The sequence below is a fragment of the Lemur catta genome, chromosome 21, assembly GCF_020740605.2.
Source record: "Lemur catta isolate mLemCat1 chromosome 21, mLemCat1.pri, whole genome shotgun sequence".
Lineage (NCBI taxonomy): Eukaryota > Metazoa > Chordata > Mammalia > Primates > Lemuridae > Lemur > Lemur catta.
In genome coordinates this window covers 28,744,456-29,025,932 of record NC_059148.1, presented here as the reverse complement: position 1 = coordinate 29,025,932, position 281,477 = coordinate 28,744,456, and the positions used below count along the sequence as shown (strand labels likewise).

The 281,477-nt window shown below is 53.4% G+C and overlaps 5 protein-coding genes, 2 long non-coding RNA genes and 6 other non-coding genes across 20 annotated transcripts; 8 read left to right on the top strand and 5 right to left on the bottom strand.

The window, feature by feature from the left end:
• Positions 1–44,013: 44,013 nt before the first annotated feature.
• On the bottom strand, positions 44,014–87,701 carry AACS (acetoacetyl-CoA synthetase). Its single transcript, XM_045535029.1, has 18 exons — positions 87,563–87,701; positions 84,245–84,348; positions 83,143–83,263; positions 81,236–81,349; positions 77,952–78,049; positions 71,909–72,023; positions 71,586–71,667; positions 68,423–68,570; positions 62,667–62,747; positions 60,233–60,357; positions 56,905–56,969; positions 56,657–56,779; positions 53,410–53,523; positions 52,282–52,407; positions 50,341–50,410; positions 49,612–49,670; positions 48,529–48,731; positions 44,014–45,123 (listed from the first exon to the last, which is right to left on the bottom strand). The coding sequence occupies exons 1-18, from the start codon at positions 87,693–87,695 to the stop codon at positions 44,986–44,988; spliced, it is 2,019 nt and encodes a 672-aa protein (XP_045390985.1). The 5' UTR covers positions 87,696–87,701; the 3' UTR covers positions 44,014–44,985.
• A 20,985-nt stretch (positions 87,702–108,686) lies between these two features.
• Positions 108,687–126,874, bottom strand: LOC123626144 (BRI3 binding protein). Its single transcript, XM_045535028.1, has 3 exons — positions 126,536–126,874; positions 115,005–115,107; positions 108,687–110,128 (listed from the first exon to the last, which is right to left on the bottom strand). The coding sequence occupies exons 1-3, from the start codon at positions 126,749–126,751 to the stop codon at positions 109,707–109,709; spliced, it is 741 nt and encodes a 246-aa protein (XP_045390984.1). The 5' UTR covers positions 126,752–126,874; the 3' UTR covers positions 108,687–109,706.
• On the bottom strand, positions 116,205–116,311 carry LOC123626306. Its single transcript, XR_006730795.1, has one exon. It is a non-coding gene; the product is annotated as a U6 spliceosomal RNA (small nuclear RNA).
• Positions 126,875–129,689: 2,815 nt separating the features above from the next.
• DHX37 (DEAH-box helicase 37) lies at positions 129,690–155,557 on the top strand. Of its 5 annotated transcripts, none has more exons than XM_045535026.1 (27): positions 129,690–129,889; positions 130,999–131,168; positions 133,652–133,764; positions 135,250–135,589; positions 137,934–138,082; positions 138,850–138,942; positions 139,247–139,343; positions 140,570–140,683; positions 141,331–141,432; positions 141,654–141,768; positions 142,619–142,714; positions 142,922–143,004; positions 144,013–144,157; positions 144,822–144,898; positions 145,238–145,470; positions 147,257–147,368; positions 149,338–149,444; positions 149,575–149,763; positions 150,499–150,623; positions 150,714–150,830; positions 152,150–152,322; positions 152,760–152,874; positions 152,954–153,091; positions 153,267–153,361; positions 153,450–153,523; positions 154,395–154,492; positions 154,610–155,557. In XM_045535026.1, exons 1-27 carry the CDS (start codon positions 129,784–129,786, stop codon positions 154,693–154,695), a joined length of 3,462 nt encoding a protein of 1,153 aa, XP_045390982.1. In that variant the 5' UTR covers positions 129,690–129,783; the 3' UTR covers positions 154,696–155,557. The 5 variants fall into 5 exon arrangements, with proteins under 5 accessions (XP_045390982.1, XP_045390979.1, XP_045390981.1 ...); XM_045535023.1 differs by having other exon boundaries at positions 142,904–143,004; XM_045535025.1 differs by having other exon boundaries at positions 135,247–135,589.
• A 2,367-nt stretch (positions 155,558–157,924) lies between these two features.
• Positions 157,925–157,996, bottom strand: TRNAA-UGC. The gene has a single exon. It is a non-coding gene; the product is annotated as a tRNA-Ala (tRNA).
• Positions 157,997–158,197: 201 nt separating this feature from the next.
• TRNAD-GUC lies at positions 158,198–158,269 on the top strand. The gene has a single exon. It is a non-coding gene; the product is annotated as a tRNA-Asp (tRNA).
• A 6,317-nt stretch (positions 158,270–164,586) lies between these two features.
• TRNAF-GAA lies at positions 164,587–164,659 on the top strand. Its single transcript has one exon. It is a non-coding gene; the product is annotated as a tRNA-Phe (tRNA).
• A 470-nt stretch (positions 164,660–165,129) lies between these two features.
• On the top strand, positions 165,130–165,201 carry TRNAD-GUC. Its single transcript has one exon. It is a non-coding gene; the product is annotated as a tRNA-Asp (tRNA).
• Positions 165,202–167,841: 2,640 nt separating this feature from the next.
• Positions 167,842–167,913, top strand: TRNAA-UGC. The gene has a single exon. It is a non-coding gene; the product is annotated as a tRNA-Ala (tRNA).
• A 5,811-nt stretch (positions 167,914–173,724) lies between these two features.
• Positions 173,725–175,936, top strand: UBC (ubiquitin C). Its single transcript, XM_045535021.1, has 2 exons — positions 173,725–173,896; positions 174,728–175,936. The coding sequence occupies exon 2, from the start codon at positions 174,731–174,733 to the stop codon at positions 175,874–175,876; it is 1,146 nt and encodes a 381-aa protein (XP_045390977.1). The 5' UTR covers positions 173,725–173,896; positions 174,728–174,730; the 3' UTR covers positions 175,877–175,936.
• An 11,976-nt stretch (positions 175,937–187,912) lies between these two features.
• Positions 187,913–203,797, top strand: LOC123626141. The gene is made up of 3 exons (XR_006730760.1): positions 187,913–187,952; positions 191,892–192,010; positions 203,780–203,797. It is a non-coding gene; the product is annotated as an uncharacterized LOC123626141 (long non-coding RNA).
• A 1,562-nt stretch (positions 203,798–205,359) lies between these two features.
• On the top strand, positions 205,360–269,763 carry SCARB1 (scavenger receptor class B member 1). 4 transcript variants are annotated; one of them, XM_045535020.1, is made up of 12 exons: positions 205,360–205,453; positions 239,088–239,245; positions 239,424–239,565; positions 240,417–240,620; positions 243,294–243,389; positions 244,824–244,939; positions 246,519–246,685; positions 251,768–251,886; positions 255,584–255,657; positions 261,632–261,683; positions 262,481–262,627; positions 265,457–265,585. In XM_045535020.1, the coding sequence occupies exons 2-12, from the start codon at positions 239,124–239,126 to the stop codon at positions 265,583–265,585; spliced, it is 1,368 nt and encodes a 455-aa protein (XP_045390976.1). In that variant the 5' UTR covers positions 205,360–205,453; positions 239,088–239,123. The 4 variants fall into 4 exon arrangements, 3 of the variants coding, with proteins under 3 accessions (XP_045390976.1, XP_045390974.1, XP_045390973.1); XM_045535018.1 differs by lacking the exons at positions 205,360–205,453; positions 265,457–265,585 and adding exons at positions 206,046–206,381; positions 268,836–269,763; XM_045535017.1 differs by lacking the exon at positions 205,360–205,453 and adding an exon at positions 206,046–206,381.
• LOC123626140 lies at positions 260,652–262,214 on the bottom strand. The gene is made up of 2 exons (XR_006730759.1): positions 261,608–262,214; positions 260,652–260,864 (listed from the first exon to the last, which is right to left on the bottom strand). It is a non-coding gene; the product is annotated as an uncharacterized LOC123626140 (long non-coding RNA).
• Positions 269,764–281,477: the final 11,714 nt, after the last annotated feature.

The following is a 281,477-nucleotide window of genomic DNA, read 5'->3' as shown; positions in this document are numbered from 1 at the left end:
AGCTCAGCCCATACATTTAAGAGAAAAATACTTAACTGGGCTGGGCGTGGGGGGTAGTGGGTGGAGGGAGAAAAAAATATCATAAAGAAATAAAATTTCCATCATAAATACATGGTGCTTTTTAGAGGCTTTTCCATTAGAAACAAATGTGGTCGTGTTAAGTGCTATGGAGACATAGACCAGAGAACCGGGAGGATGCCCCTCGTCTAAGATCAAAGCTCCCAGAAACTGGAGCAAGGCCATGAGTAGACGGGCTGGCGTTCCAAGTCCTCTGGGAATCGCCCACAGCCAGAAACACTGGGCATAGAACCCAGGGTAGCTCTGGCCGGGTCCTGCCTGCAGGAGCAACTCCTCTTCGGCAAGAGCTCTGGATTCTAAGAACAAGTCCACTACCCCCCACCATCTCTTAACTGCCCCAGGGCTGTTAACTCCACTTTCTCAGACGTCAGTTCTTTCTTCTGCCATCGCCCGGTCACGCGCTGGCTCTCCCTCACTGTCTAGAGACCCTCAGGAGGTGCTGATCTCTGCCAGTGTTCCTGGGGGGTGGGATGGACATTTGCAAATATTTCTGAACCCCTTTTCTATGTCTGAGGAATCCCTCATTTCATGAGACAGAAGAAAATCACTAAATACACTGTGCTATATCCATGCCATGGAGTATTATGCAGCAATTCAAAAAATACGGCACTTCTATACATACCTGGAAGATGGGGGAATACAGAGAGAGGCAAGGTATATACGTACAAAAACAAACTTAAAACATTAGTATGACATATATTTCCTATGGGAAAAATACACAGAAAACTGACCTTTTCAGAGAATATGAAATTGGTCAAAAGAGACTTCAGATTTATCTGTAATGTGTCTAAAACCATTTTTATATCTCTGACAAAGACAGTGTTACACATTCACCAACTGCTTTTATTTTCCTCCAGGCACCCAGAAAAACAACATATTCCTGGCCCCCACCTTAGGAGGCAGAATAAAATCACACACACACACAAAAAAACACTCTATTAAGACAAGAGTGATTATGTAAGAGCCTGGTGGTTCAAGTCTTTTCTCCAAATGCAATGCTCCCTCCCACTGAAGTATTTGCCACAAATTGCAAGCTATAAAGGGTACCACCACCAGCTGTCCCCAGTATCTACTTTCTCCTTCTTCCACAGAAACAGAACTCCTAATCTTCTGATTTCTAGCAATCTAAAGTAAAGACTGAATTTCCCCGGTTCCCTTGCAGCTAGATGTGGCTATGTGACTGAGCCCTAGCCAATGGGATACAAGAGGAAGCATCACAGGGCTGCTTCTAGGACTCCTCCATAAAAGACAGTTGGTGCATATATCCTTGACCCTTTCTTTATCTGTATCCCCATGTTGGTGCCTGGAATGGAGATGAGATGGCTGCACCCACAGCTGCCATCTTGAACCATGAGGACAAAGACCACAGCCTTGAGATGGCAGAAAGGAGAGAGGGACCATGAGCCCTTCATGGAACACAGCAGAGAGAAGTGTCCTAGGCTACATAGACCCAGAATCCTATTGGAGACAGAAACAAACTTCTACTTTTTAAGCCACCATTACTTTAAGTCTCTCCATTCATTGATGGGCCCAATCACAACACATCCAAGCTTCCCTGTCCCTCGGGGAGCCACCAAGCAGCATCCCTGGGGTCAGTTGGGCTTCATGCATCAGAGCCCCCAGGACCGACAAACTGCAGCAGCCAATTCAGAGGATTCTCACCAGTTCTGACAGGGTCCCAGAAACCCTAAGGGAAAGAGCTGGGCTCGCAACTTAAATATCAGCATTACTGTGGCTGAAATATCCAAAGCATTGTTGGTTTCCTCCCCCTCCCCCCGTCTGCTTTCCCACTGGCTCTGCACACATCTCCCCTTCATCCCTTCACTGATGTCAGTAATGTTAACACCCGGCATGAGTCCACCCGCACCTTCCTCCGCACTAATTACATAAAAGCGTATATGGTATCGTAGGTGAGCAGGTGCACGCAGGTGCCTGTTTCAGAGGCAGCACACAATGGGGGTAAGAACCAAATGACGTCACCACCATGTACGCTGCCTCAGAAACACGCACGCTCACCTGTTTCATAGCAATCCTTAGTTCTGCAAAATATAGGTTTCCTGGAAGTGAGGTTGTTGGGTCAAAGACCAGATACTATTTTAACAGGTATTAGCAGATTACGTTCCAAATATTCCATGTTCTCAACTAAAGTAACCAAAATAATGTGTGAAGTCACTGGACTGAGGTTTCAGAGGTCACACGCACAATAAAGAAGCCCTAGAGAATTCGGCAGCAGCCCCAAGGGCAGCCTCAACGGGCAGGAGTGGGCTGTTGGCTCGTCTCTTGGCAGAGGGGCCCCAGAGGCATCGGCCCACACGTGAGCGCTCTCCTGGCCTGGGCAGCTCTCTGCACCCTTCTTGGTGGGCTGTAGTAGTAACTGTTTCTTCCTTCCAGTGAAAGCACCGGGATTTTCCTTCCAGAAATACTCTCTGCTCCTCTCTGACCACATGGTTCTTATTCCAATACCAGAGATGAGTTTCTGACTTAATGTGGCCAGTCAGATGTAGGATTCCATCTCCACAGTCACAGCCCTTGGTGGAGGGGTCAGTGCACACTCCAAGTTAGTCCAGTCAAAGTTAGTCGTGGGGCTCCTGCTGGTATGATTTGCAAAGAGACGTTCAATTTCTGCTGGTCAGAGGACAGGCTGGAGCAAACTGTGACCAGCTTTGCCATCAGGTGGAGACAGCCCATCTGAGAACTAAGTCAACACAGAGGAAAAAAAAACTAAGAGATCAAGTGAGAGAACAGAAGGCCTCCTTAGGAGAGAATTAAGCCCCTGGATCCAGCCACGCCTGCAGCCATTTCTCCCTTGAACTTCCCAGCTCCAAGGATGAGTAAATTCTCATTTTTCTCCTTCATAACTAAGAGAATTCAGAAGAAAACAGTGACATATCCTTGCATTTGGCACAGCATCTCCATTGGATCATCAGCATTGGAAACTTAAAATATCATAGACCTGGGTGTCACAGATAAACCCAGGGAAGGCTACATTCATCTTTAAAACAACCCAATAAGAAAAAACACAAGGTCATAAAAGAAATCCATTGATTGGAATCACTCTGAGTATAAAATAGCTAAGCAGTGGGTTCCTTTAATACTAGTTCCCTCTGGCAGCATCCTTGCAAGGGGGTCTTCTGAGCTGTGAGCCATCTAGCTTTGCCTGCAGAGTAAAAAACATCTTGCACACACATGTGCTGCTATTTTTAAAATGTTACATAAATGCTACTGTAATTACCAAAACCCACTCATTCAAAAGCATCACTAAATGGATGGCAACTTTTGATCAATATGTTTTTCTTTTTCAACCAAGAGATACCAAACCCACAATTCTTATTCAGAGGAGCTGGACAATTTTTTTTTACATTAAAAATATTGTTTGTTCCTGAAAACTGTCACAGTCTTGTAAACATACATTCAGAGCATTCCCTGCCTGACCACTTAAGGCAAACTTTGTCTCTAAAAGGGTTAGAGAGTAGGCAGGTTATTTAGGTTTTGCAGGCCATAGGGTCTGTGTCACAATTACTAAACTCTGACATCGTTGTGCAAAAGCAGCCACAGACAATATGTAAACAAATAGGAGTACTACTCAGCCACAGAAAACTATGGTGATCTAGCACCTCTTATATTATCCTGGATAGAGCTGGAGCCCATTCTCCTAAGCGAAGTATCACAAGAATGGAAAAACAAGTACCACATGTACTCACCATCAGATTGGTATTAACTGATCAACACTTACGTGCACATATAGTAACATCAGGTGTCGGGCAGGTGAGAGGGAGCAGAAGGTGGGCATATTCACACCTAATGGGTGGGGTGTGCACCACCTGGGGGATGGACACACTTGAAGCTCTGACTCAGGCGGGGCAAAGGCAATATATGTAACCTAAACATTTGTACCCCTGTCATATGCCGAAATAAAAAAATAAATAAAACAAATAGGCATGGCTGTGTTCTAATAAAACTTTATTTACAAAAGCCAGTGGAGGGCCAAATTTGGTCCACAGGCCATAGCTTGCTGATGCTTGGATTAAAGGGTGCAGAAAATAACACACAATGTGTCAGGAGCCAAGGCCAGCCCAGGTTCAGATGGAATTTACGCATCTCTAAAATGTCATGGAAGTTGATGAACGTAATAGAATTTGGTCGACACACAATTTTTCAGACACATCTACTAAATAAACCAAGAATACCTGTGTGGCAAATTAATGATAAACTGTGCCAAAATAATCACATCATGAACACAGGGAGAATTTTTTCTTTTAATATTAGTGATTTCAGCAGGCAAAATGAACACCAAACTGAGTCTAATAGATCACAATTCAAATCCTAACTCTGCCTCTTACCAGCTGAGTGTTTCCTGGGCAAATAGCATAACTGAGCCCTGGGCCTCCCAGCTATCATAACGTTATTAAATAACTGCCACTCTTTATTGAGCACTCAGTATGTGCCAGGCACTGTGCTAATAAGCATTCTGCACCTATCCTCTCGTGAAGCCTCTTAACTTGATTCTCCTTAATGATGTGTTAATAGCTTCATCTCACAGATGCAAAACGCAGGCTCATCCACCCAACCTTCGCTGCAGGGCTCTTGGGAAGACCGCACAAAAGGCAAAAGTCCCACTCACAGACGAAGTTCTGTTTGTTAATTTCATCACTAACAAATACTGATTTGGTCCCAAATACAGTGCTAGGCACATAGCAGGTACTCAGTAAATATCTATTGAATGACTCTAATCCATCAGCAAATCCTGTGGCTCAATGTTCAAAAGTACATCCCAAATCTCACCACTTCTCACCTCCTCCACAGCGACTACTCAAGTCCAAGCCACCACTGTCACTCACCTGGACTATTGCAGTAGCACCTTGGCCACTTCTACTCCAGTGAGTTAGAGCATGTCCTTCTTCTGCCCAAACTTGCCAACAGCTCCCACCTCACTGAGAGTGAAAGGCAAAGTCCTGGCCAGAGCCAGATCCCTGTCACCTCTCTGGCCTCATCTCCTCCTTCTCTTCCCTCCCTGACTCAGCCCACCTTCACTGGCCTCCCTTCCATCCCTTGAACCTGCCAAGCACATTCCTACCTCAGGGCCTTTGCACTTGCTGTTCCCTCTGCTTGAAATGTTCTTCCCAAGACAGCCACCTGGCTTCCTCTCTCACCGCTTCAGGTCTTTGTTTAAATGTCACCTTCCTGACTCTGCTGTTTGAAACTACAAACCTTCCCTCCCCAGCACTCCATCTCTGCTCCCCACTGCCTGTTTCTCCACAGCACTGACCGCCACGTAATAAGCAGTGTGTGTTAGTTATTTATTTTGTTTAGGATTTGCCTCTCTCCACCTTAATGCTAATCCCATGAGGACAGGGATCCTTGCCTGTCTTGTCCCTGCTATACCCACAGAACAGTGCCTGTCGCAGCACAGGTGCACAATCCAAACGGGCTGGAATAAACAAAGACAGGCGTGAGGAAGGAAGCAGGTGGGAGGGGGGGTTTCCAGGAACATCAGCAGGAGCAAGAGGGAGTTCAGGGCCGATCTTACAGGAGGGGAAACTGAGTCCCAGAGCGGTCAAAGGGCTGCCCAGACCTCCCAATTTCTTGAGAGAAGCCAGAAACCTAGATAGCGATATCAACAGCTCCCAATCTTTAAATGCCAGCTACTAACCAGAGAAGTCTGCAGGCCAAATATGGCCCAGAGGCAGGCAGCGGCCCTCCACTGGCCTGGAAAAGTTCCGATCCACTGTCATTCAGAAAGAACTTTTCTGGCAAAACAACATTCTCCATCTACGCCAGGCCTCCCCCCGTCCCTTCCCGCTGTCCCTCCTGCCCAGCCTCCTGCGTCCCTCCGCCCAGGAGCCCGAGTCCCCACTGACCTGGCCCTCTTAGCTCGCCAGGACAGCCAGCAGCCTGCGGCAGCAGATGGCACAACTACAGAAGGGAAAAATACCAAGCCAAGGATATAAATACGTCGGCAGCACACAACAGGGAGAGGACCCGGCACACAAAGACAGCCACCGGTGCTGGGAGCCAGGAGGCGAGGCACAGCCGGCTGCCGCACCAAAGCTCCCAGGGCACAGCCAGGATCCCTTGGAAGGTCCATGGAGCCGGCGCGGCAGCGCTGGCTGCAGCCACAGCAGTATTTTTATGTGTCCATTGGCTGCGATGTGTTAAGAGCCCTGGTGGGAGGCATTCACGACACAAAGCAGATATTCAAGACGCCTTATTTACTGAGTCGCCCACCCTAGGCACTCAATCCTGGGCTCGAAAGTGCAGCCTCGTTGAGTTAGGACCCCAACGGGTTAATTTGGGCCCCGGCTCAGAGCACCGAGCAATTCCAGACACTCCATCACCCTCAGTAATAAAATACAGCAAATCAAATTGGACTCCATTGATTTTTTATGTAACTATTTTGGGGCCAAAGCATAAGAAGAGGGTATTGATCAGTTAAGGAGTCAGGGTGTCAGGGAAGGGAGTTGGGGGCACCCTGGATGCAAGACCAGGTGGTCTGGCCAAGAGGGGGCACTGGAATTCACCCCCAAACAGCTTGAGCTTCTTTCTCCCCTGCCCCTGGCAGAAAACGGGCATCGAGGGTCCATTCTGCACCAAATGGAAGATGCAAAACCAAGCACCTGGGCGGAGGACAACAGTGACAAGGAGTTACTCTGTTTTATTTCCATCCCCGTGGCACTTGGTATTACGGTCCAGATTTGTTTGCCCATTGCTTTATTGTTGTCTTGATCCACCAAGATGACAGCGTGTGGGATTTGTCTCTGTTGTTCCCCTCGGTGTCCCAAGTGCTCAGCACTGATTATGCCTCTGTTGAATGAATGAAAGAAAGAGCTGGCTTCTCCTGAGCACCTGCTGTGTGTCAGGCACTGTGCAGAGAACCTTGCAAGGACTTGCATGCCTTCTGCCCAGAACCCCTTCTCCAAGTTGGCTCTTTCTGGTCATTTAGGTCTCAAATAAGAAAACTGCCACCTCTTCTGAGAAGTCTTCCTGGAACACACAGTCACTCCCCATCACATCACCTTGCATTGCCTATAAGGGGCACACATTCATGTCTGGGATTTTCCTGTCACTGTACTTGTGGGCTTCTTGTCCATCTCCCTGTCACCATGCAACCTGCCCTAGAATGTAAGCTCCTGAGATCATAGGCACCCAAACCTGAGGGCAGGGAAACTGAGGCAAAATTCCAGGACAAGGAGGCACCATCAGGGCAGCAGTCATGAGCTCTGGGAAGGACAACTCATCCTGCCATTCACGGGCTGAGTTAGCTTGAGCCGGTGCCTGGGTTCCTCTGAGCCTCGGTGTCCCCATCTGGGATACATCCTACCCCACAACATCAATAATTGCTCAAGAATCCAGTGAAATCCTCAAGTGAGAAGCCACCTGGTAGACGGCTGATGGTTCATGATCCTTCTCTTTGCAGCTTTCGTTGCTGCAGGGAAGTGCACCCTCTCTCCTGCCCTGAGACCCTCACCCTCTGCTGACCGCCTCACCCATTCGCACACCATTGTTGTTCACAAACTTCTTTCTTGCTGAAGTCCCCCAGTGAGACCAGCAGGGAAGGATTTCAGAGCCCATTTCACAGATGGGGAAACTGAGTCTCAGAGCAGTCAAGAGGCTAGACCAGTATTCTGAGATCACCCAATTTCTTGAGCATAGCCAGAAACCTGGATTGCGACGCTGACACCATGCGATTGTTAAATGCTGGCAACTAACAGGCGAAGTCTGCAGGCCAGACATGGCCCAGAGGCTGCCGTAAGCCCTCGGGCCTTGCACGTCTGCTCAATTTACCCGAACACCAAAGCAGGCCAGGGCTCGTGACTGAGCAGGTAGACTTTAGAAGGGACAGAATTTCCCAAAATGGGTTTCTCATAAAAGACCCAACTCTCCCCTTGACTCAAGGCACATCCCCTAATCCCCTGGGTCCAAATTAGTCTCAAAATCAAGTAAGCTGCACCCAAAATTCAGTGCCCATGAACACAGACAATGTGGTAGCTAAGAGCACTGACTCTGAGACAGACACACCCCAGGTTCACATGGCAACATGGCACCCCATCACTGACTGGCCGTGTGACCATGCACAGTCACATCACCTCTCCAGGCCTCAGTTTCCTCATCTGAAAAATGGCACAAATGGAAGTCCCCAGCCCATTAGAGCTGTTGAAGGTTGAATGAGGTAGAATCCATGAGGGGCTTGGAACACACGGTGCACTCTAGAGTCACTGTGCTATTACTAACGCAGGGACACGCTGACGGCGAGAACCAGTGCATGAGACCAGAACTCTGCCCGCCAAAGTCCTGCCCTTGCTTGTGACCATCTAATCCCCCAGGGCACAGAATCCTAAAGGACCCCTTGCTGCCCACAGAGTAGACTCCAATGTGTCTGATTTCTGTGGCTCTCAGCGCATGAACACGTTTATTTGTTGCAGGGAGAGAGCAGAAAGGAAGTGAAAGACCCAGCGCAGGCTGCACATCAAAGGAGCCTGATAACTGCCCACCACCTTGGAGTGGAAGTCCAAAGGCGGGGCCACACCATTTTTTTTTTTTCTTTTTGGTAGAAATAGGGTCTTGATATGTTGCTCAGGCTGGTCTCCAACTCCTGACCTCAAGTGATCCTCCAGTCTCAGCCTCCCAAAATGCTAGGATTATAGGTGTGAGCCACCGCGCCCGGCCTCGGGTCCACACCATTCTGCACAAGGCTAGAGAGTGAACTCTGGCTGTGGGTAAGGCACAGACCAGTGTCCTGTGTGACCCCAAGCAAGTTACCTGGCATCTCTGGACCTCACCATCCTCACCTGTAAACCATGAATAACGCGAGAGTCCACCTGCCAGAGTGGTGAGTGTTCCATCACGCTCACACGGGGACAGGCTCGGGACGGTGTGTGCAGCACGGTCAGCAACCTCAGTAGCACCTGCTTCCACCACTACCACCATCATCATCATCACTAGGATTTCCTCCTGTCCTTCTGAGTTGACATTTGCTATTTTGGCCATGCCAAGTGGCTGTCATTCTCATGACCTTGGGCTCCTTAAATGAAGTCACAAGTCCCCTAAAGGACTGTACAGCAGAACTTTTTTTTTTTTTTTAACCAGAAAAGCTCCCCAGTGTAGCGTTAGAAAATCCTGGGTGAGGAGTTAAAAAGAGAGAGTGTGTGAGCCCTGATCTGCCTCCAGTTCACCGTGTGGCCCTGAGCAAGGCAACCCCCTTTCCTGAGTCTCCTTTTTCCCATCTACAAAGCGGGCCGGGCCGTTGAAGGAGATGCTCTGAGATGCCTGCTTGCTCCAGAACTCAACTCACTCACTCTGCTGAAGAGGGGGCAGCAGCACCAGCACCACCGTCACCTATGATGCTGCCCAGGCCAGGATGCCTCCATCTCCCCGCCCCCCTCCACCCACCCCCACCCCCGTGGTGGGAGGCGATGCATTTGCTGAATCCCAGAGCTTAAAGGGAAATAGGGAAATGGACTCTCTCCATCCCCATTCAAACAGAGACCCAGGAGAGAAGAAAGGAGCCACCCAGCCGCATAGAACTGGGGGACTCATCGGGAACAAGGCCACTGGAAGGGCTTTGCTAGCTGGCCCGGAGACCACCCTCCCAGACTTCAAGCCAATAAATGAGGGGTTTCTTTAGCTCCCTTGGATCACGGCAACCACCATGCTCATTGTTGGCTCCAAGCACCGTAGCTCATGCAGAAGCCCCACGCCTCCCCGGTTCCCTGCATCCGGTGGGAGGAGGAGGATGAAATGATTTACTCTGGGAACTCCGCTGTGCAGCCATTAAATCACCGGGGGAGGCACCGGCATTTGCATACCACTCCCCACCACTTCCCAAGGCCACCTCCCTGAAGGGCAGTGCCACACACAGGCAAGCCCCCCACCCCCTCAAAAAAATCACTATTGTAATGAGAAAGAAATATACCACATGCCACCCCAAGGTGCCAGGCAGCCCTAAGAGCACCTCTGCATTGAAAACCAAAGCTCCCCCTCCCCACACTTGCAAGCTCTGCCACTCACAGGGCCCCTCTGTTAGAGGGGGTGGGGGCATTCCACCCATCCTAATTTCACAGACACCCCCCCCCCAGAATAATGAGTCAACGAAGCAAGGCACGTTCATTTTCCCCAGCAGGGACTGTAACTGCGCCGCTAATTTGCAAAGCCCCAGTGTGCACAAAAGTGGCTCAAATAATAGGGGCCCCCTAGTCGCTAAGCTGGGGGATTTGTGCTGACTCTTACCAAGTACAGTTCCATATGTTTAAGCGCTTGCAAGGCTGAAAGAAGTACACCCACCATACTCTTTACCATGGCAGCTACCCACGCAGGAGGGGGGGGCACAGAGAAGACAGTCCCTGTGTGTGATGGGAGAGCGCGCGCAAGCATCCTTGCCTCTGAACTCTCCCAGCCCCTCCGCCAGTGCCTCCGCCAAACACGGTCGGTAAATCATGGCAGAAATTATCCAGAAAATCCAACCAGCTTTGAAGGAAGCTCTGGTTAATTCCTCTGAACCTTTCAACCAAGAGTAGGCAGCCAAGTATCTTTCAGGAATTTCAGCCTTGTTTTTATTTTTTTTCCTTTTCCATTTTTTTTTTTTTTTTTTTTTTGCCAGCCCTCCTAACTGGTGCTAAATATAGAGTTATCAAACTGTCGTCTCTTGGGGACTGGTGAAAGACTTGCATGTGCTTCCAGGGCTCCTGCGATGGCACTGGGAGCTCTGCCCTAGTGGCATCTGCCTGCGTGAGCTGCCCCACTGAGGCTCTCAGGGGAAAGCAGCAGGTTTCAGGGGTGGCTCACCTCCCCCCACCCCAAGACCAGGACCTCCTAGAGCCAGGCACAGGTCTGTTGCTGGGGCTGGGGAGGACTGACGGACCATCATGTTCTCTTACAAAGCATCAGGCAGGCAGCCTATCTAAGAGATTCCCGATATTCACTTAGGAGCGCATCCAGGCAAACGCTGACCCCCGTGGAGAAACAAAATAGAGACAAAACTGCAATTCTCAAGTCCAAAGGACTGTGCACTTTTGGAAACAGGTCCCAGGGCTTTAGCTAAGAGAAAACAGCCCCGACCCCAGCGGCAGCCTCTCGTGTACCGCAGAGGAATGCCAAAAGCAAAACAGCTTCATCATAGCTGCTCATTAGCCCAGCAGATTGAAGATTCATCCACCTTAAGCCCAAGGCCACTCTCTGAGCCCAAGCCAACGCCGAAGACAGATATCTCTAATAGAAGGTTCTCTCCAAGTCAAAGGTTTTATTAAACATTTGGGGTCACTTAAGGGCATCTCAAAGGAATACTTACTTTTTTCCATGCAAAGACATCACACATCAAGTTGACACGCAAGGTTTGCTCCTAACTGCAACCTTACCAAGATAGTTAAAGCTGAAAAGTTAAAGTTTTATTTTTCTGCTGCATTCTGCCTGTGTGGTATGTTTGTTAAGGAAATGGGGAGAGATCTTCTAAAGCAAAAGCTACCTGCTCCCCAAATCATGGGTCCTGATTTTGAAAGGTTTGGAGAACTGAGATCTCAAATACACATGAATGCTGCTCGTGACTGTGGCCGGTTCATCCGAGCCTTTAGGATTTTCTCCACTGCTTGGGTGGGGGGGAGAGGAGGAACTGTCATTTTAAGATGAGCTTCCTCTAGAACCAACATGTAGCCACATCAAGGTGGTAGAAAGCTCTCCAAACTCAATCGGAGACAGACAATACCAGACTATTTTGATTTCCCCACTCGCTGGGTTTTGGCAACAGCTGCGCTGGCGGTCCTCAGCAGGGAGTCCAGCTCCCTGGTACCCAGGCAGTGGCTCTGGGCATCACCATGTTCCCCGCGGCCCGACGCGCCCGGGGCTGCCTGGCCACCGCTAACCTCTCGCGCCTGCCTCGGGGTCAGGGCGCTGGGGCAGCCCGCGTTTCCAATAGGCGAACAGAAGGGCTCCACTTTGGCCAAGGAGAGGCCACTTGGGGAGGGGAAAACCTTGGTGGAGAGGCCACGGGAAAGCAGGGGAGGGCCGCGGGGCATAGCGAAGGGCTGCGGACAAGCTAGACAGCGCCGGCTGAGACGACCTCAAGGCTGGGGCCCCGCAGGTGTCCCGGGAACGCACAGCTATGCGACCGCGGGCAGCTGGGAGCGGGAAAGGGCTCCACCAACACCCTATCACAGCAAAACCCCCGCAGGAACCAGGACCTGAGGGGATGCTGCCCCAAGGCGGGGCGGGGAGAGGGCTAGATTCCTGGAGGCGCGCCCCCACCCTCCTGGAGAGGCTGAGCGCATCCCGTCAGTCGCCCCCGTGCGCCCCGAAAGGGTCCGCAGGGAAGCTGGGGGCTTGGGGGGAGAAGGCAGGCGGGCTCCGCGCTGGGCAAAACGCAACGGGCCGGGGTGTCCTGGGTTCCCAGGGTCTCCCCAGATCTGTTCAAGTCCAGGAGAATGCAAGCTGCCACGGACTTGCAGAGGAGACAGCCGCCCGTCTGGAGCCAACTTTGTGCGCGGCGGCCGGGGTCGGGGATGGGGTCCGGGGACGCGTTACCTGGGCACCGGAGCGCAGTCAGCGCCAGCAGGAGCCCGAGCGGCGGCGCCCGGCCCGGGGGCGGCATGGTCCTCGGCGCGCGGTGGGCGCGGCGCGGGGCTGCTCCTCTGGCGCGCCCGGCCCGGCCCGCGGCTCCCGGGAGCAGCCCCGGCGGCTACGCCCGGGCGCCCGGCATGGCTCGCTCCCGGCGCGCCGCTCCTCCCCAGACGCAGGCGCCGGCGCTGGCGGCGCTTCCTCGGCTGCGCCTCTGCGCGCTCTCCTGGGCTCGGCCGTGCGCGGCCGGAGAGCCGGGGGCCGCCGGGGCTCAGCGCCCCGCACCCTCGCCCGCTGCCCCGCACTTGGCCGGAGTTGCGCGGCCCCCGCCGTCGCCGCCGCCGCGGCTCCTGTGCCCCAGCGCCCGTCCCATCCCGGTCGCGCCGCCGCCGCCGCCTCAGCCAGCGCCAGCTGCCGGCCGCCTCTCGAGCCAGCGAGAGAGAGAGCGAGCGCCGGGGAGGGGCGGGCGAGGGAGGGGCCGCGCAGGCCGGGGGAGGGGCCGCCGCCCGGGAGCCGGGGCACCAGGCGGCCGCCCAGCCGATAGGCGGCGGGACGCGCCTCTCCTCGGCGTCCCCGGGGGAGGGCGCGTGGCCGCGGAGGCCTGGCGAGCCCCGGCGGGGTGGTCGGGGGCGCTTGCGCGGACTGGGGCCGCGGGAAGGGTGCAGAGTGCAGGGAGGGGGTCCCCATGCAGATCAGGCGTGCTGGGGGCGTAATGGTGGGAGTTCCCAAGGTCGAGGGGTGAGGGAGCTTTGGGAAGGTCCTCGGTACGGGGCATTGACGCCTGGGGAGGAGGTGTCTGCAGGGAGAGAGACTGCGGGGCTGAGCGCAGACCAGAGGTCCGGCGTTCAGTGAGGCACAGTTTGGGGGTGTCTGCGGGGAGGGAAGGCCTCCGGGAGTCTGGGAATACGCGCGGAGCGTCTGCAGAGCGCTGGGGTGGCGGTGGGGTGCGCAGGCCGGGTGCAGTCAGGGATCGTGGGCAGATCGAAGGCGTCTCGGGGATGTCTACCCGAGTGAGAGACAGGGACCCTTATATCCCCAGCCAGAGGACGCGCCTTCCCATTTCTCGCAGGCCACGCGGAGGCGGAGGCCAGTTCTCTGTCTCCTGGAAAGGGCAGATTCCCCCGCGGTCCGGGGACGCGTTTCCCATACAGGAGTCGGCAATGACGACGCGGGGGTGCAGCGCAGGGCCCGGGGTTCCTTCACCCAGGGAGACAGGGACTCAGCCAGAGTGGGCAGGGAGGTCAAGAGGACCTCAGTGCCTGTTGTCCCAGAACCACTGATACTCCTGGGCGCCTCACCCCCAACCCAGGCCAGGCAAGGTGGGGGGTGGGCGAAGCCGAATGAATGAAGCATGCTGGGTGCACGTGGGGCACAGCGCTCAGATGCCTTGAAAGCCGTGAGAACAGGGGGCGTGGGGGCGGGGCGGCCCACCTGGGTTGGAATCCCTGCTCCACTGCAACCCCCATCATACCAGCCACTCGCTCCAATGTCTGTTTCCATGAAAAAGTGGGTCAAACTCTTTGGAAACGGTCAGTGAGGGAGTGTGGGGTGATGAAAAGATAGATTTGGGGAAGACTCCAGAGTCATGGAGTCTTGGCTGAGAATCCTGGCTCTGCCATTGCTTAGTTGTGCAACCTGGGGTGAGTCACTTATTCCTCCATGAGCCTCAGTTTCCCCATCTGAGAAATGGAAGCCATGGCAGCACCCACGAGGTGTCTCCAGTAATGCATTGAAAGCCCCTGACCTATGAAGTAAGAGCTCATTTAAAGTATGCGCTGTGGACATTATCATCCTCATCATTACGGCCATTATTATGATGTAGCTGATTTTCCTCCGTGGGCCCAGAGCTCACATCAGAACATTCCTCCGCCCCTCCCAGCTGGCGAGGGGGTGGGGGGCCGGGGCACCTGCTTCATTAGTACAGACAGGCTCATTAGCAGAGGAAGCACCCAGCGCTTCCTAGATAAAAGAAGGAAGAGAGAGCCAGGGGCAGGTGGCGAGTCTCCAGCCCAGGTTAATTATGAGACAGAAAGGGATTTTCCCATTGCTGCTAACAGGCTTCCTTTTCAAGGCACCCACGCCCCTGCCAAGCCCCCTCTGGGCTCCCTGGCAAAGCCTGCGATGCATGGAGAGCCACACGACCGGCTGGACAGTGGGACTGGGGGTCTCCTCTGGTCGGGGGTGGCCTTGTAAGGGGCCCATCTGTCCCTTCTCTGTGACTCTCCCCAGCTGGAAGTATGGTCCCTGAGATGCTGTCAGGCCTTTCTTAGTGTCCTCTGTGCCTGCTGCCCCAGACACCCCTTCTCCTTCCCATTCACTCGTCCATAAGTATTCGCTGCGCAGAACACCTACTGTGTGCCAGCTTGTGCCGGGGATGGTGAAACAGGAAATGAACAGAATGCCAGTGCCTGCCCTCCAGTGAATTCTCTGTCTCAAAAGGGGGCGGGGTGGGGGAAATGGGACACAGCTAATCACGAGGCCATGTGGCAGCAGGGGAGAGACCCCAGGGTGTTCATGCCAAGGTGAACCCCGCGTTTGACCAGGAAGCAGGTGGGTGAGGGTGACCAAAGATTAAAAAGTCATTTTCTGGCAGGGGTAAGGGGTCAGTCTGTGGCTTAGTGGCAGTGCACTGGGAGGGTCATGAATGGGTCCAGCAAGTGCCCAAGCCAGGGGTCATACAGGCCCAGGTGTGATGGCAGGCAGCAATTGCTTCCCCCCGCCCCCCACTAACCCCCCAGTCAGAACCCCCTGCCTCTCCAGGGCCTGGCTGGAGCTAGAGACGTGCCCTCCCAGACTGAAAGATGCTTTTGATGGGCAAGGAGAGAGATCTGTTTTTGAAGATGCCTTTTCCATGACCCAGCTGTGTGACTGTGGACGAGCCCCTAACCCTCTCTGAGCTCATAAGTGGAGTAGGGACCAGAATTCCAGCCCCGTCACAGCCTGTCTTGGGTTTGGATGAGGATGTCTGCATATTACGCAGGCCCCTGAGCCTGTATCTCTAATGGGGGCATTTCTGGAGTCAAAAGTCCTGGATTCGGAAGGTCTCGGGGAAGGCCCCAGGGGCTGGTGGCAGAAACTACGAGAACCCAGGGCTGGGCAGAATTCTCCTCTCAGCCCTACCCCAGCCTGAAAACCCACACTCTCATCCCCAGCCTGCAGGCCTCATATCTCGGGGCAGGATCATACATATTACACAGCCCACACTCTTCCTCCATGTACAGATGGGGAAACTGAGGCCAGGAATGATCCTTCCCTTGATTCTGTAACGGGTGTGGGGGCAGATCCGACTAAGAGCCAGCCTCGGGCCCCAGCCCAGCCATGCAAGGCTCCCCCAGGCCCCGCCACCCGCTATCCACCGGGAGGCTGCCCCTAGCGCGGGTCCCTCCCGGGTCCTTCCCCCGCCCCTGGCTCTGCTGCCGCTCAGCCCACGGGCCGCCGGGCTGCGGGCGAAGAGCAACATTGCCATCTCGTGGCTGTAGCTGGCACTGCAGCCCGGCCCACGCTGCAGGAGGAAGCCCGCGGTCAAAGAGGGGGGCGCGGGTAGGGGTGACGGGTTACCAGGCACAGAGATCCCCCCCTCCGCCAGCTCGCAGCACCTATAACAGACCCCTGTACCCTTGAACGCCAACATTCCCAACACGCAGGTGGCTGCCCCGTGGTGACCCACCAGTTGAGATGGTCTCTGCAAAGACGGGGACTGTCCCTTGTCGCACAAAACGTCGCTGGCATCCTCACCAAGGGACACAGGATTGACTCAGAGCGCGTTTGCACCACCTGGTGAGCGGGGCCGGGGTGGGGGGGGTGACTCTCAAAATAGAAACTGAGCCCACTTACATAGGAAATCAGGAATTTCCTTAACAAGCAAGAATTTCAAGAAAACAGTTACTTGCACACCTGGATGTACCAACCCGAACCGAAGGACAAGGGTTCTTTCTGGCAGCCTCGAGTGCTGGTATCACTCTGTCCCCTCCCTCAGCTTTATTCTTCTGAATAACATGGCAGTGGTTACCACCTGGCACCACATGTACAGAGAGAGGCCCAACAGATACAGGTTACACGAAGGAATGAAGGAATGAAAGGAACGCAGGATTGGACAAGAGACTGAGAGCCGAGCCCTGGGGAGTGACAGAGGCCCCTGTGAGCCTGTGAAAATTGAGACCAGAAGGGACTTGTGGTGCAGCCCCAACTGCGGCGAGGGAGACCCCAGGGAGGAAATTCCTGGTGTGTTGAAGCAGAAAGCACCTAACAGCCCCGGCATCTCCAGAGATTCGCGCATGCCCAGACTGGCAGGGGGTGGGCATGGGAGCAGGATGAGGAAGCAGCCAGTGGGGAAGGTGCCATCCGGGTGGGACTTGGGAGTCAGTTTAAAATGTGCTAGAGCAGAACACGTCTAATAATAAATAACAACGCAGCATTGATGACGCACCAGGCGCTGCCCGAAGCGCTTTGCGGGTGTGTTGTTTTCCATGGTGGTAACAGGCACCTAACATGAAATTCACCATTTTAACCATTTTAAAGTGTTCAATTCAGTGGTCTTTAGCACATTCACAATGCAGCCGTCACCACTATCTAGTTCCAGAACATTTTCATCAGCCCAAAATATAATAAAGCCGTACCCATTAGCAGTCACTCCGCATTCCACCCCCTCCTCCTTGGCAACCGCTAATCTCCTTTCTTCACCTATAGATCTGCCCCTTCCAGACACTTCGTAGGAATGAAATCATACAACACGTGGTCTTTGTATCTGGCTTCTTGCACCCGCCATTGTGTGTTCAAGGTTGATCCACGTGGTAGCATGAGTCAACTCTTCTCTCTTTTTTATGGCTGAATCATATTCCATTGTGTGGATGGACCATATGTGTCTATCCACTCATCGGCTGGTGAATATTTGGGTTGTTTCTACCTACAAATGCTGTTATGAATAGCGCTGCTATAAACATCCATGTACAAGTTCCTATTGAAACCCCTATTGTCAGTTCTTTGGGGCTCACATGTTTTCATTCCTTTAATCCCTGCAAACATCCCTTCCTTTTACAGCTGAAGAAATTGAAGCACAGAGAGGTTAAGCAATTTTTCCATGGCCACACTGCCAACCAGCAGGCGACAGAATCGGACTGGACCCCACAAAGTCTGACTCTGGGTCCATTAGCGACCAAGACAGATGAGTACTGGCGTCACACAACCCTCTCCAGCCATTAGCGCCTCCAAACAGCCCGAACCCCTGAGACTAGATGCTGCCCTGTCTCCCTCCCCAACAGGCTCCCAACTGGTTGAGTGGCAACGTGCCAGCCCTGGGGGCACAGGAACGAGGGAATGATAGGTCTTGGCCAACCATATTCCCTCATGCCAGGGTCTTTCTGCAGGAGGCCTGTGGCCCAGCCTGACCAATGAGCTATAAGGGGAGTTGGGAGATAGTCGCTCTCCTTGATCAAATGCAAGAGGCAGAGGCCCTATTTTGCCCTACATCCCCTTCCTCCTTGGCAGCTTGGTGAGTAAAGGTGAGAGGGGAAGGGCTCTGGCAGCCCCCTTGTGACCATGAGGCACCACGGTGCCCACCACCGCCAGCTACAGGTGGCAGAGCAGAAAGACAGGGAGATCCTGGCAACATCCTTCAGCCAATGTGCCACCCAGAAATGCAGCCTCCAGAATGCTGTCCACTGAGATGACAGACTGCATTGTTTAAACACAGACATTTGGATATCTACTACTTGCAGCAAAAAGCAGCCTAGTTGATAAAGGTGGCATTTTAGGGTTCTCCAGAGGGACAGAACCTATAACTGTGATCCCCAACCCCTGGACGGGGGCCCGTTAGGAACCAGGCCGCACAGCAGGAGGTGAACGGCAAGGGAGTGAGCAAAGCTTCACCTGTTTATACAGCTGCTCCCCATGGCTCAAATCACCGCCTGAGCTCCACCTCCTGTCAGATCAGTCACTGTCCCCCATCACCCCAGATGGGACCATCTAGTTGCCAAAAAAAAGCTCAGGGTTCCCACTGATTCTGCATTGTGATGAGTGGAATACTTATTTCATTATATATTACAATGTAATAATAATAGAAATAAAGGGCACGATAAATGTAATATGCTTGAATCATCACAAAACCATCCCCCACCCCACCCCGGCCCGTGGAAAATTTGTCTTCCCTGAAACTAGTCGCTGGTGCCAAAAGGTTGGGGACCACTCACCTACAGGATATACAGAGAGAAAGCGCAATGAGAAGAGACTTACTAGGGGAAGTGGCTCACTCAGTTGTGGAGGCAGAGCAGTCCCATGACAGGTGTCTGCTATCTGGGTACCCCTTAATCTAGCCAAGAATGCCGGGGGTCCACCGTGTAGTCGCCCTCGGAGGCATCTCAGGTGGACCAGAACACAACACAACTTCACGACTGACCCGTGACGTCCCTGCCCTGTGCAAGGTACAGCCGGTGAACGATTTCACTGGATCAGGTATGCTTGATCTATCCCCCTTCAGCCAATTGAGGAAAATGAGTCCCAGAGAGAGGTTAAGTCACTAAATGAAGGTCACACAGCTAACAAGTGGCAGAGCCAAGATTCGAACTCCAATCACTCCCTCTCCACTCCCACGCTTCATTTCTTCTGTCTCTGTGATTTCCAGAACAAACTGCCCTTCCATCCTTGGATGAGGATGCCATGAACGTGACGCTGGCCATGGGCTGACCCTGAAATCAGGACTGCTTGGCTACTGCCACCACCAAGTGCCCCACCAGCCCCCAGGCCCCCTTAGATGATGCCAAGAGCCCTCTCTCCCTGTTGAAGCGAGGCCTAATTTCCAGAGCTCTTCGGGAGAGCTCATGCAGCTAAAAGGAGAGGCTGTAAACACTAAATATAACTGCTTGAGGCGGCGCTGACAGCTCCCTGCAGAACGGAGGTCCGGATTATGTAACAAGGCTGCTTGGGGAAAGACTTGTGCCTGTTCAGGTTTTTCCAAAAACCAGAAAAAGCAGATAAAGAAAGTTAAAACCATCCTCCTTGTACCTCATTCATTCATTCCCTGGACAGATATTTATTAAGCCCCGGCTGTGAGCCAAGCACTGTCGTGGACACTGGAGATGGGACCATGAACCTAACAGGGGACACGCCCCGTGCGGGTGAGGCTGACGTTCAAGTGCAGGGAGGCCAGCCATAAACCAAATAAATATGTAAACTATGGAGCAGGTGGGATGCAAATAAGTGCAGAGAGAAGTAAAACAAGAAAGTATTTTTAGACTGGAAGGGGGTGGTTTTAAGCAGGGGAGGGACTCTGGAAAAGTGACACGTAAGCAGATACTTAGAGTGAGGGGATGCGCCACACAGGTGTCTGCTGGGGGAGGCTCCCAGGCAGTGGGAGCAGAAAGTGCACAGGCCCTGAGGTAGGACCAGGCCACCATGACAAAGGGCCCGATGGAGCCCCATGGCTGGGACGGGGGGCTTTGCAGGCACCATGGCCGGAAGAAGATAGCTCCCAGAAACCAGAAAACAAAAGCTATAGCTGCCAACAGACAGGAGGGCTGGCTAAGGCAGGCAAAGGGCTCTGTGGGGAAGAGGAACGAGAGCTGGTTCTTCCTGCTTTCTTTGGGAGGCAGAATTCCAAGATGGCCCTAAAGATCCCCATGTTGTATAACCATGAATGTGATGGATCTTGCACCTGGGATTACGTTGTGTTTTATGGTGCAGTCAATACTAAGAAAGGAAGATTATCCTGGTGACTCCTTAAAAGAGACTGGGCTCCTTGTGAAGCCAGAGGTTTGAAGCGTGAGGGGGATCCTCTGCTGGCTTTGGAGATGGAGGCTAGTGAGAAGTAATGGGGTGGCGGGGGGCTCTAGGAGCTAAGAGCAGCCCTGGCGGACAGCCAGTGAGGAAACGGGGACCTGGGTCCCACCAGCACAGGCGCTGAACACACACACACGACACAACCACGTGAGCTCAGCAGAGGACCTCGAGCTCCAGGTCAGGACACAGCCCAGCGACAACTTCATTTCAGCCTCGTGAGACCCCAAGCAGGGAACCTAGCCAACACCTGCCTCGAATCCCAACCCACAGAGCTGTGAGCTGATAAGTGGGTGCTGTCTTAAGCTTTAACATGTGGGGTCACCTGTTATGCAGCGATAGAAAATGAATACATATTCGTGAAATAGCTCTGAGTACCCACTCTGTGCCAGGCCCTGTCAGGTGCTGGCGACACAGCCAGGAGCAAGACAGATAAAGCTCCTGTCATCGTGGAGCTTGTATTCAAGTTAGGGAAATGGACAAAAAAGTAACGAGATAATAATGTCAGAGGGAGGTAATGCTGATCCCTGAAAGATGAGGCCCCCAGGGGCAGAACAGTGGGCTAAGTGTGGAAGGCCCACTTCACCCAGCCCCCTGAAGATGGGAGCCAACAAACCAACCCCCCACAGGCAGAATCTTTAGCCAAATCACCTCTGCAAAGCCCTGTGTGGTTTAGCCTGCCCCTCTCTGACCTCATCCCCTACTGGTCTTGATGGCTGGAGTCTCAGCAGTCATTCTGTGGCCATGAGGAGAAGGCCAAGAGAATCACAGAGATTTGGCCCTTATACCTCCTTGTGTTGCAGCCTCCTGGCCAAGCTTCTCTTCCTCAAACATACCAAGCTTGTCCCCACCTCAGGGCCTTTGCATATGCTACTCCCTCTACCTAGAACACCTGTCTCCCAAATCATTGCACAGCTGGCCTCCTCGCATAGTTCAGGTTTCTCCTGAAATGTCACCTCTGAGACTTTTGTGACCACCACCCCCATCTAAAGAAGCCCTCCCCACCCACAAATCTATTTATCCACACTGTTTTATTCTCTTCTTAGTACGTATTGTTCTCATAAATTATTTGGTTTATTAATTTCCTTGCTGATGGCCTATTTCCTCCACTGGAATATAAGCTCTCATTCTGCAGAAATTGTATCTTTTCATCACTACTTCCCAGATCCTTATTAACAGTTCCTGGCCCCCGGATAGACACTCCATAAACATCCATTGACTGAATGATTGGAAAATTCCTTTGATCAGCCAGGGGTTGTTTTTCTTTCTTCCACGGGGAAAAGAAAAAAAAAGCAGTGAAAAAGGAATAATTCATAGAAAAATGAAAATCCTAAGCAATAGCGAGACATCCATTTGCATAATGACAAGCATCTGATTTTTAATATAATTCCACCTCCGAAGTGAGACGTTTGCTATTCAAATGTAGCCAGTCCCCGTGAAAAGGCTCAAATAAATGGGAGCAGCAATCGCAAGGGTGGGAATCAAAATCTTCCACTGGCTGTTTCCCCTCCGTCGCAAACAAGCTCAATTTGTGCCATCTAGAACCTGCCAGTTATTCCAGACACCATCAGCTGTCTAATCCCACGCCCATCCCAAACTTCCTTCTCCCCTGCCTCCTCACTCTAGAAGGGATGGGAAGCTCTACACTGGCTTTTCCAGATGCTCTTGCAGACCCATATGAAATGAAAGAGGTCTGCAGACAATCTGAGAATACCTTCGTGTACCTAAAAAAAGAAAAGAAGTGCCTGGCCAGGCCCTGTCCCTTCTTCCTGCTTAAATGTATGTAGCCTTGATGGCTGGAGTCACAGCAGTCACCTTGTGACCATGAGGAGAAGGCCCAGAGAATCACAGAAATTTTTGGCCCTTACATCATTAAGCAGGTTTATCATTACCCAGAGATAACCACCTCTAGAATTCTTGATATATGAGAAAAATAAGTTCTTATTAAGCCACAACAGTAAGGTTTGCTGGTGTTTGCAAGCAAAAATATTTCTTACTGATATGCCAGGTGTATGGGTACAGACAGCTCCACATACGTGAACAAAATTTTGTCTTTTGCCAAAGCAATTGCACAACCACGATCTCATCTCATCATCACAACACCCCAGAGAGTTTGCCCGGGAAGACTTTTGACCCCCCATTTGTCAGATGAGAAATCTCAGATTCAAAGAGATTAAGTGACTTGCCAAGCATCACACAGTATGCAATGAATGAAACTTGAGACTCAGAACTAAAACCTGGACTTCCAAATCCCCAGTCCAACCCATGGAAAGACAAGAACCCATAATATAAAACAGGATCCCTGGGACAACTAAAAGTAAAAAAAAAAAAAAAAGAAAGAAAGAAAATTTTCATTGTAAATTACTACTTTAGGCAAAGAGAAAACTATTGTAACCCATTCAGAAACCGAGGACCCAAGAGTTCCAGTCTCAAAATGGTATTGTGGTCAGTGTAACTCTATCCATCAACTAAAAGGAATTCCAAAATAACTCACAGTCCTTACTTGCATTCCTTGAACACCATAAAGACGATACATGGTCCACAGAAATATTTCCTAAAATTCTCCTTCGCTCTCTCATCCACATCCTCCACACTCCATACCTCTTCTCATTCCTCCAAATTCCCCCAAAAATTCTCCCCGCTGCCCATGTCTTCTTCCTGTTCTACTTGTCAACTTACTGTTGCTCCGCTCCAAACCCACCCTTCTTTGCATGTTTGGTGACCCTGGAGCTGGACCCTGTAAACGTTTCTCCTTTGCCAGCTTTTAGAATGTTAGACTTTGTCCATAGAAGATGAAGGGTAGACACTGCGCAGCTAGGGGCAGGAAGGTATGTCTATTCCAGGGTACAGTCCTCTGCTTCTGTTGGGAGCAGAAGTCCAGCAGCTCTCAGACCAACCCAGTGGCCCTCTCGTGCCACCCCTGCAGGAGGTCCAGCCACACCCTTGGGCCACACTTGCCCCGCCCAGCAAGCAGCTTCCACAGACTAGCTCTGACTCTGCCCTCGGACCACGCTCTCCCCACCCCAGGGGGCATTTCCTAGAAAGCAGCTCCAGCCGCTCACGAACTCCAGCAGCGGCAGATTGTACATGTGCACCAGCTGCAGCCTTCATTCTCTGAAAAGTTTGTCCACTCCAGCAGACCGCATGTTCTTGCGGGAGCTATATCCTCTTCAGAGACGTCATTTCTCAGCCCTGGGGAGTAGGATAGCTCTTCCCGGTGTGTAGCTGTTCATTACCCACCTCCCCTCAGCCTAGCAGTAGCCACATTTTTATACCTGGTACTTCTGGACCCCTTACAGTCCTCTCTGACCTTGTTGGTAAGTTGAACACCTTTTACTAGTTAATAATTCTTTATAGTGAACTTCCTCTATTCCAATTACTGGGTGGTTTCTGTATCCTGATTGGACCCTGACTGATGGAGAACTGGCTATGAGAGTGGTTCCGGAAACAGGCCCTCCAAGGTGGGATTTGGAGACTGGCTTGGTTATGCCCGTGGACTTGAGTGCAGTCTTGGGATTTCAACTGTCTGAAATAGGGTGCCAGTGACCCATGGCATGTGGGGACATCACAACACATCCATCAGTGCAGTTGTCACCTGTGGTTGATTCTGACAAAGTGCTGACAGAAGCACGTGCCCTGGGAGCTCAGGTGGCTGCTGCATCCCTGACTGTACGGCAGTGACGATGGCTTCAAGGCTTTGGTGGACTTAGATGAAACTGGGATCTCGAGTCCCCAAGTCACGCTGAGTCTCCTGGCCAAAGGAACTTGCTTGCTCTCTTGGGTCCGAGAAGATGAGCTGTCGTCTTCTTGAAACCTGTGCCATAATCTCACCTGAGCAGATGCCGCCACTCAAGGAGATGCCCATGCTCCTCAAACTCACCACGACTGCCCCCTGCTGGCGCCAGACCATAACTAGAATCTTGGGTTTCCCATATGTGCCACGCCCGGGACGGAGGAGCTTTTACACCAAGAAAATTGCAAGATTCTGCCAACACGGATTGGCAGAAACCTGAGGGGCGAGTGAGGTGTCAGACCAAAGTAGACAGGTTATAACCTTAGAGAGGGCTGAGTTCATTGACGTGGGTGCAGTGACTAGAGATTTTGAGTATGATGTGTTAGTTTAGGTCGCTGGTGGTGGCTCTAAACGCTTATTTGGTTGGTTGGCTGGAGCCAGGACTTGACAGTGGCCCACGTTTAATGAGCAGAGATGCCAGAGCTTCCCTGGCGTGACGTGCAAGAGGGATCCAAAAGCCAAGGGGGGCTGAAATGTTGGGAAGGATTTGCCATGGCAACCTGCACACCTACCCAGCAACTACATCCCCCAGGGGAGCCCAGACAACACTTCTTTCACTGGGGTGTTGAGAAATGCATTCGTGGGGGCAACACCTGCATCCTTGAATGTCCATGGCTGTTCCCCTTTGTTGGCCGGTCGGGATGGGGGTGCAAGCTGGGGGTGGGGGGCTGCCACAGAGACAGGCTCCCAACAGCTGAGGCCAAGCGGTGGCGGCGCTCAGCCACCAGAGACGCTGCAGCACACCCACCGTCCAGGACTGCGGGACACACCTGTGGTCAGCATGCTCTGGCCTGCGGGAGCTTTGGCAGAGACTGACTGTCCCAGCGTCCCTAGGAATGAAACAGATGGGAAGCCGCTGGCGTACTGCTTGGGAACTCGTTTCACAACAAAGGCAGCGCTGCAATGAACGGGCTCAGGCCCACGGAAGGAACTTCAAGGAGAAGGGAATCAGAGGCACAGGCAGGGCAGAGGCAAGAAACCAGCAGCCCCCGAGAAAGCAGGTGCCGCTACTGTCTACCGCCCATGAGGTCAAGCCACGTGTCCTGCGTGGGCCCCGAGAGAGACCCCCCTGTATCCTGTGTGGCTGGACAGTACTGTGTCCTCTTTGTGTCCCGCCCCCCCCACCCATCTAGCAGGTGATACACGTTATTGTCTCAGGGTAGGGAAGGGACTTCCATGAAAGTAGACACAAAAGCCTTTAAGTTGTGTCTCTCAAAACCCCCAGCTCTTAGGTTCTGCGATCATAAAGTCAAACATCCTCAGAAACCAAGTAACGTATATGAGTGAAGCAGGGTGTGGGGGGCACAGGGAGGGGGCGCAGATGTGGTAAACTGGAGAATGCATGCTCTGTGTAAAGGCATTTTGATTTAATGTTTAAAAAACAAATGTTGGGCCAAGTGCAGTGGTTCATGCCTGTAATCCCAGCACTTTGGAAGGCTGAGGCAGGAGGATCACTTGAGCCAAAGAGTTCAAGACCAGCCTGGGCAACATAGCAAGATCCCATCTCTATAAAAAACTAGAAAAATTAGCCAGGCTGATGGTGCATGCCTGTAATCCCAGCTACTTGGGAGGCTGAGGTAGGAGGATTGCTTGATTCCAGGAGTTTGAGGCTGCAGTGAGCTGTGATGATGCCACTGCATTCCAGCCTGGGTGACAGAGCAAGACCCTGTCTCAAAAAAATAAGAATAAACATGAAAAATAATAAATAATTGTAGAGAACAGGTAGATACATCCCCAGGTTGACTGAGATTTTAGGAAACCACAGAGGAATTGGGGCTCAAAATAGAAATGAGTTGTAGAAAACGGAAAGGGAATATTGTAGTGGACACCTGCCTTGTGTACTCCACTTTGTATGTTCAGAGAATCCCCCACTGTCTGAGTTTTCATAAGAAACAGCAACTGCCTTCCCAACAAATGCCAAATGAGCCTTCTAAAATAATAATAATTCTAATGGCTAAAACTTAAAATGCTTATTCAGCTATCTCTGCTACATGTTTCATATATATTCCTTCATTTAGTCCGCACAACCCCCACGGAGGTAGGAATGGTTATATTATCCCCATTTTGCAGATGAGCACACTGAGGTACACATGTTGCCCAAGCTCACACAGATAATGTGTGGCAGAGCCCAGACTCAAACCTGGTCTGGCTCTAGAGTCCATGCACTTAACACCTTGCCTCCCTTCGGACGGGGATGTGAGCGCGCGGCAGAGCTTGGCCAGCCAGACTTCACACCGGAAGCTCTTGGGCTGAAGAGGCAGAGACAGGAGGGAGCCATTCCGGTAGCAGCAGCAGTGTCCAGGGGGCAGCAGGGCAGTGGTGATGTTTGGCTCTGATGCCCGCTGGCTCTGATGCCCAGTGCCCGGCGGCAGTAGCAGCGATGACCCTGCCAGGCTAATTCTCTGGTGTGCTTCTCTTCGGACGTACCCCTACAGCCCATTTTTGGAGTACAGTTTTGCAGATTCTCAGCAATGCAGTAAGCTCCTCAGGTATCGTTTCAGTAAATTCCTTTTCCATGTGACTCAGCCCGAGTCTCTCTCTCTCGCTCACGTGCAGGTATCCCGACTGGCACGGTCCTACTGGCTTGGACGCACACCTGCGTGTGGGACCTGAGCTCTGCAGCTGCTGCGCTCACAGTCAGCTCCCTTGTGGCTGGAGCTTCTCCGAGAGGGTCTTTGCAACTCGCCAGTCCCAGATTCGAATAACCTCCATTTTCCAAACTCTGAGACTGCACCAGGAGGGGACCGAGGGCTGCAGGTCACCCCAGCGCTACTAGAATCACACCTGTCCCGGCGACAGCAGCCAGGACTGCAGCAGACAGTGCCATTCTGACCAGGTATTGAACCGGTCCAGATGAGAGGGTGGTTTTTTAAATCACATTTCATCATTATTAAGAATTAGCCCTGTGTCATTAGCACGCCAAGCTATCAACTGCAATCGTCCCACCATCTGGAAGAGGCTCACGCTAACAGCGCGGAGCCCAGATGGATGCTGTTAGGGGAGCTGTGAGCAGAGATCAGCTGAGAGGGAGAGAGAGAGAGAAAGGCAGACAGACAGACGGAGTGAGAAACAGAAACAGAGCGAGAGAGAGAAAAAGACAGACAGATAGACAGGCAGACCTAGTGACAAGGAGAGGTGAGAAGTGTCAGGAAACCCCGGGAGGCAGTTCCCAGACGAAGCCCTGGCTGCACACTCCCCTCCCACGCACCTACCCCAGCCCTGCAAAGGACGGTGGCATCTCCTACTAAGGGGTCATAGGTGAACGGGACGGGAACAACCCAAATGTCCATTAGTGAGGGAGGGGTATTAATTACCAAAGATCCATACAATGGAATGTTATACAGGAACTGAATTTTAAAATATTAAATTTTTTAAAAACTGAAAAAATAATAATTAAGATGTTAAAGAACGCTCCCTTGGGAGATGAGCTCAGGACCCTACAACGGAGTCGTCAGACTAAGTCATGTAGAAGCAACAGAAACGTACCGCTCGTAATTCTGGAGGGTGGGAAGTCTAAGATCAAGGCACCAGTGGGTTCAGCGAAGGCTCAGTCTCTGCATCGTAGGTGGCCCCTTCTGCAGCTGCTCCACGTGGTGGAGAGAGGAACAAGTCCCTTGGGCCTCTTTTAAAAGGGCACTACCCCATTCATGAGGGTGAAGCCCTCATGACCCAATCACCTCTCAAAGGCCTCACCTCTTAATACCACCACATAAGGGAGCAGGTTTCAATGTAAGAATTTGGGGGGACACATTGAGACCGCAGCAGAAGATAACAGTCCCATTTATATACATGTGTTTCAGCAGCTATCCCCACCCGACCCTCAGCTTGGCATTTCTGGCAGGGGACCTTGTACGACACAAGGGTTTCACTGTTTCACATTTGGGGCTGTCACCATGGCTGTCAGAGAAGCATCTGCTAAGCACACCCTCCGCCTCCATCACTCAAAGCTGGCCTTGAGTTCCGACTGGATCAGGGGCCTCCAGAGGAAGGCAGAAGCTTTCGGTGCAAGGAGGTGGACCCCTTCCCCCGACACGGCCATGGCTAGGACAGGTAGGAAGTCCTTCCCTCAATCTGGTCAGCCCAGAGCGGGAAGAGGCTGTGACAGTGTCTCCTCTCTCACTTCACAAAGGCCCCCATGAAGAATCAGGGCAGGGATCCATCTGCCATATGCCCATTTCATAGATGTGGACACTGAGTCCCAAACGAGGTGATGTGACAAGCTGGCCAAGGGCCAGGCCCTCGGAACTCACAAAGTTCCAGAGGAGAGCGGCTGTCTCTGACCAGCAGCCATTCCCTTTCTTTTCTGTGAAACGGACCCAGATTTCCTCTGGGGAACTACAACTCTTGGGTCACGTTGTTTGGACAGGCATGATCCCACCCATAGGTGGTCACATGATGCAAGCTTAGCCAATCAGATTAACAGGGAGGGTTCAGGGACAAACACTTAACCCGATTTCAATCAATGAGAGTCGGGCCTGAGAGTTTGGCTGGAACTCTTGGTGAAGCAGCGTTCCTTGCTGCTGGGAAGGCTGACCTTTTAGACAATGACCCCAGGGTGTTTTTGGGGTCATTCAGGAAGCACACACTGAAAGGAAGTTAGGAGGACAAGAGACCTTGGGGTGATTCCTGTGAAACATAAGAAGTGGAGGAAGCAGAAGTGGGCGAGATCTGACGGTGCTGCAGGCCACACTGCAGATCTGTCCACGCACGCACAGTGGGAGCTCTGGAGGAAACACTGCCCTTACAACGACCAGGACCTTGTGCCACCACCGCTCTCTGTCACTGGCCAGAACTGCCTGGGAACATCAAGGCCTCAGCTCAAAATCCAAGGCAGACCCTGGAGGGGCTGTAGGTGGAGGCTGTCAGCTGACTACACTCCTGGCTGCTGAATGGCAGGCTCTTCCCTGAAGTGAGAGCCAAGCCACACACCTCCATGACAGCCCACAGGGAACCATCAGGGGCCATCTGCCTTGTGAGGAGAGCTGGCCCAGTGGTGGCCCAACACAGAGGACAGCAGCACCTTAGCAAGGAGGGAGCATGCTGATGACACCTGCTAGGGTCTGAATGTCTGTGTCCCCCAATATTCATGTGTAGAAGCCATAATTCCCAGTGCACTGGTATCGAAGATGGGGCTTTTAGGGGCTTAGACAAGGTCATGAGGTTGGAGCCCTCATGAATTAGATTAGTGTCCCTGTAAAAAGAGACAGAAGTTGCTTTTCTCTCTCCACTGTCTGCCATGTGAAGGCACAACAAGAAGGCACCATCTGTGGACCGGACACTGGATCTGTGGCACCTTGATCTTGGACTTCCAGCCTCCAGAACTGTGAGAAATAAATGTCTGTGGTCTAAGTGGCCCAGCCTGTAGTATCCTGTTACAGCAGCCCAAGCCGACTAAAAGAACGCTGTTTGAGGTCCTGGGTGCAGCCATGCTTGAAATCCATGCCTGGGCTTCTTGGCTGCATGAACCAATGAAGTCTTCCCTTTTCCTTGGGCCAGATGAGTTAGGTTTCTGTCATTGTCCTCCAAAGAAGTAGACCGACATTCACAGTCAAACCAGCTTCTTTAAGTTCAACAGATGAATATTTTAGTTAGTGGGATCCAGTCGAACATCCTCACAGACATGCTTTCCAAGCAGAGGACCTCAGCCTGTCCAGTGAGGGTGCTCTGTCCCCACAGCCATCACAGCTGGTTGAGGACAGCCACGTGAGACCGCGTTGTGATCCAGTTTCATGACAAATTTTAGAAAATCACCCCCATGTGCCTACCTCTAATACACATTCAGATGTTAACGACGAAGGGGCCGAACAGCAAAGTCACCCTTGATGGTCTCCTGTTGGATAACGTGGGTCACTGCATTTCTTTAAATACGCCTTTTTCTCTGAGACTAAATAAATCAATAGAAAGTAGCAGTCAGCCAACTGCCCGGGCTTGAGCCCAGCTCTCCCTAGCTGCGCGACCTTGGGCAAATAGCCCAACCTCTGTGCCTTGATTTCTTCATCTGTAAAATGGGGAAATGATTAGCACCCACCTCAGGGACATGGCGGGAAGGTCACATGGGTTACTGCACAACACAGCCATGCCCAGAACAGGGACTGCTGTGCATATACACATATGTAACATTTTACTTTATTTTATATACTAACACTAGAGTATAATTCGATAGAATAATCATCTAAAGCATGTTTAGTACCATCCTTAAGTGCTTTTGTTTTCCCAAAGCTGACGTCTGTGCATCAGAAGAGGCAACTTCTCACCCCACGTGGCCTGGATGGAGCCAGTGAGCAGATGTCGGCCTGGCTGCTGCCTTGGGTTTGTCTAATTCTGAGGGAAAAATATGCCAGCAAAGACGATGTTCTATAACCCAATTTGAGTGTCTCATTACAATTACATAATGCTAATTGCCGGCTTTGTGTTCCATTTGGCAACTTGTTAAAGTAATTGAACAAAATATAACTAATGAACAATTATAATGAAGTTTATAATTAGGTCCTTGAAACACTTGATATGGAAAATATTTCAAATGCTTTTTAAAAAACCGTTCTCAAGTGAGGTGAGGCAGGCTCAGGCATTGGAGAACGCTATGAATGGTTTTCCTGGTTTGAAATGAACAACCCCCCCACAAACCATTATCCAGGTAACGGCACATGCCTCCCAGAGCTGATATGCTAATTTGAATGAGGTAGTATTAACAGACATGAGTGGCTAACCCAGGCTTGGCACATAGTATGTGTACAAGAAATATTAGTTCTTTCTCTCCCGTCGGGCAGGAAGTTCAGTGAGGGTGGACAATGCCATCCAGTACTGTCTGTAGCCTGTGGGGACTTCCCCAAGGGCCTGGCCCACAGAAGTTCCTTAGAAAGTGTAGTTAAAAAAGAGAATATTGAATCTGCCTCTTCCTGAAGACCTCCTTCCCCTCCACTCGAGATGAACGATGACTGGATAACCTGCAGGTCACAAGCTCGGGTGAGCAGGAGTGTAGTGGACTCTGTGGTTGGCAACCCAATAGCCATTCCCACACTCAAGGCAAAAAATCCAATACTTAAATAGTATTAATATAACAACTTCATGGTGGAGAAGTCTGGCAGGCCCCCCTTACCCAAGCGACCAAAGTTAACGTCCCCAGCAATGGGACTAACGGACATCGTGTGGCCCCTGATATGAGGCAGAAAGCTTCAGCTTCACCTGCATGTGGTTGGTCCTGCCCAAAGTTCACAAATGAATCCAAATGAAAAGAGCCATCAGACAACCCAACGCGAGGAGCGTGCTGCAAAATCACTGGCCTGCCCCCTCCAAAACACCAATGTCACGGAAGGTAAAGAAAGTTCCGGGAAGTTCTGATTTGCAGAGCATAAGGAGACATGACAACAGAATGCAATGTGTGACGTGGGGTTTTATTCTGCTATAAAGGACATTATTGGGACAATTGGCAGGATTTGAAAAAGGTCAGTAGATTAGATAATAGCAGTTTCCATATTAATTTCCTGATCATTGTACTGTGGCTACGTCAGAGAATGTCCCTGTTTTTAGGAACTCACAATGCAGTATTTAGGGACAAAGGGACATTGTGTCCACAGATACATGTGTATGCGTGCATCTGTGTGTGTATATATGTACGTGGGGAGAGAGAAAAGGATGAAATGTCACATAGTGCTAACATTTGGGAAATTTGGGTAAAAGATATCTGACATTGTTTGTGCTATTCTTGAAACTTTTCTTTAAGTTTGAAATTATGTCAAAACACAGAAATGAAAGGAAAAGAATCCAGAGACCTGCTTCCCAGTCTCCTCTGGTGCCAGGGGTGGCCACGAGACAGTTCTGCCAATGGACTGGAGGGGAACGCTGCTGAGGGTCTTTCTGGGGAAAAATTTCCCCCTGGCAAAGTAAGAATGGACCGGCCGGGCCTGGTGGCTCATGCCTGTAATCCTAGCACTCGGGGAGGCCAATACGGGAGGATGTCTTGAGGTCAGGAGCTCAAGACCAGCCTGAGCAAGAGCAAGACCCTGTCTCTACTAAAAATAGAAAAATTAGCCGGGCGTGGTGGCATGCACCTATAGTCCCAGCTACTCAGGAGGCCAAGGCAGGAGGATCACTTGAACCCAGTAGTTTGAGTTTGCAGTGTGCTATGATGATGCCATGGCACTCTACCCAGGGTGACAGAGCAAGACTCTGCTTCAAAAAAAAAAAAACAATGAACCACAGAGAGACTTGTCACTGTACTGGCTGCCCCATCCCCACATCCTGTCATTGCTTTAAACATGTGAGGATGTGATGCTGTAGCTGCAGCAGCCATATTGTGACCATGAGGAAGAGGCCAAGAAACTCACAAAGGTGGTACCCAGAGGCCTGATACTATTACCCTGCTTATGAGGTTACACGGGATCATTCAATTCCTGAATTCTTTATCCATTCCAATCCATCGTTCAAGGCCCAGCATGAGAGCCTGTATCACTCAGGACCCAGGGACAGGGCAGCCTCCACGTCAAGTATGACCAAATGAAAAACAGAGCTTTGCAGAGTCTCACATCAGACATTAAGTTCTCTGGCCTAGAAACAACACGTCACTTTTGCTCGCAACTCATCGGCCTTTATAGACCACGCGGCCTAGCTTTGATTCCATAGTTCTGTCTTATTCTTGAAAGTTTCTCATGTCTAAGTTTGCCCCTTTTTCCCCAACCATAAATTCCCCATGGTTGGCTTTTGGAAATATTGATGCCCAGGCTTTTCTGCAGACTGTTAATAGCAGAAACGCTAAGAGTGGGGCCTGTGAATCAGTATTTTATAGTCAAGGCATAATATCCATACAGTCCAGTGCAAAAATCTTCAGAGTACATCTCAATTACTTTTTATTGCTGTAAAACAGACATATAAACTTTGCCACTTCACCCATTTTTAAGTGCACAGTTCAGTGGCATTAAGTACATTCACAATGTTGCACAACCGTCACCACCATCCATTTCCAGAACCTTTTCACCATCCCAAACAGAAACGCTGCCCCATTAAATACTAGCTCCTCGTCCTTCTTCCTCAGCCCCTGAATAAGCTCTGTTCTACTGTCTGTCTCTATGGATTTGCCGATTCTAGGTATTTCACGTAAGTGGACTCGTACAGTATTTGTGCTTTTGTGACTAACATCTGTCACCTAGCGTAATGTTTTGAAAGTTCATCCGTGTTGTGGCATGTGTCAGAACTTCATTCCTTTTTAGGGCTTAATACCATTCCATTGTAGGGACAGACCACATTTTGTTTATCCATCATCTGTCCAGGAACACTGGGTTGCTTCCACATTTTTTACTATTGTGAACAGTGCTGCCATGAACGTTGTTCATGGATAAACACGTGTTTGTGTCCCTATCCCTGCTTTCAGTTCTTTTGGGTATACACCGGGGAGTGTAACTGTCGGGTCATAGGGTAATTCGACGTTTAACGTTTTAAGGAACCGCCACACCGTTCCCCCAGCGGCTGCACCACCTTACGTTCCCACCAGCAACGCACGAGGGTTCCAATCTCTCCGTATCCTCGCCAAAGTCCAATTTTGGGGTACACATACATAAATCCAAGTAACCTCCACATGGATAAAGACATCTACCATTTCCTGCACCCCGAGGGCACCCTCACAGGAAGCGGTATTGTTGAAAAGCTCCCTGGCAGCCAGGGTTAAGAACCACGTCCTAACCTTTTTGTGGTTCTCTCTCGGGCAAGTCTGGCCAACTCCCAACCTAAAAATAAACCACGGGTCTGAAGATGGAGTGTTAGAAATGACAATGTCACCTTGACAGAGTGGCTAATAACACCACAGCAGGCAGGAACCCATCAATCACAGGCCGCTGCCTCCTGTTTGGAGGGCCGAGGGGGATGCCAAGATGGAAGGGAGGAACGCAGCACGGGGCAAGCCAGGGTGGCTGCCGGGCATGGAAACCCCAGCCCCAGCCTCCCCAGGCCTCTCCCCAAACTGGGAACATGAAATCTGGCAGCCGGCCAGAAGGGCTGACCTCCCTGAATTCAATTTGCAAGGTCAGGCTTGCGAGAACCCAGGCCTAATAGAATTGTCGCATCTGCATCATGGCCATTTCCAACGTACTCTTACTGGGTCTGAACACGAAAGCAATTACGCAGCGTATCCTGTGGCAAGAACCTGAGGTTCCTGTCAAGGCAGAGGGAGACACTGCAGAGTCATGTGGTTTTAAAAAAGAAAGAAAGAAAGAAAAGAAAGAAAGCCACAAAGACACATTCATTATGAAAATTTGAAAATCTCCACTTCCCTAGAAATCACATATGAAGACTTAAGAGTCGGAATCCTTTTGAAAGCTCCATTGTCTTAAGAGTATAAATAGCACCCCTTTAAAAAGCCACAATTTCAATCAAGCTGGAATAATGGGAAGTACCATTCATGGAACATCGTCTTTTAAAATTTCATGACACATGAATTGATTCTCACTCCAAATCTAATTAGAGTCTCAAGCATATGAGAAAGTTTGTGACAACGTCAAAGTGACTTGGAAGCTGTACATGCAATTGATCTTTTTCAGTGGGGTATGGTTTTTCTTTTCTTAATCCATCTAGACATTCAGGAACTCCCTAAAGAAAGGAACACAGAAAGGGGCTTAACAGAGGGAGTCTCTCCATTCTTCTTGGAGAATAGGCTCAACAAGAAAGTGAGGGCCAGCATCTGGCACTAGCCCGTGTGACCTTGGGAAGTTCCTCGCACTTGGTACCTTAGTCCCCATATTCAAAATGAGGATAATGATGACACCTGCCTCCTGGGGTTATGGTCTGGATCATGTCCCCGGAACAGTGCCTGGCATATGGTAAATGCTATAGCAACGTTACCTATTAGTGGTACTATTTGGCTAAGCCCTGAAGGGGCAACAGAACCCAGCCCAAGGCCCACACAACTGTGGCTCCAGCCCCCAGAGCCAGTGGTCCCAAGCCCTGTTTGTTGCAGAAGGACAGCCCAACAGACCCTCCAGTGGGAGCCAAAGCCCTCAGCCACCAGGACAGCCCAGACTGACCAAAACAACACACTTGTTGCCCTCAGTAATGGGCAGCTGGTTCTGCTGTCAGTGCACAGAGGGGACCTGGCATTGCTGAAACTGCAGGGACCACAGTCTGCCGGATGCAAGGTGGTGCTCATCAGTTCCCTCCATCCCAGTCTGGGTGAGGCACGAGCCCTGACCTGCCTCCCTCCCCAAATGCCTTTCCTCAGTTGCCAGTCCCCACCAGTGGTTCTTAAGCTCTGCTTCTCTGCAGGCCGGGGACTCCCACCCCAGGCCACTCAGGGTTTCCGTCCCACCTGGGGCCTCTGGTGGACCACAGAGGGGCACTGTCTGGGTGAGCCAACCTCTCTGCAGTCGGCTCCCATCCTGTAAAAACAGGGATCATAAAAGCATCTTTTCTGTGGGACGGCCGTGAGGGCTAAATGAGTGGATGCTTTACGTGCTTGGAGCAGCCTAAATCCTCAACACGGCTTTGCTCAAGGAGCAGCTTCCACTATGCGCTCAGCCCACACTTGAGTTTGCAGAAACATGACTTTACTTTTCAATAACCAAAATTAACTTCTTTTATGAACTCCCACTCTCCTAGGGATGTGGAATGATTCTGTCATGGGTGGGGCTTCCTTCTCTCCCCAGGGCTGTGCCTAAATCTGGACAGGGGTATGTCTTGCCAGGGCAGGAGGTGCAGGGAACATGTTCTCGTCATCACCTCCCCACTGAGGTGGCCTCATTGCTCTCCAGATCTAATCATTGATCCAGAAAGGCCCTTCTGACACAGCCTCGAAGGGCTGCCTTAGGTCGAACGAATCAATGCACGTGAAGCCTTAGAACAATGCCTGGCCCATGCTAGGTAGTCATTCCATGTTAGCCACTGTGACCTGGCGATCGGTGACCCAAGGAATATGGCCAGCCCTGCCTGATCTTCCCTTTTTTCCCAAGAGAAGCTGTGAAATCTCCCAGTTTCTAAATTGGCACTAGAACCAAATAATAAAACAGCACTCGTAGGAGCCAAGCAAGATCCATCTGTGATCTAGATTTGAACCCTTGGCCATTGCTTTGAGACGTCTGTTCCTTGTTGTGAAGTTTGCAGTTCATGGTTAGTCCCATTTTATAGATGTGGGAGGTGAGGCCCTGGCTGGTTGAGAAACTTGCACAGTGTCACCCAGAGCCAGGACTTGAACCTAGACAGTCGGCTCCAGGGCCAGTCCTGTTACACCTGCACCTCCCACCAATGGCCACCACTTTTAGAGCAGCCTCCTGCTGTCCCCAGCTTCCCCATGGCTCTGCCAACCTTCTTGGTTGACATCGCCAGCTTGGTCCTGTTTCAGAGGAGCCCTGTTCCAACTGCTACTGCTGCATGCCTGCCCCAAACTCAGTGCATGGACTGAAGGTAATGTTATTACACTGCACAGATTCCATGGGTCAGGAATTCAGGCAGGGCTCCACTGGGTGATCGTTCTGTTCCATGTGGTGTCAACTGAGGTTCCTCAAGGATGCTCAGCTGGCAGACAGCCAAGCTGGAGGGTCAGAGGCGGCTCACTGACATGCCTGGAGTGCCTTGGCAAGGACGGCAGAACCCTAGGCTCTGCAGGGACCACAGCACCTCCATGTGGCTTTTCCAGCATGGTGACCTCGAGGTAGTCAGACTTCTGAAATGGCGGGGGGGCTCCCCCACAGTGAGTTCCATGGTTTCCCAGCCCAGCCTATAAGTCACCTCTGTCAGACTCTCTAGAACAAACCGGTCACCAGCCCACCCAGTTTAGAGGAGAAGGGGATATAGACATGGCCAAGAGAAGTGTCAAGAATGTTCCCACCATTTTTCTTTAACTGCCACAACCCCTAAGGTGACTCTCTGTGTAGAGGAAATGCTAGCTCCAAGGGTACTACAATTTTATAAGACGGATTTATCCCAGATGAAGTTGTTTCTCCCCAAAGGATGGTTTGCCTCCATTTCAATCCGACTGGCCCTCAAAACCCAACTCTTGTGTTTGTGCAAATAAGTCTCATTTGTCTTCATCACCCGTGAACATTCAGACCCAGAAAAACAAATTTTTTCTTTGAAATTCTAATTGGAAACTTTGCCAGGCAAGATCCAAGCAATTCTTTAATTTCCCATCTCGCCTCAAACAGGCCTTCTCTTACAGACTCTCATCCCTCCGCCTTCCTGCGGGGACCAGTGGCCAGAGGCTGTGAGAGCCCCACTGGGAAGGAGGCAGCGACCTAAGCTCAACATGCAGCCACAGCATGTCTTCCTGACCCGGAATTCTGTCACTTCACAAACACCTGGGCAGCTGTGCCGTGTGGGGTGTGTGCCCATCTGGAACCTGTCCCCAACTCCTCCAGCATCAGCACCCCCAATCTTCCCCAGAGGACCAACCACCCCCCACCCACTTTCAGCCCACCTGGTTCAGGTTGAGCAGCTGCAGGTTGGGCCCATGATCCAGGTGTGACCAATCAGAACCTTCCAGTCTCCTGGTCTCCATGATTGGTTCAGAGATGGGCACATGACATCAGCCAGGCCAACGACACACCTCCCCAGGCCTTTTGTTGGAATTTAGGCAAAAAGTCAAAGACGAAAACCTATACAGGAGAAAGATAAAACAAGAGATTATAAAATAATGGCAGATAATGTTTACTGAGCACCTGCTATGTGCCTGGCACTATTTATAGGCAACGTGGTTACTTCACTCTCGTCGCACCCCTGTGAGATGCATAGTAGTCTTAATCCGCACACTTATAGACCAGAAAAGGAGGCTCAGAGAGGTTAAGTGCCTTGTCCATGGTCACACAGAGGCAGAGCCATCACTCAGGTCCAGGCACTTGGTTCTAGAATAGGGTTGCCAGATTTAATACAACTACAGAACATCGAGTTACGTGTGAATTTTGGATAAACAAAGAGTACTTTTTGGTATAAATACATCCCACATGGTATTTGGGACATTCTTAAACTTAAAAGCTAGTCATTGGCCGGGCGCGGTGGCTCACGCCTGTAATCCCAGCACTCTGGGAGACCGAGGCGGGCGGATTGTTTGAGCTCAGGAGTTCGAGACCAGCCTGAGCAAGAGCGAGCGTCTCTACTAAAAGTAGAAAGAAATTATCTGGACAACTAAAAATATATATATATATAAAAAAAATTAGCCGGGCATGGTGGCGCATGCCTGTAGTCCCAGCTACCCGGGAGGCTGAGGCAGGAGGATACCTCGAGCCCAGGAGTTGGAGGTTGCTGTGAGCTAGGCTGACGCCACAGCACTCTAGCCCCGGCAACACAGCGAGACTCTGTCTCAAAAAATAAATAAATAAATAATAAATAAATAAATAAAAGCTAGTCATTGTTTTTCTAAAACCGAAATTGGACCGGGTGTGCCGTACTCTATCCGGCGACCCGATTCCGGAGCCTGAGGCCCTAACCCACGCACCCTCGCGCGGATACGGGCGCCCTGAGACGCCCAAGCCGGTCGCGGTGGCCGTCGGCCCAGATGCCGCTTCGCCCGGGCCGGTGAGGGGACAGGCCCCCCTCTCACGGGCACTCGGAGCGCTCACAGACAGCGCCACTCGCGACTCCGACAAGCGCGTCACTGAAACTGTCCTCCGCCGCGGGGCCGAGGGCCGCGGAGCAGGCCCAGAAGATCCCCGTCGGCGACGCCACCCCTGGAGGGGCTGAGGCGAGCGCGGCCGCACGCGCTGGGGCCCGGGCCCGGCAGGTGCTAGTTCTCGCTGGCTGCGTCAGGAATGGCCACACGCTTAGCCGCTGAAAGCCACCTGAGACGACACTGAGGGCCCGGGAGCTGCCTCCCGCTTCTTAAAGGAAACCCCTTCCCCTCCGGAGCCCGCCTGTCCTCCCTCAGTCCTGTTCCTCGCGCGGCAAGTTCGGTACTTGAAGGCGTCATATGACCCAGGCCTGACCAATCAGCATATTCCCTCCTCTTGGCCAGTGATTGGCTCGAGTTTGGTCACATGATCCACACAGTCCAATCAACGCCAACGTGGAGACTCATGTAGGAACTATGGCGACGGTGTGAGGGGGCTCTTTCTCTGCCTCTTAGCACTGTGAGGACCTAAGGCTGGAGCTGCGAGTAGCCACCTTGCTATCAGGAGGGAATCCTGAGCACAGAGGAAGGCAGAGCTGAGATGGAGAGAGAGAACACTGATGACGTCACGGAGCCCCTGGATCCAGCCACACCTGGAGCGAGCCTGGCACTGGCGTTTGCAAAACGGTGAGCTAATCATACCCTTTTTTGCTTGAGCCAGTTGGTGTTGGGGTTTTCTGTTACTTATAGCCAACAAAATACAGAGTCAGGACTGAAAGGAGAAAGTGGATGCCAAAAACATCTAGACCATGCCCCGCAGGTGAGCGGTGAGCAGGACTGGTGAGACACATGACTCCAGAGCCTGCAAGATGAAAACTGGGTCCACGCCAGGTGGGACCATGTGACAACCACTCCCCTTCTCCCTCCCCAAAACCCAGCTCGCCTGTGATCTCTGTTTGAGCCAAGGAAAGAGAGGAGGAGAAGGAGGAGGAAACACAGGCAGGGAGCCCCGAGATGAAAAAGTTTGGAAATTGTTCCAGCACATAATGAATTGACTAACAACTGCTTCTCCCTTGGAAGTCATCTAATGAAATTATTAGACCGTCCACTTACCGCTGTGACGGCCAACGTGCTCTCCAGCATGATAAGCCATGACAACAGAGCCAGCGTCTCACTCATATTTTAAACATCTTCTTAACAGGCCTTTCCTTATTTGTTTACGACAGTCTTGAAAGTTTGGTGACAAAATGGCAGGAGGCTTCTAGAAATAGTTTGCATGAACATAAAAGGCAGGCGTGGCTCGGAGAGAAAGAATCTCAGCTCATCAAAGCCAGCTTAGGCTTCCCGGGCATGATCAGGCAGCCTCCCGAGTGTCTTTGCTGAATGTTCAACACTTACTGGCTTGAATGACCAGAATCGTTCTCACGTTTTGTGCATGAAGGTGCTCAGGGTGCAGTGAGCAGAGAAGAGTGAAGAGGGAAAAAGGAAGTTGGGGAGCCAAGGTCAAGTCTCCCACCACCCAGCGCCCAATCCAGACCCGTCCCCGTGGCCCCAACCGAGGCCAGTAGAAGGAACTGCCCTCGGCGTGACCCTGTAAATGCTCATCTGAAGATATCACTGCAGGACTCAAAATCCTCCTTGGCTTCCGAGATCCCTCCAAATACGGTCCACGCCTGGCCCCGCAGCCCCACCTGCCTCTCCACTCTCTGGCCCCTGCATCCTCAAAATAGCCTTTTTGTTCCGCTAGGTCAGTTCCTTCCCTTCTCAGGACCTCTGGCTGCCTGGCTGTCCTGCAGTCTTCAGGTGGTGGTGTCACACCTCTCAGGCTATGGCTTCAGGGTCACCTGGGGCCCCTCCGGACCACCTTGGCTAAAGAGCCTCATGTCCCATCAGACATTATTGTTTCCTGTTGATCGTCTATCTCCCTCCACGAGACATACATACCCCCCATGGCACAGGCAGCAGCCAGATGCCCTCATCCCTGCGGGGGGAACCGTGACTGGCTCCAGATCACCCACCCCTCCTCGTCAGAGCCAGCCCCGCCCACCGCCAGGGCTCCAGGAGGACACCCGCCTCCCACCAGACGGCATTTCTCCCAGCCTCCTACACAGCTGAGTGCAGTCGTGTGACAACGTTGTAGCCAGTGGGACATGGGTTAGGGTTAGGCCACCCCCTCCGTGCCCCTTTCCCTGAGGAAACCAGGTGAGCCGGCACCGCCCTGTGGACCTTCTTCCCAGGGGATGGTGCAGCAACCAGATGGAAGCAGCCGGGTCTTTGGGTGACCTCGAGAAACAAAGCCACCCATACCCCCAGTGCACCCACTTACCTTGGGGCTGTTACAGGAGAGAAAACATTCCTAATTGAGCCAGATTTGGGGGTACCTGTCTCAGCAACCTAGCCTGCACCCCCATAAATCTGTGTGCGACTTTCCCTCTGAAGGCTTCAGGGTGGGATGTGGCTGGGTCCTCAAAGGGAGTTTTGTTCCCCTGGAGACCCCCACTCAGGCATTTGAAGACCCGAGCAGAGGGGACTCTTCCGTTCACCTACAGCCACGGTGACGAGGTCAGGAAGACGCCTTTCCCAAGGCTTGGTGGGCTTCAGGGCATCTGCTTGGGAAACAGGTGAGTGGGCCAACCTGGGCCCTGTCCTCGAGGGCTCAAATGGCAGCACAAGGGACAGGCGGGCAGATGCCTGCAGCTGGAGTTGATCGATTCAGCCCCAGGGTCCCTGAGAAGGGTCCGCCCAGGCAGAAGGGTGGGCCAGTCACCATGAAACCTGAAGGAGCCCTCCACCCTGGGGAAGGTTCCAGGGGGTGGGAAGGAAGGCCCGGTGAGGACGGCTGTGCAGAGGGCTGGCGGCCGTGGAGACAGAGAATCCCGCAGCCCCAGCCACGCCTCGTGGTGGATCCTGACACCTTCAGGAGCTGCTGACGGGACAGGCCTTGGGGGAGCTGGAAGGCAGCGAGAGGCGCAGTGCAGCCTGGGGCCACCTCAGGGAGGAAAAGGCAGCTGGCCGGCAGGTGGTGGGGTTTTGACAGTGACGCTCGGGCCAGGGAACGTCAAAGGCAGGCTGGGCACCGCGTGCACCGAGTGCCTGTTGTTCCTGACCATCTGTCTCTCATTAATGAAGTTGTCCGGCACAGCTTATTAATAAGGACGCGTGGGCTTAGTCAGCCTGGGCCGTCTTGCTAGAACTAAAGGGCACGATGATTAAGCCATAATGACTCCTCGGGCACCAGCAACACGGGAGTCTCCAAGCACCGGCGGCAGGAAAGGGCCTTGCAGGTCCCAGGCCCGACGTGAACCCTGGCGGGGAGGCCCACAGGCCGGCCACACGGGAGGACGAGCCCAGCCCAAGGGTCATCCACAACCAGGTGGCCCCTGCTCGGTTCTTCCGGCTAAGGGCTCACACCTCCCCGACAATCACTGTTCCCTTTCTTGCTCGGCAACGGGACCCTGACGGTGTTTGCAAGGTGAAGTTTGCAGAATCCCGGCCCCCAGAGATGCCACATCCTCATCCCGAAACCCTAGAGTGTCAGGTTACACAGTCCTGTGGTTCGGCTGTGGTTTCTCCCTGCCAACACTCAGGGTGACATTTGGTCCCCAATGTGGTGTTGGGAGGCAGGGCCCAGTGGGAGGTGTCTGGGTCATGGGGGCAGATCCCTCATCAATAGATTAACAGGCCCCCCGTCCCCGCCCCGGGGCTGGGAATGGATTCGTCCTGAGAGCGGCTGTTGAAAACTCTGGCGTCCTCTCGCGCCGTGTGATCGCCGCACACGCCAGCTCTCCCTCCGCTTTCTGCCCTGAGTGGGAGCAGCCTGAGGCCCTCACCGGACGCAGCTGCCCAATTGTGAATGTTTCTGACGGGTGTTGTGAGCCACATAAACCTCTTTTCTTTATAAATTCCCCAGCCTTGGGCATTATTACAGCAAACAAAACCAACTAACTCGGACATGCAGAAAAGGGGAGTTAAGGCCGCTAAGTAGCAGATCTTACGACAGGGAGGTCACGCCGGGTGACTCTAGTGGCAAAGACAGACGCGGATCCTCCCCTGGAGGGTCCAGAGGGAGCACAGCCGCGTGAGACCCACGCCAGGCTTCCGACTGCAGAACCATTATAAATGTGGGCTGTTTTAAGCCACTGTTTGTAATAATTTGTTACAGCACCCATAGGAAATGAATACAAAAAACTAATAGGTCCTTTCCAAAATACTCAGATCCCCGGATGCCCCTGCAGCGAGGGTGGCCGTGTGTCCCACGCCGGCCAGTGAGGCACAGATGTGAGCTGGTGGGTTTCCAGAAAAGTCACCGACTTGCTGATAAAAAGGGACAGATCCCAGAGGTGCAGGCTTCTGCCTTTTACTCAGCCCTCTTCTCACCACCTCCTCCTTCCTGCCTGGAGGTGAGGCAGCCACCTACCGAGGACAGCAGGACGCAGGAGACAGGACCTGGGGACAGCTGCATCGTGGAGTCACTGCCCAGCCCCGAAGAACAGCCTCCACCTTCTAGTGAGGTGAGGACCATAAGCCCTGGTGGGCCAAGCCTGCACTCTGTGACCTGCAGCCAGACACAACCCCAGCGACACACAGCTCTTACCAGGAAAGGAGCTGATGTCCAGAAACCCAGTGGGCTCTGGGCCCTGGGGGAGCCCAGGGTGCTGGTGTCACATGGAGCAGTGCACCCTCACCAGTCAGTCACAAGGGACATGACTAATACCAGGGGCCCGGGAAATGCCCCCACGAATTTGGGCCACACAACTCCAGGACAGAGGCGTGGCTGGCACATCTGTACAGCCAGCCTCACGCACACACAGGCAGTCACCCTCAGAGAACACGCAAGCACACTGCATGTGCATTGATGGGTACAGAGAACACACAAGCACACTGCGTGTACATCAATGGGTACAGAGAACACGCAAGCACACTGCGTGTGTATTGATGGGTGCAGAGAACACGCAAGTGCACTGCATGTGCATTGATGGGTGCAGAGAACACTCAAGCACACTGCGTGTGCATCGATGAGTACAGAGAACACGCAAGCACACTGCGTGTGTATTGATGGGTACAGAGAACACGCAAGCGCAATGCGTGTGCATCGATGGGTACAGAGAACACACAAGCACACTGCGTGTGTATTGATGGGTGCAGAGAACACACAAGCACACTGCGTGTGCATCGATGGGTACAGAGAACACACAAGCACACTGTGTGTGCATCGATGGGTACAGAGAACACGTAAGCACACTGCATGTGTATTGATGGGTACAGAGAACACGCAAGCACACTGCATGTGTATTGATGGGTGCAGAGAACACGCAAGCACACTGCATGTGCACTGATAGGTGCACACATACACACATTTATTTATTGCATAAAATTCCTCATAGCACTTCCCCCTGTATTTTTACAATCCAGAAGAAAAAGGATTCCAAAAGGTATTTCACTGTGCTCAGTTTAAAAAAATACAAAAAGGAACATCAGGATTACTGACGCATGCTCAAGGTACATACACACTGCCACTCCTCCCGTGGTGTGCACGGCCCGGACACGCAGCCTGGGGCACAGGTGGATGCCCGCTGTGTCACGTGCCCACACACACCAGACACTTAACATTAAAAACATTTAAAAGCATTCGACGTCCGTGCGATAAATCGTATTGAAGAGTGGAAGCCACTCGGTTCTGCTTGGCTGGGAGGCGTCTTTGGCTGGAGCGTGACGGCTCGGTCCTCCCGGGAACCACATCCCGTCGGTGACACAGACAACGCGTGAGTGGTGGCCCGAGGGCCTAGCAGCCAGCTGGGAAAAGATGTGTCACGTCGTGCAGGGGTCCCTTGTAACAGCCAAAGCCGGGCAGGGGACGGACGGCCCTGAGGGAGGCAGGCGAGCGGAGATCATCGCAGAGGGAAGAAACGGACTCGCACCTGACCAGGGTGAAATGGGACGACGGGAGCGCCAGGTGGAAGGCAAGGTGGCCGCTCAGGAGTGTCTGCCACCAGAGGACCAGCCGCCCTGTGCCCCTCCCGTGAGTGCAAAGACACACACACTCTCACCGCGGCACCACACGTGTGACCCAGCCACCTCCTCGTGGTCTCTGAAAGCCAGAATCCCGCTCCAGCGTGCGGAGGACCCAGGCACCCCCAGATTCAACCACAAAACAGAGAAACAATTCTTCCCCAAGCCTGCAGAGCGCGTGGTGCGAACGTCCCTGTAGAACAGCTGTAGGTGTCTAAGTAATTTCTGGAACATACAGAAGTTACCGCGCACACGCGTGTGCCACACAGCACGCCGGCCATCAGAAGTCCCGCAGCTCGGGGATGTCCCGGTACAGGTCCAGGGCCTCGGGGTTGGAGAAAGCCCCCCGGTGTTCCACGGCTCTCCCGGCAATGATCTGCTTCACGGCCACTTCCACCTTCTTGCCGTTAAGCGTGTACTGCGAGGGGCGGGCAGAGAAAACAGACAGAGAAGAGCATTTAAACCTGGCGGGGAAACAGCCCTCAGCTCTGGGCACATCCAGCCCCGAAGGCCCGACCCAGCCCGGAGAGCTGAAGGCCGCCCAGTCTCCACCCCAGGATCCCCCCACCGAGCCGGCCTGAAAACATGCACCCAAGTCCCCGGACAGGCAGCTGTCCCCTCCGTGTTTGGGGGGAAAAGTCTGTTCTTCTGAAAGGCAATTTCAAGGCCTAGTACTTAAACCCAACTCTAACACTCTAGAACCTTCCCTCACTGTCCCAGCGTGGCCTAGACAGTGGGGCTACCGCAGAGATGCCGTGACGTCCACATGAGCAAATTAATTGTTCTAATGTTGGACATTTGATCAGGCCCCGAGAGAACCCAGCTGTACACGTCACACCCAGGCTGGCCCTTGAGAGTGCAGACCCCCACTGTCCCCGGCGCTGCGTGTTCTGGACGGGAAAACAAGAGCCTCTTTCTCAGAATTTGGGATTCTCAGGACTCTGGACTCTGAAAACCCATAGCTCATTGCTAGATCCCAACAGGTGCCCCGGGGAAGGGAGTTTTCAGCAAAGACGTGACCTCCGCCACCACGTCTGGGGACTCCGGGGGAATTCCTTAACCTGAGTTTGTCTCCTCGAACGTCAGACGAGGGTGACAGCCCTATCCTGGGGGCTGTGGGGACGAGAGTGAATGAGTTTAACACACACACGGCTTCAGGAACGCCTGCTATTAAATGCTATTATGGTTTTACTGTCATTTATGTTTACAATTTGATTGTATGTATTTATTTTACATCACTCTATTATAAAGACTGTTTCCACTACTCCAGGAGAGAGCTGGCCCCCGAGGCCTACGTCCGCCTCTTCTCACCAGCTGCGCCTGCAGCAGGGTGCGCTGCTCTTCCTCGCCCTCAGACTCTGGCCGACACGTGTGTTTCGTCTTTAATCCTGAGGGGCCTTCAGCGGTGCTGGCGTGTTTATGGGCCAGGAAACTTTTAGAGCAGCAGAGCCCAGTAGGGCTGCAGCACCCGGAGCTCTCAAAGCGCTGGTGCTATTTCCTTTTAACCTGAGATGTAATTAAAATTCATTCACTTGAAAAATTCAGTCGACGTGTGAACTAATTAAGGATCTAAGCGCTGCGCGGCGGCTTCTTGGGAGGGACTGCCTGTCACTTCAGTGTGGTGTCATCGGCCCTCTCTGTGAAATGCAAACGTCTCGCATGGTTTCTGTGCTGCTAAGCTTTACACAGGAGCTCGAGGGCGGCTCGTGGGAGCTAAGACCCACTTCTGTCACGTGACAAAACACAAGGGGCATCTTTCAGTTGTTTTTGGTGTTTTTGTTTTTTGAGACAGGGTCTTGCTCTGTCACCCAGGCTACAGTGTAGTGGCATCATTGTAGCTCACTATAACCTCAAACTCCTGGGCTGAAGTGATCCTCCTGCCTCAGCCTCCTGAGTAGCTGTGAGTACAGGCAGCACCATCATGCCTGGCCAAGTTTTTTATTTTTAGTGGAGATGGGGGCTCGCTCTTGTTCAGGTTGGTCTCTAACTCCTGAGCCCAGGCTGCTCCCAGGGTGGTCGAGGGGGTGGCCCACTCCCCACAAACACCACGTGGCTCATCAGACCTGCAAAGGGCCCTCCTGCCTCAGCGAGGCCCTGGAACTTTGCCGGTGGGACCTCAGTCATGCTGACCCTGAGGTGGGTCCACTTCCCAGCGAGGCAGGCTGGGGCCTCCCAGTGTCACCCTCCCTGCGGAGGCCGGGCCAGACCCAGCCCAGCTCCGCAACACTCGGGTGACTCCTCCCCTAAGCGCTCCCCGGGGGTCTGAAGATACAAGGGTACTTGAGAATCCCAAGTAACCCACAAAATGACCTCACAGAGCAATCAGACTCAGGGGAAGGCAGAACTGGGGAGAGAAGAGCCCAGAACCCGGCTGGGCGCCCCGACAGTGAGCCAATGAGAGCAGGACAAGGACAGAAAGAAACATCATCTGTTTTCTCTCTTTCCAGTAAGCTTCTCCACTACCCTCATGATCAGAACAGGTTGGGAATAACCATGTTGGCAGCAAAGGACCCAGATTCTTTTTCAACAAAACAAAGCCAAGGGGAAAAAGTCAAACTTAAATGTTCCAGATGCAGACACTACTGATCCACGGAAGGAAAACCTCGCACCCTCACCAGGAAAAGACACTAAGGATCACAATTCAAGGAGTGACCTTCTCACCCAAAGAGAGCCAAGGTCTGCACAGAGAGTCACCAGCCAGAGAGAGACAGAGACAGAGAGAGAGACGTGGCTGGGAAGCCCGCAAGCTGGGAGGCTCTTCCCGTGTGTGACCGACATGAAGACAAGCGTATGAACACTAAGGAAAAGGGAGCGATACTGCAAACGTGGACAGGTGGCTGGAGGAGGGGGGAAGCAGGTGGCCCGAGGGGTGGGAAGAGGAAGGAAAGGCCAGAGGCGGCCAAGAGAGGACGGCTGTCCAGGGACAGGCAGGCTTTGCACGCAGTGCCGCGCTGTGACCGCTCTCCCCAGCCCCCATCCCTGGACAGGTTGTTTTGAAGATCCTGAAAGAACTTTTGGAAGCAAAGGGAGTGAGTGATCTAAGCATGCTCTGGCAGTTGCAAAGTCAATGGCATCACATCTTTCCCTATTTTCCAAAAAGCGGCACTCCCTGGTAAATCCGGTCTCTGACTGCGCCCGCGAGCCCAGTTAGCGTTTCTCCCGCCTTCTCCTTAAAGAACAGCCCTGCTGTAGGCTTTGAATACAGACAGCCACGCGGCTGTGTGTCTGGATCGTTGTGTGCGGACACGAGCACACACATGCACACACACGCATGCACACACATGAGCACGGCAGCTTCTCCCCCCGGCTCGCAGGAGCGCCGTTTTGTAAGCGACTCGAGTCAAGGCTGTGATCTGATCTGGGCAAGCCTCCCCCTCCACCTGGAAGCTAAACGGAGGACGACGAGGTCGGCTTCTGAAGCCCGGCCTCTAAATAGATTCCAGTCTCGTCTCCACGGGCAGAACTGAAATTTAAAAGGCGAGAGCAAGAGCACCCAGCAGCTCTTTGAAAAGCTAAAATTAATTTTCTCATTAATGATTTTGAGAAGATGCTAAAACCTCACTGGGGAAAAGCCGAGGACCTGCGGGGCTGGGCCTGCCGACCCCCCGCACATCAGCGTTTAGCAGAAGTTGCTGCAAACACAATCTCGGGAAGGGCAGGAAAAGACGGCAGGGGAAGGATGGCGTTGCTAGGCGACACGGACACGCGCTATATAAAGCGCGAGCAAGCTGCTCGGTGCCCAGGGCTCCCGGACGTGTGGGCTCTCGGGAGATGGCAGCGGTCTCATCACCACCAGCCCAGCATGGCAGGAGACAGGCCGTACCGGGATGTCCTTGGTCTCCAGGATGAGGCTGGGCACGTGCCGCGCAGACAGGCCCACGCGGATGGCGTCACGGATCCTCCTCACCAAGTCCGGCCGGAACGCGTGCCCGGGGGCCATCTTCAGGAAGAGGACCACCCTCTCCTCCCTGTCCTTGTTCTGCTGGGGGACACACAGGCTGTCCACCACCTCCTCGAAGGCTTCCACTGCGGAGACAGGAGAGGGTGACACGCACTCAGACTGCCCCTCAGGGCGGGGTCCAGCCATCGGCCGGGGAGGACAGGAGACAGGGGTGCCTGTGTCCTTCCCAGCCCCCAGGAGGAGCACCTTGGGGGGACGGTGGCCAAGGGAGCCGCTTCCCAAGCAGAAGAAAGCCCCTCACAGCGGAGGCAGAGCTCTGGCTTTACCCAGACGGGTGAGGTTTTACAAGGGGGCCGTGTGCGGGCCCTGCCTACTAATGAGAAATTAATTCAAAATGCAAAGCAAGCGAGTGCCCGTGGCAGGGCCTCGCTGGAGGAGGAGCAGAGGCTGGAATCAGGCGGATCAGGATTTCTCCACCCTGGCTGCACTGATAACCCCGACACAGCTTTAGGGCTCAGACTCAAGCACTAACGTATGAGGCCACCTGACCTCGTGGCTGGAGCTGGGCCTGGGTCGCTGGCCCTGTAGTTTTGAAGGCCCACGGGGGACCCTACTGTGCAGTCATGAGATCTGTGGGCTATGATACCCATACTTGGTGTCCTGCACAGTGCTGTGTGACCTTCAGCAATCCTACACCCTCTCTGTGCTTCTGTTTCTTCACCCATAAAGAGTAGACACGATTTACCAACCTGACCGAGCTCACCGTGAGGATGAAATGCAATGGGGAAGGGAATGGGCCAAGTGACCTTAAAAATCCCACTCTGAGGTTCTACAAACTGCAGCCAAGCAGCAGGCGTGCTCTGGAGAGGAAGGTCCATCCTCACACCGCAGGCAGAGTCATGCCAGAGGTGGGGTCTCTGGAACCCAGGCCGCTGGGCTGTGCGAGGACAAACCCTCCTTCCCAGGTAACCGGGAGCGACTCGGGGAGAGACGAGAAACGCTCACCGATGTTGTAGATTTCTGAGCTGCCGAACCGCACTCCGTTGGGGTTGAGCGTGCCGTCGCTGGAAAGAGAGATGAGGTCAGGAACACAGCAGCTCTGGGGTGAGGCAGGTGACAGGGGGTCCCCAGCGGAGAGCAGTCACCCCCTTTTGCACATGGCAGCCCCCAGGCCCAATCACTGAAGGCCACCCCGCTTCTCCTCCAAGTTTCAAGCTACAAACGGAGGGAGGCCACTCTGTGCAGAGACCTCTCCCCTCACTGCCCTCCCCACCCACACACGCGTCCCCCTCCTGGGTACAGACACTGCTGCGCCTTTGCCGTGGCCCCTACCGGAGACCACCACTGCAGGCTCTGCGACGGGGATCAGGCCTGGCCCCAGCCCTCGGGAGGCCAGCACAGGGATACCCACTGCAAGAATGACACAGGAAGGGCCCGAGAAGGGGACAGCCCATGCCACAGACTGAGCAGATGACACTCCCTCAGAGGGGGTCTTCAGTCGGGGGGCCAGTGTGTGCAAAGGCCACAGGTGGGAGAGCACAGAGCCCCCGGGGGAGCGTGGAGGGGAAGGGAGGGCCCAGACGCCAGCAGAGGCTACATGGGGGGGACACCCGACGCCAGGGTGGGGCAGGGCGCCCAGGAACGGGCACCAGTTCTCAGGCAGCGTCCCCTCTCCCCTCCCCAGATGCCCCGACGGGGCTCCAGGAAGAGAAGCCCACTCCGCAGACCCCTCACCTGCGGCCAAGCATGGTGATGCCCCCGGTCTTGGGGTTGACCCTGCAGTAGTCGCCGTGTGCCCAGACACCTGCGAGGAAGGCAGAGGTGCAGGTCACCCCAGAAGAAGGGGTCGTGACGGGCGGCCTGGAGAGACGCCCAGGGCAGGTGTGACAGCAACAGGTTGGTCCACAGCCAGCACCCAGGCCCAGAAACGGATATGTGTGGGGCTGGGGCCGGGGGCCGGGGGCTGGGGGCGGAAGGGAACCAGGCAGTTCTGCCCCAAGGAGCACACGCTCCAGCGGGGACTGTGCCCACCCAGCTCCGACACCCGCCGGCGTGGAGAAATGTCCTCCTGTGGGTACGAGCAAGGGCCATGGGAACTCAAGGCTGCTTGGTTTCATCATGAATCCATTTCCTGTGCAGTCCAAGAATCCCTCGGTGCTGGCGCTTGAAGAAACAGTCTAAGGTCAACCTACATTTACCTTGTCCCTGACCCATAGCTTCAGATCCATTACCCTCTCTGCCTTTGCCATTCCATATTTGTTCATATCTCCTACCTAACTCCCAGAAAACACTTGAGGAAGCCACCTGTAAAACCAACTTCATGACAGGATTATTTAAAGAGAATCCAAACTCTGCCTAGGGGGATAAGAGGACTACTACAACAAAGCAATGATTTTAGCTCTGAGCTTCCTGGCAGCCAAGACAAAAATGGAAATGCAAATGGTTACAAAGAATTTGTTTTCTCCAAGAAGGAATGTCAGAGTTTCAAGAAGAGAAAAATTGATTCTCAAATTAATCCTGGGAGAAATTTATCACATGAAGCCTTATGCATGTGACAAAAACGTTTTCAAAGAGCAATGTTACAGAAGATGAAGGACTATCATTTCTTAGATGGATCCTGAAGTTGAGGTTCTAATCCTTTTGGTCTCCCTTCCAAAGACAGGAGCCCCTGCCTTCTTCAGAGTCATCTGCAGAGTATTTATCGCTCTACGGACACTCTCACTTTTCTGCGTGAGTCTGTCTGGACAGCTGTGCGCTGGCAGGCGCCAAGGCGGGGCTTAAGTGCAGCAGGAATCCCAGGGAGGCTGAGCCGCACTGGGGGGAGGCCCGCACTCCTGCCGGGGAGGCGCTACGCCAGGCACAAAGGCCTTGACACTCGCCAGGCAAACAGGCAAGGCCGAGCAGAGAAACGGGAAGGATGGGTGGCAAATTCTACAGCCGACGGTCACTTGCCACTCTCTGATTCTCCGTGCATGGTTTATGCAAAATTAAATTACCTTTCCAGAGACTGCAGAAAGCAAGTACTTAGTATAAATAACTCTGCAACAGAAGGCTTGCTAAATTATGAATTATATAGCAGCAACAACTCGGGGTTGCTTATGAAATAAGATAAGAGGGAGGCAGGAATCAGAGCTTTAAATAAAAGACTTCCCTGCTTTGGGGAGAGGTGCCCCTCAAAAGATGACAGGCGAGGGTGTCAGTCTGTGTGAGAATGACGTGTCTGGTTGTAAACTGTTCCACTGCAAGAATGCTCTTCCTCCAACACCTCCGTAAGCACCGGGGAGACCCGAGCCAGACACCCCTTCCACACCCTTTCTCTGTGCACAGGCAGGGAGGGCCCTGAGTCAGCGAGTGGGGCCCCGGCCCACAGCACACGGTGGCTCCCGCCAGCTCCCGGCAGCAGGGGTCGGGCTGCGGGGCTCTGGGCACAGAGTGGGGCTGAGATTCAACTAAACCCCGATGATGGTCTCATAGCACACAGCTTTCAAGCTGAAGATACTGATCAAAAATCGGTTATCACCCCACTGGCGCAATGAGCTATGAGCAGCTTCCCCAGGCTTTGCCAGGGTGAGATGGGGGTGCGGGGGGCTGGGGAGGGGGGGACAGACAGAATTAGACACGAAGGCCCAGCCAAGGCAGAGGCCGGGCAGCTCTGCCTGCATCCCGCCGGCCCACCTGGGAATTTGGAGAAATACGCCTTCCTGTACTTGCTCCCGTTCTCGTCGTTCCAGAAGTGTGTGGGCTGGCAGGGAATCGGCTTCGTACACACCAGCTCGCCGCTCTCCCCCCAGACTGCCTTTCCTGGTGGGAGAATAAAGTAAGCCCAGGACGGCCCTCGGCCACTCTCCCTGGCACAGCGCACTCTCCCCGAAGCGATCGCTCCTTATGCGATGTTCCAGACACATACAAAGGGACACCCCCACACACAGCCTAAGAAATAAGGCATGCCCCCCCAAATGGATTCTCCTCCCTATGTGCTCCCCAAAACCTCTCTCTCGGATGCAGCAATCCGTTATTCCCACGTGTGCATTAACGCTCTCACTGCATCTGCATGCACCCCTGGCGGTACACATCCTCACTCTGTGTGTCACTAAACTCCACAAACAGTGCCACGTGACACGATTCAGCATCTTGCTTGGTTCATCTGGCGTAACACCCGGGTGACGCGTTCAGGCCACCATGCGTCACTGTGGCCATTCATTTTCACTGCTTGGTCTCCTTCCACAGGTGAGCACAGAGCTCACTCCCCCTGAGGACAGGCACTTGTATTGTCCCGATTCTGCTTTCATTTATAGATCAAGGGGCTATGACATTCGTGCCTATGACACCTTGTTCATAATATTCGCGAGCATTTCTTCCAGGAGTGGAACGCACGTGTCTTGGACTTGGCTCACTCTTCCCAAACTGCAGCCCGATGTCTGGCCACTAGGCACAGGTGACAGAGGGCGGGAGGGCATCCCTTCCAACCACCGGGCTCTTGGAAGCGGTGAGCCACCGTGCACATCTGTCCAGCACCAAAGTTCAGATTGAGGACAACCGCCACCTGCCCACCTGCTGTTCCTGAACACACAGCTCTGCACCGAGCTCCTGCCCAACCCCGTCTTCTCGGTGGCTGAGGACAGGCAGCCCCGGGGGGTGAAAGCAGGCTGAGGGGAACAGGACCTCAGGCTGCAAGTGACAGGAGCCGCCCCCTCAGGCAGGGCTGTTTTAAAGAACTATCCCCAAGCAAAGTCATGCATCCAAGCACTTCCAAGCCACGACTCACACCCAGTCACAGAGAGGAAGAGTCAGCGAAGCCATCACCTTCCTCGCTCCACGCTTCCACCGCCATGCCCAGGTTCCGGGCCTGGATCTCGCCTTTGTACACGGGGACGGAAGAGTTCTGGCCCATGAAGCAGGACACGATGTCGGTGCCACCTGCAAGGGCAGAAGGAGAGTTAAAATTCAGAAGACCAGGACAAACGTTTTTTTGATTTTTTTATTAGTGAGCAACAAAGGAGAAGGAGCCCAAAGGACAAATACCTGCTACTCCCCCCAGACAAGCGCGGACAAAATCCCAGACAGCGGGAGCTGTTTCCAGGCAGAAACGGCGGAGGTGATTTAGAAACCGGAGCGAACCCCCCACGTGTGGTGATTTATGCTTTGACCGCGTCCTCCTGCTAGAGGATGCTCTGAATAAATGACCTCCCGTGGTCACACTGAAATTCAAGACTCGGGGCCGCAGAACATGGAAGCGTCACCCTGTCATATCCACCCTGCGGGCGCTGCCTGGGCGGAGGGTCATGTGGACGGCTGGTTCGCTGTGGCTCAGGTTCACTTAACAGCTGGAGAAACAGAAGCCCTCCGGCTGCGAGGGCCGTGGAGAGCGATGTGTCACGCCAGGGGCCACGCTAGATGGAAAACACCGCGGCTTCTGGAAGGGGCTCGAAATGGGGTCAGGCTCCAAGGCCATCGATCGGGAGCAGCATGAGGCTCTGACCCTGGACCCACCACTGCAGACGGCCGGCGGGGACCCACCTGCGTGCGGAGGGGCAGCGGCGCTGCACGGCCGGGCGCACCTGCAGGGAGGGCAGACTCGCCACACAGACAGGTGCGTGGCAGGGCGGGGGGCACAGGGCGCTGGGACGCTCCACCACGGGGCCAGTGGGCCCAGTGCAGGGAAGCAAGGAGGGTGCCCAGGAGGCAGCGGGGACAGCCTCCCCTAACCTCAGTGCCCGGTGTCTGTGCCGGTCTTTACACCTGCTGTATATCAGGAAAACACACATTCATAACTACCAGTTTCTTCCCTAATCAGCTCTGTGTATATGAACTGGGGGGAGGGGTGTTCAAGATGCCCCTAAAATGACTCAGCAGCACCAAAGACCAGGAAGTTTTTTCTGGCCTCCACTCTACAATGATGTTATTTCTTCCCTCAGGCAGAGAATCAAAATGTGACGTCTTTCCTGTCTTCGGCACCTCATGTCACTGACTGATGTGTACCATGAAAATGAGTGTCAAGTTCGTTTCTGCCACCATCAAGGTCTGACGGGCCTCCCTGGGCCCCGGAGGAGGCACAAGCGCTCCGCTCCCGCCAAGACTTCAGAGATGCCAAGCAGACAGGGCACTGCTTGTGCTGCTCCAGGGGCAGGACTGGGACAAACAGGACAGTGGCAGGAAGACAGGCCCAGATACTAACAGATGACTCCTCCCCACCAGCCACAGCAACCTGGGAAGGTTCCAGAGGCCAAGCTGTCCCCACCACAGCCCAGCCCAGACAAGCAGGTGCTCTGTGGCACCAGAAGGATGCAAGGAGGGGCCTCAGGAAACCTGGGTCCCGTCTGGAAGTCTCGTGCACATCCAGGGGGACGTGCTAAGCCTCCAGCCAGCCCCGGGAGGGCACCAACCTTCAGACAGGAATGAGAGAGCAAAGGAGGGTCACCCTGCAGAAGCTTGCTGGGGCGAGGGGGTGGGCGGGTTCTGAAAGCTCTCTAAAGACAGGAGCCCAGACACTGCCGTCCACACGAGGGCGGGACAAAGGCAGTGTTAGCCTGGAAAGGCCCCTAGAAACCACCGGGCACATCCATGCCTCATACTGGGGGGGAAACTGAGGTCTGGAAGGGAAAAGGTCGTGCCCGAGGCCACCCTTGGATGCTGGCGTGACCCCAACCAGAAGCCTGGGTCCCTGACGTCCTTCCTGGTGGCCGAGGAATTAGCGGCGGGGAGAAGGCTGGCAGGCCAGCCTCGGGCTTCAAGCAAATAGCACCTGAGAGGTGTTTTAAGAGTTTTCTTAATCACAGGGAGAAACATCAGAACTACAGATGTGAAAAAAGAAAGTAAAAGTGACCCAGAACTTCTGTGGGCTGCAATGGAATCAACGCTAAGTCGCACTGTTAGGGGAGTGAGGTATGTACCCTACGCCACATCTGCGTGGAAACGGGGTGCTCTCGCCCCTCACATGCACACACGCCAGAGGGGTGGGCGGGGACTCAGCACCCCACTTCCTTTGTAGACTCTCAATGCTTTTACCGTATGTGCAAATTATCTGCCAAAGCACAACTTTACATCAAGGAAAAAAAGATGAAAAAAAAAGTCACTTGTAATCCCTATACACCTGCATATACACATCTATATATTCTTTTTTTCAATCTACAAAAATGACATCTTATGATTCTGTAATGTGATTTTTTTCACTCATCATGATCATCTGTCAACATCAATAAATATATTTCCATCTAAACAAATACTTTTATCCTATCTCGTCTGATGGCTGAAAAAATTAAAGATACACCATGAATTATTCAATTAATTCCCTGCTACTGGGCACGTAGGTAATTTCTATTTTTCACTCACATAAACAATGTTGCCATAATTGTCCTTATATATGGTCAATTCTCATTATATGTAGATTCTGCTTTTGCAAACTCACCCACTTGCTAAAATGTGTGTGTAACCTCAGAATCTATAGGGGGACTTTCAAGGTCATTGTCCTACGTGTGTAGAAGGTGAAAAACCTGAGTCAGTCCCACGCTGAGGTCACACAGGCGACCCTCACCTCCCTTTTGCCCTCTCAGACACAGACGAGTAGGCAGCGCAGCCGCTCCGCGCCGGGGCTTCGAATCACAGCGCCTGTCACAGCGCCCGTGAGCGGAGCACCCCCAGGCAAGCCGCTCAACACTTGCAAACTTTACTTTTCCTCTTGTGTGAGATAAAGAAAATACAATCTACCAGGATGAGTTGTTTGGGGGATTTGAGGTCATAATCGACTGAGGTAGGCGTAGCCGGCGGTGGGTGGGTGGGTGGGTGTGTGTGTGTGTGTGTGTGTGTGCGCGCGCGCGCGCTTCCCCTTGGGAACAATGGTTCAGTTTTGCTAACTCCGTGTTCACTGCGACTGTACAGAACATCACTACCTCGCTTAACGAGAATCGGCTGTGCACACGGGCACACCCCGCTGACTGTGTCCATGGGACAAAGGCAAGCACGCTGACTCGCCAGGTCAGGGGTGTGCACTCTCACGGGGCCAGCGTGACTTTGGGAGGCGGATGGCTGGGAGGACGCGGGGCAGGAGCCGTACCTGAGATGGAGCCCAGAAGGACGCTGCCCTTTATGCAGCTGTAGACGTACTCGTAGCTCTGGGCTTTCAGCGGGGAGCCCGTGGACAGGATCGTGCGGAGTGTCTGCAGACTGTGGGTTTCCACTGGGGGGGAGAATTGCCAAAAGAGTAAAACTAAACCCAAAACCTTAAGTGTCACTTACATGCAAGGAACAGTCATACGATGGATTTAATTTACAGGGAACAGGTGCTTTAAGAGGTGCACTCACCTGGCTTTATGTGTCTCTCTTCAAGCACGGACAGCCACTTGGCCCCCGTCCCGAGGATGGTGATGCTGAGGGTGGGGGTGGGAAAGAAAACACCAGAAAACTTCAATGCTCCCGCGTATTCCACACACCAAAGCTTTCTGAAATTAGTGATGCATTTCTGACGAGTTTGCAAAAACCAAGACACGGCATTTTTCTGGGTTGAACAAATACTTAATATTTGCCCAAGAGTGAGTCCCAGCGCCTGTGTTTGCCGACCCCAACCTGCAGAGCTCCCCGGCCCCTTTAACACCGGGCTTTATTAATGAAACCGTCGTCTGCCCGTGAACCCGTTCTCTTCCCAGCTGCAGAGTATTTTACCTCGGGGGCTTCAAAGGAGGCCACAAACTCAAGACCCCCTCAAATTCTAACCTCACACATCCATCTTCCAATGAGGAGGAAAGGCCTACAGAATTCTTTATCTGTTAAAAACTTGTGCCACACTTCAAATTCACTACCGATCCCCTTTTCTTAAATGAGTTCATGTTTTCATGAAACTTAGAAAACCGCAGCTCTTCTCGAACACTGGAACCCGCAGTCCTCCGTGCCTGCGTCGGCACTCAGAGAGCGACACGTCGTGCGGAGGATACTCATCGTGTTTTCAGGGAAGCTGATCGAAAGCGCTCTCTCCTCCCCGGGGCTGCTTCCAGCCAGGCAGCCTTCGCTCGGAAACTCCATTGTCCAGACGGAAAAACAGTTTCTCTCGGGGCCCACGGGAGGCTCTAAAATCAAGATTCTCCTGTGTCACTCTGGGCAGTAAAACTCATTCCCCGCCCACTCGGGTGGAGAGACTCATCGCGGGAGGTAGGGCTGCCGTCTGATGCCACCAGGCAAAGGCACACATGACATTCAGGGCGGTGGTTTCCCTCGGAGCGCCGGGGTGGGCGACTATGGTCCTCCTACCTCCTGTGCCTTCGTTCTCACTTCACCAGAAGCACCTGCGGCCACTGAAACCACCACCAATCCGTGGGCACCTCGGGGGCCACTGTCCCCTAGAGGAGGCTGGTTCTACTGCAGGAGGGGCAGGGGGAACAGGCCCCTCCCCCCAGCCCCCCCACGATTATTTCACAGACTCAGAGTCTGATCAGCCACTTCAACATCATCCCCGAGGATTAAAGTATTGCCCCGACCAGAGACCTTGTGGCTCCGATGGTGACCACCCACCCTGGACAGCAGTGACAGCCCCCAGCTACAGGAACAGAGCTCTCCGACCACCAACAACCCCAAACAACACACAGGTTTTACTCGCTCCATCTCCACCCACCCACCCCCAGAACACTCGAAGGCTCTCTGTGGTTCCGAAGAGCGATCGAGCACAGGTGAGACTGCGAGCCCGGAGCTCGGCGGTGGTGTTCCCCAGGCCGGTGAGTCACAGCCCCGCCTGTCTGAAGAGACAGCAAAGTCCCCCATCCATCTCCGGCGCTTGCATAAGATGGTTTAAAAATGCAACATCACTCAGCTCACATAGCCATGGGAGCCCACGTGCAGGCGTTCCGTGCCATGTCTTATTTTTAGCAAGTACTGTCGGGAGTCATGGCCCTAAACTGTTGGGACCCGGTGTCCCGGCCAGTGCCTGGAGCTCCGAGAGGAGCCAGAGGTGGACTGGCCCCACCCACGGTGCCACCAGGGGCCCCCACGCGCCTGCCTGAGGCTTCCCCTGCTTCTGCCCTCGCCCCACGATTCACTCTCCACACCGCGCGACACTGACCTTTCAAGCCGGAACCTGAGCACATCTCTCCCCAGATTCAAACTGTCGTATGGCGATCTGTGTCAACTCGGGGGAAAGTCCGCCCTCCAAGGTCCTGCCCCAGCCCCACATCCACCCTTCACACTGGGAGCACAGGGGCCCCTCCGGCTTTCCCAACACACCGATCCCAGTGCCACCTCCAGGCCTTGGCACCCACCACTCTCTGGCTGGAACACATGTCCCCAATCCTGACAACGCAGCCCCTGAACATTCAAGCCTCAGCTCAAATGCCAGGACCTCCTTGAGGACTCCCTGCACCCAGGTCTATAAAGCACTCTCCACGTCCCGAGGCCGTCCTCTCTGTCCCTCATCCTCCCCGTCCCAGTGCAGCTCCACGAGGGCAGGGCCTGCTCCATCCTGTCACTGCAGTGGGGACCCGCAGGGTGCTGGGTACAGAGCAGACCATCCAACATGCACAGGGGGTCAAGACGATACTGGCAAAGTGGTGCCCAACCAATTTGCTTTCTCAGAATGTCACCCTGGCTAGAGTGCAGTGGCATCATCACAGCTCACTGCAGCCTCAAACTCCTGGGCTCAAACCATCCTCCTGCCTCAGCCTCCCAAGTAGCTGGGACTATAGGCACACACCACCACGCCCAGCTAATTTTTCTATTTTTAGTAGAGACGGGGTCTCACTCTTGCTTAGACTGGTCTCAAACTCCTGAGCTCAAGCAATCTGTATGTTCAGCCTTTAGTACACCTTAATCTTCAGTTTGATGAACCTGGGTGAAACAATCCCCATGCCGACCCTCGGCTCTCCTCTGTTTGTTTTTTTTTGTTTTGTTTTCTTGAGACAGGGTCTCACTCTGTCACCCAGGCTTGAGTGCAGTGGTGCGATCACAGCTCACTGCAGCCTCCAACTCCTGGCCTGAAGCCATCCTCCCACCTCGGCCTCCCAAAGTGCCGGGGTTACAGGCGTGAGCCACCGAGCCTGGCTTCTCCTCTGTTTTGAGCTTCTCTGGCAGTTCTTAGATTCCACAACCATAGAGATGAGGTCAGTGCCTGGCACAATGACTAGAGCTACAACACTGCATTATGTGTGTTAGGAGAGTGGATTCCAGGTGCTCTCGTCACAAAAAATAACAATAATAAAGGTGTGAGGACAAGGATATGTTAATTTTCTTGACTACGGAGGTCACTTTGCTGTGTATATGTATAGCAAAACATCATGTCGAACACCTTAAATATATACAATTATTACTAACAAATAATTTTTTAAATTAAATTTTTTTGATAAAAATAAATTTTTTAAAGTAAAAAAATGAGATCTTATCTCTTCTTCTGACGCCCCTATGATCTTTCAGAGCTCACTCCTGGGCCCCAGGGCGGCCCCATCACCCCACAAGGAAGAATCCTGGTCCCTCCGCAACAACTTCACCTCCGGCTTCTGGCACCTCCCTGCCCCCCTCGCAGGGACGTCCCGAAGGGCGAAGCCTTCCCAAGGTGGCACCCGACATGGGGATAGTGTCAAAGGCAGCTCTGCATCTGATCCTGACGCCAGCTCAGCCCTGTCCCTTGTCCTGAGCGTGGCACCGCAGTACCTACCCTATCCTGTCAACCAGGTCCCAGAGCACGTTGGGCGTTGGGACCAGCGGGGAGCCGTCGTACAAGACCAGGGACGCGCCCGTGGCGAGAGCAGACACCATCCAGTTCCACATCATCCAGCCGACCTGTGGCAGACGGAAGGAGTGCGTAAGCGGCATGGGGCCAGCTCCCCTGACTCTGCCCCTCGGCCTCTCGTGCCCCGGCAAAACCACCTAGAACCGAGCCAAAGTTTGGCGCCAACTGCCCCGGTCAAGGGCACAACCCTCTGGCCCAGCAACTCCAAGTCTAAGCGTTGCTCGTGCAGACGCATTCACACAGGGGCACGCAGACATGTCAGAGAACGCCCGCTGCAGCCTTGCCGGGGATGACGAGACTGAAACGCCTGCTGACACTGCGGAGCACACACACGACTGAACACTACACACTAATTAGCTGCCCCACATAAAACATCATGTATGTTAACACACGTGGCACCAGCAACACTCAGAAGTCAGCCACTAAAAACAAAGCGGTCTGGATGGGTGGGAACAGTCTCCAAGTCGTACTGTTAGTGCAAGACAAGGACGGCAGAGCGTGTGCGGTGTGGCCCATTAGCATAAAGGAAAGGACACAGACGCACATCCGCCCTAAGACCTAGAAAGGCACTGGTCTGTGCCACAGGCAGACGTATATGACGGTGACCGACGTGGTTGCCTCTGGGCCCTGGAAGACACGGACCTGTCACCACATGTCCTGTCACTGCTGCTTGGAATTTTTACCATATGCAAGTAGATTTAAATTTTTTTTAATTTGACTTGAAAATGTTGGTTTAATATAAATGTTTTTAAAAGCCAAGAAGGTGCAGACATGTTCCAGCAAGATTCTCGATGCTGGAGGACAAAAAGAGCACCCCAACCCCACCAGGCAAGCAAGCAGGACCGGGGGGTGCCCCCGCCTGAGAAGACTGGAGCAGATGTCACTGGGGCATCCTGGACCCCCCCACACCCCCGAGGTCAGGATCTCAGGAGGTGGGACCAGGGGGCCACGTGAGGAAGCACCCCAAGTGGTCCCCATACGGCCCTGAGTAGGAGCCCCCAGACAAGAGCTCACAGGACAGACAGTAAAATCTAATGGGCAGGCAGAACACAGTGCCAAGTGAGCAGGTCACCTGTGGCATGAGTGACAGGGTTTGGCCTGTGTAGGCAACCCATGCCTCCCCCTTTCCAAGCTCAGCCAAGGGCTGTCCCCCACCTGAATGGGCTACAGGGATCCAAACCTGATACCCCTCGGAGACCCACCGGCACCTCCCTCCCCGTGAGCACCACACACAAAGGTGGGGGGCGCAGGGAGTGCAGGCTGAAGTCACAATTTAGTTGGGCTGCTTTTTGAACAGGTGGTAATGTCCCTGTTGAATTTCTTTTATTAAAGAATTACTCCTCAGAGAACAAGCCAGCGGCCGGAAGCCCCGAGCAGCACAGCATTCCTGGCCACCTCACTGTCCACCAAAGCTGTCAGGTCAGTAAAGGACACAGCACAGGCCTGGCCCAGGCTGGGGGACACTTGAAACAACTGCCACCACTTGCTCCCTGGACAGATCTACCCACCCAGTCCTTTGCGGGCAGGATGCTTCCAGTAAAAGTAAAATAAATGCCTTTGAGAAAATTGCTCCAAATTTTTGAGTTCTTCCCATTGTGTATTTCTTCTCACTACAAAACCCTGTCATTTTCAACTGCCGTGTCGCAGGGAGGACGCTGAGTCCTGCACCACTGGAGCTGCAGGGGGCTTGCTGCAGTCAGTCAGGACACTGCACCGATGCTGACTCCCTGGGCTCCCTGCCCTGAGGTTCCTGGGAAAGGACACGGCCTGCAGGGACCCCAGGTGGTGGCCCGGCAGGCGTTGTTGGGAAGGGGGGTGGGGGCGGTGAGAGCAAATCCCTGGAGCTGAAAGAAACTCAAATCATTTGGCTCAAGCCCCTTAATCCACAGCCGGGCACAGAGAGCGTGGAGTTGCCTGCCCACAGCCACACACCAAGAGCCACCGAGGGTCCCCTCCCATGTCTGTGTGCAGTCCCGGGGGGCCCAGCCATCAGCCTCACAGGTCAGGAATGAGCCCCCAGCACTCTGCTTCCTTTAAAAACTCAGTACAAAAGCATCATCTAGGAAATGTAGCTAGATTGTTCCAGAACCTCTTGATATTTGCAGTCTTGGAAAAAGCCAATTTTGAGTTCTCCTTTGGGGTAAAACACACTTCCTTTAACTTGTCCTAAACGTTCATCTCTCGGCATTCGACAAGGACGGGAGTCCCTCCAGCACGTGAACTCAATTCTGGTTTAACGACGCATGACAGGGAGGTGCAGTGGGGCCGGGAGCACGTCCTGTCCTGCCCCGCGGTCCCGGCAGCGCCCGACAGGGGGAGGGGCCCGCCCCGACACCCGCTCCCGCAGGACGCCCCTTACCGTGGTGTAGTACAGGAGCACGTCGCCGCCCGCCATGTCGCCGTGAAGCAGGTGCTCCTTCAGGTGCTGGATGAGGGTGCCCTGGGGGGGAGACAAGGGTGAAGCGGCTGCTCCCGTGAGACGCGCTCGTACGAGGGCACAGGCGCCCCTCGGACACTCTGCCGGAAGAACCCCGAGCACGCCCCCCTCTTCTTTCCCAGAGGCAGCGGACTACGGAGCCCCCGCCTTGGTGAGTGACCCTCCCGAGCCGCTCTGCCGCCTGACACCCGAGTGCGGCTCACGGCATGGAGAGGAAGACCCTGGCGCGCTCCCGCCTGCCTCGAGCTCTCCATGCCCGAGCCAGCAAGGGCACCACAGAGACCCACCAACTTCACGCAGAAGAGGGGGGACCCTTGCTGACAGGAGAGTCAAAATTAAAGAGCAAAAGAACGAGGTTCAGCACAAACAGCAGGGTGAGACTGTCGCCAGGCCTCACGCCCACCTGCGAGGCTCGATCTGAACTCAGGGACACCTCCACTCCGGGGTAGCATGAGTCCCCCTCCCAGCTAAGACGCCTGATCAGACCCCCTCCCTCCATCCCACCCCAACACTTTCTGTTACTTTCCAATTTTAGTGTTTACTGGGCAATACATTTGCATGGTCCAAATCTCCAAAGCTGCAGAGCCCAACCCTGGGCCGTGGCCCAGTACCCGTTCCAAGCCTGTTAGGAACCGGGCCAAGCATCGCTGCCTGAGCTCTGCCCCCAACAGCCCCCGAGTCCATGGAAAAATTGTCTTCCGTGAAGCTGAGGAACCAGCCACACAGCGTTTACAGCCGCTCCCCATCGCTCACATCACCGCCTGAGCTCCACTCCCTGGGTCCATGGAAAAATAAGCTTCCATGAAACTTGCCCCTGGTGCCAAAGCAGTTGGGGACTGCTGCTCTAAAGCATACACTGTGAAAGCCTTCCTCTCTTCCCACCCTGCAGCCAGCTCTCCCCAGAGGCAGCCAGTGTTAGAAGGGTCCTGTGTGTGTTTCCAGGTATAACCCTTGTCTATACCAGCATAAATGTATTTACACCTTTTTTTTTTTTTTTTGACACACAGTCCTGCACATTGCCTTTTCCACCTAACACACCTTGGAGATCTTTATCAGTGCACAGAGAGCTCCCTTGTGGGGTTTTGTTTTGTTTACAGCAATATAGTCTTCCACTGCCCTGAACCCACTCGTTCCAAGCAACTCTGTGTTTGCCTGGCGGCTGGCAGGGAGGACAGACATTTCTCACCACTGAGCACAGTCCAGAGAGCAGAGCCAGTGGCCCCCACACCAGCCACTTCGCACTCTCAGCCTCAGTGTTCTCATCTTTACAATGGATCTCACACAAGACCCTTAGGACAGGCAGGGACGCTGCCCCTCCAGTGCATGGAAGGGGCAAAGCCAGCCTGTGGCCCCATCACTGCCCTCAGCCTGGGCCACAGGTGTGAACCCCTGGCTGTTGAGAAACCACTGGGGCTGGAACAAGGACCATGTATTAAAAATGAGGCTTGGCTGGGTGCAGTGGCTCAGGGCTGTGACCCCAGCACCTTGGGAGGCCCAGGTGGGAGCCCGGGAGTTCGAGGCTGTAGTGAGCTATGATTGGGCCACTGCACTCCAGCCTGGGTGACAGAGTGAGACCCTGTCTCTAAAAACAAAAGCCACCAGCCTTTACAACCCTCCACGCACCCATGGGAAATATGTTCAAAAGCCTTGGAGGGACAGGACATTCCTCTGGGTCCCCGTTGTGAGGGTGACAGCCTCACCCAGCCCGGGCACTCACAGGCTTCCACGGAAAGTTCCGTAACATGCTGTTCTCACGCAGAGCAGGTGGGCAATAGCTTGGGGATGACCAACTTTTCAGGAACTCTTTCTACGAATGAAATCTGTACACAACAAATCCGTTTAAAGGACAAGGAACTCTCGATGTGAACCTGTGGCAAACCCCCTTCCCTTTTTTATTTTCCCCACTTAAAATCAGTATTTAATCTAAATCTGCACCTTCGCCCATATGGTCCGCCGTACGCACGGCAGATCTGTGAGCCCACGTCGTGCATTTGTTCCTTATCCTCATCTTCTCAGATGGCACCAAACAAGCCAGGCTTTGCTTCTCTCTCAAGAATTTCTCTGCAGGAATCTTAACAATTCGCATGGACAGTTTTCCCCTTAATTCTTACATATTCACGGCCAAGTCTGAATGCCTCTCCTGAGGGTTACGAAGCTTAAACAGCATGGTTTCCCGGGTCTCAAGCAAGAGAGTAATTTAATTTAAAAGAAGAGACAGGAAAGCTGTTTCCTGAGACCCTTCATAGACTTACAAAACACAAACCAACAAACCAGTGACACAACTACCCCCCCATCGCCCTAGTAAACCTAGAACCGTAGTAAGTAACCCGACCGCTGTGGCCTGACTCACCTTGCTGTTTTTAAGTTTTATTGTCAAGATAACTCCTGAGAACAAGCAAGATGCTTAGTCACTTCTCTGGAGATGCAAGAGCCCAGTTGAGATAGAATAAATGTAATTTTTCCTGATTTTTCCACACTCTAAATATACCAGGCACGATCATTTTATGAGCAAACTACATTATATCTAATACATTTTTATGTTCCTCTCCTTAAAAAATGACATTCACTATGCAGAAAGCACTAAAAATAAAAGTACAGTTATACATTTCAATTTCTCCTAAAATGTCTTGTTTGGCCACATACACCCCCGTCCCTGTCTGCAAGGCTCCTAAAAATGCTCATCTCTGTGGCCCGTTAACAGACCTGTGGCCAGGTGACCAGGCCACCCTCCACAGGGAAAACCGGATTCCAATACCACCTTGGACGTCGAACACACCCCAGGCTTGATTTAATAAAATGGGATGACACCTGAACAGCGAGGACAACACACTGCCTACTAAAAGGCACCTCAGTCCGGCCAGTGTCACTTCTAGAAAGAAAGCCTTTGCCCCCCACCCCCACCCCGTTCTCCCTCCCTCCCTGAGGTTTCTGGAGAACCACTCAGGGTGCCCAGCAGGCGCCCGGCCCGCAGCTCTCTCTCACGCCTGCAAGCAGACCTTCGGGGACTCCAAACGCAGGTAATGACGGAGCCGCGCTAACGCCTTCCAACGCCTTCCCAAGTTCTGATGGAAGTCCTCTGTGACAAGCAGTCTAAAGCTTTAACATGATTCCAATGTAAATGTCTCCTTTTTTGTAGAAGGGATTCAAATGGCTTCTAGGTACAGAGAACATCTGTAAAAGCTACATGAGCTAGAGGTAAGAGAAACTGTATATTTCCTCTCCAAATACCACCATCTTGTCGGGCAAAAGCTAGCAAGCTGTTTGGGAACACGAGGTTCCTCCACTGGGGTAACTGTCTTCTTCCCAGCTGGGGGAGAAAAAGCAGCGATTACAAGGTTGGACCAAGATACTGCAGATTTTTCTCCTCCCTCTAGGCCAAGCCAACTGAGGGGAAAACTGAACAACTAGGTACAGAGGGGGCTGGAGAGCTGGCCGGGCAGGAAGCCCAGAGCCATTTGAGCAGAGCCACGGCCGGGAGGAAGGATTCTCTCCCACCCTGAAGGGGTCTGACTCCAAGGTAAGGATTTAACCCGAGTCAGAAAGACGCCCTCTCATCAAGTTCAGGAGCAGAGGAGGATTAGAGGAAATAAGATGCGACCTAGTGGAACCACAAAAATGAAATAAACTGACACGGGGTACCCTCCCATACGATGTGCTGAGAAGGACACTGCATCACTTCCATGGTGTTCCTACCCACACTGCATAATCTGGATCTAATTATGAGAAAACACTGGACAAACCCAGCAAAAGCCATTCTGCAAAACCAGGAACCTGGACGCTTCAAAAACGTCAGTATCTTGAAAGACAAAGAAAGGCTGAGGGACTGCTCTGGATGGAAAGAGATTAAAGAAGCCACATGCGGGGGCTCATGCCTGTAATCCTAACACTTCAGGAGGCCGAGACAGAAGGATTGCCTGAGGCTGGGAGTTCCAGACCACCCTGAGCAAGAGCAAGACCTCATCTCTGCAAAAAATAGAAAAATTAGCCAGGCGTAGTGGTGCACGCCTGTAGTCCCAGCTACTCGGGAGGCTGAGGCAGGAGGATGGCTTGAGCCCAGGAGATGGAGGTTGCAGTGAGCTGTGATAGCCCAGGTGACAGAGTGAGACCATGTCTCAAAAAAAAAAGAGAGGGAGGAATTAAAGAGACATAACAACTGATGCAATGGAGCCTGAACTGCTAGGATGTTGTTGGAAAACTGGCAACGTTTGCGTATTAGATGACAGTATTGCAACAACGTCCACTTCCCTGAATTTGATGAGTGTGCTACACTTCTGTAAGAGAATGTTCTTCTCCCTGGGAGATACATGGTGAAATATTAAGGGGTAGAAGATCATTATGGCTGCAATTTACTCTCAGCTGGTTTAGTAAAAAGCACAACAATAATGTGTCTGTATACACAGAGAGAAATAAAGCAAAAGAGCCTTTTAGGAAATGTTAAAAATGGATGTTGAAGATGTTAAAAGAGAATATTGACAACAGATGAATCTAGCCGAAGGGTATGATGGAGTTTATCATAGTATTCTTGCAACTTTTCTATAGGTTCTATAGGTAGTTTATTCCTTCAAAAATAAAAGGTTAAAAGTCACTGCTCTATATTATAAAATCTGCTTAGTAGTAATGTATTATTTCAGGTGCTTTAACAAAGTTAGACCTTGGATGAAATAAGAAAAATAAAAAGCAGGTGTTATGGGCTCAATTGTGTCCCCCCAAAATTCATGTGTTGAAACCCTAATCCCCATTATCTCAGAATGTGACTATATTTGAATGCAGGACCTATAAAAGGGTGAATAAGTCAAAACGAGGCCATGAGGGAGGGCCCCGATCCAGTCTGACTTGTGTCCTTCTAAGAGGAGGAAGCTTGGACATACAGAGACACCAGGGCTGTCCCAGGAAAGACCGTGGGAGGACACAGCAAGCAGGCGGCTGTCCACAAGCCTAGGAGAGAGGCCTCAGGATAAACCAACTCTGCCAATACCTTGACCTTGACCTTCAGCCTGCAGAACTGAAAAAATAAACGACTGCTGTTTAAGCCATACAGCCTGTGGTATCGCTATGGCTGCAGCCCTGACAGGCTAACAGCGCAGGGAGCTCTTCCTCACGCCGTCGGATGTAAGTTTTGCGATGCCCCCAGCACGTGCACACGTCTGCACTCACCACGTAACGACAGCTCCGGGAAACAGCACCCACACCTCTTACGACTGACACGCTGATACCTCTATTCGCAGCTATTCTCACTCATCCTTTTTATTTTTCTTCCTTTACTATGTTTTCGGTTTCATTTAGTTGTTGTCGTTTCTATGATTCATTCTTTTTAAAACGCAGGCGGGCCATCCACTGAGTTCAGAATCCCCTAAGGGTCCAGACCTGCAGGATGGAGGCTGCTGGCTCAGCCACTGCGTCCCTGCCCTGGTGACATGGTGCTACGCAGGTGGCCTCCACACCTGTCATGGTGGTGGCAGGTACCACCACAGTCCCCAGAACAGCAGCTCTCCATCAACCCGGACCCAGTTCTAGATGTCCACACGGCACCCCGTTTGGGGAGAGAGGCTGCACGCTGGCATCGCCAGGCATGGAGTGTCGCTGGATGACTCGGACGCCCCCATCACCAGCCGGGAGCCCCCTCAGAGCAAACACACGACAGCAACGCGAGGCCCAGCGGAGCCTCCAGGGAGACCTACCCCGGCAGAATGCACCAAGCACTTGGGCGCGCCCGTGGTGCCCGAAGAGAACATGATGAACAGGGGGTGGCTGAAGGGCAGTTGCTCGAACTCCAGCTGCGGGGCGTGGTCGCCAGAGCCGCCGGCAAGGAAGTCATCCAGGAACACGCTGCGGGCAGGAACACAAGGGGAACCAGCAGTGAACCTTCCAGAATGCTGGACTAGATGTGGCCCGTGCACTCCCCCCCAAGTCCTACCAACAATGAAAGCCCGGATTTCCGGGAGACCCTGGCATGATCTGGAAGCTTTCTGGGAGGGAGGGGGGAAGTCAAATCTCAGGGATTGAAGCTAACTGAAGGGAAACGCACTGCACGAGTGAAGGTTTCAAATTGCTTTATTTGGGCAAACGCTGGAAGGAGGCTTTGGAAATGGCGTTGAGTCTTCTGAGCCCACCTCTTCGTTCACTGTTCATCACCTGATCAGCAAAGCCTTGTTTCCAACCACGGCCCAAAGGGGAGCACTGAGCAAGGGGGTCTGAATTAGGATGACCCCCTCCTGCATCAACGAGCCCTTCACACATGGGGCCACTGTCCCAAAGCCACAGCTCAACCACAGAGAACTGCTAGGCAAGTATCTGTGTTACCACTAATTCACTATATCCTGAGGTTTACAATAGCAAGACACAAATATTTGCCCAAGAACAAATAAAATCAATCCCAGTTATTGGCTGTCACCTAAGAAATCTGCCCCGCCTCACCCCAAAGCTGACAGAAAGCACCAACAACCTGCCAAGGGGCAACGCAAACAGGAGGTTTGTGTTCTGAGCTAGAACCAGCAGCAGGAGCTGCAAAGCCGTCTCGGGAAGGGTGGTCTTGCTGTTTTGAGCTCAGCAGAAACACCAATCCCCAAACACCGGCCCCACACCGTTTTCTGACAAATGGAACTTTCTCTCTTTCAAGGAAGGAGGTGGGACGAGTTAAACTGAGCCTGCAGCGATCTGCTGAGGGCAATTACCCTGAAACACAAAGGCGCGCACACTGAAAGGAAGAATTTTGCCGTCTTGCATGGGAAGGCCTCCTGAAAGGTGAGGAACTGTCCTGGGGGAGAGACAGGGGTTTAAAAAGGGCGTCCAGAATAATCCAACCCTGGGCGGTAAACAACGAGCGTCATATTCACCGAGGAACTTCACGGCCAGCGAAAGCCCCACCCCCACCCCCACTGCGCATCCCGCTTGCATCAAGTGCCACAGAAAAACCTTTTCTTTCAAATGATCTGTCAGTCACAGTAAATCACGATTACTTTCGTTGCTCTTCAAATAACGAAAAGCCCAAAGGGCGGCTCCCGCCCACTGTCCTCTGTGGACGGGCACGTCCGCATTTTCGGTTTATCTGTGGCCTCCAGCAATGGAAAGATGAACTGTGGCGGGATCTGGTTGCCAGGGCTTAACGAGCGGCACTTCTGTGTGGCACAAAGCTAAATGAAGTGGCTGATGCTATGCCACTAGATGCCCCCGTTTCGTGTCACTTACTGATGAACACAGAGAAACAAAGCTGGCCACCACGGGGCTGGCAGACCCCGACTGGTTTCCCTCCCAGCCTCTGTCAATAAAAGCCTGGGCGCTAAATCCAAGGTTGCACGACACAGACCAGCGCTCTGTCACCTGGTGGCAGCAGGGTTCCCACAGACCACAGGGACGAGCACCTGGGCCTGCCCGCGAAGGCTCTGCGCGTCCCACCTCGGATGCTCCAGGGGACAGAGCCCACCGCAGCCTCACAGCACAGACAGTACTGCTGGGGGCTGCCTGCGTGCCCTCTGCTCAACACCAGCTCCTGCCACCCTCACAGCCAGCTGTGCGGAAGGTACCGCCCCCACTTGGAGAAGCCACGGCACAGAGAGGTTAATCACTTGCACAGGGTCACACAGCTGAGATCTGAGCCCAAGAAGTCTGGCTTCCAAGACTGAGGCCCTGGCCAAACCGACACTTTGCTTGCAGCACCCTTTGTCCCCTGGAATCCTGGCACACGCAGCTGTCCCCAGACCCTGCTCATTCCGCAAGGCCACCTCAGAGGCCACCTCCCCAGGCCCCACAGAGAGGCCACCAGGCCCTGCTCTCAACTGCTGGGCACTTCCCTTCCCTCCCACTCAGTGGTCACGGCTCACCCTCCCTGCAGGCGAGTGTCACCTCTCCAACCACCCTGCAAGCCCCGGAGGCCAGGACATACGCCTGGTGCCTCTCGGTGCCCCCAGAGAGCACCCTGATGCGTGGTGGTTAGAATAAGCCACACATCAGCTACCGTGGGCCTGAATAAAAAGGGCTCTGCAATCCCCTCCCGTCCTCCGCCTTGCTGCCCACGTGGGCACGAGGATGCCCTCCGTGTCCCTACAGCCCCTCTCACCAGCCTCCGTGGGCCACTCACGAGGCTCTTCTCAGCGGCCCAGACCCGACACTCAGGGGAAGGCTTCCCTGCCAGGGTAAACACCCGATCCCCCAACCCTCTCCCCACAACTGTTTCAGGAAAGATTAAAGGAGGATAATGCCAAGAACTTTGGGGACAGATTCAACTTTGACCAAACCATAAGCCATTTCCTTAATTTCTATTCAAAATTGAGATGTTCACAATTCTATTTGGTACTCAAGCCATGTGCCTTATCAGTTTACAGATGTCAGAAAAGCAAAGGAAGGTGTCTTTAGCAAGCGGGAACACACACAGGTTCTAAAAGGGGAAAATACACACGTGTGTACCTGCATGCACATATAAATATTACACATGTACATACGTGTGCATGTGTGCACATACCCATGTGTACTGTGTGTGCGCATGTGTCTGCACTTGCACCCACGTATGCGCATGCATGTACACGTGAGTGTCAATGCTGAACTGTGTGGCCGGTGCAGGGAGGACTGGCCCCATCCAAGCTCTCCACGTCAAAGGGACACGAGACAGGAGTGAGGACTCCTGGGACCTCTTCTGTTCCCCCTGCTCGTTCCCTGTGTGGCCTTGGGACATTCGCTCTGGGGCCTCAGGTGCTCCACCTGCAAAATGATCATTTTAACTAAAACCAACTCCACTCCTAAAATGCTGTGACCGACTCCAAGTGGGAAGACCCGCAGAGGCCCACTTCCCGGCGGGATTCGCGTGGCTTCCCCATGGGCCTGCGCACGCGAGTGTGGCTGGCTCTTTACCTGTTTGGAATCTTGGAAATGTCAATCTTCTCTCTGCAGGCGACATAAGGAATCACCACCACTTTTTTCAAGTCTGGCAGTCCTGGAAGGTAGGTAGGGCAGGAGAAAGCACAAGGTTACAGGGCAAAGATACTTAGTTGCTGATTTTTTTTTTTTTTTGTTAACAAAACGTAACAGGATCTAGGGTGGGGACTGCACAGGGGTTTTGTAGCTTGCAGCACCCAAGGGCGCAGGCGCACAAACACACACACACACACACACACACACACACACACACACACACACACTGGCCGTGCCCACCCGAAGCTGTAAGGGCCACACACCTTTAACCACCTGCTGCAGCTTCTCCACGTGGCTGTGCTCTTTGCCATTATAGACAACGGCCTCCACCGAGAAGATGAGCTTCGGCTGAATTTGAGAAAACCGGTCCAGGACACCCTGAAAGTGGGAGGAAAAAGTCATCATTGATCATCCAAAAGGCAAAAGCCTTCAGCAGCCAGTGGGACCACCACGTACGAGCCACGGTCCTGTGTCCCCAGCACCCGTGGCCAATATAGAAAGCCAATCAAAGCATGAAGCATGACCTGCATCTGATAAACCACCACCGTGCCAAGGAAGGGGTCACTACTGAGAAACACCAAAAGGATTCATAGACATACAGTGAAATGGGAAGATGACAGAGCGCGTATCTGCAGTACCAAAAAGATTGCCCACTTTAGAGAAAGAGCCTTTTAACATGGCTCCTCTAACATGTACAACACAAGATTCACCTTCCAAAAAGGCAACTATAGCACTACAAAGTGGTCCCAATATTTTGTTGTTTTTGTTTTTGTTTCTTTGAGACAGAGTCTCAGAGTGCCGTGGCGTCAGCCTAGCTCACAGCAACCTCAAACTCCTGGGCTCAAGTGATCTTCCTGCCTCAGCCTCCCGAGTAGCTGGGACTACAGGTACTCACCACCATGCCCAGCTAATTTTTCTATTTTTAGTAGAGATGGGATCTCAATCTTGCTCAGGCTGGTCTTGAACTCCTGACCTCAAGTGATCTGCCTCGGCCTCCCAGAGTGCTGGGATTACAGGCGTGAGCCACCGCACCCAATCCCATTATTTTGGTTCTTTGAATCTTCAATTAAAGTGGAACCTGAATCCTCCAACTGGTACATCTTTGCCAGCCAAAGGCATAGCCCTGCACACGTGTACACTAGTTAACAGCCCATTTTCAATGCCAGGCTCACCTGCCTATGTACCTGCCTATATTGCACATGGCATCTGCCGTCCCGCCAAGGGTACCTCTTTCCTAAAAGAAGAGATTCCTCCCATGTAGGTCACACGGCTCATCTCTGGAACTAATGTGAGCCACAAGTGTGGCCTCGTGACACACTTTGAAGCTCCCTGAGTGCTAGTCCCAGCCGTAACAGATGGAAGCCCTCTAAGACAGGGTCTCTGTTCAGTTCCCCTTCCAGCCATCCTCACGTGACAGGATTTTTATCCACAAACGCGCTGTTCCCTTGTACGCCAGCTGGATGGGAGAGGCTCAAGATGAACGCCCAGGGCTGCTCCGAGGGCGCACACGGCGATCCCGGAACCTCCGGGTAAGGACCTGACAGGGCAGGGGTTCTCTACCCTGGCTGGTATTACAGCCACCCGAGGTGGGACTATTAAGTTAATTAAGCTCATTAGGATAACTAATTAGCTGGTGTGGAGTGGGCCAGGTGGTTGTCTCCAGAGCTCCCAGGTGACTGCCGGCTGGGGAGGAGGAGCCCCCGCTCAGCAGGAGTCTAAGCAGCAGCTCCAAGTGCACCAGGCGGCACCATCAGCATCACCTGGGCCCCGCCAGGCCTAATGAACCGGAAACTCTGCGGGGGGCACAGGGGCAGCAATCTGTTTGCAACAGCCCTCCAGATGATCCTGAGGTATGATAAAATTGCAGCATCTCTGGGCAAAAAAGCTCAAGGATTGAGCGTTTACTTTCAACGCTGCCCAATTTTCCAAATGAGAAGCTGCATTAGCAGAAGCGCGGGGGGTAGAGAACATTTTTTATTCCACCTACTAGGTGCCAGGCACTGCTCCAGAGAAACACACAGACAGGGTTCCTACTTCCCGAAACACGCGATCTACCAGAAACACGGCAGGAAAGCAATTAAAGTGTTATTGTTTTCCATTTCCAATTGTTTTCGGTGAACTACACTCGCAGCTTAGGAAGTCCAGGAAAAGAAAAGAAAGGAAGGAATGAAGGCCATAAGGAAAAACTAATGATGGATTTGATCAGCAAAACCGAAATCTTTTTGCCCAATAAAATGAGCTTCTTGACAAATATGATCAAGAAAAAAGATAACACTGGCCGGGCGCAGTGGCTACGCCTGTATCCCAGTACCCTGGGAGGCCGAGGCAGGGAGTTCCAGTCAAGCCCGGGCAACACAGCGAGACCTCGTCTTTATGAAAAAGCCAAAAAGAGAGAAAAAAAAAAAAAAAAAGGCCGAGCATAGTGACATGTGCCTGTAGTTCCAGCTACTGGGGAGCCTGAGGCAGGAGGATCACTGAAACCCAGGAGTTTGAGGTTGCTGTGAGCTATGATGATGCCACTGCACTCCAGCCTGGGCAACAGAGCAAGACCCTGTCTTAAAAAAAAAAAGATTCAAGAAGTGGGGAAGTGGTAGAACCCCTAAAGAGACATCGGCCCACCTCCTAACACAGACACCACGGTGAGCAGCACTGCAGGGCAGGCCACCAAATCTCCTGAACTAGAACATCCCTTCTACATAAACCACTACAGAAGGCAGAAAAGGACAGAAAATCCACAGACTAAAAAGATTACAGAGCGATGTTACTACACTAACACACTAAAGGGAGGGGGGAAAAAATCACATGATCATCTTGAGGCTTTAAACAAAATGCAACACCCTTTCTGCCCAACACTCACAGGCTGTTTTCTACTGCTCCTTGCGGCCCGCATTGCTGCAGAGGTGGCTGCAGACAGCCACGAGGTGGTCCCTCCAGGAGCCTGCACCAGCGGCACCCCCGCCCTGCCAGCACTGACACCGCAGCCCAGGGTGGCCCTCCTCGGGTCTGACTCTGACGCTGACGCACACCTGCCCAAAACCGCCGGAAGGCAAGTGAGGACGCCAGAAACGGACTTTCCTGGCACCAAACCCTTCTGGGTTTCTGCATGTCCCACCTCCCCCTCCTTTCCAGACTTCTACGAGCAGGAGAGACCAGGATGGACGCACCCAGGAAAGGGGCTTCCGCCTTCCAGACCAGCACCCCAACAGCTCACGCCAGCCTGGGAAACCTCGCCCTGTTCCCAGCACCCAGATGTGCCCTCGGGAAGCCAGAGCAGCTCTTCCCTAAAGGACACCACATCCCACTTCCCCAAGCACATGCACAACGGCTTCCCAGAATTACTTATGTCCCAGGAGAGCCAGCCCTAGTTGGGACAAGGTAAACTTGTCACTCCATTTATTTCTGAGACTGTCTCTATGCAAATATTGAGGTAACAGATTTACCCCTTACCCCTCCAGCACCTGGCTCCTTCCAGCCTGAGTCACCCTTTGCAAAGCGGGTCCCAACACTCCAGGACGCCTAAGCTGCCTCACCCACCCATAAAGGGGCCTTTCCAGACCTTTGCCGCAGTGAGCATACAAACCACAAATGGCATGTCTATACGGGCACCTTCTCTGTGCCCAGGATCCTAAGATGGAATGAGAGCCCTTGGTGTCGCTGGGAAGAAATCATTGCCAGTAAAAATACCCACCATTCACCGAGTGCTTACTATGTGCCAGGTGCCACTGTAAGCTCATTAGAGGCACTGGCTCGTCTGACCTTCACGGGCCTAAGAGAGGCGAATGTTATTAGCTCCATATCCCTGATGAGACAGGAACTGGGTAGGTAATTTGCCCAAAGCCTGGAAACCAGCCAGTGGCACAACTGGGACGGCAGCCGGGCCAGCCTGGCTTGGGCGCTGGCTCCACCGAGACTCGCGCGGTGCGTGGGAGCGGACACCAGAAGGACAGCAGAGTAGAATCAGGCGCTGAGACACCCGGACAGACAGAATAAAGCATCTCGGAGCACTGGCCCAGCACACGAGGTGGCAGCAAACTCAGGGTGAAAGGACCCAGCCTGCCAGGGATCTGGGGCTCCAATGGCACAGACGTGACCCCAGTCACACTGACAGTGACCAGACTGCAGAGACAAGTGTTTCAGAATCAGAGGTCTGGGCCCTAATACCGTGAAAAGGCTGAGGTCCCAGGACAAGGCTGAAGTCTTCCTGGTGCAGAGCCAGGGGCAAGACCTCTGAGCATTCGAAACCGGCTGCCAGCCCGGCCCTGCCCCGGAGCTGCCCGAGAACTGCTTTCATGTCGCAGTGAAACAAACACACCTATGATCGTCCCTCTGACCTGAATACGGTGCTTAGCAACCAATCAAGCGTTGAAACCCACAGCCAGTGTTGAATCATGCGGACAGCCACCCACCGGGAGAAGAGCTGCTGTCCTATTTACAAACACACACACACACACACACACACACACACACACACACGGCCACCTGAAAATGCTTTAGAAGGATGAGGGGCTGCAGGCTGGGCCCTCAGGCGTGCGGCTGTCAGAGGGTGGCCTCCGCTAACATCTTTGAAAATGCCAAAGGCTCAAAGGTAAACAGTGAAACAAAGAAAAAAACCAACAAGCTCGAAAAACTTGGAGACCCATGATGAGGCTAGAAGGTTGGGAACCCCAAGGACAGAGCACTTCCCCTGCCTGGCGATGCCCTCGGAGCCCAGATGAGTCAATAAGACAAGCTGAGACTCCCAGGCAGCCAGCAGGGGTGGGGGGCAGGGACAGGGCAGGGGTAAAGCACAGGGTGATGATGGAAGCCAGAAACTCGTCCCCCAGCATCGCCAAGGAGACGGATGCCCCAGCCCTCGCTGCACAGCCCACCACAGACTGTGGCAGCACAACAGAGAGGGTCCCTTGGGCACCCGGCCTGGCCAGGCGAGGACAGGTAACTACGCTGTCTGCGGACAGGTGCATCCACCTGTCAGGAGGCCCCGCCCCTGTATCTGTAAAACACCTGCTTAATAACCCTCCGCGCAGGAGGCACGGGCTCCAGCACTAACTTCAGAGCCCACAGCAACTGGCCCCATGGTAAAGAGATCTGTCCCATGTCCTCGTTCAGCTCACAGGCACCGGGTGTCCTGTCCGTACAAGCGGGCGCTGTGCCACGTGTCAGCCACATGGCCTCCCACGCGGGGTGAGCAGCAGAACTGCGGGTAACGCCTGCCATGAAGCCACCAAGCGCTGATGCACCCCCTTCAAACGTGTAACACTGGATCTCACACACACACACACACACACACACACACACACACACACACACACGTCTCCGGCAGGACGGAGAGAGGACACTACACCTCGGTCACCAACCTAATAAGACCAAATCGTCTTAGCAGGAAGGCATTTGGCCTTGTCGCTTTCTGACCCTGAGACACAGCCCACAGCGCCTGGGAAGATTCTCTTCCCAGAAGCAGCTGAAGCCGGCGGGTGACAGAGCCATGCTGCCATCTAGTGCACAAGTCGGTGGCCAGCACCTCGTGCTCCGGAGCAGCTCCCAAGACCCCTGGCCCAGCCCCAAGCCAGAGGACGAATGGTGCCTGCCGCAGAGCCACACGCCAGCACTGGGTCCTCCCAAGACAGGCAGAACCTGCTAGACTGCAGCCGGCCGGGAGTGGCATTTGCACAGGACGATGGCCCAGCCAGCCTGGGTGCAGCCGTGAGAACAGGCTACAGGCTGGCAGCCGCTGCGGAGGGGAGGTGTCCCCTTCCCCCTCCCCCGGCTTCAGCTGCCACCAAAGGCCAGTGCCACGAGCTCTGCTGTCCCCTGGGAGGCCGTGACCACCCTCCCAGAGCACACGCCCACACAGCAGAGCACGGTCCGAAGGAGGGAAGGAAACAGCAGGAATCGGTGCGAGGAGGTCCCTGGGGAACTTCTGTGAGCAACAGTGTGAGCGCAAATCTGGAGAGCCGTCCTCAGAGGATGAACGTTTAGGAAACCCCATGTGGTCCCTAAGTCACAGGTGAGGAAGACAAGGCCTAACGACACTGACCCCTGCTGCACACACCACCCACCAAGGTCACCCATAACCACAGCGGGGACGTTAGGACCACTTGAAAGGAAGGAAGAACCAGTTTGCCTTTAAATTTAAAATCAACATGCAGCTCCTTCTGCTCTTTCTCTCCGTTACTCCCGTCCCCGGCCAGGGCGATGGGAGGTCATTGTGACGCTGCCGCACAGCCCCCCAGGAACTCCACCCGCGGCTGCCCCTGCCCAGGACACTGCCGGGCACAGTCCCCCACTCCGCTGGGGACCCAGACTCACGTTCACACCGAAGTCCGGGGATGTGGAGCTCCAGATGGCGCCGATGCTCGCCGCGGCCAGCATGGCTTCCACCGCGTGCTCGCTGTTGGGCAGATAACCTGCAGGAAGGATACAGAAAGGCTCAGGCTCGGGGTGTACTGGGGGCAGCAACTTTGAGGGGTTCCTCTGAGAGCCTGGGCCAGAGTCAGAGCAAGGCGGGGAGGCTGGCTTGACCTCCCCAAGGATCATGGCCACCCCATCCGCTCACCCAAATCGCCTGTCACCAGCCTGTCCACTCCCCATCGCCCCCATCCTGGTCCATTCTCTAATCCAGCCCTGTCCTCCCGGCCTCTGCTCCCCTCCCCCTATGGGACCTGGTCACAACAGCCTCCTCTCAGTTCTGCAGTTGCTCTAGCTCCTCCTGCCGCAGGGCCTTTGTACACATTGTCTGCCCTCCCCCAACCCTCTTCCACACACACCAGCCTTCTCCACTCCACACACGCTCAGCTCCTAACTCGAACTGAACTTCCACAGGGAGGCCTTCTCCACAGCCATCTCGCTCCTCCCCCTGCCCCTTCCCCATGAGTTCATGTCCCCCACTAGTCACCTGCAAAACACATCGTATTTCTCCCTTGCCAAACTCACCATAACTGCAAATGAATAATCACCTGCGTAACTGGAGGTTTAATATCTGGTTCTCACATGGGGGGTTGGCACTTTGCCTGTCTTGTTCTTTTACTTCGTTTGTGTCCTATCAGGGCCCTCAGATATTTGCTGGCTGGTGGACAGATGGATGGAGGATAGATGGATGGATGGATGGATGGATGGAAGGAAGGATAGCTGGGAGGATGGAGAGGAGGAGGAGGGAGCGAAGAACACTGCAGCGCAGTCGAGAGCCACAGACCAGCTGGTGAGGGCAGACGAGGTGCCCAGGCCCTCTGTCCGCTGGCTTTCATGACAACAGAGGCAGAGAACACTTATGGCCGAGAGATGATGCTCAATTAAGCAGATCACTGTAAACACTCCAAAGGAAAAGACCTGGGCACAAGGCATTAGAGAGCAGAAGGGCCATGGCCAAAGCCTCACCTGAGCAAGGTGCAGCTCCCAGGTGATTGCCAGGGCTCCCCGGACAGCCCTCTCCCTCTCCCCCACCGCAGCTTGTACTTCTGTTTCTTTGGATTCAAACGCATTTCCCCTGCTAGGCCACAAGCACCCCGGGGCACAGGGGTGGAGAATTCCACCGTCCACTTAGCCTGGGGCTCTGCCTGCATCTGGCAGACGCTGGGCCCAAGGACTGTGCTGAGTCTGCCGTACACCACAGCGTCTCAGCAGTGTCATCCCCAGGGCAGAGCGGGACTCACTGCCCGGCAGGCTGCGAGACCCAGCTGACTCCGTGGTGACTGACCAGCGGTGAGGGCCAGCCCTTCTCCCCAGGCACATTCCCTAGTGTCCTCTCCTGGGAACACAGTCCCCAGCCCTCGTGATGACGGTCAGGGCAGACTGCGACCCGAGCCGGGATCCTCAAAAAGCCCCTCAAAGCAAGCGGAGCCCAAAGCCACCTCCCCAGCATCCCCTGCTCTGTTTCTCCTTCTCTCCAAAACGTTTGCTCTAAAAAGAGATTTTAAAAAATGAAAATTGGAGAGTAGAGCCTTTTACATTTCTTTGCTAGCCCTTAAAAGAGAACAGATTAAATTGGGCCAAGAAGGATCCAAGAAAAGTGAGGTTTCAACCTCAAAAATGCCTTTTCCAATCACCGGCCCAGTCCTCATACTCATTCATTTGATAAATATTTATTAGGTGCCAACTACATGCCAGGCACTCTTCACACACGGAGAAGCAGACGGCAGAAGACAGAGCCCAGCCTCCAGCAGTAGAAGACACACGCGACACAAACGCACACAGGGCCCCGTGGCGCCAGGTGGGCGTGAGGACTGCAAGGAAAAGTAAAGCAGGTGCAGGGAGAGGTGACGGCTTTTCCGAAGCTAACCAGGGCTGGCCTCTGAGGCGGCAGTGTCTAGGCGGAGACCTCGACAAAGCGGGGTGAACCCTAAGGACATGCAGAACATTCCATCAAGGGCTGAGACGGGAGGTCACCTCACATGTCCCTTTGTATTTGACCCCTTCCTAGCCAACCAAAATGTGGATATGTTGAGCACTAACTCCGGGACAGTTCTGTTACCTGAGGAGACGTGGGGGCCGCTGCCCACAGGATTCTAGGTGCAGCCATTCACTGCGTGTCACATGACAAGGCCACCCAGCTCCTCCTCCCTCTCTGCAAACGAGCTGCAATTTGCAGTGAGTTCCCTTGGGAGAGGCACACCCCTGCCAAACACCGAGGTTCCGACGCCCCAGCCCCTGGCCGGCAGCTTCTCCTGTGGCCCTTGCCCCATTCTGGGGGTAGGCGGAGGGTGGCAAGCGCCCTGAGTACCAGGGCTGCTTGGGGAAGTCACCCACCCTGTCTGCACCTGCCCCTCCCTGCGGTGCACCCACCCCCATTGGAATGAACTTGAGTTCCTTGGGGCAAAGAACAGGGGCATTTACAAGACTTCAGATTTTTTTCCAGAAGTCAAGGTGAAAGGAAAACTGTAAGAAAAACACCTAATGTGTTTTCAGGAGGAAATCGTTACTCGCTACCTGAGGGAACAAAAAGGGGGCCAAGGGAGGGAGAGTGACTGGACCTCAGGCCTCACAGTCACCGTCAGCCGACTCCAGCCCTGGCTCCTTCTGAAGCAACAGTCCCCAAACAGGGCTGCAGCCCAAGTGTTTGGCGGGTCCTGCTCCCCACTTCCTACCTTCTTTGGGTTCTATACACTTTCCTTCCCTTGCTTTGGGGTTTGGGGGGGAAGGGTAATCAGAACAGACAAAGTATCAGGAAGCTCTACGCAGAGCAGGTGACAGTGGACAAGGCCCTGGGGCCAGTCTGGGGCGCCAGCCCCACCTCCTGCCCACAGAGCTCCTATCACCCCTGCAGACACCTCCCTCTCACTAGCCCCCGGGCCTTTGCACAGCTGTCTCTGCTGCCTGGACTGCCCCTCCCTCTCCCAACTAGTCTTGACTGCACACCCTTGATGTTCTTGGAATTATTTTAGGCTCTAGGACAAAGCAGGGAACAAAACAAAAAAAATTCCTGCCTTTGCAGAACAGGGTACTCTTCCAACAGTTTTCCTTGGACCAGTCGAAGTCCTCCAAGGTTTTACATAATATAACATGGCTCCGCCTTATTCAAAAGTCATCTCCACCTTCGGAGCCATTCATTCTGCCTTGGTCTCCCCACCCAAACCATCGTAAGCACCAGAAACACTCACCGACGACCCGATCCCCTCTCTTCACACCCATCTTCCTCATTGCTGCAGCAAACAAGGCCACCTGCTGCCTCAACTCTTCAAAAGTCACCTTCACAATCTCCTCTTTGCCTTCCCCTAGGAAGAAAGAAAAATGACAAGTCGTACACAGATCATCCCAAGATGACAGGTTCCAAATCACGGACACCGAATGAAAAATCTCAGCGGTCTCAGCGCAGGTTACCAACCTGTGCCCAGGGAAAATGTCCCACAGAAGCAGGGATGCGAAACAAGACACAGGTCAACTCAACTTTATGGAAAAGAAAGGCTGCGTGAAAATCAGCCTTTGAAAGGCACTAACAACATCTGCCATTTAAACATTTCCTACTGGGGCTGGGTGCAGTGGCTCACACAGGTAACCCCAGCACTTCGGGAGGCAGAGGCAGGAGGACCCTTTGCTCCCAGGAGTTCGAGGCTGCAGTGAGCTGTGATCACACCTCTGGGCAACAGTGGGAGACCCTGTCTCTTAAAAAAAAAAAAAGATTTTCTGTTGGGAATGCTTTTATTAAGCGAAGAATCCTTTGATTTAGGTTGTGGGTATTTTTTTTATTTTGAAGTAATTCTAGATTCACAGGAAGTTGGAAAGACAGCACAGAGGTTCCAGGTTCCCTCCACCCGGCTTCCGCAGCGGTTACAACAGCGAAGCCAGGAAACGCCATGGAAACATGTGTCTCCTACCCAGGTGTGCCCAAGGCCGGCGTCTGAAGGTTCACCCAGACGTGCTGTGGGCACACTTCATTTGACACAACTGGCACGCTCCTGACTGTAAACCGAGTCCTGTTCTGAAACATAGGGAGGGAACTCCCTCTACTTGAAGAATTTACAGAAGTCCTGGAAGGAATGTCCTCATTCATCCGCTTTTATGAAGCTGGGACTTAATACCACGGTTTTGATAAAAGCATGGCACCACTTGAGGACAGCTCCACAAGCCCCAAAATCTTACACACGAGCGTCCCTGCCACAGGTCAGAGGGATGACCCTGGGGGACCCAGAGGCGGAGCCCGGGCAGCCTCCTGCGTCAGACTCTGCTTTCCCACGATGCTATCCCTGGGCTCCCCAGCCCTGTCGGCCCCCCCAACTGTCCTCACACCCCCGCTTGCTCTCCCTCTGCCTGGGCCCCCCTCCCCGCACCTCTGCATGACTCACTTGCTCTTATTCAAGCTCCAGCTGGAATCTCACCTCCTCCAAACAGGCTTCCCCAGCGGCCCCACCTAAAACAGCTCTGTGCCCCACCCCTCAGCTCTTTCCCATTACGGTGCTTTATCTGTTCTTCCAAGTGCTAAGAGCCATCTGGAATATTATTATGGATATTTTCTTACTTACTGTTGCCCCCCACCCCCTGAACGTCAGCCTCTCGAGAGCAGGGAGCTATCTGTCCCATTCGACGCAGTGTCCCCAGCCCCCTGCATGGGGGAGGCGGCTAATGCAGATGGGAGGAACAAGTGAATGGACAGAAGGATGCGTGGCAATGCACATGTCCCCTCAGCAAGAGACAGAGCACTAGCGTAACATGCCAGGCCACTCGTCCGCTCGGCCTTAACTATATCAAAGCTAAGAACCAGGTAAAAGAGTAAAATGATCCTAAACAGCCCAACTACTACATAAAGACGACGCTCCATGGTTCTTAACCAGGGAGGAGCATCAGAAGCATCTGTGGGCTTTAAAAATTCATGCGAGCCTGGGTCCCACGCCTGGGGGACGTGTTCCAGCAAATCGCAGTGAAAACTGGGCAGCTAGGATTTTAAAAGCTGCACACGGGCTCTTGGTCCTTCCCAAGGTGGCAGGGAAGCCCTTGGCTCGGGAGCCTCCCCAAATAGGTGGCCCTGCATGTGTGCACCATCTAGAACTGTCAATGTGTCATCAGGACTCACTTGCAACATAAAGGGCAACTTTGTCATTCTCCTTGTGCCGCAGGAGGTTTTCTGCGTAGTTGAGACGACTGCCTTTGAACCACTCGGGGACGTCTGCGATTCCTTTCGAGGTGTCCACGACCTATAGGGAACAACGGCAAACGAAGATACACACGTACCTGAGAGATCTTCACCACAAATAAATAACAGTGAGTCTGCCGCCCAGGTAGCCAGCTAACTCACTGGCCCAGACCATTATTAATCATTTTACAGACTGAACTTTGAACTAGCTAGCCTAAAGGCTTGAAACTGAAAATGGAAATATTAATACCTGCCAAGGGAAAACAACCGGCTCCTGTAATTTGCTCTTTCAACCAATATTTACTAAGCACCTACTTCGGGAGAGATACTGAAGACAAAGGAGACATTTGCTCAACGTGCTGGGCTCTGACCAGACAGGCGAAACCAGGAGATCGAGTGCCAGACACCACCTGCCCCTCCTCCAGATTTTCTGGAAGTTTGACCCCGCTCACTTCCTCGGGGTGCTGGAACCTTGATTTTTATTCTCAAAGTGCCCACAGATCAATCTTTCAGAATGGTTTTCCCCAAAATGACAGTAAATTATACTTTGAGTAACAGGACTCCCTTTCCCCAGATATTTATTGATTTACAGTGTAAGGAGTTGAAAATGTTCTCTAAAATGCAGGTTAAAAAAAATCACAAAACTACTGATAGTTCAAAAAACAACAATGTAATTGTACTTAATACCACTGAACTGTACACTTCAAAAGGATTAAGATGGTAAATTTTATGTTATGTGTATTTTACCATAATTAAACATTTTTTTTTAAAAATCTACTACTAAGGGTCCTACTACTTAGTGCTGAGGATCACTCGAGCTCCCAGGACGGCGCCTGGGGTCTACCTGCAACAGAGGATCCACAGACTGCAAGGTCTCAATGGGGTCCATGATAATTTAGTGCCCAGTTCTCTAGGCCAATGACTTTTTCCTGTCAATATGAGGTTGCAAAAGGAGATATGATTCAGTATTCCCCAAAATTAACATTTCACTTTGAAACACAGCCACAGAAAAAGATAACACACAAGGAAAACCTCTCCTTACCTCATCATACATTCGTGAGAAGACAATTCCACTGAATTTCCAGAACTCTGCCCAGAAGTCTGAATATGACTCAACTGACCAATGGTACAAGTCATCGTAATTCTCTAAAAATAAAATAAAATGGCACACAGCTCAGACAGACGTCAGAAGGGAAGTCTTAGCAGTTCAATCGTATTATGGACACACCTTAGGAGTGGCAGGGACGTCTGGGCAGTTCAAAAACATGGATGAGGAATGGTCTGGTGGGGAGGAGAGCTTGATTTTTGTTGATGCAAACCCACCACCACTGGGCCACAAAAGCATCAAGGCAGTGATTTCATGTCTTAACCACTAAGAACATGGACTCTGGGGCCGGGCACAGTAGGAGCACTCTGGGAGGCCGAGGCAGGAGGATTGCTTGAGATCAAGAGTTTGAGGTTGCTGCGAGCTAGGCTGATGCCACGGCACTCACTCTAGCCCAGGCAACAAAGCGAGACTCTGTATGTATGTCTGTATGCATGTATGTATGAATAAATAAATAAGCAGACTAACTTGTGGTGCTATCTCTGCATGGGGAACCTTCTCCCCCAACTCCACTGAGCCATCAGAGAACAGGGACTGAGCCTTCTATTTGTTGGCAAACTCTATCCCAGCTACGTGCACACAGAGTAGACTTGCAGTTTGTGGTAGACACTTGGCACAGTCCTCTAATAGAGCATGTTCTTTGAAGCTGGTGCCACCTCTCTGATCCCTAATTATAGAGGGCTGGTACATTCAGTGTGTCCCCTGAAGCCTTGCGAAAGAGACCTGGAATCCCATGCTTATGTGCTGGGCTGGAGCCGCAGGCTGCACCTGAGGAGGGCTGCTCCGGACCGCCCCTGAGCCCTGCGTGGGTGTGCAGGGAAGCCTCAGGTGAGTTTGGCTGGAAGCAGTGACAGGAACAAAGCGACCTATGGCTCTGGTAGTGGAAAAGAGTACATGCAACACCACAGGGCCCTGCACCTCCTGAAATGCAGGCATACAGAACTACCGTCAACCTTTGGGAAGATGGGCTCACAGAGGGGTGGGCAGGGTGGGGAACACCCCTCTCTCCCTCCCTCCCTGCACCCTCCAGGGCTGGAGCAAGGCTGATGGGGCATGTGAGCATGTGTGTCTTGCTCTCTGTGCACATCCAGTCAATACAGTATACCGGCTACAAGCAAGCCACTGTCAGGGACACACAGGGTACAAGTCCACGGGTGCTGTCTTCAAGCAGTAAGAATGCTCACAAATACACAAAAAAGCAAGGCAGCAAAGCCTGAATTACATACACTTGGTGAGCAGAGGAAAAGGGAAAATATTCAAAGAAAATAGTCAAACAGAAGGTAGCATTTGAGAGTTGGATCTTAAAGCAAAGCCCAAAACCCCCAAGGCCAGGCACATGAAAGAGGGAAGCAGGTGGAAGTTCACCATCAGGAGTGGTAAGAGGGGGAAAAAACAACAAATGAGCTCTAAACACCGCCCCAAACTCCCGCCGATTGCTGCCACATGGGAACACAGAGCCAGTTGCAGGCCTTGGGGTTTTCAGAAGTTGGAAAGTTTCCATTTCATGTGCGGCCTCCCGACTTGTAAACGCAGGCAACTCAACAGTGTGCCTGCAGATCAAACCCGGCCCAGGGGCCCCCAGTCTGAGAGCCTTGAAGGAGGGAGAGGAGTTCAGCAGGTGCGGGTGCAGAGCTGAGCACTGGGCCTGACCAGCTCGTGTCACCCTCACACCCACCCAACAACACAGGTCCTCTTGTTATGCATGTTGTACAGAAGAAGAAACTGAGGCACGGGGAGATTGGATGACCTCCTCCCGATCACACAGCTAGCAAGCGGTGGAGCTGGTGCAACATCCAGGCAGTCGGATGACAGATCCCTTCTCTTCTCCACCTCCCATGGAGGAAGGAGGTTTCGCCCACTGCACAGGGCTGCCCTTACGGGAAATTATTTGGGGACATCAGGGCAAGACAAGCACCAGGAGATCAGTATTACATTATTGCTGGCAGAGGAAACAGATGGCATCAAGGCAAGGTGACACAGAAGAAGAATGTAACCCCACAACCCAGCCCCCTGGTTCTTCCTAGAGGTCAAGGCTCTTCTTCCCACATCCAGCACGATTTATCAACTAGCCTGGAAGCCCTGAGAGTAACAAGACACACCCCAAGTGAGAGGGAGCGGGGAGACTCGGCACAAGCTCCACCATGCTGTGGCAGCCTGGAAGCTGCCAGGTGGCAGTTTGCAACTCTGTGGTCAACAAGGAACCATCGAAAACATCTGAGCCAAGGAGTGACAAAGACAGACCTGTGCTCCAACATCACTCTGGCAAGACAAGCAGGGTGTAGTGGAGGTGGCAGGGCAGAAAAGCAGGAAGTTGAAAAACCAACCACTGTTGGGAGAGGAGGGAAGGAGGCCCCAGAACCCTGGCATGGGGCTGCAAAGGGCAGATGCAGGAAAGCCGTGTCACCGAGGCAGGTTCCCGGTGCAGGCCAGATGACTCGGGTCTCCATTTGTGTGGGGATGACCAAGGACAGTGATGCCACCAATAGAAACAAGGGGGTCCCTGCAGCAGGCTGAGAGGTAAGAAGGGGAGAAGGCAGCTGTGATGAGTTGAAATCTCTGAGGAACGCAGCGGAGGCGGGGTGGGGCAGGCGGAGCAGGTAGCCGCACAAGCCGGCTGGGGCTCAGGGAAGAGCACGTGGAATGTTCCTCTCCCAGAGAGGTGGTTTCTGAGGGCCAAGGCGGTGGCTGGAAGGAGGGTCCTTGGCCAGGTTCTGCTCAGGGGCTGGCCGTGTAAACACAATGGGAAGGGCTCCCACCTGACCATCACTCCAGGCGCTGGCCTCTCGCAGGAGCCGCGTGGGGGCAGCGCACGGTACTGTGAGCTGGCAAGGGACCCCCACAAGTCAGCAAGGCCCTATGTCCTGGGGGAAGCCCCCACTGGCTGGAGGCCAAGACAGCAGGGAGCCCCTTACAAGTAGGAAACCCCAGCACGGGACCTCACAGCCACCAGCAGGGCTGCCACCTCCAGAGGGGTGACCCTCCCAGGGAGAGGGCGACCCCCACATGCAACCGAGATGCTGCAGTCCGGAGATGCTGCATAGGGGTGACGCCCCCCACAGACAGGGAGGCAAAACCCCAGTGAGACGGTCCCCATGTCAAGTGTCTGCCCCAACCCAGCAACAGAAACGGGACATCAGGATGCCACCCCAAAACTAGGAGGGTCCTGGCAGCGACGCCCGGGAGGAGGGACCCTCCCGTCCCCAGGAAGGTCACCCCGCCCCGACAGGTGGCCCCGGCCGCGCGCCCCGCGCTCACCCAGCGCCCGGCCGCAGGCGGCGCCCACGGCCGCCCGGAAGCGGTCCATCTGCGTGCGCTTCTTGCTGTCCGGCCGCCACATCACCTGGCTCTCCACGATCTCCTCCTGCACGGCCCGCGTCTCCTCGGACATGGCTGCGGCGAGGTCGGGGCCGCAGGCTGCAGCACCACGGCGCCGAGCGCGCGACTGAGCGGGAGCCCGCGCCGCCGCCCTCCGCGGGACACCCGGCAGGCCCCGCCCCCCTTCGGACCCGCCTCCTGTAACCCTCCGCCGCGCCGGCCTCGCAAAGGAGTGCTTGCCGCGCCGGGACTCGAACCGGCGGTCGGAGGCGGGACGGACTGCGCAGGCGCGGTGGGCTCCGGCTCCCCGACCTCACCTGGGGCGGAAGGGGGTTAAAGCAGCACCGGCTGGCTACTTCATGTATGTGCTCTTTCATTCGCTATTGGTTTGCTCTTCCTGCAGATATTTATTGAGCGCCTACGGTGTGCCGGGCACTTTGTGGGGCTTTGAGGATATAACAGTGAACAAAGCAAAATTCTTGCCCTTCTGTTAACAGATGGGGGGGAAACAGGTGTGTGGGGGGCAGACAACAAACATTAATAAATGCATCGTGTATATACATATATTAATAATAATGCCATACATCAATACATAGTGTACTAGTGAGTATCAAAGTATACATTGTAGAGGAATACATTTAGCATATAATATTGGCCTAATATTTTCCAGGTACCTAAGCCGAAATAAAAAGAAATAAAATATTGGTATAATAAAAGGTATTCAGCCTGGGCAACGTAGCAAGACCCCATTTCTAAAAAACAAAAAAAATTTTTTTTAATTAGCCAGGCGTGGTGGTGTGCGCTGTAGTCCCAGATACTCAGGATGCTGAGATGGGAGGATCTTTTGAGCCTAAGAGTTCAAGGCTGCAGTGAACTGTGATCATGCCACTGCACCCCAGCCTACGCAGGAAAAAAAAAATCTAGAAAGTTGCCAGGCCAAATGCACTTACCCTTGTAACAGATGGCTGACCTCCGACTCATTTCTGTGGATTTGCCCTGCTTCTCCCTCCAAGTGTGAGCCCACCTATATTTCTTTTGATTTTTCCCACCCTGGCACGTGTTCAGTTAGGGTTTCCCTGTTGCAGAGTTCTCAATATGATACAGTAGACCATTAACCAACACAGTAAATTCATGCAAACATACTGAGTTCTCTGGAATACGCTGAAAGTTTCATGTAAAAGCCATGAGTATTTGGAACTAGCAAGGAGTTTTCCCAAAAAGTCCCAAACTGATGGTGTGGAAGAAGAATGGCGCCCACAGCTGAGTTAGGAACCAGACATACCTGAGGATAGTCCACATGCTTTGGACAATAGGAATTTCCTTTTTCTCCTCTCTTCTCAAAGCGGGATATTTCTTTGTACACATAGAAACAAATGGCACAATGCTAAGATGAAGCTGGAAAAAGCCAAACTATTTGTCTTATGGAGACAGCTGGAAAAGAAAACCAGCATGGTGCACACTGATGGCTGCCTATTCGGTAAGATCACCACTGCCTTCCTTGCTAACAGAATCCCAACTTTGGAGTCTCTCCTGCAAGGACTGTGCCCAACCTCAGAATCTGTATCCTGACATATATTTTCATCATAGGCTTAAATGGACATTAAAAACTCGAGTATTTTATAACAAGTAAGAGGAGGATTGGGTGTAATTGGAATAAATATGCCATGATGTGAGTGAATAAATTTCTGTCTACCATATTGAGCAATGCACACCAAAACAGAAGTTACATTTTAAAATGTCCTTGTAGATGTTCTTCAGCGTATCTTGAAAATTTAGAAGTACTGGAAAATACTCCAGTTACACTTAAAAGGATCACGTCAATACATTTCACTGCTCTGGTTGTTCTAAAATCACAGCATTTCAACCCAAGCCATACTTCACCCTGAGGAGAAATGTGTAAGCCAGAGAAAGACAAGACAGTGGCCCGTTGCTCATAAAAAGAAGGTTTCGTGCCAGTTGCTGTCCACACCTGCGGGCCGGTACCAAAGTACAAATCAGGATGAGTTATGAGTAAGCCTCTTTTATAGTTAAGTCAGCGAAGAGCAATTGAGAAGACAGATGCTTTCTCTGGCATTTGTAAAGACCAAGTTCATAAGAGGGTGAGGGTCTGTCAATTAATTGCACTAAAAGAATCTGTGTTTCCACATCCCTTGGTAAGTCTTTGTCTACTCCAAGGGCAACAGTGCCCCAATTTAAAGACCCACAGGTCTAAGCCAATCACAACGCTCCTCTTTCACCTTGGGTGGTGATTGGCCCGGGTGGGCACGTGACCAGGTTCAGCCCAATGAGACGCAAGAAGAGTTTTAGCGGTGCCTCACTAAAACAGTTCCCTCCCGCTGCCTCGCGAGGGAGGCTCTTTTGCGTGGAGCTGCGACAGCTATTTTGTGGCCGTAAGAGACAAAGTCGAGGAAAGAAATAGGATGGTGGCACAGAATGGGGAAAAAACAGATATTTTGTCGCCCTGAGAAACAAGCTCGAAAAAAGAAACAGGATGGTGGAACAGAAGGGGGAAAATCCTCAATCCTCCCACTGAACTGCCAAAGCAAGCCCCTGCTGGCCTAGCCCTGGGCTTCTGGTTGGGTAAACAATAAATGTCCTCCTGGCTTAAGCCACTGGGAGTCGAGTGTCACAGTGTGCTGCCAAAAGCATTCTAACTGAAGCAGTCATCAAAGGTCATTTTTCCTGTGCTTTCCTGTGGGAGAAACTTGGAGACATTCATCACCCACGTGCGATGGCCCAGGCCAGCTGGTCTGAAGATATGAAACCAACGGTGAGAACTAGGGGGGGTCAGAGCCCCGTGCCAGGATCTGTCCATCACAGCTGCCATGTCTCAGGGTTCCCCAGGACAGAGGATAGAACAGGCGCCATGATTTTAAAATTAAACAGCTTCCATTAAAGGTCGCAGACAGCAAGTGGCTCCACAAGGTGGATTCTGCCTCAGGTGTGTTTTGTATGCTCCCATTGTTTTAAAAGTTGTTTTGACTGTCTTATTGACTTAATGCTTAAAAATTAGGAGATGTCACATTAAAATCTAGATTTTTGGCTTTGTTTGGAAACCCAGACGTTCTGGCAACATCAGACCCGTGTGGCAACAATTGACTGGAGCTGGGCAATGGCTTCCACTCCTTAGAGATGAGTCTGTACTCCTTACTGTGCCCCACTAGGCCCACGTGTCCCGTCTACATCTTCGGAATTTCCACTTCAATCTCTTTTCGTCTGAATTATCCAGTTTGGGAGCCTGAACGTGTGTGAGCCAGACAATCACAGCGTGGGATTTACCGAACACCTGACTGAGAAGAGGCGAGCAAGTGTTGGCCAGTCTTGCAGCCCAGGTGGGAGCCTCTCCTTGTTCTTCACTCATTACCCAACATTTTCTTAAAGATGTTAAAACAAAGCAGTGACAATTAACAGTGAGAGAAAGTAAAGAGGAAGTTCTTTGCCATGTTTTCCCAAGAATCCTAACTTCTTGAATTGGCTTCAAACCAAAAAGAATATAAATTCATTCATTTATTTAACATTATTTATTGAGCATCTACTATGTACCAGGCACTCTTCTAGTGCTGGAGATATAAGAGCAATGAACAGGCTGGGCCCGGTGGCTCATGCCTGTAATCCTAGCACTCTGGGAGGCCAAGGCGGGAGGATCCCTTGAGGTTAGGAGTTTGAGACCAGCCTGAAAAAGAGTGAGACCCCCATCTCTACTAAAAAAAAAAAAAAAAAAAATAGAAAAAATTAGCTAGGTGTGGTGGTGCCTGCCTGTAGTCCCAGCTACTCAAGAGGCTGAGGCAAAAGGATGGCTTCAGCGCCAGTGTTTGAGGTTGCTGTAAACTAGGCTGACGCCATGGCACTCTAGCCTAGGCGACAGAGCAAGATTCTGTCTCAAAAAAAAAAAAATATGCAATGAACAAAACAGACAAATTCCTTGCACATGTGAAGCTGACATTAGAGTGGGCGAGGGAGACTATGTGTATATAGTTTTATAAAAGGAGAGTAAGAGGAAAGAGTGTGCCGAGGGGATGGGGGAGGGTGTTTTAGAAACGTGGTCAGGGAGGGGCCTTTCTAATGAAGTAACATGAGCTGACACCTAAATGAAGTGACACATCCAGCCCAGTGCTGATCTTTGGCAAGAGCCTTCAGGGGGCATAGCAAGTGCAAAGGCCACATATCCCCCTACTACCTTCGAGGAATTTCTAAAAGCCTTGGGAGGCCAGGTGGTAAGGACTTTAGGTTTCAATCAAAGTGTGGTGAGACACCATGCAGAAGGTTTTGAGTAAGGAAGTGATGTGACTTACATTTTGAAAAGAATATTCTGGCTGCTGTGTGGTCATTGAGTGCAGTCAGATTTGGGGGTGATGGAGCACAAGTGGGGAGACCTGCTAAGAGATATTTCGAAAGGTCACATGGGATATCACAGCAAGTGGGCGACAATTACCTATAGCTCTATTTACCTACATATAAATATATCAATTTATTTTTATATAAATATAAATCTGTGAATAGCTATTAATACATATACATAGACCTATGTTGGAAGGTAGAAACAGCAGGTTGTGCTGCTGGAATGGATGAGGTGTACATGGAGGCCGCACTAGATGAGAACGAGTTCTAGCCTCAACTTGCTTTTACCTGAGTTTAACCAAAGCAGTGGTGAAGAGGGACCAGGACGGAGGCACAGACGGGCACAAAGACACTGCACCATCATTGACAGCAGCTGCTGACACAGCCAACCCACCGGGCCAGGCCAGAAGAAGGGTAAAAGGGTGATTGCAACTGCAGACTCAGCCAGGTCCCGAGTTTATCCAGCTAAAGGGCTGTTGACTGGTTTCTTTTACTGGTCACCACAGTGTGGTTGCATCAACCCTCCGGGTATGCCCGAGAGGCTGTGGAAATCAGTAGGTGCCAGTTACTCCATGCCAGATGTGCCTGAGGCAACGTCTCAGAGTTCGGCTTCCCCGCCTCCTCTCTAGCTCCCAGGGGAGAGCAGAGAAAATGTGGCCACACACCCCAGCGTCCTCAACAGAAAGAGGGACACAGTCAACCAAGGGAATACTGTGCAGCAGGGAAATGAATGCTCTGCAGGTGCATCAGCATGACGGATCTCGGCGTCTTTAGCAAAAAAAAAAAAAAAAGCAGCAGCAAGCTACAGAAGTGTACAAATTGTGTGTTTTGTTTTACAGAAAGGTCAAAAACAGGCAAACCCAAAAAAAAATTCTTGTTAGGAATCTACACATATTAGAAAAACAGAGAGAAAATCAAAGCAGTGCTTAACAGCATCCAGGGCACTGGTTTCTTCCAGGGGAAAGGAGAGGGAAATTGACAGAGGGATTCGCAGGGTGCTGGTCATGTCCTGTTCAGCTGGGTGGCAAGTCCATGCTGTGCACGTATTATTCTGCCCACTGTGCTCACACACTGCATTCAGTCTTTATGCTTCACACGTCTCACAGTTTAAAAAATAAATAAAAGCAGAGCCCCAGAACTCCGATGATCATAACTATTTCACTTCACCAAGCCCAGGGTAAAAAATTGGAAATATACTGAAGTCCTTCAATGGGGGACTGGCAAATAAAGTATATTATAATGCATACTGTGCAATACTGTACACATCAGCTAAAAATAAGACTGTTCTCAAAGAGGTTGTTCAGGGAGAGAAAGCAAATTGCGGAAGGCTGTGACTAGGCTATGACTAGGCTGATCCAGGGCACTGACTTCTCCATTGAGGGCTCACAGTCAGTTACAGATCAAACTCCTCCTTCTGCACTTCCCTTTCTCACTGCTTAAAAAAAGAAAAAACAAAATTAAAAAAGAGAATATGTACAGTTGCAGAAAGATACATACAAGACACCAATGGTGTTTCAAAATGTCTTTGTTGGCATATATAATATATATTTTCTATACAATAACATACATGTATAGAGAAAGAACTGGAAGGATATCATAGTGGATTGAGTGGTGGCCTTCTCCCAAAAGATACGTCCACCTGCAACCTGTGACTTTGACCTTATTTGGACAAAGAGCATTACAGGTGTAACTCAGGCTTTTGACATGGATTACCTGGGCCAGCCCTACTCTGATGGCAAGTGTCCTTATAAGAGACATAGAGGAGAACACCATGTGACACAGAAGCAGAGACTAGAGTGATGCAGCCACAAGCCAAGGAATTCCAAGAGCCAGCAGAAGCCAGAGGAGCAAGGAAGGATCCCCCAACACCCCCGCCCCCAGAGCCCTGCTGACACCTTGATTTCCAACTTCTCTCCAGAACTGAGAAGATAAAATTTCTGTTGTTTTCACCCACCCAGTTTGTGGTCATTTGTTACAGCAGCCCTAGGAAACTAGTACAGATATCTATTAAACTGCCCACAGTGATGGCCTCTGGGGAGGGAAGGTGGACCCAGGACTGGAGAGATGCCAAGAGACGCTGTCATCTTGTCTGCCATGTTCCCATTTTTTATAAGGAGAATGGACTCGGTTATTCCTTGCAGTGTTGAAATTTACTGTCTCTGTTTACCTGTTCATGATCTGAGTCCCTCCTAAAATGTCAGCTTCCCGAGAGCAGGGATCTTGGTCGGTTTTGTTCAGCTCGTGCCTAGCACAGCCCGGCACAAAGCGGATGCTCGGTAAGGAGCGTATGAGTGACGCGCAGGGTTCTCTGGCTGGGTGTTCCTCAACATACTGAACAGGAATCTATTCATAAACTATATTTTCTTACAGTCAAGAAAAAAATTGGAAGACCATGTTCTTATTCACCAAATCTAAAGCAAGAAAACTAAGCTGTAAAACACCATTTTTAGTAAATTGGACAATTCTGCCAATTCAGTGAATTGATGATTTGGCAAATTGGCTTTCAACAAATTGATTTTTGATGAATTGGCCCACTTCTCTTGGGATCACCTGACACAGACATTTGTCATTAGTTCAGATGTCACCCCCACAAAGGCCTGCCTTGGCAAGCCAACAACTGTTAAACACCCCCTGGCATTGTATTCTCGATCCTGTTTTCCTTCCTTCACAGTGCAAGGCTAAATCATCCTGATGATTAATTGGTTTACTTTTGTAATCTTCTGTCTCCCCCATTACAATGAAATTCCATGAAAATGGGGACCTTTCTCCTTGTGTTGAAACGTGGCAGACACACAGTAACTATTTGTTACATGAATGCCTTGTACTCTACAGCTCACAGATAATCTGCCACCGTAGACTCAAGACAAATACTTAGAGGGCACAAGCTACATTTCTGCCACTCTCTGTGACACCCTGTAGTTCAACATCACCAACAACTAGGTAATATACCATAAAAGGGTTTTAGGTGGTGCTAATCCTTATTAGCTAAGTGCTAATAGGGAAACAGAGGTATTCCCACAAGCACAGGCCTCATTTAATCCTAAAGAGACTTAACACCAGCCAGGAAGCCATCTGAAGCTTGCTGTGTTTTTTTCTCTCCCTTGTTTCTAACAGGGCAGGAAAAAGTGACCAGATGAGTTGACTCTCCACCCTCTGGCTTGACTTGGCTTCTTTCTCATCTTACGTAAGTTTTAAGTTCCCTCTTCAGAAGCCAGACTTGCAGGGAAATGGGTCATGAAAAATATTATACAAAGTCTCTAGCATATTAAGCAAGCACATATGGTGAAGGAAGTTGGATGGATGGTGTCACAAGATGCAAAGAGGTATTTACACACACACACACATACATGTGGACACAAACATTTCCCTTTCCTTTTCTATGCTGTCTCCTATGCAGGAAGCAAAAGGCCACAAGAACTCTGCTCCTGGTTTGGAAAGCTCCCCCACCACATTTTACAGTTTATGGCTACAATTCAAAGTAGCGCCCAGATACTCCATCCTGTCACCCCGTTTTTCCCCATTGCACTTTTCATCATCTGAAATTAAGTCCTTCCTGCGCCTCCGACCAAAGCTCCATGATAGCAGGGTTCTTGTCCCTGTGGTTCCCTGGGGTTCTTCCCCAGTGCCCAGCACCAGCTGGGGCACAGAGCGGCAGCTCCAGAAACATCTACGGGAAGATAAGGTGCTGCAGGTGCAGCATTTGTGGGTTTCATCTATACTGGGCATTTTTTTTTTATTTCAAAGTATTACAGGAGTACAAATGTTTTTTTGTTAGAAAGATCTCTTTTGTAATGCTTGAATTAGGGTTGTAAGTGTGCCCATCACCCAGAGTGTTCATTGTGCCTGTTAGGTAGGTTTTCACCCATGGAATACTACTCAGCCATGAAGAAGGGTGACTTAGTGCCTTTTTCAACAATCTGGATATAAATGGAAACCATTATCCTAAAGAAAATATCTAAAGAATGGAGAAACAAACACCACATGTACTCATTATTAAATTGGAACTAACTGATGAGCACACATGCATAGAGGGAAGTATTATATATTGGGCATTTCTTTTGGACATTTTGGGCAATTTAAGTCTTTGTTTTTATTAGTGGTCCTCTATTTCTTTGTTTTCATGATTTGTTTGGTAAGTGCTCTTTGAAAATTTCTATTTACATTATTTTATTTTATCTTTTTTTTTTTTTTTTTTTGAGACAGAGTCTCGCTTTGTTGCCCAGGCTAGAATGAGTGCCGTGGCGTCAGCCTAGCTCACAGCAACCTCAAACTCCTGGGCTCCAGCGATCCTCCTGCCTCAGTCTCCTGAGTAGCTGGGACTACAGGCATGCGCCACCATGCCCGGCTAATTTTTTCTATATAGATTTTTAGTTGGCCAGATAATTTCTTTCTATTTTTAGTAGAGACGAGGTCTCGCTCTTGCTCAGGCTGGTCTCGAACTCCTGACCTCGAGCAATCCTCCCGCCTCAGCCTCCCAGAGTGCTAGGATTACAGGCGTGAGCCACCGCGCCCGGCCATATTTTATCTATTTTTGAGGCAGGGTCTGGCTCTGTCGCCCAGGCTGGAGTGCAGTGGTGTCATCATAGCTCATTGCAACCTCCAAGTCCTGGGCTCAAGCGATCCTCCTGCCTCAGCCTCCCAAAGTGCTGGGATTGCAGGCGTGCGCCACCGCACCTGGCCTATTTTATTTCTTCTTTAGGATGACCTGGGATAGTCTGAAATTGTGGGAGGGTTCCTTAGTAGTAGGGGAAGCCTCCTCTGGGCAGAGCTACTCGGCTGTGTGCGGTTCTCCTCTATTTGCCACACCCAGCGTCCTCTCCGCCTTCCCGAGGTCAACCCCGCCAGCCCAGTCCCGCCCGTCGGGGTCCCCTCCCCTTCCCCTACTTTCCCTCTCGGGATGCCGGCGGCGGAGGGATCCGGGCTGCACGCACGCGCCACACACAGCTCGCGCGCTGATTGGCCATCTGAGGGCTGGCCCTACATCAGGCAGGGAAAGCTGACTCGAGAGCCAACCAATCGTAAGGCTCACTGGTGCTCGGCCCGCGCCTCTCAGCCAATCCTAAGGGGGATTCAGAAAAAGGTGTGCCCAATCGGAGCTGGGCAATGGGACGGAGTCAGCCTTGGTCTGTAAGGCCGATCGCTGTCTCCTTGACAACCCGACCTTTCCCCGCGCGCCCTTCGGGCCTGTCTCCCCGAACTCCGAAACCGCTGGGACTCCATTGAGTCGCGACCTGGAACCTGAGTCCTCCTACGGGGCCACAGGAGGGGTCTGCGCCTGAAGCGTCTGGGAAGTGTTTATTCTTCTTTCTGTATATTTAAATATGCACACCGAGCGCCTAGCATGAGCCGACTCAATTTGCTAGGGCGACAGAGGGAACCCTACAAAGTCCAGGGGAAGAAAATGAACAAATCCGTAAGATAAGTTAGTGGCAAGTGCCCGGAGATGACCGGGCCGCGGAGTCGCGGCGGGGGCGGCGATGAGGACAGGGCTGCTTTGATAGGACGATCCAAGTGAGCGTTTGGGATCTTTTGAATAATGAATCGTGACAGGGGCCAGGAGGCATTTTCCAGCGTCCCCGCTACCTGGCTACGGGGCGAGCAGAGGCAGGGACCCCGGGCTGGACTCCCACAAACGCAGGGGCCTGGAAGGGAGGTATTTTGGTGGAGCAAGGACTTCCTCCCTCCTCCTATCCCGATGGGTCCAAACGGAGTTCTTACTACCCTTCTGAAACACAGTCGCCTCGCGAGGGCAGAGCAGGCGGATGTCCGTTGTGGTTTGCTCATTGCTTGTGCAGCCCTGGGGTGAAGTCTGACGAGCTGGGGGGCCTTGGGAACACACACGGTGACTGGTCGGAGCACATGGCGCGAGCGCGCAGGCAGCATTGCACCTCCTTGGCGAGTTCAGATGTTCACGGCCCTGCGGCGTGCCCCAACTCCCCCGCGACAAAACCACAGAAAAACAGCTACTTTTCCTTGTAGGAATTCAGCCTTTCAACATTTCCAGAGCATTTCTTCTCTAAATAGTAATACACTACCCACCCAAACTCAGAGGTTGAAAGAGAGGGTCAGGCCACTTAAATTTTTTTGAGTATTAAAAAAAGGTAAAGAAATGCTGAAATTGCGTTATGCTGTACATGCCTGTTTTAAATGTTTGCATTTAACAAAGTAATGCTTTTAATTAAAGCTGGTTATTTAAATATGTGCCATGTTAGAATATATACGCAGTGCAATGTTTTGTACTATTCAGAGAATTTCAGGATTTATTAAAGATTTTAATTCATTGCATGCTTATGACAGAGAGTGTGTTTAAAGTTTAAAGTTGTTTAATGAATATCATGTGCTTTCAAGACTATCAGTGATCTCCAGGAAATTCTTGGTCCAAAAAAAACAAAAAACCATCAGTGAATCTGTGACTATAGGAATAATCACTTTTAGAGATAAATTCTAAAGTCTAACTTAAGACCTTCGTGTGATCCGTAGCCAAATTAAAATAAAAGTGTAAAAATGTACACATATGACTGAAAAAACTAAAGTAGAATGAAGAAGGAAAGGGGTACCACACTCACATAACTCTAGAAATTATCTCAGAAGAGATAATTTAGCCTGAGCTCTGCTTCTAGCTCTGGTAGGGCTGCATACTGATCCACTCCCTTTTCTGTTTTCTCCTGTTCTTTTAAATGTTTTCTAAACATGCAGATATGTATGGAATATTTGTATCACTTATATATGGAGTCTCAGCTTTCTAAAATCAGCTTTTTTAGTGATAGTATTATGTTCTGACCAACCCTTAAACAGAGACCTGCAATCATTGAACTAAAACCCTTCAATAAGAATTTTGATACCAAAAACTAAATGTAAGAAAGGTCAAAATTTATTGTGATAATGTAAGGCAAATTGTAGGCACTCAAAATTTATTTATTCACAGATGCCTTTTTATCCGTAAATCTGACAGGACACAAAATGGAGTGAGGGAGAGAAAGGATCATGTTAGCATTGACTGTGGCCCTTCTGACTTTTATCTAGGCTTAGGCAGGTTTGATCCTTTCCTCCTTCCCACAGGCTCCATTTCTTACTCAAATTGGTTGACATTTAGATGCTAATTTTACACTTATGAAATAATCTCTTTGCAACAGTTTATCTTTTGCTAATTCTGTTAATTTTAAATTTCATGGGCTGTAAGTTTAAGCTTATTTTTTATGACTTAATGTCCAAAGCAGCCCCCCAATATTGAAGTAAGGTATATTGAGAAAAAATTTTAATTCAGCAGCAATTAGAAGTAACTGGTATCATGTTTTTAGTGACTATAAGGATGGATGGCTAAGGGTGAATGTTTACAGGGTCTCGCTATATTGCCCAGGCTGGTCTCGAACTCCTGGCCTTATGCAATCCTCCCACCTCAGCCTACTGAGTAGCCAGAATTATAGGCTCGAGCCACCGTGACCAGGTAGAGTGAGTGTTTTGCATATTAAATATGAGCAGTTGAAACTTTTAAATTATAAGATCTATAATCCGAACATCATCAATTTGTGTTCAGGACTTGCAAACTTGTCTGTTGTGAGAAAGTAATTTTTAAAAAGTGTTTAGAGCCCCTCCCTTGTGGCAGAAACTGTCCAGTGGTTCTGTAGGACAAGAAAACAGAGCCCTGAATTCTTAAAATACACCTTGAGATTTTGGAGTACACACTGAGCTATAGACATTCAATCAGCACCGGCACTTGGGCCCATACACTTTGTCTCAGGAGAACACACAAACTCTTCCTGCCATGCACGTGGTTGGAAAGAGCCCCAAGTCCCTGGGCCTGAAAGAATTTAGGCCCACCTGAAGAGCTACAGGATTAAATACCGTGCTATTATTCACTCTTATTTCACAGTGGCTAATAATGCCTCCCTGTGTCACAGCGGAAATAGGGCAGTGAAGTGTTTTTAAAAAATCAAGCTTATCCATTTGATTAATGATATAAATGCACATCCTCATTCAATCGCCATACAGTTGGTTTCAGATTTTCTGCATTAATAGAAAAATGGATAAGATGAAATCAACAGCCTAGTTCCTAGAAGACTAGCAGCAAAACTGAACATTTAATGCTTCACAGTTTTCACTAAGCCCAACAACTTGCGTAATAGTCACTCTTCCATCGACAAGGGGGTGATTAAATAAATTATGGTACATCCATAAAATGGGATGCTGTGTAGCCATTCAAAGAATGGGCCAGCTGGCTGAGATATATGTAAAAGAAAATAAACCAGGGTCCAGAAAAGTGTGTATAATATGCTATTTGTGTTAAAAAATGATATATCCATATTTGCTCATGTAGTCATTGCATATCCCTGACATGAGGCACAAGAAACTGGTAACAAGGGTTCCCTTAGGGCAGGAGAACGTGGTGTTTGGGGGACCAAGCAGGCGCAAGACACAGTGTTCACCCAACATGTATTTGTAGCTTTGAATTGTGTACTATGTGACGAATTGCCCTTGCCGGTGGATCTCAAACATGTTGTTTTCAGGACATATTTTACACTCTTCAAACTTACTGAGGACCCCAAAGTTTGTGTTCCTGTGGGTTTTATCTATTGATTAGAATTAACAATACAGTTAGAAATAATTACCAAATTAGAAATAAAACTGAGAAACCAAAAAATATACATGTATTAATTTACTTTAAAATAATAAGGATAAACCCATTCCATGTGAGCATAAACAACATATTTTTATGAAAAATAATTATACTTTGCAAACCAAAAAACAATAGTAAGAAGAGTGGCATTGTTCTACATTTTTGCAAATCTCTAACGTCTAGCTCAGTCGAAGACAGCTGGAGCCCAGTCTCAGCTTTGGCCTCATTCCACTGCGACAGCCCACGTCTCGTGGCCTCTGGCAAACTCCATGTATATGCGTGAGAGAATGAGAGTGGAAAATGTGGACAACCTGCTATTAATACCTCTGCAAATGGATGAATGAATGAACATTTTTAATCCTTCAATTCTTCACTTTTTTCCTATAGTTAAAAAAAAGAATCCTGTAGGAATAACATTCAAATGATTCTATACAAGTCACACAGGGTGTGCAGTATGAAGAAAGGATCTGAAAGCTCAGGGGAGCAATTTTGCAGTCTGTTGAAACCTAAGTTGATTTGTAGCCTTGTTTTATCTGATTCCCGAGTGAACAGCAAGCACAATTTTGCCCTACCTGGCACAAGATCCCAAATCGTTGTCAAACATAGCTTCTTGGCCAGCAGTTTGGAGGCTGAGGTGGGAGGATCCCTTGAGCTCAGCCCCAGAAACTCAAGACCAGCCTGGGCAACACAGTGAGACCCCACTATAAAAAATTTTTAAATTAGCCAGGCGTGGTGGCACCTGCCTGTAGTTCTAGCTACTCAGGAGGCTGAGGCAGGAGGAATGAATGCTTGAGCCTAGGAGTTTGAGGCTGCAGTGAGCTCTGATACCGCCACTGCGCTCCAGCCTGGGCAACATAGCAAGACCTTGTCTCTTAAAAATATAATAAATAAATAAATAAAAACATGGCCTCTTTGAATAGGGCAACTAGATCAAGACCCCTGAAGGTCAAAAAATGTCCAGAAAAGATCATTGCAAGCTAAGATTCTCCTGGGCATCTGATATATTGTAAATGTACATTAAGCTCTTGTTTTCCCAGCCCCATCGGAGAGGTTGGTTTAACTGAGAATGACTGAATGCGTGCATTTAAACGCATCAAACTGTTAAAGGGAAAAGGTAGCAGTGTGTAAATTTTGACAACAGCAAGAGAACCACTGGACTTTGCACTCTGTGGAGTCAGAGCTGCTGGATCCCAGTCCCGACCCCCCACATTTCCTGATTAGCTGTGCCGTTCTGTGCAGGTCGTTAACCTCTCTGAGCCCCATACAAAACAGGAATGTGTAGTAGGCTTAAATGAAAAAAAAATTTTGGTAAACTGCAAAACAACAAATACCATTTATCATTACTCTATAGTGGCCACTCTGTGCCATAAAAAGAGTGTGGTTATTTGAGCTTTTTGATTATCACGATCTATACCCATCGTTTCATGAGGACCACCAATTAACACAAATTCAAAAAGCTCTCCAAAGCCACTTCTTCAGAAGGGAGCTACTAAAGGGTGAAGTCTTGTTCTCCACTTAGGGAGGTGACGTGAAAAAGTGGGCTCAAGCCCAGGTTCCCTAGGGACCAGCCATTTGACCTTGGGTAGTGTTCCCCAACCTCTCTGAGCCTGGGTTTTTCTTTTGTATTACAGAGATAATCCCTTCTTAGCAGAGCGATTGTGCAATTTCAGCAAGCCGGGGCAGGTACAGTAGAGTTAGACACACAGAGGTCCTTAGTGTATGAGAATTACTGCTGTCACTTATAGGGGCATGTCACCATCTCTTCCCTGTTACCTTGTAACACATCACTCTACAGAGCCTTCCCCCTTCACCTACCTGCATTTCTCTAATTCCAGTTGGAAAACTGGAAGTTCTCCACCTCACCTGACAATGGTTTGCGAGACAGCAGCCAATGTCAAGCCAGAATTGACTCAGCTGAGGGGTGGGTTTGACTCTCCTGTTATCGGTAGGTTATCCCAGGAGGAGACCATTTCTAGTCACAGATGCAAGTAGTTTGTACTGTGCAAATGAATGAGTGTCCAAAGTTTGGGGACTCGAGCCATTGAGGGTCATTTGTTTTCCAACGCATAAGCACTGAGCACCTGAAACACGCAGCTACTGAGCTGTGCTCCCTCCCTTCCCAAGAACCATGAAGACAGCAGAGTGAGGAGTTGCTATTACCGAACTTCAGTTAATAAACACCTGAGTGATTGAAGTTGGGGCTGTGACATGTGGCCCTGTCCTGTACTGTTCGTGTAGTCCAGTGCAGTCTGATAGAAATACAATGCAAGCCACGTGTATACATTAAAATGTTCCAGTGGCCATATTTTCAACAATAAAAGAGAAACAGATAAAATAAAATTTGATAATAAACTTTATTTAGTCTACTCTATTCAAAATATTATTTCAACCATGTGATCAATATTAAAAATTATTAAGGAGATATTTCACATTCTTTTTTTTGGCACAATGTCTTCGAAATTTGATGTATGTTTTATTTCAGCTCACAGCTCATCCAGGCTAGCACATTTCCTGTGCTCGGTGGCCACATGTGGCCAGTGGCTGCTATAGTGCACAGCACAGGTCTAGACGAGGAAGTCATCTGAAAAATTTGCAAAAGGTCACATAGTAGATATTTTAGGCTTTGTGGCCCTGCTGCCTTGTAACATGGAAGCAGTCACAGGCAGTGCATGAAGGAAGGAGTGCGGCTGTGTTGCATTCAACTTGATTTACAGAAACAGGCTATAGCTTGCTGACTCCTAAATAACGGCTGCTATAAGCCAGTTTCAGATTCTAAACACAAAAAAGGAGAAACACAAGTCCCTGTGTGCACTGGGCATTGGGAGGAATTTCTACTGAGCCCGTTTCTCTCCCATCTCCTGCTGCCAGCTGTCTACCCCTGGTCCAGAGAGGCCACTCAAACACATTGCTAAGTTGTCCAAAATGAAGGATCCAGACTTTTGAAAGCACAAGAGAAGAAAAAGGAACAGCTCTCCTGGTGTCCCTTAATTCATATTTTTTGTGGGTGCTTCAGTCCCTTAAATAATTTTTTTTTTTTTTTTTTTTTTGCCATTGAACTTAGTGCTGTTTTAAGTTCCTTTATACACCATTCTATGGATGTTTGCTTTTGTTTGTCCCGGGGATGAGGTGCAAAAGCAGGGTGATTTGCTAGGCCATTGGATGCTCACATTTAAAATTTTAAGAGTTCCTTCCATTGCCGCCCATCCAAAGTAGAAACATGGACCTACACAACGGAAGGAAGAACAGAACCAGGAAGGGATGGGGCCGCAGGCACTGGCTCCCCCTGGAAGAACAGCAGGGGCAGAGACTGTGCGTGTTGGACGGTGTAAAATTCAAGACCAAGGAGCCACCCTGATTGCACAGAGCAGCACGTTGCTGAGATGTTGGGGGCTGATGAGCTATGACGAGGCTGAGGCAGTGACAGCAGAGCAGCTGGTGTAGCCACAGCCCACATGCCCTTCCTCGCTGTGCGGCAGGCTGGCAGCGGAGCCACTGTGCCCCTTGCCCCCTGCCTGCTCCCGTCCTCCTGCCCACCTGTTAGGTTGACTGTGATAATTCAGCAGGGCTTAGAGAAAGCATAGATTTGGCGTGGGCACTCCTCTGGGAAAGGTTTAACTGCCATGTGTCTGTGTATGTACGTGAGTATGTATATTTCTGTCTCATTTCCCACAAGCAAAATCCAAGTGCGAGTCAGTTTCCCTTCGTGACTTCCAAGTCCCGGTGAGGTCTTCCTCCTGTTTTCTTTTGCTTTCTTCTTGATCTCTGCTACCTATTCCCATCCTCCTCCCAACCTACGTGTTATATTTGAATTTTTTATGTTTATTTTGTATTTATTTAAAAATAATTTTTTTAGAGATCAGGGAGGTCTCACTACGCTGCCCAGGCTGGACTCAAACTCTTGGGCTCAAGTGACCCTCCTGCCTTGGCCTCCCGAGTAGCTGGGATTACAGACAGGCACGTGCCACCACGCCAGGCTGAATCTTTTTCTTTTTACATGCATTCTTACAAAATGATTATTTTAATCACAAGCATTGAATTTACTCAAACGAATGGTTTTCTTACTCATTCTGATGTCTACTTTCTCACTCCACTCTGTTGTCACTACTAATGGCTGCATCGTCCTGCCACCTCGCCCCTCAGCTCACCTGCGGGCTCTCCCAGGGATGGGTTGCCTCCAAATACCATCACAATGGCTGGCCTCAAACCGTCCCCTTGTGGACCTGTGTGAGGCTTTGCTCTCTGCAATATGTGATATATACACACACCCAGGAGCAGTACTCCTGGGTCATAAGTGTATTAAACTGGACTGTACTCCTGTTGCATTTATTCCTAAGTGCTTGCTAAAGAAGGGATTTTTAGCACCCAAGAAAGCACCGGTTCAGGGTTGGGTGGAGGGGTGTGCATCAATTGCATTACTCTGTTAGTGTCACCCCATTTAGCAATTAAAAATACAGGACACATGGTTAAATTTCAGGTTCAGATAACTCATGTGGAATATACTAAAAGAGTGCTGGGGATTTTTTTAAATCTGAAATGCAAATTTAACTGGGCATTCTGTGTTTTATCTGGCAACCCTACAGCCAACCGAACACTTAAATTCAAGGTTTTGTGACTCCTCTCATCATAGAATTACTGTTACATGTCAAAATTGGGGGAACTCTTTACAAAAGAGAAAGAGAAAAAGGTAGGGGAAAAAAATTGGGGAAACTCCATAAATGTTTGGCTAGAAGTGATGAAATATATTTAAAAAGTCTGTACAACAAAATTACAGTAAACATTTATTAAGTTGTAATTTTCACAATATTGTAATTCTGTTCTGAGATCTACAAATATCTCCACATAACACCAAAGCCAGTGATTTAATAAATAAGAGGAATGTATATATTGCTTTGCAAAAAAAAAAGAAAGAAAAAGAAAATAAGCCTGATACATTTATGTCTATATAAGATATGTGTAGAATCAGCTTCCCAAAGCTCATGGAACTAAAGTGCACACACACACCATATACACACATACACCATTATATTCAAATCAAATGAATTTATATTGTGTCAAATTAAATGCTATACAAAATTTATAACCAGATACACAAAGAATGAATTGAATCATGAATACACTGTTGAGAATGGGTACCACACCTCACAAATATGATTTCCAGGGAAGAAGAGGGAAATAATTGCTTTGCTGGATTTTAAGTGTGCGTTAATAATCACCATCACCAACACAAGAAATCAATTGAATTACACAGTATTCAGAGATTTAACACACATGCGGATATTAAGTTGACACTACAATAAAACCTTTAAATTTGCAAAGAGACATTAGGACATATGGTCATAATACCATTAGCTGCCACAGGTTTTCAGCAGATGATGCAAATGAGAATCAACTTTTTTATGCCACCACAAGAGAAAAACTAGTACTGCTGCATCTCCTACATAGCGAGGAAGAGCAAAACACAGAAGAATTCAATATGCTGAATAAAGTTTGTTTATACCAGATACTATACATCACATTGATGGTCATCCAATACGCATTTAAGGGTACTGCATTAGATCCTGCAAAATATATATAATTCTATTATTCACAATTGAGGAGCAAAAGTCCAGCTATTCACATGGCCATAAATAAAATTTTTGCAGGTGATATAGCATTAAGAAAAAAAAAGTTGGGAGTGGGACGGTTGACACCTTAGCAGCCTTAGGAATTCTTTGTAACACCAGTTGGTCTAAAACTACCCACTGGTTTCTTTAGGAAAGGGGAAAAAACACCAGTTGGATGGCAAGAGCTGGCTTTTTGGTTAAGTCAGCCAATTCGAAACCCATCAGGGAGAAGTTATCAGGTGTCAACCAGTAAGGCAGATGTCATTTATCAAAAACATCTTAGAAAGTAGCAGAGATTACAGAAATGAAGCAATTCAGGGTGTCCACTAGTGACAAGTTGTATTAACAGTGTCTAGGTTCTGTGTTGGCCATCTGACACCTGTTATTCTTAACCACTCCGCATGGCTGCCGAATCCCAGGGCCAGATGGGCAACCAGAGGTGTTTATATCTTCCCTGCAAGGCAGCCCTTTAGGCATGCAAAAGTCACATAATCTTCCCAACTACCGACCCCAACCTGCATGTTCTTACAGAGTACCCAACAGGGGATGGCCCCACTTGGGTACTTCCTACCGCCGTGGTCCTAACGACATTGCCCCAGTTCCCTGATGTCTCTGCTTCCTGACCCCTGTGTGAGACAGGCTTTGCTGTGTGAGCAGGCGTGGCCTGCTGTGCTTGCATTAAACGCCTTCCCATTGCGTTCACCTCCCCTTTATGAATTATGACCCAGGCTTGAGGGCCTGCTTTCAAGGAATTCTGCTGCTGTGCTGTTACCAGAAATGATGTGGGGGCTAAAACCTGAAGCAAAAGGAACCAAAAGGCAGGCAGTGCCGACTGGTACTGGAGAGTCTGCTCAGGGAAGGCTCACCCGCCACAAAAGCATCTTTGTCCAGGAAGAGGTCCTGGAACATCAAACCTAACACATCCACACAAACCCAGCACTGGGACATGGTTGGTCCTTTTTCTTTTCTAGATGATTCTCTGTTCTCAGTAAAGCAAGTGTTTATTGTGATACTGAAGCACTGGGAAATTAACACTGATTAAATTTAAGATATTAAAAACAACTGAGTCTTAATTATAACAGAGCCACCGTTTTCATCAGAATGTTTTCATATCACATTCTGTGAAGTGCTGCACTAGTACACTTTACAGCCCTGAAGATATAAAAAAGTTTTCTATTCAAGGTATGAGATATGGTACAAAAATACACTTTTCCACATACAAAAGAGAAAAAACAAAGATGAGGGGAGGGGCTGAATACCCTACAAGCTTTCATGGAATGGAGAAAGAGAAATCCCAACTATTTGGAGTTAAAAATACGCCCAAACCAAAGTGAAATTTATGCATTAAAAAAACAAGACTTTTTCAAACCTGGCATCTAGGATTTCTATCAGAATTTCAAACAATGTTCTGCCCTGAAGTGACACTCAGTAACTTACTGTAGCTTCTTTCATTAAAAATGAAGACATCTTCCACCTGAGTGTTCATCAAACTACAAAACTGGCTTCAGAGCCTATACTTAGCCAAACTGGAAAAAAAAAAAATGGTGCATATTTTTCTGACAGCAATCTTCCATGGATGTGTAAGGTCCAAATCCACCAGCACCCCAATTACATGTACCTCCCTCTGTTTTCAAGTTAAAATGATCATCCTACGTAGATCTCAACAGTACACAGTGCCCTTCATGTTTCAGGGATGAGGGTGCAAGGAGGAATGCAGTGGACACTCGACCCAGCCCAGTGACAGTTTAATACAGCACTCGGGCATCCTACAATGACCACAAACAATGGGGGAGCCAAGGCAAAGGCCGCAGTCACCGACTTTGTGCACAAGACGCCGCTCTCCCCCTGGCCAACAAAAGCAAAGCTGTTTTCGTACCTGAACATGGGACAGCCAAATGCACAAAAGGAAAGAGGACAATGATGACCTCCCCAAGGTATTTATACCCTGCACTGAAATAGATTCACCTGCAAGCATCGAAATGACAAAATTGGAAGGGTTTTGATCCAGAAATCATGTGTTCCAAATTCCCATGGATAAAGATCTGCTCAAGTAAATCCAAGGGAACAGGTATGTGTTTCAGGAAATGAACTGAATCCAGGAGAGTTTGGGTCCCATTATGTGCACCTTAAGAAGTTTCCTAAATATCCTCAGAAACATCTGTATCTATTTTCCAGTCACCTGCAACCAAAAATAAACTTCACAGAAACTCTGCACAAGACTTGGCAAACAGCTAAGTCTTCCCCAGACTGAGACCTGGGCCATCAGGTCTGGTCCCAGCAAATCTGACTGGGGTCTCTAGAGACAGCCTCAGTCCCCAGCAGCCGTCAAAGCTACATCCGCAAGCGGTGGGCTTCCCTTCCTAACGGGCTCCTAGCAAAGGGTGCTTCCACCAGCCCCAGCCCAGGCCCAGCCTTGGTGTACCACCCTCTGCCCCCAGAAACCACCGAAAATGAGGACGCAACAGATTTCAGACAAAAAGCCCCTAAACTTCAGGGAAAACAATTCAGATCTTTGCCAAGGCTTGTGTATTGCTGCTGCTTGTTGCTGAGAACGCTTCATAAGTAGCAACAGACTTGAAAATGTTACTAGCCACTGCTCGTTTTCCTTCAAGGGTCCTGAGTCCACCAGAAACAAAGTGAAACAAAGACAAAAACCAAAGGTACAGCTTTTGTATCTCAGCCTACCTGGCAGACAGCGACATTGGGACATGAAATAGATTCTGGAGTCATCTTCAGTGCTTACTCGGCTAGACAGTTCTTTGCCCTTTCTTGAATTTTCCTTTTCAAAATGTTGAGGTTGAAATACATCAAAGTACAGAGGGAGGGAAAAAATCTCAGGTCTTCTAGAAATAATGATTTCTCCATTTAGAAATGTGGCTGATGGGGGCTTGACAGGGTGACCAGGATACAAAGGAGGCTGGGTTTCATCTCTAGCCCAACTGTCCACATTGAGAAGTGACAACATTCATTAGGTCAACATCAACCAAAAATAACATAAAATAAAGCTCACAGTTTTGGAACATGAAAATAACGCACACGGACGTCATCCACCAATTCCTAAGCTGCAAAAACAAACGCTTGCATTTAAACTTTTCTAAAATGTCAAATTAGCATATTCTCCCCCTCCATGTAAAGTTTTAATAAACTCGACTCAATCTGCCTTTATTAAAAAACCTTACAAAAGATGTATTTCAATGCTTGAAAAAATTAACTTTATGCTCTACGCACAGATAAATTTTCTCTCACTGTACAGCTAAATACGGTTATATCCTTTGTTTAAAAAATATTTTTCCCACTAATGACACTCTGTGTGTCGTTCTACATGAACGATCTTTTTGATGTTTCTTGGAACGTTAGTCCTAAGAGCTGACGGGCGGCTGGAAACACCCTCACAAAGCGCCACCTTCTTGCTCAGTCATGTTTATTAAGATCGTTTGGGGTTTGGTGGTTTGTTTTTGTGTTTCCTCTTCCTTTTCTGTTTTCCGAGCGAGCTTGCTGGTGGAAGTGGCGCCCGCCGGCTGGCCGCCAGTCACTTGTCCTTGGAGCGGTCGAGGCTCTCGAGCACCCTGTTGAGGCGGATGTTGAGCAGTCTGACCTGGTTCTCCAGATGTTCCAGCTTCTCCTCCACGCTGGGGTTGCTGGGGGTGCTGCGCCAGTAGAAGCCCATAGGCCCCGTCATTAAGTAGACGGCCACCACGAAGCACAGGGGCAGCACGGCATTCTCCGGCTCGCCCTCGTACTTGTGCAGGATGTACACGCAGGACATGGAAAACAGGATGACCCGCACAATCCAGAAGAAGCGGCCAAACACCACGTGCAGGACGCTGAAGGTGAAGCCCAGAGTCAGAGACAAGAGCCAGTAGGCCAGGAGGACGACGCCGACCAGCAGGAGGGCGCGGGCCGGGCTGCTGGCCAACGAGGCTGGGCTGAAATACTGGGACAGGTTGGAGACTGCAGGACAGAAAAGAGGAACAGGGCTGGTTACACGGGAGTCAGGGGGCTCTCGACAAGGGGGAGTTGGGGAGCTCAGCTCACTTGCTGGGCTCACAAGGCCTTTGCAATAACCCAAGGAACTAAAGTATGTTACTCCCTTAATATGCACGCTAAGCTCTGAGAAGACACAGGACACCCCTTTAAGACAGCCTGCCATATCGTGAGTTTAAAGCACCTCTCATAGTGGGGCAGAGCCTGCAAACTGACCTTCAATTTCCATAGTAATAAATGCTCAATTTCAGGCTGCTTACACAACTACCTAGGGTAAAGGCATTTCCCTGCCTCCCTTGCAGCTATGTAACTAAGCTCTGGCCCAGGAGAGGTAATTCGCAGTAACTTCAGGGGATTATCTCTAAAAGCAGTAGGAATGTGCCCTTTACCTCCTCTTCTGCCTGCTGGAATGTGGATGCAATGACCGAAGCTGGAGCAGCCCCATTGGGCCATAAGGACAGGGACGTCTCTCATGGGACAGCATTAAATGGAAGGTGCTTCAGCCCAGAACACAACGTCCATCAGAACCATCTTACCCGCCTCCCTCCCTCCCTGTGAGCTTTCACATAAGATGGAAATAATAAGTATTCATCTGGTTTAAGCCACTGTTATTGGATCCCTGTTACAGCCAAACCTAATCCTAACTGCTAGGCACATGATGTTCTATCTAAATAAGAGAGTGAAATGGAGGAGTGGCATCTTCTGTGTGCCCAGCTTAAGGAAATTTCAAACAGAAAAGCTGAAAGAACAGTGAATATTCCTATCAAAACCACCTGGGTTTAACCATTATTAAATTTGCGACATTTTGCTTTGTCTCTTATTTACATATTTTTTTTTTTGGTTTGAACCATTTGAAAGACACACCTTATAGTTCATCATGCATCTTGTTAAGAATAAAGACATTATTCACCTCAAAACCATGTGACTATTGTCATACCTAAGAATATCAACAATTCCATGATACCATTCCAATTTCCCAGCTATCTAGGAATATAGCTGTTTCCTTCCCAGCTCACCCAGGACCCGATGAGGGTCCATGTACTGCATGTGCCCTGGCATTAGTCTCCTCTAATGGAGAAGACTTCCATGACACTGACATTTTGAAGTCTAGTTTTCCCAGACTAGTTTTCTTACAGAAGGTCCCACATTCTGGAATTGTTTGTTTCCCCATAATATTGTTTAACAAGTTCAAGGAGAGTTAAATCGGAAGTGCATTTAATTTATACAAGCAGTTCTCAAATTTGAGTGTGTACTGGAATCTTTTGCAGTTTGGGAAAATGGGTCGCTGCGTGCCACCCCCAGGACGTCTGACCAAGCAGATCCTGGGTGGGCCCAAGAATCTGCATCTCTTACAAGTTGGTGGGTGACGCTGCCACTGCTGACGTGAGGGTCACACTCTGAGACCCGCTGGTGTAGGCACCATTAACGCTATGCATCAGGGCAAAGAGAAGGGAGTGGGGTAAAGTGTAACACAATGACTTGGACCCAGAGCAAGGCTGAGACAGGACTTGAACCTGGGACTCCTTCAGTCTGCAGCTGCATCTACAGCATGAGCATTTCACAGCCCCCATGATGATCAGATGGTTTTGCACAGCTGGCCACCGTGTCTGGGGCCCAACCTTGTAAATAGTGGCCTTCCTCAGGACTGGAAGCACGGGGTCACCAGGACTCCCCAAAAGCCAGGGTGCCGTGCCGGTCTCCTCCTACACGGTGCCCCCCTTCCTAAGGCATCATGAGCATTTTGACTAAACGTGATCTTGACTTTGAAGCTGACTTTTGCACCTAACCCTGGCAGACGGGAGACTAAACCAGCGTTTCCCAAACCTTTTGGTCTCAGGATCCTGTTTACACTCTAGTATTGAAGACCCCCAAGAGCTTTTGTTTAGGTGGGATCTACCTATTGATGTTTGCCATAGAAGAAAGTAATTTTTAATTAGTTAGTAATTTTTAAACATTGCTACTATTAATTCATTTTCAAATAACAATGAACCCATTATAGGTACTATGGTCTGAATGTCTCCCCAAAACTCATACGTTGAAATTCTCACCAGTGAAGTGATGGTGTTAAGAGGTGAAGCCTTTGGGAGGTGATTAGTTCATGAGGGTGGAGCCCTCAGGAATGGGATTAGTGCCTTTATCCAAGAGGCCCTCGGGAGCTGCCTTGTCCCTGTCACTGTGTGAGGACACAGCAAGAAGCTTCATCTATGAGGAAAGGACCCTCACCAGACACTGAACCTGCCAGTGCCTTGATCCCGGCTTTGAGCCGGAAGTCTGGGTCAGCGTGTCCGCAGGGTTGGTTCCTTCTGAGGCCGGGAGGGGGAATCTGTTCCAGGCCTCCCCTGGCTTCTGGTGGTTGCTGGCAATCCTTGGCGTCCCCCGGCTTGTAGAATCATCACTCTGTCTGTCTTCACGTGGCCTTCTGGCCGTGTGTGTGTGTGTCCAAATTTCCCCTTCTTGTAAGCGCACCAGTCATTGGATTTGAGACCCACCTACTCAGGCACGACCTCCTCTTAATTAATCAAATCTCTACTGACGCTGTCTCCAAATAAGCTCACATTCTGAGGTACTGGAGGTTAGGACTTCCACATAGGAATGTTGGGGAGACCCAGTTCAACTCGTGTGTCTTGGTGGCAGCCCCATGTCTCAGCTCAGGCCGGGTTTAGGTCACTGCAGACCTGTAAAGTCCCCATGGGTGCAGCTGGAGAAGCCAGCTCTGGGTACAGCCAGCCAGACGGCCCTCAGCATGGAAAATCAAGATCAAGTGGGTCCCAGAACTGCACAGTGACTGGGAGCAGGGCCCTTTCATAAACCACCACGTGTCTATCGAGCATTGACTGTGGGCCAGGCGCTATCTGAGCCCTCTGCACACTTATCCCCCAGTCCCCAGGACGTGCCAGTGAGGCAGACAGCGATCCCCACACAAGGACTCCCTGCCCAGGGTCCCACTGCTAGGGCAGGGCTGAGATTTGCATGCAGGGGGTCTGGTTTCCAGAGCCACCCAGTCCCTGTACAGACGCGTCACTGCGGGAGGACTACTTCTCACATTTTGTTGGAAGTGGCCTTGGAGACGGCAGAGGACGCAAGCACCTTGATGTGAGACTTCAGTCCAGCCTCCTGACTCCTGGACAGGTGCTCCATTTCCCAGAAAAGGCTTTTGTGCTGGCAGAGACAGAGCAGGGACAAAGGCCGTGCTGCCCATCGCGTGCTGAGCACTTGAAACGTGCCAAGTCCGAATCGAGTGTGCTCTCAGTGTCAATACAGACTAGATTTCAAAGGCCCAAGTGCCCAAAAAATGTAAGACACTTCAATAACAATTTTCATATTGACTACAACTGGAGATGATATTTTCAATATATTTCGTTAACTAAAATATCTTATTGAAATTAATTTCACCAGTTTCTTTTTACATTTTTAATGTGGATACTAGCAAATTTAGTATTACCTATGTGTTCTATTTCCACTGGATCACTCTGTGCCAAGCTTAGAGTCTGCATTTTAACCAGCACCCTAAAAGAGTCTGAACAAGGAAATCAGAGGATTGTGCCCACAGAAACCTTCTGCACCAGAATATCCCACTTTGGCATATGGTTTCCTATAAAGCACTTCGTACACTCAAACTTCAGGCACAAGACTCCAATTCCAAAGGCCTTCGGATGCTTTGACACTTATGCATCAAATAAAACGGGAAAAGCACCACACAGAAGCGAGTGAGTTGTATGATACCTCCGGAATGTGCCAGCTGCTCTCATCATGAACGCGAGTGGTTCTGCAGCGGAATGGCTCTATTCTGGTCTCCCGTGGTTGGAAGGCTGTTCCCATTCTGCCGCGTTTCACTCCAAGCTGCAATTTCCCGCAATCAGGTTTGCTTCTCCATGGTTCGCCGGGCAGGGACAGAAACAAGCCACGCAGGGCTGGGTGTGAACGCCAGGCAGGATTGCACCCGATTGCCATATCTGGGTGATGCTTGACTCAGCCAAGTCCCAGGAGGGGCCGTCAGTGGCCCCGGGGGACTGCAGGCTGCACAGCAGCCTCTGCAGTGGCCACACTGCTGCCTGGGGCTCTTTGTGCCTGAGCACCGAGGTGCCCTGGGTGGGTCTGAGGCCTCCTAAAGGTTGAACTCAATGAATCAAGGCTGGAAACGGTTCCATGTGGCTCAGGGAGGTAACAGCAGGCACGAACCAGCGTGCCCCACCGTGGCCAACGGCTCAGCCTCAAGCCCCCATCTCCCATCTGCAAAATGTGGGTGTCAAGGACCAATGGGAGATTCCGAGAGATTCCTCACGGAAACAGGATTCTATCTGTTTCCTGTCGTTGCCGTAACCACACAGTGGGTGGCTTTCAGCACAAATTCATCCTCTTCTGCAGTTCTGGAGGCCAGAAGTCTCAACTCAAGGCGTGAGCAGGGCTATGCTCCTCCGAAAGTTCTAGGGAGAATCCTTCCCACCTCTTCCAGCTCCTGGGTGCTGCGTCACTCCGAACTCTGTCTCTGTCTTCATGTGGCTGTCTTTGTGCCACATGTTTCTTAGTGTCTCTGTGTCCAAATTTTCCACCTCTTATAAGGACATCAGTCACTAGAGTTAGGGCCCACCCTACTCCAGGATGATCTCATTTAACTTGATCACATCTGCACAGACCCTGTTCCCAAACAAGGGCTCACTCATGGGTCCCACGGTTAGGACCTGAATTCATCTTATTCAGGGGCCCAGTTCAACCCACACAAGTGGCTGAGCAGCGGAACCCCAGCCGCCACTCTCAGTAACAAAGGGCCTCCATGGGTGGTTCCACACTTTGAGAACCAATGGAATAAAACAGCACCTTACATGAATGCCACCCCGACACCTACCGTCAACTCCAAGAACATCCAAGAGCTCTGTCCAAACTTTCCACAGCGTCTCCACGAACATATCCACTCCCAACACGAACCTCTCGGTCAGTCTGGTCAAGAACTGCAGAAATAAGGAAACAGTCATTCACCACCGAATCAGCCAGCCCACCACTGTCCTCCTCAACGAGTTGAGCAGTGAACCGTGAGCTCAGGAGTTTATACCTAAAACAGGGAAAAGATACCAAGCTGACCATGAATGCCACGCGAGTGGTGCACTAGCCCAGGGACCAGCCTGAGCTCGGCACTGATGGACGGCAGTCCGACAGCGCGGCAAAAATGGGTGAAACACACCCTCCCTTACACAGGCCGGGCACCACGTCTGCGGGAGCTGGGACCGACTCTCTGCAAGGCTACTTCACTCCCCCTGCCATTTCTCCCGTTGTCTTTCGGCCCCCTCTTTGCTCAGAGACTCTCCTCTCCTCTGCCTGGTTTCTCACTTTTAAAGAGTGGGGGTTCCTGCCCCCCACCCAGCCCCCTGGAGGTTGGGTCACACCAGAGGGCAGCTGTGAAGTGTGAGAACATGATTCTCAAACTCAAGCAGGCCAGGGTCTCCCAGGAAGCTGGTAATGACAGAGCCCCGTGCTCTATCCAACTTTAGGGTCCTGGGCTCTGAGGTCTTTCTCCAGGTGATTCTGGAGAACCACAGGGCTAGAGAAATATGAGGTGCAGCCTCAGTTTACCTTATTTTTTTAAATAAGTGATATTTTCTGTATATAGTACAGAACTCAAAACTACAAACAGATGTTCAGTGAAGAGTAAGCCTTCCGTCTCACTGCCCGGCAACCTGGAGGCACCACCATTACCGCTCACCTGTGTGTCCTTCCTTAGCTACGCCAAGTCAACAATGGCATCAATTTTTTTCCCCACAAATGGCAACGTATGTGTAGTTATAGTGTTTCTCATGCAACACTCTATCTGGGCAATCACTCAAACTCAAACCATACAGAGATGCAAAATTATGTCTAAAAGACGGTACACCTGCAGCCAATCCCCTACTCACAGACACCTAGGTTGTTTCCAACCTTTGCTATCAGAGATAGTGCTGCAACAAACCAAGTACACGTGCCATCTGGCTTAAATGTGGAGGACAAATGTCTCAAGGCAAATTGGCTACAGCATTTTATTTTATTTTATTTTATTTTTATTTTTTTTATTTTTTTAAATATGGAACGCTTCACAAATTTGTGTGTCATCCTTGCGCAGGGGCCATGCTAATCTTCTCTGTATTGTTCCAATTTTAGTATATGTGCTGCCGAAGCGAGCACGGCTACAGCATTTTAAATTGGATGTCCTAGCTGGATGTTCCTCCAGGACAGATGAGACAGGAAGAGCAGGGTTGAATCAGTGACCAGGAGAGCAGAGGACGCTGATAACCTCTGAGCTAGCACTGTGGCTGAGAAAGCACAAGCCACGTGGCTGATCACCTGGCTCCAAACCCCAGCTCTGCCTCTTACTAGCCGGGTGGCCTCGGGTATCTGATACATATTTGTAAGCCGTCTGGGGCTTCGGGGCTTTAGCTGACAAATGGGGTAACAGTACCTACCTCATGTATGGCTATTAGGAACACAACCTGGGATAGTCAAGTAACAAGCTTTGAGCAAATGGTAAATGTTCAAAACTCCTATCCATGTCCAATATTCTAACAGAAATATTGATCCCAATATGTCCTACCATGATGACGACCTTTTAGCTTTAAGAAATTGCACAGGTGCAAGCACTCAAGAAATCTGTACCTCCAGACACCATGTGGACAACTGATAAATGGATAAACAAAAGTTGCCCTGTTTTTACAAGGGGACATTATTTGGCCATAAAAAGGAAAGAAGCAGTGATTCACACAACACCACGGATGAACCTTGAACACATCACGCTGAATGAAAGAAGCCAGACACCGAAGACCACGTGTTGATGAAATGTCCAGGACAGCAAACCCTCAGAGACAGAACTAGGGGTTGCTGGGGGCTGGGAGGTAGGGGGGGTGAGAGCTAAAGGGCACAGGATCTCTTTCCCGAGGTGATGGAAATGTCTTTAAATTGTGGTGATGCTTACACATACCTGTGGATACACTAAAAACAATGGAACTGCACACTTCAAATGGGTGAATTGTATGGTATGTGAATTATTAATATACCTCAATGAAGCTATCATCTAAAAAAACGAAGGGTTTACATTTTTGTAAAAAAACCAAAAACCAAAAAAAGCCCATGTGGAGAACGCCAGAAGGAAGCACACACGTCAGAGAGAAGAGGGGGGTGACTGCCCCTCTCTCTGGCGGGGGCAGGTGGGCAGGGGGATCCGGGAGAAGGAGACAGGCACGACGCCAGCCTGAATCAGAACCACACCATGAGGAGAGGGGCTTCCAGAAATGCTGCCTTGGAGTATCCCCAGTCAGTGGCTCTCAGACTGTGTTCTCTGGAGCAGCCGGAGTGTCAGAAATGCAGACTCCTGGCCTCACCCCAGACCCGTTGCTGCATCAGACACTCCGGGAAAAGTATACAGTTCGGTGGTTTTAGAATATTCATAGGGTGTGTAATCATCACCACAATCTAATTGTGGAACATTTCCATTGCCCCAAAAGGAACCTGGCACCCATGAGCAGTCACTGACATCCCCCCCTCCCCTCCCTGGGCCCCCACTAATCTGCTTCCCATCTCTGTGGCTTTGCCCACTCTGGATGTTTCATGTCAAAGGAACCCTACGATACGCGACCTTTCGTGTCTGGCAGTTTTCACTCCAAAGAACATTTTCAAGGTTCATCAGTGTCACAGCACAAATCAGCACTTCCTTCCTCTTTATCGCCAAACAGCTCTCCATTTTATGGATATACCACATTTTCTCTGTCCTGTTATGATTCTTTAAAATATGTGTGACTTGTACGTGTTTGTCAATATGTAGCAATTTTTATAACGCATTCAAAGGAAGGAAAAAGAAAGCCTTTGTGAGAAAAGGATGGCAGCCCCTTAAATGGCACCAACTGCCCCGGAAGCGAGTGCGGAAGCAGTTCTTTTGGGAGGAAGAGACATCACTGCCCGTGCTGTTGAACCGCTCCCTTTGCTCAGCTGCAAAATGGGACTAAGAGAGGATTCAGCGTTAGAAGCTGTAAAGACTCAGCACAGCGCCCAGCACACGGCAGGTGCCCGATGCAGCTGAGGTTGTCAGATTCATGAGGGGCAGGGCGGAACCCCCAGCCAAGAGACAGAGGCCAGACCCTCTGGGCAAACCCAGCAATCACCTCCCACGGAACACAAGCCTCCAAGCAGGTGCTCCGAAACCTGCCGTACCTGAGAAACCGGCGCACTCGAGCAGCTCCTGGCATTGCCAGGAAGACAGGCCCAGGCTAGAGGTTCCTTCTCATGGTGCAAAGGACAGCCCCACCCCTCCATCCGGCTGGAGAACTCTCACTGTTCCCCGTGGGGCTGGCCCTGCTTGCTCTGGCCACTATCCTGGCTGCGTGACACCCTGACCCACCTTGTGTGGATGGAGACATGGGCCCTAAGAACCATGTGGCCTGAACTGAGCCCCCCAAAATTCTTAACATTCAAGCCCCAGCCCCCAGCACCTCAGAATATCATTGTATTTGGGGACACGATCTTTACAGAAATGATTAAGTTAAAATGAGGTCACAATTTTTCTGCAAATCTAAAACTGTTCTGGAAAAAAAAAGTTTATTTTTGAAAAAAGAGACTTAAAAGCCATATCAATTCAATGTAATGTGCAGACTTTGTTCAGATCCCAATTCAGACAGAGATTTTGTAAAAAGAGTCAGGAAAATCAGGAAATGGACTCGCGTTAGATTATCAAGGAATTGCTATGAGCTGTGACGATGCTATTGTGGCTTTGAGGTTTACAAAGTTCGTATTTGTTAATGATGCAGAATGAAATATTCAAGGGTGAACCAGTATGTCTTGGATTAGCTTGAAAACACCATAACAGGCTAAAAAAAAAACGTTAATGAGGGAACAGAAGTAACCAGAATGGCAGAAAGTCGATACACAGAAGACCTGGGGGAGCAATACAGGGATTCGCTCTACTCTTATCCCTACCTTTGGGTGTGTTGGGCAATTTTCAGAATAGAAAGTTAGAAGTGGGGTCAGGTGAGCAAACTCTGGAGGGCTGTGGCTTTAGAGGAACAAGATCACCCGGGCCCGGGATTTCATCAGCTCTCCTCTTGCAGAGGCGAGGCCAGGACACCCAACGCCAGGGTTTTGGGTGACAACGGCCTTCCTGCATCCTAATCTCTCCTGACCCTCATCACCTCCAGGCACATGCAGACTGGCCCTAAGGAAAATCAGGCCATAAGGGCAAAGGAGTCTTGGTGAGCAAGCCAGAGAGGGGGCAAGAGATTCTGCAATTCAGAGGTTTTGCAAGCATCCGAAGAACACACAGAAATTCAAGGGTCAGATAAACAGAAAATGCTGGAATATAGGGACAGATCACGTATGAATCACAAATGGGAGGGCCTGCCCAGCCTCGACCCAGTGATGGAACTCACCATCAACCGATGAGGCAAACGGTGGGACAAACGGACACCACATGCTCCAGACTGTGCAGGCAGAGCAAGGATACAGGGCCACCCCCACGCCGTAGAATCCTTGCCATGACGGTTTCCCCAGAGTCTAACCCCGAGGAAGCAATCAGATAATACATACAGCAGGACATTTCGAAAGACCAGTCTGTCAAAACCACAGTGATACCACTCGGCTCCGCCAGGACAGCTGGAACCCACAACAGCGAGTGTTGACGAGGATATGCAGGGACTGCAGCCCCCCTGTGTCACTGGTCGGGATGTAAAATGGTGCACCTGCCTTGGAAAACGGTCTGGTGGTTCCTCGAAATGTCAAACAAAAAGTTCCCATAGGACCGAGCAATTTGCACGCCTAAGTATATGCCCCAAAACACTGAAAACACACATCTGCACCGAATCTGTGCGTGGATGTTCACAACAGCATTATTCACAACAGACAAAAGTGGCAACAGCCCAAACGCCCGTCAACTGATAACTGGATCAATAAAAAGACACAAAAAGGAAGTTGTGATACATGCTCCGACACGGATAAACCATGAAGACATGGTGCTGAGCCAATGAGGCCAGTCACGAAGGACCACATTGTAGGATTCCATTTATATGAACTATCCGGAAGAGGCAAATCCACAGAGGCAGAAAGTAGATTAGTGGCTGCCTAGGGCTGAAGGTGGGGGATGAGGGAAAATGGGGAATGACTGCTAATGGGTACAGGGTTTCTTTCTGGGGTGATGAAAATATTCTAAAATTGATTGTGGTGACAGTTGTACAACACTGAACTTTCAATGAATGAATCGTACAGTATCTCAATTATAGCTCAAGAAAGCTTTTACCAAGGGAAAAAAAAAACATGATGGGTCTGACACTCTTCAAAAATGTCAATGTCATGAATGCCCCCTTTCCCCTCAAAAGTGAGGGAACTCTGATAGACTAAAGAGGCATGAACACCAAATGCAACGCGCAATCCTTGATTAGGGGTTGGGTTTTTTTAAAAAGCTATAGAGGAGGGCCGGGCGCAGTGGCTCACGCCTATAATCCTAGCAGTCTGGGAGGACGAGGCGGGTGGATCGCTCGAGGTCAGGAGTTCGAGACCAGCCTGAGCAAGAGCGAGACCCCATCTCTACTAAAAATAGAAAGAAATTACCTGACCAACTAAAATATATATATAGAAAAAAAAAATTAGCCAGGCATGGTGGCGCATGCCTGTAGTCCCAGCTACTGGGGAGGCTGAGGCAGTAGGATCGCTTAAGCCCAGGAGTTTGAGGTTGCTGTGAGCTAGGCTGACACCTCAGCACTCACTCTAGCCCGGGCAACACAGTGAGACTCTGTCTCAAAAGGAAAAAAAAAAAAAAAGCTATAGAGGAAATTTGAATATGGATTATCTATTACCAAATATTGTTGTACTAAATTTAAGTTTCTTGGGTGGGACAATGGCATTGTGATTCTGTAGGAAAAAGTATTAAGATGTCTGCAATTAATTTTCAAATGGTTTGGCCAAAAAGAAAAGTGTGCACCAAGTTTGAGGGGAAAAGTGAACAACTGGTAAATCTAGGTGAGGAGTTTATAGCTGTCCTTTGTTTTATTCTTTCAACTTTTTGGTACTTTGAAAATCTTCAAAATAAAAAGAAGAAACATTACCTTAATTGTGGTGAGAACCTGTGGTTCTCACAGGTACACGCACATGTTGCAATATATCAACTTGTACACTTCCAATATGCACTGTGTGTTGAGGTGTAGGTTTGTTGAGGTGTAACAGAATACAGTGACATTACACCTCAATAAAGCTGTTAAAATGTTGGTGGGAAAAAAAGGACTGGGAACTGTCAGTTATTTTGCTCAAAATACTTTTCTTGCAAACACCAAAAACTGCAAGTGTCTTTAAATAAAAAACAAAAAACCCAAAAGCTCAACACAATGGGAAACAAAAACAAACAGAAAAAACAAAAGGCAGTTCCCAGAAAAGAAAATACCAATGGATTCTGAATAAATGAAAGGACCATCCATCTCAGATACAATAAAACCAAAAAGTTCACTGGCCCACTGCGTTGGAGAGGGTTTGGGCACCAGCCCTCATGCGTGTTCGGTGGGCATGGAAATTGGTATCACCCTCTGGAGGCGTATTTAGTAAGGTCTCTCAACATTAGCCATGCACATGGAGCCAGAACTACCTGTAAAGGGCACAAGCACAGTGAATTTGTCTTAGACATAAGCAGAGTGGTGACTTTGGGGGGTTAGTGACCTTGGGGCTTAGTGACCATGTGGGCCCACAAAGGGACTTCTGGGGGCTAGAACAGTCCATTTCTAGATCTGCATTCGGGTGTGTGCTCGGTGTGTGACAATTCATTATGCTGTAGACTGAGACATGCAAAAGTGCACCAATGACATTTCAATTAAAAATTTTAAAAATGCACAGACCCTTTGACTCAGCTACCTCATTTCTAACAATGTACAGATGAACCTGTCTATGTACACGACGAAACACACAAAATAATACGTATAGAAAGACCTTCCCCGTGGTCACATTCAGAGAGGCAAAAGACAGGAGCAATTGTCAAGCATCAGGGGTGGGTTCCATTATGGCACATCCTTGCAACAATTTCCCCTTTGCAGCCCTTCGCAAAGAAGGAAGCAAAGCTTTAGGTACTGATAAGGTCTGCTCTCCAAAATGTATCCATTAAAAAAAAAAGGAAAATGCAAAATAAACAAAAATACCAACAACAGGGGGACAGGATCTATATGTCTATATGTTTATATATGTTCAGAATATGTGGCTGCTTCTGGGAAGGGGGCTGGGAGAGGGGGTCAGGGGTGGAAGCAGATTTATTTTTTTAAGCTCCTGAACTATTTGAAATTGTATTCCATGCAACCATGACCAAGGGGCAAGGGAAAAAAACACACCAGTTTCTCAGCTTGGCATTCGGATGTTCCCACCATGTCGGTCCAACTGTATTTTTTCCCTGAGCTCCCAAGATCCAGACCAGACTGCAAATGTAGCCACCTGTGGGCCTTGCCCCAACGTCCCAGCGCTGTAACTCATCTTCCCAGATCCGACTCTCATCCTTTGCACCACACCCCTGCCCCAACTCCTCCAGGCAGGACACTGAGACCCCTGCCTCTTCTTCCTCGGTCTTCTTCCTTTTGGCATTTTTCCATGCCTTTCTGGCTTCACAGTCCAGTGTGTTCAGTCAAACCCCAGGTCCTGCATGTTGGGCTATCTCCGTCTGTCTCCCTCACTTACCCTGCCGCAGCCAGACACCGACCCTCTCTCTAGCCCTGGAGCACACCAAGCCCGTTCCCAACTGCAGGGCCTTAGCACTGGCAGTTCCCTCTACCTGGAATGCCCTTCCCCGGCTGGCTCCTTCTCAGGCAGGGCCAGCCCCCTCCACTGGCCACTCTATTCCAGTTACTTTCAACTCTGCAGAGGTTGAGCGTGGACGCTGCCTGCTCTCCACCACTGATAAGCTGGCCTGTGGGCAAGAGATGCCACCTTTCTATGTCTCTAATTCCTCATCTGCAAAACAGGGTGACAATGACAGAGCCACTCTTACAACAGCACCAGCCACATACTGCGCTGACACAAAAATTGCCCAGCTATTATTACTTCCTTCATGGCACTATCGTTCCAAAATATTCTTGTTTTACCTACTTTCCACTTATTTACGACCTGTCCCCTCACTGCCACCCCACCATGAAAGCTCCCAGAGAGGGATCCTTTGCTGTGCCTTGTACATACAGCAGGTGCTTAATATTTTTTTTTAATTGTGGTCAAATACACATAACATTGACCACTTTAAAGTGTACAACCCAGTGGCAGTAAGGACATTCCCAGGGTTGTGCAACCACCATCACTGTCTCTAGTTCCCAACTTTTTCATCACCCCAAAAGGAAACCCCCACATCAGTCAAGCAGTAAGACCCCGCTGCCCCTCCCCCAGCCCCTGGCAAGACGGGTCTGCTGTCTGTGCCCCAGATCTTCCTGTTCTGGACATTTCATACCCTGCAAATGAGATCCTATAACACGTGGCCTTTCGTGTCTGGCTTTTTTCACTTTTTCCAAGGTTCATCTGTGCTGTGGCATGTTTCAGTACTTCATTCCTTTTCATGGCTGAGTCATATTCCATTATATAGACAGGGCACACTGTGTTTATCCCTTCATCAGCTGATAGGATAGACACCTGGGATATTCCCACTTTTTGGCTATTATAAAAAGGGTTGCTGTGAACACTCATGTATAAGTTGCTTAATAATTTTTAAATGAATGAATGAATCTATTTCCCTCCTAGCAGACAAATCCCTTTCGTATATAAGTCTTCTACCATTTGCTAAATGCTTACTCAGTGCCTGGGATTGTACCAACATGTCCCCTTCAACTCCCCCCTTTATCTCCTCTGCACAGATGAGACACAGAGAGGTAAAGCAACTGGCCCGAGGTCACAGAGCAAGTGGGAAGCTGAGCTGGGATTCAAACCCATGTCTGTTGGACAGCAGGCCCCATGCTCCAAATAGGAAGGTCACGGGTTTATTTCATACAAGTCCCAGATTAGAATATGGGTTTTTTTTTTTTAAATACCATCAAACTTCACAACCCACAAAGCACATCTGGCTCAAATTAGTAAACCTAGCCACGCTGAAAACTACACTTGCTAGCAGACCCAGTTTTCCTTCAATTAAAATTAACAAAACAATATCCTCAAGCCGGGCTGGTCTGAGCTACACTCAACAGAAAGTAAAATAAGTCAGGTCAACCTCATTCCAGATGCTGCACTGACTGGGGCAACAGGGACGGGCTGTGAGGCTGGAAAACCCATGAGAAGTATGAATGTGGGATCCAAACCCACTCTGCCCAGGTTCAAATCCCGGCTCCGCCACTTAGTCCGAACTGAAGCCGGCCATCGCCCCACTCTGTAAATTGAACAGTGCCTACCTCGCAGGGGTATTCTAAGGATCCAATGAGTTCTATCTATAAAAGCACTTAGCACAGGTCAAGCAAATAACAGAAGTTAGTAGTTATCATCATCCCTGTTGAAGGCCCAAACTCTGGGTTTACCCCAGAAAGAGCTCTGACCCCCAGATTCTCAGATTCTTTCTTACTGACACCAACCCAGAGGTAAAAACCCTTAAACATCCATTTTGTATTTCACATTTGTTAACCTTAGATTGTCCCAGGGAACCACCGTCAGCTGAGACTTGGGGTTCCTTGTGCTTACCTGCATGAAAAAGGCAGACTTCTTTTTGCTCTAAAACAAATGATTTCTGCCTTCAAACGGCTCAGGCACGGGCAGCAAGAGGGAAGTGCATGCAGACTCCCTTCCCGCACACCCCTATGCTCAGGCGGACTCAAGGGCAACCTTTCAGCAGCCAGGTGTTCAGCCTGCTCCCTTCTCCCCCCTTGGCCACCTCCACAGACCCACACCTTGGCAAAACGCATCCACACACCCGTAGGAGAGCCTGGTCAGAAGTTAACAGTTTTTCTAACAAATTAACCTGCCTTTCATTTCATGCAATAAGAATATCCAGCGGATCTAATTTGGGTTCTTTTTTCCTTTGAGGCAGAGTCTGGCTCTGTTGCCTGGGCTAGGGTGTAGTAGCGTCATCATAGCTCACTAAGGCTCCAACTGCTGGGCTCAAGCGATCCTCCTGCCTCAGCCTCCCAAGTAGCTGGGACTACAGGCACACGCCACCACGCCCAGCTAGTTTTTCAATTTGTAGGAGAGATGGGTTCTCACTCTTGCTCAGGCTGGTCTCAAACTCCTGAGCTCAAGTGATCCTCCCACCTCGGCCTCCCAGAGTACTGGGATTACAGGTGTGAGCCACAGAGCCTGGCCCTAATTTGGGTTTTAATGTTCTTTTTTTCTCTTTCCACCTCAAGGACCAGAAAACTTTTTTTTTAACCCTGTAGGTCCTCCAGCATGGCTAAGCAAAGTTGATTTGTACCCTGGCCAGAAAATAACAACAGCAGCAGACACTAATTTTCTTAGCTATGATTCTGGGCCAGGAAGGTGCCAACTATTCATAATTACGACCTCGTAATGAAGGCAGTTATTATTACTATCCCCATTTAACAGATAAAGAAACTGAGGGCCCAAAAAAGTGAAGCCACTTGCCTAAAGCCATCCAGCTTGTAAATGGTAGATAAACGGTAGAGCCCCAAGCGGAACCCAAGCTTCGCTGTACCCCAAAACCCCAGGGCTAGCAGCCAGCTTAGAAATTAACAGGAGGAACAGCAAGGGAACCTCATTACCACGTGCAACTGCCCCCATTAATTAACTTCCCCTTTCTCGGGTGCTGGTCGGGGGACTTTGGCCCAGAATGGCGCACCTATCTCACCCAGCTCCGGAGAAGCGGGAATCGGGGAAAACTCCCTGGGCTCCTCCTAAGGCTCAACACCATTGCCTGGGGGCTGCAGGTTCCTAGACTGTCCCCAGACAAAAGGCTCCCAGTGAAGGGCCCGCACACAGTAGGTGTTCGGGTTGCCAAAGCAATGGAGCGGACCGCATGGCCCCCATTCTTCTCTTGTAAAGTAAAACAAGCCTGAATATCTTCCAAGCAGCAGGAGGAGGGCCTAAGCAGCTGGGGGAAGTGGGTCGGGGAGCGAGGCCAGGGCAAATCCGGGGGTGCTGGGGACAGCGCAGCAGCGTGGCACAGGGGCCGCGTCGCCGGGCAGGACGCCCCCGGGCAGAGGGCAGGGTGCCTGGCTCACAGTCGGTGCCCATTCAGACGTGGTGAATGAATGAATGAGAGGCACGGCGGGCGTCAGCGCAGCCTGGAGAGGCTCGGGCCGCGCCGCCCGCGGGGCCGAGGTCCAAGGAGAAGCGCGGCGCGCAGGAGAGGCCCCCTCCCCCGGCCCGGGCCCCAGCTTCGCGCGCCCGGCCAGGGCCGGCAGCCCCGAGGCCGCGCTCAGCCCAGGCCGGTCCCCAGCGCCAGGTGCGCGGCGGCCGGGGCAAGGTGACCGCGGGCCCGGCGCCCACCTTCTGAGCGGCGCGCACGTTGTCCTCGCCGAACAGGCTGCTGACGCTCTGCGAGAAGGTGTTGACCGTGCGGCGGTAGCTGTTCTTCTCGGTGCCGCCGCGGCCCCGCGCCCCCTGCGCGCCCGGGGCCAGCAGCCCGAGCAGCAGCAGCAGCAGCAGCAGCGGCGGCAGGAGCCCGGCCCGGGCCCGGGCCCCCGGCGAGAAGCGTGCGCCCATGCTCGGCCGGCGGGGTGCGGGGTCGCGGTACTGGGAGAGGGCCGCGCGCAGGGCCGCGCGCAGGGCCGCCGCGGGCTCCGGCGAGGACAGCGTTGGCGCGCTCCAGGGCCGTGCGCCGCGCCTCTGCCCGCCGCTGCCGCCGCCGCTGCGCCACCTGCCCCGCCCCGCGCGCAAAGGCGCGACGGCCCTGCCCACGCCGCGCCCCGCCCCCCGCGCCGGGACCCGCCACCCACCCAGGCCGGAGCGCGGGGCGGGCTCGAGTTCGCTGCGTCCCGCCCCCGGCCTCCCGGAAGCCTGCCCTAACCTGGTGGGGCTTTTCATCGTTTTTTAAAAAAACAATTTTTATTTTTAACTTTACTGTGCAAAGCTGCCCATGTCTACAACACTTGGAGCAGCCTCAACAAGGATAGTGATTGCAACTGATTGGAAAACATGAAATATACATGTGTGTGAAATGCATATATATATATATAATCTTCCTAAATTTATTATAAGAGGACCCAAAAATTGGCCACCGTGGGCCTCAGCTTGTTCATTCTGAAAATTTTAAATAATGAAGGAACTGTATTTCAGAGCCACAGAAGGGCAGGGAAAGTTCCTTATGGAAAAGTCTAGCTAAAACGTGAGTAAGGTGAATAGAAAGTCATCTGCACTCCTTAATGAAATGATGGATTCCGGAGACGATCATCAAAGGAGACTAAACCCAAGAAGGGGAACTTGCAGACGCAGGACCACGTTGGGAACACTGGGTCCCGCCAATGGGTCTCGCTGTCAGGATGCGCCAGCGCCACCTACGACGGGGTGTCGGCGAGACGCGCTGAGCTTGAATCTCCTCTGGCCTCTACATCAAACCAACAGTTTACAGGAAATGTGGGGAACGGAGGAAAAGTTAGAAGCAGGCAAAAGCAATGAGCCCACGCCAGAGCGTAGGGCATTCTGCAGGACAAACGACCCGGTTTCTTCAGTAAATAAACGACGGAACAGGTGAAAGGGGGGGATTATTGGTTTTAAAGACTGAAGAGCCATAATAACCAAATGCAAGGCAGAACCTTGTTTCGTTCTGAATCAAACAAAACAAGTCTAACATGACTTAATTTTTGTCAGTCCAAGAGTGAAAAATTGTATCTGATTTTTGAACTTACATCTTCTGGATTCCTGGTTGAGGTTTTCTTATATTTTATTGGCCATTTGATTTACTCCACTGTGGATTGCCTGTTCATATCTTTTGAACATTTTTTTCTTGTGTTGTTTCTCTTTTTTTAAGAGAAAACTTTTTTTATTGATGTGTAACAAAACATAGAGAAATATGCACAACTCATAGGTGCCTTTTTATGAAATTTCACAAACAGAACACAGAAGGTAACCAGCATCCAGAACAAGAAATGGAGCATTACTGGCTCCCCCAAAGGCTCCCTGTGTCCCCTCTCATTCACTATGTCCCTTCCAAATTTACGATTCATTTTGCTTGTGTTTGAATTTTATGTAAATGAAATCACACAGTAGGACTCCTTTGTGGTTGGCTTCTTTTGTTCAGCTTTATATTCATAAGATCCACCCCTCACCATTGTGTACATGCCTTTTTTCTTGATTTATAGGACATTCTTTATATCTTCTACAAGGTAATCCTTTGGTATGTAATATTTTAGAAGAAAATACAGGAGAATATACTACTACCTACTTAATAGTTTTTAAGTGGACATACTTTTTTGTTTTTTTTTTTGAGACGGGCTCTCGCTCTGTCACCCAAGCTGGAGTGCAATGGAGAGATCTTAGCTCACTGTAACCTTAAGCTCCTGGGCTCAAATGACCTCTAGTCTGAGCCTCCCAAAGTGCTGGGATTACAGGGCTGTGCCACCCCAACCAAATGGACACCCTTTCATATACTTAAATAGACAAATTTAAGAAGAAACTTTAGATCACTATCATCCTAAGCAGCAAAATCCATGAAAACACAGGTTTGATATGCTAATTATACTTTTAAAAAATTCACTAAAATGAATATACAACTTTAAAAAATGTTTACTTACATGTTACCTAAATCCTGTCCTGCACCACCTAAGTTTGTGTTTTGTTTTTTGTGTTTATTTTCTTTGCAGAGAAGAGGAACTTATCCAAATGCAGTCACACTCTTCATTTATTCACTCACTCATTCATTCATTCATTCAAAAAATACCTATCACTTACCAAGTGTGCAGCCAGACCTTACTCTAGGTTCTCATGTTTTTCACGGGGCAGTTTTTTAAAAATAACTTTATCCTTTCTAAAATCCTAAAATAACTTATAGTCCACCTTTTTGTGGTATAATTTAACTTTATCTTTTTTGTGATATAATTTAAATGTTTGCCGTTAACGAATTAATGCTTTTAACGGGAAAAAAAACTGTGGTACAATATAACTGTTCTATTTTCAAGATAATTACAGGATACAGAAAATGCATTACTTCCGAGTGCATTACAGACAATGTGATGCGGTAATGAGAGTTTAAAGTTGTCTAATAGATGCCTTCTTTTTGATGGAACTATTTGGTGCTTTTTTACTACGCTTTTTTACTACATGTTTCTTGTAGGAATATTGGGAAATGCAGATGAACAGAACAGGGTGGGAGAGTAAGTTTGTAGTATTAGGGCCGGGGTTGCATTTTAAAAGGTGACAAAAGCCTCCCACTATCACGTAGCCAAAAGAGTATTAGTAGCTAATTCAGATTTAGACTCAGCGCACATCGCGCGGGAACAGCCCTGCGCTTAACTCAGAGCTGCGCTGGGACCTCGGGCCTCGCCCCCTCTCTGCATAGTCCCGCCCCTGCCCCCACACGCCCCGCCCCTGCTCCACACGCCCCGCCTCCGGCCCGGCCCCGTCTTCCGCGCGGCCCCGCCTTCGGCCCCGCCCTTCAGTGGCCTGGTCCATCCCAGCTCTCGCGATAGCTTAACCCGGAAGTGTCGTGGCTGGGGCTGGTGGTCTGGGCACCCACGTGGGCTGGGCTTCAGGTTGACTTGGTGCTGCCGCCGGCGGGAGCCGAGCTGGGCCGAGGCGCCATGGGGAAGCTGCGCCGGCGGTACAACGTCAGGGGGCGCCAGCAGGCGGGCCCCGGCCCCTCCAAGGGCCCCCCCGAGCCGCCCCCTGTGCGGCTGGAGCTAGAGGGTAAGGCGTCCCGGGACTGGGGTTGGACTTGGCGGGAGGGTCGCCCAGAGCCTCGCTGTTAGGGCTGGCAGTGAGGGCAGGGGTCCTTCGGCCTGTGCCCTGCCTTCGCAGCCCTGGGGCGGGGGGCCCAGAGAGGTACCCCCATTCCGGATGATCCAAAGGGGGCGGTTAGTGACAGCCTAGTTTTAACAGTGAATAGGGACAATACTCCGGGTTTCTCTCGCCCTCCTATAGGCCAGGCACTAGTCTAGGCACTGGAGACATAGCAGAAAAGGACATTTTAAAAATCCCTGCCACCCTGAGTTTACATGCTTAAGGGCGGAGACAGGCAAGAGAAACGTGTAAAATGTGTAGAATGTCGTGTGGCTGTGAAGCAGAGGCGGCGCTCGGAGTGGCTGCAGTGCTCCGTGGGTTGCGGGGAGGGCCTCACCGTGTACGTGTGGGAGTCAGGACCTGAGATGAGAGAGAAAACGGGGCCCAGGGCAAGTTGGACCTCACGGGTCAGGGTGAAGACTGGCGCTTTTTCTCTGAGTGAGAAGAGAGCACAGGAGGGTTTACGCAGAGGAGGGGCAGGACGAGGGCTTCTTTTTAACAGCATCACTTTGGCTGCTGTGTTGAGGAAAAGCAGTAGAGGGCAAAGGGAGAATCAGGGTGGTGGAGTGGGAGGTGGAGTGGATGCTTGGACCAGGAGACAGCAGTAGGGGAGGTGAGAAGTGGGTGTGGGTGGATTTGAAGTTTAACTGAGCAGTTAAACAGAGTCAGATCTTGCCCGTGCAGGATCACCAGAGAGGGAACCCCAGGGTCAGATGCGAGCCAGAAACAGGTACCTTCCGAGGTCCTTCCTCCCTAAGAGTCTGCGGTAGGTGGAGTTGAAGTGTAATATGATGACTGAAATTTTCTAAATGGTCTAGGTTGTATACTTTCAAACTATTGTATTTAAAAATAGATACAAATTCAGCACTCTAGTCCACTGGACTCTCTTAAGAGGATGTCATAGTGTTATTATGGAAATAGATTTGATCTCAGACCCCCTGCCCCCGAGCAGCGGGAGACGTTAATGAGCGTCTCTGGCTCCCGGGGCTGTGGGTGAGGCACATGTGTCTTTTCAGACAAGGGCACATTGAAAGGAGTTGACGCAAGCAACGCACTGGTTCTGCCGGGGAAGAAGAAAAAGAAGACCAAAGCCCCTCCCCTGTCGAAGAAGGAGAAGAAGCCTCTGACCAAAAAGGAGAGGAAAGCGCTGCAGAAAATCCTGGAACAGAAGGAGAAGAAGAGCCAGGTACAGCCTGCTCTGAAGAGTCTGCACACAGCTCTCCAGAGTGGGGAGTCTCTCTGTCCTCCCATCACGGTCCCCGAAGCAGGACTCTCCAATAGAACTTTCTGGAATGAGGGAGTGGTCTATGTCTGCTTGGTTCAATGCAGTAGCCGCTTAGCCCCATGTGGCTGTTGAGCCCTTGAAATGTGGCTACTCTGGCTGAGGAACTGAATTTTTGTGCTCACATCTTTTTCTAAGTTACTTATTTTTTTACTTCCAGAGAATTTCAGTTTTTTTTTTTTCCTTAATTTTGCTTAAGGAAAAAGGTCTGTCATAGGAAATTCAAACATCTACAAAAGTAGAGAGAATAGTGTAATGGACTCCCGGCTCCCCATTTCCAGCTCCAACAGTGATCAGCCCCTGGTCAGTCTGGGGCCGTCTCAACTGCTGGTCACATTCCCACCCCCGAGTCCTTTCAAAGCAAATCCCAGGTGGTATAAATCTGTACTAGTGTCCTGGGGCTGCCGTACAAATGACCACAAACTGTGTGGCCTAAAACAACGGAAATTTATTCTCGCAGTTCTGGAGGCCAGAAGTCCGAAATCAAGGTGCAGCAGGCTGTGCCCCCTCGCTAGGCTCTAGGAGGCTCCTTCTGGGCCTCTCCCAGCGGGTGGTGGCTCCAGTGTCCTGCGCTTGTGGCTGCATCACTCCAGTCTCTGCCCCCATCTTCACACGGCCTTTCCTCTCCGTGTCTGTTGTCAGGACACTTGTCACTGGATTTAGGGCCCACTCAGATACTCAGGATGGTCTCGTCTTGAGATCCTGTAACTTCATTACATCTGCAGAAACCTTTTTTCCAAATGAGGTCACATTCACAAATTCCGGGATATGGACGTACCTTTGGGGTTGGGGGGACCATTCAACCTGCTCTGCATAGCATTTCATCCATAAATATTTCAACTCGTATCTCTAACAATAGAACCCTTTTAGATAACCACAGTACCGTCAGCACACTTGATTTTTTTTTAATATCAAGTATCCAGTAAATGGTCAAGTTTCTGCTTGTTTCATAGGTGTGCCCCACTCGTTTGTTTGTTTGTTTGTTTTCCCCTTGTAATTTATTTGTTAAAGAAACTGGGTGCAGTGGCAGGTGCTTAAAAAAAGAAAAACTGAATTGTTTGTCTTGTAGAGTTTCTTACCATCTGGATTTTTTCATTTATTTATTTTGTATTTTATGTAGATCAACTCAGCATGGTAGATTTAAATTTCATTTTAAACATGCTGCTCTGCCTTCCGATTGTCCTGTGCAGTAGTATTTGCATCGAGAGCAGTGATTCTGAACTGGGACAGTTTTGTCCCCCACTCCCCCACCTCCCAGGGGACAATTAGCAACGTCTTGAGACATTTTGGGTTCTGACAACTTAGGGATGGTGCTGGCCGGCAGTTGGGTGGAGGCCGGGGTATGCGAAACAGCCTGCAATACACAGAACAACAAAAAGTCGTTCAGCCCAAATTGTCAGTGGTGCTGAGATTGAGGAACTGTGATCTGGAGGCTTCATCGGATTCAAGTTTGACAAGGCACACATGTGCCGTGTATATCCTTCAGGAAGCCCACGGGACTCTCCTTAGCAGTCACTGATGTGCAGTCCTTGGAGCTATTAATAGAGGGAAGACTCATTCTTCTGTGAGTGTATCCTTTTTAAATCCTGTTTAGTGGTTTTTTTTCCCCCACTATCCTGTATCTTGCTTTTTGTTTAAATTGTGAAATATACACATAGAAGTATATGAGCTGGGTGTGGTGGCTCATGCCTGTAATCCCAGCACCTTGGGAGGCTGAGGTAGGAGGATCACGTGAGGCCAGGAGTTTGGGACCAGCCTGGGCAACATAGCATGGCCCTGTCTCTACAAAAAAAAAATTTTTTTTAATTAGCCAGGCGTGGTAGCATGCGCCTGTAGTCCCAGCTACTCAGAAGGAGAGGCTGAGGCAGGAAGATCGCATGAGCCCAGGAGGTTGACGTTACACTGAGCTGTGATCAGGCTGCTATATTCCAGCCTGGGTGACAGAGGGAGACCTCACATTATAAAAACAAAACAAAAAAAAAGAGTATATGTACAATTTCAAAAACAATAAAGCAGAAATGCATGAAACCCAAACCCAGGTGAAAGAATCAACTGAGGCTATGTTACTCACGGTGGCCTGGGGCCCAGTTCACACCAGCACACATGAAGCATGAAGCTGCCTCCTCCCTGGTAACGGCTGGAGCGTGTTGCTCTGTATGACTGGCCCGTGCTTCATCCGTTCAGTCTCCCGTGGATGGACATCTGGGTGGCCGACAGTCTTCTATCATGACACTCAGTGCTGCAAAGAGAGCCTCGTTTGTACAACCCTAGACTTCATTTAAAAAGACTCCAGCTGTTAGCGATGCTGAGATTTCATTTAGAGCATCACTTCCCCTCTGAGAAGGGTCGTGATGCCAAATGTATAACGCACTCGTTTCCTTTCCCAGCGAGCAGAGATGCTACAGAAGTTGAGTGAAGTGCAGGTTTCAGACACAGAGATGAAACTCTTTTATACCACATCCAAGCTGGGCACTGGGGACCGCATGTACCACACCAGAGAGTGAGTTGCCAGCCCCTCCTTCCTGCCAGGGCCCCCCCGGGGGGGGGCTCACAGGTTTGGAGTCTTCTGGGGGTGCGGTGTTTAGGAAAATAGATTTGTGGTGGCCTGAGTAGCTGATGATCGACTGTCCGTGCTAAATGCATCCGGTTGGTAAAGGCCTGAAGTGTCTTGCCCTGGTGATGTTGGTGTTCCCTGCAGTTTGGAGTCCTGCATCGTAGGTTCTTCCAGCTTTTGTACAGAAGATTAGGCCAGAAATTGCCATTAGGTGATCAAGAGTTCAGTCTGGCCCACTGATGGGCTTTGGTTTGTGTAGTGTCGCTAAGGCAGGAGGATCGTTTGCTAATATGTTACTGAAAGCTCCCCGGAGCTACTGTAATAAATTACCACAAACTTAGTGGTTTAGAAAAACGGAAGCGTATTCTGTCGTGGTCTGGAGGCCAGAAGTCCAGCATCAGGTGTGAGCACAGGTGCTGTGTCTGGAAGCCACATGGGAGAATCCGTCCCGGGCCTAGTCCTGGCTTCCGTGTTGCCCGCAGTCCTTGGCTTGCAGTTGCTTACTCCAGTCTCTGCTCCCCTCGTCACATGGCATCCTTTCAGCATGTGTGTGTGTCCTCACGTGGCATTCTCCTAGACCCGGGTCTAGGCCCTGAGTCTGGGTCTCTCTTTTCTCTCCTTATAAGAACACAAGCCATTGGTGGGATTAGGTGGGATTAGGCCCATCCTGATCCAGGACGACCTCATCTTAATTTAATCACATCTGCAAAGACCCTGATTCCAAATTAGGTCTCGTTTTGAGGTTCTGGGCAGACATGAATTTTGGGAACACGTTATTTAACCCAGTACAGCCAACGTTTAAGAAGTAGATTTCACATTAAAATGCAGGTTCCCACCTGGTCTTGACCAGTGGGACAATCTGACCACACCAAGTTGGCATTCCCCCCGGGCAGCGACCCTTCCATGAGCCTGTGTGCCTCCCCCCGGTCCTGCCACGCTCTGCGGCCTCACTCAGCCTGCTCTGTCCAATTAGGACAGGCCCATCCCTGCCGGCCCTGTTGGTCATTTAGTGACTGTTTACTGAGTGCAAACTCTGTCCCAGGAGTTCCTCTAGGCCCTACAGATGGGACAGTCCATACAAAGAAAGTCCTTCCCCTTAAGGAGCTTGGAGTCTGGTGGAGGGAAGATGGACGTACTGAGCAGAAAACACAGCGGGGAACGTGGGTGGAGAGAAGGGAGAGGTGTCTCAGGCTGTGTGGTCAGGGACAGTCTCCCTGCTAGGTGACACTGGAGCAGAGGCTTGAGTCCGGAGTGAAGTGGAGGAGAGTTATCTGCAGGAAGGGTGTTTCAGGGAGTGGGAACAGAAGTACAAAGGCCCTGAGGCAGAAAGGGACACGGCCTTAGATTCCTGACCTCTGGTGAGTGTCTGGCAGCCCTGGCCTGCCTCAGACGTCTGGGGCCTCATGCCTGAAATCCCCGCTCTCCCAGCAGGAAGCCTGATCAGCTCCCAGCCCAGGGCCCGGAGAGGTTCAGCAGCCTCAGCGGGGCCCACCGGAAGCGTCGTCGCTTGCCTTCAGCAGAGGAGTCCGAGTCCTCAGAGGAGTCTGAGCCAGATGACGCCCCAGCCATGGAGCAGGCTGAGGCTGGTGCGGGGACAACAGCAGCGCACCTGCCACCAGCTCCCCTGCAGGCCGCGGACGAGAGCCCGGCGCCCCGCACTCGGGCCCCGCCAGCCGGGACTCCCGCTCCTCCGGCAGCAGCCTCCGCCCCGACCAGGGCCCCGGTGAAGCCCGCTGTGTTCATCCCCGTGAACCGCTCGCCGGAAATGCAGGTTTGCCGCCCTGGTGTTTGTCATTATGAATGCAGGTTAGCGTGACAAGGGGCTGGGGGCGAAGAGAGGGCATCCAGGTGGGGCAGGTTATGTCCTCTCTGTGCCGCCTCGTGGGGCCGTCGTAGAGACCGAGGAGCTCTGACCCTCGATGCAGGGAGGCTGGGCTGCCAATAGGCCCAGCACGCGGTCAGGTGATCGAGGTCGGCCTCAGCTGGCCGTGTCACCGTCGTCCTCTGACCTCGGGTCCCGGCCCAGGTAGCACTGATCCAGGTGAGAGTTTGGGCTGTGGGATCAGTTGACCCGAAATCGGGTGCTGGTTCTACCACTCTGTAACTCACTTCTTGGGTCCCGTTTTCTTTATCTGTAAAACAGAGGTACTCCATCTGCTTAAGGTGCTCCCTCTGTCTGTGCCTCAGTTTCCTCACCTGGTACAAGGAGGGTTGTCATGACAGTAAAAGGATCCAGAGTATAGAAAGCCCGTGGTACATGTTAGGGACTCTGGAACCTTAGAGGTGTGGCCAGCTGTCTTGTTGCAGTGGGTGTGAGGCTTTGGTGACATTGTGGGCACCAAGAGGTCGCTTGGCCCAGGGTCTGGCCCAACACGGTGGCTATTTCCTCCGTCCGTCGACACATTTCCAGTGCGCGGGTGCTGTGGGCCAGACCCTGGGCGGGCCCGGGAAACAGAATGGTCTGCACCCTCTGCAGCTTTCAGTCCCGTGGGGGAGGCCGACATTGACCACACTCTGTCATAAATAGGGACAAGAGGCCAGGCACAGTGGCTCATGCCTGTAATCCCAGCACTTTGGGAGGCTCAGGTTGGAGGATCGCTTGAGGCCAGGAGTTCAAGACCAACCTGGGCAGCATAGTGAGACCCCTGTCTCTGCAAAAAAATTTTTGAAAGAAAGAAGTAGGGACAGGAGCCATGGAGGAGATCGGGTCCAGTGAGGCGGTAGCCTAACAGGTCCTGGTCTCATCAGGGACGGTGTCTGGGGCAAGAGCTGAAGGAGCAGCACAAGTTGAGGAGAGGGTGGGACTGTCCCACGCCGCCGAGAACTGCACGAGCAAAGGCCCTGGGGCAGGAGGGCCGCTGGGTGTCTAGACCGCCTGTTCCAGCCAAGTCAGAGTGCGTTGCGGAAACAGGTGCCATCTCGCCAGCTCCTCTTTTAAAAACGAAGAAAAAAGAATAGAAAACACCAGTACATTGTTCCTAATAAGTACTATTTAATGAAATTGTAATTGCAGTTACATGTGTGCTTATACAAAAGGTCTTAATCAGGATAAGCTGATTGCTCTAACAGGTGACCCCAGCCTGCCAGGGCTTCACATGGCAAAGGTTTATGTCCAGGTGCTGCCGTGGCCCGACGCCACCTGGTGGCGGGAGGTGGTGTGGGCCGCTGCTCCACAAGGTCATTTGGGGCTCAACCTCCTCCTCCTGCTCCTCCTGTCCCTGCCATCCCTCGGGACTTCAGCTTTTGCTTTTCCTTGTGATTTTTTTTTTTACTCAACATTGTGTCCTGGGGTTCATCCCTGCTGACGCAGGTTGTTGCCCCCACGCCCGGCAGTCGCGTATTCCACTGTGTGACCGCACCACAGCGTGGGCGTTCCGGTGGGGGCACTTGCGTAGTTTTAGGATGTTGCTGTTATCTCCACTGCTGTTTTAAACACTGTTTTTCTCCTTTTATGAACATATGAGCACAAGTTTCTCGTGGTCACTATTTGCAAACTGGAGGTCCCAGCCGTCTTTGGGTCATAAAATGACCAGCATTTTTCTTTTTGAACAAATGGGATGGAATAAAATAGAAAAATTAAAAATATTAGCGTGTTGGCATGCTTGACACATAAGGGTGTTTCATGGAACTTTTCCTTCTGCACGTAGTACGTATGTGCGTGTGTATGTGCACTGTCCTGATATATAAAATCTGTTGCTCTCCGTGGGTCATAGGAACCAACTGCATGAAAGCCACTGCTCTGGAGGACATACGTAGGAGAGGAATTACCGGGTCACACGTGCTCGACTCCGATAAAATTAGCACCAGGTTATTTATCGAGGTTGTCGTGCCGTTGAGTGAGACTCGCCCCAGCAGTAGCCGAGAGCATTCCGAAGGACACGGTCCCCTTCTCCGTGTCCTGTGGGACATGGCTCTTTGTCCCCCTCCCCAGCTGCCAAGGCCCCCAGTCTCCAGCAGGCACATCCGCTCACCCTCCAGGTGCCAGCTGCCACCCTTACGGAGACCACGTCCCGCTACGTAGCCTTGCTGTGTCTGTGCAGAGTCCCCTGTCTCCACTGCTGCCCTGTGGCACACACGCCCCAGTACCCAGGCGCTGATGTCCTCTCTCCTGCCAGGAGGAGCGGCTGAAGCTCCCGATTCTCTCCGAAGAGCAAGTGATCATGGAGGCCGTGGCTGAGCACCCCGTCGTCATCGTGTGTGGCGAGACCGGCAGTGGGAAGACCACGCAGGTGCCGCAGTTCCTCTACGAGGCGGGCTACGGCAGGTAGGGGCCGCACACGGGGCTCTCTGCGGGTCCCTCGGTGACAGCCGGGATGTGGTCCCCAAAAGTCATTAAGAGCCTGGGCTCCCAGGGACCTGGTCCTGTGTGCACCGTGTGACTTCAGACAAGCTGTTTGACCTCCCTCGGCCTCAGTTTCTTCATCTGTGAGATGGGGGTGCTGTAGCACCTACTTCACAGGGTTCTGCAGATTAATGAGCGGGTTTGCACAAAACTTGCAGATCAGTCCTTGGCACGGAGGGTGACGTGTTTGCTGTCGTCACTGTGTAGCCTCCTCTGGGCACTTTTGACCTGAGTGTGTTGGAGTCGTGCTCACAGCTGTGATTTGCTGTAGGGAAAGGACACAGGCACAGTCAACACAGGGAAAAGGCACATGGGTGGCCCGGGGGAGGGGGACCAGGCTTGAGTTTCTGGAATCCTCTCCCAGTGGATTCGCAAAGGACACTCTGGATCCCCTGGTGACCAGTTGTCACAACGCGTGTGGGACATCATCCACCAGGGAAGCTCGTTGGAGCTTGTTAGACACGTTTCCCAGCCGCACATCAAGAGCTGCCTCCTTCCTTCTCACCGCTGCCTGGGACTGTCGACCCGTTTCCTGTGGGCTGTGCCCTTTGCACTTAGCACTGTCCCCTTCCTGAGCCCCCGGCCCCTGGGCGAGGGCTGCGTCAGTGCAGCAGATCTTGCCGTAGGACAGCAGGGACGGGCCTGGTGGGGCCACGCACTGCTGACGTGTCATGTTCTTCTTCCCCCAGTGACAACAGCGTCATCGGCGTCACGGAGCCCCGCCGAGTGGCTGCCATAGCCATGTCCCAGCGAGTGGCCAAGGAGATGAATCTGTCGCAGCGGTGAGGGCTCTGCTTCCTGGGGGAGGGGTCGTGGGGGGGTCCTGTGGCCCTGCCCAGGTGTCAGCTGCCCGGGAGGGCGTGAGCAGCATCCATGACCAGGGGGCCGGGTGCGAGTGTCACCTCTGCGTCTGAGCACAGTGGGACCCGCCCAGCAGGGGCTGTGGGGCAGGGATGAGGCCAGCCAGGCTCACATCACGTGATGTGCACTGAGGGAGGAAGGAGCCCGTGCGGGGGCTGGAGGACAGAGCTCAGAGAGCCAAGGTCCAAGACTCACCCGCCCTGAGCTGAAGTCTGTCCTCAACAGAATCGTCTCCTACCAGATCCGGTATGAAGGAAATGTGACCGAAGACACCAGAATCAAGTTCATGACGGATGGTGTGTTGCTCAAAGAAATCCAGAAGGTCGGTTGCTGGTCTTGTCTCACTAAGCAAGGCCAGTGAGCATGGGGTAGGGCACTAGGGCGTCACCCGTGATGTGAGCAGCCAGTGTGCCGCTGTGTGACTTTGGGCGAGTTGCTTAACCTCTCTGAGCTCAGTTTCTATCCAGGCACATTGGTGCCTTCCTCATAGGATCATTTTGATCCAGAAGTCGTACAGTGTATGTGAGCAGCTTTGCATAGTGCCTGGTACCTAGTAGGTGCTCATTAAATGCGAACTTGTGTTTGTTACTGTGATTGGGGTCACCGAGACTGTGCACTCCCCGATGTATAATGAGCACCTGTGACGTGCCAGCACTGCCCTGTGCGTGAGAGACCCAGACACCGTCCCCCCTCAGGAACGTCCTGGTCCAGTTGTGTGCTGCCAGGGGCAGCGCCAGATCTGAGTGGGGAGCCCGGCCTCATGCCGGGGAACCCGGACGAGGCCACGGGGCCTTGCCCTTGAGCAGTGGTGTGTTTTATAGTCCCCAGCCTTGGACGCTGTGTCCCCAGGGCGTTTGGTTTGTAAATCAGGACACCCAGCTGCTGCCTCCCTGGGCGACTCTCTCAGGCCTTGGGGAGCTTCCCAGGGAGTCGGAACATTCTGGGAACTCGGCCGTTCGGTCAAGTGGGGTGGCGTGCGCGTCCAGGGGGCGTGTGGGGCCCGGACTGAGAACCGCCGTCTGGTGAAGGCAGCTCTGCGCCAGGCTGGCTGTGTGACGTGCCCCGGGCAGGGCCAGTCTCCAGCGAGGGCAGAGGTGACTCCAGCCTCTCAGCTCTGAGGCCACTGGGGGTGGCTGCAGATGTGGTTCTGTCCGGGCAGCCCCTTTCTGTGTGGCACGTGCCACGGCCCCCACCCCCGTTCCGCGTTCCTGCCTGCCCGCCCGCCCGCGGGCACCCGCGCCTGGCGGCTCAGCTCTGATAAAGAGTCTCTGCCCTTTCTCTAGCACTTTCTCTCCCAGGCCCCGTGCTGTGCACTTTGCAGGTATGAAACTGTCATCAAAGCCTTACTATGAGCCCGTGAGGGAGGTCCAGTTGTGGTCCCCACTGTATAGATGAGGAAACTGAGGCACGGGGCCAGGACTCCCCCACAGCCAAGTGCTCAGGGTCCCTGCTGGCTATTGAGGGGCCCCTCGAGTGGGAGTTTGGGGACATGAAGAGACAGTGGGGCTCAGGCCTGGGAGGGGGTTCTCACCCACCGCCCACCCCCAGGACTTCCTGCTGCTGCGGTACAAGGTGGTGATCATCGACGAGGCCCACGAGAGGAGCGTGTACACGGACATCCTCATCGGCCTCCTGTCCCGCATCGTGTCCCTCCGGGCAAAGGTAGCACGGGGGGCAGGAGAGGCAGGGGAGCCCCTGAGGCCCCAGCAGGAGCTTGGGTACCTTTGGCCCAGGTCCATACCTGCCCCGGGCTGCTGCTGTGAGAGGGTCCCTGGGGACAGGGTCCCCTGGGCCAGGGCTGTGCATGTGACCTTCCCTTTCGCACACCAGAGATGCTCCGGCCAACCCTCAGCTTTGGGGTGTGGGGTTCACTAGCAGCAGGAAGCAGCGGGGGCTTGGGGGGCAGAGCCCAGCAAGAGAGCCCTCGGCACCGAGTGAGCCGGGACCGGGAAACCCCACCCGCATCCGCATCCGGGGAATCAGGCAGCTCCTCCCTGGACCCCGGGGACAGACAGTCTCATGGGGTTGGGGGCCTTTGGGTCGGGGGCCCCTTCTCTGCTATCCAGCCTCACGTTCCACCGCCAGAGCCCAACTTTGGGGGTCTCGAAAGGCCCCTTGAACAAGCTGCTTCCCTGGGAGGGCAGATCCTGCTGTTGCTTCACTTTCCAAGGGGTCTTGGCAGCCAGAAAGGGGGCCGAGGGCGAGGTGTGGAGGGAAGCAGAACTCCACCCCCCACCACCGCCTTCCCGGGCTCAGACGCGCCTGTGCCCTGTGCCCTGTGGCCGTGGTCACCGTGCCTGTCTCCACAGAGGCACCTGCCGCTGAAGCTGCTCATCATGTCAGCCACGCTGCGGGTGGAGGACTTCACCCAGAACCAGCGGCTCTTCCCTGAGCCGCCACCGGTCATCAAGGTAACGCCCGGGCCCGCATCCCAGGCCCCTCTGTGAGCACAAGGACGCCCAGGTGTCAGGGGGGCTCCTGGGAGAGCTTGCTTGGTCCCGGGGGGATTGACAGCGTGTCGAGAGGCATTAAAACCTTGACTTGGAAAGATCTGGAAAGGAGAGGGACGACCCTGGGCCAAAGCTCAGCCCACCCACCCCCCTCCCCCAGCGCCTCCCTGCTTGTCTCATAGGTTGAATCCAGACAGTTCCCGGTGACGGTGCATTTTAACAAGAGGACGCCGCTGGAGGACTACAGTGGCGAGTGCTTCCGGAAGGTCTGCAAGATCCACCGCATGTTGCCCGCGGGTGAGGCCCCGGCCGGGGGGAGGGCGGAGGGGTCTCTCCCGCTCCAACCCCACACGGTGAGGGCTGTGTGGGCGGGCGTGGGGTGCCCAGGCTCTCGGCCTGTCTCCCAGTGGCTCAGAATAGCTGCTTGTCTTCACTGTGCCTCAGTTTCCTCACTGGTTCCAGAGCGTTCACAGCACCTGCCCTGCCCCGTCCTGCGCACAGCTCTGTGAGGCTCCCGTGATTGGAAGGAGGAGGGAGTCCCTTTGTGTCCCAGGGCCCAGGCGGGAGCCGCTGGGCACCGGTGTCCCCGGCACAGTGCGGGTGAACACGTGCATCCGCCTGAGGTCCCCATGTCCCCATGGCACTTGCTCGGTTACTTACCTGCTGTTATTTAAATCGACTCGACCTTCTCGGGGCTAGAAAGGTAGAGGGCGTTAGAGATGCCCCCGGCCAGCCTGGCTTGGCCCCGTGAGCAGGCTGAGATTCGCGGCTCCACGATGCTCTGGCCTTGCCCTACTTACGGCACCAGGGTGTCCCAGGCCTCACAGCCACTCTGGGAGACTCTGGGCCGATGGGAGCTTGGGCAGCAAGGCCTCCCGTGGCCTCGCGTCTCGGGGCAGGGCGGTGCTGTCGTGTGTGTGCGGGTGTCTGGGCGCCTGTTCTCAGTGCTTTTGGGGGTGGTCGTGCCAGGTCACGGGGTCACTGTGTGTCGAGCCCCCTCCACAGCACCGTCAGTCTAGGACTAACTGCCTCTCACTCATCCGTGTCTGCACCATCCCGGCCTCAGAGCAGGGCTTGGCAGTGCTCGTTGCTAAGGAAATGATCGCTGAGTGACTGGCGGATAACGGGGGCCCGGGTCTTTCCGCAGGCGGCATCCTGGTCTTCCTGACGGGGCAGGCAGAGGTGCACGCGCTGTGCCGCAGGCTCAGGAAGGCCTTCCCACCCCCCAGGGCCCGGCCGCAAGGTAACCAGCTCATGGACACCCCCGGGCAGCCAGGCTTGGCCCCGCGCCCCTGGCTGGGGTGACGGGTTCCGCTTCTGAGTCTCCCGCTGGCAGAGTTGGCACCTTTGCCTGCCCGCAGCTCCCAGCCCTCAATGGCAGCAGAGCAAGGTACTGGCAGCCGGCACCAGCCACAGGTGTGTTTCTCCCCAATCTCTTCCCCTCTCCCAGGAAAGGAGGATCAGGAAGACTCGGTAGAAGAAATGCGGAAGTTCAAGAAGTCGCGGGCGAGGGCCAAGAAGGCGAGGGCTGAGGTACGTGGAGGGCTCACGGGGCAGGCTCGGGGTGTGCAGGACGGTGCCCGCTGGCCCACGTGGCTCACAGGGCAGGCTCGGGCTGTGCAGGACGGTGCCCGCTGGCCCACGTGGCTGCTTAGGTGTGATTGTAATTGGAATGAAATTATACTAAAAATGTAGGCCAGGCATAGTGGTTCATGCCTGTCACCCTTGCACTCTGGGAGGACGAGGGGGGAGGATCACTTGAGCTCAGGAACTTGAGGTGGCAGTGAGCTATGATGATGCCACTGCACTCCAGCCCAGGTGACAGACCAAGACTCTGTCTCCAAAAAAACAATGAAAATAAAGATCCAGTTCCTCGGTGGCTCCAGACCCAGTGGGGCTGCTGGTGACCGTATTGGACAGCGCGAGTCCGACACCCCCGACAGAAGGGAGTTCTCAGGATGGCGCAGCTCTGGAAGCTGCAGGGTGGGTGATGATTTGAAACATATTCAGAGGAAGCTTCCGGAAGACTGGCCCCTGAGTGCCTGTGCAGGGCCTGTGAGGACCCCCGAGGAGGGCTGACAGTCCCGTGGTGCTTGCTGAAGAAGTGGGAGGGTCTATTCCCGGGGGTGGGCACAGGCTGGGCTGGGAGGGGCCTGCCCAGGCTGTGTGTGCGTGTGTGTGCGCGTGTATGTGTGTGTGTACATGTGCGTGCGTGTGTGTGTGTGTGTGCGTGTGTGCGTGTGCGTGTGTGTTGGAGGCAGAGACGGGGAGCTGCTCTCTGAGCCTCCGTCGCACTGACAGGGGTGCCGGGCACGTCACGGGTTCTTTCCCTGTGTCGGCTGACAATCTTCCCAATAGCCTGTGAGCTGAGTCCTGTGACAGTCCCCAGTGTGTAGGTGAGGAAACTGAGGCTGCCCAAGGGCCCGTGGCCCGTGGTGGTGGCGCGGGGCTTCTGCACAGCTGGGTTTGTTTTCCCGCACGTGACGCATCCTCGCTCCCGGGGCCGCTGCAGCCGTGGTGTTGGGGTCTCGTTGGCCGTAGGCGTTGCCCCAGATCAACCTGGACCATTACTCGGTGCTGCCGGCTGGCGAAGGCGACGAGGACAGGGAGGCGGAAATGGACGATGAAGAGGGCGCCGTGGGCTCCGACCTCGATCTGGACCTGGGGGACGATGGGATGGACGGAGGTGTGGCCCTAACAGAGCGTCCTGCCCTCACACCCACCACGCACCAGGCCCTGGGGAGACAGCGCAGGGGAAACAAACGTCTGCACTCGAGGATGTGCCAGGAGCCCCTGTGCCCCTCGCAAGGGCGCGAGCCCCCGAGAGCTGGGCCTTCTGCAGCTTTGCGCCGCGGTGCTTCCTGCCCTCCCGGGCGGCCTGGCGCAGAGCAGCCGCAGACACTTGCTGGGTCGAGTGTGTTGGGGGTGCCTCCCCCGGGCTCATCTTTGCCAGGGGGATGCCAGCCTCGGGGGCCTGGGGGTTGCCCAGCGCCCTGCTGTGTCCGGCCCAGGGCCGTGTGGGGCAGCCGAGGGTGCCCTGGGCAGGCTCAGCCGCCCCCAGCTGCAGTGTTGCCAGGACACGGGGGGCAGGGCCAGGGCCCAGGGACCCGTGGCCACACTCTTCCAGGGAGACTGTAGCGTGGCAGGCGTTCGGATCTGGGTCAGGGCAGTGGAGACGGGAGAGCCTTCAGAAGCCTCTGGATGGGCCCCCAGGCCTGGCCCACCTGCTGGCTGCCCGAGGGTGGATCCCCTGGTAGTGGGTGGTCTAGGGACGTCTGTGGCAGAGCAGGGTCCTGCCCATGGGCATCTGTCCCAGCTGGGGGTGCTAGCGGCTCCTGCTCTCCTTCCAGGTGAGCAGCCGGATGCCTCCCTCCCCCTCCACGTGCTTCCGCTCTACTCCCTCCTGGCCCCCGAGAAGCAAGCACAGGTAACCCTGCTGGGCCCCGGGCGGTCGCCTGGCGTGGGGCGCCCACGTTGGCTCTCGGGGCACCTCCTAGGGACATGGCAATGGGGTCCGGCCAAGCCCTGGGTCATCCTCTCCATCCAGTTTCTCCAGCACCCCCGGGTTTTTGGCCTCTTCTTAAAGAACAGAAAATCTCCCAGTGTGTCTGCCCAGGAGCACCGTGGCCCGGGCAGGGGACAGCTTGACCTCGCCACCTCCCGGATGTCCCCCACCTGGCCAGCTGTGCCCTCCCCCGCCGTGCCTCCATCCCATGATTTCTGTCCTGATTCTGGGGTGTTCTTGCCACCCCACCCTCAATCCTAGGTCTTTAAGCCTCCCCCGGAGGGGACACGGCTATGTGTCGTGGCCACCAACGTGGCCGAGACGTCCCTGACCATCCCCGGTATCAAGTACGTGGTGGACTGCGGGAAGGTCAAGAAGCGCTACTATGACCGCGTCACTGGCGTGTCCTCCTTCCGCGTCACCTGGGTGTCCCAGGCGTCGGCCGACCAGCGAGCAGGCCGGGCAGGCCGGACAGAGCCCGGCCACTGCTACAGGTGGGTTACCTGGGACCCTCCCCAGTGACAGCAGAAAAGGCCGGCTGTCCCCTCTGCCATCTGTGGTGGGTCCCGAGTCCCGCTGGGGCCTGTGTCCCTGGGATGCTCCTTGCTGGCTGTCAGATGCTCACGCTTTGTTTTATTCTGCTACTGAAGTCAGGCCTTGTCTTTTTGGCTGCTGTCTTCTTATTTTGATAACAGCTTAATCGCAATTTAAATCACAGACCATAACATTGACCATTTCAAGGTGTCTAGTTCTGCGGGGCTCTGTGCCCGTTGGCATCGCTCCCCAACCTCCCTCCCTGCTGCCCCCAGCAGCCCACATTCCACTGCCTGCCGCTAAGGCCGAGCCTGTGCTGAACACGTCATACAAATGGAGTGAGTCACTCCCCCATGGCCTGGCGTGTCTGCTTTGTGTCACTCAGCATGTCATGTTCACCATGTCGTAGTGTGTGCCAGTCCTTCATGCATCCTTATGGCTGAACACTGTTCCACCGTGTTGTGTTTGTCCCTGCGTCGGTCGGTGGCGTGGGGGTTGTTTTGGTTGTTTGCTGTTGGGCACGGTGCTGCCCTGCACGTTTGTGTACGAGGATTTGCTGGAGTCTCCATTTGCATTTTTCATAGGTATGTACCTAGGAGGGGAATCGCTGGGTCGTATAGTAACTCTAGGTTAGGCCGGGCACAGTGGCTCACGCCTATAATCCCAGCACTCCAGGAGGCCAAGGCGGGAGGATCGCTTGAGGCCAAGAGTTTAAGACCAGCCTGGACAACATAGCAAGACTCCGTCTCTACTAAAAAAATAGAAAGAAATTAGCCAGGCAACTAAAAATAGAAAAAAATTTGCCAAGCGTGGTGGCGCATGCCTGTAGTCCCAGCTACTTGGGAGGCTGAGGCAGGAGGATCCCTTGAGCCCAGGAGTTTGACGTTGCTGTGAGCTAGGCTTATGCCACGGCACTCTAGCCCAGGCAACAGAGCCAGACTCTGTCTCAAAATAAACAAACAAACAAACTAAATAAATAAACAAACACACTCCCTCACTCACTCTAGGTTTGACTTGTTGAGGAATTGCCAAACTGTTTTCCACAGCAGCTACACCATCTAACACTCTCGCCAGCAATGAACTCGGGTTTGATTTCTCCGCGTCCCTGGCAGCACTTGCTGTCCTCAGTGTTTTGGGTGTAGCCGTCTAGCAACCGTGCATCGGTATCACCTTGTGCTTTGGTTTACATTTCCCTGTGGCCGGTGATGTTGTCTGATTGGCCATTTCTGTATCTTCTTGGAGAGCTGTCTATTCAGATCTTTTGCCCATTTTTTAATTAGTTCATTTGTCTTTTGTTGCTCTGTAAGAGTTCTCTGCACAACCTGGATGTTTGATCCTTATTGGATGTATCATTGGCAAACGTTTTCTCCAAGTCTGTGTGCTATTGCTTTTAATGGCTTTATTGTTATTATTTCTAGTAGCTTTATTGCTGTTCTTTTGAACAGTATTTTTAATAATAAAAATAGGAAATTTAGAAAATATACAAAGACAACCAGTTGGAAGTAGCTGTAGTTGAAATGTAGCGTTCGCTGTGTGCCAGGCACTGTTTAAGCAACTGTGCACGTGACATCTAACTAATCTTCACCAGTTCCCTACCTGGCAGCTGCAGTGCGAGCCCTATTTCCCCGGGGGAGGAGACTGAGGCAGGAAGAGGCTCAGGATCTTGCCTAATGAGTGTCAGGATCAAGACTCAACCCCGGGAGCTCTGACGGAGTTTGGTTTTTACCGTCCATCCTTTCCACGTAGGCTGTACTCATCTGCGGTGTTCGGCGACTTCGAGCAGTTCCCGCCTCCAGAAATCACCCGGAGGCCCGTCGAAGACTTAATCCTTCAGATGAAAGCTCTCAACATCGAGAAGGTCAGTCGCTGCCCCCAGCCCTGTTGTCACCCACCGAGTCCCCAGGGGCCACCTCCCTTCCTCCGAGGCCCAGGGCGCCCAGGGAGCTGAGACCGCAGGCGCCTGCCCGGCCTGCAGCAGCCACTTGCAAGATGTTGCGTCAGCAGGTGCCTCAGCAGCCTCTGGTCTCCTGTGACCACCACCTCCCCAATTCTTTGTTCCCCTTGGGCACCCAGGACATGGCTGCCTGGTGCCACGCAGTGCTTGTAGGCTGTCAGTCCTTGGGCTTCACAGAATGTTCTGTTGAGTCTGCCTGGCTGAGGCCTTCCGTGACCTTGTCCTCCAGTGCAGGGGAGCAGTCCTGTCCAGGGTGCCCCTCGCCCCGCTCTGGGACGGGGTGGGCCGGGCAGAGAGTGTCCTGCACCGTGGTGCATGCTGTGACCTGCCCCACCCTGTCCTGTGGGTGTCCAAATCCCTACAGATGAGGAAACTGAGGCAGGGAAGCAAAGGTCTTGGTCCAGGGACACACAGCTAATAAGGGACAGAACCCAGGTGGTCTTCTGGTGCTTTTTAAATATATATCTTCATTGATTTTTCTGGTTGTAAATATAATTATGTGCAAGATTATAAGAATTCAGGTAGGTTGGGCATGGTGGCTCACACCTATAATCCCAGCACTTTGGGAAGCTAAGGCAGGACGATCACTTAAGGCTAGGAGTTCAAGACCAGCTAGAGCAACATAGCAAGACCCCACCCCTATAAGAAATTTTTTAAAACCTAGCCAGACGTGGTAGTGCGCGCCTATAGTCCCAGCTACTCGGGAGGCTGAGGCAGGACGATCGCTTGAGCCCAGGAGTTGGAGGCTGTAGTGAGCTGCGATTGCACCACTGCACTCCAGCCTGGGAGACAGAGCAGGACCCCGTCTCTAATAAATAAGATACTTCACATAGTCATAGAGAAAGTGACATCCGTCCTGCTGGCCGTCATCTGTGGCCCCTGTCCCCAGCTATGCTTTCCAAACACATAATATCCTATGTTGTTATCACTGTTTTTTTTTTTTAAATATTGGGATATTTTATATACTGTCTCCGGCTTTGAAGTTCTACACCTAATAAAAATAATGTCATCCCCAATGCATTGGGTGCTGGCATGTGCTGGGCGCTCTGCATGCATGACCTCAGTTTATCTTCACCACGACCCTAGGAAGGAATTACTGCCTTTATCACCCACATTTTACAAATGAGGAAACAGGCACTGACTGAGACGTGCCTTCAGTCCCCGAGGCTTTACCTGGTTTGGCCCCGGCCACCTTCCTCCCGGCCCTCCCTCCCCGCCCGCGCCCACTGCTGCAGCCTCACCCGCCCCCAAAGCAGCTTGACTGAGACAATCACACCGCAGACAGCTCCGCCATCCAGTGTGCAGTCGTGGGTTTTGGTGCATTCAGAGGTGTGTGGTCATTGTCACGGTCAGTGACCGTTTTCCTCACCCCAGAAAGAAATCCCACGATCCGGCCCCCGTGAGCGGTGCTGCTGTGAACACGGGGGCACCAGCCTGTGTCTGAACACCAGTTTTGGTTGGTCACTGTCTCTAAGGTGCCACCATCCCTGAGCCCGATCACTCTCGGTCCTCTCACCATTTCACTGCCTGGGCTCATTTGCTCCTGCCACACTGTTTCCGTGACTCCTTGCTGGCCACTGCGGCCCCTCGGGGGCGGGCGGAGGCTCGGGGAAGGCAGAGCTCTGTGTTTTGGGCTTCTCCATCTCCCATCGCCCAGAACAGCCCCTGCCGCCCCTGTGTGAGTCCGTGAAGGAGGCTCTGGGTTTCGCCTGGTGCCTGGACTTTGAGGGTGCCCTGGGCCCCCGTGTCCCAGCTGGCGTGAGCGGCGCCCAGCCTGGAGAAGCGGTGGGGGGAGGACCCCACTTCCGGAACGGGGCACCACACTTGCTGCTGGGCATCGGCTCAGTCCCTGCCACGTGTGCCTGTGTCCCAGGTCATCAACTTCCCCTTCCCGACGCCTCCCTCCGTGGAAGCCCTCATCGCTGCCGAGGATCTGTTGATCGCGCTGGGTGCCCTGCAGGCGCCCCAGAAAACAGAAAGGTAGGGCAGGGGAGGGGTGGGCAGGGCAGGGGAGGGCCCGTTCCCTCCCTGCTCTCGGCCCGAGCTGCCTCCTGGGTCTGGCTTCAGAGCGTCCTCCTGGAGCCGCCCCAGCGCAGCCCTGCACCTCCAGGGTGAAGCAGCTGCAGAGCTCCCGGCTGAGCCGCCCCATCACCGCGCTGGGCAGGACCATGGCCGCCTTCCCCGTGGCACCGCGCTACGCCAAGATGCTGGCCCTGAGCCGGCAGCACGGCTGCCTGCCCTACGCCATCACCATCGTGGCCGCCATGACAGTCCGCGAGCTGTTCGAGGAGCTGGACAGGTGCGCGGTCGGGGTGGGCACTCGGGGCCCTGCAGGACCCTCATTCTTGCTGAGCCCTTCGGTGTTCGGGTCTCTCTGATGGCCGTGGTGGTCTTCACCCGCCACCCCTAGAGGTCAGATGAGGCCGTGAGAGTTGGAGGCAGGAGGGTCCCTGATAATTGGAGGGTCACTTGCAGTCAGCGCCTTAAAACAGGGACCAAAGTAGGGAACAGCAGTGCCATTGACAAGTGGAACCGGGACTATGAATGTGTGTTTAGCTTATCGCATATTAAGAAAATCTAGAGCGTAGTTGGGACCACGAGTCCTCGTGGATGAGCAGCCGTTTAATGACTCCCGGCATGCTTCCCTGCACACGTGCCTTCTGCAGCGTGAGGATAAAAAGGGTTGTTTCTGCATAAGTTTTTCAAGGCGCTTCAGTTTCCCGAGGGCTTCTGCATTCCTCCAAGTTCACCTCACTCCTCGTTATTCATGAACAGTGTGGCAATGTGCGACAGCATTTGTTGGATTATTTATATCAATCTGTAGACGTGAAACTGCAGGGTCAGTGGGCACGTGGGTTTGTAATCTTGCTGGCCGCTGGTGCTGAAATTTGAGCTGGAGTTTAGTACCTTGATTACATTCACCAGCGACCCCCACCACAGGCCCCTAAACCTGGGCTGATTGGGCTGGTTAGTAGATGTGTTCCAGCCCCGAGGGCGGCCAGGGAAACAGCCCGGGCCCCGTGTGTGTTCGCAGGCCGGCCGCCAGCGAGGCGGAGCTCGCCAAGCTCAAGGGCAGGCGGGCCCGGGTGGCCCAGATGAAGAGGACCTGGGCAGGGCAGGGGGCGTCTCTGAAGCTCGGCGACCTCATGGTGCTGCTGGGTGAGTGCCCCGCCTGGCACAGGGTGCAGGGAGGGTCCCCCAGGCCTGGGATGGGGCTGGCCAGCGAGCGCGCCCCGGCTCGCCCCACAGGTGCCGTGGGAGCCTGCGAGTACGCGGGCTGCACGCCCCGGTTCTGCGAGGCCGGCGGGCTGCGGTACAAGGCCATCATGGAGACGCGGCGCCTGCGGGGCCAGCTGACCACTGCAGGTACGGCCCCCGCCAGCCTGCTCCGGGCACACAGCTTGACAAAGTGACTCGTGGAGTCCGTGTTTGTAAACTTGCCCACTCGCTAAAACTTATTTATAACCCAGAATCAATACTTGGTGCTTTTGCAGTCACGGGTGGACGTGCACATGAGCAGGGCAGCAACAGATTTGAGCTGCCCGACATGCGCGGTTGCCCATCAGGTTGTCCCTCAGTCACATCTTGTCCCCGGCACGTCCTCTGTCCCCACTCTGGCCTGGATCTCTCTTCCCTCCCGGACGTCCCCCCAGACCCTCAGACCCTTCTGTGCAGAAGGATGAGGTGTTGCCCCCACTCCACCTGGGCTCAGCAGCACCCGGGGATGCTGAGCACCTCGGGAGGAGAGAAACGATCTCCACCTTCCGACCCACGCTTAGGATGAGGTGTCCACTGGGTCTCTGCTGGGCAGGCCGCGCTCCTTTCCCTGAGGCCGATGGGGCATTTGTGTTCAGCTCGAGCAGTTCGCAGGGTTTTCTGCCAGAACTGATGGCTTTCTCCCAGTCGATACTTTCCCCAACACCAGGTGCATCCCCGTGGCCCTGTCATCATGCTCTGTGTCCCTCTGGCGGTGGCTTTCCTGAGTGGCCTCATCCCCCAGTGCATCAGCTCTCAATTGCATTCAGCCGCCAGACAGCGCATTAGACGTTTGTTGTCCCCTGAAGTCACCTCATGGGCCAAGAAGGCAGTGGGAGGTCTGGTCACCTCTGCCCTCCAGGCAGAAGGGAAGGACGGGGCCAGACGCCGCCTGCAGCCATCGCTCTGCTGCTATGTGGTCCTGGGAATTCCAGCCGCAGCTTCCCTCTTCACGTCGTGGACCAGAACCGAGCTGTGGCGCCCTTGCGTGTTGGGGGCCAAACACTCTGCCACCCGCACGGGAACTGGGGCTTTGGCCTGGCGCGGTGGCTCACACCTATAATCCTAGCACTCTGGGAGGCCAAGGCGGGAGGATTGCTTGAGCCCAGGAGTTTGAGGTTGCTGTGAGCTAGGCTGATGCCACGGCACTCTAGCCTGGGCAACAGAGTGGGACTCTGTCTCAAAAATAAATAAATAAATACAGGAACTGGGGCTTTGTCCCAGGGAGGAGGGGGTGGTGTGGGTGCAGCTGCAGTCCTGCCTGCCGAGGGCTTGGCCTCCTGGTGGCCCCAGGGGCAGTGGCCGGGACAAGCAGGTGGCTGAGGCTGGAGCACCCAGCTGCATGGTTGGGACCTTCTGGAAGGTCTGGGTAGAGCGGCCCCCAGCCTCGCTGTCACCACTGCCACCCTCACCCTCGGCCCTCCCCCCAGTCAACGCCGTGTGCCCTGAGGCCGGGCTCTTCATGGATCCCAAGATGCAGCCGCCCACCGAGAGCCAGGTGACCTGCCTGCGGCAGATCGTGACGGCCGGCCTGGGCGACCACCTGGCGCGCAGGGTCCAGAGCGAGGAGCTGCTGGACGCCAAGTGGAGGAACGCGTACAAGGTGGGGCGCATGGACACCCGGCTCGGGGCACGCACGGTCGGGGCACCTGGCAGGTGGGCCGGACCCTCCAGTCATGGGGTGGGGTGGGACTGTCCCCTCGGTCATGGGTCCCTGCAGCCCCCCCCCCCCCCCCGTGAGTCTGCTGTCCTCGTGTATTTGCCTCTTCTGCGTGTTTTCTGTGGACGGGTCTCAGCACGGGGCCTGTGGGCCTCCCTGTGGTCTGGGGGCTCAGCCGCACCGTAGCGTGTGTCAGGGCCGCATTCCCTCTATGTCGGGATCGTGGTTCAGCGTGTGGACGGACCACGTCCCTCGGCTGATGGACCCTGTTCCCCCTGCTCTCTGGCTGGCTGGATAAGTGGGTTCTCCTGGGTCAAAAGCATGGCAGGCCCCGAGCCCGCATTCCTCCCTGACCGCGTCACACCCAACGTCTTCCCCAGACCCCTCTCCTCGACGACCCCGTCTTCATCCACCCCAGTTCCGTCCTTTTCAAAGAGCTCCCGGAGTTTGTGGTCTACCAGGAAATCGTGGAGACCACCAAGATGTACATGAAAGGTACATGAAAGGCCGGCGAGGGACCCTGGGGGCGGGCACACAGGACCCCGGGGCAGCAGCACTGTGACCCCGCCCGCAGGTGTCTGTGCCGTGGAGGTGCAGTGGATCCCCAGCCTGCTGCCCTCCTACTGCCAGTTTGACAAGCCCCTGGAGGAGCCGGCCCCCGCCTACTGCGCCGAGACGGGTCGGGTGCTGTGTCACCGGGCCAGCACATTCTGTGAGTCAGGGCGGCGGCCTGGGTGGCCCGGCCCACTTGTGGCCGTGGGCCCCTTGCACACATGCATCGCAGACAAGGCCATCCCAGGCCTCCTGCCCTTCTGCTAGGTGGGCAGGGAGGGGACTCAGGAGGGCGGCTGTAGGGGGGTCTCGGGCTCACCGGCTCCTGCCCCCAGATCGCGTCGGCTGGCCCCTCCCCGCCGTCCAGGTGGATTTTCCGCAGGGAATTGACCGCTACAAGCACTTTGCCCGGTTTCTGCTGGAAGGGCAGGTAGGCAGTGGGGAGGCTCCCGCCCCTTGTCCCGGGCGCCCTGGGGGCCAAGCCCAGCTGTCTCACCCCAGCCGTGCTCTCTTGGCAGGTCTGCCGCGGGCTGGCCGCGTACCAGGGCTGCCTGCTGTCCAGCCCCAGCACCATGCTGAAGACCTGGGCCAGGTACAGCCTCCTGGGGGCAGCGCGGTGGGCAGGCGGGGCCGGGGCCTGTGTGACAAAGGGCCACACGCTGGGGCTGCAGACATTAGACACGTGTTCTCCCTCCGTGCCAGAGGCCAGAGTCGACATCGGGGTGTTGGCAGGGCACTCCAGGGTCCACCCTCCCATCTGCCCCTCTCCTGCTCCCTTCTGCCTGTGGCCCGGGCCCCGAGCACGCGCCCCCCCTTCCTGAGACTGGCCGAGCTGACGGCTGGCACCTGGACAGTGCAGGGGCTTAGGGGCGCAGGCCTGGAGGTGCAGCAGGCACCGGCACACACACCCGAGCGCTCTCCCCGCGGGCGACTGGAGCCGGGTGTGGGGCAGGGCGTCCCCGGCCGGGCTGTCATGAGCCACGTCGTTCTCCCAGCAGACATTGCCAAGCATCTGCTAGGTGCCGGGATACAGACACAATCCCCGTCCCTGTCCCTGTAGTAGTGACACTGCAGTGCAGGGAGGTAGACACCAAGCAGGACACAGCGAGGACAGATGGCAGCGACTCGGCTCCACAGGGACAGCACAGGCGCAGAGCGAGGCCCCGAGTGGGGCGGGTGGGCTGTGGCGGGGCTGGCCAGCGAGAGGCCCACGGCGCAGAGGTGGGGGAGGCGGGGCGGGTGCCCGGTGAAACCTGGAGGAAGACACCAGGCAGGAGGAGCCACATGGGCACTGCAGCCTCGGTGGGCACGGGACCTGGGGACGGCCCGGGCGGCTGGATCAGAGGGGCGAGGATGGCGGTGGGAGGAGATGGGAGTGAGATCCTCCTGCCCCAGCATGAGTGGGGCTAGGGGACTCTTCACCCTCCTGGGCAGGGTGCCAGCAACCCGCGTCCCACCCACAGGCTGCAGCCCCGGACGGAGAGCCTCCTGAGAGCCCTCGCCGCGGAGCGCGCAGACTGCCGCGACGCCCTGCTGGCCGCCTGGACGAGAAACCCCAGATGTGAGCTTGGCCAGGGCCGGTGGGAGTGTGTGGGGTGGGCCCACTGAGGCAGGGCCTGGTGCTGAGTGCACAGCAGCCAGTCCCTGGGCCTGATGCCATCCTCTTCCCGCCCTGCAGACCTGCTGGCCGAGTACTGCGAGTGGCTTCCGCAGGCCATGCACCCCGACATCGAGAGAGCCTGGCCGCCCACCTCCGACCCCTGACCCACACCTGGCTGCAGGCCGAGGACTGGTTCGGGCACCCCCTGATGTGGGCCCTGGCCCCTGCCTGAGCCCGGGAGGCAGGCCGAGCCCCGGGTCCTGGGTCATCCCAGCCTGATTCTGCGCAGAGCTTGCCCTGCGCCATCGAGCCCAGGGGTGGCTTTTCCGTAACTATTTATTACACAGTGGGTGATGATTTCATCTCACGTGCTGGTCCGTGTCTCACACGTGCCCTTTGGACTACGCTAGTCCCAGCAGAGCGGCAGCGCTGGGCACATGCAGGCCCCTCCCCACTCCCCTTCCGGAAGGCAGGAGCGTCCCCCACCCCCCGTGTTTCTTTCTCCCCTCAGCAGGGAAGCCCCCAGGGGTGCCCAGCACCCCGGCCTGGCCTCAGAGCCATCCTAGACATCAGCGAGGCTCTGAGTTCTGCTCCAGCCTTGGGAGGCTGCCCGGCCCACCCCCAGACCCCATGCCTTCCTGGAAGGTTGGCCGTCAGCACCTTTCCTGTGTTGTGGCCACACAGAGTAGACATCATTCCCTGGGTGGTCTCTCAGACACCAGGGAGGGGAGCTGACCTTGTCCGTCGTCCGTGGTCACTGGAACTGGGGCCGTGCGACTGTTCTGTCAGCCTTGAATGAGGACCCCAGACACCTCATTTTGCCTCCCTCTCTCCTCCGTGGCAGAGGTGGAGGGGACAAGGGCAGGGGTAGGTGCCCAGGTGACAAAGGGACAAGGGGGCCCCTGCCCCCCCCCCCAGGGAGGGGCTTGGACGTCTGCCCAGGCCGAGCTTGGATCTGGCTGGATTCTGCATCTGCAGCTTCAGCGGGGACAGAGTTGTGAAATAAAAATGTTCCCGCACCCACAGTCCCCCACACTGTTTTCTGCGCTGGGCTCAGGGAAAGATACCCTGGGTGGACAGTGTCCCGGGAAGCAGGGCCTGGCCTGGCGGCCTGACCTGGCTTCTCCTGAGGGAGGCCTGGCCTGCGCGGGGTCCCTCTACCCACCTGGCCCACAGGGCGGTGCCCACGGCCCTGCCCCCGCCCGGCACACCCTCCCGGCGAGCTCCGCCCCTCCTACAGCTGCAGAGGTGGGCCCCGGGGCTGGGCAGCCTGCAGACGTGTCTTGCTTGGCCCGCCGGTGATTGAGGGAAGTTTGATACCCTGCTGTCCTGTAGAATTGGGATGTTTCCCACTCAAACATCCTGACCTAGAATCCGCCCCCTGCACAAGCGCCGGCCATTCTGAGATGGAAGAGGAAGCCATGCTCTCCACCCCGGCCTCTCGGGTGCCAGGGCAGCCGCCTAAGTGACGTCCCTGCCTCCGTCCATCCCAATCTGAGGCCACAGTGCAGGGTCCAGAAACATAACTAGGCAGTTTTTTAATATAATTAACATACCATAAAATTCACCGTTTTAAGGTGAACAATTCAAGGGCTTTTAGTATATTCACAGTTGGGCAACTGTCATCATCATGTAATTCCAAAGCACTTTCGTGCCCCGTCCCTGTCAGCGTCCCCTTTTGTCCCCACTGGGCCCCACTGATCCACTCCCTGACTCTGGATCTGCCCATCTGGACATTCCTTGCAAAGAATCATGGAATGTTAAAATTAACATGTGGCCTTTTGTGACAGGCTTTCATTTAGCGTAAGATTTTCCAGTTTCGTGCATTCGGTAACATGTATTTAGTGCTTCATTCCTCTTTATGGGTGACTAATGCTCTGTTGTATGGATGAAACCACATTTGTAGTTGTTGCTAAGCTTTGACTATTGTGAACAGAGCTGCTGTGAACGTTCTTGCACAACTTCTGTGTGAATGTGCTTTCCATTCTCGGGTGTATATGTAGGAGTAAAAACCAATTTTTTTAAGGCCTCGTTTCTCTGCATAGCTGTCTATAGATGAAAAACATAGCCACATAGCACTGAAAATCAATGCTGGCCAGGCACCGTGGCTCGAGCTAGTAATCCCAGCACTCTGGGAGGCTGAGGTGGGAAGATCGCTTGAGACCATGAGTTTGAGACCAGCCTGAGCAACATGTTGAGACCCAGCCTCTACAAACAATTTTAAAATTAGCTGGATGTGGTGGTGCATGCCTGTAGTCCCAGCCACTCTGCAGGCTGAGGCAGGAGGGGCTTGAGCCCAGGAGTTTGGGGCTGCAGTGAGGTGAGCTAGGCTGACTCCACGGCACTGTAGTCCCGGCAACAAAGCAAGACTCTGTCAAAAAAAAAATAAAGGTGTACAAGTGTCCATGCCCTTGGACCCTGCAATGCTCCGCATGGGCGTCTATTCCCTAGAGACACGGGCGTCAGGGGGCAGGGATAACACGCACTGGATGTTGACAGCACTTCAGTGGGACAGAACAATTAGCAGAACGACTAGGAGGAGTGTGGAGTGAAGCGTGGTGCCCGTATTAGGGAACATTATGCAAACACCTCCAGGACATGTCCACAGCCGGCTCAGGCTTGCGGCTCCACCGCCGCCTCCTGGCTGCAGCCTTCTGCAGCCCGCCGGGACCACGGCTGCACCTCCCCCGGTCTCCCGGCGTCCACGCGGCCGCCCGGGGTGTGTCCTCCCCGTGGCCGCCAGAGGGAGCCTTTTAGAACCTAAATCTGATCACCTCGCTGCCCTGCATCGTCCTCCCTCGCTGAGCTCTGCACAGCGGGCGCCTTCTCCGGCCTCGGGCCTTGGCACCTGCCGGTTCCCGGGCTCTGTGTGCCGCCCTTCCTGCAGACGCGTCCCCCGACAGCTTATCTACAGCGGCCCCTGCGCATTCGCCCCTAAACCTTCCGTCTCATCACTACTACCGTCTTCATAAAGCGCATCACCGCCTGCTCACTGTTGGTCTCCGGGTCTGAAATACAAGGTCCGGGAAGGCGAGGAAACCGTGCCGCGCCTGTCGTCTGCGGGGGTACCTGGGCACACAGCAGGTGCCCAATGCGTGCGCATCGCCTGTCACTCGGGAGTCACGGGACGGCCGAGTGCAGAACCCTGCTCAGGAATGCAGTGTAGAAACCTGCTTGCGGAGGTGGACAACTAGGAGTGTTAGTTTTTCGGGTTTTTTCCCTTTTACGGAGACAGGGTCTCGCTGGAGTGCGGTGATGCAATCACAGGTGACCGCGGCCTCCCAGCCCTGGGCTCAAGCGACAGGAGCGCGCCACAACCCCCGTCCCGTTCGCGGTTTTTCTGTCCATCATAACCTTGTGAGCGCGATTTACAAGGAAAAAGCAGGAAAAGAGTGGAGATGCCGGGGATTGAACCCGGGGCCTCATACATGCAAAGCATGCGCTCTACCACTGAGCTACATCCCCTCGCCCTAGTGGTGGCCTTCGTGGGCGTAGATATGGGAAGTGGCCCGGCCGGGCTGCGCGGGTTCCCCGCCTTGAGTGCTGGGGACCCCTCTGCGCCCCGGGAAAGCGCTGGTCGGCGGTGCCGGGACCCGTAGCCGGCGCGAACCGCCCGAGAATGCCGTGTGCATAGGGGCTGACCTGCGGCAGGCCCGCCACGGCCCATCCTCGTTAGTATAGTGGTGAGTATCCCCGCCTGTCACGCGGGAGACCGGGGTTCGATTCCCCGACGGGGAGAGCACGAGCATTTTGAACCGCGTGACATGCTGTGTAAATGTACGATGTCGTGCACAGCACAGCACGGGTGGCACCTGTGACCGTGTGAATAAGGGCCCTTCCTGGGGGCGTCGTGCCCCGCAAGGATGTGTTAAACGAAGGCAGTGAGGCACTCAGTCGTGTTTATGCAGTGGGCCCCCTTTTATGTCAAAAAAATGCGTCTGGCGGGGCGCGGTGGCTCAAGCCTGTCGCCCCAGCACTCTGGGAGGCCGAGGCGGGAGGATCGCTCGAGGTCAGGGGTTCGAGACCAGCCTGAGCAAGAGCGAGACTCCCGTCTCTACTAAAAATAGAAAGAAATTAGCTGGCCAACTAAAAACATATCTATAGAAAAAATTAGCCGGGCATGGTGGCGCACGCCTGTAGTCCCAGCTACTCGGGAGGCTGAGGCAGGGGGATCGCTTGAGCCCAGGAGTTTGAGGTTGCTGTGAGCTGGGCTGACGCCACGGCACTCACTCTAGCCCGGGCAACACAGCGAGACTCTGTCTCAAAAAAAAAAAAAAATGCGTCTGTAGACGCACAAAGGTGTGTCGTGTTTCATGTTTATGTTTGTGGTCTGCACCGCCGGGACAGCCGCAGCCTAATTACGCGCCGCAGAAGGCGCGGGAGTGTGCGTCAGCGCCGTAGCGCCTTCCGCTACTCGGTGCGCAGCGCGGCCCCCCGGGTGGGCCCGCTGTGTGCACCCCCGCACGGCCCGCTGTGTGCACCCCCCGCACGGCCCGCTGTGTGCACCCCCGCACGGCCCGCTGTGTGCACCCCCCGCACGGCCCGCTGTGTGCACGCGCCACAGAGCCTGCTGTATGCACGTCCCGCACGGCCCGCTGGGTGCACGCCCCGCACGGCCCGCTGGGTGCACGTCCCACAGAGCCTGCTGTGTGCACGCCCCGCGGGGCCCGCTGTGTGCATGCCCCGCACGGCCTGCTGTGTGCACGCGCCACAGAGCCTGCTGTATGCACGTCCCGCACGGCCCGCTGGGTGCACGCCCCGCACGGCCCGCTGGGTGCACCCCCCGCACGGCCTGCTGTGTGCACGCGCCACAGAGCCTGCTGTATGCACGTCCCGCACGGCCCGCTGGGTGCACGCCCCGCACGGCCCGCTGGGTGCACCCCCCGCACGGCCCGCTGTGTGCACGCGCCACAGAGCCTGCTGTATGCACGTCCCGCACGGCCCGCTGGGTGCACGCCCCGCACGGCCCGCTGGGTGCACGTCCCACAGAGCCTGCTGTGTGCACGCCCCGCACGGCCCGCTGTGTGCATGCCCCGCACGGCCTGCTGTGTGCACGCGCCACAGAGCCTGCTGTATGCACGTCCCGCACGGCCTGCTGTATGCACCCCCCGCATGGCCGGCTGTGTGCACGCCCCGCAGGGCCTGCTGTATGCACGTCCCACAGGCGAGGGGCGCCGCGCAGGGACGGCTGCACAGCGCGTCCCGGGTCACACCCAGCGCAGTCCACTCCCGACACAGGTGACCTCGCGGGAGCAACGCCGGGACGGCAGGTGGGAGTGACCCTGACTCTCCAGTTCCACACCTTTCTGGGCCGTTTGCGGTTTCTCTCCCTCACTCCTTTCTTTCCTACCATATTCGCTTTTTATCAAAATGGTACGCCTGGGTTCTAACAGTCAAATGAAACTACTGTCCTTTAACGAAAACCAGCGGGAGTCCCCTGCCGTAGCCCCTCATTCGTCCTCTGTTACAATTTTTTTTAACCTTATACGTGTTCTGTTCTTTTTATTTCTTTTCTTTTGTTTTCTCTTGTTTTCTTTTGTCTTCTTTTCTTTCTCTTTATTCCAACACAGTTTATATGGGCAGGGACAATATTGGCCTCTTTATTCTCTCTTCTTTATACTACTCCGTGTTTAACTGAAATCCTGAAACTATGGAAACGTCCAATCAACATCTTGGGTCAAGGAACATCTTTTTCCTTTTACCTTAAAAATATCAATTCAGGCTGGGCACGGTGGCTTGGGCCTGTGACCCCAGCACTCGGGGAGGCTGAGGCAGGAGGATCGCTTGAGCTCAGGAATTGGAGGTTGCAGTGAGCTATGATGACACCACTGCACTCTAGCCCAGGCGGCAGAGTGAATAATCAAAATCAAACCCGACTAAACGTGAAAAGTACGGTAGCATATTAAACAGTCCTGTCTTACAAGGATAAAGGGAATTCCAAGGCGTTGCCTGACTTCGCTGCACAGAAACAGAAGAGGTGTTTCCTTCATTACGAGCCTTTAAGTATTGTTTTTGTTAACTATGTCCATGTACTACTTTGGTATAGGTAGAAAATCTTTTTGAAAAAACTCTACCAAAGGATTAATATCTTTATGATAGAAATAATTTATTCAAATCATTAAGGAAAATCCTAAAATACAAATAGATCACAATCAACTGTTAATGGATTTACAGAAGAGGGAAAAAATGATTTGTTAATAAAACGTATGGAAAAAGTTTTCTCTTGCAAGTATTTCAATAAATGGAAATAAAACAGAAGTTACCACTTTGGGCCTGTGTTATTGTCAAAGTTGTCAGAGTGAAAATGGAGTCACTGTTGTTAAGAAAACCCTGAGAATAGAGCCGGGAAGGCAGTGAAGAGAGTGTGCTCGCGTGCCTGGTAACAAAAGACGCCACAAAAACCACAGCCTCGCACAAGGGCCTTTGTAACCTGACACAAGAAATACCTGTGCAAGGACATCTGCCCAGCAACTGCCTGTCCACCCTCAGATTTGAGTCACCCTTGTTATTGATCTTCATAGCCAAGGATAATTATTTCAACACAGTTTATGTAATCCTCCTCATTTTTGCCTTTAAACGCCTGTGTCTTCCTTTACCTCCCAGAATACACAGTTTACTAAGGCATATGCGTATTCCCATCGCAAGACTCCATCTCCAAATAAATTTCTTTTAGAGAATCTCTCTCTGTTTGTGATTTTTTTGTTTGTTTGTTTTTGTGACCAAAATTCTAGAGACAGAAAGCAGATTGGTGTTTGCAAGGGGGTGGAGAAAGGGAATAGTGAGGTATGACTGCTAATGGGGATGGGATTGTTTTTTTGGAGTGATGAAAATGTCTGGAACTAGATCGGGGTGGTGATGGCACAACAATGTGAATGTGCTAAATGCCACTGAGTTGTTCACTTTAGAATAGTTACTAGTATGTTATCTGAGGTTCACCTCAATACAAAGAAAAATATGCATGTACTTCAAGGAGATGACCGGCAGTCTTGCTTGGGGCAGACAGGGATGGAGCGGGGAGGACGCGGCTGCAGGATCCTTGGCATCTATTCCGCACTCTGACGTTGTAATTCCCTGTGTGCGATTTTGCCTTCAGTGAAACAAATCTTAAATACAGAAGGAGACACGTACGCGCACAAACCTAAGTCGTCCCGGATCAGAAGACAGAGCGTTCACTGAATTACTAGATATCAGGTGATGAACAGCACATGCCAATTTAAACTGATATGAATTCCTTAAAAATGCCTCTGAATGCTTAATTTTTTTCATAATCTTTTTCCTCAACGCAGAGGCATTGATTGGAAACTAATTTATTTTGTGGGGTGAAAAAAACATTCATCTGAAGTTCAGTAATCCCTTCAATTTCACTTATGGTTTCTTTTTCTTTTGTTAAAATTAATGTTGCTGCCTTACATAGAATACGATCCCATGTTAATATCAATGGTCTGTCCATCTCTCTGTCGATCATTCTCTGTGCGTATCTGCAGGAGAGAGGCTGGGAATGCTGTTCACTGTCAATGAGGAATGTTTTCCAGCAGAGGGAGATGGGTGTGTATTAGTTCACATAGTCACACTTTTCTATGATTCTTGATATTGAGCATATTTTGATATAAAGAATCAAGTCATAAAAATAAAATAACATGATGGTAATTGAAGCGGGATGTGTAGTGGCCCCATAAGATGCGTCCACCTGGAACCTCAGAATGTGACCTTACGTGGAATAAGGGTCTTCGCAGATGTCATCAAGTTAAGCATCTCAAGATGAGACCGTCGTGGATTAGCGCGGTTCCTAAATCCAATGACCTGCCCTTATAAGAGAGAGAAAAGAGGAAAACACAGAGTTGTGGAGGAGAACCGGTGTGAAGAGGGCAGAGAGTGGAGAGATGCGTCTACAAGCCACAGAACACCGCAATGCCGGCCACCGCCAGGAGCCAGGAGTGAGAGGTGGGACAGCGTCTCCCCCGTAGCCTCCAGAAGGACCCAACCCTGCTGACATCTTTACTTTGGACTTCTGGCCTCCAGAACTGGGAGAGAATCAATCTGTGTTGTTCTGAGCCCCGTAGTTTGTGGTGATCTGTCACAGCAGACCGGGGAGCCCAATACAGTAATTAAGACGTTGTAACTCATTTATTAAAAAAATATTTATTGGCAGCCTTCTATATGCTAAGCATTGAGCCGATACAGTATCAAATGAGAAACATAGGAGATGAGTTGTATGAACTGAATGATTTGGAAAAAACCATGGGAGAACATAACAAAGTGAATAAGTAGTACGTATTAAGAATGGCCATGAGACTGCAGGAATGCTTTTGCTTTTCAATTTTTTTTTTGTTTTGTTTTTTGAGACATGGTCTCACTCTGTTGCCTGCACTAGAGTGCAGTGGCGTCATCATAGGTCACAGCAGCCTCAAACTCCTGGGCTCCAGCGATCCTCCCGCCTCAGCCTCCTGAGCAGTTGGGACTACAGGTGCGCGCCACCACGCCCACCGTTAAAGGTGTAATCACCTCGTTAAAGGTCCTGTCTCCAAATACAGTCGTGTTCCCAGGGATAAGTCTTGATTTCCTTCCTCACCTTGAGCCTCCGGCCCTGGGTCAAAATCATCCACCATCCGCCCAGGAGCCCAGACCAACCCTTGGGTGTCAACCTTCGCCCCTTCCTTTTTCCTGGTCCCCACGTGAAATCCATCAACGAGGCCTCCCCGCCTCCTTCCAAACCCCGTCTCAGATCCACCCCTTCGTCTACGCCTGCCCAGGCTGCCTGGCCTGTTCGCAGGAGCCTCCTCACTGGCCTCCCTGCTGCCACTCTGCTCCATCCACTCTCCAGACAGCAGCTATGAGAGACTCAGGATGTCAATCATGTCACTCCCCAGTGGCTTTCCAACATGCACAGGAAAATCCAAGCCCTTCTCTGATGCCTTCAAGGATGGCAAGACCTGACCTCTGCCCACCTCTCAGGCCCTGTCTTCTACCTTCTTTCCTCCCGCTGTGCGCCTCCAACAGGCCAACCTCATTTCAACATGATTTCAACCTCAGGACCCTTGCACTTGCTGTTCCCGCTGTCTGGGACACTCTTCTTCCAGGTCTTAACATAGCTGACCCTTCATTCTTCAGGTCTTTTCAGATCTCCCCCCTTCTCGTACTGCCTCCCACTGCCCCAGCCATTCCATCCCATCACTCTGATTTACTTTTCTTCTTAGCATTTGCTATTGCACTGCATCATCTTGTATACGGATTCGTTGATGGGCCAGATGGTCATCAGCTGGCCAGTGAACGCTTATGGAATGATTTCACATAACGAAGGCCCTCCCCACTTCCTCAGTGTCCCCAGACAACACCCCACTCGCCCACTGCCCCCCCACTTCCCAAAGGGAAGGGAGGCACCAGAGCCCAGCCTGCATGCCGGCCTGGTGATTTCTGCATGCCTTGAAGCTGAGCAGGTGCACACAGGTATGGAGGCCACCCTCGGAGGCCGGATCTGAGTCACTCCCTGCCCCGAGGAAGGCCACACGTGGGCGCATGCGTCCTCCGACAGGCCTCGGGGTGGTCAGCATCCTTCGCCACACCTCGCTCCGCCTGGGGAGCTTCACTCAGGGAGTGACCTGGTTCCTGTGCACAGAGAAGGGAGCTTGAGAAAGCTGACCTCTGACCCAGGTAGGATTCATTCATTCATTCAGTTGGTCCTCAATATTTATTAAGCACCTACTATGTGCCAGGCAGTGTTCTAGGCACTGAGGGACAGCAGTGACGGAGGCAGACGACTTACATGCCCCTCTTGGGTCTGTCCTTCCATCCGGGAGACAGATCATGGGCACAGAGAGCAATCAATAAGCTGGCAGTGTACTATAAGGGGCTCGGTGCTGTTGGGAGGCGTCATCAGGGAAGGCTTCTCTGGGGTGGTGGCCTTGAAGGACGAGAAGGGGCCGTTGTACACAGGCGCTGGGCAAGCAAAGCAGGGTTCCCGCTGAGTCCGCGTTTCCGCCGTCAGATCCAAGCGGGCAGCAGACCCAGGACCGTGGAAACGAGCAGGAGGATAAAAGCGCAGCTCAGCGACAACGGGTGCCGAAATAGCTCAGTTGGGAGAGCGTTAGACTGAAGATCTAAAGGTCCCTGGTTCGATCCCGGGTTTCGGCAGTTGCCTTTTTTTCTTCCCTGGGAAAGGGAATAAACGAAGCTGATTCTTTCCAGTTAATAGAAGTTTTGTTTCACTTTCTAAATTTAAAAGAGCCCCGAGCAGTATCCGCTGGAAGCCAAAAGGGGACGGAAACTTCCCTGCAAATCCCCGGTTGGCTGAAACAAACAAGGTCAAGGTTTTCCTGACTACACATTTTTCACTTTCTTAAATGCTTGCTAATCTCTGTTGCATGTTTGCTGATGTCTGTTCGTTAATGTTTGCTTCTGCTTATTAATTTCTGTTCTCTGATCCCTCGTGGCTAAATCAGAGACCGAGCAGGAAACAGCCGCTTTAAAATGGCATTAAGTCAAGTGGGACTCCTTGTTTTGTGGGAAAATGAAAATACTTAATTCGTTGGAATACAAAGTATACGTAGGGGGAGCTACACATACTTTAAAGAAGTCACTGGAGGGCGCTTCTTTAGCGCCTGTCCTCGTTAGTATAGTGGTGAGTATCCCCGCCTGTCACGCGGGAGACCGGGGTTCGATTCCCCGACGGGGAGGTTGTTAACCTTTTACCATACTCTTGCGTTTTTTCATTTCTCTTCCCAACAAATTAAATTCTCCCATTTTCGCAGGCGGTCCTTACTCTTTCCTGGAAAAATAAACCCAGCAGCCAAGCAGGATTCCATCCGGTGGCTTTTCTGTGGACCTGCTGCCTGGTCCCTGTCACTCTCTGGGTCCCCAAGGGTTGGTCGCACGGTAAGGAGAGGGGAAGAGAGGCAGTGTTCTCACCCCGAAGTGTTGATGCATCTCCTGCACCCCTGCTGCAAATCGTTTAGTTTGCAGAACGCTTTCTCAGAATCCGAGTGTTGGCTTTGCAGGCCAGGAACGGCTCACTCGCTGATGTTTGGCCCCAGCCCCGAGGTTGGCCCTACAGAAAACAGAAAACGTTAATGGATGTGAGACATTTCCTTGTCCTAATTCGCTTGCGGACTCACCTTCCCGAATACAGCCACCACCCTTTCCAGACTCCCAATCTTTTATCCACCTATTCGTTTATCTTTTCTCGCATTCACTTTACAGATATTTACTGAGCACCTACTCTGTGCCAGGCACTGTGCCAGGCCCCGGGTGCAGCAGGACATGGATAGACAAGGTCCTGCTGTGCTTGGACGACAACTCAGTTACGGACACAGACAATGAACAAACAGTATAAAACAGGTAAATGCCGTGCAAAAAGACAAACCAAACCAGAGGCGTGTGGCAGGGAAAGGGTGGGATTCGCAGGCCCCTTTAGAGAGGTGGTCAGGAAGGCCTCTGTGAGGAGGGGACATTTGAGCCAGGACCTGGACAATGAGAAGAGCCGGGTACAGCATTGCCCGCAGAGGGAACAGCAAGTGCAAAGGCCCTGGGGTGGGCAGGAGGTGGTGTGTCTGGGTGCCCTGAGGGACAGGGAGAGGAGGAGGAGAAAATGAAGTCAGAGCTGTCAACAGAAGCCAGATCTCGCAGCGTCCGGAAGGGGTACGCAGGGTAAGGGGTATGGGTTTGATTTTAAGAGTTCTGTGCGGAGAAGAAACATAGTCAGGTTTGTTCTGAGTAGACCACTCTGGCTGCCATGCAGGTGGGCACTAGACAACGAAGGGGCACTTGCTGACCTGGGGACATCTCTTGGCTTGCTCAGGAACCACACCCAAAATAATGCCACCCGTGGCGGGTGTCCAGCGCTTCCTGTGGCCGGGGTACTGACTCCGACATCGCCCTGGCCTTCGGCGCGGAGAGTTTCAGCACCAGCAGGCTGTAAGAGGGCGGACGGGGAACCAGGAGCAGCACGTTTTTGGAGGCGAGGTCTCACCATCGCAGGCGAGACATCTCAAGGCTGGAGGAAAGAGGTGTCGCCTTCAGTTTCCTGCCCTGTCACCCACCCCCTGCCCACTGAATGGCCCCTTGATGACCTGAAGGAGACTAAACCTTGCGACTTCTCTCCCCAGGTGTGCTTAATGAGCACGGTGGCGGGGCGGGGGGAGAGGCTAGTTCCCAGTGAAAGGCGGGCTGCTCTCAGTGCGCAATTGGAAACACACTCCTCTGAGTTTAAGCCCTGATTCTGGGCCTGCATCTGTTTCTGTTTAGTTTGCTCACTTTTATTTTCGGAAGAGTTATTTGGGGAGAAAAAATAAGTCTTCAAGCTGTTGTGCAAACCTCAGTGTCACTGAAGGTTGGGATGGTTTTTAAGGACGAGAATTCAGAGATTTCTGGGTGGAGGTACAATCGAGCCGATGCCCTTATTCATGGCAAAGAAACTCCTTATTTTCCCTTCCTTCTCTTGTCTCTGAGGAGCAACGTTCAAAAATGACTCAGTTTTCGTTTGTCCCTTGGTTCTGGCGTCAGCTAGAATTTTAGCTGCAAGGCTAGGAAGAGTGGGCCTATCTGGGGAACATAAAACGTTTTATTTTGATTTGCTTTTGCTAAAATCTAAAACTTGTTTAAACAAACAAAATTTTAAATTAGAAAAAAATCCTTTTTGCACCCCAACGTTTACTGCAGCACTATTCACAGTAGCCGAGATACGGAATCCAGCTAAGCGTCCATCAAAAAATGAATGGATACAGTGGTCTGTATACACAACGGCATGCGATTCAGCCACAAAGAAAGGATGAAGTCCTGTCATTCCAGGCAACATAGAGGAGTTTGGAGGACATTATGTTAAGTAAAATAAGCTAAGCAAAAAAGGTAAACACTGTGTGGCCTCAGTCATATGTGGAAGCTGAAAAAGTTGACCTCACAGAGGCAGAGTGTGGAATAGTGGGGGCAGTGTAGCCACGGGCTGGCTACCTCAGCTAAACAGGAGGAATCAGTTCCAGTGTCCTATGGCACTATAAGGTGACCATAATCAAAAACTTATTGTCTATTTTCAAATAGCCAGAAAAGCAGATCTGGAACATTCCCACCACAAAAAAATGATAAATGTTTGAGTGATGGATATGCTAATTACCCTTGTTTGAACATTACACGTTGTACCTATGTGTCAAAACATCACATTGTACCCCATAAATATGTACAACTACGCAATTAAAAATAATAAAAGCCAGAAACAGAAATAAATAAAACACATATAAACACCAAAAGAAGAAGGAAAAAAAAAAAAAAAAATCTTTAAGAATACAGTGTAACAGAGATTTTCAAGAAGGCAATCAAAAGGGGAGGGGGATGTAGCTCAGTGGTAGAGCGCATGCTTTGCATGTATGAGGCCCCGGGTTCGATCCCCGGCATCTCCACTTGTGTTTTACTGTGTTTCTTCTTTTTCTTCATGGTTCTCTATCATTAAATCGTCCGTAATAGTAATAGCAGAAAAATGTAAAAGGCAAAACCTGACTCCATGGAAACCACTGCAAAAGTCAGCAGAATGATCCTTTTGGGAGTTTACTGCACGTTTGGTGGCGTTGTGATGTGATGAACTGGCCTCGAGGACTGTGATTCATTCCTGGCCATCAGCGTGCAAGCGTGTAAGTCACCCGCAGGGCTGAGCCCCTCCGCTTGTCAGCTCCTTTCCTCTGTGCTGCGGGCAACACACCCTCTGAAGAGGGAGCACCCCAAAAGCAAACCGGCCTCCCCACGCGGGCTTGGCCTCTGCTTCATCAGTAACATGTCACAAAGGCACAGAATGAAATCAGTGGCTTTAATGTACATTATGTTTGCATTTATATTCATTCACTGTTTCTGTATTTTATCACTGCAAATAAAAGACAAGCTCTTACAACAGAGGGATCCGGCTGCATCCTGCGGTTACAGTCCCTACTCTGCAGCAACGACGAATTCCCCGCAGTTGGCTCCCTTCCGATTCACTGGACTTCACGTGTTAGAGCAGTGGGGACTTCTGCCTCTAGTGAGTTCTGTAATTATTTCATTATATGTCACAATGTAGTAATAACAGAAACAAAGTGCACAATAAATGTAATGCGCTTGAATGATCCTGAAACCGTATTCCCTCCCCCGTCCCTGCCCCCGTCCCTGGAAAAATTGTCTTCCATGTAAACTGTCCCTGGTGCCAAAAAGGCTGGGGACCTCTGTAAGGGTAAACACCTCTAATCTTAGATCTGGAGGTCTTTGCAAAGCTTTCATTTCTGAGATGAGGAAACTAAAATTCATGAAGTGACTCACCAGTGAGGTGGTGACACGGTGGTGACAGCTCCAGTTCTAATGAGCTTTGGTGAAGGTTATTTCTCCCTAAATGTCAACAGGTTTTTTTCTTGAATGTTGAAGATGATTTCTAAAGTGATCAGGCCTAACAAGGAACTAATTATATACTTCCGTTTTACTTTGTATAATTAAATATTTCTAATACTGCTGTGAACTAAAATAAAATCTTAAGGCTTCCCCCGCAACCGGCTGACTGAATGGACCCCCTCCTGGTCAAAGGGATACCCTAAAACTGAATTGACTGCCAGGAGGGCGGAGGTCAGACAGGCCTCGTCATGCCCCTCCCTTCTTGTAGACATCCTTCCTAACTCATTGACAGGCCTAAGGCTATGCAAGACACACCTGCAGGTCCTCAATTTACACAACACATGTATGTCCCTGGCTTGTCTCTGATTAACTGACTTCCTTATCTTAAAAGGTTCCAAGCCTTTAGACAAAACTTCAAGTCTTTAACCAATTACAAGTCAAAAAGTCTCCCTATAACCTCTAAGTCCCTGCTTTTTTTTTTTTTTTTTTTTTGATAGAGATGGTGTTTTGCTCTTCCTCAGGCTGGTCTAAAACCCCTGACCTTGAGCGATCCTCCTGCCTTGGGCTCTGAGAGTGCTAGGATTACAGGCGGGAGCCACCACGCCTGGCCCAAGAAAGCCCCCCCACTTTGAGATGTACCACCTTTTCAGGTCAAACCAATGTACGCCTTCCATGTATTGACTTATGACTTTACCTGTAATTCCTGTCTCCCTGAAATGTGTAAAACCGGGTCAGGGTCCTCAAATTCGACTCAGAATAAACCTTTTTAAATTATTTTACACAGTTTGGCTTCTTTTCTGTTGACAGAGCATACATAACATGGAAAAAATACCATAAGGAGTTGTTACTGTTAGAGGCTTGTGTTAGGAATTGGAGCTTTCCAGAAAAATCATTAATCTTTAAGAGAAAACATTTTCTCAACTACTATATTTTATTTCACATTCAATTAAACAGGCCAGGTGCGGTGGCTCACGCCTGTAATCCTAGCACTCTGGGAGGCCAAGGTGGGAGGATCGCTTGGGTTCAGGAGTTCAAGACCAGCCTCAGGAAGAGCAAGACTCTAAAAATAAAAAGAAATTAACTGGACAACTAAAAATATATAGAAAAAATTAGCCGGACATGGTGGCACATGCCTGTAGTCCCAGCTACTCGGGAGGCTGAGGCAGGAGGATCGCTTAAGCCCAGGAGTTTGAGGTTGCTGTGAGCTAGGCTGACAGCACTCTAGTCCGGGCAACAGAGAAAGACTCTGACTCCAAAAATAAATTTTAAAGATTAAAAAAAAAATAATAATTAAACAAACCCCATTATATGAGGTTGCCAGAGTAGTCACATTCACAGAGACAGGGAGTGAAATGGCGGGTGCCAGGGCCTTGGGGAAGAACAGGGAGTTGATTAATGGGGACAGAGTTTCCTTTCCACAGGATGAGAACAGTTCTGGAGATGGATGGTGGTGACAGTTGCACATTGTGAATGTACTTAGCACTACTGACCTGTATACTTAAAAATGGTAAGTTTTGTTATGTGTATTTTACTACAATTTAAAAACAAAGCCAAACTAACAACGACGAAAACAAAGCCTAAATAGGTTAAATCATTTTCTAATATTCCTAAAGCAGGCAAATTTGGAGACTAGACCTTAAGTCTGATTTTGACAGGTGTGGGATGAATCGGTTATTTTTAAGATGGAACAGTTTGTGTTCTGCCACACAATTCAGAAGCACATAGGTAAACAGGAAAAAGAACAAAATCCCTTGGGTTTTTTTTTTTTCCTGTTTGCGAGGCCTCTAACCTGCAGATACCCTTGACAACCTTTTATGGTTATGTAAGCGATGACAAAGCATTCCTCCCCAGCCCTCTGATTTCACGCTTTTCCTTGGGTGAAACATGTTTGCTGACCCTTCTGTACTCAGACAGCTTCTTGGTGCAGGATTAAGTCACATGCAAGGTTGTGACCTTGGGGGAATTGAATCCTTTGAGGGAAGCAAGAAAAGCAGGCGACAGGCAGGCACGAGTCCACCCCCACCCTCCTCAGCCGCAGCCCAACACCCAGGCCCTTTGTGAGCTCAGCCCATCACGTGCTCCTGTCTGCCTGCCAATCCCGCCCTGTTGCTGGGCCTCTGTCCCTTTGCCATTGGTGCCAGCTCTGAAGCAGTCTTTTCTGGGGTGCCTGCAAAGGACGGATCTGTGGGTGGAACGAACTGAAAATGGATCCAATGAGTCATCCCGCTTCTCGCACATTCTAGCACATCCCGTTCCAGGTCAGGCGGGTTTAGGTTTTAGGAGCGTGACTTGATACCTGACTCATGAGTCCAAGTGGGACATTTAGGCGTTGGGAGCCCTTTTCAGAAAATGGATAAGCAGTTGTAACAACAACAGAAGTCCCCTGTAGGGCAAGGTTTCTCAGCTTGCACCGTTGACATTTTGGGCTGGGTGAGTCTGTGTCTTGGGGACACTGCAGAATGTTCAGCAGCATCTGGCATCTACCCCTAGGTGCTAGCAGTAGCGCCCCTACCTGCCGCCCCCTCACAGTTGTGACAACCAAAAGTGCCGCCTGACATTGCCAAATGTCCCCTGAAGGACAAATCACTTTTAGTTGAGAACCATTGTTCTGCCACCTCCCTTTTAGGAAGCCATTTTCTTCTCCCCTCCCTCGGACCTCATTGCTCATGGAGAAATGTTTCCTTCAACAACAACCCACTGGTGGACCTAAGTTAGGGAATGCTGGGGTGTGTTTGAGAATTTTTCTACCAGAGACATCAGTTTCTCTTTTGACCTAACCCTTGGACCATTCCCCCACCCACCCCCCAGCCCCTCTTCCTCCTTCCTCCTCCTCTCCTCCCTCCCCCCCGCCCATGTAATCAGGGCTGTTTTTCCCTGTACCTTTTAAGACTTTGAAAAAGCCATGTCACAAAGCTGGTGACTCAGCCTTTAAACAGCATGAATCACAAGGCTTGCAGCAAAGCAGCAGTCAAAAACAGGGTGTGGTTTGAAGCCAGGCCTGGTCACCTGGCTTTTTGTTCCTTTAAAAACTCCTTCCTGAAATGTAGAAATAACCTTCGCAGAAATCTGTTTTGGAAATCACTGGGGTCTCTCGTTAATCCTGGAAAATGACATGTTATATAATTAGGTTGGGGTAAAAATAAACAAATTGGCTGGTGAGCCATTTTTCCTCCCTCTTTTATCAAAATGGAATTTGCCTGTAGAAACACATTTCATATTTGACATATTTAAATTTCTTTCCCGAGAAATATACAGGGCTGAGATTCGATTCGTGTCTTTTATTACTCATTTCCCAATAACACATGACTTCATTCTCTTTGGAAAATGTTAAAAATTACAGAGGTTAAAGTCTACTTTCAAAAAGGCTCAGACCTGGTATTTTCATAAATACATACAAAGATAGGTTACCATAGAAAATACATAGCACGTTTGATTCATATTTTAATCATATTATTTAAATAATAGAATGTTCATAATTTAAAAGAATGTAGCCTTTTCCTAATGGCACATTTTTCAGTTAGTAGCCTCCTTTTTTTTTTTTTTTTAAGGCTTTCAGGATAGAAATCAAAGTAATCTCCACCCCCACATTTGTAGAAACAGACTTGTTCTAGAAGAGTCCAGAATGAACCTTGGCTGGGAAATCGAAGGCATGAGGGAGACATTTCACTGTAAACTTTTAAAGACCTGCTTTAAAATTTCACCCTATTCCTACATTTTTAAACACTTAAAAAATATGCTGACGAAATGACACATAGGGATCACAAAATAGGTTGTGGTAAAAATAAAAAGTCTGGCTGGTGAGCCTTTTTCTCCTCTCTTTTATCACAATGGAATTTGCCTGTAGAATTACATTTCATATTTGACATATTTACATTTCCCCCCCCAGAAATACACAGGACGGACATTCGTGTCTTTTAAAATCTCAGGCTTCAGTGGGTTCAACTTCTGAGTATATCACCCATGAACACAACTGAAATTTCGATGCCTCCCTGGTGACACCTGGTGTGACCTCCCCGCCCCCAAAGCCGCCTGGAATACCCAGGAAGGCCAGAGAACAGCCTAGAAAACTCTAGTCTGGGCAGCCTTCAGCTTGCAGCTGCAACAGTTTTAAAATGTATGGATTTTCCACCTTTCTGTCCCAAATTCCACCTGAACACACCGGAGTCGTTTGCTCCCGGGAAAGTTATCTTTCGGTCATTAGTTTGGGGACCACCGACTCGTCCCCAGGCCCGAGGCCTCAGCGTGCGCCCAGCGCGCAGATCTGCCGAGTCACGGCCCCTGTCCCGGTGCCCGCTCGGCGGGGGCCGGGCCGGGCCGTCCCGAGCGGGGGGCCGGGGTCCCGGGGAGCCCCCGTCACGGGCCGGGGGCGGCGGGAGGGGAACGTGGCGAAACAAAAACACCGTCATTATCTTCATCGTGACCCTAATAAAGCCCCGCCAGTCCGCGGGCTGGGCCACGCAGGGAGCGCGCGAGGGTGCGGGACCCCGACCCTGCGGGCGGCGCTCGGCCCGGCCCCTCGTCCGCCAAGGGCGGGTCTCGCGTCGCGCGGGGACCGTTGGGGCCGAAGGGCCGGGGCGCCGGGGCCGGCGCTGAGGGACTCGGGCCGCCCGTCCGCTCCGCGAGCCGCGGAATCCGCGCCGGGTTTTTCCCGCCGCCCCCCCAGCCGGCTCCCCTCCCCCAGGGCGAGCGCCGGCCGCGTCAGGAGTCGCTGCGCTCCCCGAGCGCGCTGATCCCTCCGCCAGGTCGTTCAGGGCGGCGGCCCAGTCCCCACCAGATTCAGCCCCAGAGGCCCCGTCTCAGCAGAAAAACATGTTAGGAGGGGAACGGGATGACTCCTGGCACTAATTTTCTTTACAGGGACCGGAAGTTGTGGAAGAAAGTAGTCCGTTCTCGGCGTTTCTGCGGAGGGATCCGCCCGGGGCGGCGGTCGCCGATGACCTATATAAGGAAGCGCCGGGTGTGGCGCAGCAAGTTCCGCCGAGGCCGGGATCGCAGTCGCTGTTCTGCCGTGTGAGCTGCTGCCGTCGCCCCTTGGTGAGTGGAGCGTCGCCGGCCGGCCCGGGCTTGGCGGCTGTGCGGCCGCGAGGGACGCAGGGGGCAGGGCTGCCCGTCGGCCCGCCGCGGGCGGAGCGGTCACCGGGGCTCTTAGTCGGCCGGGCCGCGAGCAGGGTGGCCCTGAGGGGGGAAGGGAGGCAGCAAAATGGCAGCTGTGTCCGAGCCCGAGTGGGAAGACGCTTGGCTACGGGGAGGCCTGAGCGGTTGGGGAGACAAGGACGGCGGGTGGTGGGTGGGGGGGGAACACGGGAGGGCCCTGAGGCCGTAACGAAGGCGGAGATGACGGAGTGTTGTTGGACGGGGGTCGGGGACTGTTGGGGACTTTGACGTGAGGCGTCCGTTTCTGACGCTTGAGTGGAAAAGGCGGGTTCTCTTCTGTCGGTGGGCGGCAGCTATGGCGGTGCTGCTCGGCGGGGGGGGGCGGGACGCAGCGCAGCTTGACAGTCACGTGACGTCACCTGGGTTGGCTCATAATGCAGGGTGGGGCCACCTGCCGGTGTGCTGGCGGTAGGTGTTCCTCGGTCGCAGGACACAGGGTTTGGGCCTGGAGGAGACCTCAGTTGACAGGGGCCAGAGAGCCGGTGAGGCGGGGGTGAGCGGGGCCCCTGAGTTGACTTCGGTCAGTTTCCGAGCTTCGCCTCCTGAGGAGTCAGGTCTGACCTGTGTGTTGGGTGAAATTTCTTAGGCAGGTTTTCTAGTTTAAATGTTGGGGCCAATATGAAATGACGTTTAACTGTCAACATTAGGAATGCTAGCGAACTGTATGCTAAACTCTCTCGGTGGTTTTGTTTTTCTTTGTTGTTGTAACAGACAATGCAGATCTTTGTGAAGACCTTGACCGGCAAGACCATCACCCTCGAGGTCGAGCCCAGCGACACCATCGAGAATGTCAAGGCGAAGATCCAAGACAAGGAGGGCATCCCTCCTGACCAGCAGAGGCTGATCTTTGCTGGGAAACAGCTGGAAGATGGACGCACCCTGTCCGACTACAACATCCAGAAAGAGTCCACCCTGCACCTGGTGCTCCGTCTCAGAGGTGGGATGCAGATCTTCGTGAAGACCCTGACCGGCAAGACCATCACCCTCGAGGTCGAGCCCAGCGACACCATCGAGAACGTCAAGGCGAAGATCCAAGACAAGGAGGGCATCCCCCCTGACCAGCAGAGGCTGATCTTTGCCGGGAAACAGCTGGAAGATGGGCGCACCCTGTCCGACTACAACATCCAGAAAGAGTCCACCCTGCACCTGGTGCTCCGTCTCAGAGGTGGGATGCAGATCTTCGTGAAGACCCTGACCGGCAAGACCATCACTCTCGAGGTCGAGCCCAGCGACACCATCGAGAACGTCAAGGCAAAGATCCAAGACAAGGAGGGCATCCCCCCTGACCAGCAGAGGCTGATCTTTGCTGGGAAACAGCTGGAAGATGGACGCACCCTGTCCGACTACAACATCCAGAAAGAGTCCACCCTGCACCTGGTGCTCCGTCTCAGAGGTGGGATGCAGATCTTCGTGAAGACCCTGACCGGCAAGACCATCACTCTCGAGGTCGAGCCCAGCGACACCATCGAGAACGTCAAGGCAAAGATCCAAGACAAGGAGGGCATCCCCCCTGACCAGCAGAGGCTGATCTTTGCTGGGAAACAGCTGGAAGATGGACGCACCCTGTCCGACTACAACATCCAGAAAGAGTCCACCCTGCACCTGGTGCTCCGTCTCAGAGGTGGGATGCAGATCTTCGTGAAGACCCTGACCGGCAAGACCATCACCCTTGAGGTCGAGCCCAGCGACACCATCGAGAACGTCAAGGCGAAGATCCAAGACAAGGAGGGCATCCCCCCTGACCAGCAGAGGCTGATCTTTGCCGGGAAACAGCTGGAAGATGGACGCACCCTGTCTGACTACAACATCCAGAAAGAGTCCACCCTGCACTTGGTCCTGCGCTTGAGGGGAGGTGTCTAAGTTTAAGCTTTCAACAAATTTCATTGCACTTTTCTTTCAATAAAGTTGTTGCATTCCCAAGTAGTGTGATTTTTTTTTTTTTTAAGGTTCTTTTGAATTGGGGTGTGGGGGAGGGACCAGTTTTCAGTTTTCCAACTGTTCACAGTAACTGAGATAAGATGTTGGTGAAAGGTGGCCTTTATATAGAACTGTAGCAGGTGGGTACAAATAAAAAACAGGGTATTCAGAGGTGAAAGCATTTTTCATATGTGGATGTACCTGTAAGCTATAGCTTTTAAAAATGGTTTGGGGGTGGTGTCAGGTAACTGACAATGGGAAAGCTTCTGCAACAGCAGAAAGGTACTAAAAAGGGTGGGGGTGATGGGAAGGGATCTACAGAAGAGTCAGCTTTAATACATCTATATAAGTACATATTGAGCTGTGTAGAAAGTCATTTGGTCAGATTTTAATACATGAACTGCCCATGTGAGTTGTATTAACTCACTAGGTTTGAGCCTGGGGCCTCGAGTCTAACAGGTGTCTTCACCTTGAGAGCCACAACTATTTCTTAAGTTGCCTATAACTGCGCAGGAAAATTTTTCATTAGATTCATTTTGTTTTCAAAGTTTTTATTCTATTTTCATAATGAAACCGTGGCCCTAAGGGGAAAATTTTTTTTTTCCTAGCGCAGCAATGTGTTAAAAAGTGGCAGGTAATGTGGATTAGAAGTGTAATAGCCAAGCATGTAGTATAGGAATTAAGGAATGAAAACTGTTCCTGGAAACGGTATAATTAACGTTGAAATTAGCCTGTCAAAATGAACTTTATTTTTCAAATTTTATGTGGTGGCCATAGATACAGGGTTCTTATATAATCTAATTGGTGGGTGAAGCATTCAGTCCCTGGTCTTAGTGTGCACAAGTGTTCAGTGGCATTTGCCCAGTCAGATGGTACTGGTGAGGGGTTAAATGTTATTAACTGCAACTGAAGGTGGGAGTTGCAAGGAAGCTGGTTTGAGCCAGGTGGTGGGCACCTCAAATCCAATCCTGTAAAGGACTTGAAAGTAGGGATTGTTTTTCCAAAGAGTGACACTGCACTCCTCCCCAAATCCCTTCTCATTTAGGAGATCCATGAATATCCTGTGCTCTGGAATGATTCTGTGATGTAAAGCTGGTAACAGTGAACAGGTTTAAACCAGTCAGCTTTAGGGATCAGCAGGTTTGTGAAATGAATTAGTTTGTAAGTGTGTCAAGTTTTTACTTCATGTTGACATCAATGGTTCTAATATATGATAAACAATTTGACTCATCCATGCAAGTGAGCACATAGGTCAAGAACATTACAAACCCCAAGAAACTCAACCACCAGGCTGCTAATCACTTCCTGTTAGTTTGCTAGTTTTTGTGTGACTTTAACACACCGCAAGGCCAGGGTGGCCTTGGTGCAAGGAAAAAAAAAACCTCTTGAATAGTGTCTTAAAGACGTTCACTGATGACAGGCATCGTCAGGTTCCTAAGTTAGCGTTGAGTGGGTTTTGAAAACGGGCTTGAAAGTTGCATCCAGAAATCAAGTACAAGAAGTGGCTAATAATGCTGTTCTTGAAGACGTGGGGGTTGGTCATCTCAGTGTTCACAGGTCAGTGCTCCTTGAGGCAGAGATCTTGGGTGCGTTGCACAGAGCCAGAAGGATCTTGGTGTCGAGGGGGCATTTCTACTTAATCTGTGAGGCTAGGTGCGGTGACATGTGGCTGTACTTCAGCTACTTGGGAGGCTGAAGGAGAGTTTGAGACCAGCCTGGACAACAGAGGCCCTCACCCCAAAAAGAAAAATTCTTCCAGTGACTTTAGAAACACACTGAGTGTTCTAGAAGTGAAGATGCTTACTTGAAAACTCACTGAAGAACACTTGGCTCCTTTAAAGTGCTTCCTATCAAGTTCAATGAGAGGAATTGCTGATTACAGGTGTAGGTACTAGAAAGGTTTTGAAAAGCAGTTACAGAGCAATATAAGCACATTAATAAAATTAGTGATGAAGAAAATGAAATTTACTTAAATGCTTATCCCCAGGGAAAAAAGCTAGGAAAGTGTTTGCCTCTTGTTTTTAATTATAAATTATGCTTACATATGCATGCATGGTGTGTATACATGGTTTATAAAGTCAGGTGATAGTAACCCACCTAAATTCCTAATCACCTGGGATTTCATTTCCCAGGGATAACTACTTTGAACAGTTTGATATTCTTTTGGACTTTTTTCTTGTGTAATAAATATATGTGCATGTGTACACACACAAATTCAACCATTCTCAGTATAATGTTTCTCAGGGTTTTTTTGTTTGTTTTTGGACTAGGTAATTAGGGACATCTTTCTGTGCTAGCATATCTAGATCTGCCTCATTCTTTTTAATTACTTTTGCCAGTATTCTGTTGTATTGCTGCCCTATGATTTATTTAACCTGTCCATGAACATTTGTTTCCAGGTTTTTGCTGTTACATTGTTGCTGCAAAGTACTTTAAACATATATCTTTGGTATACTAATATTTCTGTAGGATAGGTTACTAAAATTTGAACTGACAAAGGGATCATACTATCATACTATTTTGTTTTTTAATTTGGATTTTTTTAAAATGTGAAAGACTTGGGATTTCAAGAAGGGAACATGAGGGCAATGAGCAAAATTTACTTTTATGACATCCCATTGAAAGGGCTTTACATAAAGATTTTGAAAGGATGGGCATAAATAGAATGATTTCTATTTTAATAAATTTCTTGGAGATAATTAAAATAATCACTTAATTTTATAATTCATGACTGTATTTGTTAATGTCCCAGGATATTTTTCTTTTCTTTCTGATACATGGTCTCCCTCTGTCACCTGGGGTAGAGTGCAGTGGCCCCATCATAGCTTACTGCAACCTGAAATGTCTGGGTTCAAGCGATCCTCCCCCCTCAGCGTAGCTGGACTAGGGTGCACACTACTGTACCTGGCCTATTCTATTTTTAATGTAACTTTAGGTGTTATTCATGTATTTCAAATTTAAAAGCTTAAAACTCTAATGAAAAATCTTCCATCCTCGTCTCCCATCCACCCTGTCTCCTCACCCCTTGTCCTTAGCACGTGCTTTCAGACTTTATGCATATACAAGCAACTAGTCGACTAGTATATATTCCTCTTCACCCAAAAGGTAGCATACTGACCTGTCCAGTCTGTCTTGGACCTTGCTTTTTTCACTTTATATCTTTTACAGTTTTGACAGAGTTCTAACATTCTTTCATAGAGGAAAAAGACCTTTTGTGTAATTTTGTCAAGAATAAAACCAGGAGGGTAACAATCCCTAGTGAACATTTAGAGGAAGCTCCATCTAACAAATACAAGCATGTGAGGAATTACAGTGACACGGTGATGAATGAGAAATGTTTCTGCCGCCAAAGGGTTCTCAGTCTAATGAAAGGACAGAGATGCTAGACTTGTATAGTTTAACTGAATGATTGTTAAATCTTAAAGCACCCCAAAGTTTGTTTTCGCACTTGAATGAATGCTCTGTAAGGATTCACTCACATACATGCGGTTATGAGTGTTGAATAAAATAGGAAAAATATATGATTCGTATTTATTTAAAGCAGTGTTCCAGTTACGCTTTGCCTGAAAGCACAGCAAAATCCTCACCAAGATGTTCCCAGTATGGCGTCCACGCAGGTGTATGGTCCGGAGACGGCCAAGTGCCTTTTGATTGAAGGGGTCAGGATCCTAGTGTGCAGTGCTCATTTCTGACGGGAGGGGGAGCTACTGGGACAGACTTTGGTTTAGTCATGAAGCCTGCAGCGCCCCCAAGTGGTTGTGGTTGGCCAAGCAACTCATGCTTTTACCTTTCTACCTCCAGAGCCTTGTTCACTCTCCAGTAGAGGCTGATTTACTGTCCTCCCCAAAGGCCTTTTACTTTCTCCTTTTTCTGCCTAGAATAAGCTGCTCTTGAGTCCTGCAGCTGTACGCGTTTCCCCTAGGCTGGAGTTACTCCGTAACGCCTACTGTAGCCAGCTGCAAGGTGGACCCTCCGTGTCCTGCTGTGTCTAGTTAGGTCTAGCGAAGCCCCCAAGACGCGCTAACTGCTGCTTCCCTGTCTGCTGGCCGGGCGCTTTCTTTTTCTCTACGTACACGCTGCCACTTCCTGCCTTCCCTCCCTCAGGCTGTTCCCTCTTTCTAAAACGCCACCACTCCCACCTCAACAGATGAAATCCTCATTCAAAGATTCCGCAGAGCCTTCCTCCACTGCCCCAGCGGGAATTACCTGTCTTCCCTGAGATCTCGTCGCTCTGTTTGTACCGAGGCTCTGTATTCAAATGGCCTAGCTCGTTCCTGTACGTGGTAACGTGCATTCGTTACGTAACAGGAGCCCTGGGACACTCTCGGGTTACAGGAGGGGTCTGGGATGGAAAATGCTGGAGAAGAGTTTGGGCTATTTGAGGAACAGAAAGGAGGCCGGCATAGCTGATGTGCAACCCGCAAGTGGGAAGGTGGCGCTGGGTGTGCAGTGAGGCCCCAGCATCACCATTCAGCAAGGAACCGCCCAGCGCGGAAACGCAGAACGGCTAGCCGGCGGCCGTCACTAAGCGGGGAGCTGCTTTACCTGAACTGGTTCCAGGTAATTGTGTCGAGGGAGAGTGAGCTCCAAATCCATGAAAAAATAATAAGTTTCCTCACTGCTGGTTACTCCTTGGGATCTTATTTGTAGCAAATGTGCTTTTCACTAATGAAAGCTTTATTAGGCCCCTACTGCAAACCCAACCCAACTGGCCTAAACAATAGGGAGATATATTGTCTTTACAGCAAGGCATTCAGAGCTCTGGCCTCCTCCGCGCGTGGACTTTTCCCCAGGTTGTCAGCACGATGGCTGAGCAGTCCAGACATCACTGCAGACCTGACCAGGGAAGGGAAACTGGCATCTCTTTCCTGTGACTCTGGCCGAGAGCAAGAAAACCTTTCCCAGAAGTCCTCTTAGCAGACTTGCCCTCATTGGCCAGAATTGGGCTAAATGCTCCCCCATCCTTTTTTTTTTAGACAGGGTCTTGCTCTGCCACCCGGGCTAGAGTGCAGTGGCATCATGATAGCTCACTGCAGCCTCCAAGTCCTGGGCTCAAGCGAACCTCCTGCCTCAGCCTCCCAAGTAGCTGGGCCAACAAGCACGCACCACCACACCTGGCTAATTTGTTCTTTTTTTTTTTTTTTTTTTTTTTTGTGGAAATGAGGTCTCCCTCTTGCTTAGGCTGATCTCCAACTCCTGACCTCAAGCGATCCTCCCGCCTTGACCTCCCAAAGTGCTAGGATTATAGGGGTGAGCTAGCATACGTGGCTTCATTCTTTCTGTTATTATTGAAACTATAGAATCTATTTGTAAAATTTAAAATTTTTTTCCACTTCTTTCCCCCCATTGATTTGGTGAAAGAGAATGTCAAATTTTTAGTTGTTCTAGTCGCTCCTTTTTCCTCTTGGGGTCAGAACACAAGTTTTGACAGGAAACAAAGATTAGGACGCATTTACTCTTCCTCAGAGATGGTCACGGAAAAACAGGACATACTTAGAAACTCTCAAGGGAATCTTAAAATGTGCAGAAAGCCCCAACCTGCAGGAAGTCAAGGCTGAAGCCCATTAAGATTGACAATGGCAGTTTTAACATAGGCAGGAGGAGCAGGAAAGTGAAGCTCTCCGGTGTCTGAGAGCCAGTCTCGAAGGGCCAGCCTTCCTTCCAAGCCCTGTGACAACAGTCTGTTGTGCACGACTGTCTTGAGGAAGTCCACTTACCAGTTTCCCCTTGCCAGTATTTTTGGGGAGAATGCTTACAATTTCCACAAATCTGTGCTTGTAGCCACTGGTCACTCTGCCAGCGGACTGCCTCAGGGGGGTCTGCCCTGCCCTGTTGCAGTGCTGTCCTGGCTTCTCCGCGGCCCTTAGGCTCTGTGCGGCTTCGGGCCCGGCTCTTTCCCTAGGACAAGCAGACGTGAGGGTAATGAAAGGAAATTGCAATGCGAGAAATGGCAACCGCACGCTGCAGGTATTAACGCTCCAGGGTCTTGATCCTCCCTTCCCCTGGGGGACTCTGACAGCCCAGACCTACCACCCTTGCTTGGCCCTGAAAGGAAGCTAACAGGGGTACTTTGAGCTGCACCCCCAAACCTGGAGCCAGGCTCCACCTCCTTCGGTGGAGCCAAGTGTCAGGAGAAAAAAAAAATGATTGAAGTCGCACCCAGATGACACGTCATCACAACCACTAGAGATGCAATTCTGCCCACAGTAAAGACAAAGTTTACATTAGTTTGCAGGAATTTTAGCTTCTTATTCTTCAAACATCATATCAGAATAGAATTTTGTCTTTTCCTTTGGGCCAAAACACTCACTGAAGTTTTTTTTTCTCCTTAGAATAAGAGTTGCCTTTCCCCAAATGATGAATTAGAAAAATATTGAAAGCTTGAAAACCACAGCATTCTCCCGCTTCTAGACAGCAAGAAACACTTGTTCTTAAACCACTTGCCAGCGCAGACACTGGGATGGCCAGTGACTGACCAGGGCTACCAGGGTCTTCTCCTGGGGGTGCGATTGCCCTTCCTGAACCAAGGGGACAGCGGAGGGCCGTTAAGGACCGTGGAGTTTCCCTGAGGCCGGAAGGCTGGTGTCCTGGTTGCTGGGCGCCTGCACCCCCCACACGCCCCATGTCCACTGATCACTTACGAGCGGCTGCTGTTTCTAATAGTCACCTAACGCTGCATAACAAATCGCCCCCAAGCTTAGCAGCTGAATCACACAGCTTCTGTGCGTTAGGAATTTGAGCATGGCTTAGTCAGGTGGTTCTGGCTTGGGTCTCTAACGAAATCACAGTCTCCTCTGCAGGCCTGACTGGGCTGGAGGTTCTGCTGCCGTGGGGACTCCCTCCCGAGACTGCCAGGATGACGCTGACTGTTGGTACCTCTCCTCAAGGCTGCTTGGGTGACCTCACAACATGGCAGCTGGCTTCCCCCGCCGAGCGAGTGATTCAAGCAAGCGCAAGGTGGAAGATGCCAGGATTTTTATGACCTAGCTTTGGAAGTCACGCACCTAAGTGTCTACAATATCCCGTGGGTCACACAGGCCACCTCTGTTCATCGTGGGAGGACTGAACAGGCAGGAACCAGGAGGTGGAGATCCCTAGAGTCATCCTGGCAGTAGACACCACATCTGCATGGAGCTCCCGGTTGGTGATTATTGTCTGAACTCGTTCTAAATCAGTGAAGTCAATTTCATGTCATTTTGGTCTTTTAGCACATTCTTTCAAAGAGACATTACGAACTCCCAACAGCAATTGCTTCTATTTTTAAAATATCTTGTTTGACACCTAACGCATTTTTACTTTATATATTTTATATAGTTTTTTTTATATTAGCAAAACTTCATTATGTTTTTAATATACTGCTCTTCTTACACAGAATGGAAAGGCTGAAATCCAGCCTTTTGAGGCAAAGAAAAGCCTTATATTTCTAAATAATATTAATACTGTAAAATAGGCAATAAAACAGTGATCTATGAAATGAACAATTAGGAATAAATTACATTATTATTCAGATAAAGGTTGAGGAAAGTGAATGAAAATACTAATGATAACTTTTTGTATGCAGTAAACTTATGTAGTTTTTAAAACATAAAAACAGCTTCTGATGCATACTACCCTCTGAATAGGATTTCATCAGAATTCATTTTTCTTTCTTTCTAGGGCCGCATTATCAATGAGATTCTGTAGGTCCAGTTGCTAAGGTTTATAAAGCTTTTTAAAGACATACCAAATTGTCTGAAAGGCCGGGTGCGGTGGCTCACGCCTGTAATCCTAGCACCCTGAAAGGTTGAGGCAGGAGGATCGCTTGAGCCCAGGAGTTTGAGGTTGCTGTGAGCTAGGCTGACACCATAGCATTCTAGTCTGGGCAACAGAGCAAGACTCTGTCTCAAAAAAAAAAAAAAAAATGCTTGAAAATGTAAAAACGAATTGTATCTAACATGTGAAAACTACAAAATTGAATTTAAATATTTTGATATCTATGAAAAGTAACACATAAACTGCTACCCACCTCAACTCTATGCAGGTAATTGTGTTTAATGCTGGTACATTTTAATGTATGATAGGATATGAAATGTTCACTATTTTGCTGTGGTATCCAAAGTGAAAATGTGTAGGGCCTACAAAGGTCCTAAAATGGTCCCACTCTTAATTTTCTTTTCTTTTGTTTTAAAGGAATGTATTTGAAAATGGATTGGACTTTTCTTCAAATGTTTCCAGGCCAAAGGAGAAACCTGAAGGTTTCTGGAATAAATCATCTGTGGCATCCACATGGTAATTCTGGCCTGAAAGGATGAAAAACATAATAACTACCGGACAGATCACTTTAGACCCTGCTGTTTCTCCTTTTTGCCAACTATGGGATGTCGTCTTTCATGGGCTTCTTATCAGTAAGTACTTCCCCAAATAATATCGCAGAGACATCCTTAATTGATTTCTACTGGGCTCCGAATTTGTTTGAAAAGAAAACTAGATTAAAAACCGTATTCCTGTGTTAAGCATGGACCTATTAATGGAGACAGAAGCCAAATATTGTTTCCTACCTTGACACAGGTATATTGCATAGGTCTGAACAATCAGTAGACTGACAGGTTTTTATGATCAAAGGCTTTCAGTGAGTAATAAAGGATGCTTTTAAGTAAGTCATAAATGAATGCAGTACCAATAAATAATAGTAATAAATTATTTGTGTCAAGCCTCACCCACACCACCGGAAAAAGTTGGTTTCTGTCTTGCAGAGAGGTCAGTGATATGAGTGTCTTTGTTTCCACATTTAGGCCACGTGGCTCTTTGACTGGCTTCTGTGAAAGCACCTACATTTTTACTATGCAAAAGAGAAGCACTGGGCCTATAAGCAGAACTGAAGTAGTTGAAATTTCCACATTGGTCCACCAACTAGACTTAGACTAAATGATAGTATGTGGATTAGAAGTGCTTTTGGCTACAGGAAACAGAAATATCAAACCCTAGAGGTTTAAACAAAGGTGTGTTAGCTTTCTCACATAAGTCTGGATGTCAGCAGTCCAGACTCTGTTGTCAGGCTGTGATTCTCTTGCTCTTTCCCTCATCGTCACAGGACTGTTGCCACAGCTCCATAGATCACATCTGTATTCAAAGCAGGCAGAAGGGGGAAGGAGTGGGGTCGGCCACGTCGGTCTCTTTTATGAAGGAAATAAAAACGTTCACCGACTTGCCTCGGGTCTCATTGGTCAGACCTGGGCCAAGTGGCCTTCAACAGTGGCAGTGGAGACAGCACGATAGGGAGCAGGGTTTCTGTGATTGGTTTTAGACCAAGGTTTCTCAGACTCATTGAAATTGACATATTGGCCTGGATGACTCTCTGTTGAGGGTGCTGTCCCGTGCATTGGGGATGTTTAACAGCACCCCTTACCTCTACCCGCTAAATGCCAGCAGCTCTTAATTTCAACAACCGAAAACGTCTCCAGGCATGGCAAAATTTTCCCAACTTGAAAACCACTGGTTTAGACCAATCATATTCATTTCTGGGAGCTGGATATGTTGCTACCTTGGAAAAAAAATCAGAATTCCATTAGCAAAGGAAGAAGAGGGCCCTGGGTATGCGGGTGGGCAGCGGAAGCAGCAGTGATGAAACATAAGGATCCTTTTTTTTTGAGATGAGGTCTCGCTCTGTCGCCTGGGCTAGAGTGCAGTGGCATCATCACAGCTCACTACAACCTCTAACTCCTGGGCTCAAGTGATCCTCCTGCCTCAGCCTCTCCAGTAGCTGGGACTACAGGTGACACTAATTTTTGGTCTGCCACCTGGAAAAAGTTCAATGCACATATATTTACACCAGTGGTTCTTAAAGTGGAGTGTGCAAGAGGCCACCATGGGACTTGTTAAACATGCAAATACCTCAGCCTCCTCCCCAGAGAGCCTGATTCAGCAAGAATCCTCTGCAAACCTCTGCTGTGACACGTGGCTGCAGCTGGGTGGCACCTGAAAGAAGCAGAGATTGGAAGGAGCGTGTTAGCTCGGCTTTCAGATGTCTCAGACGTAGGCCCCCCTGAAACTCCTGGGGGCTGCCAGCCACCCTACAAGCTGACGCCTTGTCTTTTCAACACAGCTAATTTGCCCCTAGTCGTGGGTCATTATCGTGACTGACACAGGCCTCTGAGTAGCACTTCGTGTCACTTTTCCATGGCCTGTGTGTTGTTGAGCTGTAAAGGCGAATTCTGCCGTAGACCTGCATGTCTAGTGAGAAGTCAGAGAAAATCATTTTGGCCAGGGGTTGAGTCTAGGAGGCAACTCCGCCATGTTTATTAAGCAGGCATTATTTCTAAAGCCTGTCACTGCTTTGCTGAACGGAATTAAAAGCATCCTTCTTGCTAGAATTAAAACAACTATTTTTAGAAAATAATGCATGTGCACGTGAACGATTAAAACTGGAATAGAGTAAAAGGAAAGTTTTTCTCTTATTTTTCTCCTTGCCCTCGGTTTCCTTCTCCACTGTTCCCGGTTTCACATGTATTTCATAGTCTCTGCATTCGGGAAACTGTTTACAAGCCCTTTTCTCCTGCATAAATAGAAGCATCTGATAGATGCTCTTCCTACCTTGCCTTTTTTTGCTTAAGAATATAGTTTGAGGCCGGGCGTGGTGGCTCATGCCTGTAATCCTAGCACTCTGGGAGGCTGAGGCAGGAGGATCGCTCGAGGTCAGGAGTTCGAGACCAGCCTGAGCAAGAGTGAGACCCCCGTCTCTACTAAAAATGTAAAGAAATTAGCCAAACAACTGAAAATAGAAAAAATTAGCCGGGCATGGTAGCACATGCCTATAGTCCCAGCTATTTGGGAGGCTGAGGCAGGAGGATTGCTTGAGCCCAGGAGTTTGAGGTTGCTGTGAGCTAGGCTGACGCCATGGCACTCTAGCCAGGGCAACAGAGCAAGACTCTGTCTCCAAAAAAAAAAAAAAAAAAAAGGAATGTAGTTTGAGAATTTAAAAAATTCCATATAATCTGTCTTATTCTTGTTCCCAGCTGCAAAATCTTCTATTGTGTAGAGCTGCACTAACATGGTAGCTACTAATCACACATGGCTATTTAAATTTAAAAATATATATATTTCATTTTTTAGAGCCAAGGTCTCGCTAAGTTGCCCAGGCTAGAGTGCAGTGGCTGTTCACAGGTGTGATCGTAGCTCACTGCAGCCCGGAACGCCTGGGCTCCGGTGATCCTCCCGCCTCAGCACCCACCGAGTAGCTGGGGCTACAGGTGCCTGCCATCTCGCCAGGCTAAATGTAAATTAATTAAAATGAAATAAAGTTACTTCCTCAGTTGTACTAGCCACATTTCACGTGCTCAGTAAAAACAAGTGACTGGAACCATAGTACCAGATGGTGCAGATACCACTTTCATCATTCCAGAAAGTTCTGCTGGACAGTGCTGGTGTCCACGGACTGTACTTTAGCTAAGCAGTCCCTACTGTTGATGTTCAGGTTGCTTATTTTGCTGCTATAATCAGTGCAACAAAGACTATTCTCAGACACAGGTCTTTGACCCCGTGTGCATATGTTAATATATCTGAAAGATAAACTTCTCCGAACTGAACCTACTGGGTCAAAGGCCACATGCGTTTTACATTTACACAGCCTTTGTCAAATGTCCCTCCAAAGAGGTCACACAAATTTACACTTCTGCCACGCTCAACAATTCCGGTTTCCCTGTCCCCTAGCCAACACAAGACACTTCTCAAATGTTGATTTTTGCTTATCTGCTAGGTGAATAATAGTACCTCATGACAGGTTTACTTTAGCAATCATTTTAAGTGTCCTCCGAACACAATAAGGACCTCATTAGTTATTCCACTTGACAAAGTCACTTCGTGAAAACATTGCTTGAAGCCCTTCTATCTCAGCTGGGGACTTTGCCCTCCAGGAGGGCATTTCATGTTTGTCTGGTTGCTTCATCTGTCATTTGTGCTGAACTGTGAGTTGCTAATTATTAGCCATGGTGGATGCAGAGAGAGACAGAATTGGATATGGAATGCCAAAGCGATGACAAACTGTGTAAGGGTGGCTGTCACTTTTAAAAAAAAAAAAATGTTTCTCTTCGGTAGCTTAGTTCTGAAGTCATCGTGCAGCTTAGTCATCTAACCGCCCCTTATCCTCAGTGATTGGTGGGCTGATTTGCTCTTGGAATCTACAATTTATGTAGCAGCAGAGACAGAACACTGGTGACTTAGCTGAACCGGGTGACATCTACAATAACTACGGTGTGCCCATGTTCATGGCAGCACTATTCCAATAGCCAAAAGCTGCAAACAACCCAAATGCCCATCGCTGGGTGGATGAATAGACAGAATGTGGTCCATCCACACAGTGAAGTGTCATTCAGCCTTAAAAAGGAAGGAGATGCTGACACAGGCTGTGACATGGATGGACCTTGAGGACATTACACGAAGTGAAATAAGCCAGTCACAAAAGAACAAGTACCATATGATTCTTGTTATAGGATGTCCCCACAGTAGTCAGAAGGTAGAGTGGTGGGTGCCAGGGGCCGGGGGCGGGATGGGGAGTCGGTGTTTAACGGGTGCAGTTTCAGTTCCGGAAGACGAGAAAGTTCTGTGAATGGCGGTGACGGTCGTACAACACTGTGCGTGTGCTTAGCGCCACCGAACGGTCCGCTGAAAACGGGTGGCGTGGTTAAAGCATTACGTGCATGGTGGCAAGGCATGGAAAATGTTTAGACAATAGGTGGGGAGACAGGCAACAGCTGCTGCGTCTTGCATTTGAGGAGATTCTGAGATGTCGCCTAACCGCGTCGCCGGCCTCCCGGCGCACGGAGGGTTCCGGTGCCCACGCTCGCGGGCGCCACGGTGGGGGTGGGGGCCGCACGGGGCCCTGGAGAAAGGTTCCAGAACGGAAGCTGAGAGCCCGGGCGCTCTCCAGCTCCGCAGGGGTGCGTGGGCACCCCGCTTCTCTCCAGGCTGCTGCACAGCGGGGGTGACTCACTCCCAGCCGGTCGCGGAGCGTCACCCAGAGGACGGGAGCAAGTCGCACTTCCAGGTGGCACCCCCTGTCCTCCCCTCCCCCTCCCTCCCTTCCTCCCTCTCCTCCTTCCTTTGAAAAGTTGTGGTAAAATACACATGCCATAAAATTCGCCATTTTGACCGTTTCGAAGGGGACAGTTCAGCAGCGCGTAGGACATTCACAATGTTGTGCGATCGCCACTCTGTCTAGTCCCGGAACATTTCCACCACCCCGGAGGAAACGCTGCACCCACTAGTAGTCACCCCCCGTCCTTCCCTGTCCCCAGCCCCTGGCAACCGCCAACTGGCCTCCTGTCGCCGTGGATCGGCTACTCCGGACGTTGCGTACGCGTAGACCCGTGCACTGCGCAGCCTTCCGTGCCTGGCGTCCTTAGCTCAGCGTGACGTTCTCGGCCCAGCCTGGGAGACTGTGTCATTGCCTCGTTGCTTTCTGTGGCTGAGTCACCTTCCAGTGTGTGGACGGGGCACGTGTGGCTTATCCGTTCATCTGGGGCTGGGTATTTGAGCAGTTTCCCAAGTAGTTTTTTAGATGGTCAAAACGGCGCATTCCGTGCGCTGCGCGTTCTTGCCTGTCGCCGCGGTGCCCAGCGCCGCTACGCGCATGCGCGGACAGGTGCGGCCCGGGCGCGCGTCCTGGGCCCCGCGGGGCGCACGGGGCGTGCACTGCGCCACCCCGCGCCACCTGCCCCTGCGTGCCGCTCCCCGAGGAGTCGCCCCGCGGCCGCCGTCCCCGGGTCTTTGAGTCCATCGAGCAGAACTACTCAGTTTAAACACTCTCCGCCCAGGTGCGCGTCCCCTCCGCTCTCCGCGGCGCAGCCGGGATGGCCTTAAAACGCCCCCCGATTCCTGCGCCTTCCGGCTTAACCCTCTGCAGCGGCTCTTGGCAGAGCCCGGGAGGAAGCGTCCACTCGCCTTCCTCTCCGGAGCCCCCAGGCCCTGCAGACGCCCCCCCCCCCCCCCACTGTTCAGGTCCAACGTCAAAGTCATTTCCTCAGTGAGACTCTGAGATTGTTGCACCTGCTGTTTCTCTCAGAGTCACTGTCTTCTGCGTGACCCTGATTTTGTGTCACTCTGGTTGCAGTCTGAGCAGGTGGGAGGATGCTAGCTCACCGCAGCCTGCGAGGCCTGGCTGCCCTGGGCCCGCCCCCCTCTCTGCCCACCTCTGGCGCCACCCTCCCTCTCACCCACCCGCCAACGGCGCCTGCCGCAGGCCCTTTGCACCTGCTGCTCCCCTGCGTGCAATGCTCTGTTCTCACTGGTGACTTCTCGATCATTCAGGTTTTTTTTTCTTTTTTGAGACAGAGTCAGGCTTTGTTGGGTGGGCTAGAGTGAGTGCCCTGGCGTCAGCCTAGCTCACAGCAACCTCAAACTCCTGGGCTTAAGCGATCCTACTGCCTCAGCCTCCCGAGTAGCTGGGACTACAGGCACGAGCCACCATGCCCGGCTCATTTTTTGTTTCTATTTTTAGTTGACTGGCCAATTTTTTTTCTATTTTTAGTAGAGACGGGGTCTAGCTCTTGCTCAGGCTGGTCTCAAACTCCTGATTTCAAGGGATCCTCCTGCCTTGGCTGCCCAGAGTGCTGGGATTACAGGTGTGAGCCACCGTGCCCGGCCCCACCATTCTACTTTCTATTATTACAAATTTGCCTATTCTAGGTGTCTCATAAATCATACCCTATTTATTTTTTATGACTGGCTTATTTTGCTTAGCATAATATGCTCAAGGTTCATTCATATTGTAGCTTGTGACAGGATTTCATTCCTTTTTGAAGGCTTAATAATATTCCATCATATGTATACACCACATTTCGTTTGTCCATCTGTGCATCAGTGGACATTTGGGTCCATTGCTTTGGGTCCATGCTGCTGTGAACATGAGGGAGCAAATGCCTCTTGGAGACTTTGCTTTCAAACCTTTGGATGCAGACCTAGAAGAGGGGCTGCTGGATCCTATGGTGATTCTCCTTAGTTTGTGGATGAACCTCCACACTCTTTTCCACAATGGCTGCACCATTTTATATTCCCATCAACTGTGCCCAAGGGTCCCTGTTCCCTACATTCCCACCAACACTGGTTATTTTTTGTGTTTTTGGCTGTAGCCATCCTGATGTGCATGAGGTGACGTCTTACCGTGGTTTCAGTTTGCAGTTTTCTGACGATGAGTGACATTGTGCATCTTTCCATTTGCTTCTTGGCCATTTGTATAGCATCTTTGGAGAAATGTCTATGCAAGTCTCTTGCCCATTTTTAAGTTAGGTTATTTGTTGTTGTTGAATTGTGAGAACTGTTTATATATTCTGGACATTAACCTCTTATCAGATATATAAATTGCAAATATTTCTCCCACTCTACAGGTTATCTTTTCCCTCTGTTGATTATGTCCCTTGATGTGGAATAGGCTCTACCTTTTTACAGAGAAATGTCAAAGGATTCATGGATGTTTTAAAGCTATCACTGCCTAAATGGGGTTCTGGCAAAAAGTAACTCTTGCGCTGTCCTGACTGCTCTCCCCAGAGGCAGCCTCTGTTACTAGTTTCTATGTGCCTTCCAGAGAGTTCTGATGTAAAGTTCCCATAGAAAATTGTGCAGAGTTTGTTTTCATGCAAAATGCACCTGGAAATGAATCTGGCCTGTGATGATCTCTGAGGCCTCCATATACCCATGTTGGTGACACAGGGAGTTGGAGGGGATAGTTCCTAAAGACCCTACTTCCCAGCTCTGTCGTGGGGGAACACGGGCCACGCACTCCTTGGGCCTCCTCCCGCCCAGGTTCCGAAGGTTCTGTCTTGGCGTGAAAGGTCATTTCCGAAAGGAGGCTGTTTGCTCTGAACAGCGCCAGAGTCGCCGTTCTGTGGGAACACGAGAGTTCTTGTTTTGTTCCACTTAAAGAAGAACTCAATTCCTCTTGTCAGCATCACGCTGGGCAAAACTCTAATTTCAGTTCTTTATTTTTCAGCAATTCCAAAGAATGTGAAATGAGGTGACAGGAAGAGCCCAAACTGCTGCCCTGGTGAGATTCTTCCATCTGAAATTCATGTCCTCAGGGTACAGCTGTGGCTGGCGGGGAGGCCTAAGGTAGGATGGTGTGGGGGGGATTTCTGATTGTTCTCCAGTGGCTGTTCCCCTTTTCCCCTTAGTGTTAGAGTCCCGAAAGCTGCAGAGGGGCATGCGGCTGCCTGGCTAGAGCTGATGTTTTCCGGCTTGCACCGAAGCTAGGTGTGACCTCGGAGTTATGTTCTGGCCTATAAGATACAAGCAGGCGTCACGGGGACACTTCTAGGGCACGTGGCTGGAGAGGAAGCTCATCGTCCTTGTCTCTTTCCGGCTCCGTTTGAGCTGGGACGAGGCCAGGGCTGGGGAAGCCAGCGCTGGCCTGGCAGGGGCAGGACAGGGAGGCAGCGCGTGGCCGGGCCCTGAGCGGCCACATGGAGCAGAGTCTCCTCCCACCTTCCTGGACCAGCAGCCACTCGGTGCTGTGAAGGGAGCGGGGACCACGTCCCTAGTGTGTCAGAGCCACTGTAATTTCCGATCCTTGAGCAGCTTCACTTACACCCTGACACGGGGCTTTCTCCCTTAAACAACTTTAATTCTGACTTTCTGTTTGGTGGCTTTTACTGAAATAGAAGTTCCATGAGAACAGGAACTGTGCCCTCTTGTTCACCGTTATGTCCCGGCCCCTCCCGCGGCCGGGCGGTGGGAGCTGCATGACGATGGTTTGCGGTCGGTAACCTGCCTTCTCGTTCGCTGGGTCAATTAAAAATGCAGGTTTCGCAGGGTCTCAACCCAAGCCCGCTGAACCAATCTTTGGACCTGGCTATACATAGATACCTTCACTTACAATGAGAGAAAAGATCCCATTTCCAACAGCAACCTCAATGACAAAATATTTAGCCACAAACTTCTCAAGAAAGGTGGAGGATACAGATGTAAAAAGCTTCAAAACTCTGTTATAAAAGGAGACTTGGATTAGTGGCAAGACAGTCTTTGTTCTTAGAGGGGAAGACTCAGATTTGGAAAGATGTCAGAGCTCCTTAAATTTAACCAGAAATCCGCACAATCCCAAGTAAAATACCAACAGGAAACTTGGGGACTTTGAGAAAATGGTGCCAAAGTTCACCAAGAAAAATGAATGTGTGAGAATTCCCAAGAAAATTCTGGAAATGAAGAATACTGAGGTGAGACTAGCTTTACCAAATAATTAATGATAAAGCTAGAGTATCAGATACAGTTGGCCTTACGGAAGAAACGGGCAGCCTGAGCAACGTCCGCAGAGAGAGAGACCCAGAGAGCGGCCCAGGCGTGTGGAAGACCGGTGTGCGACAAGTGGTCGCTTCAGCCCCGGGGAAAGGGTTGGAGATGTGCTGGCTTGGGGTGACCGGCCCTTTGCCTGTTCCATAGCTGAAAGCAGATTCATTCCAAATAAGACGGAGATTTAAAAATAAAAACACTGGCCGGGCGCGGTGGCTCACGCCTGTAATCCTAGGACTCTGGGAGGCCAAGGCAGGCAGATCGTTTGAGCTCAGGAGTTCGAGACCGGCCTGAGCAAGAGCGAGACCCCGTCTCTATTAAAAATAGAAAGAAATTAGCTGGACAGCTAAAACTATATATAGAAAAAATTAGCCGGGCATGGTGGCGCATGCCTGTGGTCCCAGCTACTCGGGAGGCTGAGGCAGGAGGATCGCTTGAGCCCAGGAGTCTGAGGTTGCTGTGAGCTGGGCTGACGCCACGGCACTCACTCTAGCCGGGCAACACAGCGAGACTCTGTCTCAAAAAAAAAAAAAAACAAAACACCACCAATACAACACTGGAAAAGAATGTGGATTTAAAGAAACTCCTTGATCTGGGAGACTTTTCTGAATATGACCTGTGTATATTTTAAAATATATATATATACACACATATACTATATGTATTTAAAATTTTTACATGAGTGGTTTTATACTTTGCATTATGGTGAGGACACATTACAAGGCATTATAATATCACGCACGTACCAGATCCTAGGCCCAGGGAGGGGCCTGCACAGCCCTGCCGGGCGGACAGAACTGCGTTGTGCGGGGCGGGGGTGAGGAACGGCCGCCAGGCAGACCCGGCTGCTGGAGGCGAGTCTGGGGGCTGGCCCGGCCATCTGGGTTTCACAAGCCCACCCCATGGTTCTGGGCTAAGCTAAACTAAGGTGGCGAAGCGGGGGCATCGGTCCCCCGGGGCTGCCGTAACACAGCACCACAGACTGGGTGGCTCAGGGCCACAGACCCATTTCCTACAGTTCTGGAGGCTGGAGGGTGCCAGGGCCTCGCTCCCTCCGAAGCCTCTAGGGGAGGGCTCTGCCCTGCCTCTGCCCGATTCTGATGGCTCCCGCGGTCCTGGGCCTTCACTGGCTTTTGGGCTGTCACTCCAGTCTGTGCCTCAGTGGTCACAAGGCGGTCTCCTCTCTGTGACAAGATTCACCTCTTCGTATAAGGACACCCACCTAATCCTGTCTGCCCTCCTCTTAATTATACGTGCAGAGACCCTACTCCCAGACAAGGCACCTTCACAGGTCTGGGGTTGGAGCACGGCTCTGCCCACTGCCCACGGGCAGAAGTGGAGCGATTGGATTTGATTCAGGACACATCAAAACGAGACACGTTAGTGATTAGCCTGGGGTGGGTGTGACGGGAGAGGAAGGGAATGAAGAGGAAAAGAATTCAAAGCCCCGCTATTGTTGCACAAATCACAAAGCGTGGAGTAAAATGCTGGTGTCTTTTTTCTGTCTGAATGAGCTCCCTGAGGATAATATTTCAGGAACTTTATTCTAAGATCTTGGTAAACACATCGCTGAAAGGAACTTCTTGCCCGAAGACCTTAGTCTCTTCCCTGTGGGGCGGGGCTGGGGAGGGAGGAGAGAGGGAGGCCCCCCCCCCCCCCCCCGCATGCACCGAGCCTTGCTGTGGGTCGAGTTAACCCCAGCTCTGGGCAGCACTTTATTTTTGATTATTTTTTTTAATATGAAGAGTGAGAAGTGAGAAGGGGGTTCAGCTGCCTCTTTTTTTTCTTTTTTTGAGACAGGGTCTCACTCTATTGCCCTGCGTAGAATGCAGTGGGGTCATCACAGCTCACTGCAGCCTCCAACTTCCAGGCTCAAGTGATCCTCCTGCCTCAGCCTCCCGAGTAGCTGGGACTATGTACGGCATGTGCCACCATGCCCGGCTAATTTTTCTATCTTCAGTAGAGATGGGTCTCACTCTTGCTCAGGCTGGTCTCCAACTCCTGAGCTCAAGTGATCCTCCCACCTCAGCCTCCCAGAGTGCTGGGATTGCAGGAGTGAGCCACCTCGCTCGGCCCATTCATCCATTGATTCCACAAACCATCATGCCCTGCACCGGTGCCAGGGACACAGCTGTGAGGACAGCCAAGGTCTTTGCTGTCGTGATGCTTCTGTATAGAAGCAGGGAGGAAACAGCCAAAAACCTGGTCGGATACTGCCAGGGTGTGACGAACATCAAACAGGACAGCGCCACAGAGAGCATCACTTTAGATGGCTTGGTCAGGGGAGGCTTCTCCCGGGAGATGACACTGGAGCTGCGCCTCGAAGGAGCGAGGGAGAGAGACGTGGGGAGGGGGGACCTTGCGGGCCCCAGAGAAGGATCTGGAGTTTACGCCTGTACCAGGGAAGCCAACACTAGAGTTTAAGCAGGAAGTAATAGGATCCCATTCGCTTTGAATAAAGGTCCATGGTGTGACCTCCGTAATGTACCCTCCTTGAAGCAGATTCCTTTCCCTGAGAGCGTTTTTCTCAGGTGTCATTGCAGACTCTTTGGCATGAGAGTATTATCTTTGTCCCCACCGGTCTGTCACCTGTATGAGGCCATGGCTAATGCACACCTGTGTCCCCCTTTCCCCGTAGGAAACGTCCAGGCCACACAGTCTGACAAATGCCCGGGTGAGTGAGGGTCCAGTCCCTGCTCTGCGCCTTGGGGGCTTCAGCTGTGCCCAGAAAGGTGCCTGTGTCCTCTGCGGTCCAAGGGATAATTTTGGAGCCTGCCTGTCTGTAGGTTCCAGCCGCCCCTGCCGCACAGCTCGGCCTGGAGCCTAAGAACAGCTTCTCCTCAGGAAAGAAACGGGCAGCTCTGCTGTTTTGCGTTGAATGAAATGTTTCTAAAAGGGCAAGAGCAAGTCCTAATCCAAAGGGTCCTTTGTACCCAGGTGGGCGTCGAGATTGCTGCTTTTGCCTGGCCGCACAGGGGCTGTCTTCTTGCTCCGATGTTGTTGAGGGGTGTCCCTGGGCCTTGGGGGGCCCTAGGCAGAGGAGGTTGGTATTGGAGAGGGCAGTCTTCTAGGCGGGAAGGAAAACGTTGCTCTGGGAGGAAAATTGGCAGAACAGACGGGGCCTTGCTGCAAGCCGAGCTGTCTTGTTAGGCTGAAGCATGAAAACTTGGCTTTCATTTGAAACGCCGGTGTGTGTCAGGCCCACACACGGGGAGAGGTGAAGTGGTTCTCTTGAGTTAGGAAGTGAAGCCCGAAAACTCAGCTCAAATTCCAATAAACCGGAGCTCATAAACTCCGGGCCTGGGGACAAAAGCCCAAAGAAAGAGGGGAGGGAGGAGACTCAGACTGTGGGCCTTTTGTGGACTTTTAGCTACTTTCTTGAAAGCGGCTGCCGCAATCACGTCACTCTCACATTCCACACTGCAGTTCCTCGAACATGCAAAGTTCGCTCCTACCTCAGGGCCTTTGCACGTGCCGTGCCCTCTGCCTGGATCTTCCCATGCTTGGCTCTTCTTCAGTTCTCCACCAAGTGTTCCCTTCCCCGAGAAGAAGCCCCACCCGCACTCACTCTCCGTCAAACCACTCTGTTTTGTTTCTTTCTCAGCATTTAACGTTACCTGAAATTATTCGTTTGCTTTTTCCTGGACTGACCTGTGTGTCTGTCTGCACCCCCCGAGCACGCCCCTGGAGAAGAAGGCCCTCGCTCAGGCTCTGCGGTGCCCAGCCGGCCCTCGATCAACGAAGCTGTTGACTGCGGCCGCCGGCCCCAGAGCGTTTCCTATCTGCGTCCATTAGATGCTTGTGGCTGACAGTACTAGAAAGCCCCGAGCCGCGAGGTCCAACAGTAAGACATTTATTATCTCCACACGAGGGGAGTGCCTGAGATGGGGCAGCTTCAGGGCTCCCAGCTCCGGGGATCGACGGCGTCACAGAGAAGCCAGGCTCTCCGTCCGTCCGTCCGTCTGTCGGCTGCAGTGCACGGTCGCGGCTCTCCAGGTGGGCGACATCCAACAGAAGTGCGTCCATTAGATGCTCCCTGTGCCCTTTTTTATCCACCGAGGAAACCTGTCCTAGAATTTCCCAAGCACCCTCCCCTCGACTTCTTACTGGGCAGAACTGGGTCGTGTGTCCACCCCCTAAGCCAATCAGAGTTGGCGTTACCAGATCGGCTTAGAATAATCAGGGAGTCGGGGCCCCCTTCTCTGAGCACCCGTGGTTGCTGGGAGGAGGGTGGACCCGCTGCCCTCAGGGCGGGAATGAATCCTGGAAAGGCGACTGATGTGTCCATCATCACACACGCTCAATTTCACCCTCACAAAACCCTCTAAGGGGTCATTCATTCCCCTCGGCGCATCTAGCATCGGACCCCTGAGTGGCTCATCTTTTAACACCCCCCTTAAGCAACAATCATTTTCCATAATAAAATGATCATGATAATTAATAATTGCAATAATCAGAAATCACTGTTTTGTTGATGCCTTCTTTAGTTTTAAAACAAACAAAAAGAGGAATAAATTTCTATTTTAAAGATAGACTAAATTTACTAAAATTGGGTGTGTGCATGCATGTATGGGGGCATTTGGAGTTTCCCGAACTGAACTCCACGTAGAATATAATACTTATTAAAAGGTAACTAATACAATTGTGCTAATTTGAAGCTTATGTATGTATTGTTAAAATGCAACCACAGCAATTCTTCTGTTTTAATTTCAGAGTGTTACCGGGGTGCGAGTGTTTTTGTTACATGGATTGCCTCTGTACTGCTTGAGACACAGTTGTAAGTGTGCCCATCTCCCAGATAATAGCGTACATTGTACCCCTTGTGTACGATTTCACCCATCCCCTAACCACAGGAATTTCTTAGCACAAGGATTGGCAAGCTTTTTCCGTAACGTGCCAGGTCATAAATATTTTCGGCTTTTTGGGCCACAGGGTCTGTGTCGAAACTACTCAGCTCTGCCATTGCAGCGCGAACGCAGCCACGAGCTGCGCGTAACGAATGGGCATGGCTGTGTTCCAATAAAGCTTCATCCACGGGAGCAGGCTGGGGCCGGGGCTGGCCTGTGGGCTGCAGTCTGCCAGCTCCTGCTTTGGAAGAACTTAGACCAGCAGGAGAGTGTTTCAGGGGCAAGGTTTAGCACTGACATTTTTTGCAGTTACGGGCACATGGTGACAATGAGAAGCAGACTGACTTTGCCTGAGTTTCATGACTGTTAAATTCATTACAGGCCGGGCACTGGGGGCTGCAGCCGCCGCCCCACCCTTGGCGCCCCCACCTCTCGTTCCCCTTCACGGGGAGCACCGGGGCTCAGAGCGCACCCAGGCCTCGGGGCAGTGAAGCAACTGTTCAGAAATCCAGGCTCCGTTGCCCAGAGCTTGATCTCCCGGGCGCCCCTTCCAGTAGCCCCTCTCCCCACCCCGCTGCACGGTGGAGCTTCTCTGGGGACAGACTCCGGGTTTTAGTCCGCGTCACTCGGGAAAGCCGACAGGGCTCCTGTCCCACTTGCCACAACTTTTCTTTCTGGCCCAGGACAGGGCCAGGGAGTTAGGAAGTCCCTAGGGGTGGGCTGGGTGACAGTTTGGGGGCCCGCAGGCCTCTCACTTCCCGTCTGGAAGCTGCAGAGAATTCCAGAAGGCATGTTGGTACCTGGACCCACTTGCCCTCCCGAGCCTTCCCCGCCCACTTCTTATCTGCCGCCTCCCCGGTTCTCAATCAAAGACCGACTCTCAAGTTGCTTCCTCATAGCTCAGTTTCCCTCAAGTCTCCGCAGAAGTTTCTGGAAGTTTTGACCCCAAAACCTGCCCTTTGTGGGAGACTCCTGTTCTCTGTCTGCCTCCGCCTGTTGTTGTGGTGTAGTTTGTTGGCTTTTACCGTTTTAACCATTTGTAAGTGTGCGGTTCGGTGGCATTAAGTACCCTGTATTCCTGTGCAACCGTCGGGGGACGGAGCTGTGGATCTCTTGGAGGCTCTACAGTGTCACTTCTGCCACATTCTGTTGGTCGAAACAGGTCACAGCGTCAGCCCAGATTCCAGGGCAGGGGAAAGAGACTCCCAGCAGGAGTAACAGAGGATTGGTGGCTGTTTTTAACCTACCACGCAGGGAGGAAGTGGGGGTGTCATATCTCATTTTCCCTCTCTCACCCTCTTTAGATCCCCCACCACCCACCCGCCACGTCCAGCGGGAAACCAGAGGGCCCAGGAGGCGCTGACAGGGCTCCCGAGGGTCACCTCTCTGGAGAGGAAGGTCAGGTGGGGCAGCAGAGTCTGGTTCTTGGGGGAGAGGAGGATGTTCTCCCATAGTGCCCCACTCTAGGCCCTTCTGGAACCCCCCATTTCTCCTTTATTGTGCCGTCCATGGTTACAGACCTCTGTGGTTATTCTTCAAGATTGTGGGCTCCAACAAGGCCAGGACACGCCTGCTTTGCCCACCCGGGCCCCCGTGCCCAGCGCTGTGCCCGGAGTAGGGCAGACGCTCGGTGAGGGCTTGTCAGCGGTGAGTCTTTCCCGAAATGACCCAACCTGGATTTCTTCATGGCATCACCCCTCACATCCAACCCCCCTGCCGGGGCTTGGGGTCCCACATCTATCTCAAATCTGTCCAGTTCTCCCTGGGTCCCCCAGCCCAAGTCACTGCAGCCCAGGTGGCCCAGGACGACTGCCTCATCCTGGCTGTGTGATGCTTTCTACTCGACTTCTAAGCAGCAGCCAGAGAGAGAGAGAGTTTTATTTAAAAAAAGGAAACAGACACAAACGTAGAGAAAATCATACCATGAACTCCCATATAGCCATATTTTGGATTCAACAATTAACAGCATTTTTTCTTATTAAAAAGAATTTTTTTTTTTTTGAGACAGAGTCTCATTCTGTCACCCAAATTGGAGTGCAGTGGTGAGATCGCAGCTCACTGCAGCCTCAAACTCCTGGCCTCGAGTGATCCTCCTGCTTTGGCCTCCCACAGTGTTGGGATTACAGCTGTGAGCACCCAGCCAACAATCTACAGATTTTTTGCCACAGTTGCTTCATCCATCCTTTTATCTCTTTCTCTTTTAGTGAATTATTCTGAAGCTAATCTCAACCCCAGGTGGACTTTGCCCCCTGCGTGCTAAGTGTGCAGTTCTAAACTGTATGGACATTGTCTTCCGGAACCATGATGCCTGATCGCCCCTTCAAAATTAGCAATCGTTGGAAGATATAAATCAAATTGGGATATTCCTCCATGGCTAAAATCAGAATTCTTCACCCTCGCCTAAGAAAAAGGTGACCAAATGATTTAGTGTCACACTGTCCAAGGGACCCTTCACGGCCTGGTCCCTGCCTACCTGTTCCTTGGACAAACCATGCATCTCCCTGTCACAGGGCCTTTGCACTTGCCGGTTCATTTGCCAGAAATGTCCTCCTGAGCTCTCACCCTTCAGGTCTCACCCCTGCAGCCCCCATCTCCCTGAGGTCTTCCCTTGTTTATTTTTCTCATTAGCACTTAGCAGCATCCAAAATCCTTATTTATTTCTTTGCTTATGTGTTTTTATTTTTTAAATCTCTCTCCCCGACTAAAAAGTAAGGCCAGGACAGAGGGGGCCTGTCTTGCTCACCATCGGTGTGCACCCAGCCCCTCGCGCACAGTAGGCCTGGCACACAGTGGGTGCTGGGCAAATGTTTGCTACATGGACGAATGAATGTGTCGATCTCTTTCCTCATGCAGGTAGGGTAGGGCCAGGTGACCTCAGAGGAACCTTCTGGGTCCTGTCCTGGGCCCCACCCTCCTGCTGGCTCCAGCCGCTGCTGGCCGTGGGAGCCGGTAGAAGCTTCTCTGCTCCTGTCACCTGCCCACGGGGCAGAGTTATCAGCTCACAGCTGCCGGGGCTGGGTCCTTCCCACACACTCGCACCTTTGTCCTGGAGAGCGTTGCCAGTGTCGGTGGGTTAGCGCTTGCCAGCGGGGCGAATCATGGATCCCGAGGGCCAGGGGAAAGGTGAGGATCGAGCACCAGCCCTGAGTCACAGCAAACGGGCTGCTGGCAAAGGTCGGTGGACTTGGCAAAGGTCGGGGACTCGCAGGGGCCTGGACTGGTGGGGTAGGTGCCTCAGTCGGCTGGGTCTGCTGTGGCAGAACAGCACAGACTGGTGGCCTGCAGACAGCGGGCATGTACTGCTCACAGCTCTGGGGGCTGACAAGTCCAAGGTCAGCAGGCCAGCAGATTTGGTGACCCGCGAGGGCCTGCTTCCTGGTTCACGGGTGGCACCTTGGAATGGTGTCCTCGCCTGTGGAAGGGGCCAGGTGGCGCCATGGGGCTCTTTTTCAGAAGGGCGTTAACCCCACTGGTGAGGCCTCCGCCCTCCCGACCTAATCACCCCGCACGGCCCCGCCTCTGATGCCGGCACGTACGATTCGGTTTCACTATGAGAATTTTTGGGTGGACACAAACATTCAGTCTCCAGCACGCGACTAGAGTCCAGGAGTGGAGCTCCGGTCTCCCGAGGGAATTTTGGAGGCTGTAGAGACCTCTGAAGATCTCCACTGATGTTCACAGTATTTCAGGGGCATTTTAACTTATTGGAGAAAAGCAACTCCTCCTGAGTCATGTGTGTTGACATACCCACTTATTGATAAATTGCAAACCGCCCCCCAACTAGAGCATTTGCCCTGTCCCACTGTTCTAGTTTTTCCCCCGAAGCACACATCATCCTCTAACAGCACCGGCCAGCGGAAATGCAATAGGAAACCACGTGCACAGTTAAACAATTTTCAGTAGCCACATTTTAAATAGTAAAAGGAAACAGGTAGAAGTAATTTAAATTGTATATATTTTGTTTAACCCTATCTGTCTGCATAGTGCCATTTCAATGTGTAACCAATATAAGAATACTGAGCTATTTCGTGTTCTTTTCATACTAAGGCTTTGAAATCCGGTGTGTATATGACACGCCACATCTCATGTCGGACCAGCCCACACGAAGTGCCCGGCACTTGCTACAAGACAGCCCATGGCTACTGCGCTGGACAGACAGCTCTAACCTCTTATGAAATTATGGTGACTGTGCTTGTCATACGTTGTCATTGCTCGTCCACTAGCACGTGGGAGCTACAAGGCTGGCAGCGGGGCCGCCTGGCTGCAGAGGCAGGCCCTGGAAGCGGTGGTTCATCAACACTTACCGATTAAGGACCTACTGTGTGCCAGGCTCTATTCTAGGAGCTGGGGCAGAGTGATGGACAAAGGAGACAGATTCGTGCTCCTGCAGAGCTTTTTATTCATTCTAGAGAAGGAAGGAAGCTAATCAAACAAACAAATGCATGTGTTGTGTAGTGTGCTAGGTGCTGATCAATGCCATGGAGAAAAAGCAGGGACAGGAGATAGGAATACTGTGGGGTGGTTTGTCATCTAAAACAATGGACAGGAACATTTAAAACGGTGGATAGGAAGGAAGTCCTCGTGGGGATGACATTTGAGCTAGGACTTGAAGGAAGGGAGGGTGTTAGGGAGAGCAGCGTTCCAGCAGTGAGAGCAGTAAGTGCAAAGGCCCTGGGGCAGGAGCAAGGCAGCAGGTCCAGGAGCTCCCAGGAGGCAGCCGTGGCTGGAGCAGAGTAGGGAAGGGGGGAGAGGGACTGTGAAGTCGGGGAGATGACAGTGACCTCATGGGCCATGGTGAGGACTGTACCTTTCACTTTGAGTGAGGTGGGAGCCATGGGAAAGTATTTTTAAGTTTTTATTGAGATATAATTTGCATATCATAAATTCACCCATTTCAAGTCAACAATTCCATGGTTTTTACACTACTCACAGAGTTGTGCAACCATCACCAAACCAATTTTAGAGCATTTTCACCGCTCCAAAAAGAAACCCCATACCGGCAGTCACCCCCGCTCTCCCAGCCCCTGGCAACCACCAATCTGTTTTTTGCCTCTACAGATTTGCCCGCTACGGACATTTCATATAAACGGCATCGCAAACGTGGTCTTCTCGCGCCTGGCTTCTTTCACTCAGCGTGTTTCCAGGGCTCTCGTGGACCAGAACTTCATTTCTGTTTATGTGGAGCAACATCCCAGCGGGTGGACAGATCACATTTTCTTTATCCCGTGAGGACTGATGGGTGCGGGGTCGTTTCCCCCCGTGGCTGTCAGCGCTGCTGTGGACACTTGGGTGCAGGTTTTTGCGCAGACTCGAGCTTTCCTTCCTCGTGGGCACTTGCCTGAGGATGGAGCTGTCGGGTCCCTGGTGGCTCTGTGTCTACCTCCCAGGGTTGCCCCACTCTGCAATCCCACACACACCGTGCGAGGTTGCAGCTTCTCTACGGCTTTGCCAACACCCATTATCTGTCTTTCCGATCACAGGAGGGTTTTGAGCAGAGGAGGAGCACCATCTGACTCCGGCTTTAGGGGACCCCCCCCACACCCACGTGGATAATATTTTATTATCATTAATCTTTCTTTTCTTTGGCATTTTTGTCTTTCCTCAAGGCAAGGCCTCTCTCTAAAATGTGATGTCTTTTTTTCTCCCTTCTTAGGCCACCCTTCCTGCCTCCGGAAGTGACTCCCCTCCTCGAGGTCAGGTGGGTCACGTGTGTCCAACACTCTTTCATCTCTGCTCTTCTCATTGTCAGGTGACAGCATGGCGTGACACAAGGGCACTCCAGCCACGGCCTTGGGGCTCTCTTGGGTAAGCACCACGCACATTTGGACCTTGAAGACTTGGCCATAGATGAAAGTTAGTTTGGACAGCATGGCCAAGGAGAGTCGGGGTGCGGGGGCCGTGCGTCAGGGCCGGGCCAACCGCACGTTTTAGTAAATTGGCTAATTTCCAAGAACTCCAACCATCATTAAAAATAAAACAATCCCCATAGTGAAGGCTGTTGAAGGCCTTAAGGAACTTAATGAAATTATATTAATTCATTAATCTATCAGTACTTTGATTAATGAATGAGCTAATTAGTGAATTGATTACTTAAAGTATTTATTGAGTACCTGATATGTGCTAGACATCGTTCCAGGTGCTGGGGATAAACCGATTAGTGAAAAAAGACCAGCTTCTGTCTCTCGGGAGCTGGGGGAGATGAACAAGTGAGCAGATACACAAGACAATTTCAGATAAAAATGGGGTGATTTGACCGGGAGTGGGTTGGGACTCCCATTTTCAACAGCTTCCCAGAAGTGGGCTTTGAGCTAGACCTGGAGGAGGAGAAGGAGTTGCCACGGTAGGATCTAGGAGGAGAGTATTCTAGATGGAGGGAACAGCAAGTGCAAAGGCCCTGTGGCAAGAAGAAGCCAGGATGTTCCAGGAGCAGAAAGGAGGCTGGGAGGCTGGGAGTACAGTGAGCAAGGGGGGAGCAGGCAGCAGACGGGGCAGAGCGTGGCAGGAGCCAGGCTGTGCAGGGCCTTAGAACAACAGCAGCAGGGAGCTTAGCTGCACTTCCACATCCTAGACACTGTTCTGAGCACTGTCCCATTTTTTCCACCTTCTTTAATCCTCACCACAGCCCTTGGAGAGAGAGAGGCTCTTATTATCCCCATTTTACAGGCAAGGAAACTGAGGCACAGAGAAGCCCAAACCACTTGCCCCTGAGTCTGGATTTCTCAGAACCTGTTCCTCTAGGTCAAGGTGGGCCCCCTCTTTGGGGCACTGGACAGTATCGGGTCTCCTTAGAGGAAGACGGTACCAGGCAAGGCCCTCTGGCCAGTACACAGAAGGTGCTCAATAAATGTTTCAGGCCAGGGCATGTTGCTTAAGGATGGGCCTGGGAGAAGGCTGCTTTCTTCTAGGGATGAAGAGAGTTCCAGAAGGTCTCATTCTGAGCCCTTGAGGACAGGGTCTTCCTTGCCCAGGTGTTGGGGACACAGCCCTCCTGTCCCCGTGTAACCCAGGAGGAGTCTCTTGCCCTCTCAGTAACACCTTTCACCAAAGAAGGGGCCGGGCCCACGCCAGGGGCCCAAACTCAATGTGGGGTGGGCGGTGCGGGCACCAGGAGGCAGCCAGGCGGGGGCTGGGGAGCACTGCAGGGGGGCAGGCCCCTGAGGGCAGCCACCGCTCAGTGCCAGCCCATGGCTGTGCCCCCTGGGAGCACTGATGGCAATGACGCTCATCAGCAGTCTCTGTCTTCCTTAGAAAGCAGGGACTTAGTCTTGCTGACTTAACATCTCTGTGCCTCAGTTCTCTGATCTGCAAAATGGAGCCATCCCGTGCCACCTAGAAGGCCCTCATTCATTCATTCATTCCGGAACGCCTGTTGAGCGCAAGCGACCCGCCGGCTGGGCTGGCCCTGTCGCAGCTGGGGCAAACGGTAAGCGCAAAGCGTGGGCATCATTGCCAGGTGGTGCCCGGCGACAAGGATGAGCGCCGGAGGCTGGGCGCTGCCTCGCACAGGGCGGCGGGGGAAGAAGCCTTTGGTTAAGGGGGCGGGACCCCCCCCAGGCGTCCGTGTGCGGGAACAGAATTCCCGGCAGAGGGAGTGCAGAGGCTGGTTCCGGGCAAGGGAGGGCGGGTTGGAACGCGCGTGCTGGGACGGGCCGAGGGTGGTGGTGGCGAGTGCATCCCATCTTAGGGCGCTGCGTTCCCGAGCGAGAACTTGGACCAAGGTGCGCAAAGATGATGCCAGGGACAGAGGAAGTGGGGGGAGGGGCGGAGGGGGAGAGCTCGGAGGGGGAGGGGAGGGGAGAGCGAGAAGAAGGGGGTGACGGGGGCGGGGAGGCGCCCGCGCTGCAAAACCAAAGCAAGAGCGCCGGGCGGGCCTCGGCGGGGCGGGGCGGGGCGTGGCTTGGCAGCCGCGGCCCCGCCCCCAGGCCGATCCGATCCGCGCCCGCCCCGGCCCCGCCCCCCGCAGGCTCTGTCCCCGCCCGCCGCCCCCGCCGGAGTCCCTGCTCCCACTGCGGCCCGCCCGGGGGCGGTCCGGCCCAGCCGGCGATGGCGCATAAAGCCGCTGGCCACCTGCTGGGCTTCTCCTTGGAGCGCCGCCGTCCGGGCCCCGCCGTGCCGCTGCGGCCCGCGTTCCCGGAGTGCCGGCCTCTGTCGCGTCCGTCGCGGTCCCCGTCCCCCGCCAGGCGCCGAGCCCTGCGAGCTCCGGGCGGGCACCAGGGCGCGCAGGCATGGGCGGCCACGCCAAAGCGCGCGGGGCGGCCGCGGCGCTGGGCGTCCTGGGGCTGCTGTGCGCCGTGCTGGGCGCCGTCATGATCGCGCTGTTGCCCTCGCTCATCGAGCAGCAGGTCCTCAAGGTGGGTGCGGGGCGCCCGGGTCGGCGCGCGGCCCGGCTGGAGGGCGCCGACGGGGGCCAGGGGCGCTGCCGGCGCGTTGGCGACCGGAGCGGGGATCGGCGCCCTGGGTCGGGCCGCAGAGCACGGGGAGGCCAGCGCGGCTGCTCCGCTGCAGGACCCCCTCTGGCCCAGGCTGAGGCCCAGGGCAAAGGGGGCACCCAGGGGCTTGGCTGCCCGCGCAGGCCAGGGTTGGGGAGGCCTGAATGAGAGGCCACCCGGGGACCCGACGCCGCCCTAAGGGATTTGGGGCCGGGGCCGGGTCAGCAGCGTGGCTAGGTTGCCCTTGCAGGGCCGCCCGGGGGGGCACCCAAACGCCTCTTTCCCCAGCGGCCTGTGGCCGTGTTGGGTCAGACTGGGACCGCGCTCTGCCTGTCTCCTGTGAGCCCAGCGGGACAGGGACCTTCCCTTCGCGTGCTCCCGTGGGGCTCCCGGGGGCGCGCAGCCCGCGGTAGGTGCTCAGCAGAGCATCCCCTGCCGCCCGGAGCCTCCCGGCAGAAACTCTTTGGCAGAGGCAGCGTCGGCTGTTCTCCCCCGCGCGCGATAAGCCGCTTTTCTCCCGCTCCCGCTCCCGCTCACGGGAGGCGGGCTCCAGCCCAGGGTCCTCCGGGAGCAGCAGCCTGAGGTCTTTCCTCTGATCCTGGCCTTACACAGCGTTGCCCTTTTAACCGGGGAGACAAATTAGGCCGTCAGCTGTCTCTGCCCTGGGTGGCCCGTGTGAATGAGCCTGGCTGGGGTCAGCGCAGGGCTGGGAGATTGCAGAATCTGCAGCCTCTCAGAGCTCTGCAGCCACTGAGCCAGCACCTGCAGTGCCTGGGAGGGGAAACTGAGGCTCGCCTTTACCAAAGGTCAGCCTGACACAGAGCTGGGGTGACCATGTGGAGATTGTCATGTTAGGTGACATCTTTCCCCCCTGGCCTGCTTCTGTAGACCGAGTTTCCTGAGAGCGGGGCTTGTCCACAATCACTGTGCCCAGTTCACAGTGAGCGAGTGAATGAATGAATGAAGGATGCATCTGCGTAGACGCTGCTGCCACTTCTTGGGACCTGGCTGGCTTTAAAGATGGAGCAACGTTTGGCCCTTCTCAAGGTCTCTGGGGGAGCAGCTGTCTTGAGTCACCCTGGCCACGCTGTGTGTATTTTTTGGTCTTTCCAGTCGTGTCCAGTTCAGTTCTGCAATCCGATTGCAAAGTGGTGAATGGCGACAGGGCCTCTGGGAATGGCGGGAAAAGCGACAGAACTGCTGCTGCTTCCCCGTGGCAGCCGGGGCTGTTTCTCTGTTATGCTTTTCAGAGTCGCTGTGCTAGCTTTAGCTCCGTGACAGCCTTGTGGTTTCTGCAGCGCCAAAGACTCCACCGAGTGAACACGGCGTCCCTGGAGAGGCTGTCACTCAGGTGCTGCAAGCAGGTGACCCTGTGCAAAGAGCACCTAGTCTCTTGCTTTGGGTGTGGAGGTGGTGGGGTTTATACCAGATGAGCCTTGTCAGCTCAGCCATTCTGGGGCTTATTTCAGGGTGTTTTCTGTCTCGGGACGTCGATCAGGTGGAGGATGTCAGTGGCGGGGTGTGCGTATGTGTGCACCCACGGCTTTCCTCCCTCCTCCCTCCTCTGGCCTTCCAAAGAGGAAAACCACATTGTCCTCAGTTGTCCCAGAGCTGGGAACTCTGGGCTTAAAGTTGAACGAGAGCCTTCTGGCACCCTTCTGTGGACATCCCAAAGGCGATTGGTTTAGGGCTGAGTGGCGTGAAGGCAGGAAGACAGAAGCCACGCCCAGCCCAAGACAGCCACTTCTTGGATGGCCCAGCTGGAGCCCCGGCCAAGTGCCTTCCCCGAGAAGAAGAAAGCCCGTGTTCAGAGGACGCTAGGATGGGCAGGGACGGCTGCCGGTGTTTTCTTTGGCTGCGCGTACCCATGTGCAACTTGAATGGGAGGCCTTGTGCTTTTATTTTTTTATTTTTTTTATGCTTTTTGGTTCATGAAAGGAGCCCATACAGTCGGCCCTCTGTATCCGTGGGTTCCGCATCGTGGAGTCAGCCAACCTCTGACTGAGCATATGTGGGAAAAAAATAACAATACAACTATAAAAATAATACAGATTTGAAAAATATTATATAACAACTATTTATATAGCATTTACATTGCATTAGGTATTCTAAGTAATCTAGAGGTGGTGTACAGGAAGATGTGTGTAGTTTACGTGCAAATTCTACACCGTTTTATATCAGGGACTTGAACCTTCCCGGATATTGGTATTTGTGGGGATTCTGGAGCCAATTCCCATCTGATACTGAGGGACGACTGTATACAAAAGACATGAATACTTGCTTGTAAAAGAAATTCAAATGTTGGAAAAAAGAAAAAGTTCCTCCCATTATTCTCCTCCCCAGCTATTATCACCATCACCAGTGCGGATCTTTCTAGACCTTTTGCTGTGTATCACAAGCACATATGTGTATGTATTAATATATATATTTCACATACATTGAACTATATTATACATAAATATCCTGCAGTTTGCTTTTCGATTCAGCAATAGCACTTGAAGATTCTTCCATGTCGTCCCAGTGCATTTTTCTCTCTGCCGCGTGGCGTTCCTCTGAATAATATGTATGATATATACACACTTGCTCACCTGTTTCTGCACTGAATGATCATTTTCTCCGTCGCAGACCACAGTGAGCGTCCTGTGTGTGCCTCTCCGTGTGCATGTACGAACCCCTCCGTGGGGGAGATTCCTACAAGTAGAACCTCTGGACAGGAAGGTGTGCTCAGTGTAAATTGTGACAGTTCCCGCCAAATTAGCCTTCTGGACAGTTCTACCATTTTTACTTCCACTAACAGGGCATGAGACACCCCCAACCCTCCACTTCCACTTCCCACTCCTCTCTGTCAGTGCCGGAGAGGACCGATTTATCACCGCCAGTTTTTAGTTAATCGAGTGCCTCTGATTTACATTTCTCAGGTGACTGGTGAGGGTGAGGAGGAACATGATGCGTTTCGAAACCCGTGTCAGTTTCTGGAGCTCAGGGTTGCAGGGCCTGGCGGTGCCAGTTGCCCACGGGGACCTCAGGCCGGTTACTTCCTCTGAGCCGGAGCGTCTTTCTCCAGCCCCAAGACAGGGGTCAGATCCGCTTTGCCCCCCGCGAGATTGTAAGCTACAAAGGAGACCACGTGTGTGTGTGGGAATGCCCGGATGTTACCTGGTTCCTCCTTTGCATCCGACAACGGCGTTGTGATGTGGAACAGAGGGAGGCAATGGAAGTTCTCCTTTGTACAGATAAGGAAACCGAGGCATGGCGAAGGTCAGTGACTTGCCAGGGCGCCCAGCCCGCGGCAGTGGGGGCCGGGAGTCTGCACGCTGAATCTCGGTCTGCCCTCCCGTGGGGAATAGGAATTACACGGGAGCGCTTCATCCAATGGAGGTCTAGGTCCAAGTTAGAAGGAAAGGAACCAGAGGTATGTGTTTCAGCATGGGCAGCCCACCAGAACACATTACTAGTTGAGAAAAGCTCAGGTGCTATTTATGTTTGAAAAAAAACCACCATGCAATAGTCCGTATGTTCAATGGGTTAATCCTAGAGCACATAAAAGCCTGGAAAAGGTGCAGAAGGGCACACGCCAGACTAGCAGACTCGGTTACTCTAGAGGCGGAGGGGAGAGGACTGGGCATGTGGCCAAAGGAAGCCTAATACTTTATCTGGAATGATCCTATTTTTTTTAATAAAGAGAATGTATTCATATATTATGTGTTTAATTAAAAATTCCAAATGAGCAGGCAGGGGTGGTGGCTCCCAGCACTTTGGGAGGCCGAGGCAGGAGGATCGCTTGAGTCCAGGAATCTGAGGTTGCAGTGAGCTTTTATTGGGCCACTGCACCGCAGCCTGAGCAACAGAGCAAGAGCCTAAAAAAAAAAAAAAAAAAAAAAAACCACAAAGGAACAGATACAGTAGCTTTCTGCAAAGAGTGGCGGAGTGAATCAGATCTACAGACACAGGAGGTGCTGGCAGAGGGGCCCTGTGGTTGGTGGCTTGGAGAGGCCTCGGGGCAGCGAGACTGACTTCTTCTCCTTCACCCAGCTGGAAGGGTTGCACAGAGGTGTGTGGATCGAACGCACCACGGGCCGTGAGTGTGAACTTCACGGCCCCCACTCACAGGTGGCTTTGCTGTGTGCCACCCGGGGTTCAGTGTTCCTTTGTGAAGATCATCTCGCTGAGTGCCGGCACAGTGCTGTGACACACGACTTACTGTCAGTTAAGGAGACAAGCTGAAGAGAGTGATTTGCCTCGAGGGACCTGAGTGGGGTGCGGGTGTGGGTGTGGGTGTGGGTGTGTGAGAGTGAGAAGATGTCCCAGCGGCAAACCCCATGAGGGACGGGGATTTTGCCCCCGCTGCCTGGAACTCGGCCTGGCGTGCAGCTGCCCTTGGGTATTTGAATGAATTGCGAAGGCACAGTCCAGGTTCCTGGGGCACACGTCCAGGTCCCTGTGTGTCTCCGGTCCTCCAGGAAAGGCCTGGCTGGGCTGCAGGGAAAGGCTCATCTGCCAGGCCACTGTCTTTGGTGACAGGGCTTGTGGCCTTCTCCCATGTCCAGGACGGAAGCTGAGTCCCCTCTGCTGACTTTAAGTTGGTTTCTAGTCAGATAAACCTCAGGTGCTTTGTGCAGCTGCGGGGGGCTTCCCCCTACCCGTGTTCCCCATCTCAGTAAATGGCACTTCCAATTGTCCCCGCAGGTGTAGAGGTGAAAGCCTTAGGCCACCTTTGCCTGTATGCTTTTTTCTGATATCTCTGTGTCTGGTACATCAGCAAATCTTCCTGACTTTCCCTTAAAACATGTCACCATCTCCTCCCCACGCTGCCCTCCCCTGCCCAGTGCTTGGACTGGTGCAGTAGTCTCATCCCCAGCTCTGTAGGCAGCCAGAGGGGTCCTGTTAAGTCACGTTTCCCGGCTGTTCACAGCCCTTCCAGGTTCCCCATCTCACTCTGAGTGAACCCCAAAGTCCTTTCAGTGGCCTGAAGGTCCCCCACGACCCCACTCCCATTCCGTCTCTCACCTCAGCCCTGCTCATCTCCTTGGTGGTCCGGAGCCCACCGACCTGGGCCCACCTCGGAGTCCCCAGCTGGCTTCCCCGCTGCCAGGGAGGCTCACCCCGCAGCCAGCTGCTCAGCTCGCCCCCACTTCCCTAAAAGTCACCCGAGTTACGCTGTATGTTTATTTGCATATTCTCGTTCTCGCTCTTGAACTTGGAAGTCTGAAGGGCGCGGGGGCTTTCCTGTCACTGTCACTGTGGTGTCCCCGAGGGCCAGAGCAGCACCTGGGCTCCTGGTAGACCCCTCACCACTACGAGGACGGCAGAGTGGACCGGGCAGTACGTGCTGTGAGCTCAGGCTGCTCCTTTACCCCCCTCCCCCCGCCCCGGGCCTCAAGCCCCTTACTCCCCGCCCCCAGCCAGAGCTGCACGGGGACTGCAGGAGCCCAGGCTTCAGGGCGGCCTGGACGTCACGGACCGTCCCTGAGTCTGTGTCCTTTGGCAAGTCTCCTTTGCCAATCAGTCAGTTAGAAGGTGAGGGTTGATGAAAGATGACAGTTAACGGGCACTTATGTGCCGGACACTGGTCCCAGTGTTTTACACGTATGAACGCATTTCTTTTAGTATCTAAACAGCTACTGTTGCTTCTGTTTTATTGAGGGAAATGGGCACACAGAGAGGGAAAGTAACTTGCCCCATGTCACACAGCTCCAAGTGGTAGAATCAGGGTTTCGACCCAGGGAGGCCGGTACCGAATGCCCAGTAGGCTCCCACCCGACCCCCCAACAGTGGCAGATACTTGGGGGCAGAGAGGGGCCCTTCCTTCTCTCTGCATCGTCAGTGGGCAGCAGGGGCCCTTCCAGGCTTTTCTCCTTATAGTCACCAGCCCCCCCAAAACCTGCTGGTGCAGAGCCCCCCACCTCCCCCTTTCCTGGGCAGTCTGAGACCAGCGATGTGTTCTGCACTCACAGACGCCAAGTGACGCTCTGGGGAGGGTGGCCCCTTCCTAGCCCGGGGCTCCGGTGGCCCTGGGGCTGGAGGCCCACCTGTCCTGCGGGGGCTGCTGGGCTGGATCTGCACCTTTGCCGAGGGCCGCCCCCCAATCCCCCTAAGCCCCCAACTCCCCTCCCCCCCAACCGTGGAGTCTGGGAGCGAGTCGTAATGTTGTGAACAACAGGGCGCATTTCGGGACCCACACGTCCGTACAGGTAGGACGGTGCTGTGGTGGGTAGCTGGTCACGGGTGGGGAGGGGGCTCCGTCCTCTGGGGACAGTTGGGATCCCAGGTGTGCTCTGGCTGCTGTTTTGTTTTTCTTCCTCTTTCCTGCCCTTGAACTTCCTATTCCTCCTGCTGCGTGAGAGAGCTATTTCCACTTACTCCCTGGCGACAGCTGAAAACATGGGGCTATTTTTAGTTTCCCTGAGTCTAGTTTATTTTTGTTTCCCTCTTTGCTCCTGGTGGATTTGCGTCTCCCTGGCTTCAGGAGTGCGTGTGTATGTTTCTGCACACACGTGTTAGTGCGTGTCCACATGTGCTGCTGGTGAACACATGAGTGCTGGCACACCAACATGAGTTTGTGTCCTGATGTGTGGCCACATGTTGACGCATGTGCAAACGCATGTGTTGATATGTGGCCACATGTGTTGCCATACCACGTGTCTCGCTGCGTTTGTATTTGCATCTGGTGTGCTCACGAGTGTCGGCCTGTGCCCACATGCGGTGATGCAGGCACACATGTGTTGGCACATTTGTACATGCACACACACGTGTACATGGCTTTATGCGTGTCATTGTGCCTTGACGTGTGTGTACACATGCATGTTGATGTGTCCACTGTCGTCTGGCCTTTCTGGGGCCAGGCCTGGCACCGGGCTATGTTTGAGCTGCCTGGATCTTCCCATTCCGGGAAACGCTCCCCGGCCCTTCCTGGAATCTCCAACCGTGGCTGTACTGATGCGCTAGAACGTGGGGAGGCTCAGCTCCCCGGAATGACCTGACTCCGGCCTTCAATTTCCGGAAAGGGACACGGACGTGGGTCCCTGCTGAAGAGGCCTTTTTCCTGGATGCGTCTGGGCCCCAGTGCAGAGCTGGCACCTGCCGTGTGCTCTGTGCGCGTCTGCGGGTCCCGTCAAAGGTCATCAGTGTCCAGATGGGTGTTCTGTGTCCTCGGTCAGCAAAACAGAGGCCCCTGGGGCCACAAGCCACTGTCCCCAAGGCCGACACCAGAAGTGTTCTCTGGCTCGCGCTCTTGGGACTAGAGGGATCCCTCGACTTCCCCCCAAGCCTTCTGCTCCAAGAGGCTCTAGGATCTTGGGCAGCGCAAACACATCAACAGTGCAAAGAACAAAGAGAGAACCCCTTTTGTTCACCCCAGCTCCCTCCCTCTCCTTCAAACGTGACCTTGGCCTCTTCTGGTCCCCGGAGTGGCCAGGCTGCAGCTGAAACACAAAGAGAAACAAAAACAGCACAAAAAGCTTCATTCTTGGCCTGGGAGCCTCAGAGGGCCCAGGAGTTGGCTGTTTCTTCCCAGAGCCCCGGGGTAAGGTCTGAAGCTGCTCAGTCTGCTCCCAACCTCCCCAGACCAGAGGCCCAGGGCATGGCTGCCTTCATGTTTCTGTTTTCCTTTCCCTTTTTCCACTGTTTCTTCCTGCTCACCAGGGCCTGGTGCTGGGGATGGGGAGGGAACTGGATTGGCCTGACTCTTGTTCGCTTCCTGGCATTGTGGGTGGAGTTCCTTCCACCTCCTCTGGAAGCTTCTAGAAGTCCACTTGAGCCGCTTTAAATGTTCATTCTCTTGGTTTTCCTGTTCCTTTGCTGGCTGGCTGCTCTGGGTCTCCCGTGTCCCTGACCTCTTGCTGGTGGAGTGTCCCGGGCTCGGCCTTGGCCATCCTTTCCGTGCGAGCGCGTCCAGGCCCGTGTGTTAAATGCCGTCTTTGTCCTGACCACTCCCGAGCTGGCGGCCCTGGGCCCTGACCTCTCCCCTCAACTCCAGCCTCGAGCACCCAGCGCCAGGCCCCGTATCTCAGCCCGGGGGGGCGAAGGCGGCTCCCACTCGCCCTCATCCCCTCCCAGCCTCCCGCCATCTTCCCATCTCGGCCGCCCCATCCTCCAGCCTGACTCCACTTCCACTTCCACCTAGAACCTGCCAGGGAGTTTTGTGGCTTCGTCTTCAAAGTATACCCGGAATCGAACCCCTTCTCACCACGCCTGTGGTGCCACCACCTCTGACCTGGATCCCTGCATCCGCCTCCTCGCTGACGTCCGAGTCACCCTTGCTCCCAGCAGGGTTTTCCCGACAAGCAGGGGTGGGGGGTCCTATGAGAACTACCAGCAGCCACTGTCCCCCTCTATGCACAGCCCTGCCCAGGCCTGGCCCGTCCCCCAGGAGTCAAAGCCAAGTCGTTCCCCTGGTCCAGGAGGCCTGTGCCAACGCCCCTGACGCCTTTCTGGCTGCGTCGCTGTCCCCAACCCCTTGCACACTGGCCTCCTGGCCGTCCTCAGACACCGGCACAGTCACCTTAGCTCTTCCCTCTGCTGGAGCCCCCTCCCCTGACGTGGGCTCGCACCTCCTGGAGGTCTTTGTTCAGACCTCGAGTGCTCACTGTGACCTCCCTCTGCTGAGATTCAGGATCCTTCCCCACCCTGCTGCGTCCTTCCCGCAGCCCTTCTCGCCGACACTCCCCGTTCCCCGCGTGCCACGCTCATTGCCTGTTTGCTGTTTCTCCCCAGGAGAGTGTGGGGCCGTGAGGCCGGGGACCTTTGCGTTGTTTGTAGCTGTGTCCCGAGCACCTGGAACGACGCCCAGCACATAATCGGAGCTTCCCAAATACTTATTGAATGGATGTTTAAAAGACAAGAGTTGTTTCACAGGATGGTTCGTGACTCGTGGCAGGTTGTGGTCTTTGGCAGGGGCATGGGGCCTGCTCCCCTCCACCTACCACGGCCACTGCCACCATCTCTTGCCAGTGACTGCTGGAGCTTCTTGGTGGGGCTGCCTGCTCTGCCTGTTCATGCTACTCTGTTGTCACTTCTCACCATCCAAGCCAGAATGCTCTTTAAAAAATGCAAATTGGATCATTCCACAAAGCTGATTAAAATCTGTGTTTGGCATCAGACCTGTCTGCCCCCACGGCCCATAAGTCCCTTCTTCACTGGCCCCTCTACCTCCCCTCTTGGCATTCCCACCTCAAGGGCCTTCCGTTTCCTCTAATGCCTCATGTTCTTCCTACCTCAGGACCTTTGCACATGCTCTTCCTTCTGCCCGGACTGCCTTTCCCCCGTCTCTTATGCCTGGTTCCCCTTCTATGTTTCAGCTCAAATGTAACCTCTTGAAGAAGACACCCCCTGACCCCCAACTCCTCCCCATCGACAGGTGTCCTCTGCCTCCACTGTCTGCTCCACCTGTGTTGTAAGCGTTCCATGCTGTTCCCCCTGAGCCTCGTCATTCTCTGAAATTATCTCGTTCACTTGCTTGAGGTTCCGTGAGGACAGAGACCTTGTCTGTCGTGTTCATGGCTGTATTCCATAGATGGAGACCCTTGTCCCTGGGCAGAGAGCCGGCTAGGGTGGGACCCTGGGCTGAGACAGGGAGAGGGTCCCAGGGGCGGGGGGATTCTCAAAAGCATGGACTTGGGACCCAGACTCCTTGCATTCAATCCTGGCTCTTGCACAAGTCCTGTCTGTGCAGCTTGCACTTTCTGTCTGTGGGAGTGAGTGACATAACCTTGCTGGGCTCCAGTGTCCCCAGGCCTGCCCACCTACCTTCCCCAGGTGGGTCATATGCCCCAGAAGCCTGGGTCCCTGGGGTGCATCCACAGATTCAGGGCCTGAGTCTTAACTCGCTGCATGTGGATTTCAGTGACTTCTCTCTGGTTCCAGTGCCGGGGTGGCTCCCCTGTCTGAGCGTTGGGTGTCTTTTGACTGACCTCCTTCCTGCCCCAACATGCAGGTGAGGTGGCCGGGAGGAGAGGACACAGGTGTACAAAGCTGTCATCGAGGCTGTCTGTGGATGGTGGGTCAAGAATAGCACCTGTCCTGGCCGAGGGGCCACGGGAAGCGCAGAGGCTGATCTGGGGCCCCCTCCTCTCCCTCTGGGAGGGAGCAGGAAGCCTCAGGCAGGTGCCTTGGGCCCATCGGGCCTCTTGGATTGGGATGGGGCTGGGAGTGTTTCCCTCCCTGCTGCCATTAAGCCGAAGTTCATTATTTCCAGTGGAACCATTTGAGCTTCGCGTTCGTGTCCTCAGCAGCAGAAACGGTGGGAGGCCGAGTGGGGAGACTGAGTCCGTCCTGCAGGTGACTTTCCTCTGCAGGGAACGTTGCAGGTGTGGCTCACGTGCATGTCATTTACGCAGACTTGCCTATGTGCACTCAGTTAAAACAAATAAAAGGAAAAGAGCAGGGCCGCCCCCAGGTGGACTCGGTTCGTGCCGGGGAGGGAGTTTCCTGTGACCCTGGGGTCCCTCCCGTGGGTCCCCGGCCGGGCTGAACGCAAGGCTGGAATTCAAGATTGACACGGTTTTGTGCACACGCTTCGCTCTGAGGCTTAGGAAATAAACGGCCACGCTGGGAGATGCTGGCTGCTTTGGACTTCCCGAGAGGTCTCCAAAGGACAGGGTCTTCCTGAGGGACGTTGCAGGTCCGGGGACTAGAGAATTTTCCCAGTGGCTGGGAAAAGTGACGGAGGGAACGTTCATGGGCTGTGATTGGTTGGGCTGGGATCACGTGTACAAACCTGGACCAATCACTGCACTGCGGCTTCCGAAATGGGCTGTTCTGATAGGTCAGGCTTGGGTCCCATGCCCGTTTGGGGCCAGAGGAGGAAGTTGTTCTTCCCCAAACCACTCAGGGGGGAATGGCGGGGTGCCCTCGAGGAAGAGCGAGGGGCTGCTAGTGAAAGGAGGAAAGGGTGACACGCAGCAAAAACGGTGCTGGGCCCCTTTGCTCGCAGGCGGTTTCCGCATTTCCTCCCCCCATTGCCTCTCACTGTCACTCGTCATTATAGCAATAGAGATTATTTTGTTTGACTGTGTATCCAAGACCTCTTCAGGAGGTGGTAGCTTATCAGCTAATTGTTTTTATCGGGGAAAATTTCATAAATTATCAGCCTGGTAGATCTGGAACTACTCGTGTTTCACTCAGTTCCAGCTTTGAATTTTTCCGCAAACCTGGAGGAAGCAGGGGTTTACTCGAGGCCACAGAGGTGGTTGGCAGCAAGTGCTGGAGGGGCAGACTGTTCCAGGCTAGCTGGGGATGTGGGACGCTGGGGGCAGAAAGTCACCAGGGTTCCATCGGCACCGTGGCCTGCCCACATCCTGGTTTTTATAAAGTGGGGGAGATGTCAGGGCCGGGGTGTGCCGAAGTTCAGGCTCTGTCCTCCCCGGGCAGGAGGCTCTGGGGGTGTGCGCTGGGCGGGGAGGGCAGGGGTGGGGGTTGAGCCTCCCGGGACCCCGTGGCCTGCGTCACAATCTGCCCCGGCCCAGCTGAGGAGGAGGCGATCGGGAATCCTAGCCACGCGTGTGCTCTGCAGTGTGTCCCAGCACACGCCTCGGCACCCTGCAGGCCCGCTGGCCCTTGCCCCAAACCGCGGGGCCCACCGTTCTCTGTGCGGGACGGTGTGGAGGCTGCAGCTGCTGCCTCGTGTGGGGGGGATCATCCACCACGACAGCCAGGCCCCTCTGTGAGCTGAGAGAGCCCTGGGTGCCCACATGGGGACCTGTCACCTGGGCGAGGGGTATGGGCAGAGTGCAGCGGGAGGAGCTGGACAGTGGAGGGCTCTGGCTTGTCACCATCAAGGTCATTCATGAGTTCCCCAGTCCCCAGGCTTCTCTCCAGACCTGGGCAGCACTGCCGTGTCCAGCAGCTTAGGTGGATCTGAGCGTATGGACGTTGGAGAAAGGTGGCCCAGGTTCGAATCCTGGACCCACCACTTCCTAGCTGGGTGCCTTCGGGCAAGCAACTTAACCTCTGTGCCTTTTCCCCTCTTCTGTAAAATGGACTTAATAAAGTATATCCTGAGCAGGGCTTTTATGAAGGGGGAGGAGTTGGCACGTGTCAAGCACTTAGAATAACAGCCCGGCAAGTGCCATATAAGTGTTTGCTGTTTCCAACATCTTACCCTTGTAGACACAGACGTGTAGAAGGATCAGTCTGGCATCATTCTGCCGAAACGGGACCACGTTATGCACGCTGTCCTGCGCCTGGCATTTCTCGCTCCGTCGTCGCTTGTGCAAACCGTCCTCAGTCGCCTGGGATGGTCTGGCGATTATCACGCTCTGATTCTCTAGGCGACAGCGAACGCTCCCCGCCGCGGCGGTGCTGCGTTTGCTCAGCCGTTCCCACGAGGGAGCTTTCCAGCTCATAAAACGGTCTGCAACGCAGCCCGACGTGTTCCTTTCCCGCCCCGGGGTTTTATTTGATAAATTTTATTTTGGAAAAATTGCAAGGACAGTGTAGTTTGCTGCATGTGCGTCTCTCTCTCCCCTCTCTCTCTTGTTGCTGAGCCTTTGAGAGTCACTTGGAGACATCATGACATCTCACCCAGAATATGACAGCGAGTGTGTGGCTTAAGGACAAGGACATCCTTCTCTGTGATCGCAGACTGTAGTCCCACTCAGGAAAGCCCGGATGGGCCACTCCTTTAAGCTGACACCCAGTCTGCCTTCAGAGTCCCTTATGGTCCCTGTAACACTCTTCATTGCAGTTGTTTGTTTTCAGTTTTTAAATCCGGAATCACGTCCTACGTCCTGTCGGCTTGTCTGCTTCTCCTCCTCAGTCTAGACCAGCCCCTCCCTCTTTTTCTTGCTGCTGGGTCTTTCCAGACACTGGTGTTTGTGAAGGGGCCGGGCTGCTTTTTCTTTCTTTTTTTTTAATTTTAAATTTCTATGCTAATCTTCTCTGTATTGTTCCGATTTTAGTATATGTGCTGCCGAAGTGGGCACAGGGCAGTTTTTTGGCAGGTGTCCCTCGGTTTGGATCTGTCTGGTCGCTTTCTCGTGAGTGCACGTGTTCCTCCCGCCGACTCCCGCACAAAAGCCTCCTTGTGTGAGTCGGGCGGGAGCAGAACTCTCCTGGTGGAGCCGGGGTGGTGGCTGGACACCCCCCGCCAGCCCAGCAGCCCTACCCTGCAGTGAGCCGGGACCCCAGGGCGAGTTTGAACCCCTGGGTTGGCAGAAGCCTGCGATTCCTCCTGGCCCTTCCTCCCCCTGCTTCCCCATTTTCCTGGCTCTGAGTCCTTGTCCTCCAGTAGAGATGTGCCAATCCTCCCAGCTGGGGCCAGGCTGTGTCCACCCCAGCATGTCACGTGGCGAGAGATGGTGGATCTGATGCCCACCTGGTCCCTGTGCCAGAAAGGTTGCAGAGCCCTGGGCTGCCAGGGCCAGTCGGGTGCAGAGGGGAGGCCGGATGGAAGGGCGGGGAGGGGCTTCTCTCGTTTCACCTCCTCCAACCTGGCCCCCTGAGCCCTGCAGAAATCCTTGTGCCAGATCACCCTGGCCCCATCTGGCCTCCTGGCAGTGGGGCAGAGGTCATGCTGGCTTTACTCAGCTGAGAGCCGATTGCAGCCGGAATCCCTTGGCAGCTTCGGAATTTGCAAAGTCTCCCTCGTCCCCAGGATTTCCTTCCCCTCCCTGTTCCCAGGCTCCCCGGACTGCACCTGCCGCAACCTCTGGCTTTGCCCTTTCTCAAACTCAGAGTCCTGTTTCTTTTTATTGTGAAATGTTGCCCCCTTCGCAGGAGTTGCACAAGCCCCTGAGGAGGAAACCAAGCTTCTTCCTGCCTGCGTGACTTTCTAGAGCATCACCCTCTATAGCTGTCCCCAAACACCGGGCTTAGTGTGGCCTCATTCTGAACTTGAGTGGAAGCATACCTCTGCACGTGCACTTTGGTCTTGCTGTTTTTGCTTCCCGTTATGTTTGTGAGATTTATTCATCTTATTGCAATGCGCTGCCCCGTTTTCATGGCTGTGTAATATTCCACAAAGATGTCACTATTCACCCGTCTTATTCCTGATGGCTGTGGGCGTGTCTGGTTCTGGTTATGAACACTCCTGTGCCCCTGCCTGGGAGGCCCTCCCGTCTGGGTGGCCCCATTTGGTTTACCCGGTCACCTGTCGAGGGGCATCTGGGCCGTTGGCTCTTGGGAGCAGAGCCACGGTGGACACGCGTATACGCGTGCTCGAGCCCCCTTGTCGAGCTGTGTGTTTAAACCTGGGCGTGTCCTCGTGCTGCCTGCAGCGGTGGAGTCTGCACACGGCAGGGCAGGTGGGTGCACAGGTCCTGGAGCCCCGGGCGTGGGTCCAGCTCTGCCTCCTGCCAGCTGTGTGGCCTTGGGCAGGTTCCTCACCTCTCTGGGCTTTGGCAGGCGTGTGGGTCTGTTTGGGCTGCCGTCACCAAAGGCCACACGCTGGGGCGCGTCCGCGACAGACGTTTATTTCCCCACAGTTCTGGAGGCCAGAAGTCCAGGATCAGGACGTCGGCAGGTTGGCTCCTCCTGTGGGCACGCACCCCGTGTCTCTGAGAGTCCCGATCTCTTCCTATAGGGACACCAGCCAGACTGGATTAGGGCCCACCCTAATGGCCTCATTTCAACTTATCACCTCTTTAGAGGGCCCGTCTCCAAATACAGCCCCACCCTGAGGCACCGGGTGTTAGGGTTCAGCATGAGAATTGGGGGGGTGCGATCCGGCCCATGGCGGTAGGACACCTGAAACTGGCCTAAACCCACACGCCCTACGGGACTGAGGTGGGCACTGCGGCAGCTCGAGGGGACAAGTGCTTTGAGCTGGGGCCGGCACGGGGGGCCCTGCACGCGTGGGCTGTCCGTGTCTGGGGCAGGGCAGCACCGCCACGCCGTGCACGGTAGCTCTTGTCGTGTTGGCTTTTCTCACGCTGCCCCATGTGCACTCCGTCCCGGTTGCCGTGCATGTTTCAGGCTCGTTGCTTCTTGCTGCTGCCTGGACTCCCTGGTTAACGTCTGCTCCGCTTTATTCACTGTCCTCGTGACAGGTGCCTTGGTTTGGTCCAATTCCTGCCTCCACAGACAGCAAATATCCTGGAACCTGCTGCCTTGGACTTCCCCAGAATTTTCTGGGGATGTGAGCTGGACACAATGGCTCACGCATGTAATTCTAGCACTCTGTGGGGCAGAGGCGGGAGGATCACTTGAGGCCAGGAGTTTGAGACCAGCCTGGGCAACACAGCAAGACCCCCGTCTCTACAAAAAATTTAAAACTTGGCCGGGCACTGTGGCACACACCTGTAGTCCCAGCTACTTGGGAGGCTGAGGCAGGAGGATCTCTTGAGCCCAGGAGTTTGAGGTTGCTGTGAGGTATGATCTTGCCACTGCACTCTAGTCCGGGTGACAGAGCAAGACCCTATCTCAAAAAAAGAAAAACATTTTTTTTTCCCTCTGGGGATGTGCTGGGAGTGGAATTGCCGCAGGGCAGCAGGGAAGCCAGTTTCACCAGACTTGCCTTCCAGAAGGGCAGTTGCCGTCTACCCTCCCGTCTCACATCCTCTCCAGCGCTTGACAGCATCGAGCCTTCTGGAACGTCTGGGGTCCCAGTGCGTGTGCGTCTCTGAGTCTGGATGTCAGCCTTCGTCCTTTTGTGAGCCGGCAGGTGGGGGTCTGAGGCGCAGAGGGTTTGAGGGACTTGTTGGAGAGTCACACAGCACACAGGGGCTGGACCCCGGCTCTAAGGCTTGCTCTTTGCAGAAATCGGCGCCCCCTGTGAGCAAGGTCTGGCGTAGGGGAGGACACAGGCTTCCTCTTCTGGGCCGAGGTCAGCTCTCGTTGAGGATGACAGAGAGGGTGTAGACGCCGGTCCTGCTCCCTCCCCGCTGCAGGGAACCGGCCTAGTGGTCTGCTCCTGGCCTCCCGGGGGAGGGTGACTGTATATGTGTGTGTTAGTCTCTCAGGGCTGTGTAACAAAGTAGCACACACTGGGCAACTCACGCAGCAGAATCCCATCTCCCACAGCTCCAGAGGCCGCAGGGCTGCTTCCTTCTGGGGGCTCTGAGGGACACTCTGTCCCAGCCTCCCCCCAGCCTCTGGTGGTGGCTGGCCCTGTGCCGTTGCCCGGCTTGTAGACTCAACACTGCACCCTCTGCCTCTGCCTTCACATGACATTCTACTCTGCGTCTTCTCCTCTTCTGATAAGGACACCTGTCATTGCATTTAGGGCCCGTCCTGAACGCAGGATAGTCTCATCGTGAGATTCTTAACTGATGACATCTGCAAACTCCCCTATTCCAAGTGAGGCCACATTCTGAGGTTCCGGTGGATGTGAGTTGGGGGGACGCTCTTCAGACCAGTGCGGCATGTGTGTGGGTGCCCAGTCCTCCGACCTGCAGAACTCGGGGCTCAAGTCCAGATCCCACTGCTGGGGTTCCGTGGGAACTCACTTTTCTCCTGCAAGCCAGTCCCCTCCTCTGCAAATAGGGCCGGTTTCCTTGGCGCCCACCATCTGGAGGTCAAGTGGAGCGGCTGTTGGGGTCATGTGACTCAGAGGACTGGACGATGTGCTCGGCGGGGCCAGCTCGTGGCCACACGGCCCCAGCTGATGTTAAAATAAGATAAGGAGAGTCAAATAGGGATCTGATCACGCAAATTGAAAACACACGGAAAAGAGTCCAATCTCTGGAAAGGCACAACGTGAAACTGCCCCCTGCCCCCAACCGGTCCTTGCTCCCGAGGTCACTTGCGTTAATAGTTCCTTGTAGCTCCTTCCTGGAAAAAAGAATGTTTGTGTCCGCGGAGGGGGATCCCCTCCCCCGTCCTCCCCGTCCCGGGCCCCCGGCCACACGGCTCACGTCCCACGCCTGCCTGCCTCTCGGTGGGGGCACCTAGACGGGTCTGGGCATCTCCCGCTCCGGCCCACAATCCGTCCTCATCCCAGCACGGGGCCCCGCTCTCCTCCCTGCAGCTCTGCAAACGGCTCTGCAAACCTCCTGCCTCAGTTTCCCCATCTGGTCTAGCACGTGGACTTTGCACCTTGTCAAGCGTGGTAATAATGAAAAGAATGGGCAAATGCCACTTATTACCGTAATTATTATCTCACTGTATGTGGCCGTTCAGAGAGGGGACCAGGAAAACAGGCCCATGTTCTAGCCGTTGTCCCGGGCAGGGCCCTAGCCTCATTGAGCCTCAGTTTCCCCGTCTGTAAGGTGGGGTGATGGTAGTGTCCACAGTGTGGTGGCCGTGGGCAATGGCTTAACCGCTCAGTCTTGGTTTCCCCATCTGCAGCATGGGACGGCGCTGGCGGCTGCCTCATCGAGCTGCCGCGAGGCCTCGGGGAGTGGGGCCCGGTGGTGGCGAGAGCTGTGGCGAGGACGGCGGGGGTGGCGAGGAAAGGCTCGTCCAGGGAACCTCGGACGGGGGGACAAACCCATGCTGACCCGGGAGGTGGGGAGCGGGGTGGGTGCTGGCAGGAGCTGTGGCCACGGCCGTGGGGCGGGCAGCCTGGCCCTGGCCGTCCTCTCCCGCGAGGTGCCAGGGTCAGGGTTGACGTGGAAGCTGCTCTCTTCCTGCGGCTCTGACAGCCGTGCCGTGTGGCCTGGGGCGCAGATAAGCGTGGTGAAGTTGTCAGCAGTCAGGCCATCGTGTCCTTGGTCGGGGAAGGGAGGAGGGACCCGGACTGGGGTGCTGGGGTCAGGGACGGAGCCCTGGGGAGACGTGAGCTGTCCTTCAGCCGGGCAAGGGGGGAGGGGACGTGATAACAGGCAGCCTTGGGTGTCCAGCGTTCCCGGGGCTCTCCCAGTTGCGGTCAGGTGCCTGCGTGGGGGACAGTGGTGAGCTGGCAGGGTTCCCTCTCGCTCCGCGGCCGGGAGTGACACTGGGCGCTTCGCGTCCGTCACCGTCTCTTTAGGTGTATTTACAGTCCTCGATCCGCACAGGGGCCGACCCGGGTGAGAGGCTCCGGGCCGCTGTCTGTGAACCAGCTGAGTGGGGCAGGCGGGACGGGGCCGGGCGCTGGGAGCGGGGGGGACTCCAGGGCCGAGGTGGTGGGCAGGTCGCTCGCCCCATGAGCACGTGTTTGCTATGCACGTCCTAGCGGGAGGCACGGGCTGTGGACAGGCAGATAAACACGTGCACAGCCGGGCGTGGGTAGTGGCAAGAGCTCGGGAGGGGACAAGGCAGGATGGGGTGGCCGGGAGGGCATCTCCGAGGAGGGGCCGGGTGGGGGGAACAGGGCGCCTGGGGGCAGAGGCCAGGGCTGGGAAGGGAGGGAGAGAGGGAGACAGAGCATGGTGCTGGGGGACAGGGGGAGGTCGGGGCGAGTCCGTGGGTGAGGAAGGAAGAGAGCAGATTTGAGATTTCTTTTGCACCAAGACATGCCAGTGGGCTGGGGTTTCCCTGGTTTGGGGAAGTCGGTGGTTGCAGAACAGAGGGAGAGTGTGGGCCTTAGATCTGGTCTTAAAAACACGGCAGGGCAACCCAGCCATGAAAACCCAAGGAGCCCCATGAAAAACCAGGCCAAGGACTTGAAGAGACGTTTCTCCAAGGAGGACAGGCAAGCGGCCGACAGGACGTGGAAAGCTGCCCTGCGTCACTCACTCATCAACCATTAGGGAAATGAAATCGCACCCGCGTGGATGGCCGCCGTCACAGAGGCAGAGAGTGGCAGGTGTCGGCGAGGACGTGGAACCCGCATGCACGGGGGGTGGGGGTGTGAAACGGCTCGGCCCCCACGGACAGCAGTGTGGAGGCTCCTGGAAAACATTCACAGCACTGTCGTGCCACGCAGCAGCCCCACCTGTGGGTGGAGGCCCGAGGGGCATGAAGGCAGGAGCTGGAGGAGGGATCCGGCACCTGCTCACGTAGCAGCATGGCTCACAGCGGCGAGGGCGGGAGCGTCCTGGGCGTTCCTGGCCTGGCGGGTGGTCACACAGAATGGGCACGTGCCTATCGGGGGACATCATTCAGCCTTAAAAAGGAAGGAGATTCTGACACAGGCTACAGCATGGATGGACCTCGAGGATGTCACGCCACGTGAAATAAGCCGGGCACAAAAGGACAAACACTGGGGTTCCATCCGCGGGAGCTGCCGGAGCGGGCACAGTCACACAGACAGACAGCGGCGCGGGGGGCGCGGGGGGTTAGTGCTGACCGGGTGCAGGGCTTTAGCTTGGCGAGATGAAAAGAGGCCTGGGGGTGGGGAGGGGGTGATGGCCGCACGACATTGCCAGTGTGCTTCATGCCACTGAACTACACCTAAAAATGGCTAAGTTGGCAAAGTTGACGTCATGTGTATTTTGCCACGATTGAAATGAAAAGACAGTTGTGGTTGGGTTTCACCTGAAGGGAGAATCGGTCCGGCCCCTCCTGGTTGCGTGGGCCGTTGATTTGCAGCGGGTAGGCCAGCTGGCCCAGCCTGTCGGCCACGGTCGGATGCCAGCGTGCCAAGTGTCTTGCAAAAGACTCAGCTTTCGAAGGAGGCAGGCCTGAGCGTCTCATTCCTCCAGGCTTCACGGCGTGTTCTCGGGCCGGTGCCAGCGGTGGGCCGAGGGAGGCTCGCTTAGCAGCAGTCCTGCGAGGCGTGTTTGCTGCCTTCTTCAGCACAGACCCAGGGCATTCCATTCTCTCTGCCCGGCCACCGGGGAGCAGGCCAGACGCGTCTGCGTGTGGCAGGACAGGGCACCACGCTGGAGGCCGGCCTGGCAGGGGACCGCCCTTCCTGGATTTCTGAATGGCCGAGGTCAAGGGGTTGGCAAGCTCTGTCTGCCCAGGGACAGATAGTGAGTATTTTCAGCTCCGCAGGCCACACGGGTTGTGTCTAACGACTCAGCGGTGCCGCCGCGGTGCCGAGACCGCCGTGGGCGGTGCGGGAGGGAGTCGGGCTGGGTGCGCACAGGCGGCTGTATTTGTACACACACGTGTGAATGTCACACCATTTTCACGCGTCATGAAATGGTGTTTTTCTCTCCATCTGTTTAACCCTTTAAAAAAGTAAAACCCTTGTCAGCTTCTGGGATGAGTAGAAACAAGTGTCGGGCCGGGTTTGGCCCAGGGGCGCGTAGTTTGCTGAACCCTTTCTGGGAGTGGGGAGGAGTGATGCTCGTGCTTGCCAACGGCCGGCTCTGCTGAAGTTAAGGTGTTCAGAACAAGGGTTATCTTCTCCCTGACGAGTGTGGAAAAAGCGGAGCTGGAGTCCACCCCGGTGGAGACTGTGCTTGCCAGGAAAAGCAGTGCAGGTGGGCTGCCTGGAGTTCCCAGCAAGGGGGTGTAACTGCGGAGTCGGGGGGCCTTCGCCCCGATCTGGGGGAGAGAGAGATTGTGCTGATTCACCGTGGAGGCCGGGGTCAGAGCTGTGTCTTCCAGCGGTCTCCTCACCTGTGCCTGAGCCGAGCCACCACGGAGGCAGTGGGCGCAGCGGTTGGCGCATAGGCTGTGGGGTTGGACCCAAGTTCAAGACCCTCTGCCACTGTTGGGGTTATGCCCGTGGGCAAGTAAGTGGTTTACTCTCCCTGTCCCCCACTTTCCTCATCTACGTAGTGGAATGAATAATATTAATAATACCTGCCTCACAGACTAATTATTAGGTTCGAATGAAAGAAAGCATTGTTTCAGATGGAATGTTTTGAGCTGCAAGCAACATAAAATCTGCCTCCAAGGGGCTTATGTAATACAGATGTTTCATTATTATGCTTAATAAGAGTTGAGAGGCGGTAGGTGTTTTCAGATTTCTTCAGGAGTTAAGCAACATCAGGGCAGTGTCTTGGTGTCTGAGCGACTCCCTCGGCCTTGCCCTCATGGTCTCATTATGGCTGCCACAGCGCCGGACATCATGCTATCACATGACATCATTCAAAATGAGAAGGAAAGAATATCGCAACAGGAGGGCTCTGCTGAGGTCTTTGTCTTTTATTGGGAGAGGAATTTTTTCCAGAAGCTTCCAACAGACTTCCCTTTCCTTCTCATTGGCCAGAACAGGATCACGGGGCTACTCAGACTAGAGTCTGGGCCCGCCTTTTCTGAGATTTAGGGCTTTCTAGCCAGTACGTGAACCAAGTTAGGGTTCTCTTAGTGGACGAAGAGGGTACAGATGGCCCTCGGGTGGGCAGCAGCACTGTCCACTGGCCCCGTGTGTGTCAAATGCTTATTTAGCGAGTGGCCTGGCAGTCGGTAACTATGAGCCATCATTGTCATTAGCCTGCCACGTATCAGGCATGTGGAATTTTCACAAATGAACATACCCGGGTAACCGGCACCTAGTTCTAGAAACAACAGCCCAGCAGTGTCCCCCGATGTTCCCCGGGTCACTGCCCCACCCGCAAGGGTAACCACTACCCTGACTTCTTACAGCATAGACGAGCTTCACCTAAACTAACCTGGTTTTTGTGCCCTATCTGGTGAAAGCACAGAGCGGGCGCTCTCGCGTCCGGCTTCCTTACGCTCAACACGGAGATGCAGCCACGTCGCATCTGGAGTTTGGTGACCAGGTTGGCAGTGGCGGCCCCTGCAGCAGCTCCCTGGAGCCTCCGAGCCCGAGCGGGAGGCCCTGCCTGGGCCCTCAGCCCTTTGCGGTTGGGCCCTGTTGGGTCAGCACAAAGGACAGGTACTGGTGACATCTGTCTCCTGCTCCCAGCCCAGCCCGGAAGTTTCTGGGAACCCGAGGACCCTGGAGTTTGCTCTCGGCTCCTGCTGCCTGCCCCCTGTCGCCACCTGCCCCCTGGGGACACACTGGCTTTGGGGCCTGCTTTTGCCCAGACCCCCCTGGGCCCTGCGTGTGGGTCCCCAGGTGGTTCCTGGTGTTCTTCCTCCGTGTGGCTGAGGACGGAGCCGGCTGAGCCCTTTTCAGGGCGGGACTCAGTTTGTGTTTCCGGACACCCCTGTGTCACCGGCATGAGGTCTCAGAAGTCGGGAGGCGGCGGGCACGTCTGCAGCCCCAGTGGTCAGAACAAAGGGGCCTCCTCTGGGCCACTTGAAAGCAGCCGCCTGGGGAGTGTCCTGCTGCCAGCGGGTGGTCCCTGCCCTGGGGTCGTCTTAGGACAGCTCGGGCTGAAATACAACAGCGTTCAAAAAAAGGGTGGGGGGACAGAGCATCCTTGGTGTGGGGCTTCCCATGGGTGGGACCAGGTCCGCATTGTCCCTAGGGGGGCCTGCCTGCCTGTGAAGATGGGGCTGCCTGGGACAGGAAGGGGCACACACGGGCAAAGGTCCCCCTGCCCCGGGGCTGGGGAGTTCCCTGGCAGCCAGGGGGCTGTACGGGAGGAAGCCCCAGGGTCTCCCAGGGGGTGTGGCAGGCTGAACAGTGGCCCCGTCCTCACTCCTGGGACTTGTGACTATGTGACCTTGTGTGGCCAAAAGGCCCTTGCAGGAGCGATGAAGTGAAGGATCTTGAGATGGGAGATGGCCCTGGACTGTCTGGGACCGATGTCATCACAGGGGCCCAGGACAGGGAGGCGGGAGGGTCAGAGAAGGAGACGTGACAACAGAAGCCGAGGTCGGGGTGAGGAGGGGGCAGGAGCCGGGGGAGGCAGGTGCTTCTAGAAGCTGGTGAAGCTCAGAACCGGACTCTCCCCTCCGGCCTCCAGAAGGAGCCGACCCTGCCAACACCTTGACTTTGACCCCAGCGCAGGGTCAGAGCCATTTTGGACTCGCCCTGCAGAGCCGTAAGGAAGTAACTTTGGATTGTTTTAAGCCAGTAAGTTTTAGATTCTTTGTTACAGCAGCAACAGGAAACTCATACAATGAGTTTGTTTCCATGAAAGCCAGGAAAGTAACATTACAGTATACTCTGGTTTGGGTTTAAATAAAGTATTTAAACTTAAAAAATAATACTATACGTTTTAATATACCCTACTTTTGAAATTTTTTTTTTCTGGAGTCCATTGCTCATAAAATTTTCAGTATTTTTAAAAATTAATGTTCCGGAAAAAAATGCATATGGGGTACACATTTTTCCGTTTGCTTCAAGCGCTAATGTGATTCAGCGAGGCACTGATTTGACGTTCTCTGTAGCCCCATGCGATAGAGCCTATTTGCTTTTAAATAACTTTCCATTTTTGAACAATTTGAGATTTCCAGAAAAATTGGGATGATGGTGCGGAGTTCCCACACGGCCATGCCCAGCGTCCCCTGTTGTTGACTCTTACACTGTTACCGGGGATGAGCCAACCTCTCCTTTTTTCCTTTTTTTTCTTTTTGAGACAGAGTCTTGCTCTGTTGCCCTGGCTGGAGTGCCAATGTCGTCGTTTTGTTCAACATCACGCTTGTGTCACTGTGTGTATCAGTTGGTCATTGCCTTTCGCTGTTGGGTAGCATTCCCTTGTATGAATGTGCCACCGTTTGTCATCCATTCGTTTGTTGGCATTTTGTTGTTTCCAGTTTGACGTAAACATTTGTGAACAATCTGTATGGATGTATGTGTTCATTTCTCTGGGGCAAATACTAGGAGTGAGATTGCCGGCTTTAGTAGAAAAAACCATATTCATAGCGATTGCACCAGCACCCGCTTCCACCAGCAGCGTAAGAGTATTCTGGTTGCTCTGCTTCCTCGTCATCACTTGTTATTGCCAGTCTTTTTCATTTTAGCCATTGTGGGGTATGGTGCGGAACCTCACTATGATTTTTAACGGACAGTTCTCTGATGACTAGGCGACCGAAACCTGGTGGGGTGGCTCCGGGAAGTCACAGGGATCCAGTCTCCTATCTTTCTGCTCCACCATTCTTTGTGTGTGGCTTCCATTCCCAGGCATGCCTCATGATCCAGGGAGGCTGCTGTAGCCCACCCATCGGGACTGAATTCTGGGCAGCAGGCAGGGGGACTTGTCAGCAGATACGTAAGAACTTCTGATATTGATAATGTCGGGAAGATAAAACGGGGTGATGGATACAGTGTGATGGGGGAAGGGCTGCTTTAGAAAGGATGGTCTTTTTGTCTCATTTGTTCACTGCTACAGTCCCCAGGCCTGGAACAGAGCCTGACATGTAGTGGGAGCTCCATAAATACAACTGAGGGAATGAAGAGTGAAGGTTTCATTGAGAAGGTGACTTTAGGCTTGAGAGGGGAGGGGGTCACCTATGTGGACATCAGGGGAAACAGGCCAGTGCAAAGGCCCTGGGGCAGAAATTTGCCTGGCAGCTCAGAAACACAGCAAGGCCAGTGGGACGGGAGCAGAGTGAGGGGGATGGATGGTAAAGAAAGATGCGAGTGGAGTGACTGCAGGCAGGGGACTAGATTGTGCAAGACCTCGTAGGTTATTGTTGGGAATTTGGATTCTCTCCTGAGATAAATAGAGGGCCAGGGAGGGATTTGAGCAGAAGAGTGACATGATCTCACTTAAATCTTAGAAGGATAACTCTGATTCTGTGGGGAGCAAAGGCCTGGGGCAAGCGCAGAAGCAGGGAGACAGCGGAGAGACTACTGCACCAGTCCAAGCAGGCACCGATGGGGCTGGGTTGGCGTGGGGGGCGAGGGGGTGGATTTGAAGGATGTTCGGGAGGGAGAGCCGCCACGCCTCACTGATGGATGGGAGCTGGGTGGGAGGGAATGGCAGCGTCAGGAATGACTCACCTTCTTAGCTTAAGCAATTCACCTCTCCGACTTAGCAACATGCGTGGGTTTCTTGCAAAAAAACCTTTCTTTGATTCTTCTTACCTTAGTCCCTTAAAAATCAAAAGAAGTTGGAACATTAGCCAAGGGTGTGGTGTTCCGAGTCCCAGATTGGATCAGCCCGTGTGGCAGTCCTTCCTGCATGCGTGGGCCCCACAGGGCTGGGGGCGCCTGGGGCCCCAGGATTCAGGATGTAGTGAGTGGCGGGCCGGCCGGTCTGGAGTGGGCAGGGGCTGGTCCTGTCCCGGCACTGGGTCTCGTACGGCACATCGGCTTCTTGGCTCCTGTGGTCACCTTGTGCTGCTTTTGGGAGCCTGTTTCCTCCTGTCGCTGGAGGAGGAACCAGGTGTTGCAATTCAGTGGCCAGGTCAAGTTAATGATTTTTTTTTTTTTTTTGAGACAAAGTCTCGATCTGTCTCCCGGGCTAGAGCACGGTGGCATCAGCCTAGCTCACAGCAACCTCAAACTCCTGGGCTCCAGCAATCCTCCTGCCTCAGCCTCCCGAGTAGCTGGGACTACAGGCATGCGCCACCACGCCCGGCTAATTTTTTCATTTTTGGTGGAGACAGGGTGGGGCCGCGCCCGGCCCTCGTGTGAACGATTGGTGCGGCTCCTGTGTGGGCAGCCCGTGGCGACAGCCGAGGAGAGGAGTGTGAGGACACAGGCCTGGAACTGGAGACACAGCCTGGGGCTCTGTCTCTTCCTGCACCTCTGACCTTGGTGAGGCATTTGGCCTCAGAGCCTCAGCGTCAGCAGCTGTGAAATGGGCCACTGAGAGTTTAATGAGCAGGTGGAAGTGTTTTATTACCTGAGTGGCACTTCCCTACCGTCCCAGGGGCAGGGGCTTCGTCTTGTGAATCTTCATGTCTTTACATTCCTAGCGTAGCACCTAGCGTGGGTAAGTGATTGTGCAGGGAATGAACCTCGATCCTGATTAGATCAGAGCAGGCTTCCTGGAGGAGGTGGCGCTCAGATGAGTGGGGTTTGGGGTTTGCCGGCCAGGGGCCTCCCAGGAGCAGGAGAGGGTGCTGTGGGTGGCAGGAGTGCAGGCTGAAGATTCATGTATGTGAAACTTCCATCTTATCCATCACGCGTTTACCAGGCTGTTGCCCCAGCCCAAGGTGTGCCCCAAATAAGCTATACTCTCTGTGCGTGTAGTTAAAGTTCAGTCTTAAGCACGAGCTGTTTAAAACACGTGCAAAGGCGAGCAGCATTACCACCCCGTAGATGTTTCCATGTTGATGACGGGGTTTCGGGTCTCACTTTTGCTCGTTCACTCAGCAGGTATTTGCTGGGCTGCTGCGAGGTGCTGAGCGCTGTCTCAGGTCCTGGGGACGCATCAGTGAGCAAAGCACGTGGGGATCTTGCCCTTGGGGGTTCATGATCTAGCAGGGCAGGCAGACGAAGAACAAAAGACATAATGAGTTTTTTATAACATATGCTGAAAGGCCACAGGTAGCATGGAAAAAATAGCAGGTAGAGGGTTCAGGAATTTTAGGGGTGGCTAGGAGGGTGGGCCTTCCTGAGAAGGGGGCATGTGGGCAGATTCCAAGGGATGAGAGATTTGACCACGCAGCTACCCCGGGAAGAACACTGTAGGCAGAGGGAACAGCCAGTGCAAAGGCCCTGGGGCAGGAGCGTGGCTGCACAGACAAGGGGCAGCAAGGCGGCCAGTGTGGCTGAGCTGAGGAGCAGGGACAGTGGCTGGATGTGGGGCCAGACCCGGAGGAGGGGTACGGGGCAGTGTTGAGACAGTGACTCTTATGTTCATTTTATTTTCAAGAAATAAAATATGACAAAGATAGTTAAAGCCTTACCCATATCCCCACCCGTCCTCTCCTGAGATCGCCGTCCCTGTTTCCAAACACGTTTGTGTTCAGTTGGTTTTCTCGGGCATCTTTACTTGTGCTCGTCTGTTGGGAAATGATACCTCATTTGAATTCGCAGTTAATCTTTTTTTAAAAAATTATGATTAAAATTCAGTTAACGTAAAATTCAGCATTGCAACCATTTAAAAGTGTACACTTTAGTGCATTTGGTGCATTCACAAGGTTGTGCCATGGCGACCACTGTCTGGTCCCAGGACGTTTTCGTCACCCCAGATGGAAACCTTGCACCCGTTAAGCAGTCACTCCCCGTGCTCCCTCCCTCGGCCCCTCTCTGTCTCTGCGGATTTGCCTGTTCGGACACGTCACGTGAGTGGAATCAGTGTCTCCTCTTGCGTCGGCTTCCTTGCCTTAGCATGATGTCGTCAAGGTTCATCCATGTCGTAGCACGTGTTGGTCCTTCATCCCGTTATGTGACCGAATAAGATTCCCCCGCACAGGGGCACGCGTCCGTCTCTCTGTTCACTGGTGGGTAGGCCCTGGGGTTGTTCCCACCCTTGGGCTGTTGGGGCTCGTGCTGCTACGAACGTTCTCGTACGTGGCTTTGTTTGAACGCCTGTGTCCGGTTCTCTGGGGTCTGTTCCCGGGAGTGGAACTGCTGGGTCCCGCGGTCACTCCACGCTTATCATTCGAGGACCCGCCGGGCCGTTTTCCACTGTGGCTGCGCCACTCAGCCCCCGCCGGCCACGCGCCAGGGCTCCGCTTCCCACGGTCCCGCCAACGCTTGGGACTGCCCACTGGGAACTTACAGCCACGCGGGCGGGTGGCAAGGGCGTCTCGCTGCTGTTCCGGTGAGCCGTCCCCACGGCCGCTGGGCATCTGCTGGGCTTGCCGTCCGCTGGCACCAGCATCCGGATCAGGAAACAGACTTTTCTCCCCAAGACACCCCCTCGCGGCCTTCCCCGCACCCCAAGGTGACACCCGTGGGAATACGGTAGTCTTACCCATCCTGGAACGTCCCGTATGTGGAATCACGTGACGGTATTATTTTGTCTGCCGCCTTTGGCTCAATACGATTACGTTATATTTTAAAGGTAGTAATGATATTTATCCTTTGCTTTTTTTTTTTTTTACCCAAAATATTCTGGAGATTGTTCCATAGTAATAAATATAGCATGTCATAGGTGTTTTATTTACTTATTTTTAAAAGTCACCTCTACTGAGGTCTCTTTTATTTGCGATAAAGCGCACACGTGTGGAATGTGCGATTTGGCGAGTTCATCGCGGCCCCAACCGGAAGCCACGCAGTGTCCCCTGGCAGGCCGGGGACGAACTCGCGGGAATCCCGGAATCCACGCCGCTGACTGGGAAGGCCGCTCGTCCACAAAGAGCGTGAATCTCCAAAACGTTAAGCTGAGCACAAGCAGCCGCGCACGAAACAAGGGGTTGACGGGAGCCACGTGTGGCGGGGCCTGAGCGTCTCTGCTCGTGTTTAATCGTGTAGGTGAAGACTCGTGTGATTCTGTTTTTATAAAAAGTCCAGAGTAAGCAAGTCCATAGAGACGGAGAGTAGATTAATGATTGCCAGGGGCCGCGGAGTGGGGAGTGACTGCCGTGGGCTTGAGGTTTTGTTTTGGGTGACGGAAATGTTCTGGAAGCAGACACGGTGGTGGCAGTTGCACAATTCCGTGAATGCACTAAGACCGCTGGAGCGCACGCGTGAAATGGGTGGATTGTGCCCAAATCATCGACTCGCGTGCGTTAGTGTGTGAATTGTATGGCGTGTGAATCATGTCTCAGTGAAACTGTTACAATGTTAGCAGGATCTTTTCAAGGTACATCCATGACATCCACCCTTTTAAAGTGTAGAATTTGAGGAGTTTTATCGGATACGGACACCTCACCTGTGTGGCATCCAAAATCAAGGCAAGGGACGTTCTCACCAGCCCAGACTGTCCCTTCTGCCCCAGTTAACGCCAGCCCCTCCCTCGGCCCCCGTCCCTGGCAGCCGCCCCTCTGCCTTCCGGCTGTGGAGTTTTCCCTTTTGCAGATGTCATAGAAATGGAATCATACACTGTGTAGCCTTTTGTGTCTGGTGTTTTTGTTTTTGTATTTTTTGCTTTTCACTTAGGGTGCTGCTTGTGAAATCCATCCTTGCGGTGGCAGTTATTGGTCCCTGGTTCCTTGTTATTGCCGAGTGGCATTATCTGTTGACAGGTGTCCAGGTGGTTTCTCTACATCATCACTTTAAAAACATACTTGTTATCAGTGGATATTCAGGCAGGTCTTGTTCCCAAAGGCTTCTCAGGCTTTGCACAGGCTGCGTCCTCTGCCGGCTGCTCCCTGCCCATTTTCTTTTCCTGGCAAAGCCCCGCTCGTTTTTCAAATAGCCTGCTCAGTTGTCGCCTCCTCCAGGCAGCCTTCCCGGCTGCCCAGGAATGGGCTTGAAGGGTCTGCTTGGATGGGAGGGAGTGGCATCCAACAAGGGCTCACCTTGGCACTCTCTCCCATCTTTGTGTTCCAGGGCCGTGATCTTTGACTTTGGGTGGGGGACGTGGGGACAGAATCACAGAATCAGCTATGTTGGGCGACAGGCCGCGAGCTGAGTCGCCAGCGCTGTTATCTAATCAGCTGCCTGATCCAGATGCCTCTGGTCCGGTGTGGCTAAGGAAGCTGCTCCGCTGACCCACAGCGGGGCAAAGTCTGTCCCTGACCCGGGCTGGGGGTGGGGCAGAGGAGGAAGGGTCACTCTATGCCAGGGGACCTCACGGCTGACCCTCCAGACGCCCCGGGACCTGCCAGACCCTGTTCTAAGCACAGCAGCCCACGAGGTGGATGCTGTCCTTATGCCCATTGCACAGAGGAGGAAACCGAGACCCGGGGGGTTCAGTGACAGCCCACGGTCGGAAGGGGCAGAGCTGGGTGAACGGGCCGGACCCCGGGGCCCCGAAGCCTCTTCTGTGACAGGGAGAGAGGGCCGGGCGTGAGGCCGGGTCCGGTGACTCACGGGTTTGGCCTCGGTTCATCCGGAGCCCGGGAGAGCGGGCCGGGCCGTGAGGAAGGCACAGCAGGGCTGTGGGGTCCCCAGGGCGTCCCCAGGGCCTGCCACCTCTGCTGAGCAGCGCGGCCAGGGCAAGGGGGCAGCGGAGGGGACTGGGGCTGTTTTTGAAAACCGGCTTCACTGAGGTGTGCTTGGTACACAGAAACCCACACGTCTTTACTGTGGCAATTTGCTGGGCTGGACGTGTGCCTACGCCCGGGGACGCGTCACCTCAACCCAGGTGCTACACGCAGCTGTCACTGCAGGGTGTGGGGGCGAGAACACGGGGTTCGTGCTGACTCCCCTGACACGTTCTTCAGGGACTGAGTGACACGGGAGGGGCGTGGCGGCCGCCGGGTCGGGGCAGGACCGGGGTGGGGGCGAAGCCGCCCGGGTCACCGGCCGTTAGGGACAGGGTGGGACTTGACCCCGGCGTCAGGGCTTGGAGTCCTCACCTGGGCCGCTCCCTGGGGCTGTGGCCCGGCCCATTTTTACCAGCCAGTCCAGACCCTGTTGTTTATCTGTCACCCTCTTTCCGGGCCATCATGTCCCCGAGCAGGTCATCTCTGGGTGGCCAGGGCCTTAGGCTGGATTCAGAGCCCCACCCAGTGCCGGACCTCCTGTTACCAAGCAGCTCCCAGACTCAGTTTACCCAGGAGGGCTGAGTCCCGGGACCTGAGTGAGGGCGGGAAGGGGCGTGTGGGCGTCTGGGCCGGGCCGTGAGGACAGACAGGGTGGACAGCGCGAGGCCGGGCTGGCGGCTGCGACCCCCCAGCCTAGAGGCGGCAGGCTCGCGTGGGGGCTCCGAGGGGCTGGGCCCGTCCTGGGAGCCACGGGTGTGTCCGTCCTCGACAGCCCCGCGCGGGGCAGACGTGGTCATGCCCGGTGCTCAGGTCGGGGGCTGACGTTCAGCCGGGGGGAGGCCTGGCCCGGGGCCACACAGCACGAGTGGAAGGGAAGGGATCGAGCTCAGCCTCCCGGCGACTCTGACGTCCCCTTCCCTGGAGCTGTGTCGGTCTGAACTCTGGGGAGGGGGGTTAGGAGCGAAGGGAGAGGTTCTTTCATTCATTCACTCATCATTCATTCATTCAAGAGTGTCCCCCACGCGCTGGCATCCAGGCGCCAGGACTTCGCAGCGAGCTAGACGGCAGCCCTCACACGCTCCGCGTGGGGGGGCCGTTCTGATCACAGGTCCTTTCGGGTCCCGGTTAGTGTGGCAAAGGGCACAGAGTGTGTCGGGAGGTGCCGGGTGCCGCAGATGGAGAAGCCAGGGAGGCCTCTCGGAGGTGGCATCAGGGATGTGCCCGCCAGGTAGGGGAAAGGACCGACCTATGGTTAGCAGGGTCCCCAGGGGTGCGGGGCTGCCCCAGGCAGAGGCCTGGAGGTAGGCTGAAGGCGGGACTGACCTGGGCTGTGAGCTGGGGGCAGGTGGAGCTGGCACCTGTGGGCTGTGGTCACAGCCACTCAGGGGCTCACCGAGGGGGCGGGGCCACTCTGGATCCAGCTCACCTGCCACCTCCTCCAGGAAGCCTTCCTGGACCCCTCTGTGCCCTCAAACTACTCTTCGAATCTCTCTTCAGCCTCGGTTTTCTAATCTGTAGCTGTGGATAGTATAGGGACAGTGGCTGCCTCCAAGGGCCGGGGTGCTGGGGGGGGAGTGCCGTGAGGACAGCGGCCCTGGGCACAGCTGGGGAGGCTGCTTCTGCTGCCGTTGGCATCACAATTATTTGCCACCTGGGTTTGCACCTGGGGATGCCCGGGTGGTGAGATCACCCTGTGGTGCCCAGAGCCGTGGGAAGATGTGTCTGTCAATAAACAATCGTGACACATGAAGGCGAGTCTCTGATCTCCTGGTTTTTCTGAGAAAACTCTGAAATCCAGCTTTTATACGACGTCTCCCAGGTTTTAATCCTTGGCAATGAATTCAACTTTCTTTACGCAAATGCCGCCGAGGTCACACTAGACACAGCTGTGGCTACGACATCACTGGCCCCGTTGTACAGATGGGGAAACTGAGGTTCAGAGGGACCGACCTGCCCCAGTGGCCCAGTGGAGCGAGACCCAGGTTCTCTGCCTGTCGGTTCTGGCTGTTCAGGGACCGCGGGGGTGGCTGTCCTTGTCCTGGAAGGCCGTGTTCGAGGGAAGGTGGAAGGTGACGCAACCGCCCGGCCGCCTGGCTTCGCGACAGCGGACGTCTATATCTGAAGGGCTGGGTCACCCCGCCGCACCCGGCTCGGAGGGGGTGTGGGCGTCGCGGGGCCAGAGGTGTGGCCGGGCCGGGCCGGGCTGCGGGTGGGGGGACCTCCCTGCCACGCGGGGGCAGGGACTGCAGACCTGGATGAGCAGAGCTGGGATTAGCGGCCAAGTGGACTTCAGACCTGTTTGCTTCAGCCTTTTAAGAAAATTAAGTCTTTGCCAAGCTTTATAAATCAGGAGATTTCCTGTAAATTTCTGTATCTCTGGCTTTCACGGCAAATGTCTCTGTTGTCCTCTCCTGACACGCTCAGCTCCAGCCACGCTGGCCTCCGTGGCCGCGCAGACTAAGCGCCTCGCTGCCTCAGGGCCTTTGCACTGCGGCAGCCTCTCTGTGGGACAGCCCTCTCCCCCGGGTTCACGTGTTTGCCTCCCTCACCGCTTTCAGCTTGGGTTTTGGTTTGTGTTGTTTACACTTCCCTTCCCTGGTGACTGTCTCATATTTAGTCCTCCTCCTCCTCCTCTTCCTCCTCACTTTGTATGCTCTGTGTTTGTCGCACGGTGTGTGTTTTGCCCTAATCGCTCAGCACGGCCTCCCCCAGTACGACAAAGCCCCACACAGTTGGGACGGGTCTGTCTCGCTCCGTCTCCTGTCCCCGGCTCTTAGCTCAGGGCCTGGCACGTGGTAGGTGCCCCACACGTTCCTGTTGAGTGCCCGTGCTGTGCAGGGTGCCGTGCGCTGCCACTGAGCTCCAGCGTCCCCCTCAGACGGCGCGGGGCCCCGCGGGCTGCAGTCCCCTGACCGGTGTTGACTGTTGTTGCTAAGACACACTTGAGAGAGAACAGCACACGCGTGTTACTGAATTCTGTAGACCGCGGCGCTACAGCCGTGTGCGCGCAGGGCCTGCCCACCGCCCCTGTCCCCAGAGCCCCGTCCCGAGGAGCCGCTGGCCCGGCCGGGCTCGGCCGCGGTTCTGGGCTGCGCGGTGGGGAGGGCTCGGCCTCCTCACCCCTGCCGCTCTCGTGCCCTGCAGAACGTGCGCATCCACCCCAGCAGCCTGTCCTTCAACATGTGGAAGGACATCCCCGTCCCCTTCTACCTGTCCGTCTACTTCTTCAACGTCCTCAACCCCGACGAGGTCCTGAAGGGCGAGAAGCCGCAGGTGCAGGAGCTGGGGCCCTACGTGTACAGGTGAGGCCGCGCGGTGAGGGCCGGCCGGGAGGAGGGGTTCGGGGCGGGGGGCAGCGCTCGGGTTCTGCGCCGTCGGCTTGGAGACGCGCGTGGGCACCCCAGGCCCGGCTCCCGGGCAGGTGCCGCAGGCCGGGGGCGGGGACCCTCCCGCGAAGCTGACCCCCCGGCTCCCCCACAGGGAGTTCCGGCACAAGACCAACATCACTTTCCACGACAACGACACGGTGTCCTTCCTCGAGTACCGCTCCTACCAGTTCCAGCCCGCCAAGTCCCGCGGCTCGGAGAGCGACTACGTCGTCGTACCCAACATCCTGGTCATGGTGAGGCTGCCCCGTGGCCCGCACCGCCCCACGCCCTGCCCTGGTCCCCCGAGGGGGTCCCGTCTCTCTTCCTGCCTGCCCCCCGTGCGGAGGGCAGTCCCCGGGGCGGGGTGCGGGGGTCAGAGTGTGGCCGCTCCCGGCCCTGCGCCGTCTCTGCCGCCCCAGCTGACGGCCGAGTCCCCCGGGCGGGTCCACCCGTCTCGGTCTGGGCGCACCGCCGGGATAATTTCCTGTCCTTTTCGACCTACAACTCTGGAATCTGCAAAAGCAGGCACCCCGGGCCGTGGTCTGCGGCGTTCGCGGGGAGGTGTGGGCAAGGCCTCCCTTCTGTGCTTCGCAGCTGCTCACTGTGCGTGCTGGTCCCCAAGCCCACCCGCCCCCTGGTCGCTGGTTCGCTGGGAGGACTCGCAGTACAGTTACACTCGTGGCTGAGATTTGTCACAGCAGAAGGGTCCAAAGCACCATCGGCAAAGGGAACATGTGCCCGGGGTGGTCTGGGGGAGACCAGGCTCAAGCCTCAGAGTCCCCTCCCAGTGGAGTCACGCAGGACACGCTTGGTTCCCCCGACAACGAGTTGTGACAGCCCACTCGAATGTCATCTACCAGGGAAGCTCGGTCCAGGTGCAGGCCGGGTTGTCCAGACGTGTGTGGGCTCCAAGAGTGGGGGTGCTCTCAGGAGCACATGTGGTCCTGGTACCAAAGGATCAGAGAATGTTCTGGATGCCGCTCCAGGGACCCTCCTGGGCCTGAGCACTTCCCTACATGGACTCTCTGCCTGGAGGCCTGGCTGAAGCCAGGGGAGGAAGGGCCGGCCACGCCGCCCTGACCCATGGTGTCCCTCCGCTCTGCAGAGTGCCTCGATGATGATGGAGGACAGGCCCATGAGCCTGAAGCTGATGATGACCTTGGCCTTCACCACCATGGGCCAGCGCGCCTTCATGAACCGCACCGTCGGCGAGATCATGTGGGGCTACGACGACCCCCTCATGAGCCTCATCAATAAGTACTTCCCGGGCATGTTCCCCTTCAGCGGCAAGTTCGGGTTATTTGCCGAGGTAAGTGTGGCCGGCGAGAAGCTACACACTCGGGGCCTGCGCCTCGTCCTTCACTCCCACGGCCCGGAAACCGGACGCCAGTTCCCGGGGAGCCACCTGGGCCCCCAGGGGCTGTGGGCTGTAAGTGGCAGAGAACTTCACTCAAACTGGCTTAAGCAAAATAGGGAATTTGGGAGCTCGTAGAACTGAAAACTCTAGGGTTGGTTCAGGCGCAGCTTGATCCAGGATCTAATGAAGTGTTTGGGGCTTAGCTTAGAAAATTGGATGCTCTGCTGCAAGAAGGGGAATGGCGGCCGGGGGCAGATGACAAACATGGATGATGGCATTGCCCTGAGCAGCCTACTTTTTCTTAATCTTCACCGTGGGTAGGGTCCTGAGCCAAGATCTGGTCCATGTAGGGTCTGATCCCTGACCTCCTGCCCCTGACCTTGGCGGCGCAGCGCAGGTTTCAATGAGCCCTCTGGGTTGCTCTAGCCTCCCCCTTCTCTTTGGGCTCTGTTGACCTGGCGTACAGTGTTGGTGGTGGTGGCAGGGGGCAGGGGGGATGGTGATTCTACACCTGCATGCGATAGATACTTAATACATTTTTGTCTGGGATGACAGGTTCTGGTTATGTGGGTAAATTGTCAAGTTTGGGGTAAACAACATGATTCTGTAAAAGCATCTTGTGAGTTCTGAAGTGCTTTGCAAATTAAAGTTCTTACGGGTCACTAGCGTGGTTGTAATCTATGTTTGACCACATATAATGAAAACCTCAGAGTAACAGTCTAGCAGTAGGCTGTTCATGGTTGGTGTGGTGGCTTCATGGTCTTAATGGATCTATTAATAGCAGCCTTCTGCTCTTCTGCTCTGCCCTCGTTAGGGTGTGGTTTCCATACCCAAGATAACCTCGTGGCCCAGGACGGCTGCTAGAGCGCCTGCTATCACGTTCACTTTCCAGGCAGCACAGCAGGAAGGAAGAAGTGGTGGGGGATTGGGGGGCAAGTGGAGGAGCTGAGAATAAAACAGCATGTCCCAGCTGCCTCCCTCTCAGGAAGGGAGAAAACCATTTTCCATTTACTTTGCATTGGCCAGAACTGAGTCCCGTGGCTGCCCATGGCTGCAGGAAAAACTGGGACTGTATGTAGCCTTTTAGGTGGGTGTGCTGATGCCCCAAGAAAGCTTTAGGTTTAGTTACAGAGGAGAAAGGAGAGAGTGGACTTTCGGTAGTAACTATTAACAGCAGTGTCTGATGTGCCTTGGCTATTGTAATTACGATTTAAGGATCCTACTGGGTGAGCATTTTATTAATAATATCAATAATAGGCCAGGCGCAGTGGCTCACGCCACCTAGCACTGTGGAAGACCAAAGTGGGAGTATTGCTTGACCCCAGGACTTCGAGGCCGACCTGAGCAAAAGTGAGACCCCATGTCAACAAAAAATAGAAAAATTAGCCAGGCATGGTGGTGCATGCCTGTAGTCCCAGCTACTCGGGAGGCTGAGACAGGAGGATCACTCAAGCCCAGGAGTGTGAGGCTGCAGTGAGCTGTGATGATGCCACTGTACTCTAGCCTGGGCAATGGAGTGAGACCTTATCTCAAAAAAAAAAAAAAAAAAAATCAGTAACAGGCCGGGTGCAATAGCTCGTACCTGTAATCCCAATGCTTTGGGAGGCCGAGGTGGGAGGATCGCATGAGCCCAGCAGTTCAGGGCTGCAGTGAGCTGATAGTGCCACTGTACTCCGGCCTGGGCGACAGAGTGAGCCTGTCTCTTAAAACAAGGATGGTAATAATAACATAGACCGGCGTTTTGAGCTCTCAGTGTGTCCAGGGTGTCGTGCTCAGCCCCTTTTACACACTAGCCCGTATAACACCCCAGTGCCCCTCTGTGGGGGCTCCTGTCACCCTCGCCTCATGCTGGCTGAACGCTACCAGCGGCCTTGGTAGCGTTCCTCGGTGTGCCTCCAGGCTCTGCCCTGCAGCAGCTCCTGTCCTTGTGTGCTTTCATGTTTGTTCTGGATTCGAGACCTGCTTCTAGCAATTGCTCCTGGAGTGCCAAGGCCTGGAAATGCTCCACAATCTTTGGGTCCCAGAGAGGTCAGGATAGGCCGGGTGGTGCAGCTGTGACAAGCAGCCCCCAGAGCTCAGAGCAGTGACGATTTCTTTCTTTTGCTCCCCATGTCCAGTGTGAGTGACGGGGCCCTCACTCATGGCCAGGGAGGGACCCGGGCCGAGGGAGGCTCCGTCTGGGCACACTGCCACGGCCCGCTGGCAGCAGCAGAGAGCCTGGGGAAGGGCATGTGCACTGTCCTTAAATGTCCACCCCAAGTGACATGCCACTTCCGCTCTTCCATTGATCAAACAGCTCACCTGCCCGTGCTTTGACTTGGGGCGGGGCGGGGCGGGGGCTGATCCTGCCGCTCACCCGGGAGGGAAGGCCGACCCTCCTGGAGTCAGGAAGGGAGGTGGGAGGCTGTGGCCCACAGTGTCCAGGGGGTGTCCGTCCTGGGGAGCCCCCAGCCTTCCTCCTCTCGACCCCCAGATGCTGGGGGTGGGGCAGCGAACCGCACGACGGCCTCATCCTCCTGGGAGGGGGAGTGGGGCACAGTCCGGACGGGTGGCTTGGTGGCCTGCCTGGGTCGTTCACCCCATCCTGAGGCTTGTTAAAGACGCTGTTCCCTGCTGTGTCTGCAGCTCAACAACTCCGACTCCGGGCTCTTCACCGTGTTCACGGGGGTCAAGAACTTCAGCAGGATCCACCTCGTGGACAAATGGAACGGACTCAGCAAGGTGGGGCGAGAGGCAGGCCCCCTGCCGCTGGGGGACCGGAGGGCGGGTGGCATCTGTCGTGAGGAGGGGACGGGGAGGGTCTCTGGGAGTTGGGATGTCACCTGTGTTGAAGGCTCCGCCAGCTGGAGGGCCAGGCGGGGACTGGAGACTCCTTCTCCAGCGCCTGGTGTCTGCCGGGAACCGAGCTCTTCAATTCCTTTGATCCTTCTTTTGTGCAAACATGTTTTCAAAACACTGCTCTGGAAACGCAGGAAGACATGCACATTAAAGAGCCAAACAATAGAGAGATACACAAGGGGCCCCTTCTGCCACCTCTGCCGCCCGCCCTCACGCCCAGCCGTCTGGGAACCCACAGTTGCCAGTCCGGGATGTTTCTTCCCGTCTGTCGCTATCCATCTGCACGCCCGGCCGTGCTCGGACAACTGTGGGGTTTTTCCTCCTTTGAGCATAATGGAATCATGGTACGTGCATTGTTTTGCAACTTGCTTTTTTCACCTTCGTGGCCTTTTCCCAACATTTGTGGCAACGATTGTGTAATGTCACACCTTTCGCCTACTGAGTCTCACCGTGGTCATGGCCGCAGAGGCGCCGAGGGCTGGGCGTCTGCAACCCGCAATAAGTAACAAGCGTTCTCGGCGGACGCTGTTCACGTTCTCTGTGGCTTGTGTGTCTCGGTAGAACATACATGTGCGCAGGATTTACAAAATTCTCGTCATGCAGAGGGTCGGGAGTGGAGGTCTCCCTCCACAGAAGCAGCTGTTCTGATCGGCTCTGTTCTGAGGCCGCCCGGGGCAGCTGCCATCATGATTTTATGTCATTTACCCGTGTGCCATCATTTCCTGACTTCACCTGTTTTTAGGAGGTGACTTTTTTTTTGAGACAGGGTGTCGCTCTGTCACCCAGGCTGGAGTGCAGTGGCATCATCACAGCTCACTGCAGCCTCCAACTACTGGGCTCAAGCGACCCTCCTGCCTCAGCCTCCCGAGTAGCTGGGACTACAGGACGCACCATCACGCCTAGCTGGTTTTTCTACTTTTTGTAGAGACAGGTCTCGCTCTTGCTCAGGCTGAGGACATGCGCTTGACTTCCTCTCTGAGGAGCGAGGATGGCAGACGCCCCACCTCCCTCTCTCCTGATCACTGCGCTTCTTGCTTGATACAGCCTGGAGTTGTGAGCGATGGGCCCATCTTACAGATGGAGGAACTGAGTCCTTGGCAGAGTTGCACGTGCAGGGGTCCACAGTCAGGGCACGGGAGGCTGCAGTGGGTGCTCTGTCTGTCTCTCTCTCTGTCTGTCTGTCTACACAGCCCACCATGCCAGCATTGGGAATTGAGTGGCGATGTCTACACCAGGGCAAGTTAGGTGTGCGGCACCCGAGAGCCCTATGAAGGGGCCCCGGCTGTCCGAGTGATGGGGTCCGAATGCTCCCCCCAGGTCAGCTTCTGGCACTCCGACCAGTGCAACATGATCAACGGGACGGCCGGGCAGATGTGGCCGCCGTTCATGACGCCCGAGTCCTCGCTGGAATTCTACAGCCCCGACGCCTGCCGGTAACGCTGCGGGCCTCGGGCCTCGGGCCTCCGGGGAGGCTGCTTCCCGGATGGCACGCGGCCGAATCAAGTGGCTTTTGGTGTGCACTCGGGGAGCGTTTTGACTCGTGTGTTTAACTCCTCTGCCCTTGGCGCTGTCTTGAATTCTCTTTGGCTGCACCTTGAGGAGCCAGCATGCGACCCCGAGGCTATGCAGGCCCAGAGGGCGGCTGCGGGCCGGGGGTCGGGCCCGGGTGCTGGTCAGGGAGCGGGACACGGCTGAGGTTGCAGGGGGCTGTGACACGCAGGCAGGAGGTGGGCTCCCTCTGGCAGAAAGATGATGTGAAAAAGAAGAGAAGCCCCGGAGTTACCACCTGGGTGCTGAGAGGTCAGCTGACTGTGCTTGGCCCCTTGCGGCTCAGCGCTGTAGCCTGGGGGGTCCCACTTGGGGCCAGACACGTCCCGTGGGCCCTGGCTGGGGCAGGAGTAGACGCTGGCTCCCGGAGCCCTCCTGTGGCTGTTGCCGTGTCCTCTGCTCTACTCTGGTCACTCTGGAAAAGTCATTACCGTGAACCCTGGCTTAGCTGCCCACGGGTCGGTTGGAGACAATGTGCCCTTTATCCCTAAACACCTCAGTGGCATTTCCTAAAAACAAGGCTGTTTTCTGACGAACCCTCTGTGCTGTTTTCAAAACGAGGAAGCTTGACATTGACATAACACCATTGTCTAAGCTGGCACTTTCCAATAAAAATATTAATGCAAGTCCCACATGCAGCTGTAAATTTTCCAGTAGCCGCACAATAGAAAAAGTAACAAGAGATTGGTGAAATTATTTTTAGCACTATATTTTTATTTGACCCGGTATTTCCAAAACATTATCATTTCAAATAACATCGAAAAGATTTTTTAAAATGTGGGTAGCGAGTCTTAGCAACCTGGAATGTGCGTTACACTTAGGGCACGTCCCCATTTGGGCTTCCCCGTTTCAAGGGCGGGCCAGCGCTGGGATGAGTGGCTGCCGGGGACAGAATGGGTGGCGCAGCGGGGACGTGCCTTCAAGAAAGCACGGCAGGATGAACGGACAGAGGGTGAAGAGGGTGGGCGTGGGGGACAGTGCTGCCACTGCGGAGGTGACAGCTGAGCTGAAGAACTGAAACCTGGTGGATGGAGATTGAGGGAAGGACATTCCGGGCAGAGGGAGCTGCAGATGCAAAGGCCCTGGGGCAGGAGGGAGCTGTGGGGGGTGGTAAGGACAGGCCGGGCCTGCAGAGGGTGGGCAGGGGCTAGACCCTGAAGAAGCTTGTGTCCCGTGGTAAGGACGACGGGTCCTAACAGACGCAAAAGGACTGTCAGGTTTCAGCGGGGGCAGGGTGTACCCTGTTCTTGTTTTAAGGCTTCCCCTGACTGTGGGGAATAAACTGGCCTTGTGTGGGGAGGCAGCCTCGGGGCAGGGAGGCCAGTGAGGAGGCCGCCGCAGTTCCTGTGACCAGGAGGTGGCAGCGTGGGTGGCGGGACCTGGCTGGGTTGGGGCAGCCTTCAGCAGGGCCTGGCTGCAGCCGCCTGGGCCCAGTGTCCCCTCTCACTTTGTCTGTCCCCGCAGGTCCATGAAGCTCATCTACAAGGAGTCGGGGGTATTTGAGGGCATCCCCACCTACCGCTTCGTGGCCCCCAAAACCCTGTTTGCCAACGGGTCTGACTACCCGCCCAACGAGGGCTTCTGCCCGTGCATGGAGTCCGGCATCCAGAACGTGAGCACCTGCAGGTTCAGTACGTGTCGTCCCCGGGGACAGGGGGGTGCGAGGGGGCGGCCAGGGCTGCGTCCGCCCCACACCTGCGACCTCCGGCCTCTGCACTCTCGGTCACCCATTGGGTTGGAGATGATGCGGGCGGCAGAAAGGTGACACGGAAAAGAGGAAATGCCGTGTGTGTCAGAACAACGCGAGTCTGTCACGCGGCAGTCCCGCAGCCCAGCCTGCGTGGGGCCCCCTGGGCTAGGACCAAGGAAGCTGCGTCCCCTCTGGGGGCTGTCGGGGGAGCCGGGGTCCCTGCCTTTTCCTGCGCTCCTCCCCTCCCGGGCCCTTCCTCCCCCTTCAAGGCGGGCAGCGCAGCGCCCCTCCCCCCACCCTCTCTCTGCACCCCTTCCCCATTTTAAGGGCTCCCTGGGTGACCCCGGACACCTCATCTTAAAGGTGGCCGAAGAACCACCTTTATTCCCCCTCATCCTGTTACCTAACTTAGCCGGAGGCTCCGGGGATTAGGGTGTGGACGGCTTCGGGTCGAGGTGTTCATCTGTCTTCCCACACTGAGACTTTTAGCTCGGGAGTGAGGCTCGGTGGGAGGGGCCCTTTGCCTGGGGTGTGAAGAAGTTGGTGACAGCGTGTGTTCTGTACAGCCCTCTCGTTCAGCAGGGTGTGATTATTGGTGCTGGCGTAATGTCCCCTGGCATCTTTGGGGCCAGTCCCCGAAACACCCCTGCCTCAGTTGCTCAATTTGGATCCTCAGGTGTCGTCCCCAACCCCACCCTGCCCTGTCCAGCCCATCAGCAAGCCCAGGTGGCCTTCCCGCCACACTGAGTCCTGAGCCCCTTCCTGTCTCCTGCCCGCCTCCCCCCACGCCCTGCCTCATGGCCCAGGCCATTGAAGGGTCTCCCTTGGCATCCAGGCCCCTCCGGTTGTTCCCTGTCCTACGAAACATTCCCCAGACCGAGCAGTGTGGCCACCACTGGCCTTGTGTGGCTGTTTCAGTTGAAACTGGTTTCAACAAATCAAATTAAGAAGGCAGTTCCTTCCCCACACTGGCCACGTTTCAAATGCTCAACAGCTGCGTGTGTCTAGTGGCTGCCACGCTGGACGGCAGGCAGAGAGCGTTTGCGTCACCGTAGGAAGTTCTGCAGAGAGCACTGCTCCTGACAGCAGCCCGGGGAGGGGTGTGTGTCTTTCGGGAGTGCAGACCATCACCCACTCTTTGCTTAAGATGACCAGCAGCTCCCTGTGTGTTTATAGAGAAGTCCAAACTCCTCACCGTGGCCAGGGGCTCTGCAGGGTCTGGTCCCGGCTGGCCTCTCTGATGTCATTTCTTCCCACACTGCTCCCACTCATTATTCTTCAGCTCCATTGCCTTCTCTCTGATTCTAGAATATATCAAGTTCAGTCCCACCCCAGGGCCTTTGCACGGGCTGTTCCCCCTGCTTGGAGAGCTCCTTCTCTGGATTTCCACGTGGGTCATTCCCTCCCCGTCTTTTGGTCCGACCCTCTGTCTGACTGTGTCTTGCCCTTTGGGGTCTCTGGTCGAAGCCGTGTCTTGCAGCTGGAGATGGTGATCCTGGGGGGTTAGTCCGGGGTTGGGAGGAAGGACTGTCAATGGGGTGGATGGTTTCCCCAATTTCGGGCAGAACAGGGCACGTGGTGGGCAAAGGTTTGGGACTGGGGCCTGGAATGCCCGGCTCTGTCTCCTCACTGTGGCCAGCCAGGCATCGTCCCCTATTTGTGCCGTTTTTCCTGCACCGGTATCTGTGGGAATTTCCGCTTGTAAGGAGGAGGGTGTTGGATCACCTGCTAGGAGGTGTGTTATAGCAAGTGTGTGGCACGTGGCAGATGCTAGACTGGACTCCACTTGATTTGGGCCAAAAGGGCACTTCTTGGTTTGTTTAACCAAAAATTCTAGGCCAGATCCCTGTACCAGGCATGGATCCAGAGCTTGGATGGTGTCCGGAAGCTGCCTTTCTCCAAGTTTTGGCTTGAAGTTCTGCCAGGCTGGCTTTGCCGCCAGGCAGGCTCTCCCACGTGCAGGCTCCGGGCTCACCTCCTCCCAGCTCTGAGCCCTGCAGAAAGGGGCCACCTGGGTCCTCTTCACTCCAGCAAAAGTCCCAGGGTTCTCTCTGATTGGTCTGCTTGGCATCCCATGCCCAGCTGTGGGCCAATCACTGTAGCCAAGGGTGGCCTATGCTGATTGGCCAAACTTGTGTCACATGCTCAGCAAGGCTCCATGGGTGGGGTCGGCCCCACTCAAAACACATGGCTGAGAGTATGTGCTGACCCACGTGGAATTCCAGTGTAGACTAAATTGGGGGGTAAGTACCAGAAGATGGGGGAGAAACAATACTCCCATCCCCTCCAGAGGGCTTGGGACGAGGTGTGCACTGCCCCCTCTTAGCACACCTGCCAAAAGATTTTCAAAAGTACAAGGGAATTTAAAAGTATTCATTTAAACAAAGTATTTTCTTTTAAATAGAAATATACGTATATACAGAGAAGTGTCCAAATGACACGCACAGTTTGAAACTCCACCAAGTGCACACGCCCAGGTAGCTGGCACCCAGATCAGAAAACAGAACATGGCGCTGTCCTCATGCCACCCCTCACCGTCCTGACTTCCGCACCGGAGCTTGGCCTGTGTGGGGTCTCCGTGTGAATGGAATGATGAAGTGTAGACTCCTTTTTTCTCCTTTCCTGGCCTCTTCCACCCATTAGCACGTGGTGCAGTCCGTCCCGACGTCCCAGGCAGTTGGCATTCATCCTCTTCATTGCTGCGTAGTACTCCATCGTGGGAGCCACCCCCTCCATTGTCCATGGGCAGCCGAGTCCCTGTTTTTTGATCTCTGTCGTGGGGTTTGCATGTGTCATCTGGTGCACCTTGTCCACACCTCTGTGGCATGTTATCTGAGAAAAAAGGTGCCCATGTGTCTGCCTTTCTGGGCCTTGAAAATTTCTTGGACTCAGACAACTCCCTTGAGGCAAACCTCCCTGCTACGTGAGAGCCTCCGACTTGCCCAATCGTGCCGATTAATTATCATCCCTGGCAATCCTGGGCGATTACGCCCGGTTAGATGCGCCATAAAGCAATAAATTAATTACCGCTTATTGCCCGAGCAGGTCTGGCTCAGCGCGTTTGGAAATAAAATCGGAAGAAACATGTGCCTGAGTGCATGCACGCTCCCCGCCGGGCCCGGGCAGCGCTGGCAGGCGGCTCCACCTCCCATGGTGTCCGCCGGGGCTTGGAGGCCGGACGGGGCTCGTCTGAGATTCCTCAAGGGCCTGGCTCGGCGGCCGCCTCCTTTACCGAGGGTCTCCAGAGTGTCGCCGCCTGTAAAGAGGGGGTCCCCGTGTTTGCTCTGTGGGTTTGCTTTCCCCATTGAGGCTGGAGAATGGGAGACAGGGCTTTCCAAATTATGGGGGACATTGTCCCTGTGGGTGCTCGATGACTTCCGAGGAAGTAAGAAAGAGCTTCTGTCTCCCATTCCTTTCCGTCCCTCCCGTTACTTCCAGGACAAAAAGTCTCTGCTGGTGCCGACAGGGCTGGAAGACCTTTCTACACTCGTCAGTCTGGTTTTCTGTTTGATTGTTTGTTTGTTTTTAACAGAGAAAGAGCAGGGCTCCCAGTCCAAACCTTGTGCAGATAACAGCATCTAATTAGAACCGACAACATTCATTGGTTTCCATTGAACTGATTCTAACATTGACTTTCTAAACATTCGTGGCAAGCGTTTGCCAGGGTGGGTGTAAAGCTCTCTTGTAAAATACAGACATTTCAGGAAGGCAGCGGCCTTGGGTCGGAGAAGCGCCCTGGGTGCTAGTGCGGGCGGGTGTCCGGCTGTGGCCACATTGCAGAGGGCTGCGGTGGACGACGTCTGAGAATCGCTCAGGGAAGAGACGTACAAGGACGCTGAGAAAATTGAAGCCCGACGGCGACGAGATCCCAGCTTCTGTTCCAAACCGGTGCCTGGCTTGCTCAGGAAAGCCGAAATAACCTAGAAATGCAAGGCCGTGTGATGCGCTGGCATGAATGCCCGCTGGCCGGCAGGGAGGGCGCGGCGGTGGTGTGGGGGAAGGACGCATTCCTATGTCTGATTCGTTTTCTCTTTTCTTTTTATTGAGGTGAAATCCACATAACAAAAGTAACCATTTTAAAGTGTACAATTCCGTGGCATTTAGCAGTCACATTGTTGTGCAACTGTCCGTCACCTCTCTCTGGTTCCAGAACATTCCCATCGTCCCAAAGGAGACCCCTAGCTGTTAGGCAGTCGCTCCCCACGGCCGTCCCCCAGCGCTGTCTGTGGCTTTGCCTGGCCTGGGTCTCCGCGAGGTCCTGAGACAGCCTCGCTGTGCCTTGTGACCCGTCATTCACCCGGGCCATCGTCCGCTGTCCGGAGGATGAGTCGGCGTTTGCCTTGTTCCGTCGGTCGATGGCGGGGTTTGGCCTCACGTTTCTGCGCGTGAGTTTCTCACTCAGAGGGGCAAGTCTGTCCCCGCTGACACACGCTGGCGTCCGGCCGCAGACGGCTGCTGGGACAGGAGCGAAGCAGGCGTGTCACCTCCCTCCTGTGGGACACGGTGACCTGGCCACAGGTGTGCACGCCTGAGCTCTCTGACAGTCTCGCTGCGCTACCTGCAGAGGACAGTCCGGGCCGCTTGGCTTGGCACTGGAGGCGCCCTCCCCACACCCGAGTTCAAACCCGGCCTCGACTTACCTTTCTGTCCTCACCCCCACGATTCCCCTTCATGCGCTGCCCTTCCCACCTCCCTGCGCTTGCTCCGCCGTCCCCTCCCCCGGCGTCTGCCAGACACCCTCTCCTCTTCCTTGCTTTGGCCTCTCACCCTCCTCCAGCACAGAGCTTGTCCCCTGCCGTGTCCCAGTACCCCCGGCCTCTTTACGCCGTGAAGGAAGGGCCCCTCCCTGCCTGGTCATTGGCGTCCGCGTCTTGTCATCATCACGGGCTGCCCCGGGGTCTGCAGCGCTGTCTCATCAGCTGCGTGTCCGTCGTGCCCCGCTCAGGCCTGGCCCGACGCGGGCCCCTGCGTGTGCTGACTGCTCCCCTCGTCTGACGCCCCTTCCCTGCCCGCTGCCTTCCAGATGCCCCCTTGTTTCTCTCCCATCCTCACTTCTACGACGGCGACCCGGTCCTGGCAGAAGCAGTGACGGGCCTGCACCCTAACCAAGAAGAACATTCCTTGTTCCTGGACATCCACCCGGTGAGCCTGATGTCAGCCTGCGGGGGGTGGCGGTTGGTGCACACGCGGCCCCCCCCTCCCCTCACGGGCACAGCGCTGCGCCAGGGCTGGGGCATGGGAGGTCTGGCTGGCTTTGGCACTGACAGCTTCTAGAATATCGAGCCCTCAAAGGTCCCTACTTTACCCTGACTCCATAGTTCAAGGATTTTATTATCCCTCTATAAGGGGCTTGGTTCTATAAAAGGGCCATAAGGCAGTAAATTAATTAGCAATTATCAGCTGGTGCGTCTCCTGCAGATTAGCCTCTGGCTGTGTCAAGATGCCATAAAGAAAGATCTTAGGTATCAGCAGAGCCTGGGACATCCTGCTGATACATCAGATTGTGGGGAACTTGTCCCCTGTGAAGTTCTGCCTGCAGGTATCAGAGCCGTACACTGGCCGCCTCGGGGACAAGCCCGTGGCCAGTGGCCTCTTCTCCCTGCACATCTGCTCTCTGTAAAATGTGCCCAGTTAGACTCCGTGGCTTCCATCATTCCCACAAAAATTCTGTGGGTCTCTGTTTCCCGAGTGGACACTCAAGTTTCTCCTATAGATAGGCCTTTTTCAAAAAATTAATTTTTTAAGTTGAAAAATAAACACTGTATATACTGGTGGTTTACAGCATGGTAGTATCATGCATATATACATTGTAGCATGGCTAAGTGGAGTTAATTAATGTATCCATCGCCTCACTTGGTTACTTTTGTCCTGTAGCATAAAAATACTTAAGACCTACTCTCTTAGTAAATTTCAAACCTACTAAGTGACATTGTTACTAAGTGTCCTCACCCGGTTGTAGGCTACCTCTCCCAAACACGTTCCTCTGGTATAGCTGGAACTTTGTACGTTTCGACCAACATCTCCCCAAGCCCGCACTCCCCAGCTCCGCTGGCAACCACCATTCTACCCTCTGCTTCTGTGAGCTCCACCTTTTTAGATTCCCCTTGTAAGTGAGACCGTGCAGTATTTATCTTTCCGTGTCTGTCTTATTTCACGTAACACAGCGGCCTGTGTGTTCGCCCATTTTGTCACAGACATTAGGATTTCCTTCCTTTTTAAGGCTGAGTAATATTCCGCTGTGTGTGTGTGTGTGTGTGTGTGTGTGTGTACACACCACATTCTCCTTGCCCACTCATCCAGCGATGGACACTCGGTTGATTCAGTATCTTGGCTGCTGTGAATGACCCTGCAGTGAGCGTGGGAGAGCAGATACCTTTTCAGCTCATTGATTTTGCTCCCTTTGGATGCACACCCGGCCGTGGGGTTGCCGGGTCGTGTGCTGGTTCTGCCTGTAACTGTCTGAGCAGCCCCCATGCGGCGTCCACGCCGGCTGCGCTCCCCACGGGCCGTTCTTCACTGTTCTCCTCTGCCCTCCTCAGACCCTCTTAGCCAGGCCCCCACCCTGGCCCTGCCCGGCGTTCTCCCTTGTCTCTTTAATTTACTTTACTGCCTCTTTTGTGGAGCTGGCTTCTGGAGAATTCCACCATGAACATAGTCTCTTCTGTGCTCTCACTGGTAGCTTTCATTTTTGTGTGTGGATTTCCTTTTTTCGTCCACGTCAAGGAAAAGGGAGTGAGGTCTGGGAGGCCAGAGAGGCAGGCGCTGTTCTGCATCAGCCACCTCAGCCGCTGCCTCCTGCCCTCTGCCTTCAGGTCAGCTTAGCTGGAGGCAGACAGGGAGAGGAAGTGGCCTCTACATTTTGGTTTTGATCTGGGCTCGTTGGGAGGAGGACCCGGGAATCAGTTTGCTGCCCGGTGGACATGAGCCTTGAAAACCGAATGGAAGCTGCTTCTCTGCGGCTCCTGTTTTGCTCCTGGAACCAGGAGGGTTGGGCTCCTGGGTCCAAGTTTCTGTTCTCAGTGGTGCATGGAATGGGGGCAGGAGGGGTTGCCTGCTAAGAGGTGGCCTGACAGTAGCTGGGGACATGAGCCAGGGAAGGCATGGGACAAATTTCTTGGGGAAGGAAGTGGAGAACCCAGGATGTGAAGTGTGTTCCAGAGAGGGGAAGAGGATGGCAGGCTGTATCGGGGCCCCCAAGACCACCCCCAGGCTCGATGATTCTAGAAGAGGACTCAGAACTCAGCTATAGGGGTGCCACAGCTCACATTATCACAGCGGCGGGGGGGGGGCGCAAAGCAAAACCAGCGCAGGGGAGGAGTCTGGGGAGAGACCAGGCTCGAGCTTCCAGAGTTCTCTCCTGGTGGGGTCACACAAGATGCACCTAATTCCCCCAGCAGTGAGGTGTGACGACATGCACGAAGTGTTGTCTAACAGGAAAGCCCACTAGAAATTCAGTGGCCAGGGTTTTTATTCAGGGCTGATCACGTGGGCATCTCTGCCTGGCACGTACCAACATTCCAGACTCCCAGAAGGAAGGCAGGTGTCCCGCATAGACCATGTTGCTTGCACAAACAGTCTAGGCGATGGTGGGGACCCTCCTGAAATCGGAGTTCCCAGACCCCAGCCAAGGGCCAGTCTTGCCCGCAGCCCCTCTAAGGCGGGCAGCCCCGGGCCTGCCACCTGGGCTCTTTTCTACGCACGGTGATCTCACTCCCATCCCGCCAGGTTCTCAAGTTCAAACTCTCTGCGGTCCTAAGAGTAAGGCCTTTGACTAGCTCCTGTTTGCTGTGGGGCCTGGGAAGGGCCTCAGCGTGCTGGGCTGCAAGGGAAGATAATGCCCTTTCCTGATAGTGTCCGTGGTAATAGCCCAAGCATTTATGGCCACAGTGTGGCTATCTTGCATACTTTATTTCATCCTTGCAAAAATGCCTTGAGGTGGATAGAGTTATCTCTGTTTTGCAGATAGGGAAACCACTCTCAGCTAAGAAGAACCGGTTGTGTTCCTCTGACCTCAAATCTAGGTTTCTTTCCACTACAATTTCCTGACTTCATTCCGGAATCACCTGCCTGGTTTTGGTGATGCATGTGTGTCACTTCTGTTATTTACTTTTGAAAAAAATCATCTCGTTAAAAAAAATTTTTTTTTTTTTTTGCACAAAGGAAGCTTTCTGTTACTACCCCAAGTAGGAAATTGCAAAAATTCTCCAACGAAAGAAGACAACCGTAAAAACGAACAAGGACAATGTATCGTCAGGGCCCACGTAGCAGACGGGTGCCGGCCAGGGGCGCTGAGCCGGCAGTCGGCGCTCGGTGCCATCGCTTAGGAAATGGAGATTTTAGGGCGTATGAGAGCGGCACTAGAGACCGTGCAAACTGCTGGCTGGGACTTTCTCTTCGGAATGATCTGGAAAAGTTGGGAGTGAATTGAGAAGAGATATCGTTTAATGTGGAGGTTGGATTCTGTACTTTGGGAAACACTGTCTTAAGAGGACAGAGGAAAGGGATTAGTTTTTGGTTTTTCCCCCCCATTCTGCGAGGGGCTTGCTTTATCGAGGGGCCCTCTGAGCCCGCGGCTGTGAGAACCGTTTCAGAAGCAGGTGACATCACTTCCCCGTGACGACTGGGGACCCGCAGCGGCGGCCCCGGCACACGCGCACAGCGTTTCTGGCCTCGCGGCCTCCCCCGACCTGCTGCTTGTGTTAGGTCGGATGAGAGCAAGCTCCACCGGGCAGTCAAGCTGAGGCGCCCACGCTGTCGAGTGGGACCAGGGAAAGGAGGGTCTGAAGGTGTCCGGGGAGCTCGAGGGCAGCCAGTGTCCTCACTGTGTTTGTCGCTGCAGGTCACTGGGGTCCCCATGAACTGCTCCGTGAAGATGCAGCTGAACCTCTACATCAAGGCTGTCAAAGGCATCGGGTGAGTGGGGTCTGGGGGCTGGGGCCGTGTTGCTCAGGCGGAGGTCAGGGGCTCTAGTGATGTACCCCAGGAGCCAGGGCCTGGGGAAGGGAGATGGTCCGACCGCATATGGAATCTGGTCCCTCTCCGTCTTCGCCCAGGGAGAGTCTCAGCTTCCGGCCGAGGCCTGACTTGCACGCTCATCCCCCTTGCCCTGAGACTTAACGTTCCCTCCCACATTAGCCAGAATCTTCCATCCAGGCTGTTTCCCACTCAGCAGAGCGGCACAGAGGAAACTGGGCAAGACCAAGTGCTTGAAAACAGAAACTTACCAGATAGTGTCCTTAAGGTTCACCATCGATGTCACACGAATTTTTTAAGCACTGATTGTTCTCTAACAACTTTACGGAGATGTAATTCACGTATCATAAAACTCATCCCTTTAGAGTCTATGATACAATTCAGTGATCTGTAGGCTGGTCACAGAGCTGTGCGTCTGTCACCACGATCGATTGTAGAAGATTTTCGTCACCCATTAGCAATCGCTGTGCTTCTGCTCAGCCGCCAGCCAGCCACGCATCTACCTCCTGTCTGCGAGTTCGCCTGACCTGGACATTTCACGTAAACAGGATCATGTGCTATGTGGTCTTTTGTGACTGGTTTCTCTCGCTTACGATAACGTTTTCAAGGTTCATCCAGGGCGTGGCATGGATTGATACATTTTTTATGGCTGGATAATATTCCCTTGTAGAGACAGATCGCATTTTAATTATCAGTTGATGGATATCTGGGTTTGTACTTTTTGGCCCTTATGAATAATGCTGCTATGAACGTTCACGTATAAGCTTCTGGAGGGACATACGTTCTCATTTTCCTTGGGTGTATACCTAGGGGTGGAATTGCTGGGTCACAGGGTAACTCTGTGTCTAACCTTTGAGGAGCTACCAGACTTTTCCACGGCCACTGCACCATTTTGCATTCTCACCAGCAGTGTGGGGGAGGGTTCTGGTCTCTCCACATCCCCACCGGCACTCTATGTGTTGCTAGAACTGGGTCGGGGGAGTATACTGATTGGTCGCTATGTCAGTGTCTGTACTTCTTAGCATATTTGAAACAGTTTCTTTTTCTTTTCTTTTTTTTTTCTTTTTTTGAGACGGGGTCTCGCTCTGCTGCCCAGGCTGGAGTGCCGTGGCGTCATCATAGCTCACTGCAGCCTCCAACTCCTGGGCTCAAGCGATTCTCCTGCCTCAGCCTCTCGAGTAGCTGGGACTACAGGTGCTAAGAGAATTTTTTAAAAAGTGAAATTGAAATTAGGGCTGAGCTCAGGGGCTCATGCCTGTAGTCCCAGCTACTCGGGAGGCTGAGGCAGGAGGATCGCTTGAGCCCAGGAGTCGGAGGTTACAGTGAGCTATGGTGACGCCACGGCACTCCAGCCTGGGAGACAGAGGGAGACCCTGTCTCAAAAAAAAAAAATTCTCTTAGATTCCTGAGTTGCAGGAGTGTGAGCATCTATTCAGCTTTGTAAAATGCCTCTCAGCTGGAAAGCATAACACTTTGTCAGAGACTGGCAGGGAATAACAGCTGTCAGCTCGTTGCCTTCACTCCCACCCTCGGGTTTTATTTTTGTATTTTGAGGCTGCCGGGGGCTCTGTTCCTGATGGATGAGAGGGTGGGGAGACGGCAGCAGGCATGGCAAGGGGTTTGCCGCCCGAGCTCTCGCTCTGGGTTTGCCACGTGGCCCCTGCGCTGCCACCTCAGATGCTACCAGGCCGGGCAGGTGACCCAGATGGACGAGCCCAGCAGGCAGGTTGGGGCTGGGGCCGAGGGTGCAGCCTGCCCAGCCCCCCGCTGGCTGTGACCTCCTGGGAGTGCGGGCCCAGTGTGGCCACACCCTCGGCATTTTTCTACAAGGGCCCCAAATCTGGATTTTAACAGAAGCCCTCTCACTTTTCACCTGTTGGGAGATAATTCACATTCTTGACCAGCGGTACACAGGGCAGCTGGATTCTGCCTGTCGGTGACCCGTGGGCCCCTGACCCAACCTCCCTGGCAGGCTGGTAGCAGAGGACGGAGGGAAGTGGTGGCAACAGCAGATGTTCACTCTCCACCCGCTCCAGGGGCCAGGAAGGGTCTGGAGGCGCAGCCCCCGCTGCGGGGAGGCAGAGCTGTTTCTTGCTGTTTCTGTTGGGCTGTGACCGTGGGAGGAACTCAGTGCTCTTTGCTCAGCACATAAAGTCAACAGAGCGGCATGAAACCCGCGTGTAATTTACATCAGTTCTCACAAAGTCTTTCAGAGAAAAGCGGGCAAGTGAACGGCTCCTTCCGTTGTATTTCTGTGCTGTTTTCCACCGTTTTCGTCTGTCGGTGAAATGCACAAACCCATCTCACTGCGCCATGCTCTACTTAATGGGTGGCCCAAGATATTTTTTTTTCTTTTTGGTAGAGACCCGGTCTCGCTCTTGCTCAGGCTGGTCTCCAACTCCTGACCTAGAGCGATCCTCCCGCCTCGGCCTCCCAGAGTGCTAGGGTTACAGGCGTGAGCCACCCAGCCTGGTGAGCCCAAGACATTTTTGAGGACAAGTGTGATTGGGGGATTTTGGCTTTCTGTGTTAACTCTGGTACCTGCCCCCGAGGGGGCTCCATCTCCCCTTGGTACTGCTCTGCCTTCCTTTCATCCAGACGGTGAAGTTATGGAATATTTGTGTGTCCGTTTGTTCTCTGGTGTTTAACAACAGTAACACAATAAGTGCTTTTCTATGTTGGGTCGTTTTTAAGCACTTTACCCATATTATTGTATTTTGTCCTCCCTAGAGCCCTAGGAGGAGCTGTGTTATAATCCCATTTTACAGAAGACGCACAGAGAGGCTAAGTAGCAGGTGCATGGGCACACAGCTAGTAAGGGGCTGTGTCGGGGCCCCCGAGCCCACCCCAGGCTTGATGGTTTGCTAGGAAGATTCACAGGACTCAGCACATGGTCATGCTCATGGCTGTGATTTATTACAGCGAAAGGATTCGCAGCAAAGGGGAAAGGGACATGGGCCAAGTCCAGAGCAAACGGCTCAAGCTTCCAGAGTCCCCTCCTAGGGGAGTCACGGGATGTGCTTAATTCCTCCAGCAAAAAGTTGTGACAACCCATGTGAAGTGTCAGCTACCAGAGAAGCCAGTTAGAGACTCAGCAGCCAGGGTTTTTGTTGGGGGCCGGTTATGTAGCCACCTCTACTTGGCGGACACCCAAATTCCAGACTCTTAGAAGGAAAGCTGGTGCTTAGTGTAAACCTCGTTATTTGTGCAAATAGTTTAGACACAGAGAGCCGTTCTTATCAGTCAGGGAACGGCGGGAACCCTCCTGAAATCCAAGCTCCCAGACACCAGCCAGGGGCTGCCCTCGTCCGCATCCTGTCTCAGGAGACCCCTGCTGTGAACTCTTCCCCTCGCAGCGGGACTGGGTGGGGCTGGAGCCCAGGCAGCTGGGCTGCAGAGTGTGTGCTGTTAACCTCTGCCCCACACGGCCTTCATTGCCGGGCACCTGTTGTGTGGGGGGTCCTGTTGGGGGTGGGAGGTTGTGACCAAGCCCGGTTACCCGTGAGTCCCCTGGGGAAGGCCAGATGTGGGTGTGGAGCAGTGGCAGGGTGAGGGTTTGGGGTAAGACAAGGAAGCAGGGTTCGGGCTAGATCTGCCCCGCCGAGGGCACGTGGGCACCAGCTCTGTGTATTTCAGTTTGGCTTGAGTGCCAAGCAGGGAGTGGGCAGGGAGGATTGTGGCTGCGGTGTGACGAGCCAGATGTGAGTAGGGTCTCTGATTCTCACTGGCCGAGCCTGGAGTGCGTCTGAGTGTGGCTTGGGCGGAGCCGGGTGTGGGCAGGTGAGCAGGCCGAGGACCGCACGTGGCAGGGTGCCTCGCGGGGCTGGGGTCCCACTGCTCCATCCTGCGTGCAAGTGGCCACATTAGTTTCCCATTGCTGCTGTAACAAATTCGCCACACGCTTAGTGGCATACTTTTAACATTATCTTACAGTTCTGGAGGTCAGAAGTTCAAAATGAGCCTTACTGGGCCCAGATGGAAGTGTTGGCAGGATGGTGTTCAGGAGGCTGACGGGGAGGATCCGCTCCTTGCCTCCTCCGCTCCTGAGGGCCTGCCTGCCTTCGTGCATGGTCTCAACCCTCACTCCCCCTCCTCACGGCCAGCGGCGCAGCATCCCTGGTCTCTCTGACTCTGACATCTGTGTCCCCTGTAAGGACCTTCCCAGCTCGAGAGCCCCGACTTAATCACACCTGCAGGGTCCCCTCTGCCATGGAAGGGGACATTTTCACAGATGTTACCTTTAGTTGTCATGTCTCCTTAGGCTCCTCTGGGCTGTGAAAGTTTGTCATCTCCTTGTTTCTGATGGCCTTGACACTTGGGGAGTACTGGCTAGGTAGCTTGTGGGATGCCCCTCTACTGGGATTTGTCTGACATTTTTCTCATCATCAGACTGGGGTTATAGATTTCCATTTTCAGTGCATCTCATCAAGGCTACATTCTGTCAACATACCGTGTCACTGTTGATGTTGAACTTGAGCACCTGGATGAGGCAGTGCTTTCCAGGCTTCTCCAGGTAAAGTTAACTCCACCCCCACTCGGATTACATTGTCTTTTAAACTGGACATGTAAGTTTTAATTTCACAGGAAATATGAATATATATCCCTGATAGAAAAAATAAACAGAGCTTCCGATGACACCTGCCCCCCCTTCCCCAGTGGTAGCCGCCATCAGCAGTTTGGTGCACATTCTTTTAGGTCTTTTCCTACTTATTTACATTCACATGTATATATGTTGCCATAGAGAATATATATGCTTTCTTTGAGTTTTTTCATTTGTTTTTGCTATTCCAAGCAACACTGAACATCTTTGTGCCTCTTTGTAAACGTGTGAGCTTCTCTTGGGCAGTTTCTGAAGAGCCTAATTGCTGGGTCATGAATGTATATTGGTGGAATTAGGTTTGGCTGCATAGAACAGAAAACACAACAGTTGTGGCTCAAATGGGACAAAGGTTTATTGCTATTTTTTAAATCTCCTTTTAGAAGATGTCTGCAGGGAGACAGTCCCAGTGTGGCAGCTCCCCAAAGACATCCATGGTCCAAGTTCCATCCTTCTGTTCTGTTTTCTTGGACATTGCTTCCATTCTCGAGGTCGCCTCTGACCCAAATAGTTGCTGGAGCTCCAGCCATTGCATCTGCATTCCAGGCATCTGAAAGAAGGAAAAAGGGTTCACTTCCCAGCTGTGAAAGTTCCTTTTAAAGCAGCCTTCCCAGCTATCCCACATAATGCTTCTGCTAGCATTTCTTTAACCAGAACATGGTCACACAGTCCATACTCCCTGCAAGAAAGGCTGAGACAGAGTCTTTTAACTGGATGCATTGCCATCCCAAATAAAATTGGGGTTCTGTTTCTAAAAGGAACGAACGGATCTTGGCTAGATCACTGGCAGTCTCTGCCATATAGGGGTTGTGAGTTTTTAATTTTAAAAGATTATGGTCAAATTGTCAAGCTGCTCCTTGCCAGGGGGGGATTCCTTCCAGCAGCATCAAAACACCCATGCCCTAAGCCCACACGAATCAAGTACAGCAGACCCCTTATCTGCAAGGGAGTACATTCCAAGACCCCCAGTAGACAGACGCCTGAAACCGGGGATAGTACCGAACCCTATATGGCATATACTGTTTTATCCTATACATCTATATCCATGATAGTTTCATTTATAAATCAGGCACAGTAAGCAATCAAGAACAATGAATAATAGAACAATGATAATAACATGCTGTCATGAAAGTTATGAATGTGGTCTCTCTCTGCCTCTCACAGCACCTTACTGATCCGTGCAGGGGTAACGGAAGGAGAGGAAAAGGGGGTGATACATAGTTGCAACATCGAGCCCCTCCTGACCCCGAGTGTCCCAAGCTGCGTGATGTAAACACTGGCAACGCCTCTCACCTCCCGTGTCTTGCTCATTTCCAGACAAACGGGGAGCATCGAGCCGGTGGTCCTGCCGCTGCTGTGGTTTGGAGAGGTAGGGCCGCGTCCGTTCGCGGTGCTGGCGGGTCCCCTCGTGGGGGCCCAGGTGGGCATGTGAGGCGGGGGCCCGGGCCCGGGTGATGGTGGACAGCACACTGGAAACTTCGCTCTGTCCGGGCCCCGATGTCAGTTGTCCCGGTGAGTCAGAGGAGCCCTTGAGACGGGGAGACAACGGCAGCGTGAAGCGGCCCCGGTGTGAACCGTGCTGTTCACGGGTGTGGCCGCCTCTCCCGGGGACGGGGCACTTGGTCTCAAGGTGTCCGCCTTCCCGTGAACTTTGTCCTCGCCCAGCTTTTCAGGATTTCTTCTGGCATAGCTCGTTTTACTTTATTGACTGTACTTTTTATTTTTTCTGGTCTACCTCGTTTTGAATCAGAGCGAGCTAACGGCGGGGACAGCCCGGGAGCCCAAAGTCCCCACCCGCCCCCAGCCCGGTCGGGGGCGGGTCGCAGGAGGCGGAGCTCCGCTCCACGCGGGCACTCACGGCGCTTCCTGTCTGGGGGCCCCGCCCTCCCGGGATGCTCAGGCTTCGGGTCCATTCATTGGTGGGGAAGGGGGTGGAGCATCGTATGGGCGGGTTTTATGGGCCAGGCTTGCCTCCCATTGGCCAAAACGCGATCACATGGCCCTGCCCACCTCCACCTGCAAGGGCGTCTGGGAAATGTAGTCTCGCCATGTGTCCCGGGATGGGAGCGGAAGGGGTGAGAGGGGTCCGGAGGATGGTGTCTTGGGGGGCAGATGTCCTCTGGGCCCGCGGCCCCGGCTCACGTGCGTATCGTTCTGCCTCCCCAGAGCGGGGCCATGGAGGGCGAGACGCTGCGCTCCTTCTACACGCAGCTGGTGCTGTTGCCCAAGGTGCTGCACTACGCGCAGTACGTGCTCCTCGGCCTGGGCTGCGTGCTGCTGCTCGTCCCCGTCGTCTACCAGGTCCGGAGCCAGGTAGGTGGTGGCCAGGCGGGCCCGGGTGGCGGGGGTGGGGGCCTCGGGTCGGAGCTCCCGACGCCGTCCTCCCGGAGCCCGAATCTCTGCGGGGGCCGCCCCGCAGCCTCGCATCTGCGCCCCGCGTTGCCGCTGCTCTGCCTGTTCTGGAAGGCCTGGGGCCCTCCCTCGGAGGGGGGCAGGTGGGTTTGGAGTCACGAAGCCGGGCACTCGGATCCTTTGTTCGTCGATGGCGGAGGTGCTAGGCTCTGTCAGGGGCCAGCATACAGCAGGCGACACGACAGGCGAGATCCTGCTCTGGGGAGCGAGGGGGCTGGCTTTCCAGTCGGGGAGACGGATGAAAACCAAGTAAACATCAGGAAAGATAATTTCCCTGATGGTAAACACGATACACACGTGGTGGGCCAGAGCCCTGGTGTCAAGTGAAAACACGTGAACTACCTGAGGTTTCCAGTTTGAATTTTCTAATGGCCACAGTTAAAAGAAACAGGTGAAGTTAATTTTGATCCTAAATTTTATTTAACCCAAGTATAGCCAAAACATTACGATTTTGACATGTAGTCAATATAAAAGACATAAATAGTTTTGCATTCTTTTTTTTCAAATTAAGTCTCGGAGAGCCAGTGTGTGTTGTACACTTACAGCAGGTCTCCCTGTGGACCGGCCCCGTTTCAGGGGCTCAGCAGCCACGTGTGTCTCCCAGACTGGACAGTGCATGTCCGGGGGCGGGGGCTGGAAACAGGCATAGGTGGAGTGTGAGGAAAGGCCTCTCTGAAGAGGTCGAGTGTAAGCTGTAACGGGAATGCTAGGGGGCCGCTCAGCACAGAGCCACAAAAAGAATGTCCCACAGAACAGCCAGTGCAAAGGCCCCGCGGCAGGGACAGGTGAGGCCCATTGGAGGGTCAGGCAGGGCCCGGGTGGCTGGAGAGGAGTAGGGGAAAGAGAGGTAGGAGGTGGCATCTGAGAGGGGTGAGGACAGGTCATGCCAGGCCCTGTGACACAGGATGAGCAGCTTGGAACTGACTCTGGGAAGCTGTTGGAGGCTTTTAAAGAGAGCAGCTGCCGCGTGGCGAATAGGCCCTCGGTTGGGGGGGGTTGGTGACCAGTGAGGAGGCCCAGGTGAGCTCAGAGTGGGCAGCTGATGGCAGGAAGGGAACTAAAACGGGCAGCTGCAGCCCTGGGCGTCCAACCTGCAGAAGCAGGAGGAAGAGGGCCGATAGCATACACCCCTTCTTGGGCTGGGGTCATTCATTCATTTGTGGCATTCACTGGCGCACCTTCGCCAAGCGACTTAGGTTTAGTGAAGCACTGTGCACAGGTCAGGGGATACGGAAATGACCAGAACGGGAAGTCTGAGACCGGGGCAAGGCAGACCTTTAAGTGAATTATTAATACTACAGTCACAGGATGACAAGAGAGCTGTGATCGCAGAGCTCGAGGGGCAGGGGAGGGGACGCCACTCACTGGCAGGGAGGCAGGAAAGGCCATTTTTGAATGCATGAACCAGAAAGCCACCCACTCAGGAGGTGGCCCCACCTAGTCACCCCGGGGGGCACAGGCCAAGGCCTTCCACGGGCCCTCAGGGTGCCAGCTGCGCTGCCGCCTTGGGTCCTCTTCAGCCCCTCCCTCTCGCTTTGTCTCGCTAGCTGGCGTGCTTGCTTGCTGGCTGGGTGGTAATTCGAGGCTTTTCACCTGGGCTTTCGGACCTGGAGCTTCCAAATTCCCTATCCTGGGGGGGGGGGGAGAATGTTGCCACTGTGCGAGGTGGCCAGGGCCCACCAGCTCTTGTCACATCACTGCCTGTCGTGTTTGAGCCCCAGGTGAACACTGGTTCTAACCAGCCCTTTGGGGCTCTCTCTTCTCTGTTGCTGTGATTCCAGTGAGCAAAAGGGACTTGCTAGTTTCTTGGCTGAGTTATGCAGGGTTTGGGGCGGGAAGGAGCCTGAAGCCACGAATATCTCCCTGGGGCAGAGCCTCACCGAGGGTGGCTGCTAGTGGGGCGCACACAGCCACATCGGGGGTCTCTGGGGACCGGCTGTGAGGGGCTGGGCCATAGGAGGCCAAGACAGCCTGGGCCCTCTGTCCCCTTCTGTCTGTCTCCAGGTTGTCTGTCAGAAGCGGACAGGGAAGGGGATCTGGAAGCGCAGAATGTGAAGGTGGTGGCGAGGGTCCCCTGCCCTGGGTCACCCCCAAGTCAGCGTCCCACCTGAATCCAGTCAGAACACTGTTACTCCTGTGGACAGTGTGGTGGAGGCTCCTCCCTGCAGGTGTCCTTGGACGCCAAGTGATTCAAATTTATGCCACTATGTAGTTTTTGACTTAGCAAGGTTAGGCCTTATCTGTTTTTTTTTTTTTTAATATATATACTTGTCCTGATTTTTTTTAAAAAAGTCTCCTGCTGGCAAACTCAGCGTATTTTAACTTCTCTTCAGAGAAATTTTTCTTCTCAAGTCATTCTTTAAAGAAAAAAAAAAACCACATGTTTTAATAGAAAAATCCGTTTGTTCCTGGTTGATTTACGACATTTCATCCACTGACTCTGGCCGCTGGGGCCTGTCCCCTCCGCTCACTTCTCTGTGGCCTGAATTTCCACGTAGATGAACCCTGCAAGCGTGAACCCCCTAAGCTTGCCCGTCCTTCCGCGTGTGCTTCTGTCTGAGGGCGCCGGGTCCCCCAACTCTCAGCCCACTCCGCTCCTTAAGGGTTGCTGGACTCTCAGATTCTGCACCTTGCCTGTTTCCTCTTTGCTGTTTGCAAATCGAAGACGAGTGTAAAACCTTTGCTGTGTGGCTTCAACGTCAACTATAAACTAGCTTGGTTATCTTCTAGGAGAAGTGCTATTTATTTTGGAGTAGTAGTAAAAAGGGCCCAAAGGATAAGGAGGCCATTCAGGCCTATTCTGAATCCCTGATGACACCAGCTCCCAAGGGCGCTGTGCTGCAGGAAGCAAGGCTGTAGGTGGGTACCAGGTAACGCCGCGCCCCGCCCCGCCCCCCCTCCCGTAGCGAGTAGAGCGCTGCAGCTTCCAGCACTGGGGTCCCACGTTCTTTCAGCCTCACCTCACCTGGAGTGTCTACAGACTGAGAATGCACATTTGTGGATTTTGCTTTTGGAAAAACCACCTTCCCATGACCCTTTGATCCCAGAGGGTGACCCGTGTGCTGTGGGCTGGTGTCCTGTTTGCAAGGTCTCTGGTGCGGTAGACCGCCCCCCCACCCCGCCCCGGGAAGTCTGCGAGGAAGGCAGACTCCTGGCAGCCTCTGGGCCCCTGGAGCGGAAGGGTGGTGCGGCCCAAGGGTGTGTGTTTTAATGAAGCCCTCAGGGGATTCTGGTGTAGAAACAAGTTTGAGAAATGTTGGTCTAAATCTGGGATGACGGACCAAGAACAAAGAATTTAGGCATCAGTTGAGCACCAACTGTATATCCAGGACTGGACCCGAGGGTGGAGTTGCTGGATTGAACACAAACAAGAAACAACAGGAAGATGGCCAGTTAGTTATGGATATCAGGTAAACAACGAATGATTTTTAGCATAAGTGCTTCCCACGCAATTACGGGGCTTGCTTGTACTGAGAACCTGTTCGCTGTTTACCTGAAACTCGCGTTGAACCGGGCGCCCTGGTTTTCTCCGGCAGCCCCACCTGCGGGAGAGGGAGGCCGTGCCTCTGGCGGTTCTCCGTTTCCCTGGCCAGGTTCCTGGAGGGCCGAGGTCTTGCGAGAACTGTGGCCAGGGGTGGTGTCCCTCTGCCAGGGGAGGTGACAGGCAGCACCGCAGGCCGTACAATTTGGGGTTGGGCAGGGGTGAGTCACTCTATAGTTGTGCCTCTGAAAATAGCTGTTATTTTAGTTTCTGAAAAATGTGCTGCCCTCGGGAGCCTCAGGGGCTGGGCCCGCTGGGCCTTAACTGGCTTTCTTGGGTGCCACGTCGCAAGGGCGTGACACAGCAGCCCGTTTCAGGGCCAGTGGCTGTCTCCAGGCCGCCTCAGCTGCCAGGACTGGAAGAGCAGATAAGACAGAAGATGCGAGTGGGGTGTGAGGGCGGGCTTGCTGCCAGCCCTGCAAGCAGGAGGGAGGGACAGCCACACCCCAGCCAGGCTCTAGGGGAGTCAGGGCCAGGGTCTGACCACGCTGGGGCAGAGCCTTAAGAGAGTCTCCTCCTGAGGACAGGGTCCCCAGGTTGGGAGCAGGGGTCCTAGCTGGGCCCTCCCTCCCTCCCTCCACCAGGGATTCCCCCAGGTCACCTTTGTGTTGTGCACGATTTGGCCCCACCGGCGTCCCCGCCTCCCTCCCGCCGTGACTCCCTTCTGCACAGTCTTGCCTGGTGTTCTCGGGGCGAGGGGTGGGGCGTCCTCAGTTGTACAGAAGGGGTCTGGTCACGTTTAGCACGGACGGAACTATGGCCAGAGCCCCCCAGCCGCACCTCCCTGACGTCACCAGGCTGTCCTGCCGTCCCCCACAAACAAAACTGGGGTCTCCTCTTTATTTTGCCATGAGAATCCAATTTTCAGATTATTAGACAAGTGCTTGACTTAAAGAGATTCTACTGCTCTGCTTTCTGGACGGCAGCTCGACCCCCACCCCCGATGACACCCCCACGCCCCTCAGTGCCCTCTAATGGCACTGGCTTCAGCTTGGGGGACGGGCACCTGGAAAGTGGCCAGCGGCAGCCTCTGCCCCATCCTGAGTCCTGTCCTGAGTCTCAGGCCTGCGTCCATGGGGAGGCCCCACGTTTGCCCTGCACCTGGGTTTGGGAGTGGCCCTGAGGGGCTGTCTTACTTGGGAAAAGGGGTGCTAGCATGCAAGGATACTTTTATATGAATAAGGAAAAGAGCTCCTCTGGGCAGATGAGGCCTGCCTAGGGCAGAGGACTTGGAAAACAGTGTGTTGACTGGTTTGCAGCCCCTCGGCTGAGTGCCCTTGTGCAGTGAACAGCCTGGACAACTGTATAGGGCAGCCCTTCAGGAAAATATTCCTGGACCTGTCTTAGCTTCTCATTGATCTTTCTCCCTCTCCAAGTCCTTTGTCCTCAATCAAACAAAGGAGGAGGAGGAAGGATTTGCTTCCTGTTCTTGCTCCTTGGGAGGTTGTTACATGTGTCTTTCTTGGGAAAGACTGGGGGGTAGTTTTACAGCCTGGGGGTCATTTCCCCTTTTGACTTTGAGACTTTCTCAAGTCATGGCTCTTAGGCCCACATTGCTGAGTTTCTGGCTGCCCCATCCCGGGTGTCCCATGCTGCCTCTGGGGGGTGGGGCAGGGCGTGTGTGGGGGCCTGGTCTTACTTGGCCTGGTTCGATGCTGGAAGCCTTAGACCTGTCCCAGAGCGAGAGGAGCCGGGGGTCCCCCACCCCGCTGCCTGCTGTCTGTGCGGAGTGGGGGCTCGATCCCCCACCCCATGGTGAAGCCGGCCCGGGGGGCTGGGTTTCCGACTGCAGCTGCTAGTGCGAGGCGGCCTCTCTGTTCCTCAGGGGAGGGAGGCAGGGGGCTGGCGGACAGAGAGCTGCCCCACACTCTTGCCGTCATTGCTACCTGTATTTTTAATTGTTTTGAGTTGAGAAAGTTTTAAAAATGTAAAACTAGATGAATTACAATATCATGTGAGGTCTCTCTCACCCAGACTCAGCAACTGTTAATGATTGTCAGTGTTATAAATAGTTAACGTCTTGTGCCAGCTTCCCCTGTGTGCCCCCGTCCCTACCCGCAGCACCCCCAGCCCGGGCAGCCATTGCCAGGAGTTCGGTGTGTGGGTTTTTCCCCGAGTCTGTGCTATACATCCGCAGGCCGTAGATGATTTCTAGGCGTGTGGCTAGGTGGCGTCCTGCTGTCCCTTACGCAGCGCTCTGTGTTTGTGGCACTGTCCAGGCTGAGAGCCCTGCTGCGACTGTTGTTTGGCAACTCGTCCCTCTGTCCCTGGACGCTCGGGCTGTTTCCAGCTTCTCTGTGCTAGCAGTGGGCCTGCACATAGGCCCCTCCTCTCATTGTTCCCCTCTCTGTATTTGGGCCTCAGTTTCCCCATCTGTAAAGAGGGCCAGGTGGCGGTGAGTGAGCCGAGGTGGCCTCTGCAGCAGCATTCCGGAAGTCTGTAGTCACTCCAGCCTCCTCTCACCTGTCTGACTCGACAGAGGGGAGGTTTCGTGGGGGGCTGTTGGCGGGGCGCTGAGGGTGGGCTTGGGGACGGGGCCTGGTAATCCAGCTTCGCCTTCCTCCGCAGGGTCCCAAGGATGGCGGGAGGCGGCCGAGCCTGGCCGCCGGGCCGGAGCAGCCCCCCAGCCCCCACACCCCGCTCCTGCAGGACGCTCTCCAGGGGCAGCCCGCCAGCCCCCAGGCCTGAGCCCCGCTGGCCGCGCCCGCGCGCACCTGCACAGGTGTGTGCGACACTCTCAGGGACGGAGCTGCTGCTGAGGGGACTCGGGGAGAGGCTCTCGCCAACAAGCACTGTACTGGAACCTTCTTTCCACGTGACCCCCGGCCTGACCACGGGTGCCGTGGGCCCTGCGTCCCCTCCCTTGGGAGAGCCGGGCCGTTAGCCACCGGGCCTGGGCTCGACGACTCCTGCCACCTCTCGGGGTTTCCCTTCCCACCAAGACAGAGCCCTGCAGCCCTGGCCTGGTGGTGGCTCGCCCACCGGGACGGGCCCCTCACTCCCGGGGTCGGGCGCTGTCCTGGAGGCCCGGGCTGGGCGGGCAGGGGCCTGGCACTCAGCGAGCTCCAGCCACGGCCTGCCCGCCTGGGCCCGGGATGCCCCGGGCAGCTGCTCCCACGGCCTCCGCACCTCTGCCGGGCCTGGGGTGCCCTGAGGTCCGCACGGGCCCTGGGTCTGATGTCAGAGCCCTTTTCCACCAGCCTAAACCGACACGGTCCTGGACACTGAGCCGGCCGCTCCCTGGCTGAGGGGGCAGCAAGCTGTGCCCCGGGCTGCCCCGGCCAGGGTCCCTCAGATTTTAGGTGCCAGCGTGGAGGTGGGGAGGCCTTGGGGGCCGTGGGTGGGGTGTCTCCCCTGGGGTGGGGGGCGACCCGCTGCCCTGCGCTCCTGGATCCTGGGGCAAGCCCCTGCTGCCCGTCTCTACTGGAAGAGAAATGAATTTTATCATCTTTTCAAAATGATTCACTATTAAAATAATAAACCTTTAAAAAAAAGATTAAAGTTTCGAGTGTGTGACGGCGGGTGTGCTGGGGTGGGGGCCGGGCTCGCCGGGAGCTCTGGGCTCCTCTCCCTGCGGTCGCGGCCAAGAGGCCCCTCGCGGGCCGAGCTCCGGCTCGCCTTCCTGTTGCTTTTCAGTCCCGACCTGCGCGATTTAAAATTTTGTATAAATACTGCGTGAAGACGGTCCTTGTTTAGGAGGATCCGAGTCCCTTTGCACCACGCCCCGGCCCCCAGGGCCCCCCTGCTGCCTTCGGTGGGGCCCCGGCCCTCCTCCCTCTGTGGGGTGACACACAGGTCCCCCCGGTGCTGCCCCCCGGCAGCGTCCTGGCCTGGCTTTTGCTCGTTACATAAGTGGCAGAAAGAGAAGTGGGTAAGAGACTGGACTGGAGCCGCCTAAACCTCATCTGAAGTTTAGGTAGCTGCAAAAGATGAAGTTTCCCACTAACTGTCATCGTCATTGACGTTTTAATACGAGACCATGTCATCACTGTTTCAGTGTGCCCTCTGGGTCCCAAATACCACAGCAACATGATCTTCGCCACCGAACATTTTTAGAAGTACACGGACAAGCTCCTTTATGGTTAGAAATCGTTTGCCCCTTTCCCCGTGAACTTGCATTTCCTTTCTTTTTCCCTCCAGAATTTTATCTCATAGTCGATGCTTTTACGCCTTTTATGAATCACTCTGTTGTACTTGTCTGCAACAGAAATATCTGCATACGTTGAAGTGAACTTTTTTGGTTTCTTGTGACCATGAAGATCACATTTTTGGGGGGTTATCCATCTGCAGGGGCTGATGTAACCAAAATGCCGCGGGCATCGGTTTCTCACAGGCCTGGAGGCTGGAAGTCTGAGATCAGGGCGCCAGCGTGGGGGGCTCTGGGGAGGGCTCGCTTCCTGGCTTGCAGACGGCCGCCTTCTCCCTGTGTCCTCACGTGGCCTTTCTTCCATATATGAAAATTGGGGGGGAGAGAGAGCTCTCTGGTGTCTCTTCTTATAAGGACACTAATCCTATCGGATCGTGGCCCCACCCTTATGACCTTATTTCACCTTATTTCTAATACTGCCTCAGAGGCCCATCTCCAAATACAAGCACACTAAGGGTTAGGGCTTCAACATATGAATTTTGGGTCAACACAAACATTTAGCCCGTAACATCTGGATTGCCGTTCCACTGTAGGTACACAGTTGGTCAGGGCAATATCATTATGCTTCATGTTACATATCAAGTAAAATTTTACTGGAGTGCATGTCCTTTTTATATGAATTTTACATATTTTTAAATTTGCAGAGCATAATGGATGTGTGCGTGTGTTTATAGCTCCATGAGTTTTAACACATGCATAGATTCGAGTAACTACCACTGCAATCAAGATACAGAATGATTTCGTGGTTTCCCCAAATCTTGCTCATGTTCCCCCTTTGCAGCGAAGCCCTCCCCCCACGCCCAGCCTCTGGCAAGCAGCCCGTTATGCCTTTTCCAGACTGTCGACGTGGAATCACACGGTGTGTATCCCTCCGAGACTAGCTTGTGTCCCTCCGCTGTTTTGAGAGCCACACACGCTGTTGCATGTAGCAATAGTTGGTTTCTTTTTATTGTTGAGTGGAAATCCACAGATCCTTAGCCATTCGCTAGTTGAAGGACGTTCGGAGTGTCTCCAGTTTTTGGCAATTAAAAATAATGCTGCTATGAATATTCAGGTACAGATTTTCATGTGAACACGTATTTCCATTTCTCTTGGGCGCATACCTAGGAGTGGGACTGCTGAGTCACCAGCTTTAGCCGTTCATAGTGGTTTCTCATCGTGGCTTTTATTTGCTTAGAAATACGTCTTGTAGTGAGATGAGTGGGGCTCCTCTCCACCCCAGCCCACTCCTGTATCCACGAATGACTGTTGCCACTGCTAGAGTGAGACCAACTGTGTCATCAGTTCTTTGTAGATGTGAGTGCAGAGAAACCTTGTTTTCATAGATAACTAGCTGGGAGTGGAATTCTCATACTCCCGGGTAATGGGCCAAAATCACACGGGGATCTGTCATCAGAAACCATTTATACTCATCTGTCAGCTGACAAGTCCGTTTGACCTTTCTTCAAATTTGTAGAAAGCAGCAAAGTGGAAACCACCAAGTTGCAAAAGCATTTGTTACCCAATTTTTAGATTTGTTCTAGAAACCAGTGCTTGGAGTGACCCTCTGGTGGGGGCTGGAGGTCAGCGACGGTTCTGCCTGCCTGCGGGGGGCTGGGCAGGGGCTTCGGGAAGGGGATGGTTGGGGGGGTCCCCGTGGCCTGGACTTGGGGACCCGCAGGTGACGGACGAGCTCAGGAGAGAGTCCAGGCCTAGAAGATGGTTCCCTTAAAATTCCCCATGTTCAATCTTCTGGCAAGCTGCGCCCAGCCTCCCCGCGCAGTTCCTCGGTAACCACCGAGGGTGACTGGCATACCTGGGTGTGTGCCACAGCGCAGACACCTGGAACTTTTGCATTCAGCGCTCCCTGCTCGTAAAAAAGCAGCAAAAGACTGCGTGTGCACGTGCGCCTGTTCCCCGGGGGAGTTCGCCCCCCACACGTCTCACTGTGTGGACATCTTACTTCTGAGCAGCTTCTAAGGTTTAAACGGATTTGCTTTTTGGCTCAACCTCGGTCCCTAAACTCAGCCAACTGCTTCATCTGGGGCTCAGTGAGGAAAGACCACATCTGCCCCAGAGGCGGAAGGACGGGCTTCGGGGACACATTTTGGGAGCCCCGGCCACTCCTCACCGCAAGGGTTCCCAGGGAAGCCCCGGTGCAGGTCTGGCCGGGGAGACGCCTTCTCACGCCCGCACCTCCGACCCCAGACCGGCTTCCATGCGACTCCACTGCTTAGTATTCTTCTTTGATTTGACTCACTTTTTAAACGTTATCTTAAAAGAAAGGCAACTGTGTCTGTGAAATTATGGGTCCAGTGGGCAAATTATGGGTCCTTTACGATAAGTACATAACAGAGCTTAAAGATGTTCCCCCAGATGCCACGAAACTGCCTTAGTACCTGGAGCTCTCTGCGCTGTCCTGCGATCTCGTCTGTCCTGACTGCCCTCTTCCCACCCTGCCTCTGGGACAGTTGTCAGCCCTGCACAGATGGTTTCCCTCCTCTCTGCCTTGCTCAGTCCTGGCCACCAGCAAAGCCTCAGTTCCTGCCACGCCCCCTCCTCCAGGAAGGCCCCCCAGATCACTCCTCATTCAGCTTTCCCTTGTCTGAGGGACTCCTGGGGCACTTTGTTTGTATCCCAGTTGGTACTAGAATGTTCTAGAATGTCGCAAGTCCTGGTTGCTGCAGCCCAAAGCCCCAAAGACCTGGTACCTGCTGTTGTGCTGGAAACTGGAATGTGCTTAACCAAGGTGGTTACTGACACTCCCTGGCGATCCTCGGCTCCCCCAGGGGTCCGTTGTTTCGGTAAATACTTACCCCCTGCTCCCCGTGTGCTGGGCGCTGGGACACGATGGTGGACCAGATGGACTAGCTGCGGGGTCTGGACAAGTCGCACCACCTCTCTGGAGCCCCAGTTTTCTAACCTTCAGAACAGGGAGACCCCAGCTCTTTGCCGCCTTTGCCGGGGCTCGGCTGAGATGGGGAGGTGCGCGGTGAGTGGAGCCGGCCGGGGTGGTGTCCCCATCTGAGAAAAGTGCTGGGCCTGGGCCGGGGACCCGCCTGCGTGCAAGCCCCTTGCCCTGGGGCCGTCCTGCTTCAGCCACTGCTGTGTCTCCGCCTGGAGGCTCCGCCAGTCTGGTCCACGTGTCCCCGCCTCCCATGCGTGTCCCCTGCCGTCCATTCTCCATGCAGTGGCCTGAGGGGTCTTTCTGAAATGCAGATCTGTCACGAGGTTCATCCCTGCGGCTTTTCCCCACCCCGGGGGTGAAGCCCTTGACCCCCACCCGGGTCTGTCTGCCGGGCTGGGCCTCTGGGCAATCCCGGGCTCGGCCACTGGGGGGCGAGCTGTGCACACAGGTTGCTCAGAGGCTGTCGTCGAAGGGGTGCCGCGGGTCACCCCTGGCTCCTCGAATTGGGTGAGTTGATTCCAAACTGGGGAGTCGTTATCTGTGGTCCTCCGCGTGGCTCTGGGCCCTGTGGCCCCTAGCGGCTGTGTGTAGTGGGTGCGTCTGGACTGCATTCTGGGAGGCGTTTGCTCAGCAGCCTCAGATTTTCCAAGGGGTCTTAACCCTCTCTCCCCAAGGGTCTTGGGAGCAACAGTGACACCCCTGAAATAAAAACCAGGGTCACGTGAGGTTTGCCCTTCCTTAGCAGGTGGCGGAGGGTCTCTGGCCTGGGAAACAGGCTGCGTGGGTGCCAGGCACCCGCAGCCCCTCACCCCTGCGAGCCTCGTGTCCCCCCGGGAAATGGGGATCTCTGGGAACCCCCGTGAGGGCAGGAGAGAAGCGGGTGTGGGGCGTTCTCTGCGGAGCCCGGGGCTGTGCCGGAAGCTCTCATGCAGAGCCTCCAGCAGGCATTTATTAGACACCTCCTGCATGCAGAGCACTTGCCGGGCACCAACGGGGACTAATTCATTTATTCATTCATTTCTTCATTCAGCAGATGTTGTTCGGGTGCCCATGGTGTCGGGCACCCATGTGCGTGTGGGGAGTTGTCTTGGGTTGGGTTCCGAGAAGGAGATGCTGGGACAGAGGTTCCTGGCCGAGGGTGTCCCAGGAGGGCACGAGGGACGCTGGGAGCCCAAGGGTGGTTCTCCAAGGAAGCCCAGCAGGCGCTGGGGTTGGGATGGGAAGGTGCCCAAAGTCGGGGTGTGCGGAAACAGGAAAAAGGATGGATTTGGGTCCGGTCAGAGCACCGCCGCTGTCTGCTTTGGAAACGCAGTGGACAAAGCAACAAGGCTCCTGCCCTCCCAGGCTTCCGTCCGGGTGGCGGAGACGGTAGGTGAATAAGTACGATAACTCCGGAGGGTGAAGGGTGCCAGGAAAGGAAGAAAAGCCAGGTGACAGGGTGGAGAGGGGGTGCTGGGGGAGGGGGAGGCTACCCAGATGAGAGTGTTTCTAGAGGTTCCCTGTGGGAAGTGCCAGGGATGCTGATTCCTGAAGGATCGGCAGGAATCTGGGAAAGAGTGCTTCGGGATCCGGGACTGGCATGTGCCAAGGCCCTGAGGCAGCAGCGTGCAGAACAGAACGGAGGAGAGTGGGGGGGCGTGGCCGGAGTGCAGTAAACCGGGAGGGTGGGCCTGAGTGGAAAAAACTCAAATTGTCCTCTGCTCTCACCCAGTAGCCACCAACACAGAAGACTCCTGTGACCAAATGTTTGCTTCTCCCCAGGTGTGAGAGAAGCAAGCAGTTCTGCAGCGCACGAGCTGGGGGTCCCCTAGTTCCATTCAATTCTGACACTGTCTCCCGGAGGTAGCGTCAGACCCCACAGGGCGAGGGCCCGGTCCCCAGGACTGCCCCCCACTGCCCATGCCAATCAAAGCCCCAGGTCGTGGGCCGTGCTTCTGACTGACCGGCTAGAAATCAGGGTTCCCACGTTCCCTCCTGGGGTTCGATTGATTTGCTAGAGCAGCTCCCGGGTCTCAGGGAAACACTTTAGCCGTTTATTGTAAGGGGCTGGGTGAGGAGGGGACAGATGTCGGTATATTTTGGGGCTGAAGCTAACAGAACACGGGCTAAGTGGGAGGCAGGGGTGAGGGCAGAGAGACAGCCACCAGCTCGCAGGTGTCTGGGGTGACAGCGGGGAGGAGAGGGTGGTGCCTTTGACTAAGGCGGGAAGCTGGTCCGGTCGGGCTGGAGCACGTGGTGACCCGTCCTGTCCCCAGCGCAGGGCTCGCTGCAGGGTTAAGTGGCTGTGAACCTCCCGGGGGCCGCAGAGGCAGGAGTCAGGACCCTGGGATTCTCGCCGCCCCACCCGGCTCGTCCGCCACCCACGTGCCCACCCCCAGGGCTGGTGGCTTGTGAGCAGAGAGCGCAGGGCCAGGCATCCCCAGTAGCCACAGCGCCCACGCTAGGGACGCGGGTACTGCTTAGGGGCAGCACGTGTTCCGTGGAGTCCTCGGAGGGTCCTGTGCAGCAGGGGGTCTCGAGGGGACCGAGGCCGGGGCCCCAGTGAGGCCCCTGAGCAGGGCTCGGGGCTCCCGTCCCCCACGTGTCCGCGTGGGGGCGAGCACAGCGCTCTGCGGTTCGGCAAGCCACTCCTGCCCCTGCTGCCGCCAAGGGACCCCCGAGCAGCCCGGAGATGCCCGGAGCCCGAGGCCCAGGCCCGTTTCACAGCGGAGGAGACTGAGGTGCGTTCCCTGCCCCCGGAGAGCTGGCGTCCCCAGGCTGTCGCTCTGCAGGCCTGGGACACCTGCCCTTGGCAGTGTGATCCGTGTTTGCGTGTGAGCATCTGGTCTGCCTCCCTCTTTGCACTCTGAGCCCCGAGGGCAGACACGGGGCCTGCGGGGTTCGTGGCTCGTGGGGCGGGTGTGCGTGCGGTGCGTCTGTTGCACAAATGACCCCATGATGGGGCGCAGGTTGGGGAGGCGGCCGCCAGGGGGCGCTGCGGGTCCAGCCGGCCGCCAGGGGGCGCTGCGGGTCCAGCCGGCCGCCAGGGGGCGCTGCGGGCCCAGCCGGCCGCCAGGGGGCGCTGCGGGCCCGGCCGGCGGGGCGCCCTGGGTCCCAGGTGCTAAGGCCTCGCCTGCCCCCAGCGCCCCGGCCTCCCGGGCAGGCGGAGGGGTTTGCAAAGTTCTCAGCGAGCGGCATCCAGAGAGGGCAGGATTTGGCCACAGGAGGGGGTTATAATTTTTCAGGCCGCGTGTCGGGGCTTCAGAACGGGACAGTCACGCTGTGGTGTCCTAGAGAACACGGGCCGGGCCAAATGCTGACTTTGCCCCCAGGGCGGGCAGTTCTGATGGAAACGAGGCGCGGAGGAGAGGGGGTGTCCCGGGGGCCGTCCCGGCCCCTGTCCTGGAGCAGGTCCTCGCTGACACTCACGGGAACTTTCTGTGTACGGGGCGCTGTTTTAAACCCTTGCTGTGGCCATTTAGTTTTCGTCATAACCCAGGTAAGTGCTATCGTCATCCTCCTCCTCCTCATCTCACAGCTGAGGAAACTGAGGCACAGAGAGGCGAGGTCACTGTCCAAGGTCCCATGGCTGGTAAGGGTCCGAGTCTGGACAGGTGGCAGCCGGGCCCAGGGCACGCGTGCTTGACAGCCACGCGGCACATCTCATCATCCGGTGCCCGGAGCTCGTCGCTGTGGCTGTCGCCAGCGCCCGCTGCTTTCCCTTATCCCTGTGAAACCCACTCGCGGCCCAGCCTCAGGGAACGCGGCTTCCAGCCAGAGGCAGCGAGTGCTCACAGGCCGGCTCTGGACATCCTGAGACGTCTGGGACGGGAAAGGAGCTTCGCAAGCTTCACTTCCCCAAATGCAACCCCGACTCCTTCTAGAAAGAGGCCCCCGCACCAGGCCTGTGCCCAGTCCGTCCAGAAAAGCCCCCAGCCGGGGAGCGAGCATGCGGGCTCATTCCAGAGAGGTCGGGACGGGAGGAGAAGGAGAAAGAATAAACATGCCTAAAAATAGTGCCCTGCTCTGCAAACCCACAACAAACCAGGAAAGGGAGGCAGGGGCGCTGCGGGGAAGATGCCCCGGAGCTTTGGCAGCCGGGAGAATAAGGTGCCGCCTCGGCGGGGGTTTCTCCGCCTTTCCTCGCCGAGCTCTGGGAGCCAGGCTGGCTGGAGGTCCTCGGGGTGAAGGCCAAACATCTCTGGAGTCAAGAGCACTTCCAGATGTTGCGGCACATTTGCCAGGAAGCTTAGCCACAGGGAGCTCGACGGCATTCAGAAGTCAGGAGGCCTTTAAGATGGAGCTGCTTTCTTGTTTTTTTTTTTTCCCTCCACTTTCAGGAACAGATGTTTGAGCAACATTGGCCACGATGCACATTTTTGCAAACTAGATCTCTTTTACCTCCTCAGCTTCCATTACGAAACGGGCCTTCCGCTCCCCCGGGAAAACATCCCAGCAGATGCGCTGGAACAAGTCCGCGTGGAAGACGTTAAGCCTTAAGCCGGTGGTTTTCCAGAATTGCGCAGTCCCGTTTGTGCTCTGGGCTCTTCCTTCTACTTCTGGGACCTGCCCCACCTGCTGTTCTCTGCACCGCAGGAATTCCATCCATTTCGGGGCACAGGGACTCGGAGACTGAACGCCGGCATCTCTGGGCCTGCCTTGTGGTGTGCCTGGCCGTGGGGCCTCGCCGCCTGTGGCAGCAACAGCTGCTGGCGGGAAGGGCACGGTTTCCGTCATGACGTCAGCCTCGGAGCCTAGGCGGGCGGACGGGTTTGGGAGCTAGAGCCACGCGCTGTGTCCCTCGGTGAGTCTCTTTGACCCCTCTGCGCCTGTGCAACAGGAATTTTAATTCCTGCCCCACCTATTTCATGAGGGTCATAAAGAAGGATATTTTATGCATTTAGGCTGCAAATAGTTTGAGAAGTGTGATAAAGTGCTCTCTTAACAAGCCCTGCCGTCCGTGACCCAGTGTGTCTCTGGGTATTCACAAGGTCTCGTGGAGCTGAGCTGTAATACCACACATCGCCAGGAGGTGCCGCTGTCGCGCACGTCACGGGCGTCCTTGCGTGTGTGCATCACTGCGGGTTACTGTATGTTGTGTGAAACCAGCTTCCTTCCGTGGGGGGTACGTGTGGGTCAGTGGAGGCAAGTTCAAGTGCCTGCAGAACCAGTCAGGCAGAGCAGCAGGCCCAGCAGGCCGGTGCTGGGGCACTGGGTGGCGGGGCCGCTGCAGGGGCTGGCTCAGCGAGCGGGTGTGCCCTGCCCCGAGCTTGGCCGCCAGCCGTGGGTGAGGGTGGGCACGGCCCATGCTTTGCCACCCCAAGGTGGCACCTTTTCGTCACGTTTGAAGGTACACGGCTGACACACCACTGTTGTGCAGCCGGCCGTGAAAACACGTTACAGTGAGAGAGGGAGGCCGTCGGACTCGAGGCTAAAGACAGCGGCATTGTGTGGCTAGTGACGTCCCCAACCCCGTCTCTGCCCTATCCCGGCTGCCTCCTTGGGGCCCGGGGAACTTGCTGTGCCTCCGTCGTGCCGACCGCTGCCCGTGTGTGGGGAGGACGCCCAGGGTGGCCAGACCGTGCATTTTTTTTTTTTTTTTTACAAGAGAAGATGGTTTTTAAAAATGCAAAACCTCCTGAGTTTTAATTACTGGCAACAATTCCGATTAAAATAATACTATGGGGGCCAAACGCAGCATGTCTTAGACGGGACTTAGTCCGTCGGTTTTTGAGCAGTGTTTGCCTTGCTTTCTAATCGTGTGACTTAACCGTACACGTCTGTGGCTCCCCCTCTCTGGCAGCGTGTGGGTGGGTGTTTCTCATCTGCCGAATTCACTGAGTGTGTTTATCATTTGTACAAACAGAGCTAAATGGATCCTCCTTTGGGGCTTATACACACTCATGGCCACGACCCTAGCTTCTAGAGTCAGACAGAACTGGGCTGGAATCCCAGGGCTGCGATTTACTAGCTGTGTGACCTTGGGCGAGTGGCTTAACCTCTCTGAGCCTCAGCTTCCTCATCTGTAAACATGAGGATGATAAAAAGACCAGTGTGGCGGCTGTCACTACTGTGCACACCAACTATTTCTAACTTTCACCTTCTGGGCACATGGGAGGGTGGCTTTTCCGGGGCCCCCTGTGGTTGATGGGGCCACGTGACTCGTTCTGGCCAATGAGCTGAGAGAGTGGAGTGTCACTGGTATGGCTTCTTGGGCTGCAGCGAGAACCTTCAGAACTCTTCCCCTCCCCCAGGGCGACAGCCAGGGTCTCAGACATTGGTCCGTCTGTCACTGTGGGTCCCAGAACGAGGACTGAGCAGGACATAAACCTGCGTTATTTTACGAGATCGAGGGGCTCACTTGTCACCGCAGCATAACCTGGAGCTCGCCGACACCAGGCGCCTTCCCTGAGCGCAGTGAGGATTCGTGAGTCACGTGTTGGGTGGGCTCAGCCCGCCAGCGACACGCGGTGCTGTGTGTGTTCTGCTGCGTTCACACCACACGCACCGATGGCCGCTCTGGACACAGGAACGGGCAGAACACACCAGGCTCCCTGCTGCCACACAGCCCGTCCCCGGCACGGGGTGGCCGTCCTCCCTCAGCCGCGGCTGGCTTTTGTCTCTGGCCCCGGCCCCGGGCAGGGTGAGCTCGGGGGCAACGCCAGGCTCTCGTGGGGTCGTCTCCTAGGGAAACGAATGACCTTGGACTGCACCCGGGGTGCTAACGACACACAGACATGTTTCCTCTGGCTTACGTGATGTTTAAAGGAAAAATAAAACTGCGTCAGTGGCCAGTATTTAAAAATCAAGGGATTTCATATAAAAATCTACATTTCAGCTACTTTTGCAAAATTGGAAGACCTGGCTGCACCGGGCCCTCCTTCCTGCCCGGACGCTGTCCTGCCGGGGGGCTGCTGCTCTGAGAAGGGACACGTGTTCTGTGTCACTGTCTCCAGCCAAGCTTGCTTGGTAAGTGCTGCCACATCCTGGTGGCATTTGAGCCAGTGACCCTGCTTTGAACTTGAACTCTGAACAGGCTCGTTCTAGAAGCCTGGCAGGGGGCTGTCGCAGACGCATTCTCCCCTCAGCGCTGCGTGGACCCGTCCTCTGAGGGTCCCACCGCCTGGGAGACCCCCATTTGCCCCTGCTGTCACCTGGGAGCAGGGCCTGGCGTCCCCGCGTTCCACCTGGAGGGGCAGTGGGAGGGAGGAGACCCCGGAACGGTGACGCGATGGGAGTTGGCTCCGGGGAGCCTGCACCCTCATGCGGCAAAGGGACTCTGCCGTGCACCTGCCTTAGGGGCCTCGGGGCGGGGGGGTGGGGGGGCTGGCCTGGCTCAGCAGCAGCGTCCCATGCGAGGGGCAGGGGGCTCAGAGGCGGAGAGGGAGGCGGCGATGGGAGCAGGGTTCGAGGGAGACGCGGCCGCCAGCCGAGGAGCCCGCGTGGCCCCGGGAGCTGGGAAGGCCAGGAAGTGCGTTTGTCCCTGGAGCCGTCGGAAGGCCACAGCCTAGGCCCTGAGATCTGCTCCGCGGAGAACCCAGTGTAGGAGTAAGTTTGTGTTGCTCTAAGCCACATTTATGGCAGTTTGCTGTGGCCGCCGTGGGACACTAGTCCGGGGATGGCAGTGGTGGCGGCAGCCACCCCACCTGTGTGTGGTGGGCCACGTGGCCGCGTCCAGGCCCCGGCCGTGTACACGCGCCTCTCACGGTGTGAAATCGCCGTGTGAAGGAGGCCCTGTCACTGCCGTCCCCGCTCTGCCACTTGCCCGGGTCACACGGCCAGGCGGGCTCTGCATGGACTCGAACCCTCCGTCACACTTGATGCTTCTCACACCCGCAGGGCGGACGCGGTTTTCGTCCCTGGCACCTGTGCGGAGCCGCTGTGCACGGGCTGTTCCCGGAGGCCCCGTGGACTCCCCGCCCCTCGGGGTGCAGCCGTGGGGGCCGGCGGCAGGTGGGAGGAGAGAGGCTGGGCCTTCAGCCCCTCGAGCCCTTTCTGCTCCCCGGGAATCAGCCCTGGCTGGTCCCCGTGACGGTGGCTCCTGCCTGGAGGTGGCGTGGGGCTGGCCCTGTCCTCTGCCCACAGCCCCCCTCCTGCCCGGGGGCCCCACAGCCCTCCAGGCCTGCCCCCTCCGGATCAGTCGTCCCCGTCACCAGAGTCTCGAGCCGTGGGCCTGGGCTCTGCGTCCTGCGGGAGG

Excerpts from the sequence above, each read along its gene's own strand:
- AACS (XM_045535029.1), bottom strand. The coding sequence starts at position 87,695 with ATGTCCGAGGAGACGCGGGCCGTGCAGGAGGAGATCGTGGAGAGCCAG. Across the intron at positions 62,748-68,422 it reads GCTTGGTGCATTCTGCCGGG|GGCACCCTCATCCAGCACCT; the intron begins GTAGGTCTCCCT and ends TCTCCCCCCCAG. Across the intron at positions 60,358-62,666 it reads TGCTCCTGTACTACACCACG|GTCGGCTGGATGATGTGGAA; the intron begins GTAAGGGGCGTC and ends CGTCTGCCACAG.
- LOC123626144 (XM_045535028.1), bottom strand. The coding sequence starts at position 126,751 with ATGGGCGCACGCTTCTCGCCGGGGGCCCGGGCCCGGGCCGGGCTCCTG. Across the intron at positions 115,108-126,535 it reads ACGTGCGCGCCGCTCAGAAG|TTCTTGACCAGACTGACCGA; the intron begins GTGGGCGCCGGG and ends TTATTTCTGCAG. Across the intron at positions 110,129-115,004 it reads GGATGTTCTTGGAGTTGACG|TCTCCAACCTGTCCCAGTAT; the intron begins GTAGGTGTCGGG and ends TCTGTCCTGCAG.
- DHX37 (XM_045535022.1), top strand. The coding sequence starts at position 129,784 with ATGGGGAAGCTGCGCCGGCGGTACAACGTCAGGGGGCGCCAGCAGGCG. Across the intron at positions 147,369-149,337 it reads AAGCTCTCAACATCGAGAAG|GTCATCAACTTCCCCTTCCC; the intron begins GTCAGTCGCTGC and ends CCTGTGTCCCAG. Across the intron at positions 154,493-154,609 it reads CTGGACGAGAAACCCCAGAT|ACCTGCTGGCCGAGTACTGC; the intron begins GTGAGCTTGGCC and ends CCCGCCCTGCAG.
- UBC (XM_045535021.1), top strand. The coding sequence starts at position 174,731 with ATGCAGATCTTTGTGAAGACCTTGACCGGCAAGACCATCACCCTCGAG.
- SCARB1 (XM_045535017.1), top strand. The coding sequence starts at position 206,256 with ATGGGCGGCCACGCCAAAGCGCGCGGGGCGGCCGCGGCGCTGGGCGTC. Across the intron at positions 244,940-246,518 it reads TACAGCCCCGACGCCTGCCG|GTCCATGAAGCTCATCTACA; the intron begins GTAACGCTGCGG and ends CTGTCCCCGCAG. Across the intron at positions 255,658-261,631 it reads AAGGCTGTCAAAGGCATCGG|ACAAACGGGGAGCATCGAGC; the intron begins GTGAGTGGGGTC and ends GCTCATTTCCAG.